The 288,358-nt window shown below is 45.5% G+C and overlaps 1 protein-coding gene and 1 non-coding gene across 2 annotated transcripts; one reads left to right on the forward strand and one right to left on the reverse strand.

Moving 5' to 3' along the window:
- The first annotated feature begins 51,590 nt into the window (after positions 1-51,590).
- LOC120937473 (AT-rich interactive domain-containing protein 4B-like) lies at positions 51,591-199,701 on the forward strand. The gene is made up of 3 exons (XM_040350734.1): positions 51,591-51,837; positions 172,932-173,075; positions 198,628-199,701. Exons 1-3 carry the CDS (start codon positions 51,741-51,743, stop codon positions 198,747-198,749), a joined length of 363 nt encoding a protein of 120 aa, XP_040206668.1. The 5' UTR covers positions 51,591-51,740; the 3' UTR covers positions 198,750-199,701.
- LOC120938378 lies at positions 197,497-197,603 on the reverse strand. The gene has a single exon (XR_005749004.1). It is a non-coding gene; the product is annotated as a U6 spliceosomal RNA (small nuclear RNA).
- Positions 199,702-288,358: the final 88,657 nt, after the last annotated feature.

The raw sequence follows: 288,358 nt of genomic DNA on the forward strand, positions 1-288,358 counted from the left end.
TGAAGGAACACTGCTTGTATGTCCTAAAGATAGTGTAGTGGTTATGGTGAATGGCTTTGGTGTGGGCTTAGCAATTCAGCTATTCAGCATTCCCACGCATTTTCTGCAGGAAATGCATTTGCTAGTTAGTGGGAATGCTTTAATAAGCATTCCCAGTATTGATATTCGTTTTTTATTATTCTTATTCCGTACGTTTTTTGGCTCTGCGTAACTTCTGCATACTTTCAGCTATTGAGACCATTCAACTTTTAAAATGTTCATCTCGTTCAGCTAACGCGGGGACTTGTTTTGTACTATTTATACTTTTAAAGTTTTTTGTACTATTTATACTTTTTAAAATATTAAGCTTTTAGACACTTTTTTTAACATTGAAGTCAATGAGAACATCCTTTTTACCGCTTCAAATCACACGTGCTGCCAAAAGTTTCAGCTCCTTCATACTTTCACTTACAGACACCAAACAAACTTTAAAATGGTCACAAAATATTCAGCTATCCGGCTATGACTTTTCAGATTGATATCTTTTATAGTTTTTGTGAAAAAGCAATTTACGTTTAGTGTTTTTTTCAGAAAATGTAATCGATTATAATGTATTCCTATGGAGGCGTTTTAGAGGGTGTCATGTGACCATTACAGTGCAGATCATTGAAAAAAATATTATCTTTAAAAAAGGGGGAACAAATTGCTCTCACGCCCACGATCTACTTGTCATACACAATTTATATATCAAAACGTAGGTATTTTGTCTGGTTTCAGGCAGTTTGTGATACGCATTTTATTTTTTGGTTCGTGGAGCTTCTAAAGGACAAGAGCCCCAAAATTTCTCTCATTGACTGTAATGTTAAAAAGTCTAAAAAAAAATTCCAGCAAAACGCATAAAGACACTTTTTTTAAATTGCTGACATGCCCACATTTTTAAGTTTATCAATATAAATTTTATACCAATTCGTTCACAAAAGCCTTGTGTTTCAAACGGTGAAGTCGCTGTATCGATCGCATGTACGGTTGTGGATTTATTAAGGTTTGTTTGAAGGCTTAATTCATGTATTTGGTCTGTGAATTAAAAGGCGTTTGTAATGGTATTTATTTCCATAAATAGCTTTCTTTACCTCAGTGCAATATTCCTCCTCACTGACCTGGGGGGGGGGGAAACCTCTTGAGGGGGGAGGGGCGACCAGGAAGTCAGGATACTCTCTACTTTGCAGATAGAGAAAGGAGCTGTATGTCCTAAAGATAGTGTAGTGGTTATGGTGAATGGCTTTGGTGCGGGCTCAGCAATTCAGCTATTCAGCATTCCCACGCGCATTTTCCTCAGGAAATGCATTTTCTAGTTTTAATTTTATTATTCCGTACGTTTTTTGGCTCTGCGTAACTTCTGCATACTTTCAGCTATTAAGACCATTCAACTTTAAAAATGTGCATCTCTTTCAGCTAATGGTGGGACTTTTTCAACTTTTTTTTACTACTTATACTTTTTAAAATATTACGCTTTTAGACACTTTTTTTAACATTGAAGTCAATGAGAACATGCTTCAAATCTTTAAAACCTTCTACCGCTACGAAAAGTTTCAGCTCCTTTATACTTTCACCTACAGACGCCAAACAAACTTTAAAACGTTCACAAAATATTCAGCTATCCGGCTATGACTTTTCAGTTTAATATCTTTTACAGTGCACTGTGAAAAAGCAGTTTAAGTTTAGTGATTTTTTCAGAAAATGTTATCGATTATACAGTGCTTCTATGGGGCTGGTTTAGAGTGGATGATGACATCATTAGAGCAGAGAGCTTTAAAAAAAAAAAAAAACTTTATAAAGGGGGAACAAATTGCTCTCACACCCACAAGATCTACTTGTCATACACAATTTATATATCAAAATGTAGGTATTTTTGTCTGGTTTCAGGCAATGTGCTCAGTTTTGTGATAGGCATTTTACTTTTGGTTGATGGAGCTTCTAAATGACAAGAGTTCCAAATTTTCTTCCATTGACTGTCATGTAAAAAAATCTATACATTTTCCAGCAAAACGCACAAAGATCCTCTTTTTTAAATCGCTGACATGCCCATATTTTTAACTTTATCAACATAAATTTTATACCGATACGTTTACAGAGGCTTTGTGTTTCTAACAATGAAGTCGCTGTTTCGATAGCATGTACTGTTGTGGATTTATTAAGGTTTGTTTGAAGGGTTCTCTCAGTCATTAGGTGTGTGGATTAAAGGGGTTTTAAAGGTATTTTTTTCCTAAACAGCTTCCTTTACCTCAGTGCAGTTCCTCCTTCACTTCACTGGTGTGCAGAAAGCCTCTTGAGGGGGAGGGGCGACCAGGCAAGTCAGGAAACTCTCTACTTTGCAGATAGAGAAAGGAGCTGTGTGTTATTAGACATCCTGATCATCCCCTAAGAGGCTTTCCCTCCACACCAGGAGAAAGCTTCACATTACTGTGTGTAGTTACAGACAGAAGATCAGCAAGTGAGGGTTTCTTCCAGAAGAAATAAGGGCATTTAAAAGCAAAATCAATGGATGAGGTAAGTGAAAGAGGACCTGCACTGAGGTAAAGGAAGCTATTTAGGGAAAAATTGTTTTACCTTTCAACCCCTTTAATGATCAAAAATAGGCTTTATAAGTACTGAAGGAACACTGCTTGTATGTCCTAAAGATAGTGTAGTGGTTATGGTGAATGGCTTTGGTGTGGGCTTAGCAATTCAGCTATTCAGCATTCCACGCATTTTCTGCAGGAAATGCATTTTCTAGTTAGTGGGAATGCTATAAATAGCATTCCCAGTATTGTTATTAGTGGGAATGCTTTAATAAGCATTCCCAGTATTGATATCCGTAAATGTATTATTCTTATCCTTTATTATTATTCCGTAAGTTTTTTGCATCTGCGTAACTTCTGCATACTTTCAGCTATTGAGACCATTCATACTATTAAAATGTTCATCTCGCTTACCTAACGATGGACTTCTTCAAGTTTTTTGTATTATTTATATTTTTTAAAATATTAAGCTTTTTTTTTTTTAAATCAAAAAGGTTTTTATTGAGCAAAATAACAACATACAGGGCATGTAGAAGACGTACAGTCATAATACACAACAAGTGTTCACGGACAGAGTATAAGCATAAGTATCATGACTATAGGTGACAGGGGTACAATAACATTTATACCTAGTCTTCCCACAATGCGGGCACAGTACAGTAGGGTTAGTAGTCCTTCAACCCGCGCCCCTCCCATTCCCCCATGCCCTCTCGTGAGCTCAGTGGCTCCTGGTCACATCATCCCTCCCGAGAGCAGGTTGCAGATGAATTTAGCCATTTTCCCCCAAATGTTTTCATATTTGGCCGCGCAGCACCCGTTGCGAGTACACTAGCTTCTTATAGGCAGCGCACTGTTGACCTCTGCCAGCCAGTGGGACAACTCCTGGGGGTTCCGACCGCATCCAGACCCGCGCTTATAACTTTTCGGGCTATAAAAAGTGTCTCGTGCAGAAAAATTTTAAGAAATTTATTGATTTCAGCGTCTGGAAAAATGCCCAGCAGGCATAGCTTGGGCTGTAGTGTAATGGGGGGGATCCCATTTTGTCATGGAGAAATTTCACAACCTGCTCCAGAAAGCCTGGATCTTAGCACACTGCCATAGTAAATGGAAAAAGCTGCCCGTTTCGCGACTGCACATTGGGAACACGGCGGAGAAGTCCTCCTATACTTAGAAATCCTAAGGGGTGTAAGGTAGGGCCCTGTTTATGATGAAGGTTTGCGTAAGGCGATCTGACAATTTTGGGGATACCAGTTTGCATGCGTCTAGAGCATCGCTCCACTCATCATCCTCCATTGGGCCCACCTCCCCTTCCCACCTGGGCTTCAGGGCGTAAGCTGACACCGTCGCCCTTGGAAGCGTGGTCATGGTGTGGAATTGGGTGATCAGCTTTTTGGGGTCTGGGTACCTGATAGCAGCCATAAGGGGATTATCGGCAAGGGCTAGATCGTCCTGGGGGAATTGAGCCCTAAAGGCGTGTCACAGTTGGGCGTAGCGGAATAACATGTGATCTGGCAGATTATACTCAGTTTGTAACACAGGAAAGGGTTTCAGTTTTCCGCTCCTGGTGACATGGGACAAGTAGTAGATTCCCCTAGCGCTCCATACCTCGGTATCTTGAATGCGCTCCAACTCCGGTAGGGCAGAGTTGTGCCACAGGGAGGTGTAGCCATGCAAGGGCGATATGTTTAGTCTGTCTGACACTATATTCCACACCCTCCTGTAGTGATACATCAGGGAGTGTCGTCCCTCCACTATCCTTGACCCCCCCCGTCATAGCCATCAGGGGGTCGCCTATTGATTGAGTCCATGCAGGGCAGAGTAGGCAAAGGAACCTGGTCCTGTCCACCTTGTCCACGTGGAAAAGTTGTGACATTTGGGCAGCCAAATAGTATGTGTTGAGATCGGGCAGTGCCAGTCCGGCCAAGTCAGTCGGGTTTTTCAGTCTATGCCAGGGGAGTTTGTGTCTCGCGGTGCCCCACACAAATGGCTTTAGGATAGTTTCCATAAGCCTGAAGCACCTGAGCACTAGGTACACCGGTGAGTGCCACACCATGTAGAGAATCTTGGGCAACAGGACCATCTTTATTAAATTTACGCGGCCCGAGACTCCCAGTGGGAGTCTGGTCCAAGCTTGTGTTCTGGACTTTAGCATTTCATACAATGGCGTGACATTCAGCATAATGTAATCTGCCGGGTCCCTGGTGGTTCGAATCCCCAGATATTTAATGTCAGCCACCCTCTGTAATGGAGAAGGGCCCGTCCTGGTCACCGGGTAGCTATCCAATGAAGTATTTGGGATTTGTCCCAGTTGATCCTGAGTCCCGAGAAAGCGACGAAGCGCTCTATCAGGGCCAGAGCCAGTGAGAGGGAGTCCGTGGAGTCGTCCAGGTATAGAAGTGTGTCATCCGCGTATGTACTTATCCTCTCCTCCACACCACCTCGCCGTAGACCCGTTATGTCTGGATGTGAGCGTATGGCGATTGCCAACGGTTCTGCCGCCAGGGCATACAGCAGCGGCGACAGGGGGCAGCCCTGCCTTGTGCCACGCCGCAGGGGGAATCGGTCCGAGGGCCATCCGTTGGCTAGTACTCTTGCCACCGGGGCCTGATAAAGGAGCTTCACCCAGTGGATGAATTTGGGGCCCAACCCGAATTTAGCGAGGCACGTCCACAAGTACCTCCACTCCACCGAGTCGAACGCTTTGGCAGTGTCCAATGCGACGATAATTCTAGACCCCGGGTTGTCATGTTTGGCCTGGAGGTTGATGAACAGCCTCCTTAGGTTAAAGGAGGTGTTCCGGCCGGGCATGAAGCCCGCCTGATCAGCGCGCACAAGGGAGAAGATCACGGTGTTGAGGCGAGCTGAGAGCACCTTGGCCAGAATTTTGATGTCTACCTGTAAGAGGGAGATGGGGCGATATGACTCTGGTAGGTGGGGGTCCTTGCCTGGTTTAGGGATTAGTACTATGGTAGCTTCCCTCATCGAGGGCGGGAGTTCAGAGTTATCAAAGATAGATTTGTATAGGGCAAGGAGTCTAGGGACCAGCGTTTTCCGCGTAGGTGGAATAAAAACTCGGCTGGCAAAGCCATCTGACCCCGGGGCTTTGGACTTCGGGAGGCCAGCAATTGCAGCGGATATTTCCTCTGCCCGTCAGTGGCTCCTCAAGTGCTTGGGCCTGCTGTGTAGTCAGTCGTGGGAATCTGCAGGCTGGAAGGAAGTCTTCCGAACAGGAGTCAGTGTCTGGGGCTACCGGTATCATACAAGGAAGAGAAAAAGTCGGTGGAACATACTAGCCACCCGCTCCGGGTCGGCTATCAAATCCCCAGCTGGAGAGCGCAGGGAGATCACCACGGGAGGTCTCTCCTCACATGTACCAGAGTAGGGCAGTAACTTCCCCGCTCTCTCCCCATGTTCAAACGTCCGCTGTCTGAGAAGAAAAGCTTGCGCTTCGATTTCTCGTAGTGCAGTTGGTCAGCCGCCCTAGTGCAGAGCTGAAGTTCAGCAGCCAGGTCAGCGGTCGGGTTGGCAGGTGTACTCTCTCTCTTTAGCCGTAACTAGTTCCGTGGCCCTATCCAGTGTCTCTGCAGAAGCGGCCTTAAGGGAATTAATACGGGACGAGAGTGTCATGCGGGCATGGAGTTTAAAGGCCTCCCAGACTGCCCGGGGGGACGCAGATCCGGAGTTATCGGCGAAATAGTGCTCCCACTCCGTGGCCAGGTCTGCATCCTCCGGGAGCAGGGTCAGCCAGAATGGGTTCAACCGCCAGGAGGGCGGCGGGCGAGTCCGGGGCAACAAACAGTTCCGGTCCAGCATGGGCAGTGGTCAGAAAGGGACCGAGGGGGAGAAGCCTGACTCTCTCACTCCTAGGGGAGAAGCGTTTTAGACACTAAGATGAAGTCTATGCGGGACATTGAGTGGTGCGAGGTCGAAAAGCATGTATACGCCCGGTCTGTGGGGTGCCCACTTCTCCATGTATCAACTAAGTTGAAATCCGCGAGAAGTCTCGCGAATCTCGTAGGACGCGACCCCGTGGGTTCGGCCTGATCTCTGACCATCCTGTCTAGGGAGGGATCCAGTACTGTATTAAAATCACCCAGCCAGATTGCCGGCGTATCAGGGTGCAGGGCCATAAAGTCGAATCCGGAAACTACCATAGTGGACTGAAACAGGGGTGGGACGTAGAATGCCATGAGGAGGACCTGATCCCCATACAATTTAGCTTTCAAGAAGACATACCTGGCCCTGCGGGTCTATTACTGAATCCTGGAGTTCAAAATGCGCCGATTTGGCAAGTTATATAGAGACCCCTCTGGAATGAGAGGGTGTGGACAGAATGGAAGCCCCAGCCCACCCACGGCCGCCTAAGCGTCCGCTGGGCCAGGCCCTCCGCGTGTTGTCTCAACTAGGACCACGACAACTGCCCTCAGTTTTTTGAGTATGGCAAATACTGCAGAGCGCTTATCGAATCCCTCATCCCTCGGACATTCCAAGTTAGTAGCTTCAGTAGTGGCCATGGGATATACCAGGGAGGCTGTGAACTCCAGGATTCAGACAACTTTTAATGCATTACCGCTTTACCCCGTGACCACCATTGTGCACATCCCCGCACGCCAACAGTAACACAGTAAAACATCTCCTATGTATGTTTTGCTCAAATAAAATACATAACAAAATAAAAACACCAATAGCCCAGTACCTTTGCATCCCTCCCTCCCCCCACCCCGCCCTGCACTTTCCCCAACTGGTGCGGGCTTGAACCCTCAACTGCCAACATGGCAAGAGCAGCACCCTTTGCAGAGTAATAGAAAACATTCTAGCTAGCCATAATACACACAGGGAGACCACCAGCACAGTCCCGGATAGTATCCGGCCAGGCCACCCAGGGTGGAACCGTGCAGTGGTGGTCCCCCAGGATCGATAGTGGGTTGCTGCAAGTGGGGCGGAATTCCGCTGCGTGCTCAAGCACGGTCCAGGACCTGACACGCTGTCCGTTGCGTGCCCTATGTAGTGTGCCTCCCTCCGCCGGGAGAGGGAGAATGGAAAGCAAAAAAATAGAAAAAATGAACATGGAGATTTTCAAGTGTATCAGGTAGCAGATACAGCACACCAGTATTCAAGAGTGCAAGCTCAAGTACGTATCCCCCCTATTCGGCCCAGTAGGCTGCTCGTCCTCTCAGGGGGGGATCCAGACATGCGGGCAGTTAAGGGTCTCGGATCCCTGTGTGCTGTAGGGGCAACCTGGGTGTCGCAGGGGCTCCGGTGTCAGAGAGCAATGTCAGGATGCGGTTCGGAGCCCTCTGCATCCCGCAGAAAGGGGAGAGGACAAAAGGCCGAGAGCAGCCAGGGGGGGGTAGGATGTGTTTACGATTGGGCACCCAGGAAGGAGGTTAACAGGGGAAGGATGAGGGGAGATCTTCCCATACATGGGGACGGCTGAGGGTGCCGCGGGATCCCTGCGGGGGGTGACCAAAACAACGCTTCAGGGCCGAGGCGCCATTGTCGGCAATGGCAACAGGGGAAGCTGAGTACTTATCTGTGTCTGTCCTGCCGCTCTATCCAGGCCAGCACCTCCTCCGGATCCTCAAAAGAAATAGGCACGGTCCCTCACCCTCCACGCGAAGACGGGCCGGGAACACGAATGGCATACTTCACATGTTTGATTCGTAAACGTCGCTTGGCCTCCATGAAGGTCTTCCTCCTGCGTTTGAACTTCAGCCGAAAAGTCCGGATACGCGGCCACCATCTTGTTGTCAAAGGGGATATTGCCCCCCCGCTCAGCCGGAGGTGGTGGCTGCCTGCCCGACATACCGGTGTGCCCGTTCTACTGCAAACATGGGGGGAGCAAGGCCCTCTCTGCCATAGGTATCCCGGAGGCAGCTTTTCCAGAAAGTCCTGCGGATCTCTCCCCTCCACCCCCTCAGGAAGTATCGACAAAACCTTACGTGCACCTGCGACTTCTGTTCTCGAGGTCGTCCTGCTTCTGTAAGAGCTGATTGCATGGCCTCAGAGGATTGCTGGATGGGGGGGGGGAGGGAGTCCTCCACTGTGCCCAGTCTCACCTCCGCCTCGGACACTCTCCTCTCTCAGCCTCTGCATGTCCTGGCGCACCAACGAGATGTCCACCTTTACCTCCTCGATCTTTGCCGTGAGGGTGGTTTGGCAGGCCGCCACAGCCTCTCGGCAGGAGGGTAATAGCCAGCAGCACCTTGGCTATGTTCGCTCGCCGACCGCGGCCTCTTCCGGCCTCGTGGCGCCGCCATCTTGCGCCGGGGGGTGCTTCTCCTGACGGAGGTACTGGTCGATTTTTGGACCAGGCCTATTTTGCTCGTCTTCGGTGGGGCCATGGTTACCGAGGTATCCGGGGTCTGCTGGAGCGTTTTAGCGAGGAAAATCTCGGGTGGGAATTACAGGATAAGGCGATAAGGGAAAACGGCCGGCGGAGCTCTGCAGACTAGCGTCCTATCCCATGCCGCTCCAGGCCACGCCCCCAAAAAATAATTTTGAACATTGAAGTCAATGAGAACTCCTTTTTACCGCTTCAAATCTCACGTGCTGCCAAAAGTTTCAGCTCCTTCATACTTTCACTTACAGACACCAAACAAACTTTAAAACGGTAAAAAAATATTCAGACTATCCGGCTTATGACTTTTCTAGATTGAAATCTTTTATAGTTTTTGTGAAAAAGGCAATTTACGTTTAGTGTTTTTTCAGAAAATTTAATCGGTTTATAAATGTGTTCCTATGGAGGTGATTTACAGTGTGTCATGTGACCATTACAGTGCAGATCATTGAAAAAAAAATTATCTTTAAAAAAAGGGGGAACAAATTTGCTCTCACGCCCACAAGATCTACTTGTCATACACAATTTAAATATCAAAACGTAGGTATTTATGTCTGGTTTCAGGCAATGTGATCAGTTGTGTGATAGGCATTTGACTTTTAGTTCCAGGAGCTTCTAAAGGACAAGAGCCCCAAAAATTCCTCCCATTGACCGTCATGTTAAAAAGTCTAAAAATGTTCCTGCAAAACGCACAAAGACGCTCTTTTCTAAATCGCTGACATGGCCACATTTTTAAGTTTATCACATAAATTTCATATCGATGCGTTCACATGGGCCTTGTCTTTTCAAACCAAAAGTTTCAGCTCCTTTATACTTTCACCTACAGATGCCAAACAAACTTTAAAACGTTCACAAAATATTCAGCCTATCCGACTATGACTTTTCAGTTTAATATCGTTTACAGTTTTTGTGAAAAAGCAGTTTAAGTTTAGTGATTTTTTCAGAAAATGTTATCGATTATACAGTGCTTCTATGGGGCTGGTTTAGAGTGGATGATGACATCATTAGAGCAGAGAGCTTTAAAAAAAAAATCTTTATAAAGGGGGGAACAAATTGCTCTCACGCCCCAAGATCTACTTGTCATACACAATTTTATATATCAAAACGTAGGTATTTTGGTCAGTTTTGTGATACACATATTACTTTTGGTTGCTGGAGCTTCTAAATGACAAGAGTTCCAAATTTTCTTCCTTTGACTGTCATGTAAAACAATCTATAAATCGCTCAGCAAAACGCACATAGAACCTATTTTTTAAATCGCTGACATGCCCACATTTTTAAGTTTATCAACATAAATTTCATACCGATACGTTCACAAAGGCTTTGTGTTTCTAACGGTGAAGTCGCTGTTTCGATAGCATGTACTGTTGTGGATTTATTAAGGTTTTTTTGAAGGCTTCTCTCAGTCATTTGGTGTGTGGATTAAAGGGTTTGTAAAGGTATTTTTTCTCTAAATAGCTTCCTTTACCTCAGTGCAAGGGGGAGGGGCGACCAGGCAAGTCAGGAAACTCTCTACTTTTCAGATAGAGAAATGAGCTGTGTGATATTAGACATCCTAATCACCCCCTCCCCCCTCAAGAGGCTTTCTCCACACCAGGGAGAAAGCCTCGCATTACTGTGTGTAGTTATAGACAGAAGAACAGAAAGGGAGGGTTTCTCAGAAGAAATAAGGGCATTTAAAGGAAAATCAAAGGATGAGGTAAGTGAAAGAGGACTGCACTAAGGTAAAGGAAGCTATTTAGGGAAACATTGTTTTACCTTTACAACCCCTTTAATGATCAAAAATAGGCTTTATAAGTACTGATGGAACACTGCTTGTATGTCCTAAAGTGGTTATGGTGAATGGCTTTGGTGTGGGCTTAGCAATTCAGCATTCCCACACATTTTCTGCAGGAAATACATTTTCTAGTTATTCTTATTATTCCGTACGTTTTTTGGCTCTGCGTAACTTCTGCATACTTTCAGCTATTAAGACCATTCAACTTTTAAAATGTGCATCTCTTTCAGCTAATGACAGGACTTTTTCAACTTTTTTTCTAATATTTATACTTTTTAAAATATTACGCTTTTAGACACTTTTTTTAACATTGAAGTCAATGAGAACATGCTTCAAATCATTAAAACATTCTACCACTACGAAAAGTTTTAGCTCCCTTCTACTCTCACCTACAGACGCCAAACAAACTTTAAAATGTTCACAAAATATTCAGCTAACCGGCTATAACTTTTCAGTTTGATATCTTTTACAGTTTTGTAAAAAGGACTTAAGTTTAGTGATTTTTTCACAAAATGTATCGATTATAATGTGCTTCTATGGAGCTGGTTTAGAGTGGACGATGACATCATTAGAGCAGAGAGCTATAAAAAATTATCTTTATAAAGGGGGAACAAATTTGCTCTCACGCCCACAAGATCTACTTGTCATCCACAATTTATATATCAACGTAGGTATTTTTGTCTGGTTTCAGGCAATGTGCTCAGTTTTGTGATACGCCCTTTACTTTTGGCTGCTGGAGCTTCTAAATGACAAGAGTTCCACATTTTTTCCATTGACTGTCATGTAAAAAACTCTATAAATCTCCCAGCAAAACACACAGAAAACCTATTTTTTAAATCGCTGAGATGCCCAGATTTTAAGTTATCAACTTATACCGATACGTTCACAAAGGCTGTGTGTTTCTAACGGTGAAGTCGCTGTTTCACATGTACGGTTGTGGATTTATTAAGGTTTGTTTGAAGGCTTCTCTCACTCATTAGGTATGTGGATTACAGGTTTATAAAGGTATTTTTTCCCTAAATAGCTTCCTTTACCCTCAGTGCAGGGGGGAGGGGCGACCAGGCAAGTCAGAAAACTCTCTACTTTTGCAGATAGAGAAAGGAGCTGTATGTTAGTGGGCGTCCTACACGCCCCCTCCCCCATCAAGAGGGCTTTCTCCACACCAGCGAGAAAGCCTCACACTACTGTGTGTAGTTACAGACAGAAGAACAGGAAGTGAGGGGTTCTCAGAAGAAATAAGGAAATAAGAAATAAGGACATTTAAAAGCAAAAATCAAATGATGAGGTAAGTGAAAGATGACTGCACTACGGTAAAAGAAGCTATTTAGGGAAAATTGTTTACCTTTACAACCCCTTTAATGATCAAAATAGGCTTTATAAGTACTGATGGAACACTGCTTGTATGTCCTAAAGTGGTTATGGTGAATGGCTTTGGTGTGGCTTAGCAATTCAGCTATTCAGCATTCCCACGCATTTTCTGCAGGAAATGCATTTCTAGTTTGCTATCTTTTTTTTTCTGGTAAATTTATAAATTGAAAGTGTTTTTTTGTTAATTTTTTTATGCAAAAATACAGGTCGATCCTGCCAAACAATCTTTCGAGTTGGTAACCTCCTATGGTATCTGCCTCTGCTGACCATTGTAAATTGGCAATGTTCTGGTCTTTTTGAACTACAGAACACCCCTCCCTATGTTATGAAGATGATGGGAAAGGTTGGTGTTCTGCAGGTTTAAAACAAAAACAAAAAATCCTGTTCTAGCATGACAATGCTGATTCTTCGCCAGATGCAGCACAGAAAATAACTAATGTAGCTACCACATCTAAGGACTGGTAAACTGCAAGTTTTGTTCTTTGGTTTATATTCACTTTACTGGATCACATCTATACTTGAATCAACCCGATTCAGGTCAGATGTTGAATTTATCAGATCAATTCGGTCATTTTTGTCAGTAAGTGATTTATTATTGTAATACTTTTCAAGCTTCATCCTCCTGTTTTAAAGTAAAACTAAAGGCAAAACTTTTTTTTCACTTTTTGGATTAGAGAAGGGTTATAATCCCTGTCGCTTTTGTTTTCTTCATACTATCCTGGAAAAAAGCTTTGCCATTAGTTATAATTTAAAGTTGAAGTTGCATCAAACCGTTGAAAACACCTTTAGGTTATGAAATCCATTCAACCAAATTGAGTACATCTACAAAACCTTATTAAACACTTTTATTAATTCTTACTTTCTGTTATAAACAGTAAAAAAGGACGTTGTAGATGATAACAGTGGCCATGTAGAAATTTGCACAGTAAAAAAATTTAAGCCGAAATCATAAATCTGTGATCTATACGAGGAAAATGGGTAAGTTTTTAAATACTGTTAAATTTAACAGAAAGAAAGTAAATTGTCTTACAATAAAATTCAGTGGCCCATATTCTCTCTAAAAATCCGCGGGCTGCGCTTAAGGCACTTACACTACCTCTGTCCCAAACTTACAGGAGCAAGTGCTGTATTCCCCAAACACTTGCTCCGTAAGTTGGGACGGCGGAGTGTAAATGCCCCGGCGTAGCCTGGCGGATCTCCAAGGGGGCGGCTTGTATTCAAATTAAAGCGCGCCCCCGATTCTAATGAACTTGCGCATGCGCCGGCTTCAAAAAGCCCAGGTGCGCATGCTCCAGTTCTCGGCGGAAAACGTCAATGACGCTGACGTGTGCGTCATTGACGTAAAGTCGTATTCAAGAACGACTTACGTAAACGACGTACCCGACGAAAAAAACACGACGCGGACCCGACGCCATCCGTAACATGGCCTACGTGGGACTTGCGGAAACTTACCCCTCATATAGCAGGGGTAAGTTTCCGCTTACGCAAACGACGTTAGCGACGGTTACGCGACGCGAACTCATTCGGGAATCGGCGTAGAAGGCTCATTTGCATAAGCAAATGAGTCTTCATGTAAATGCCATCTAGCGACGGCCGGCGTCATTACATTTAAGATCCGCCAGTGTAAGTGACTTACAGATGGCGGATCTTAAGTGTATCTATGCGAAAATGATTCTAAGAATCAGTCGCATAGATACACTGGCCAAAAAAGGGAGATACATGGAGTATCCTGAGATACTCCATCGTAACTTCACTGAGAATATGGGCCAGTGTAAGTAAGTGGAATACTTAGGATAAGTGAACTATTTATTAGCAGCTAACTTATTAGTTTATGAAAAACTATTTTCATTTGGTTGCCAAAAATGGATATGGGCATGTAGGGCTTAACCACTTAAGCCCCGGACCATTTGGCTGCCAAAGAACAGGCCACTTTTTGTAATTTGGCCCTGCGTCGCTTTAATTGACAATTGCGCGGTCGTGTGACGTGGCTCCCAAACAAAATTGACGTCCTTTTTTTCCCACAAATAGAGCTTTCTTTTGGTGGTATTTGATCACCTCTGCGGTTTTTATTTTTTTAACTATAAACAAAAATAGAGCGACAATTTTGAAAAAAAATTCAATATTTTTTACTTTTTTGCTATAAAGAAAATCCTTTAAAAATGTATATATATAAAAAAAAAATGTTTCCTCATTTTAGGGCGATACGTATTCTTCTACATATTTTTGGTAAAAAAAATTGCAATAAACATTTATTGATTTCACAGAAGTTATAGCATCTACAAAATAGGGCATAGTTTTATGGCATTTTTATTAATATTTTTTTTTAAATAGTAATGGCAGCGATCTGCGATTTTTATCGTGACTTCGACATTATGACGGACACTTAGAACACTTTTGACACCATTTTGGGACCGGTGTCATTGATACAGTGATCAGTGCTATAAAAATGCACTGATAACTGTAAAAATTACACTAGCAGTGAAGGGGTTAACCAGTAGGGGCGCTGAAGGGGTAAGTGTGTCCTAGGGAGTGCTTCTAACTGTAGGGGGGATGGGTTGTGTGTGACAAATGATCACCGCTCCCGATTACAGGGAGCTGTGATCAGTGTCCTGTCACTAAGAAGAATGGGGAAATGCTTGTTTACATTAGCATTCCCTTGTTCTTCCTCTCCGTAAGATGATCGCGGGTATCCCCACGCACATCGAGTCGGCGTGACCTGCGGTCGGGACTCACGGAGCACGTACGTGCGCCCACAATGTCGCTTCTTAAAGGGGATTACAGGTACATCCATCTGCCCAGCTGAGCCATTGTGCCGATGTATATAGTCGTGAGCTGGTCGGCAAGTGGTTAAAGTGATTGTAAAATATATATATTTTTTTAAATAATGAACATTTCATACTTGCCTGTTCTTTTGCCAGAGCAGCCCCAATCCTTCTCTTATGTGGTCCCCCAACAGGCTCCTGCATAACCCCCCCCTTCCAAGTCCCCCCAAAGCAAGCTGCTTAGTACGGCAGCACTCGCACTGGCTTGATTCTGAGCCGGGCTCTGTGCGTTCATTGACACACACACAGCGTGGTTCAGCCCTGCCCTCTGCTCCTTGCTCATAGGTTGTGGTTGACAGCAGCTCTCACTGCTGCCTCCATGTCCAAAGAGGAGGAAGATAGGAGAGAGCTGCTGTTTTCGGGCACAGCGTTTGATCGAGATCAGGCTCAGTTAATTATAAGGACGACTGTGGGAACCCTGAACACAGAATGTTTTTTACCTTAACCACTTGATCTCCAAAAGATTTACCTCCCTCCCTAACCAGGCCTGGTGCTGTACCCAAATAAAATGTATGTTCTTCTTTTCCCACAAATAGAGCTTTCTTTTGGCTGTATTTGATCACCTCTGGTTTTTATTTTTTGCGCTATAAACAAAAAAAGATGGACAATTTTGAAAAAATTCTATATTTTTTACTTTCTGCTACAAAACATATCCAATAAAAACATTTAAAAAATCAAATGTCTTCATCAATTTTGCCAATATGTATTCTGCTACATATTTTTGATGAAATAATCCCAATAAGCATATATATTGATTGGTTTGCGCAAAAGTTATAGCATCTACAGACTATGGGATTTTTTTTAAAGTAATGCCAGGGTTCAGCGACTTATAGCAGGACTGCGATAGTGCGGCAGATACTAACTGACACTTTTGACACTTTTTGGGGACTAGTGATATTATTACAGTGATCAGTGTGAAAAAATATGCACTGTCACTGTACTAATGACACTGGCTGGGAAGGAGCGATCAAAGGGTTAAATGTGTGCCTAGCCTGTGTTTCTCTAAACGGTGTGAGGTGTTTTTTATCAGGGGAAGCTACACAGGATCCATGCCTTCCCTACAGACAGAACGGTGATCTGCCTTGTTTACATATACAGATCGCCATACTGTCTGTGTACTGAACAATCGCCGGGCTTTCGCTGTGTGTGATCACGGCGGGAGTAATCTGTCGGCATGCGTGTGCCATAACCGGAAGTGCCGGATCACGTATATTTACTGTAGCAGTAAAACTGCTATGGGGCGGACCTGAAGAGGTTAATGCATAAAATGCATTAGGGTAAAAAAAAAATCTGCCTTTAAAACCACTTTAATGGAACATCAATGAAAAAAATGCATGTGAAATTAAATGTGTGATCTATTGCAGGGATTCAAGTACTGATCTACTAGCCAGGCCTTAAGAGTTGACCGCTACCAGTTGCCCCGCCCAACCCCTACCCTCCCCGTCCCGAATTCCACTCCTAAACATGCATTGGTAAATAATTTTATGAAATAACACTGTTAAATGTTTTTAAAAATATTAACAACAACAAATAGTAACATAAAGAATGTAAGTACCCATAAGTGCAGCATATCAGTGCTGCCTTAGCGGTAGTGCCCATCAGTGCAGCTTATCAATGCTGCTTCATCAGTGCCCATCATTAGTGCTCCATCAGTGCAGCATATTAGTGCAGTCCCATCAGTGCTCATCAGCACGCCGGCCGCTGTCAAACAAAGTTGCGCCTCCTGGACAGACATTGGACAATTGTGCTGTATTGCTTAGGAGCCGGTCCAGGAGGCAGGACTTTGACAGCAGCTGGCGTTTCATATCCAAGCCGTGTCCCAGCTGGAGATCTCTGTGTGATCCGGCCAGCTCTCCTCCTGACATTTTACTGGCTTACCACTTCTGTCAGAAGCGGTACAGCCTTTTTTAAAGGGCATCAGAGCAGCCCGGGGGGCAAGGAGGCAATTGCCCAACGGGACGCTCTCATGCCCTGTAAAAAAGGCCGCACCGCTTCTGTCAAAACTGATAAACCAGGAAATTGTCTTCCCAGTCCACCCCTGCTCCACACTCGCCTTCAGCTAATTTCCACTCGAAAAATGCGAGCAAGCGAGTGGAAATTTTGAAGGCTGATCTAAAACATTCACAAATCGTGGGCCAAATTCTCAAAAAAGCTGCCTAACTTAACTTTCAGCAGTTAAGTTACACAGGCGTTAAATTTCTACCTAAGTGCCCGATCCACAAAGCACTTACCTAGAAATTACACGCCGTGTAACCTAAGTGCCTCCGTCGCAAGGCGGTCGTCTGCTCGAGGGGGCGATTCCTATTCAAATGAGGCGCGCTCCCGCGTGTGACGTCATTTTTCCCGACGTGCATCGCGCGAACGTACTTTACGCCAGGCTTTGTGGATCGCGACGGGACAATAAAGTTGCGTCGGGGGAAAAAAAATACGCGCCGGAAAAAAAAATTCAAAATTTGAAAAAAAAACGCGGCGATCGAAAAAAAGGTTTGTTTTTATAAGGTCTAAACAGTTTAGGCCTTGTAAAAGCATCCCTAATTTTACGTATGCAAAACGTAACTTACGCAGAAAACACAAAGCTAAAAAGCTTTGTGGATCTGCTTAAGTACTCATTTGCATACGCAAAGCGGCATTTCGACTCGAAATGCCCCCAGCGGCGGATGCGGTACTGCATCCTAAGATCCGACAGTGTAAGTCTATTACAGATGTCGGATCTTCTGACTATCTTTGGAAAAATCCTTCTGAGGATCGTTTCCAAAGATAGCCACAGGGATACGCAGGCTGAACAGCAGTTCCGCCTGCGTATCTCCTTTGAAGATTTGGCCCATGTATTTTGAAAACACTGAATGGTAGCCAATTGTTTTATAAAACTTTGCGGAATTAAAATTCTGGCTTCTTATTCATGGAGGATAAAAAGGATGACTTACTCCTATAAAACTACTTATTTAGACGTATCCATACAACCAAAGCTATACAGCAAGGAGAAATTAAACTGCCAATGCATTTCACACTAAGCAGTACTTAATTATGGCATACCCATCATGCTGCTCTCCTTGATTTAAACATTTCTGAATAATCACAGTGCAAAATCCCACAGCTCCTAGTTAGGAGCTGGACCTGCACCTGATATTGAGGTAGAGAAGGGTTGACCATCCTAAAGCGGTATCGTTTTGTTTTAGCTATTGTTGGATCTTGTTGACCACTTTCTCCACACCTTATATTTAAGAATAGCCGCCATGGCACTAATTGAAATGTTTAGCTACATTGGTAGAATGAAGCCCCTCAGTGTCATAGTGGTATCACGGGTAGACTAGTACTTACCAAAGCCGAGATGCCGAGAGCGGTTCACCCTTGCGACTAAGCGTACTTCGACCCCTGGAGGTGAGACAGGGGAGGAATGGCACCAAGAGGCACAGGCTACCCAGCAGGTGCAAGTAGACTTGAAGCAGTTAAGCAGCTGAGTCAAACTGGCGGGTGCGTGGTTTGCTGGAAGAACTTGGTCAGAGAGTCCAGAACCAGGCCAGGGGTCAAGCACAGGCAAACAAGGAAGTTTAAACACAACGGAGGTACTGTGTTGGGAACAAACAAGGCAACAGGTCAAGGCAAGGAGACAGGAGGCAAAGTCCGGGTCACAGGCTGAGGGTCAAAGACAGGAGACATGCAAGGTTCATAGTACAAGCCAAAGGTCGGGTCCAGGAGAAGATTAGTAGAGTCAGAGGCAATCTGGGTCACAGCAGGTAATCAAACACAGAAACAAGTCACAGGTAAACAGGAAGCTGAAGATGAATCAGCAATTACTCTGAGAACTTGTTCAGCTTTTATAGGCAGCCAGGAAGTCATGTGGTGCGTGCACTATGCAGCTGGGGGTTTCTCTGAAAGCTTCTCACTGTCAGCTTTGCTGCCATCTAGTGTTCAAATAGATGTATAACATGTTTCTTTATAATATGTTTCTCTGACAGTGCCCCCCCCCCCGAGGGGCGGCCTCTGGATGCTCAAACTAGACATTTATTCTGGGTGCTCTTGTTGGAATGCCTGGATCAAACGTGGAGCATGCAAGTTCTGAGAGGGCTCCCAGGAATTGTCCTCAGGGGCATAAACTTTCCAACTAACCAAATACTGGAGTTGTCTACCCCTCCTCTTGCAACTCTAAATCTTCTCCACCTCGACCTCGTTTTTAAGGAGCTGTGAGTTTGAGTTTTGGGCCCAGTTTCTGTGAGGGAAGAGGTAGCCTGAGGTTAGTGGTTGATAGCCACACTTCTTCGCCCACCTTGAAGGCTGGATTCTCCTTTCTACCCTTGTCATAGGTCCGTTTGTAATCCTCCTGCGCTTTTTGCATGGCTTCTTCTGAATGGAGGGTACCCGGTCCTGTACAGCAGGGACAGACAGTTCATGAAGGGCGTCTGGGAGAAAGGAAGGGTGGAAGCCAAAGTTCGCCCAAAAAGGTGTTTGATTGGTGGCCGATCGAGTTATTGTATGCGAACTCCGCGTAAGGCAGTAGAGAGGACCAGTCATCTTGGGAGCCAGAACAAAAGCAGCGAAGGTACTGCTCCGAGGTTTGGTTTGTTCTGTCCGTCTGCCCGTTGCTTTGGCGATGGTAGGTCGAGGAGAGACGGATCTTTATTTTCAAAGATTTGCAGAGTTCCCCTTCAAAACTTTGAAGTAAACTGAACACCTCTGTCAGAGGTGATGCTCACAGGTACACCATGAAGCCTTATTACTTCCTTGAAGAAAATATTGACTGTGTCTGCAGTGGAAGGAGTACCCACCATGGGTAGGAAATGCGCCATCTTGGAGAGTGGATCAATGACGACTAATGCCGCGTACACACAACCGTTTTTAATGGTCTAGAAAAAACAACGTTTTTTTCAACACAATTATTGTTAAGCCGGCCTTGCCTACACATGATCATGAAAAAAAAATGCTCTAGCAAAGCGCGGTGACGTACAGCACGTACAACGGCACTATAAAGGGGAAGTTTCATTCGGATGGCCCCACCCTTGGTGCTGCTTTTGCTGATTTTGTGTTAGTAAAAGTTTGGCGAGAGACGATTCACGCTTTTCAGTCTGTTACAGCATGATGGATGTGCTATCCCCATTACGAACTGGGGGGGTAATCCACAAAGATCCGGCGTAACTTAATTTTTTCCATTTAAGTTACACTGCCTTAAAATTTCTACCTAAGTGCCCGTTCCACAAAGCACTTACCTAGAAATTTTTGGCTGTGTAACTTAAATTCCGCCGGCGCAAGGCGTTCCTATTTTCATGGGGGCGATTCCCATTTAAATTAGGCGCGCTCCCGCGCCGGCCGTACTGCGCATGCTCGTGACGTCATTTTCCCGACGTGCATAGCGCGAAATTACGTTACGCCGAGCTCTGTGGATTGCGACGGGTCAATAAAGTTGCGTCGGGAAAAAAAAAAGATACGGCGCGAAAAAAAAAATTCAAAACAAAAAAAAAATTGCGTCGCTGGACAGAAGGGTCTGTTTTTACAAGGTGTAAACAGTTTATACTTTGTAAAAGCAGCCCTAATTTTGCGTTTGCAAACTAAAACTTACGGAGAAAAAACGAAGCTGAAAAGCTTCGTGGATCTCCGTAAGTGCTAATTTGCATACCCGAGGCGGCATTTCGACACGAAATGCCCCCAGCGGCGGATGCGGTACTGCATCCTAAGATCCGGCAGTGTAAGTCCCTTACACATGCCGGATCTTCTGCCTAACTATGGAAAACTGATTCTGTGGATCAGTTCCATAGTTTGAAACAGGGATACGACGGCGTAACAGCAGTTACGCCAGCGTATCCCTTTTGAGGATCGGGCCCACTAGTTTTACCAGAACGATCGCTCCCGTCGTATAACTTGCTTCTGAGCACGCGCGTTATTTTTATGTCGTTAAAGCCTACACACGACCATTCTTTACAACGTTAAAATCGACAACGTGAAAAACAACGCAAAAATTTCGAGGATATTCTAAATTTTTAATGTTCATTTTTAACGTTGCGAAAAATGCTCTGGAGCCCACAAACAATCGTTTTTAATGCCATTAAAAAAAAAATCATTTTTTAAATTTGAAAAAAGGTTGTGTGTATGCGGCATCAGATAGTGGTGAACCCACCCGAGGGAGGCAGGTCCACAATGAAGTCCATGGAGACTTCCGCCCATGGCTGTTCTGGGATGGATAAGGGTTTCAGTAGACCCCAGGATCTTGTATTGGATCCTTTACTGCACTGGCATGGGACACAGGCAGCAACATAGTCTTTACAATCCTTTCTCCAACCTGGCCACCAAACGGAACGGGAGAGTAGTTTCATAGTTTTTTGGATCCCGAAGTGACCTGACAATTTGTGGTCATGAAAGGTTCTCAACGTTAAGGGTCTTGCCTCTGGTGGGACGAAGATTTTTCCCCGGGCTCAGAGTAGATCATCGTGTTTCTCCAATGAAGGAACGTCCGAACTGGAATATTGGCTGAAAGCAGCTTTGATGGCGGGTATTAGGTCCGTCGGAGTAATTAAAATAAAATTTTGAGGAGACAAAATGGTGCTCGGTTTGGCTGACTGAGGGGTTTTAAGGAACATTTGAGAGAGAGCATCTGCTTTTCCATTTTTTGAACCTGGTCTATAAGATATGTGAAAGTTGAATCTAGAGAAAAAGAGAGCCCACCGGGCCTGTCTGGGTCTTAAGCGTTTGGCTGTTCTGAGGTACTGTAGATAATTATGATCGGTGAAGATCATAACAGGATGAGAAGCACCGTCCAGTAGATACCTCCACTCTTCTAGGGCAAATTTGATGGCCAGTAGCTCCCTGTCACCTACATCATAACTATGAACTCTTCTCTGGTAAACTTAACTTCCGAGATGCAAAGGCTACAGGGTGCAGAAGAGCCTTGGGGCCCTGTCGTTGAGAGAGGATGGCCCCAGTAGCAGTTTCGGATGCATCTACTTCCAGTACAAAGGGCAGAGCTGAGTCTGGATGCCGTAATATTGGTGCAGAAGTGAATAAAGATTTTAGAGTGGTGAAAGCCACTTGGTCTTCTGGGGACCACTGAAAGCGATTATGCTGGCGTGTCAGTTGAGTGATGGGAGCCACAATGGATGAAAAGCCTGCGATAAGCCTCCGATAATTTTTTTTTCGAATCCAATACATTTTTGTCCACAGGAGCTGGCCACTCCTGGATTGCTTTAATTTTCTGAGGGTGTTTTTTCAAACTCACACTTCTCTGCTTTGAGGTACAGTTTGTCTCCTGAGGATTGCCAAGACCTTTTTGACGTGTGTAACGGTCACCACCGTTTACGACCTTCCATCCACGACAACAGCTCATCTGACACACAGACAGACCAGCAGGCATCCCATTTTCCCAGAATCAAGACGAGACACGCAGCTCTGTACTTGTTCCAAATGTAATGATACTTTAATGATTTCTCTCAGTCTTTTTATATAGTACAACAGGTCACAGAATTTACAGGAACAATCAAACTGTCCCCCCCCCCAATCACACACTAAGGCTAATTACTAAACATTCCTCAATTACTAACAACAAAAGCCTTCACCCACTCCGTCTCCGCATACCGATTGACACCTCTGAGCATCAATAGATTGTAGACAGGGTTATCACACATAAGCAGTCTTTAGTATGCATAGAGTTCTGGGAGCAGACCTGGGATTAACACCTGTCCATTACAACACCTTTACACAAGGACAATGGAATGTCCTCCAAGCCCTGATGCAATTAGCATGTCACTAGACTAATCATAGAAATGAGTCATAGAATATTGACTGGTTGGGGTCACAATTAACCAACATCTTGTAGTCTCTCAAGATCCTGCAATATGAACTGTCCGTGATGTCAAATCTCATGTAACCCATGAATTACGATTCACTTGCCACTCCATGCCCAAAGGGCACAGAGTGGACTCAGACCCAAGAGTTATCAGTGAGGCTGACACAGGAGTATCCTCCATCCTCACAAAGTCTTTGGGTGTCACGGGTCATTCTGTTACAACGTGTGTTTGATGAAGCTCGATGGTGGCAGAGAAGATGAGGATGTCGTCAAGGTAGACCACTAGAAAATCATCCAGGTATTCACAGGAAAATATCATTCACCAGGTGTTGAAAGGTGGCCAGAGCATTGCACAGTCCGAATGGCATTACCAGGTATTCGTAATGCCCAAACCTGGACCTGAAAGCGGTCTTCCATTCATCCCCGGCACGAATCAGGATGAGATTGTAGGCCCCATGAAGATCCAATTTGGAAAAGATCCGGGCGGCTCGGAAGCGTTGGAATAATTCTGGGATCAGTGGAAGCGGATTCCCGTTTTTTTACAGTCACTTTATTTAGTTCCCTGTAATCCGTGCAGGGCCTCAGGGAACCATCTTTTTTTCCTCTAAGAAAATACCGGCTCCGGCAGGTGAGGATGAAGGACGGATGAAACCTTTTTCCAGGTTTTCATCTATATAAATCTTGAGAGCTTTTACTGTAGCTCATTTTTGGATAGCGGGAAGATCCTGCCAAAAGGGATTTCGGAGCCAGGCAAGAGGTCAATGGGGCAGCTATAGGGCCTGTGAGGTGGTAGACGGTCAGCCCCTTGTTTGTCGAACACATCCTTAAACTCGAGATGTAGTGGGGGTACATGCTGGAGGTTGTCAGATGCAGGTGTCACAGCCAGGCAAGAGGCTGGTGCTGGAGACAGGCACTGCTAAGAGCAATATTGGGAGGAGAAATGTACCTTTTTTTAATTCCAGTTGTGACATAGGGGATTGTTAGCTCTCATGGTAGATGCGTTGTAGTGAGTCCACATCAAACAGGCATATATCGTTAAGGGCCTGGTAGCCCACGTTTATTAAATGAGAAAAAACAAAACAAAAGTCCACTCAGGAATCCCACGCATACAAGCCCACCTGGCTACTCTTCAACAGCACTGCTGCCATAGGTACTGGTACCTATGGCAGCCTCTGCCAATCAGTTAATTTGGGGTTCATGTGCTTGTAACCAGGGGAGACCCAGGATGATGGGGAACATAGGAGATGAAATGACATTGAAGCGTAGGAACTCCTGGTGACTGGAGTCTGTGGTGGTGAGGATGGGTCTGGTTTCCTGGGTGATAAGTCCGGAGCGGGAAAGAAACCAATCGGCCAGGTGTACCTGGAGGCTTTGTTTCTTGGTCAAAAGGGGGATATGTAGGTCATTAGCCAGAGAGGAGTCCAGAAAGCAGCTACACGTTCCAGAATCAACTATAGCCGGTAGGCGGGTTTCTTTTCCCGCTAGCTGCAGGGTTAAAAAGAGAGTAACGTAAGTCTGAGAAGTTCCAGCAATTTGATAATTCATGACAAATTGAGGATGGAGCTTACTAGGTCTCACTGGGCAGGTGTGAAGGAAGTAGCCCGAACCGCCACAGTAAGGCAAAGGTTGGCTTGTAGCCTATGCAGTCTCTCTTCTGGAGTAAGAGGGGCACGGACCAATCCCAATTGTATCGGCTCGGGCTCCGGGATGGAGGAGACTGGAATAGCTGGGAAGAGTGGATGGATGGGATTTGGCTTTGGGAGCATCCAACTGGGTCAGCGAGCCTGGAAGCGTTCTGCACATCATTCACGCATTCGTTGGTCCAGCTTGGTGACTGCTTGGATCAGGTCCTCTAGGGTTGTAGGGGTCTCAATTCTGGCCAGCTCATCTTTAAGAGCTTCTGACAACCACTTATGGAATTGATACTTGAGAGCGGCCTCGTTCCAGCCATTGTCAGCTGACCACTTCCGGAACTCAGCAGTGTAGACTTCAACCGGCCTCCGACCCTGAGATAGGTTATGCAGAGTGGCTTCAGCTGTGGCCATGCGCTGTGGATCATCATACAGCTGTGCCATACTTTCAAAAAAAGTGTCAACTGTGTTCAGTATGGGACTCCTCTGTTCCACCAAACTGTGGGCCCAAGCTTAGGGTTCATCGGCCAGGAAAGAGATGATGAACCCTACTTTGACTACTTCAGAGGAAAAAGTTCTGGGCTGGAGAGCAAGAAAGAGAGAGCAGGCGTTTTTGAAAGCCCTGTATTTTTTGTGGTCGCCAGTAAATCGCTCTGGAGTAAGTACCCTGGGCTCAGGAGAGGAAATGATCACGGTGGAACCTGAAGTGGCTTGAGAAGAAGGAGCCCTGCTGCTGGGTGCCAAAGGTGCAGCTGCTGACGCGGATGGTCCAGAAAGTTGCTGGAGACGATTGTCCATTTGGGTGTAGCCTTCCTGCAATTTCTGAACTGCATCTGTAATTGCGGAGAATTGTTGGCACAGGACCTCGAGAGGGGAACGCGCTCTGTCGGCCTCATACATGGCTGGTTTGTACTATCACAGGTAGACTAGTACTTACCGAGTCCGAGATGCCGAGAGTGGTTCACCCCTGCGACTAAGTGCACTTCAACCCCTGGAGGTGAGACAGGGGAGGAATGGCACCAAGAGGCACAGGCTACCCAGCAGGTGCAAGTAGACTTGAAGCAGTTGAGCAGCTGAGTCAAATTGGCGGGTGCGTGGTTTGCTGGAAGAACTTGGTCAGAGAGTCCAGAACCAGGTCGGGGGTCAAGCACAGGCCGGCAAGGAAGTTTAAACACAACGGAGGTACTGTGTTGGGAACACATAAGGCAAGTCCAGGTCACAGGCAAAAGGTCAAGGCACGGAGACAAGAGGCAAAGTCCGGGTCACAGGCTGAGACATGTGAAGTCCATAGTACAAGCCAAAGGTCAGGTCCAGCAGAAGATCAGCAGAGTCAGAGGCAATCCAGGTCACAGCAGGTAATCAAACACAGGAACAAGTCACAGGTAAACAGAAAGCTGAAGACGAACCAGCAATTCCTCTGAGCACTTGTTCAGCTTTTATAGGCAGCCCGGACGTCATGTGGTGTGTGCACTATGAAGCTGGGTGTTTCTCTGAAAGCTTCTCACTGTCAGCTTTGCTGCCATCTAGTGTTCAAATAGATGTATAACATGATTCTTTATAATATGTTTCTCTGACAAGTGGTAATCGAGCAGCCTCCTTGTTGTTCTGCCAACATATTGAATCGAGCGCTGGGATTGCAATAACTCAGTCAACTCCTTTGCTCCATTTGGACCTGTGATGTATTTCAGTTATCTTGCAAACCTGGCCTGTTAGTGGGCCCTGAGGACAAGGTTGATGACCACTGATCTAATGGACACAGAGATGGCCTCTGTTAGAAAGAGCCCCCAGACATACTGGAGACATTGTCACGTACCTGGTACAGAGCAGAGCCTGACGTGCGGGGAGTGGCAACTCTTGCTCCTCTGACTCCGGAACCCCTGATAGAGCAGACAGGGAGCGCAAGAGTTCAGAGTCGCACAAGCGCCTGGTATGGTGCTGTGCAGGAACTGCGGTGGTTTCCCGAAGACCCCGAAGATGCTGTGCAGGAACTGCGGAGATGCTGGGAAGGTCAGACAGCAGATGACAAGAGCTTGGTGCAGATGGCTGGAAGCAGGCAGCAGGTGGGAGGTGTACTGTAGTACAGATGCTGGCGGAGTCAGGCAGGCCGGGTCAAACACAGGCGGGCGGATCAGGTACAGAGAGGAGGCAGAGGCAGGGTCGTGATTCAAGCCGGGTCGGTAACAGGTGGGCAGCAGACCATTGGAAGGAGGAGGCAGGAGCGGAGTCAGACAGGCCGGAGGTCAGGGCAGGCGGAGATCAGAAGGGTCCAAAGGTAAGCCGGGTTCACAGGTGCAGGAGACAATCAGGTAACAGAAGTCGGGTAAGGTAACAGGAACGCTGTTGACTGAGCAGCAAGAGGCTATGGGATGAGCCCCATTAAATAGCCCAACTGGCGCCAAAATGGCATCATCACGTGCCCGCGCGCCGCTGCCGCTATTGCGCGTGCCCGTGCGCGCCGTTGCCGCTATTGCGCGCACCCGTGTGCCGCGAGCGCGCGCTCCCGTGTGCCGCGAGCGCGCGCTCCCGTGCGCGCTGATGCGCTATTGCCGCGATTGCGCGCTGATGCGCGATTAGCGCCACCTAGTGGTCGGGCAGGTCCATGACATTGCCCCCCTCCAATGGGCAGCCTCCGGATGCCCATTCGGGACATCTTGAGTGGGTGAGCGTTCTTGAAGGACTGAATCAACCTCTTAGCATGGATGTTGCGTTCAGGTTCCCAGGAGTTCTCCTCGGGGCTGTAGCCCTTCCACTTCACCAGGAACTGAACCTGATTGTGCCTCTTTCTACAATCAAGGATAGACTCAATCTCAAATTCTTCCTCGCCGTCAACCAAGACCGGTTCGGGTGGATCAGTGCTTCGCCCCGGAAAGGGGTTAGCGACGTCAGGCTTCAGGAGGGAGACATGGAAGACCGGATGGATACGGAAAGAATCTGGCAATTCGAGTTCGTAGGCCACACTGTTGATTTTCCTCTTAATTGGAAACGGCCCCATAAACTTAGGCCCCAGTTTCTTGGACGGACAGGTAAGTCTCAAGTTAACAGTAGACAACCATACCAGGTCTCCGGGTTCCAGACTAAGTTCTCCTCTCCGCCTTTTATCAAACACCTCCTTATTATGCTCCTGAGTCTTTGCCATAGTTTCTTGGAGTAGCCTGTTGTTAGTGCTGAAGAAGTCTAATGTTTCTTGGACAGCGGGCACCGTACATTCCGGGACACGGTTGGACAGGAATAGCGGGTGATAGCCGTAATTTGTAAAGAAAGGGGATTGTTTGGTAGCAGAGTGGATTGAATTATTATATGCAAATTCAGCCAATCTTCCTGAGAGAATGAAGAGAAACAGCGTAGGTATTGTTCTAAAGTTTGGTTTGTCCTTTCAGTTTGGCCATTCGACTGTGGGTGATAAGCAGATGAGAAGGACAGCTCAATCTTGAGGGATTCGCAGAGTGCTCTCCAGAACCTGGAAGTGAACTGTACTCCACGATCCGATACGATGTTTACAGGAACGCCGTGTAACCGTACGATTTCCCTAATGAAGACTTTGGCAGTTTCAGGAGCAGGGGGTGTTCCCTTCATGGGCAGAAAGTGTGCCATTTTGGACAGTCTGTCCACTGTTACAAAAATGGTAGTGAAACCCTCAGAAGGAGGGAGTTCAACAATAAAATCCATGGAAATGTTTCTCCATGGTCTCTCTGGTACGGGCAAAGGCTTCAACAGACCCCAGGCCCTGGACTTACTCCCTTTACTTCGGATACACGTGGTGCACGACTCCACATAACTCTTACAGTCTCTCATAAGCTGAGGCCACCAAAACGTGCGCTGCAAGAGTTCCGAGGTCTTCTGTACTCCAAAATGGCCGGCCAGCTCATGATCGTGACAGAGACCCAAGACACTGACCCGTAACTCCTCTGGCACAAAGATCCTCTCCTCATGCCACAACAAGCCATCTCTAAGTTGCAAATTTGTATCCGACGGGAAGGCCATTCCTGCAGAGGCCTGTTTAATCCGGGACAGTAGGTCATCTTGAAGTAACAGGAAATTTCCAGCAGAAAGGATGGTGTCCGGATTGCAGTACATCCGGGAAAGAGCATCGGACTTGGTATTCTTCGACCCTGGCCTGTACGTTATATGGAAGGTGAACCTGGTAAAAAAAAGCGCCCATCTGACCTGACGAGGTCTTAGTCTCTTGGCTACTCTCAGGTATTCTAAGTTCTTGTGGTCTGTATAGATCAAGATTGGGTGAGCTGCACCTTCCAATAAGTACCGCCACTCCTCCAGCGCTGCCTTGATTGCTAAAAGTTCTCGGTCACCCACGTCATAGTTCCTTTCTGCATCCGACAGTTTGCGGGAAAAAAAAGCAACCGGGTGCAGAAGAGCCTTCGGCCCCTGTCTTTGGGACAGCACTGCCCCAACTGCTGTCTCCGAAGCGTCCACCTCCAAGATGTAGGGCAGGCTGGCATATGGGTGACTAAGGACCGGTGCAGACGTGAACAGCTTCTTTAGAGCCTCAAAAGCTCCTTGGGCTTCAGGGGACCAACGGAAACGGACAGTTTGTTTGGTTAGGGTGGTTATGGGGGCGATGATGTTGGAAAACCCCCTAATAAACTTCCTGTAGAAATTGGCAAACCCGATAAAGCGTTGGATGCCCTTTTTTATCTGTGGGTGCAGGCCAATCAAGGATTGCCGTAACCTTCTGTGGGTCCATCTCGATGCCGTTTACTGAAATAACTAGTCCCAGAAACTGTATGCTTTCGCATTCAAATTGACATTTTCAGGCTTGGCGTATAATCCGTGCATTCGGAGTCGCTTGAGCACATTTTTGACATGTTCCCGGTGTTTGGCAATAGAAGGGGAAAAAATGAGGATGTCGTCAAGGTAGACTACGACAAAGAGGTCAAGGTAGTCCTTAAAGACGTCATTCACGAAGTGCTGGAATGTGGCAGGTGCGTTGCAGAGCCCGAAGGGCATCACCAAGTACTCATAATGGCCGAAGCGGGTGCGGAAGGCAGTCTTCCATTCGTCGCCGTCCCGTATTCGCACCAAGTTATAGGCCCCCCGCAAGTCCAGTTTCGTGAAAATGACTGCTGCTCCCAGTCTTTGGAACAGTTCCGGCACCAGCGGAACGGGGTATCGGTTCTTTATTGTCACCTTGTTAAGTTCGCGGTAATCCACGCAGGGGCGGAGAGAATGGTCCTTCTTCTCAACGAAAAAAATTCCTGCTCCTGCTGGCGAGGTAGAAGGGCGGATAAACCCCTTCTTGAGGTTATCGTCAACATACGTCTTTAGATTGTCAAGCTCCAGTTCAGTTAGAGGGAAAATTCGTCCGAAGGGGATTTCGGCCCCAGGGAGGAGCTCAATCGGGCAATCGTATGGCCGATGAGGGGGAAGGGTGTCAGCCCCCTTTTTGCTAAAGACGTCCAGGAACTCATGGTACACTTCGGGGACAGATTGGCGAATTTCAACGTCTGAGTCCATGCAGAGCAAAGAGGGGGAAGACGAGATCGCCTGTAAGCAGTGTTGTTGGCAGTAGGTGGAACAGAAGCGAATCTCACCAGTAGTCCAATTTATCTGAGGGTTGTGAGCCTGGAGCCAGGGTGTGCCCAGGATTATAGGGAACAGAGGGGATTCAATAACATCCAGGCATAAAAGTTCTCGATGACTGTCCTAAATGGTAGTGGCGATGGGCAAGGTTTCTTGAGTAACTGGCCCGGATTTCAAGACGGACCCATCGGCCAAGTGTACAGACAGTCCAACAGCCCTAGGGCGCAATGGAATATGGTGATGGGTAGCAAAGGTACAGTCCAGAAAACAGCTGCAGGCCCCAGAGTCAAGTATGGCGCTGGTCCGTATATCCCTTCCTGGAAGCTGCAATAAAACGGGAACAGCCAGATGAGCAGATTTGTTGAAGACAATGGGTGAGGGGACAGATGACATGAAGGTGCACTTACGGAATTTTGCTGGGCAGGTCCTCACATGGTGGCCGGGCTCTCCGCAGTAGAGGCAAAGGTTGTTTGTCCGGCGTCGAAGTCGTTCCTCAGAAGTGAGGGAAGGGCGGATCAGGCCCAGCTGCATGGGTTCTGGAATGTCTCTAGAGGTAGTAACCGGGGTTGGAGGAATCGGGTTAGGGTAGGCAGGTACCCGAGGCAACATTCATGCTGGGCGACTCAGACCAGTGGCACGTTCAATCCTGCGTTCTCTCAGGCATCTATCAATTTGGATGGTTAGGTTGATAAGGGCCTCCAAGGTGTCAGGGACCCCTACTCGTGCAAGTTCATCCTTGAGAGTTTCTGAGAGGCCCAAGCGAAACTGGTAGCAAAGGGCCGCGTTGTTCCAATTAGTGTCCGCACTCCACCTCCTGAACTCAGCTACATAATCTTCTGCGGGTCTGCGACCTTGCAGGAGGGAATGCAAAGCAGCTTCCGCAGTAGCGGCCTGATGGGGGTCTTCATACAACAGGGACATAGCCTGAAAGAACGTGTCCAAACGGTCAAGAGATAAGTCCTTTTGCTCCATCAGGCGATGGGCCCATGCCTGCGGTTCACCCGAAAGGAGGGACATAACAAAGCCAACTTTGGTGGCTTCTAATGAGAAAGTCCGTGGCTGAAGTCCAAAGTAGAGCTCACAGGCATTCCGGAATGCTCTAAACTTGCTTCGCTCCCCTGCAAATCTTTCAGGCATAGGCACCTTGGGCTCAGGAGGCAGCATAATAACTGAAGGTGAAGCGGATGCGCCAGAAGAAGAAGAAGAAGTGGATGGGGTAGACAGTTCTTGGACACGATTTTCAAGTCGGGTATAGCCTTCCTGCAGGGCTCTGACTGCTTGGGTAAGGCCATCCAGGTGGCGACAAAGTTCCGTCATGGGATCCACTCCCTGCGCAGGCTCAGACATGGCTGCTCAGTACTGTCACGTACCTGGTACAGAGCAGAGCCTGACGTGCGGGGAGTGGCAACTCTTGCTCCTCTGACTCTGGAACCCCTGATAGAGCAGACAGGGAGCGCAAGAGTTCAGAGTCGCACAAGCGCCTGGTATGGTGCTGTGCAGGAACTGCGGTGGTTTCCCGAAGACCCCGAAGATGCTGTGCAGGAACTGCGGAGATGCTGGGAAGGTCAGACAGCAGATGACAAGAGCTTGGTGCAGATGGCTGGAAGCAGGCAGCAGGTGGGAGGTGTACTGTAGTACAGATGCTGGCGGAGTCAGGCAGGCCGGGTCAAACACAGGCGGGCGGATCAGGTACAGAGAGGAGGCAGAGGCAGGGTCGTGATTCAAGCCGGGTCGGTAACAGGCGGGCAGCAGACCCTTGGAAGGAGGAGGCAGGAGCGGAGTCAGACAGGACGGAGGTCAGGGCAGGCGGAGATCAGAAGGGTCCAAAGGTAAGCCGGGTTCACAGGTGCAGGAGACAATCAGGTAACAGAAGTCGGGTAAGGTAACAGGAACGCTGTTGACTGAGCAGCAAGAGGCTATGGGATGAGCCCCATTAAATAGCCCAACTGGCGCCAAAATGGCATCATCACGTGCCCGCGCGCCGCTGCCGCTATTGCGCGTGCCCATGCGCGCCGTTGCCGCTATTGCGCGCACCCGTGCGCACCGACGTGATGCGAGCGCGCGCTCCCATGCGCGCTGATGCGCTATTGCCGCGATTGTGCGCTAATTAGCGCCACCTAGTGGTCGGGCAGGTCCATGACAAACATACTACAGGAGATGGTCAGAGACTGCAGACATACTACAGGAGATGGTCAGAGACTGCAGACATAGTACGAGAGATGGTCGGAGACTGTAGAAATAATACAAGAGATCAATATAGCCTCATCATTTGCCATCAAATGCAGCTTATCAGTGCCCATAGAATGCAGCCTACTAGTACACACCAATTTCAGCCTTATCAGTACCCACCAATTGCAGCCTTATTAGTGCCCACCAATTGCAGCCTTATTAGTGCCCACCAATTGCAATTAAGGTTCTCAGTGCCCCTCTTACATCAGAGCCAGCAGAGTTCACAGATCGCAGAAAAGGGCCAATCACATCTGCACTTTCCCATGTGATCAGCTGTGTTCAATCACCCCATCAGTACCCATCAATGCCGCCTCATCAATGCCACCTATCACTATCAGTGCCCATCAGTGCAGCCTAGCAGTGCCCATCAGTGCAGCCACATCAATGAAGGAGAAAAATTACCTTTTTGCTAAATTTTATAATACCAAGAAACTTTTTTTAAAAAAATTCAGGTTTTTTTCAATAGTTTTTCAAAAATAAATAGTGGTAAACAAGTACCACTAAAAGAAAGCTCTATTTGTGTGAGAAAAAAAAAAAACAATTTCATATGGGTACAGTGTTGCAATTGTCAGTCAAAGTATGACAGCGCTGAAATCTAAAAATTTACCTGGGCAGTAAGGGGGTGTAAGTGCCTGGTATTGAAGTGGTTAATACATGTACTTTCCACAGTCCTAGCACAATAAATAATATGTATAAAACATACATTTCATACAAAATATTTTATAAAATTGTGCCATGATAAACTTGTGCAGATCCAATGCAAGCTGTTTGCATTGACTTCAGTGTACCATCACCAAGTCAGAGCACATACCATTTGCTTACCACAAAACATGACATCTTAAAAACATATGAGGTGACATGCGTTTGTCATCTGCTGGATATTTGCAGCCACACTGCAGGTAGAGTAACTTTTTCCAAAGAGTGGCCTTTCACCCACGCCATCTGCTCCAGTACTAGGTATAGGTATACCGCATGAAGCTCCACCTGGTCTGGTACCAGGTACTCCGCATGCCCAGTCTGATAGTATGATATAGTTCATTACCTGGACAATTAAACAATTTGTTGCTTTATCCTAGTAAAATTTGATGTCAGTACATTACTTTTAATGAAGCAGCGCAGAATGTCCTGGTAATGCACTATAGTGTGCTTTATCAGATTCAGTGTGAACGGGGGGGGGGGGGGTTAAGGGGTAAATCTTTTTGGTAAGCAGATGGTATGTCTTGGTAATGGTACCAAGCTGATTCCACTCCTGTGCCTGCTGGTACCTCCCCCTGGTCTTACTCGGCCCCCCCCCTCATCCCACATGCCACCAGTTCAGCTGCGATTGTCATCTTTGTGCTGGACTGGTGGATGGGAACTGTTGTTAATCAAAGGGGGCTGGAGCCTACTGTCTGGAGGAAGAGAAGCAGTGAAAAAAAGGCAATTTTGTGGCCGTTACCTGGGAGGGAGGAGGAGTAGCATCAGCCGGAAGAGCAGATGCAGAGGCGTAACTATAACCTTTAGGGCCCCAGTGCAAGAAACCATGAAGGGCCCCTGAGCCATAGTATTAAGGTGGGGGTATAGTGAAGGGATGGGGGAGCAGTGTGATGGAGTATTTTGAAAGGGGGGGCAGTGTGACAAAAGAAGGGTATCTGGAAAATGTGCACGGAGGGGGGAATGTGAAAGAAGTGGGGCAGTGTGACAAGAAGGAGCAGTATAATGGGGGCAGTATAACTTTTCTTCTGTGTGTGACACAAAAAGAGGAGCAGGGAGGAAAGCAGTCTGACACTTTAGCACCCCCCTGCAGCGCATGGGGTGCGGAGCACCCCGTGCACCCGCCCAGGATCGTCCCTGCCTGGTATGTTTCAGGAAGGGGGCACTCGCTCATCCCACCCCCTTTCCTGGCCGGCCGGGATGCGTGCTCGGATAAGGGTCTGGTATGGATTTTGGGGGGGGGACTCCCACGCCGTTTTTTCAGCATAGGGGGTTCCTCTTAAAATCCATACCAGACCCAAGTGCCTGGTATGCTCTTGGAGGGGGAACCCATGTTGTTTTTTTATTTAAAATTTGGCGTGGAGTTCCCCCTCAAGATTCAAACCAAACACAGTGTTTGGTATTGGCGACGATCCAAGTCGGATCCCTATTCATTGAAAGTCGGACGTATGTTGGCTACAAGTCGCAGTGTAAAGTCGGATCCAAAGTAGGTCGTACCAGTGTAAACCCAGCCTGAATCAACTTTTGAGCCTCTCAGTCAGCTGCCTGATCAGAAAACCTGTCTCTTAGACCAGGCCACAAAGACAATCATGTGTTTGTGTACACTTGCTGCAAAGATCTCCTGTAGAAGGTGGAGCTTTGGGCCTCAGCTTACACACATGGGGCTGATTTACTAAAAACAATGCGCTGCGCCGGTTAATGGCTTAATTGGCACGCCGGATGAATCCTTAATTAGGCGCATGAACCAGCGCAGCAGAGGTCTATGGGAGAAATCAAAAGTGTTCATTTTAAAGGTTAATATGCACGTTTTTTTCCTAAAAAAAAGAGTCCTGCCCCAGGGGACATGTATCAATGCATTTTTTATTATTGAAAACGGCCGTTTTTTCGGGAGCAGTGAATTTAATAATGCTTAAAGTGCAACAATAAATGTGAAAAATTCCTTTTAATTTTGTACCTAGGGGGGTGTTAAGTAAGCATGTGAAATAGCGCATGTTTCCCGGACTTAGAACTATCTCTGCACAAAATGATATTCTGACGGAAAAAAAGTAATTTAAAACTGACTCGGGGCTATAATGAATTGTCAGCTCCCGGCAATTCAGAGCAAATTCATTCATTTAAAAAAAAATAAAAAAAAGCTTGGGGTCCCCCCAAATTCAATTACCAGGCCCTTCAGGTCTGGTATGGATATTAAGGGGAACCCCGTCGTCAAATAAAAAAAAATGATGTGGGGTTCCCCCAATATCCATACCAGGCCCTTCAGGTCTGGTATGGATTTTAACGGGAACTCCACCCCAAATTTAAAAAAAATAATGGTGTGGAGTTCCCCCAAAAATCCACACCAGACCCCTTATCCGAGCACCTAACCTGGCCAGCCGCAGAAAAGAGGGGGGACAAGAGAGCGCCCCCCTCTCCTGAACCGTACCAGACCACATGCCCTCAACATGGAGAGGATGCTTTGGGGTGACCCCCAAAGCACCTTGTTCCCATGTTTTTAACAAAGGGGACCCCCAGATCCCGCCCCCCCCAGTGTTAAATGGTAATGGGGTACATTGTACCTCTACCATTTCACCAAAAAAGTGTCAAAAATTAAAAAAAAAGACAATAGCCGGTTTTTGACAATTCCTTTATTAATGTCTTCTTTCCGCGCTTCTTCTTCTTCCATCTTCATCTTTTCTGCTTTTATTCGGGTTTCTTCCTCCATCTTCTTCTTCCTCTGCTTCTTTCTTGGGTCTTCTCGTCCGCATCTTGCACCGGCTTCTTCCTCCATCTTCTTCTCCTTCCTTCGGTCTTCTCATCCACATCTTGCACGGCTTCTTCTTCCCCGGACGATCCGCTACCAATTGAAGTTCCCGCCGTGTGACGCTTCCGTTCTTCTGACAGTACTTTTATAACCGAGGACGCGGCGTCATCCGGTGACCCCTCTGACGCCACAGGGAAAGCCATAAGAAAGTCCCCGTGTGGTACATGTGTGTCAAAGGGGGTGGGGTCAGCGGATGATGCCGCGTCCTCGGTTATAAAAGTACTGTCAGAAGAACGGGAGCGTCACACAGTGGGAACTTCAATTGGAAGCGGATCATCTGGGGAAGAAGAAGCCATGCAAGATGCAGACGAGAAGACCGAAGGAAGGAAAAGAAGATGGAGGAAGAAGCCGGTGCAAGATGCAGACGAGAAGACCCAAGAAAGAAGCAGAGGAAGAAACCCGAATAAAAGCAGAAAATAAGAAGATGGAAGAAGAAGCACGGAAAGAAGACATTAATAAAGGAATTGTCAAAAACCGGCTATTGGCTTTTTAAAAAATGTTTACACTTTTTTTGGTGAAATGGTAGACGGAACAATGTACCCCATTACCATTTCACATAGGGGGGGCAGGATCTGGGGGTCCCCTTTGTTAAATAAGCCCCCCCGCCCTCATAACCCCCACAACCACCGGCCAGGGTTGTGGGGATGAGGCCCTTGTAACCATCAACATGGGGACAAGGTGCTTTGGGGGGGACCCCAAAGCATCCTCCCCATGTTGAGGGCATGTGGCCTGGTACGGTTCAGGAGAGGGGGGGCCGCTCTCTCGTCTCCCCTCTTTTCTGCGGCCGGCCAGTTTTCATGCTCGGATAAGGGGTCTGGTGTGGATTTTTGGGGGAACTCCATGCCATTTTTTTTCAAAAATTTGGGGTGGAGTTCCCCTTAAAATCCATACCAGACCTGAAGGGCCTGGTATGGATATTTGGGGGGAACCCCACATAATTTTTTTTTATTTGATGGCGGGGTTCCCCTTAATATCCATATCAGACCTGAAGGGCCTGGTAATTGAATTTGGGGGGACCCCCACGTTTTTTTTTTTGTTATGAGCAATGACTGTTCTCTGTATTCTTTATAGCCATGAGTACTTTTAAATTACTTTTTTTTCCCCTTCAGAAATGACATCTTGTACAGGGACAGTTCTAAGCATAGGAAACATGCACTACTTCACTACCCCCCCCCTCCCCCATGTATCAAATTTAAAGGAATATTTCACTTTTATTGTTTCACTTTAACCACTTCCATACCGCGCCTATTCTGGCACTTCTCTCCTTCATGTAAAAATTATATTTTGTTCCTGGAAAATTACTCAGGACCCCCAAACATTATATATATTTTTTTAGCAGACACCCTAGGGAATAAAGTGGCGGACGTTACATTTTTTTATTCCCAACGGTATTTGTGCAATAATTTTTCAAACAGCTTTTTTTTTGCCAAAACAAAACGGTTTCATGAATTAAAAAAATAACAAAACAGTAAAGTTAGCCCAATTTTTAGGGATAATGTTAAAGACGATGTTACACCGAGTAAATAGATACCTAACTTGTCACGCTTTAATATTGCACACACTCATGGAATGGCGCTAAACTTCGGGACTTAAAAATCTCCATAGGCGATGCTTGAATTTTTTTTACAGGTTACCAGTTTAGAGATACAGAGGAGGTCTAGGGCTAGAATTATTGCTCTCGCTCTAATGCACGCGTGTAGTTTGAACAGCGTTTACATATGTGGGCAGGACTTACATGCACGTTCGCTTCTGAGTGCAAGATACTAGGGACAAGGGCGTTTTTTATTTTTTCTGATTTTTTTTTAGTTGTGCACTTTTTTCCTTTTTTTTTTTTGTTGATCATTTTTATTCCTATTACAAGGAACGTAAACATCCCTTGTAATAGGACTAGTGTGTGACAGGTCCTCTTTATGGAGAGAGGCAGGGTCAATAAGACCCCACATCTGTCCTCCAGGCTGGAAAGCATGAGATCGGAAAAAAAACACTGATCTCATGCTTTCAGCTGCAATCATGTTCGTTCAGCACAGTGGTGTAGTGGATAGCATTCTTACCTAGCAGCAAAAAGGGTCGCTGGTTCAAATCCCGCTCGTGACACCATCTGCCTGGAGTTTGCATGTTCTCCCTGTGCCTGCGTGGGTTTCCTCCCACAATCTAAAAACATTCTGTAAATCAGATCCTGTCTAAATAAGCCCTAATATGCAGTAGTATATTTCGGTTTTGTGCTGCCCTAGGCCTGACTAAACTTCTGCACCTCCTAACAGAAAAATGACCCACCCTTCCTGTCAAGGCCACACCCTGTTTTTTTATGACCCGCCCAGAAATTTTCAGGGGGGGGGGGCACACACGCTAGTTCTGGGGGGAGAGGGGGCATTGGATTCCCTTAACCACTTCCCGACCTCCTCATGTACATATACGTCAGCAGAATTGCACGGACAGGCACATGTACGTACCTGTACGTCCTCTGCTAGACGTGGGTGGGGGGTCCGATCGGGACCCCCCCCCGGTACATGCGGAGGTCGGGTCCGCTCGGGGAGCGATCCGGGACGACGGCGCGGCTATTTGTTTTTAGCCGCTCCGTCTTGATCGCTCCCCGGAGCTGAAGAACGGGGAGAGCCGTGTGTAAACACGGCTTCCCCGTGCTTCACTGTGGCGGCGCATCGATCGGGTGATTCCCTTTATAGGGAAGACCCGATCGATGATGTCATTCCTACAGCCACACCCCCCTACACTAGTAAACACACACAAAGTGAACACTAAATGTTACAGCGCCCCCTGTGTTTAACTCCCAAACTGCAACTGTCATTTTCACAATAAAGAATGCAATTTAAATACATTTTTTGCTGTGAAAATGACAATGATCCCAAAAATGTGTCAAAATTGTCCGAAATGTGTCAAAAAACCGCAGAGGTGATCAAATACCACCAAAAGAAAGCTCTATTTGTGGGGAAAAAAGGACGCCAATTTTGTTTGGGAGCCACGTCGCACAACCGCGCAATTGTCTGTTAAAGCGACGCAGTCCCGAACTGTAAAAACCCCTTGGGTCTTTAGGCAGCAATATGGTCCGGGGCTTAAGTGGTTAATTTACATAGTTTTTATCTCACTTCCTGTTTGCCTATGGGGCAGGAAGGGAAGGGAAATCTCTGCAATTGGACAGGGATGGTACAAAATAAACTCACAGGAGCTATAACCCTCCCTCCCTTACTCTATCCAAAATGAAAAAAAAAATTGTTGATTATAGTTCTACTTAAACCACTTAAAGACCTTAGGTGTTTTTCAGATTTGGTGTTTGCAAGACTAAAACAGTTTGTTCTGCTAGAAAATTACTTAAAACCCCCAAACATTATATATTTTTTTTTTCTAACACCCTAGAGAATAAAATGGCAGTCATCGCAATACTTTTTGTCACACCGTATTTGCGCAGCAGTCTTACAAGCGCACTTTTTTTGGAAAAAATTCACTTTTTTTAATTAAAAAATAAGACAACAATAAATTTGGCCCAATTTTTTTATATATTGTGAAAGATAATGTTACGCCGAGTAAAATGATACCCAACATGTCACGCTTTAAAATTGCGCCCGCTCGTGGCATGGCGTCAAACTTTTATCCTTAAAAATCTAGATAGGCGTAGTTTAAAAAATTCTATAAGTTGCTTTTTTTGAGCTACAGAGTAGCTCTAGGGCTATAATTATTGCTCTCGCTCTAACGATCGCGGCGATACCTCACTTGTGTGATTTGAACACCGTTTTCATATGCGGGCGCTACTCGCGTATGCGTTCGCTTCTGCGCGCGAGCTCGTCAGGACGGGGCACTTTAAAAAAAATGTTTTTGTTTTCTTATTTAATTTTATTGATTTTATTATTTTTTACACTAAAATATAAAGAAAAAAAAAATGATCACTTTTATTCCTATTACAAGGAATGTAAACATCCCTTGTAATAGAAAAAAGCATGACAGGTCCTCTTAAATATGAGATCTGGGGTCAAAAAGACCTCAGATCTCATATTTAGGCTTAAATGCAAAAAAAAAAAAAAAAAAAAAAGGAAAATTTGTCATTTAAAAAAATGACAAAAAAAAATTGTCTCTTTAAGAGGCTGGGCGGGACTGACGTTTTGACGTCACTTCCGCCCCGCAGAGCTATGAGGACGGGTGGGGGCCATCTTGCCCTCACTCAAGTCCTCACTCTCCAGGCGGCAGCATCGGATCTCCTCCGCCGCTACCGACGGCTCCGGGAGAGGGGGGGCCCCTCTCCCGCCACCGATAACGGCGATCTCGCGGCGAATCTGCCGCGGAGACCGCCGTTATCGTTTACACGGCCGCCCGCTGAAAACATGGATATCTCAGTTGTGGCAGCAGCTGCTGCCGTTACTGAGATATCCATGTTTAAAAAGAGGACGTACATTTACAATACGCGGGTCGGGAAGTAGTTAAGCACAAATTTCTGATAATTTTATTGAGAGGACTAAGAAAATATAACCATGCCAATAGGCCAGGATACAGCGTTGCTAATATGTATGAATGTGTGTTGGGAACCCCCACAAACACCACCCAATGTTAAATAAACAATTTTCCTAATTTGCAAATAAGTATCATCCCTTCCTCAGAGACCTTAGCAGCAGTACAAGCAACTTCCGGTAGGGGAGTGATGTCCTGTGTGCTGGCCACCGCTTTCCGAGAACCACATATGCACATATCCAATAAACGGTGGTCGCGGATCTACGTGCAAGACCCCAATTTTTAGGGAAAGTGATAGTAAAGCAGATGCAGATTTCCTGGTGTTTTCTATTAAACAAGGGCTAAATGGGCCATTGACATGCATCACAGTTGATCTGAGGAATGTGTCTTTGCAAATTTACACTAAATGAAATCCTTTCTTCTTTTTTACTTGGGGCTAGAGTGCAGAGGGATTAAAAGTCTGCTAATTTTTTTGGGGATGTCTGCACCCCTGATAGGGTGAAGACACCTCACAAATGTTGTCACTTTCTACTTCAAATTCCTTCACTTCCTTTCACATAGCCAAACATTAAGTGAGGGTAAAACCTTACTAATGTATTTTCTTGGGGACACACAGATCAATCTAAATAGTTTCCCATTATGTAAAGTGCACTCTAGCATTTTGCTGTGTACACCCCAAATTATTAGGGATCTTGGACTTTGGGGTCCATTTACTAAAGGCAAATCCACTTTGCACTACAAGTGGACAAGCAAGGAAGAAAAGAACAAAAAAAAAAATACTTTGGGCCAGATCCACGTACATCGGCGCATATATAGACCGGCGTAGCGCATCTCATTTACGTTACGCCAGCTCAACTTAGAGACGCAAGTACCGTATCCTCATAGTATTTGCGCCCAAATTTGCGCCGGCGCGACGTAAATTCCGAGGCGTAAGCCGGCGTAATTCAAAGTGGCAAGTTCCATTGAAATGAACCGTGACCCCATGCAAATGAAGGGCCAGCCGGACTGCGCATGCGCATGACGGCGACTATGGTCAGAGCCTCTCTGCGCATGCTCAGAACTCGGCCCGGCGCAATCAGTGAGATAGGAACTAGGCCCGATGTACTTAGTGAGATACGCCTAGTGCATAACTAGGCCCAGACATACGCCCTTCCATTGCAAAAGTACATCCATTTGTTTCCCTTCCTGAAGCAAGGTGCTTTTGTTCCGTTGTCTGTGGCTGTTTGTTGGTTTGTGTCGTGTCGTTGTGGTTTTTGGAGAGTGTTTTGGAGAGTGTTTTGGATCGTGTGTTTTGTAAAGATGACTGAGAGGAAGAGGAAGCTAAACTACTCCTTGCGGGAGAAGGAGATCATTGTGAGGGCCATTACCCGCTTTGGTAGTTTGCTGCATGGCCCTGAGAGTGCCAACACCACCCCGGCCAGGAGGAGGCAGATACTGCAGGACATCACAGACGATGTCAATGCGTTGGGGGGTGAGACCCCGACCCGCAATGGGATCCAAAAAAAGATAAATGATCTCAGGCATGTGGTCCGTGGGAAGCTGGCAAAGATGGTCGCTCATGCCAGGGGCACTGGAGGGGGACCACCATGCACTATTAGGCTGACTGCTGAGGAGCGTGCGGTGGCCCAGTGCTTCCACAGGCAGCAAGTGGAGGGGCTGCCTGGCTTTGACTCCATTGAGGAGGCCGTGAGGACAGGTAAGTGTTTTTTTTTTCTATCTGGTGAGTAGCATGTGTGGGGGGGGAAGGGAATATGTGACAAGTGTGTGGATCCTCCAACCTGTGTATGTTTTGTGTCATCCACAGATGTGCAGGAGGGTGCTGGGCCATCTGGCCAGTCCGCAGCCTCCACCGGACATGAGTCTGAGGAAGACACCAAGACACCCAGGCAAGCCCGGAGTCCTCTGAGGAGGTTGAGGAGGAGGAAGTTGAGGAGGAGGAGGTGATGTCAGGGAATGATCTCACGCTCCATTTGGAGGAGTCTCCCCCTAGGGCTGGCAGCAGTCAGGCCTCCATCAGGGGTAGCCCCTCCCACTCCTCCCCCAACAGGGCTTCCCCCCCAGGGGTCTCCCCTTCTCCCAGGCCACAAGCCTCATCTGGAGGCAGGAAGGCGACCCGCAAGACCAGGGGGGTGGCAGAGGTTCTGCCTGCAAACCTAAGAAGGGACCAGGCCCGTCAGACCCGCCATCTGGGTCAGGTCACCCAGACTTTGGGCCGGATGGAGGAGAGCCTGGCCTCCATCAAGGAGTCAGTTGTGGACATGAGTTATTTAACTCACTGGCTCTCATAACATGTCTCAACGACCTGCAGACTGCCACAGCAAGCGTTGGTCAGGATGTGCGTGCCCTGACCCAGGCTGTCCAGGCCAACACGGCAACCCTCAATGTGGGCCTCACAAGGATAGCCGTGGCCTTGGAGAGCAGGCCACCAGGTGGGCAGAGACCAGGGGATGCTCCTCCTTCCCCTGATTTCCCCCCCCCATGAGTCTCCCCTGAGGAGCCCAGGCGTGGGTCACGCCAGCGGCGTTAAGTTTTTTTATATTTTTTTCAGTGTTTTTTTTTTTTTACTGTGATTATGATTTGTTTTATGTTTGTGAATGATGTATGATTGTGGGGGTGACATTCCTGCCGGAAAAGGGGTGTCACCCTCAGTTGTGGTGGAGAAGGGATCCCCAGGACCAGGGAGAAGTGATCCCCAGGTCCGTGTGAATTGTGTATGAATGTACAGTGACATAATTGGAGCCTTGGCGTGGCGTTGCTGCTCCCAAGTCCTGCATGGTGGGCTTGTGCTAATGAAATTTGATGACGATGTGATGTGTCTGTGCTAGGGACCACAGAGGTGTGCATGCATGCATTCTCATTGTGCCATGAGTAATGTGTGTGTTTAACGTGCCAAGATGCCTAATGCGAGGCGTCTCCTGGCTGCTCTTCCCTCAGAAGACGGGTTACCCTCGGTCAGGGGGGGACTGGGTGGTTGGGGGGTCAGGTCATCACGTATGTCAATCTCCAGGCCCCTTCTCATGGCAAAGTTGTGCCTCATGCAACATGCCCCGATGATCTGGCACACAAAGTTTGGGGAATACAACAGGGTACCCCCAGACTTATCCAGGCATCGGAAATTGGGACTTCAGAAGGCCAAAGGTGCGTTCCACCACTCCACGGGTACGTGCGTGTGCTTCATTGTATCTTCTCTCTCCTGGGGTTTGGGGATTCCGGAATGGAGTCATGAGATGGGGTCCAAGTGCATATGCAGAGTCACCTGGAAGGGAAAAGACAGGAGGATGTTAGTCGTGCATGTGCCCCTCGTGATATCTGCATCATGGGGGGGGGCAGTCATGCCTGACACCCATGTCACTCACCAACCAGCCAGCTGTTCCCATACATGTTTTGTTCGAATTCCATTGGGATGGGGCTTTGACGGTATATGTAGCTGTCATGGCTGGATCCTGCGTGTTTGGCACGGACGTGCCATATGAGGCATTGGGCATCGACTATCACCTGTACGTTGATGGAATGCCAATGCTTCCGATTGCGGCATAGGTGCTCTGTCTCACGGGGGGGGCTGTAGTGCCACATGTGTGCAATCAATGGCCCCCACAGTGTGTGGGAATTCTGCAATTCTGTAGAAATCACGCATTGCCTTCACCCGCAGGTCCTCCTGGGTGGGTCTGATGATTTGGTTGGCCATGCGTCTGAGGATTGCAGGGATAACCTGGTGCACACATCTGCTAATGGAGGATTGTGCCATCCCAGCCACCACTCCACTTGTACGCTGAAAAGAGCCACTGGCAAGGAAATGGAGTGTTGCCAGTACCTTGACCAGTGGCTGCACTGCATGTGAGCTGTGTGTTGGGCTGGTGATGTCATCCTGCAGGGTTGTGGTTAATTCCATGATGGCAGTAGGGGTGAATCTGAAGATGCGATACACCTCAGAATCACACATGCCAAAGACGTCTATGCGTGTGCGGTATATCCTCTCCCGTACCCTCCTCCTCCGTTCCCTCCTCCTTCTGCTCGCATCTAAAGCCAGTAGTATAGCTATGACCATGGATGTCCCTGGCATGTTGGCATACAGATTGTTGTCCTGCAAGTGTGGCTGCTCAGCTCGTCCCAAACGGTGTTGCTTTAGCTGACCTGCACACGTCTGGTGCAAAGTTAAAGCTGCTTTTATAAGGGGTAACTTTAGACCGGACGTACAGCTGATGCGCACAACGCGTAGCCTGCGCCGGTCAAACGTACTTTTGTGGATCGCCGTATCTCCCTCATTTGCATGGCAAAACAATGGTGCATCTAGCGTATTTTTGCACCCACGATGCGCCGGTGTAATCTTTTTACGTCAGTCGAAAAAATCTGGTTTTCAGGCGTATCTCGTTTTGGGGATACGGCGCATAGATACGACGGCGCATATTTACACTTACGCCGCGCATCTCGAGATACGCCGGCGTAAGTGCTTTGTGGATCTGGCCCTATGCTTCTACATGATTGGATGTTAAAATCATCAGTGCTTCCCCTCAGATTTTCAGCGACTACGCTTGTACTGCAGAGTGGCTTTGCCTTTACTAAACCCACAACTAACTAATCATTTGGGGTGTGCACAGCAGTGCTGGAGTGCAATTTGCTTAATGGGGACACTAGTTAGATTGACCTGTGTGTCCCCAAGAAAAGACATTGGTAGGGTTTTAACCTAACTTCCTGTTCAGCTGTGTGACAGGAAGTGAAGCCAATTTTAAGAAAAGGGACACAAAGCCCAACCCAAAAAACACAAGCAAGGGTTCTAACACTCACTTGGCTTCCCTCAAACACCCACAATTAGAATAGGATTCCCTTGCGCTAGATTTAAGCACAGTGCTGTAAATCAGCAGTTCAAGCCTGTCCGTGAATACCCCCAGCCCCCCCCCCCCCCCCCCCCCCGAACAGGCCATATTTGCAGGTTTTCCTTCATCTTGCACATGTGCTTTAAAAGACAGTCTGGACAGCAATTCTTGATAGGATAAATCCACAAAACATGTCCTGTCGGGGGTACTTGAGGACTGAGGCTGAGAACCACTGCAGTAAAAAGGAAAAAATTAATACTTACCGCGCTGTATTTTTCCTTTCCTGGTGACTACATGGCAGCAAACAATCCATGCATGAAGGCACCAGGAAAGGAGCTTCGAGACAAAAATCACACCTGTTTTGTTTGGCCAATCAGCCTATTTCAGCTGCAGCTGTCAAAATCTGTAGCATGAAAAAGTAACAAAAAACAAACTTCAAAATTTTAAAGTAATTTTATTGGTCAACAAAACAAGGAAAGCAAAAACAACCAAAAAAAATCAAACAAAAATAAATAAATATAAAAAACAAAAATAAACATAGGTTCATTTGAGATGCAGCACAGACAATTACATCAAAGTGAACACCCTAAAAACAACATACATTGACAACCTCACAAATATTTCAGGCGAAGATAGCCCCCACTCAAAATAAATAAATAAACCAGTCAAAAAACCCTTGATCAAAACCATATCTGTTTTGCAAAGACATTCGATAAGGACACACAAATATAATCTTGCCAGCCGGCCCCACACACACTCTTGGCTCTTTTCAGGGCAAAGTAACAACTGCTCTATGCAAGCTTTATATAACATATGCTTGTGTGCTAATGAGGCAATTGAAAACACATGCACAACCCATGAAACACACAAAACACAAGTTCACCCAATGTAGAGACTGAACTTTAAAGTGGGTACGCAATGTCTCCTGGGAACAATGACAAAAGCTCCCAGGAGACATTGCGGCATCGAGGAAGTGACAGAATACCGGAATACCTGCACACTACCTGATGAATCCATATACAGGAAGCGGCCAGTAACATAAAGGATTACTAAGGTTCGCCTGCCCCTGACAGTGACTCGAGCTGGGCATCGCCACTTGGTGAAGGATTGGCTCGGGCGGCTCGGCTGCTCTCGGCTGCTCTCGGCTGCTCTAGTCCTGCAAAGGGAACTGAGTTCCTGCTGTGAAAAAAGTGCAGGAACTCCGTTCCCACACGTTCCCGCAGGACTTGAGCCCTGGACAGGGTACTGTAAATCTTGCGCTGGCTGTAGCGGAGCAGTACATCAGAGGCAGACTGGTGGTGGACGGTAACGATGTGACCGCAGGTACACAGACAGGTCACACTCACTGCCAGTAGCACTGTGATGATCAGGGGCGCGCAGGGGAAGTTTTCAGGGGATGTTTTCTTTCCTTCCTCCATTCCTCCACAGCTGCTGTGCCAGCGCCTCTATCACTGTACGGAGGGACTCTATAGTGGAGTGGCTTCCTGTTGAGTTAGTTGCTGAGAGGGAGTAGGATCACCGGTGGCCAGGCGCCCTGGGTGGTAGTGCCACCACCTCTCTCCAGTGCGCCCTAGGCGGCTGCCTAGTGGTAGCACCGGCCCTGCCTCCAAGGCAAATTTTAACCACTTTCGTACCGTAGGATGTCATATGACATCCTGGACCTCAGTGGGGGATATCTGAATGATGGGTGCAGCTACAGGCATCATTCAGATATCCTTTTACAGGCGGCGATTGTTCGCACCATAAGAACGATCATAGCGGCAGTTCCGCCACTTGATCTTTCTTACAGGCAGCGGGAGGGGACATCCCCCCTCCCACCGCCATCCGGGGCTTTTCCAGGCTTTCCCGTGCCATCGGAAGCCCAGAGTACGAAACGTCCGCCGCCGAATGAGGAGCATAGAGATTTAAAAACATAAACAAAGCTGCAATGGGGGGCTGAAAGCATGAGATCAGTGTTTTTTTTTTTCCGATCTCATGCTTTCCAGCCTGGAGGACAGATGTGGGGTCTTATTGACCCCGCCTCTCTCCATAAAGAGGACCTGTCACACACTATTACTATTACAAGGGATGTTTAGGTTCCATGTAATAGGAATAAAAGTGATAAAAAAAAAAGAAAAACAAAGTGCAAAAAGAAAAAATATTACTTAAAAAAAAAAGAAAATAACAAAACAAAAAAAAATTAAAACGTCCCTGTCCCTAGTAGCTCGCACTCAGAAGCGAACACGCATGTAAACGCCGTTCAAACCACACATGTGAGGTATTGACGCGTGCATTAGAGCGAGAGCAATAATTTTAGCACTATACCTCCTCTGTAACTCTAAACTGGTAACCTGTAAATAAAAAACAAGCGTCGCCTATGGAGATTTTTAAGTCCCGAAGTTTGGCGCCATTCCATGAGTGTGTGCAATATTAAAGCGTGACAAGTTAGGTATCTATTTACTCGGTGTAACATCGTCTTTAACATTATCCCTAAAAATTGGGCTAACTTTACTGTTTTGTTATTTTTTAACCACTTCAGCCCGGACCATATTGCTGGTCAATGACCGGGCCACTTTTTGCGATTCGGCACTGCGTCGCTTTAACTGACAATTGCGCGGTCGTGCGACGTGGCTCCCAAACAAAATTGCTGTCCTTATTTCCCCACAAATAGAGCTTTCTTTTGGTGGTATTTGATCACCTCTGTGGTTTTTATTTTTTGCGCTATAAACAAAAATATGTTTTCTTCTACATATTTTTGGTAAAAAAATATCGCAATAAGCGTTTATTGATTGGTTTGCGCAAAAGTTATAGCGTCTACAAAATAGGGGATAGTTTTATGGCATTTTTATTAATATTTTTTTTTACTTGTAATGGCGGCGATGAGCGATTTTTATCGGTACTGCGACCTTATGGCGGACACTTCGGACACTTTTGACACATTTTTGGGACCATTGGCATTTTTATAGCGATCAGTGCTATAAAAATGCATTGATTACTATAAAAATGCCACTGGCAGGGAAGGGGTTAACACTAGGGGACGAGAAATGGGTTAATTATGTTCCCTGTGTGTGTTCTAACTTAAGGGGGGTGGGACTGACTTGGGGAAATGACAGATCGTTGTTCATACATTGTATGAACAGACGATCAGGCATTTCTCCCCCTGACAGGACCGGGATCTGTGAGTCTACAGTAATTCTGAGGTTCTGAGTAATTTTCTAGTAAACAAATATGATGATTTTTACATGGAGAGGAGTTCTAGAATAGGCGTTGGTATGGAAGTGGTTAAATAAAATACCGGCATGGGTTTTTGTTACGCTGATCATGAAGGGGAACTCCGCACCAAATAAAAAAAAAACGGCGTGGGTTCCCCTTCAGGAGCATACCAGGCCCTTTGGTTTGGTATGGATTGTAAGGGGGAACACCTACGCTGAAAAAACGGCGTGGGGGTTCCCCCCAAGATCCATACCAAACCCTTATCCGAGCACACCGCATGGCCAGACAGGAATGGGGGTGGGGATGAAAGAGCCCTCCTCCTGAGCCGTACCAGACCGCATGCCCTCAACATGGGGGGTAGGTGCTTTGGGGCAGGGGGGGAACTTCGCCCCCCCACCCCAAAGCACCTTGTCCCCATGTTAATGAGGACAAGGGCCTCTTCCTGACAACCCTGGCCGTTGGTTGTCGGGGTCTGCGGGTGGGGGGCTTATCAGAATCTGGGAGCCCCCTTTAATAAGGTGGCCCCCAGATACCGGCCCCCCATCCTATGTGAATGAGTATGGGGTACATCGTACCCCTACCCATGCATCTGGGGGAAATGTGTTAAGATTTTTGAAGTAATTTATTAGTCAGCTGGGGGTCTTCTGCCGGACCCCCCCTTTCTTCTTTAAGCTCTTTTACAAGGGGGGGTAGGCCCGGTCTTCTCCATTGTTTTCTGCCGGGGGGAGCCGGACTTCACCACCGCCTTCTGCCGGGGCCCCCTCCCCCTTTAAGCTCTTTTACATTGGGGGGTGCACCCGGTCTTCTCCGTCGTTTTCTGCCAGGGGGAGCCAGACTTCACCGCCGCCTTCTGCCGGGGCCCCCTCCCCTTTAAGCTCTTTTACATTGGGGGTGCACCCGGTCTTCTCCGTCGTTTTCTGCCGGGGGTGGGGGGAGTCGGACTTCACTGCCGCCTTCTGCCGGGGGCCCCCTCCCCCTTTAAGCTCTTTTACATTGGGGGGGTGCGCCCGGTCTTCTCCGTCGTTTTCTGCCGGGGGGAGCCGGTCTTCTCTGTTCCCTCTTCTGCCGGGCTCCACCGCGGGGCCCGGTCTTCTCCGCTGTCTTCCATGTTCTCTCTTCTGCCAGGCTCCACCGCGGGGCCCGGTCTTCTCCTCCGCTGTCTTCTCTGTTCCCTCTTCTGCCGGGCTCCACCGCGGGGCCCCGTCTTCTCCTCCACTGTCTTCTCTGTTCCCTCTTCTGCCGGGCTCCACCATGCAGGCCCGGTCTTCTCTTCTTGCGATGTTGACACAACGAGCTCTCCCGCTGTAATGCCGTGTGATCGTTGCGCAACGACTTATATAGGTATGGGGCGTGGTCATCGGGTGAAGCCACCCGTCGTCCCCACCCCTTGTTACATCAGATTCCCGGGGCATGATGGGAATGTGATGTAACAAAGGATGGGGTCGCCGGGTGGCATCACCCGGTGACCACGCCCCATGCCTATATAAGTATTTTCGCAATGCTCACAAGGCATTACAGCGGGAGAGCTCGTGTCAACATCGCAAGAAGAGAAGACCGGGCCCCCACGGTGGAGCCCGGCAGAAGAGGGAACAGAGAAGACAGCGACCCCACCCCTTGTTACATCAGATTCCCGGGGCATGATGGGAATGTGATGTAACAAAGGGTGGGGTCGCCGGGTGGCATCACCCGGTGACCACGCCCCATGCCTATATAAGTATTTTCGCAACGCTCACACGGCATTACAGCGGGAGAGCTCGTTGTGTCAACATCGCAAGAAGAAGACCGGGCCTCGCGGTGGAGCCCGGCAGAAGAGGGAACAGAGAAGACAGCGGAGGAGAAGACCGGGCCCCGCGATGGAGCCCGGCAGAAGAGGGAACAGAGAAGACAACGGAGGAGAAGACCGGGCCCCGCGGTGGAGCCCGGCAGAAGATGGAACAGAGAAGACAGCAGAGGAGAAGATCGGGCCCCGCAGGGGAGCCCGGCAGAAGAGGGAACAGAGAAGACCGCCCCCCCCTGGCAGAAAACGGCGGAGAAGACCGGGCCTACCCCCCCTTGTAAAAGAGCTTAAGGAAGAAAGGGGGGGTCCTTCAAAAGACCCCCAGCTGACTAATAAATTACTTCAAAAATCTGTGTGGTGTGTTTTTTTAACTTAATACATTTTCCCCAGGTGAATGGGTAGGGGTACGATGTACCCCATACTCATTCACATAGGGTGGGGGGCCGGCATCTGGGGGCCACCTTATTAAAGGGGGCTCCCAGATTCCGATAAGCCCCCGCCCGCAGAACCCGACAACCAACGGCCAGGGTTGTCGGGAAGAGGCCCTTGTCCCTATCGACATGGGGACAAGAGTGCTTTGGGTGGGGGCCGCAGTGCCCCCCTGCCCCAAAGCACACACTCCCCTATGTTAAGGGCATGCGGTCTGGTACGGCTCAGGAGGGGGGGCTCACTTGTCCCCACCCCCATTCCTGTCCGGCCAGGCGGCGTGCTCGGATAAGGGTTTTATGGATCTTGGGGGAACCCCCACACCGTTTTTTCGCCGTAGGTGTTCCCCCTTACAATCCACACCAAACCTAAAGGCCTGGTATTCTCCCGAAGGGGAACCCACGCCATTTTTTTTTATTTGGCGCGGAGTTCCCCTTCATGGTCATCGTAAGCTAAAAACGATTCGGGCATTCACGTTTGCCGCTTCAAGCCACGCAAAGGCAGCTACGCCGCTTGATATTTACCAATATTTTGCCAGCGTAGTGAAGCGGCATGCGTAAGTGTCCGAATTTGCCGCTCACACATGCGCAGTACACAAATAAACCTCCCGCAGGTTTAAATGTACTTGCGGGCGCAGTGGCTCGTTTTTACAAAAGTCACTTTTACTTTAAATTCGGCCTGTAAATGTTACACAAACACATGTCACTACACTTCCCCAAATCACCCCACATCCCCCCCTTATAAACTCACTCCCAAACACATTTAATTTACATTTCTAGATGCCGTGCGCCAGGTCCATAGGTCCCTCCTGGGCGCACTCGGCATTATAGTAAATAAGAAATTGTGCTGCATTGCCAGCGCATTCCTTTAGTAAATGCCAAAACGGCTGTTGCTTCAGCCTTTGCTCCATGAATCATGGAGCAAAGGCTTGGTAAATCATCCCCAATGTCTTAATAAGTTAGAGATGGTTGCCATGTAAATATGGACCTGAGATTGAAGGCTTCATCTCTCCCAAAGGCTCCAGTACCCAGACCAGAACTTACCAAGCTCTGAGAAAACCAAAAAGCTTGTTATCTCCACATATGTATGCCTTTTTGCAATAAATACAATGCCTGCATTGATTGGTTCATTACTTAGTTATGTGCTTCAATTAAAGTCCCACTATTACACAGAAATTATCTTAAAACCCAATACCAAATGTTCCTTGAAAATTTTAAACAATGGAAAATTTAAAACATTTTTATGTCCATATACTAATGAACAAGTTATTTAGACTAGAGGCTAGCACAGAACAATTTTATAAGATAGTTTTTACAGGAAAGTGCAGTTACTTCTACCAGTCATTCAGATTTTAGTTAACCAGCTTTGCCTACCTTATTATACTATTCCAGGCTAAAAATCACTCTGCAAACTTTACTTTGTATGAAAAGTACTGAGGAATGTTGCATCTGCTAACACAATTTGTATTTGTTTAGTTAATACCAGTGATAGTGAAGATCTATCTGGTGGTGAAAGCCTTGCAAAGGTTCAATCCTCAAAAGCATTTCCTGAAGTAGCATCAAGGAAAACATCATCTGGAATGTCTCCTCCAGGAAAATATGTGCAAAACAAAGAAACATGTCAAAAGGAATACAGTAATCATTTATCTAAAGTATACAAATGGAGTTTTCAGTTATGTGAGTATTTTTCCTTCATTTTCTGTTTACTTTTATTTGGTTTATGCCAGGTCATTTGAGATGTTTTGAATTCTTGGCTAAGTATTGTAGCATTTACTGTTTTCACAGGCAGACAACCTAAACTCATTTGAAAATGTACTGTGTAAACTGGTAAAGATTTTGCAGAAGTGCACAGTGGCAGTGGGAGCAGAAGTGCTCATTGGTGCATAGGGTCAATACTAGCAAAAGTATACCTGTTCATTGAACATGATAAATATGATGTTATATACTGTATTTATTGGCGTATAACACTCACTTTTTTACCCTGAAAATAGAGGGTAAACTGTGCCTGCTTGTTATACGCAGGGGGCTAAGGAAAGTTTTTTTCCTGAAACTTCCCTCTTAAAGTTAGGGTGCGTGTTATAGGCCTGTGCGCGTTATATGCCGATAAATACTGTATATATATTGTGACAGGAAGTCAGGTAAATCTGGGGGTGTTGTCACAGACGGGAGATACATTTCTGCCTTGTTTAGAAAATTCACCAATTACTATCAGGTGTCGGCTGCAGAGGTAGCCAGAAAGGTTTAAGGACGTTGGATAGCTTCAGCTGTTCAGAATGAGAAAATTAAGGCCTCTATAAGTTGTCCAGACGATTACTACTGAATGCTGCATCCTGAGGCTTGTTGAGTTAAGGAGAGCAGTGAGCTGAGGAAGACTTCTGAAGGTGAAGTGGTTGTTGATATTTTTGCTGTGTGATAAGAAAATCAAAAAGACTATTTGTGACGGTATCGGTATGATATCCCCGCCAAGCATTCCCTCCTCTCCATACAAGAACATCACAGGATTCCCCACACATGAGTCAAGACTGGATGCTGGAACCAAGACTCTTTATTGACACAAAAACTCAGCTTATATGTGGTTACAGCCTGTTAGGAACGCCCCCCTCACACAGTGGGGTTTCCCATACAGATTATAGGAGACAAGTCGGAGCCGACCATGCAGACACGTTTCTTTAGATAAAGACATCACTGGAGTTAATTACTACACTGAAGCAATCAGAATAATTAACATACTACTTCTCTAATCATTTAGCCTGATGATACAATACACATCTTTTAAGGGTAAACACAGATCTTCTTTACACAACACAATAGATCAATTAACGTTTAGAATAGTGAGGGGACATTAGCACGTCAATAACCGGTCAGAGCAATGAATCACACATGAAATTCCTTTCTACCTCTAACCCATATGGCTAGCAGGGAGCAGTACACTGAGGCATATAGGCAAATGTATCACAATGGCCCCCCTTTTGCTCCCTGCTCCGGCAAATCCGGTTGGACCTTCCCTGGTCCAGTAGGGTTGACGGGTTCAGAGCTTTTAGTCCGAGGTTAACTCCATTTGGCATGACTGACCTCCCTTGGCAACTGCTTCAGACTCAGGTATGTCACCGGGTCGTCAGATCACACGCCGGTCAGTCCCCAAGTCTTTGTGCGATCTGCAAAGTCACCAGAAGTCAGTGTGAAGCCAGCGAATGGGTCTGTGCGCCGCCGTCTAGGTGTCCCGCTATGGGAGGGGGCAGGTTATGGCTCTGAAGTGACAATCACAGGAGATTCATAAAAAGGAAAAGTTATATTTGTTGTAGCACTGGTGCTCAGAGTCCGGGGGGGGGAGAGGGGACTCAGAGCCCCATAAGGTCAGCCACCCCCTGCTCCCTCCGCAGCTGCCGGTTCTCCTCTTGGAGCTTCTCCAGCTCCATCTCCAGTTCATGGAGCCTGGGGGGGTCAGCCTGCTGTGACCTCAGGTGGTTGTTCTCCTCCTCCATGCGGCTTATGCACTCCTCCAGCTCTATGTACTCACGGATCAGCTCCTGCTTGCTCATGTCCTGCAGGCTCTCCACGTGGTCCTTCATCATCAGGAACTGGGTGGTGGTGTAAGGGGCCACCGGTGGGCCCTTGGCGAACATCTCGGCCCGCATCTGGGACGCCCGCTGCGACTCCCTCTCCTCCAGTCGCTTCTTCTCCTCCCAGGTCCGCTGGTTATATGACTTCCAGGACCTCTTCTTCTTGAAGGGTGGCCGGCGGTGCCTCTTTCTGCCCAGCTCCCTCCAGGGCCCCTTCGGCTCAGGGCTGGAGCCCATGACCAGCTGACAATGGTGTTCCCTGTTGTCCGTAATAGCAGATTGTACCATGAGGGCTTCGTAAGGGGTGCCCAATGGTTCTTCCCGACCCCGCTCCTGGGGATCCCAAGCCGAGTCTACACAATGGGCTGCTGCTGGCGGGCGGTACCCAGGTTGAGACCAATTTGACCTGGTGTTGTCATTCATGGGACAATTCTGCTTGAAGTGACCCAACTGTTTGCACCGGAAGCAGCGTTGTTCGTTGTCCTCCTGGCGTGGATAGCGAGGGCTAGATGTCACCGGTCTGTTAGGAGGTTGGTATCTTGCGGCTGGTGGGTGTGAGGGCGTCGTTGGTCGAGGAGGTTGTACCCGTGGTGTGACCTGGTTTGTCTTGCGAGTATCCGCATATTCATCCGCCAACTTCGCGGCCTCTGGTAGAGTCATGGGCCTGCGATCTCTCACCCAATCCTTGACGTCCGTCTGGATGTGATTGTAAAATTGCTCCAGGAGCATTAGTTGCAAAATGTCCTCTGCGGTGGTGGCCTGGCTGCTGTTAACCCAGTTAGAGGCCGACAGGGACAGCTGGCATGCCCATTCTGCGTAAGAGTCTTTCGTGGTTTTGCGTGAGTCCCTGAACTTCTGTCGGTGGGACTCTGGGGTTACTGCATAACGAGCCAGGAGCACTTCTTTAACCCGGGCGTAGCTATGGATATCCTGATCTGGCACGGTCCGGAAAGCATCAGAAGCTTTGCCTGACAGTTTGCCTGACAATATTGCAACCCACTCTCTTCTAGCTATTCGGTGCAGGTTACATTGTCGCTCAAAATCCGCCAGGTAGTTATCAATTTCACAGTCCTTTTCATCAAAAGCTTTAAAAGCGCTAAACGGAATCTTCCTTGCGTCTGCTGTGCTGTACTCACTGTTCAGAGAAGGTGCGGCTGCTTGTTGGACTGCTGCCAGTTTTAACTGTAGTTCTGCGTCCCTTATTTGTTTATCCTTCTGTAGCTCTGCGTCTCTTATTTGTTTAGCCTTCTGTAGCTCTGCGTCCCTTATTTGTTTAGCCTTCTGTAGTTCTGCGTCCCTTATTTGTTTAGCCTTCTGTAGCTCTGCGTCTCTTATTTCTTTAGCCTTCTGTAGTTCTGCGTCTCTTATTTGTTTAGCCTCCTCCGCTAACAGGTCCATCACTTTCAGCACCACATCCGGCGTTGGGTTCGGGCCGAACCACGCTAGCTTCTCTCTCATTAGCTTGTTGGTTGGTGACTCCTCCTGAATCACTGGTGTATCCATCTCTTGTACTGCTGGCGTTGCTGCAATCCCGTCCTCCTGGTCTATCTCCATTGATTCCGCTATGATGACCCGCTTGGTTTTGTTGCTAGCAATCCTTCCAGTAGTTCTTCCAGTGTCTGCTTGGAATCCGGGTGTAAAGGAGAGTAGAAGGGAAGATCCCGCCGCTGCCAACCAATTTGTGACGGTATCGGTATGATATCCCCGCCAAGCATTCCCTCCTCTCCATACAAGAACATCACAGGATTCCCCACACATGAGTCAAGACTGGATGCTGGAACCAAGACTCTTTATTGACACAAAAACTCAGCTTATATGTGGTTACAGCCTGTTAGGAACGCCCCCCTCACACAGTGGGGTTTCCCATACAGATTATAGGAGACAAGTCGGAGCCGACCATGCAGACACGTTTCTTTAGATAAAGACATCACTGGAGTTAATTACTACACTGAAGCAATCAGAATAATTAACATACTACTTCTCTAATCATTTAGCCTGATGATACAATACACATCTTTTAAGGGTAAACACAGATCTTCTTTACACAACACAATAGATCAATTAACGTTTAGAATAGTGAGGGGACATTAGCACGTCAATAACCGGTCAGAGCAATGAATCACACATGAAATTCCTTTCTACCTCTAACCCATATGGCTAGCAGGGAGCAGTACACTGAGGCATATAGGCAAATGTATCACACTATTGTTTTCTGCTGGAAGACCAGCAGTGTCTGCCCAGCAGTAGGCTGTGCCAGACTCCATAGGTAGGTTCCTGTGTTTTGAAGGTAGACGGCCCAAGTGGCCAGGGTTTATTTTATGTTTTGTTTTGTGTATGCTGTTTGGATGCTTGCACTTGTTTCCAGCAATATGGAAGATTAAACCATAACCCTTGTTTTTTCAACCACCCACGGCTGCCTCTCTGTATAATTCGGTGTGTAGTGAACCCACTCAGGTGGTCACACACCCCCGCTACCGAGCTAACCCCTTACACATGGTGGACTGCCGCGGGCAGTTAAAGCGGTTGTAAACCGCATATATAATTTTTTTATTTTTTTTTTACCTGCAAGGCAAAATGCATAATCAGCTAGTATGCACCGCATAATAGCTGATTATGAAATACTTACCTCAAAACGAGGTGAACAACACTTACCTGGTTCACGCTGAGCGAGATGTCATCTTGCTCCGGCGTGTGCCGCTCCAGCGCTGTGATTGGCTGGAGCAGCGATGACGTCACTCCCGCGCGTGCGCGCGGGAGATTTTAAATCGGCATGGTCCGGCGGCTGCCGGATCTTTCGTCGTGGATCCCCCCTGCGCATGCGCCACCCGCATTGCGAGGGGAATATCTCCTAAACCGTACAGGTTTAGGAGATATTCTTTTTTCCTACAGGTAAGCCTTGTTATAGGCTTACCTGTAGGTAAAAGTGAAAAATTAAGATTTACAACCGCTTTAAAGTAAACCCAAAATGGAGGAGATACTGAAGCTATATATGAGGCTATAGCAAATGCAAATCAACAGCAGACAAATGCAGGTTTGCTGCAGAGCCTTGCAGCTCACCAAGAGAGCATTGCAGGCTTGGAACAGAGACACCAGCAGCAAATGGAGGCTATCGTGAAACAGCTTCAGAGACAGCAGGCCGAGGTTAGGAGTCAGGCCAGTAACATACCGACTTTTCGGGTAAGCCACTTATTGCCAAAGATGACTGCAGATGATGACTAGGGATGAGCCGAACATACCCGCGTTCGGTTCGCACCAGTTCGTGCGAGCATTTAGAACCCCATTGAAGTCTATGGGACTCAAACGTTTCGAATTCAAAAACGCTCATTTTAAAGACCAATATTCAATTTAATGTTGGAAAACGTCTTTCAGAACCCGGGTCTTGCCCCAGGGAACATGTATCAATGGAAAAAAAAGTTTTAGAAAACGGACGTTTTTTTCGGAGCAGCGATTTTAATGATGCTTAAAGTGAAAAAAAAATGAAAAATTCCTTTAAATATCACACCTGCTGTGTTTATAAATGTCCCTGCACAACATGAAATTATTATAAGAAAAAAGTAATTTAATACTGCTTGCGCACGTGCTGTGTGGCAACAATATCTCGATTATTTTAGGGGTGGTGGGGGGCCATTATTTTTTTGTGAAAGCAAAATTGTAGAAAAAAGGGCACCCCTCAAACATACTGTAATTGGAGCACAACAAGGAGCCACGTGCAAAGTATTGCATCAAAAATTGTTATTAAACGCCCCTGTTAAACAGGGGCACAAAAATTAGGCCTTAGGCACAACACAACACTGCAACCCCTCCCAATAACTGTAATTGGAGCGCAACAAGGAGCCACGTGCAAAGTATTGCATCAAAAATGGTTATTAGGCGCCCCTGTTAAACAGGGGTAGAAAAATTGTGCCTTAAGCACAACACAACACTGCAACCCCTCCCAATAACTGTAATTGGAGCGCAACAAGGAGCCACGTGCAAAGTATTGCATCAAAAATTGATATTAGGCGCCCCTGTTAAACAGGGGCAGAAAAATAAGGCCTTAGGCACTGGTGGCGGAGCCCAGAAACACAAAATTTCTTACTAGCTATCAGCAAGAAAAGTGAGGAGGAAAAGGATATTCCATCAGCAGCATAACAGGACAGTCACTCAGCATCAGCATACGCAGTCTCAAAGGGATCTGACATTTCAACAAAAAATTATTATTCAGTAACATCAGCATCAGGTGCTTGGTAGCTGGTGTTGATCCAAGCCTGATTCATTTTGATGAAGGTCAGCCGATCAACAGATTAGGTGGAGAGGCGCACCCTGTGATCGGTCACAAAGCCTCCAGCAGCACTGAATGTGCGTTCTGAAAGAACACTGGATGCAGGGCAAGCCAGTAGCTCAATTGCGTACTGTGCAAGCTCTGGCCAGTGATCCATCCTCAAGACCCAGTAAGCCAGAGGATTTTCGGTGGGAAAGGTGTCCAAGTCGGATCTTGCCCCTAGGTATTCCCGGACCATGTAAACCAGACGCTGGCGATGGTTGCTGGAACCGGTTAGACCTTGGCGCTGCGGACTAAAAAATTGTCTGAACGCATCGGTCAGATGGCCACCTTCTCCACCGCTCCTTCTGTGACTCACCGAAGCCTCAGCAATACGTTGTCCAGGGCCAGGTTTTGGTAATCCCCCCGGTTCTGGGAACGCATTGCACAGACCCTTCTGCAAGGCCTCCTGCAGAAGTTTCATCTTCTACTCCCTCTGCGATGGCAACATAAAGTCTGCTACCTTACTCTTGTAATGTGGATCAAGGAGAGTTGCCAGCCAGTAATGATCCCTCTCCTTGATAGCACGTACACGAGGATCCTTACGCAAGCTTTGCAGGATCAGGGAGGCCATGCAGCGTAGGCATTCGGGGCATTCGGGGCACAGTCCTCTGGGTCACTGAGGACGACAGGATCCGCAGCCACCTCATCCCAGCCACGTAAAAGTCCACGTGTTCCTTGGGACTGTAAATGATCCCTTGAAGACTGCTGCTGTTGATGCTGAGTGCTAGGCTCCACCTCCATGCTGCTGATCTCCTCCTCATCCTCCTCCTCCTCTTCCTGTGTGGTAGGTGGGCAAGCAGGAACAGTGTCTGGATAAAGGGGGCCTTGAGAGGTAAGGAAGTCCTCCTCTTCCTCAAGGGCCCTGTCCATTATTCCACGTAGCGTGTGCTCCAACATGTGAATAAGAGGGACAGTCTCACTGATGCATGCACTGTCACTGCTCACCATCCTCGTGGCCTCCTCAAATGGTGACAGGACAGTGCATGCATCCCTGATCAAGGCCCACTGGCGTGGTGAAAAAAAACAAGCTCCCCTGACCCAGTTCTGCTGCCATATTGGCACAGGTACTCATTGATGGCCCTCTGCTGTGTGTGCAGCCGCTGCAGCATGGCCAACGTAGAGTTCCATCTGGTGGGCATGTCACAGATTAGTCGGTTCTTGGGCAGGTTGTATTCCCTGTGGAGGTCTGTGAGCCGAGCAGTGGCATTATATGACCTCCGGAAATGCACACAGACTTTCCTGGCCTGCTTCAGGACATCCTGTAAGCCCGGGTACCTGCCCAAGAACCGCTGCACCACCAAATTCAGGACATGCGCAAAACAGGGCACATGGGTGAGTTTTCCCTGTCGCAGGGCAGAGAGGAGGTTGGTGCCATTATCGCTGATCACCATTCCAGGCTTCAGCTGGCGTGGCGTCAACCACCTCTGAGCCTCTGAGCCTGCCCTTGCAGAGCTGAAAGAACCTCTTCCCCAGTGTGGCTCCTGTCTCCCAAGCACACCAGCTCTAGCACCGCATGGCATCTCTTGGCCTGCATTCCTGCGTAGCCCCTTGTACGCCTACGGAGCACGGCTGGTTCTGAGGAAACATCACCACAGGAAGAGGCCACAGAGGAAGAAGAAGAGGAGGGGGTGGAGGAGAGAGGTGTGTCACAACCAGTAGTAGTGTTTTGGAGGCGTGGTGGCGGAACAACCTCCAAAACTACTGTACCTTGCCCTGCGTCCTTCCCAGCTGCCAGCAGAGTCACCTAATGGGCCGTAAAAGACAGGTAACATCCCTGTCCATGCCTGCTGGACCATGAGTCAGCGGTAAGATGCACCTTACCACTGACCGCCCTGACCGCGAGGCATGGACATTGCCGGTAGAGAGCCGGAATCGCCTTCCGTGAGAAAAAGTGGCGTTTGGGTATTTGCTACTGAGGTACTGCACATTCCACAAACTCACGGAAGGGGGCAGAATCTACCAACTGAAAAGGTAGCAGTTGAAGTGCTAGCAATTCAACCGCTGGGCATGTGGATGGCTGGGAGCGTACTTCTTTCGGCGCTGCAGCAGCTGGGGCAGGGAAATTTGTCTGGTACTATCAGTAGATTGTCCGCATGTACTACCACTACTAGGTTGTGACACACCTATTTCTACACCTTCAGTGCAGGCTTCAGAGAGGACTGGGGGGTCTAGTGGGGTTGGAGGTCACAGAAGGGCAAGGGGAGGTCTGCTTTGGTCTTTGGTGTGGGTCTTTCTGGTATGCTTGCCAACGAGCTGCATGGCAGGTCGACATATGTCTGGACAAGCATGTGGTGCCCAAGCGGGTGATGTTTTGGCCACGCGAGATACGCTTGAGACATATGTTGCAAATAGCAAAGGTACGATCTGATGGACATGTTTGAAAAAAGGCCCACACCAAAGAACTTTTGCTGTACCGTTGAGACACAGCAGCGCCATGCACAAGCGAAGATGTGCCACGTAATGCAGTTGGTGTGCTGCCCTTAAGCTGACCCCTGGAGGGCATCCTGTCTCTTTGGAGATGTGCCTGTGCCTTGTCCTCCTCCTCCTCTTCCTCCTCCTCTCTCCTATCAGGCACCCATGTAGAGTCAGTGACCTCATCATCCCCTCCCTCCTCATCACTGTCGAAAACCTGGCAGTATGCTCCAGCTGGGGGAACATCACTGCCAGATTGCTGTCCCTCTCGGCCACCCCCTCTCCCTGGGCTCACATCAATGCCTTCCTCTATCTGTGTTCCGTCATCGGAGCCTTCAAAACGCTGCGCATCTTCATGCAGCATGTACCTAACACTGTGTTGAAACAGTTCGGGGGACTCCTCAGGAGGACAAGGTGGGACTAGGGAAGGATTGTGTGATGCCATTGTGCAGAGGGAAGAGGACGCCTTGGCAGCTGCTTTGCCAGACAAACTAAGATCAGTCTGTGTGAGAGAGGATGAGGACGGCTTGGTCATCCACTCTACTAATTTCTCTGCATGTTGAGGCTCAACACGGCCAGCTCCCGAAAAGAAGGACGAGCGGCCACGGCCACGTGCTGAAGAGAATGCACCGCATCCACCACCAGCTTTACCTCTAGATGCAGAGCCTGCTTGCCCTTGTGACTCTCTGCCTCTCTTTGTTGTCCTTCCAGACATATTAATGCGTTTAGGTGATATTAAACAGCAAACGTGCAGTCACATCAACTGCATTTAGGTGCTATTAAACAGCAAATGTGCAGTCAGACCAACTACATTAAGGTGCTATTTAACAGCAAACGTGCAGTCACACCAACTGCGTTTAGGTGCTATTAAACAGTAAATGTGCAGTCACACCAACTGCGTTTAGGTGCTATTAACCACTTCCATACAGGGCACTAACGCACCTTCCCGCCCAAGCCAATTTTCAGCTTTCAGCCATGTCGCACTTTGAATGACAATTGCGCGGTCATGCTACACTGTACCCAAACAAAATTGGCGTCCTTTTTTCCCCACAAATAGAGCTTTCTTTGGTGGTATTTGATCACCTCTGCGATTTTTTTTTGCGCAACAACTAAAAAAAGACTGAAAATTTTGAAAAAAATTGTTTTTATTTTTTTCTGTATTTTTTTTTGTAAATAGGTAAGTTTTCTCTTTCAATTACGGCACTGATATGGTGGCACTGATGGGCACCGATGAGGTGGCACTGATGGGCACCGATAAGGTAGTACTGATGGGCACCGATGAGGTGGCACTGATAGGCGGCGCTGGTATGCGACACTGATGGGCGCTGGTATGGGGCACTAATGGGCACTCATAGGCGGCACTGATGGGCACTCATGGGCACTGATGGACGGCACTGATGGGCACTGATGGGCGGCACTGAAGGGCACTCATAGGCAGGACTTGGCACTCATAGGCGGCACTCATGGGCGGCACAAATGGGTGGCACTGATGGATACTTATGGGTGGCACTGATGGTACTCATGGGTGGCACAGATGGGCACTGATAGGTGGGCACTGGGCATGGATTGGCACTCTGAGGTGGCACTGATGGACACTGTGGTGTGGCACTGATGGACACTGAGGGGTGGCACTGATGGATCCATGTTGCCAATCAGTGCCCATTTGTGGGCACTGATTGGCATCTTTTTTTTTTACTGTCTTTCTTTTATTTAAATTTTTTTTACTATTTTTTTTTTTTGCCCATTTTTTCTTTTTTTTAATTCCCTGGTGGTCCAGTGTGGCGATCCGAGGGGGGCTGTGCTGATAAACAATCAGCGCAAACCCCCCCTGTCAGGAGAGCCGCCGATCGGCTCTCCTCTACTCGCGTCTGTCAGACGCGAGTGAGGAAGAGCCATCAACGGCTCTTCCGGTTTACATCGTGATCAGCCGTGATTGGACACGGCTGATCACGTGGTAAAGTGTCTCCGTGAGAGACACTTTACCTAGATCGGTGTTGCGGGGTGTCAGACTGACACCCCGCAACAACAATCGCCGCGATGCGCGCCCCCGGGGGCGCGCTGCGGCTCAATATCCTGAGGACGTCCAGTCAGGATTAAGCAACCACTTTGCCGCCGTCAATCTGTCATTGGCGGGCGGCAAGTGGTTAAACAGCAAACGTGCAGTCAGACCAACTATGGTTAGGTGCTATAAAACAGCAAACGTGCAGTCACACCAACTGCGTTTAGGTGCTATTAAACAGCAAACGTGCAGTCAGACCAACTACGTTTAGGTGCTATTAAACAGCAAATGTGCAGTCAGACCAACTACGTTTAGGTGCTATTAAACAGCAAACGTGCAGTCACACCAACTGCATTTAGGTGCTATTAAACAGCAAACGTGCAGTCAGACCAACTGCGTTTAGGTGCTATTTAACAGAAAACGTGCAGTCACACCAACTGCGTTTAGGTGCTATTAAACAGCACACGCGCAGTTACAGCAAATGCGTTTAGTTGCTATTAAACAGCACACGCGCAGTAAGAGCGACTGCGTTTATGTGCAATTAAATAGCACACGTGCATTAACAGCGACTGTGTTTCTGTGCAAATAAATAGCACACGTGCAGTAACAGCTAATGCGTGTATGTGCAATTAAATAGCACACGTCCACTAGCACTGACTGAGTACTATGTTTAGGTACTATGTTTAAACTAAAGACTATGCAGGCAATACAACACGTTAGAGCACTGCATCAAGCACAATCTCCTGCCTGACAAATACTAATAGCAGATCTAGCTATGCTATACAGTTTATAAATATATGTAAAACTCCTAGGGATGTATATATATTCTCTACAAACTGTAAATTTAACTATACTGACTAGCCTTCCTGCTCTATCTATCTTTCTGGTAGAAAAGACACTGTGGGTCAGATTCTCGTAGAGCGGCGCATATTTAGTTCGGCGTAACGCATGTCTATTACGTTACGGCGGCTCAATTTTGTGACGCAAGTCCCATATCCACAGAGCATTTGCGCCCAAATGTGCGCCAGCGTAACGTAAATTCCGAGACGTAAGGCGAGGTAATTGAAAGTGGGAAGGAAGTGGGCGTGCTCCATTGAAAATACGTATGTGTAGCGCTAAAATTAATAAATGAATATCAAAATACCAAAAAATGTGTATAGTAAAAAATAAAACACATATAACATTAATAAATGTTAGACACAAATTGTGAACATGTGAGATTCCTCTGTAGCGAGGGGTGACAACAGTGCCGACTGGCACGTGAACTGATGCACCTAAGGTGGTATCAAACATAAAAACAAAGTCCAACAAAAACTCCTGAGGCCCCATACACACCATAGAATCTATCCGCAGATAAATCCCATCAAATGGGTTTCTGCGGATAGATTCTATGGTGTGTACACTCCGTCGGATATTTATCCACGGATAAATCTCCCCTGGGATGGATTTCCAGCAGATGGATATTTGCTGACATGCTCAACAAATCCATCTGCTGGAATCCATTCCAACGGATGGATCCGCTCGTCTGTACAGACTTACCGGATCCATCCGTCTAAAGGGATTCCCCGCACGCGTCGTAATGATTTGACGCATGCGTGGAATTCCTTATATGACAGCGTCGCGCCCGTCGCCGCGTCATAATAGCGGCGACGGCGCGACACGTCATCGGCAGAGGATTTCAGCGCGGATTTCAATGCGATGGTGTGTACACGCCATCGCATTGAAATCTTCTGAAATCCTCGAGAGGATTTATCCGCGGATACGGTCCGCTGGACCGTATCTGCGGATAAATCCTCTCGTGTGTATGGGGCCTAAGTGTGATGATCCGAGGTATGTAGCAAAGTTCATCAACATCCACAAGTCATTCAAGTGAAAAGGTGAATAAATAGAAAAAGCGTGACTCCTTTAACGTGACAATCCCATCACCGGAAAAAGTGCAGGCTTACCGGAACTTGTTGACCACTGGTGGCATATGCCAAAAGAGGTCAGTCAAGGCTTTATATGACGATTGTCAAACAGCAATCCTTGGCAGGAAGCGTAGGTCCAACTGGTGGGTAGGTCCTTCTATGGAATAGGTCCCCAGGAGTAAGCCGGAAGCTATACTGATGTTGGTATCCCAAAACCAATTGGCTCAGTGTGTTAGTGGTGCATAGAGAAAAATAAAGAGAAGTGGCCACATAGCGTAACTCCGTATAAAAGAAAAAATACGTACTGGTAGTGGAGGTATCTTTAGGTATTTTATTATAGACGTCGGAAGGAAGTTCTAAGAGTCCAGGACTGATAAAAAAAACAGAAAAAACTGGGACAAATAAAAAGGGAGTAGGGGGGGCAGAAACCCCAAGCGCGGATACCTCAACAGAACTTGATCAGGCAGCCAGCCAAATAGAAGACTCTAGCTTGGACTCTCACATTCCCACAAAGGGGGAAATGGATGCTATGCTAAGGAGGTTGGAGAATGTAATAAGAGAGGAAATCAGCACCCTAAGAACGGATTTATTCCATACGTTAGAACGGGTAGAGGAAGCAGAGAAAAAAATAGAAAAGCAGGATCTTGAACTAAAAGAATTAAAAATCCAACATTTGAACATGAAACAAAACCAGAGGTTACTGCAATACCGTCTAGAAGACCACGAGAACCGTAACAGAAGGCAAAACCTTAGGATACGATCGGTTAAGGAGGAGAGGGGCGAAGACCTGAGGAAAATTCTTAACGATTTGTTCCTCCCCCTCCTAAACAATGGTTCGGAAGGCCCCCTCAAAATAGAAAGGGTACATCGAGTTGGAAAGACAAGGGAGGGAGGAGGAAACTGGCACAGGGACATAATTGCCAGGTTCAGACACTTCGAAGATAAAGAGGAAATCTGGCAAAAACTGAGAAGAAAGCCTCCCTTATCCTATGACGGGACTGAGATCCAGATCTTCACGGACTTGGCCTGGGAAACCCTGTCCAGAAGAAGGCACTTAAAACCCTTATTGGAACAAATGCGGAAATTTAATATAAATTACCAATGGGGCTTCCCGGCTTGCTTGATAGGGTTTAGAGAGGGTATATCAGCCAAATTAACATTCCCTGAGGAATTGGTAGGGTTCTGCCGTAAACTGGATATACCGTTGATTGAGTTACCTGAATGGGTCGAATAGGGATGGGTTGATTAGGGACCAGAAAATAGCGGCACCCCGGGGTGGCCCTGTGAGATTGGCATAGAGGGGGGGAGAGGGGGAGGGGACGGAGGGTGGGTGATCGGAGAGGGGAACAAGTAGGGAGGATCCGTTCCCCCACACATATAAGATCGATCTCCCGGGAAATTCCAGGAGACAATGTATGGGAGGGGCGCTGAGTGCTACACCTCATCCAAAAGAACCGACGGGTAGGGGATACAGTGGATCCCCACGGTTCAGAGGCGATGCATGGGCCTAGGCAAGGGGGGGGAGGGGGGGATCAAGGGGTGGTTTTGGAAGGGGAGAGAATATTCTCCCCCTTCAAAATAGGGAGGGAACAGGGAAAATGGCTCCCAGGGGATCTCTTAGAAAGTCCAGCAAGCTCACGGAACGATCCAGTAATAGGAAATGACTGAAGTTAAATTTTTATCCTACAATGTAAAGGGTTTAAATTCAGCTGTCAAAAGACTAAAAGTCTTGGCTGAGCTGGAGCACCTCAGAGCGGATGTGGTATTTATCCAAGAATCTCACTTGACCATTGACGCAAACATTAAATTATACTCCCCGGTGTACCCCGTTTGGTTTTATGGAGACTCCATCTCCAAACGAGCAAGGGGTGTGGCTATCGGGTTTACAAGAGGCTTTGGATTTACGCTTGAGGCGAGGCTGACGGACCCCGAAGGGAGATTTTTATTTCTCAAAATAAAGTTCGAAAATGTAATCTATACTCTAGCAAATATATATGCACCAAACGTACACCCAACCCAATACTTAGGTAAAATTTTGGGAAAACTGAATAACTTTGCGGAGGGATATATAATACTGATGGGGGATTTAAACTTTGTATTTAATCCGACAGAAGATAGTACGTTCCGTGGGAAGGTGACAAAAAATGAGCATTTGCAGAGAATCAAACATAAGCTACACGAACGCCAATTAGTGGACGTCTGGCGGATTTTTCATCCAAAAGAACATGACTACACATTTTTCTCCCCTCCCCACGGAACGTACTCTAGAATAGACTACATCTTGGCAGATCATGGGCTGCTAGACTCTATCACAGAGACTGAAATTGGAATCATGACGGTGTCAGACCATGCTCCAATAACAATGAAAATTATATTATCTACACAAAAGAGGCAGCGGCCGGTGTGGCGCCTAGATGATAGCCTGATCCGAGATGAAGGAGGGGTTAGAAGAGTGGAGGCCGAACTAAAACAATTTTTTCATATCAACGATACAGCGGGGATTTCCAGCGCAACCCTTTGGGAGACGCACAAAGCGTATATTAGAGGAATTTTAATTGCCGAGGCCGCTAAAAAAAAAAAAGAAAGGAAAAACAAAACCAACTCCCTGAGGATAGAGATAGAGACCCTAGAAAGTAAACACAAAGAGCAAAGATTAAAAGAGACCTACCTTAATCTAACCCTGAAAAGAGATGCACTTAAGGAAATCATGGAACAGGAAGCAAGGTACAAACTAAACTGCATCTCCAAGGAGAGGTACATATGGGGTAATAAACCAAGTAAGCTGTTAGCCAAAATGGCCCAAAAAAAGAAAACTAGGAACTACATTGAAAAAATTAAGGGGAAAAATGGGAACTTGGCTTACGCAACTCCCGAAATCGCAGACAGTTTCAAAAACTATTACGAGGAATTATACACAATAAAACATCCAGGTCTGCAGGAAGGGGAAAGGGAAGAAGAGACTAGAGACTTTCTTGCAAAGGCAGGACTCCCTAGATTAGAGGAGATGGAGAGTTTGGATATGGATCACCCCATAACCGAGGCAGAAATTAAAATAGCACTAAATACCTCCACGGGCGGAAAAAGCCCGGGTCCGGACGGGTTCTCAACCATGTATTATAAGAGATTTAGCAATATATTGATTCCAAGGATGTGCAAATATTTTAATGGACTAGGCTCCGAATTCGAAGCCAGCAGTGAAGCAACAGCGGCCGTGATCACGCTAATATTGAAAGAAGGGAAGGACAGCACTCTCTGTTCGGGATACAGACCTATTTCGCTGTTAAATACAGACATTAAGCTGTTTGCCAAAATCCTTGCAGGTCGCCTGAAGGGGGTTATGCACTCTTTGGTGCACCCCGATCAGGTAGGATTTGTACCCAACAGAGAGGGCAAAGATAATAGCCTAAGGGCAATTCTCCTGCTTCAGTCCATTAGGCAGAATAAATCCCCCGGTCTATTCCTGTCAGTTGACGCTGAGAAAGCTTTTGACAGGGTAGACTGGGGGCTTATGATGAAGACCCTCACTATCATGGGAATAGGGAATAGGATGTCCCGTTGGATTAAAACACTGTACCTCAATCCTACCGCAAAAATTAAAATAAACGGAACGTTATCGGAACCATTCGAAATGAAAAATGGAACAAGGCAGGGGTGCCCCCTATCACCCCTTCTCTTCATACTATCTTTGGAGCCACTATTGGCTACTATCCGTAAGGATCCCGATATCAACGGAGTAGGAGTAGACGGGGAGGAACATAAATTATCGGCCTTCGCCGATGATATTTTATTTTATGTAACCAACCCGATCAAATCCATTTCAAAGCTCTCCAAAGTAATGAAACAATACGGGAATATTTCTAACTTTAAAATAAATATAAATAAATCAGAAATTTTGAATATAAATTTAAATAAAAGAGAGGTAGGATTAGTAAAAGAAGTCTGCGCCTTTCCCTGGACTAAAGAACTAAAGTACCTAGGTATTAAACTAGCCAATACAGTACAGAAGATGTATAAAATAAACTATGTTCCCTTACTAAATGAAATCAAGAACGAATTAAAAAACACGGTAAATAAACCTATATCTTGGATCGGACGTATAAATATGCTGAAGATGGTCGTAGTCCCAAAAATTCTTTATAAATTTTTACTGGTACCAATCGCCCTTCCACAGCAATTTCTGAGCATTCTGAATACCTTGCTACTAAACTATGTATGGAAAAACAAGAAGCATAGAATTTCGCTCTCCACATTAAAACAGGGAAAGCTGCATGGTGGGTTGGGTGTTCCGGACATCAAAAGTTACTATAAAGCGGCGGTCCTATCGCGGGCGGTTGAATGGGCCCGGGACAGGCCAGATAAAAGATGGGTGCAAATTGAGAAGGCGTTAACTAGCAAACACTTGAATAATATTATATGGATCCCTACACAACACAGAGCACTAGATCACAAAACACATGAAATAACAAGACACACATTAAGATTATGGGATAGAACTCAGGCACAACTAGAGGGGAAATTTAATTCCCCACTAATGAATTTAAAAGAAAATCCTTATTTTGCACCTGGGGAAAACAAAATTGGAGGGAATTGGATTAGGAAAGACACAGTGCACTTAGGAGATATTATTAATGACGGAGAGATAATGACCTACGGAGATTTGAAGTCCAAAACGGACTACTGGAATCTCGATAGGTGGCATTATTCTCAGCTGCATCACTTCGTGTGGCACCTCCCCCGCCCATTACGGACGAAGGCGGAGCTCACCCCACTTGAGAGGATCTGCAAATCCAAGAATTCAAAGGGCACGATCACTAAACTCTACGGGATATTGGTCAAGATAGGGTCTCGGGGAGAAACACCCTTCATAGACAAATGGGAAAGAGAGTTAGGTATCACGAGAGGGACAAACACTTTTCAGAGGATTATTCAATTAACTCACTCATCTGCTATAGATGTCCGCACAGCCGAAGCAAATTACAAGTGCCTTTCAGGATGGTATATCACCCCTGATAAAGCTAATAAATTTAAAGCAAGCCAGCCAGCTGAGTGCTGGCGGGGATGCTCTGAAATAGGCACGATGGCCCACTTATGGTGGCTATGCCCAAAAATTCAAAGCTATTGGGACAAAATATTGACCCAAATAAAGGTTATAACGGGGGAGGAGATAAAGAAAGACCCCTGGGTCGTGCTCTTCCACGGCAGTCTTCAAGGGGTAAAAAAATACAAGCAGTCTTTACTACCCCATCTCTTAAACGCAGCGAAGAGACTCATTCCCAAAAAGTGGCAGGAGAAGGAAAGCCCCCATGTCTGGAACTGGATAGACGAAGTAGAGGAAACGTACAGGTTAGAAGAACTAAGGGACAGTCACCTGGAAAGAAATGGGGAATATAGGGAGAAATGGGCAAAATGGAAGGATTACAAAAAAACATGGAGCTACGCTGAAAGAGTTAGGGTTTGTTAGGAACAGGAAAGGTGTAAGTGGGTATCAACCCACATGCACCTCCCGCTCGCCCTTCTATCGACTACTTTCAGAGGGATATTCAAAAATAGTTCCCTTTGCTGAACTTTTCTGGAGATATGTTAGAAGAGAATAGGATGAGATCCCTGGGAGCCATGGGGGGTGGGGAGGGCGTAAATAATTGCAAAAATTCTTTTTCTGTCAAATATTATTGGGTTCCGACCAACAGGGCGTTGGGTTAATGCCTTCTTGAACTATTGGTTGGCCGACTAAGAATCCGTAATACTTAAAAAAAAAAAAAAAAAATACGTGTTTATTCACAGCTAACAAACTTACATTTGGCTGGAAGTAAAAGAGCACTTGCATGTAAATGGGGCGACAGTGGAGTCCTCCCGACGCGTTTCGTGGTCAAAAGCACATCGTCTGGGGTGTCTCTCCACTGCAGCCCACTCCAATATATGTGTAGTCCATGTAATCACATCCAATCAAATGAAGATCTGACTCACCCCAAACAATCAGCAATCACAGACAGCACATCACCTATCCAAGATGGCGCTGCAGTTTGCACTCCAAGCCTCTATATGAAACAGGAACCTGCAGTTTGCACTCCAAGCCTCTATATGAAACAGGAACCTCACAGAGAATATGGGTATAGTGTCTTTAACGTGGCTGTTACATTTGGAATGTAGTCATTAGGAGTGTGACATGGACATACTGAGTAAAATGAAACAAAATGAAATGCACTGGCCATTAAAATACTTGAAATGTATAAAATAAATAATAGTTGAGGCAAACTGTGAAAATTTACCATGCCACGGACGACAGATGCGACCGCGCGTGCGCCAGAGCCAAACCTCGTTTGTATGTGCTAACAAGCACGGCAGAGCATAGTAACCATGTATTGTTTGTGTGTCGTGGATTACACTATGCTACCGCGCGTGCGCGATAGCCAAGCCTCACTCTGAATAGATAGAGGCTGCCGTGTAGTGTCCAGTGAGAGCGCGCCTGCAGACCAGGCCTCGCTCTGAGGAACCCAGATGTCTGGTAGCTAAAGTGCGCATGCGTGCGCGCCAAGCCTCATTATGAGAGAGGTCATCCGTGATTGGTCAGAGCGGCGCCCGTAGAGAGAAGTCGCATGTCCAATCAAACAAATGAAAAAATGGGGCACAAAAATAAACGGAGAATCACAAAAATAATGTCTATTGCAAAGCGCAGTATAAATGGGTAGTGTTAATACTCCCATCAGCGACACATCAACTATAAGGGCCAGTCATAAAAATTAAATAAAAATAAAAACTTATAAAAATATCGATTCTGCGCTGGAGATGGAAATTGACATCCACTCCAGATCAGAAACAATTAGTGTTAAAAAAAGAGTTTATTTAGAACATGTATTTAATATGTTAAAATTGCGATCTTGTATAAACAAATGTATATATAGATTATCGCTAAAAACAAATGTGTTAGAATCGCATATATAAAAAAAACACAAAATATATCCCTACTACCTCATGTGATCAAAAAAATGCCTCATGTTTAGTGTGAGTCAGATCACCATATACATTGACTCTCATAGCATAAATGATTGTAAATATAACAGAATCCAGAATAAAACATTAAGCGCGTATATGATTATTGCGCGTATATATTGAATTTCCAAAGACCCAGAAAATAGAACAAATAATATGAATAGCTCATGACATATTAATAAAAGAATTTATATCCCATTCGACGTTCATTCCGAACGGGGTATATGTCTGAAGTTCATATATCCAGAATGTCTCTAGGCGGGAGACCCCCCTAGTCATGGCTCCACCTCTCCATTGGTGGAGTATATTTATCGATGACAACAAATTGTGTCCCTTTGGGGTTTCTATGATGGAATTCCCTGTAATGTCGGGGGACTGGATGTTTGGTGTCCCCGCCTATTATGAGTGCAATATGTTTGCTCACTCTGATCGAGAAAGTGCGGATGGTGCGACCGACATATTGCATGCCGCAAGGACACGTTAGTAAGTATACAATGTACTTAGTCGCACATGTACTAAATGTTTTTATAGTATACTGCTTATTGGTAACCGTGGAGGAAAACTCCAAGATTTTTCTTGTGGTTAGAGCATTATGTTGACATACCTTGCATTTCCTGCAGGGGAAGAAGCCTACTAAATTATGAAAAAAAGAGCTTTTGACAGGAGGGTTTATTATATTTGGAGCGATTTTGCTCTGTAAGGAAGGTACGCCTTTAAAGACCACTTTAGCCTGTTCAGAAAGCAGTGGACCTAAAATTCTATCCCCTCTAAGGATGTTCCAATGCCTGTTGAAAATACTCTTAATTTGTTTATATTGAGTGGAATATGTAGTCAGCATAGCAAATTTGAAACCCTCATCCGTAGGACGCTTGGACTTAACAGATATTAGTGACTTCCTGTTTAATGAAAGGAGTCGCTGTAATTCTGAATCTACATCACTAATGGGGTACCCCTTTTCTAGAAACCTAGATTTTAAAATCTCTGCTTGGGCAAGATAGGAGTTATCGTCCGTACAATTCCGACGCAGTCTAAGGAATTGACTGCGGGGAACCGACCGGAGCCAAGATGTCTGGTGGCAACTCCCCGTAGGGATATAACCATTACGGTCGGTTGGTTTAAAATAGGTTTGGAAGTGGAACTTCTTATCAACTATGGTTATCTCCAAATCCAAGAAATGAATCTTAGTAGGACTAAACTCATATGTTAGGGAAATACCCCTATCGTTACTATTTAAAGAGTCAAATGACTTCAATGACTCAGGGCTACCATTCCATAGGAGGAGGATGTCGTCTATATATCTAGCCCATAGGCCCAGAGATGGAACTGTCTGGGCATAGACGACATCCTCCTCCCACTTGGCCATGAAAAGATTCGCTACACTCGGTGCGAATTTGGCGCCCATTGCCACGCCCCTAAGTTGTAAAAAGAAGCGTTGATCGAACCAGAAATAGCTATGTTTTGTAGCGAAATCCAAAAGTTCGATTAAATAGTCGCTTTGAAACGAAGCGAGTGATTCTTCGCTACTTAAAAAGTGTTTTACTGCTTGTATGCCTAGATGATGAGGAATGCAGGTGTACAGGGAGGCCACATCTGCAGTGACCATGATGCAACCCTCCTGTACGTCCAACCCCTCCAGAAGGCGGATGGTGTCGCCTGTATCCTTGATGTATGAAGGAGTGCGTTTGACTATGGGCTGGAGGTAAAAGTCTATATAACGGCCTATGCGTGAGGTGACAGAATCGATGCCGCTCACGATAGGCCGGCCTGGTGGTTGTGTAGGATGTTTATGTATTTTAGGCAAGTAGTATATTGTCGGAATTCTGGGTACTTTGGGAACCAAAAAAAGTTTCTCTTTCTTGTTGAGAATCTTAAGATCAAACCCCTTGTTGACAAGGGTTTGTAATTGTTTCTTATATGTGGCAGTAGGATTATTGGGGATTTCTTGATAAGTACCAGGTTCCCCAAGTATACGATGCATCTCTTGCTCGTATTGTGACCTGTCTAGAACAACAATCCCCCCGCCCTTGTCTGCCGGACGAATGATCAAATCCTTGTTATCACACAAAGAGCGAACGCCTTGGCTAGACAAGGGCTGCGAGGAGTGTCTCTTCTCTTTTAATTGAGATAAGTCTTTGAGAACCAGCTCTTTAAAAATTTTGACAGCAGGAGCCACAGCGACGGAAGGATTGAAAAGAGATGGGTTTGATAATCCTGAGTGAACCGTTCCTGAGGTCGCTGCCCTGTTGTCTGTTACAAATGTATTGGAAACCATATAGCGCTGAATATTAATTTTGCGTATAAATTTCTGCACATCAATAAATGTGCCAAATTTATTTAATGGTTTTGAAGGAGCAAACTTGAGTCCTTTGTCCAACACGGACTGTTCTGCCACAGTCAGTGTTTTGGAACTCAAGTTAAATACTCCTTGGCCACTTATGTTCTCCTTCTCTTTTCTCTTCTGTATGCGCTGTCCTGCTCTACATCCTCTCTTTGGTTTGGACCCTTGGAGTACCAAGGGCGATCTCCGTGAAAACCCTGCCCACCCTGGGCATTGGTGCCACGGGAGCCATGACGGTAGGGTGATTGCTCATAACCGCCACGTGCTTGTTGTTGCCCATAGTCTCTGTGGTCTCTAAGAGGGGAAAATCTGTTATGAACAGGCACAGCAGGTGAATTGTAATATGATTGGTGGGGATGGCGGTCATCATATTGCTCTCTATATGGAGCTGGAGACGCCCATCCGGAATAACCTCCCTGATCTCGTGACGGACGTGATCCAGAATGATGAGAGTTACCTCTATTGTGCCCTTTCCCCCCACGTTTTCCCCTATTGTTAGCCCTTCCTCTAGCGGGGTAATTGGGCGTACGGGGGCTCTGGTATTGTGGCCTTTGGGGCATTGGAGGTAATGCCTGGGTTGGCAGGACACTCAAAGGCGGTAAGGATTTGGCACCAAATTGAGATGCCAAACTCGTAGTGCCACCTGTGGATGTAGAGGGTATTGCTGAACCAGTATTTGCAGCTGGGGCAGTATCCATTGAATTAGAGGTCGTGAGTGTTTTCTGCCATCCAAAGACAGTGTTTGATTTATAATCACCCACGTCCCAGTGCATATGCAGAGTCACCTGGAAGGGAAAAGACAGGAGGATGTTAGTCATGCATGTGCCCCTCGTGATGTCTGCATTATGGGGGGGACAGTCATGCCTGACACCCATGTCACTCACCAACCAGCCAGCTGTCCTTGTACACGTTATGTTCAAATTCTCTTGGGATGTTGCTTTGACGGAATATGTAGCTGTCATGGCTGGATCCTGGGTGTTTGGCACGTACGTGCCATATGAGGTATTGGGCATCGACTATCACCTGTACATTGATTGAATTCCAATGCTTCCGATTGCGGTACATGTGCTCTGTCTCATGGGGGGGCTGTAGTGCCACATGTGTGCAATCAATGGCCCCCACGGTGCATGGGAATCTGGCAATTCTATAGAAATCTGTCATTGTCTTCAGCCGCAGGTCCTCCTGGGTGGGTTTGATGATTTGGTTGGCCATGCGTCTCAGGATTGCAGGGACAACCTGGTGCACACATCTGCTAATGGAGGATTGTGCCATCCCAGCCACCACTCCACTTGTGCGCTGAAAAGAGCCAGTGGCAAGGAAATGGAGTGTTGCCACTACCTTGACCAGTGGCTCCAGTGCATGTGAGCGGTGTGTTGGGCTGGTGATGTCATCTTCCAGGGTTCTGGTTAATTCCATGATGGCTTCAGGGGTGAATCTGAAGTTGCGATACAGTTGCGATACACCTCTGTAGCGAAGCAGCCATGCCAAAGACATCTATGCGTCTGCGGTATATCCTCTCCTGTGCCCTCCTCCTCCTCCTCCGTGCCCTCCTCCTTCTGCGTGCCTCTAAAGTCACTAGTATAGCTATGAGCATGGATGCCCCTGGCATGTTGGCATACAGATTGTTGTCCTGCAAGCGTGTGTGCTCAGCTCGTCCCTAATGGTGTTGCTTTAGCTGACCTGCACACGTCTGGTGTAAAGTTAAGGCAGCTTTTATAAGGTGTAACTTTACACTGGGAAAAAAGCAGATGCGCACACGGCATAGCCTGCGCTGCACAAGCGTACTTTTGTGGATCGCCGTATCTCCCTCATTTGCATATTTGACTAGCAAATCAATGGTGCGTCTAGCGTATTTTGCGCTCCAAGATGCGCCGGTGTAATCGTTTTACGTCGGACGGAAAAAAAATGGTTTTCAGCCGTATCTCGTTTCGAGGATATGGCGCATAGATACGCACGGCGCATTTTTCAATTACGCCGCACATCTCTAGATACGCCGGCGTAAGTGCTTTGAGAATCTGGCCCTCTGTCTCTATCTATCTCTCTCTCTCTAACTGTCTGACTGATCTTCTCTTTCACAAAGCCGGAACACACTACACGAGGCCGCCTTGCAGGCTGCCTTTTATAGTGTGGGGTGTGTACTAAACCCCCTGAGCCATAATTGGCCAAAGCCACCCTGGCTTTGGCCAATTATGGCTCTTCGTTTTTTGCGCGCTGTGATTGGCCAGGCATGCGGGACATACAGCATGCTTGGCCAATCATCAGCGCTCAACGCCGCAGTGTATTATGGGATGTTTTGCGTCACTCGAATTTGGCGCGAACGACCCGTTTTGTTCGAATTTCGACGAACGATCGAACGACCGATGTTCGAGTCGAACATACGTTCGTATCGAACGCGAAGCTCATCCCTAATGATGACTCTGAGATGTTTCTGACCACGTTTGAGAGAATAGCGGAAAAAGAGAGTTGGCCTAAAGAACAGTGGGCTGGACTAGTGGCCCCCCTATTATCTGGAGAAGCCCAAAAGGCATATGTTGATTTGGAGCTTGCAGATGCAAAAAACTATGATCGGTTAAAAGAGGAAATATTGGCACGTTTTGGTGTAACCCTGGCTGTCCGTGCTCAGCGGGTCCACAATTGGAGTTATCAGCTGAAGAAGCCACCTCGATCACAGATGTATGACCTCATCCATTTGGCCAGGAAATGGCTGCAGCCAGAAACTCTGTCCGGACCAAAAAATTTGGAGCGAGTAGTCATGGACAAATTTCTTAGGTCTCTTCCTAACACCCTGCAGAAATGGGTGAGCCATGGCGGTCCGGAAACCGCAGACAAACTAGTAGACCTGGTCGAAAGGTACCTAACAACAGAAAATGTGTCCCCTTTCCCCAGAGACGCACAGATTTTCCACCCCAAGACCAGACTTTCCCCACCTATAGGTAAGACTGCATCAAGGGATGGGGTTGGAGAGAGGGACCAAAGAACAACTAGAGGTATTATCGGACCACTGCTAGTGGTTGGCGAGAACGGCCTGGAAGACCCATCCCACAAGAGAGGACCAGAAGGTTGATTTGTTACCGTTGCCGGGAAGAGGGACATGTAGCAGCGGTTTGCCCAGCGGTTGATGAACCCATGCAGTGTGACTTTCTGACAGTAGACTGTAGAATGTGCTTAGATGGTAAAAATGTTGTGGTATTGTTGGATTCAGGTAGCCTGCTCACCTTAGTGAAAAGTGATCTAGTGGTGGGAAAACCCTTACATCCTAGGAAACTGGCTGTAGTTTGTGTACACGGGGACACTCGAGAATATCCGGTGACTACGGTTTCCTTTGAAACCTCCCTCGGTAAATTGTGTCACCAAGTGGGTCTAGTTCCCCGACTGCCACATGACGCCATTGTGGGAAGGGATTTCCCAAAGTTCTGGGAACTCTGGGATTGCCCAGGTTCCCCAGTAAGTGGTTCTTCTGAGCCTGAACCATCTACTCGAGAATCCTCTAACTGTGAGGATTCTCCTGAGTTTACGTTCTCAGTCTTAGCAGGGGAAACACCTGTCCCTAGGGAGGAGCCGGCTACCTCAGAAGAGGAACAGCGGCCGATAGGGTTTGATGACCTCGAGGTGCAGAGAATATTTTATCACTGAGCAATTGAGGGTCCCCACATTGCTAAGAGCCCGGGAGAATGTAGTGAAGATAGATGGGGAGTTAGTTAACCCTGACGAGAGGGTTGCCCTCCCTTACTTCATTATTGAAAGGGACCTGTTATATCGAGTGTCACAGAGGATAGAGGACACCATTGAGCAACTGGTAGTGCCTAAACCATACCACAAGATGGTGTTGGAACTGGCCCATGGGCACATTGTTGGGGAACATTTGGGAGCAGAAAAACCTGGGAGAGAATCACCCAGAGGTTTTATTGGCCTGGGATCATTAAGGAAGTGGAAGTGTACTGCTCTTCCTGTCCAGTGTGTCAGATTACTGCACCCATGCCACATTTCCGCAGTCCGTTGGTTCCCCTGCCCATTATTGAGGTCAAGGGAACCAACGGACTTGGTTGGCCCCTTACTGAAGTCCACTAGAGGGCACCAGCACATCTTGGTAATAATGGACTATGCCACCCGTTATCCAGAAGCGATTCCTCTCAGAAACACCTCTGCTAAAACCATTGCTAAAGAGTTATTTTAGGTTTTTAGCCGTGTGGGTCTCCCTAAGGAAGTCCTAACTGACCAGGGCACCCCGTTTATGTCTGACTAGGCAACTTTTAGTAGGGAACTTTTTAAACTCCTGAAAGTGACCCAATTATGTACATCAGTATATCACCCTCAAACAGACGGGTTAGTGGAAAGGTTTAATAAAACCTTAAAACAAATGTTGAGGAAGGTGGTGGATAAAGACAGAAAGAATTGGGATTATCTGCTCCCTTATCTGATGTTTGCCATAAGAGAGGTTCCCCAATCGTCCACAGGGTTCTCTCTGTTTGAGTTACTGTATGGGAGGCACCCCCGGGGCCTACTGGACATTGCCAGGGAAACATGGGAGAGTGAGAGTTCCCCTCATCGAAGTGTGATTGAACATGTGGCACAAATGCAAGATAGAATTGCCCAAGTGATGCCGATTGTGAAGGTACATTTAGCCCAAGCCCAGTTGGCTCAACAAAGGATTTACAATCGTGGGGCCCAGGTCCGTTCCTTTGCACCTGGTGATAGGGTGTTGGTGCTGGTCCCCACGTTCGAAAGTAAATTCCTAGCCAAATGGCAGGGTCCCTATGAAGTGTTGGAGAAAATGGGGGTGGTGAATTATAAAATTAGCCAACCGGGAAGACGAAAACCTGAGCAACTCTATCACGTGAACTTATTAAAACCATGGAAGGATAGAGAGTCCTTGGTCGCTAAGACTACCCAATCTTCTGCTCCGTTTAACCTGGCTGTCCCTGAAGTTGGAATAGCAGAGACTCTGTCCAAAACTCAGCAACAGGAGGCTAAAGAGTTTGTGCTCCGAAATAGGGAGAAGTTTTCAGACTTGCCAGGTTGGGTCTCCGGAGTTGAACATGACATTATCACCACACCAGGGGATAAGGTCAAGTTGAAGCCTTATCGAATTCCAGAAGCCCGGCGAGAGGCAATTCGCCAGGAAGTAGAAAAAAATGCTTGAGCTAGGGGTGATAGAAGAGTCAAATAGTGATTGGTCCAGTCCCATTGTCTTAGTACCCAAACCAGATGGACGTTGGCGGTTTTGTAATGATTTTCGCCACCTGAATAAAATCACTAAGTTTGACACCTATCCTATGCCACGCATAGATGAACTGATTGATCGCTTAGGCACTGCCCGGTACATGACGACGTTAGACCTGACCAAGGGTTATTGGCAAATTCCTTTCTCGGAGTCGGCCAGGGAAAAAACAGCATTTGTAACTCCAGAAGGATCTTTCCAATATCGGATGATGCCTTTTGGGTAACAGAATGCTCCCGCCACGTTTCAACGCACAATGGATAAGACCCTTCGGCCTCATCGAGCCTATGTTGCTGCATACCTCGATGATGTGGTCATCCACAGTGAGGATTGGGACTCACACTTACCCAAAGTTCAGGCTGTGTTGGATTCCATCTGGGAAGCCGGGTTTACAGCCAATCCAAAAAAATGTACCCTTGGGTTAGAAGAGGCAAAGTATCTGGGGTATACCATTGGAAGAGGTCTAATCAAGCCCCAGATAAACAAAGTTGAGGCTATTCAGGATTGGCCACGTCCCGCCAATAAGAAACAGGTTTGTGCATTTTTGGGGATTGCAGGTTATTATTGCCGTTTTATCCCCCATTTTGCCTCACAGGCTGCTCCCCTGACCAATTTGACCAAAGGGAAGGAGTCTGTCATGACCAAATGGACTCCCGAAGCAGAATCAGCTTTTCAGGCTTTAAAACAGGCCTTATGTAGTCAGCCAGTTTTAAATTCGCCTGATTTTTCACGGGACTTTGTGGTTCAGACAGATGCGTCAAATGTGGGGTTAGGAGCTGTACTGTCCCAGATTATCAAGGGGGAGGAACACCCTGTTATGTACCTCAGCCGAAAGTTGAAGGCCCATGAGGAGAATTATGCCACCATTGAGAAAGAGTGTTTGGCGGTGAAATGGGCCTTGGATTCTCTCCGGTACTACCTCGTGGGTAGTTTGAACTGGTGATGGATCATGCCCCATTGAAGTGGATGGCACAAAACAAGGAGACCAATAGGAGAATAAATAGGTGGTTCCTGGCCCTTCAGAAATTTAGTTTCGTGGTAACGCATCGCCCCGGTGTTAAAATGGGGAATGCAGATGGTTTGTTCCGAGTACATGTGTGCCTGGCAACCTGTGTCCCAACCCTAGGGTTGAAACAAGAGGGGGGGTATGTGACAGGAAGTCAGGTAAATCTAGGGGTGTTGTCACAGACGGGAGATACATTTCTGCCTTGTTTAGAAAATTCACCAATTACTATCAGGTGTCGGCTGCAAAGGTAGCCAGAAAGGTTTAAGGACGTTGGATAGCTTCAGCTGTTCAGAATGAGAAAATTAAGGCCTCTATAAGTTGTCCAGATGATTACTACTGAATGCTGCATCCTGAGGCTTGTTGAGTTAAGGAGAGCAGTGAGCTGAGGAAGACTTCTGAAGGTGAAGTGGTTGTTGATATTTTTGCTGTGTGATAAGAAAATCAAAAAGACTATTGTTTTCTGCTGGAAGAGCAGCAGTGTCTGCCCAGCAGTAGGCTGTGCCAGACTCCATAGGTAGGTTCCTGTGTTGTGAAGGTAGACGGCCCAAGTGGCCAAGGTTTATTTTATGTTTTGTTTTGTGTATGCTGTTTGGATACTTGCACTTGTTTCCAGCAATATGGAAGAATAAACCATAACCCTTGTTTTTTCAACCACCCACGGCTGCCTCTCTTTATAATTCAGAGTGTAGTGAACCCACTCAGGTGGTCACACACCCCCCGCTACCGAGCTAACCCCTTACAATATATATATATACAGTGGGGAGCGAAAGTTTGGGCACCCCAGGTAAAAATTTGTGCATAACGAAGCCAAGGAAAGATGGAAAAATCTCCAAAAGGCATCAAATAACAGATTAGACATTCTTATAATATGTCAAAAAAAGTTAGATTTTATTTCCATCATTTACACTTTCGAAATTACAGAAAACAAAAAAATTGCGTCTGCAAAAGTTTGGGCACCCTGCAGAATTTATAGCATGCACTGCCCCCTTTGCAAAGCTGAGACCTGCCAGTGTCATGGATAGTTCTCAATCATCGTCTGGGAAGACCAGGTGATGTCAATCTCAAAGGTTTTAAATGCCCAGACTCATCTGGCCTTGCCCCAACAATCAGCACCATGGGTTCTTCTAAGAAGTTGTCTAGAAAACTGAAACTGAAAATAGTTGACGCTCACAAAGCTGGAGAAGGCTATAAGAAGATAGCAAAGCGTTTTCAGATGTCAATATCCTCTGTTCGGAATGTAATTAAGAAATGGCAGTCATCAGGAAAAGTGGAAGTTAAAGCAAGATCTGGAAGACCAAGAAAAATATCAGACAGAACAGCTCGCAGGATTGTGAGAAAAGCAATTCAAACCCACGTTTGACTGCACGATCCCTCCAGAAAGATCTGGCAGATACTGGAGTTGTGGTATACTATTCCACTATAAAGAGATACTTGTACAAATATGGTCTTCATGGAAGAGTCATCAGAAGAAAACCTCCTCTACATCCTCACCACAAAAATCAGCATTTGAACTTTGCAAATGAACATATAGACAAGCCTGATGCATTTTGGAAACAAGTTCTGTGGACCCATGAGTTTAAAATAGAACTTTTTGGCCTGAATGAGCAAAGGTACGTTTGGAAAAGAAGGGGAACAGAATTTAATGAAAAGAACCTCTGTCCAACTGTTAAGCATGGGGGTGGATCAATCATGCTTTGGGGTTGTATTGCAGCCAGTGGCACAGGGAACATTTCACGAGTAGAAGTAAAAATGGATTCAATAATATTTCAGCAAATTTTGGATGGTAACTTGATGCCATCTGTGAAAAAGCTGAAGTTAAAGAGAGGATGGCTTCTACAAATGGATAATGATCCTAAACACACCTCAAAATCCACGGGGGATTACATCAAGAGGCATAAACTGAAGGTTTTGCCATGGCCTTCACAATCTCCTGACCTCAACATAATTGAAAATCTATGGATAGACCTTAAAAGAGCAGTGCGTGACAGACAGCCCAGACTTTTGTAAGGAAGAATGGGCAAAGATACCTCAAACAAGAATTGAAAGACTCTTGGCTGGCTACAAAAAGCATTTACAAGCGGTGATACTTGCCAAAGGGGGCAGTACAAGATATTAACTCTGCAGGGTGCCCAAACTTTTGCAGACACCATTTTTTTGTTTTCTGTAATTTTGAAAGTGTAAAGGATGGAAATAAAATCTAACTTTTTTTTACATATTATAAGAATGTCTAATCTGTAATTTGATGCCTTTTGGGGATTTTTCCATCTTTCCTTGGCTTCGTTATGCACATTAATACAAATTTTTACATGGGGTGCCCAAACTTTCGATCCCCACTGTATATATATTGTAAGGAGTTCGCTCGGGTGTGTGACCCCTTGGATGGGTTCACCACACACTGAATTTATACAGACTGGCAGTCGAAGACGGTTGAAAACAACGTTTTTGGTTTATTTTTCCATCTTGCTGGAAAACAATTGCAAGCATCCAAACAGCATAAACAAAATCAAACATAAAATAAATCCTAGCCACTTTGGGCGTCTACCTTCCACACAGGAACCTATCTATAGTTACATAGTTACATAGTTAGTCAGGTTGAAAAAAGACACAAGTCCATCCAGTTCAACCACAAAAAATAAACAAACAAAATAAAAAACACAGTACAATCCCATACACCCAACTCCATACCCACAGTTGATCCAGAGGAAGGCAAAAAACCCCAGCAGAGCATGATCCAATTTGCTACAGCAGGGGAAAAAATTCCTTCCTGATCCCCCGAGAGGCAATCTGATTTACCCTGGATCAACTTTACCTACAAAACTTAGTACTCAGTTATTTTATGTACATTTAGGAAAGTATCCAGGCCTTTCTTAAAGCAATCTACTGAGCTGGCCAGAACCACGTCTGGAGCGAGTCTGTTCCACATTTTCACAGCTCTTACTGTGAAAAAACCTTTCTGTATTTTTCTCAGTGTTGACCGTAAAGTGAATAACTCAACACCAAGTCCACTGTATGGACCTCTTACAGTTGTGTTCAAAATTATTCAACCCCCCAATGCTGTAAAGGGTTTTAGGGAATTTAGTGTACATTTGTAATTGTATTCAGAATGAAATCCTACAAGGACTTCTTAAAGAACCATATGCAACTAAAATGACATCAATTGGTTTTGTAATACAGTAGTAAATGTTTATTTTGTGAATTCTTCATTTACACAATTATTCAACCCCTTAAAGCCTACCACTCTGAAGAACAGAGGTTCATTGAAGTGTTTTCAATCAGGTATTGAAAACACCTGTGGATGTCAGGGAGCAGCAATAAAGCCTAATAAGCACCAATCAGGCAGCTTTAAAATGACTGTGATACTCAGCTCCTTCTAGACATTTACTGGTGTGGTTACAAACATGGTGAAGTCAAGAGAATGGTCCGGGAAGACAAGAGAAGAGGTGATTACTCTTCACAGGAAGGGCAATGGCTATACGAAGATTGCAAAGATGTTAAACATACCAAGAGACACCATAGGAAGCATCATTCGCAAATTCAAGCCAAAGGGCACTGTTGAAACGCTACCTGGTCGTGGCAGAAAGAAGATGCTGACTTCGACTGCTGAGCGCTACCTGAAGCGTAGAGTAGAGAAAAGTCCCTGTGTGACTGCTGAGGAACTGACAAAAGATTTGTCAGATGTGGGTACTGAAGTTTCTGCTCAGACAATACGGCGCACACTGCGTAATGAAGGCCTCCATGCCAGAACTCCCAGGCGCACCCCCTTGCTGTCTCCAAAGAATAAGAAGAGTCGACTTCAGTATGCAAAAATCATGTGGACAAACCACAGAAGTTTTGGGATTGTGTTCTGTGGACTGATGAAACAAAATTAGAAGTGTTTGGGCCCATGGATCAACGCTATGTTTGGAGGAGGAAGAACAAGGCCTATGATGAAAAGAACACCTTGCCTACTGTGAAGCATGGCGGGGGGTCAATCATGCTTTGGGGCTGTTTTGCTTCTGCAGGTACAGGGAAGCTTTAGCGTGTGCAAGGTACCATGAATTCTCTTCAGTACCAGGAGATAGTGGATAACAATGTGATGCAGTCTGTCACAAACCTGAGGCTTGGGAGACGTTGGACCTTTCAACAGGACAATGATCCCAAGCATACCTCCAAGTCCACTAGAGCATGGTTGCAGATTAAAGGCTGGAACATTTTGGAGTGGCCATCGCAGTCACCAGACTTAAATCCGATTGAGAACCTCTGGTGGGACTTAAAGAAAGCAGTTGCAGTGCGCAAGCCTAAGAATGTGACTGAACTGGAGGCTTTTGCCCATGACGAATGGGCGAAGATACCCGTAGATCGCTGCAAGACACTTGTGTCAAGCTATGCTTCAAGTTTAAAAGCTGTTATAACTGTAAAAGGATGTTGTACTAAGTACTAAGATTGAATGTCAATTGGGGGTTGAATAAAACTGATAATGATGTGAGCACAGAAAAGACATTTGTGGTTATTTCATTATAAATGTTATGTTATATTTGTCTGACCTACACGTGCCTCTTTGATTTAATTGTAAGCAGGATGACAGGATGATCAAAATCAGTGTCAAACTGGGCAAAACAATCAATTTCAGTGGGGGTTGAATAATTTTGAATACAACTTTATATATTTGTACATGTTGATCATATCCCCCTAATTCTCCTCTTCTCAAGAGTGAATAAATTCAGTTCCTCTAATCTTTCCTCATAGCTGAGCTCCTCCATGCCTCTTATCAGTTTGGTTGCCCTTCTCTGCACTTTCTCCAGTTCTCCGATATCCTTTTTGAGAACTGGTGCCCGAAACTGAACTGCATATTCCAGATGAGGTCTTACTAATGATTTGTACAGGGGCAAAATTATATCTCTGTCTCTGGAGTCCATACCTCTCTTAACCTCCCTGGCGGTATGATTCTGTCAGAAAAAAGGTGCTGAAAGCGGTACCATTATTTGCAAGGAAATTTGGCGTTTTATATTGTAGGTCTGTCATTTTTAGAAATAACTCACTTAAATCTGACCAAGCAAGAGTCTAATAGGCATCCCAGGTATGACATTTTTTTAAAAACAAAATTATAAATTATAATATAATAAATAATTATAAATAATTATAACAAATAATAATATAATTATAATAAAAATTATTCAATAATGTAATCAAATTAAAATCACTGAAATCTGCTCAGTTGCAGAATTGTTGCTGTCATTATTTTTTTTTTTTTATGACGAATTTCCCCACAAATCGCTATCGCACAATTCTGCAAGTGATTATAATTTATTATCGCTGTTTTTTAGCTGATCTAAAACTATTTTTGACATAAAGGGACACTTTTGGTTGCTATGGACAATCTACAGTTTGCAGGGAGAAAGAAACGTTTTTATTATATAAAATGACATGCATGACACAGGACAGACCACTAGGGACAAGGGGGGTGTGTTTTTTTTACATACAGTACTGTAATCTATAAGATTACAGTATACTGTATGTAAAGTGTTTGTTTACGTTTTTGAATTTGGCGCCGTTCTCCGTCCCCGTGCGTCGTAACGTCGCAGGGAACGGAGATCGGCGTCACACGGAAGCACTATGTGAATCGAGCGAGGTCCCGCTCGCTCACACAGCAGGGTGGCATCGCTGGATCCAGGGACAAGGTAAGTAAAAAGTGCCTGTGGATCTAGCGAGGCAAGCCCGTGACTGACACGGGGTTACCGATAGTAGCAAGAAAATCTAACCCCGTGTCAGTCTCGGGAAGACCGCCAGGGAGGTTAATACAAGAAAGGACTTTGCTCGCTTTGGAAACCGCAGCTTGGCATTGCATGTTATTATTGAGCTTATGATCTACCAAGACCCCCAGATCCTTCTCCACTACAGATCCCCCCAGTTGTACTCCCCCTAGCATGTATGATGCATGCATATACTTAATTCCCTAAGTGCATAACTTTACATTTATCAACATTAAACCTCAACTGCCACTCAGTCGCCCAATTAGACAGAGCATTGAGGTTGGCTTGTAAATTGGAGACATCCTGTAAGGACGTTATTCCACTGCATAGCTTGGTGTCATCTGCAAAGACAGAAATGTTACTTTTGATCTCAGACCCAATATCATTTATAAATATATTGAAAAGTAAGGGTCCCAGCACTGAACCTTGGGGTACTCCACTGATAACATTGGACCATTCAGAGTAAGAATCATTAACCACGACTCTCTGAATTCTGTCTTTCAGCCAGTTTTCTATCCATTTACAAACTGATATATCCAATCCTGTAGACCTTACCTTACACATGAGCCGTGTGTGCGGAACTGTATCGAACGCTTTTGCAAAATCCAAATATATCACGTCCACAGCCACGCCTCTGTCCAGGGTTTTACTTACCTCTTCATAAAAGGAAATCAGGTTTGTCTGACAACTTCTGTCTTTCATGAATCCATGCTGTCTGCTGCTTAAATAGTTTTTTTCCAGCAAGAACTCATCCATGTGGTCTTTTATTAAACGTTCCAGTATCTTCCCAACTATAGAAGTTAGACTAACAAGTCTATAGTTACTTGGTAAAGACTTTGTTCCCTTTTTAAATATGGGCACCACATTGGCCCTGCGCCAATCCAGTGGTACTATTCCTGTCATTAATGAGTCCCTAAATATTAAATACAGTGGCTTTGAAATGACAGAGCTCAACTCACCTAGGATCCGTGGGTGGATGCCATCAGGTCCAGGTGCTTTATCCACCTTTATTCTGTCTAAATATTTCTGGACCATATCACTTTTGAGCCATTGTGGATTTGGGGCTCTGTCACTCCCACCCCCATTTTGGACATGAGCTCCCCCCCCATGCTCCTTTGTATACACAGAGCTGAAGAAAGCATTTAATACATTTGCCTTCTCTTTGTCCCCAGTCACCCACTCTAGATTATTTTGTAAGGGGCCTACATGCTCAGACTTCACCTTTTTACTATTAATATATTTAAAGAATTTTTTGGGGTTTGTCCTACTATCTTTTGCAATCTGTCGTTCATTTTGAATTTTTGCATCCTTGATTTCCTTTTTACATATCCTGTTATATTCTTTGTAACATTTAAACAACACAAGTGTTCCTTCATTTTTATATTTTTTAAAAGCTACTTTCTTATTGTTTATAGCTTTTTTAACTTTGACCGTGAGCCACATAGGTTTTATTTTTAGCCTTTTAAACTTATTGCCCATGGGAACATACTTTGCAGTGAGGTTCCACACAGTCTTTTTGAAGAATTCCCATTTCTGTTCTGTGTTCATCTGTGCCAATAGTCCCTCCCAGTCCAAGTCCTGGAGAGCAGCCCTCATCCTTGGAAAATTTGCTCTCTTAAAATTTAGTGTTTTAATATTTCCTGTATGTATTTCTTGCTTATAGTTAACATTAAATGAAATCATGTTATGATCACTGTTACCCAGGTGTTCCTTTATTTGAACATTAGTAATAAGCTCTGCATGGTTTGAGATTATCAGGTCCAACAGAGCATCATTCCTAGTTGGGGCCTCAATAAACTGCACCATAAAATTGTCCTGCAATAGGTTTTTAAATTTTTGTCCTTTAACTGTCCCAGAAGTGCCATTAATCCAGTCAATTTCTGGGTAGTTAAAATCCCTCATTATTATCACCGTCCCAGCCCTTGCAGCCCTTTCCATCTGTGCAAGGAGCTGAGTCTCCACCTCCTCATTAACATTGGGTGGTTTATAACAAACTCCAATGATTAATTTTGAACTACGCACATCTGTATGCAGTTCCACCCATAATGCTTCAGCCTCATCACATCTCCATCAACCAGGTTCTCTTTCACGCTTGCTTTGAGGTCACTTCTCACATAGAGACAGACCCCTCCACCTTTCCTTTTTACCCTGTCTTTCCGAAAGAGAGCATAGCCAGGAATATTAATAGCCCAGTCATGTGAGGATTGAAGCCAAGTTTCAGCAATACCGATTACATCATAGCTCTCCTCATGCGCCAGACCTTCCAACTCACCTGTTTTGCTTGACAGACTTCTGGCATTGGTGAACAAACACTTAAATGTATTGTTACATTTTTCTCTGGTGTTTTTCATATAATTTATAGTAGTACAAATGGCACTATTATTTCCAATGGCTGTTTGCAACATGGAAACTTTCTTGTCACCTGCCATAACCCTCCCCCATCTATCCCCATTCCACTTTCCATTGATGTCTGACCCCTAGCTGACCTGTGTGCCCGATGTAATTCTAGTTCACCCTCCCCCCTCAATCCTAGTTTAAATACTCCTCCAGCATTCCCATAAACCTCTCCCCCAGCACAGCAGACCCCCTTCCATTCAAGTGCAAACCGTCTTTAGCATATAGGTTGCACCCCAATGAAAAGTCAGCCCAGTGCTCTAGAAACCCAAATCCCTCCTTCCTACACCAGGTCTTTAGCCATGCATTCAGCTCTCTAATCTCCACCTGCCTTTCCTGTGTTGCGCATGGCACAGGCAATATTTCAGAGAATATCACCTTGGAGGTCCTTCCCTTCATCTTGCAGCCTAGTTCTTTAAATTGATTCTTAAGGAGCCTCCACCTTCCATGTATACTGTCATTGGTTCCAACATGGACCAAGACAGCTGGGTCATGCCCAGCCCCTCCCAGTAATTTATCCACCCGGTCCACCATCTATGAAGTCTAACACAGCCTACTGCTTGGTAGACAGTGCTGGTCATACAGCACAAAACAATAGTCTTTTGATTTTTATCACACAGAAAAATCAATCCTCTCCTCACCTCCACAGAAGACCTTCTGGCACTGCTCTCCTTACTCACAAAGACTCAGGATGATGCAGCCAATTAGTGGTAATCCTCTGGGCTACTTATAGAGGCCTTAATTGCCTCATTCTGAACAGCTGGAGTCTTCCAACGGCCTCAAACCTTTCCTGGCTACATTTTTCAGCCGACGCCTAATAACAATTGATGTATTGTCTAACAAGGCAGAAATGTATGTCCCGTCTGTGACAACACCCACAGATTTACCTGACTTCCTGTCACAATATATATATATATATATATATATATATATATATATATATATATATATTATATGATGTTAGTGCAGTAACATCATATATAAAACTTCCTGTCAGTGGAGTGCAGAAGTGTGTGTTGCAGTTCTAGTAACAGTAGGTGCAACGGTGAGCTGATTTAATGGTGACGGTGGATAAGGGTACCTTGGGGTAGTAATGAACAAGGTGGTATGCATAACTGCAGAATTCTGCCTCCAGCCCCACAACTGCAATGCCAAGAGTCCCTCCTGAAAGTCATGTAAAAAAAAACCATTGTGTTTTGTAATCTAAGGCTCAACTGCTCCTTTAAAGTTATAATTTTGCTGATCAAAGTAATATATATATTGTTGTGTAAGAAGTGAGTTTGTGTTGAAATCGAAACCAGACATCGGGAAGTTACGTGTGTATCATGAGATGGTCTGTGTCATGAATATGCATCAAGCCTGTCTGCCTACCTGATCTCCATGTGTTCATTAGAGGCAGATCCTGCTCTGGTTCCCCTTTTTATCACTTCCTCTTCCTGTATGGCTCCACCCTAGTCCATCCCAGGAAGCCTATATTAACCGTTGCTCTACAGGTCTGCAGTGCTGTTCAACAGTGTTCCAATGCTCAGTTCCTGTCTGCAGTGTATTGCTAGTTCCTGGTTGCAGAGTGCTACGATCATCTTCCGTGTACCGTTTTGGCTCGTCCCCGACTTCCCTGTCTGCCTGTGCCCCTGACTATTTGCATGTTCCACGGTTATCCTTGTCTGCCTGTTGCCCTGACCTCGGCCTGTCCATCACCACTGTTTGTTCTGCTGGCTGCTTCCCCCTTCTCCCTGCGGAGTGTGACCTGAGGAATCCCGGGAACGCGACCTGGACCCAGTTGCGGCCAAGACCATCCCTACCACCAAGGGCTCTGGTGAATACAAAACTGGGTCTTAGACTCCGCGCCCTGGGTGATCTTGGGTCACGCTTCCTCCCTGCCAGCAGTAGTCGGCTATAGGGTTCACTTCCCTGCGGTGCATCCCTGACCCCTACAGGGTGCACTTGTCACCTGGCCACAGGTGACCTGACAGTTTGAACAGCCATGAATCCGGCCGACATGCCGCTCCCCGCAGATGATCCATTACAGTGCATTGTTCGCAGACTCGAGACGCATGAAGCTAATCAGGATCAGGTGATGCGTTTTCTTCAGGATCTGGCTTCCCGCTTTGATCAGCTTCAGACCTCGCTGGGAACCCCGAATCCGCAACCCCAAGTACAACCAGCAGCTGCACCTGTTGCACCAGTCGCAGAGTCGCATTCACTGAAGTTATCACCTCCAATCCGTTTTTCTGGAGACTCCAAAGCCTGCAGGGGATTCCTTAGCCAATGCACTATTCATTTTGAGCTCCTGCCCCAGTACTTCTTGTCTGATCGGGCCAAGATAGCCTATATCATTTCTCTCCTCTCCGGAGAGGCCTTAGCCTGGGCTGCCCCTCTGTGGGAATTGAATGATCCAGTGGTTTCTAGCCTGCCTGTTTTCTTGAAACTTTTTCGGAATATCTTTGAAGAACCGGCTCGTGTCTCTTCAGCAGCCAGCGCCCTTTTACGTCTCCGCCAAGAATCCCGTTCAGTGGGACAATATTCTCTGCAGTTCCGTATCCACTCAGCTGAACTGAGCTGGAACAATGAGGCCTTAGTCGCAACCTTTTTGCATGGCCTATCTGATAGAGTGAAGGATGAACTAGCAGGAAGAACCATCCCCACTGATCTGGACGGAGTGATCTCCTTGTGTAATCAGATCGATATTCGCTTTCAGGAAAGGACCCTAGAAAAGCGACGCCAACATTCCTTGGCCCTTAGTCAGCCTGAGCTCCCCTCTCTTCGACCCGTGGAGCATCCCTTGCCAACTGAGGAACCCATGCAGCTGGGTCGGACCAGGCTATCCCCTGAGGAACGTGCCAGGCGCAGAACTCTAGGCCTGTGTCTATACTGTGGGGGCAAAAGTCATTTTCGTGACACTTGCCCTCTTCGCCCCGAGAAACGCTCGGGTTCAATACATCTGGAAGGTGGAGTATTGGATCCAGAAATATCTCCTTCACCTTCTCGTCTTTTTCTTCCTGTGTCCCTTCATTTTGGTGCTTCTTCTCATTCGGTCTCGGCATATCTGGATTCCGGAGCCGCTGGCAATTTCATAGACTGGGAAATCGCATCGTCCATGAGACTTACCCTTTTGCCCCTCACCACACCATTGGTGGTCTCGGCGATTGATGGCACTGTTCTCCCGGGGGGTCCTATTCGCTTCCAGACGGTCCCTGTTAAGATGTCAGTAGGCACACCTCACCAGGAGTGGATATCCTTCCTTGTTATACCTAAGACCTCAGCTCCTATCGTTTTGGGTCTTCCTTGGTTAAGACTCCATTCTCCTCACATTGACTGGACTGCCGGACAGATCCTGGCTTGGGGTCCCTCCTGTTCCACGTCTTGCCTACCCAAGGTTGCCCCAAAAGAGAAACTTCCTGTTGCCACCATTCCAGAATCTTTTGCTCGTCCCACCACATGTAGTGATGTCCGGAATGTGTCCTGCAATAGTCAGGCTGATGCACTTTCTAGCCAATGTAGCACTCTGGATGAGGAGCCCGTCTGTGAACCTGAGCCGATCATTCACTCCAGTTTACCGTTGACTGTCCCTAAAACGCACAGCCAGGCTAACTTGTCTGCGAGTTCTGCAGTCACTACGCCTTGTGATGCGATTCGGGTAATCGCTACACCTGAATATGCTATTCAATCGGCCTCTGCATCAGCTATGCCAGGTCAGCCCATGCCCAGTGAGCCTCCTACCTTTTCTTGTTCAGGCCCTCCTGCAACCTGTCTAAGGGGCTCAATCCATCCTTTGGATAGATTGCCATCGTCGGCCAAATGGGGTTTTCTACCTTGTTTTCAGGGCTCTCTGCATTCTGCTGGTTTCCCTGCTATCCAGCTTGACTCCTGTGCCCTGTCACCTTCTAACCAACCTGACTTCAGGGTTCCTCTGACCTCTGCCCAGTCTGATGGTCCTGTGCTTAATCCCCAGTTCATCTTTAAGGGTCTGCTTGATCCTCCCCGGATTCCTGTTGACCCTCTCATGCCCTTACTTATTCCTAAAAGGCCTTTGGTCCTCAATAAATCCTCTCCTCCTGTCCCTACTTCGGTTCTGGTCAATGAGGATACTCAAGTTCTGGATTCTCGTCTCCGCAGAGGCGTTCTTCAGTACCTTGTGCTTTGGAGAGGATTTGGTCCTGAGGAGGCGTCTTGGATTTCTGCATCTGAGATCTTTGCGCCCCATTTGTCGAAGAGGTTTCTTCTGGGATTCCCCTTTAGCCCTGGCTCCAGGCTGGGGAGGGGGAGGGGCCTTAAGAGGGAGGGTACTGTCATGAATATGCATCAAGCCTGTCTGCCTACCTGATCTCCATGTGTTCATTAGAGGCAGATCCTGCTCTGGTTCCCCTTTTTATCACTTCCTCTTCCTGTATGGCTCCACCCTAGTCCATCCCAGGAAGCCTATATTAACCGTTGCTCTACAGGTCTGCAGTGCTGTTCAACAGTGTTCCAATGCTCAGTTCCTGTCTGCAGTGTATTGCTAGTTCCTGGTTGCAGAGTGCTACGATCATCTTCCGTGTACCGTTTTGGCTCGTCCCCGACTTCCCTGTCTGCCTGTGCCCCTGACTATTTGCATGTTCCACGGTTATCCTTGTCTGCCTGTTGCCCTGACCTCGGCCTGTCCATCACCACTGTTTGTTCTGCTGGCTGCTTCCCCCTTCTCCCTGCGGAGTGTGACCTGAGGAATCCCGGGAACGCGACCTGGACCCAGTTGCGGCCAAGACCATCCCTACCACCAAGGGCTCTGGTGAATACAAAACTGGGTCTTAGACTCCGCGCCCTGGGTGATCTTGGGTCACGCTTCCTCCCTGCCAGCAGTAGTCGGCTATAGGGTTCACTTCCCTGCGGTGCATCCCTGACCCCTACAGGGTGCACTTGTCACCTGGCCACAGGTGACCTGACAGTCTGCAGTTATATCTGTCTGAGAGAAGGAGTGGTTATCCATATGAACCAAAGGCTCATTACCTAGTCTATCTGGTGAGTGGCCATTCTATCTGGTGGCGGTGTAGGCACAAATGTGGTGAAGGTGTAAATACAGCAGGTCACCTTTGAAGGAATTGTTCACAGAGGACTTTTTTGTGCAATTTTTCCTTTCTTTTTTTGCAGCTATATATAATAAATTTGTATTTTTATTTTATATATTATTTTGAATTTGTGGGTTGCATCTGCAGCATATTTTCATTTTTTCACTTGTTGATGGATTTAATGAACTATATAACATAGTTTTTTCACATTGCAGATTTTTGTATTTTTGCTCTTTTTGCACATTATAAATTGCAGTAAGAATTTGTTGCTAATGGTATGTACTATCTGATTGGTATTATACAAGGAATTATAGATACCACATTTATAGAGCACGAAGTTCACATGATTTGCAGTGGTAATTTATATATTTATGATATAAGTTAGCTCAATTCACTTTACAATATATAATTTACCGGTATATGCAACCCATAGGGTCGCATGTTTTATTTAATTGCAGCAAACTTAATGGATATTAATAATAGTATCTTGGCACCGGTAACACATAATTTTTCATATCTGTCTGGGTGATATAATATAATGTGACATAATATAAGGTGATATAATGAGTTATAATGACAAAGAGTTAATAATTATGATTGGTTGAATACATTGTGGAAGGAAATATGTAATTTGAACCTGTACCCCTTATTGGTAGAAGATGATTGGTGATGCCCATCTGTCATTTATACTTAACACCCTGTCTGGGATAGTAAATCAGAACAGTGTATGAAGCAACTTTGCTGTGTCAATTTTTTATACATGCCGTTTCCTATGCATAGAGATATTTGGGTATGACAGCAACGGAATCGGCCAATGATAAGGTAATTATAATAAGATAATAGTCAGGACTAGTGCTTAAAGGTTTCACCTCCTAAGCAGGTAATGAGGTTCAGGTTTCCACTGTCATGAGTTTGTGGGCAAATTGCTGGGATTTGTAGATTTAAGATTTTTGTCCAGAAACTTTGCAGGTTCCTGCAAGAAATATCTAACAACCTGTAATTCTGTGCATAGCCTTTACCTCTAGTCAGCTGAGTCATAAGAGCCAATCATTTAAAGTAATGGATAACCCAGCCTCCTTTTCTATAAAAGTTTTGGCTCACAGCAGCCATTTTGTCAGTGTGTGATTGGAGTATAGGTAAAGTCTGGCAAGTCTGTGTAGGGAGAAATACTTTTTTTTTCATCATGGAAGTACTTGGATTCCTGTTATAAAAGTGGGGAACTCCCGTACTGTCTAGTGGGCTCGGTAAGGAAACGCCTTATAATACTGCAATGAACAGTAAAGAATAAGTGTATATAAAAGGTGCAGTGAACGAACACCTATGATACTGTAAAAATAACAATAAAGACTCAGTGCATCTACACTAATTCATACAAAAAAAACAGAATACATGAAATAAGGTGCAAAAAACAATATGATATCAATAATCACACATGTGATAGAGTCCCATCCGTAAGAAGGAACAGATATAACAGTCCAGTAAATGTTCCACAAAGCAGTGTCTAGATGAAACACCTCCACCCAAGATGCAGCGTGCTAGATGAAATCTTCAGTAATAACACCTCTGAGTGCACTAGCAGCTCACCTCCCTGCTGTTTGTCCGAATCTGATCTCTGACCTTGTTTAGCTGTTCGGACAAACAGCAGGGAGGTGAGTCTTTAATGTTATTGCAGTATCATAGGTGTTCATTCACTGCACCTTTTTATATGCACTTATTCTTTACTGTTCATTGCAGTATTATAAGGTATTTTTCTTTTTCACTGTCTATTCCATTCACGGTCCCCACCCTTTTCCCCACAGCGCAGTCACCATTTTTGTATTTACTTGGATTCCTGTGTCTGTTAACTCTACAAATGGCTTCAGTTGAGTAACAAGATTGCCCCCTCCCCCCTTCCCCAATTGACTTCATTGGGTTTCATTGCAATGTTTGCGCACTTTGAACTTCTAGCAAGAATCGCAAACCGAATCCAAGCAGATTCACTCATCCCTATAGCTGAGCCTTCAGCCTTCTCTCCATTATCCCCCCACCTAACTGTCACTCTCCTCCACTCTCCCTGTGACCTCCACAGGCCACAGAGCAGGGCTATCTTAACCACTTGCTTACTGGGCACTTAAACACCCCTCCTGCCCAGACAAATTTTCAGCTTTCAGCGCTCTCACACTTTGAATGACAATTACTCAGTCATGCAACACTGTACCCAAATTATGTTTTTGTCCTTTTTTTCATACAAATAGAGCTTTCTTTTGGTGGTATTTGATCACCTCTGGGTTTTTTATTTGTTGCGCTATAAATGAAAAAAGACTGCAAATTTTGAAAAAAAAAGAATTTTTCTTAGTTTCTGTGATAAAATTTTGCAAATTATAAATTTTTCTTCGTACATTTTGACCACAATTTATACTGCTACATATCTTTTATAAAAATAACCCAACATTTATGGAAATTATTTGGTCTGTGTGAAAGTTTTAGAGTCTGCAAGCTATAGTGCAAATCATAAAAAATGATCACATCTGATCACACCTGATGTACTGAAGGCCTATCTCATTTCTTGAGACCTTAACAAGCCAGGAAAGTACAAATGCCCCCCAAATAACCCCTTTTTGGAAAGTAGACATTCAAAGGTATTTATTAAAAGGCATGGTGAGTTATTTGAAGTTGTAATTGTTTCCCATGATTCTTTGCAAAATTAAGATTTTTATTTTTTGTTTTTATTTTTTCTCAAAATTGTCATTGTAATAGCTTATTTCTCTCACATGGCATGTGCATACCACACATGACACCCCAAAATGCATTCTGCTACTCCTCCTGAGTATAACGATACCACATGTGTGGGACTTTTTCACTGCCTGGCCACATACAGGGGCCCAACATGCAGGGAGAGCCATCAGGTGTTCTAGGAGCATAAATTACACATCTAACTTGTTGACTACTGTAAGGGGTTAGCTCGGTAGCGGGGTGTGTGACCCCCTGGATGGGTTCACTACACACTGAATTTATACAGACAGGCAGTCGAAGACGGCTGAAAACAAAGATTTTGGTTTATTCTTCCATCTTGATGGAAACAAGTGCAAGCATCCAAACAGCATAAACAAAATCAAACATAAAAAAAACCCTGGCCACTTTGGGCGTCTACCTTCCACACAGGAACCTGTCTATGGAGTCTGGCACAGCCTAGTGCTGGGCAGACACTGCTGGTCATACAGCAGAAAAACAATAGTCTCTTTTTGATTTTTATCACACAGAAAAATCAATGACCACCTCACCTCCTCAGAAGACTTTCAGCTACTGCTCTCCTTACTCACAAAGCCTCAGAATGCAGCAAAACAGTGGTAATCCTCTGGATTACTTATAGAGGCCTTAATTGTCTCATTCTGAACAGCTGAAGTCTTCCAACGCCCTTAAACCTTTTCTGGCTGCTTCTGCAGCCGACGCCTAATAACAATTGGTGTATTGTCTAAACAAGGCAGAAATGTATCTCCCATCTGTGACAACACCCACAGATTTACCTGACTTCCTGTCACATACCCCCCTCTTGTTTCAACACTAGGGTTGGGACACAGGTTGCCAGGCAGGCATGCAATCGGGACAACCCATCTGCATTCCCCATTTTAGCACCAGGGCGATGCGTTACCACAAAACTAAATTCCTGGAGGGCCAGGAACCACCAATTTATTCTCCTATTGGTCTCTTTGTTCTGTGCCATCCACTTCAATGGGGCATGATCCGTGACCAGTTTAAACTGTCTACCCACGAGGTAGTACCGGAGAGAATCCAAAGCCCATTTCACCGCCAAGCACTCTCCTCATGGGCCTTCAACTTTTGGCTGAGGTACATAACAGGGTGTTGCTCCCCCTTGATAATCTGAGACAGTACAGTTTCTAAGCCCAGATTTGACGCATCTGTCTGAACCACAAAGTCCCGTGAAAAATCAGGCGAATTTAAAACTGGCTGACTACATAAGGCCTGTTTTAAAGCCTGAAATGCTGTTTCTGCTTCGGGAGTCCATTTGGTCATGACAGACTCCTTCCCTTTGGTCAAATTGGTCAGGGGAGTAGCCTGTGAGGCAAAATGGGGGTTAAAGCGGCTATAATACCCCGCGATCCCTAAAAATGCACAAACCTGTTTCTTGTTGGTTTGGACGTGGCCAATCCTGAATAGCCTCAACCTTGTTTATTTGGGGCTTGATTAGACCTCTTCCAATGGTATACCCCAGATACTTCACCCCTCTTCTAGCCCAAGGGTACATTTTTTTGGATTGGCTGTAAACCCGGCTTTCCAGATGGAATCCAACACAGCCTGAACTTTTGGCAAGTGTGATTCCCAATCCTCACTGTGGATGACAACGTCATCGAGGTATGCAGCAGCATAGGCTCGATGAGGCCGAAGGGTCTTATCCATGGTGCGTTGGAATGTGGCGGGAGCATTTTGTAACCCAAAAGGCATCCTCCGATATTGGAAAGATCCGTCTGGAGTTACAAATGCTGTTTTTTCCCTGGCCGACTCCGAGAGAGGAATTTGCCAATAACCCTTGGTCAGGTCTAACGTTGTCATGTACCGGGCAGTGCCTAGGCGATCAATCAGTTCATCTATGCGGGGCATAGGAAAGGTGTCAAACTTAGTGATTTGATTCAGGCGGCGAAAGTCATTACAAAACCGCCAACTTCCATCTGGTTTGGGTACTAAGACAATGGGACTGGACCAATCACTATTTGACTCTTCTATCACCCCCAGCTCAAGCATTTTTTTAACTTCCTGGCGAATTGCCTCTCGCCGGGCTTCTGAAATTCCATAAGGCTTCAACTTGACCTTATCCCCTGGTGTGGTGATAATGTCATGTTCAACTCCGGAGACCCAACCTGGCAGGTCTGAAAACTTCTCCTTATTACGGAGCACAAATTCTTTAACCTCCTGTTGCTGAGTTTTGGATAGAGTCTCCGCTATCCCAACTTCAGGGACAGCCAGGTTAAATGGAGCAGAAAATCGGGTAGTCTTAGCAACCAAGGACTCTCTATCCTTCCATGGTTTCAGCAAGTTCATGTGATAGAGCTGCTCAGGTTTTCGTCTTCCCGGTTGGCTAATTTTATAATTCACCACTCCCATTTTTTCCAACACTTTATATGGACCCTGCCATTTGGCTAGGAATTTACTTTCGACCGTGGGGACCAGCACCAACACCCTATCACCAGGTGCAAAGGAATGGAACTGGGCCCCACAATTGTAAATTCTTTGTTGAGCCAATTGGGCTTGGGCTAAATGTTCCTTCACAATCGGCATCACTTGGGCAATTCTATCTTGCATTTGGGCCACATGTTCAATCACACTTCGATGAGGGGAACTCTCACTCTCCCATGTTTCCCTGGCAATGTCCAGTAGGCCCCGGGGGTGCCTCCCATACAGTAGCTCAAACGGAGAGAACCTTGTGGACGATTGGGGAACCTCTCTTATGGCAAACATCAGATAAGGGAGCAGATAATCCCAATTCTTTCCATCTTTATCCACCACCCTCCTCAACATTTGTTTTAAGGTTTTATTAAACCTTTCCACTAACCCGTCTGTTTGAGGGTGATATACTGATGTACGTAATTGTGTCACTTTCAGGAGTTTACAAAGTTCTTTGGTCACCCTTGACATAAACGGGGTGCCCTGGTCAGTTAGGACTTCCTTAGGAAGACCCACACGGCTGAAAACCTGAAATAACTCTTTGGCAATTGTTTTAGCAGAGGTGTTTCGGAGAGGAATCGCTTTTGGGTACCGGGTGGCATAGTCCATTATTACCAAGATGTTCTGGTGCCCTCTAGTGGACTTCAGTAAGGGGCCAACCAAGTCCATGGCGATCCTCTCAAAAGGGACCTCGATAGTGGGCAGGGGTACCATCGGATTGCGGAAATGTGGCATGGGTGCAGTAATCTGACACACTGGACAGGAAGAGCAGTACAATTCCACTTATTTAGTGATCCCAGGCCAATAAAACCTCTGGGTGATCCTCTCCCGGGTTTTTCTGCTCCCATATGTCCCCCAAGAATGTGCCCATGGGCCAGTTCCAAAACCATCTTGCGGTACGGTTTAGGCACTACCAGTTGCTCAATGGTGTCCTCTATCCTCTGTGACACTCGATATAACAGGTCCCTTTCAATAATGAAGTAAGGGAGGGCAACCCTCTCGTCAGGGTTAACTAACTCCCCATCTATCTTCACTACATTCTCCCGGGGTCTTAGCAATGTGGGGTCCCTCAATTGCTCAGTGACAACATTTTCTCTGTGCACCTCGAGGTCATCAAACCCTATCGGCCGCTGTTCCTCTTCTGAGGTAGCAGGCTCCTCCCTAGGGACTGGTGTTTCCCCTGCTAATACTGAGAACGGAAACTCAGGAGAATCCTCACAGTTATAGGTTTCTGGAGTAGATGGTTCAGACTCAGAAGAACCACCTACTTGGGAATCTGGGCAGTCCCAGAGTTCCCAGAATTTTGGGAAATCCCTTCCCACAATGGCATCATGTGGCAGTTTGGGAACTAAACCCACCTGGTGACTAGTGTTGCTCACGAATATTCGTATTGCGAATATTCGGCTCGAATATGGCATATTCGAGTATTCACGATATATTTCGAATTTCGCGGTGAATATTCGCATTTTTTCAATTTTATTTTTAAAACAGATCACATCCTATCGACGTCTAAAAGCATTGCTGGTATGATTAGAGACCCTGGGCCGAGTAGTTAAGCTGAGGCGATCCTTTTATGTTGCCGAATATAAAAAAAAAAAATTGCGAAATTTCGCTAATGCGAAAATGATTGCGAATTTTCGATAACTGTGGTAGGAGAACTCTGATTGTCTCTGATGCAAAAGGGGGGGGCTTTGTGTATGTTTCTGTTATGAATATTTGTATGTTTGATATTATTTTTTTTTGTAAGAAGGAAAAAATTGCGCATACCTTAAAAAAAGGGGAGAATACAGCAGCAACTCAAAAATGTTATACAACATAAATTAATACAAGACAGAAAATGGAGTCGCTCTACAAGAATAAAACATATGTCTAGTGACAAGACATGTGGGCAAATTATAAAATAAGCAAGCGCAAATAACTTGTGAAATACACAGTGAAACAAATATATAAAGAAATATAGTCCCAATAATAGAAAAATAATCTTTCATAAAAATGTCTTTGATATGTGAAGTGAAAAAAAGTCCAAAGCATGCAGCATGAACGTGTTCAATCTTCAAGGTGTTTGATTGACAAACGGCTGTGACAGATGGATAGAGTAAAGAATCCCACCAATGCAAAACACTTTTTATTTTCTATTGTAAAATATCACAAATATTCTGAGCCAATCAGAGTGCTCCTTCCGCATTTGCCGAATATTCGCAATTATTTTGTATTGTAAAATATCACGAATATTCTGAGCCAATCAGAGTGCTCCTTCCGCATTTGCCGAATATTCGCAATTATTTTGTATTGTAAAATATCACGAATATTCTGAGCCAATCAGAGTGCTCCTTCCGCATTTGTCGAAATTTCGCAATTATTTTGTATTGTAAAATATCACGAATATTCTGAGCCAATCAGAGTGCTCCTTCCGAAATTTCGCCATCAATATCGCATTCGCATTTTGCGAAATTTCGATACAATATCACGAATATTCTGAGCCAATCAGAGTGCAGAATATCACAAATATTCTGAGCCAATCAGAGTGCTCCTTCCGCTGTTGTCGAAATTTCGCAATTATTTTCGCATTCGCAATAGCGAAATTTCGCAAAAATTTCATTTCGATAAAATATCACGAATATTCGAATTTAGCGAATATTTCTCGAATATTCGGCTATATATTTGTGATATATCGCGAAATCGAATATGGCGTATTCTGCTCAACACTACTGGTGACACAAGTTACCGAGGGAGGTTTCAAAGGAAACCGTAGTCACCGGATATTCTCCAGTGTCCCCATGTACACAAACTACAGCCATTTTCCTAGGATGTAAGGTTTTTCCCACCACTAGATCACTTTTCACTAAGGTGAGCAGGCTACCTGAATCCAACAATACCACAACATTTTTACCATCTAAGCACATTCTATATAAAGGTTTCTCATTTCCCTTTACTGCAGTGCATGTGGTTGCAAAAAGGGACTGTCGTCTCTCTGTCAGAAAGTCACACTGCATGGGTTCATCACCCGCTGGGCAAACCGCTGCTACATGTCCCTCTTCCTGGCAACGGTAACAAATCAACCTTCTGGTCCTCTCCTGTGGGATGGGTCTTCTAGGCCGCTCTTGCCAAACATTAGCAGTAGTCCTGATAATTCCTCTAGTTGCTCCTTGGTACCTTTCTCCACCCCCATCCCTTGATGCAGTCTTACCTATAGGTGGGGAGGGTCTGGTCTTGGGGTGAAAAGTCTGTGCGTCTCTGGTGGAAGAGGACAAATTCTCTGTTGTTAGGTACCTTTCGACCAGGTCTACACGTTTGTCTGCGGTTTCCGGACCACCATGGTTCACCCATTTCTGCAGGGTGTTAGGAAGAGACCTAAGAAATTTGTCCATGACTACTCGCTCCAAAATTTTTGGTCCAGACAGAGTTTCTGGCTGCAGCCATTTCCTAGCCAAATGGATGAGGTCATACATCTGCGACCGAGGTGGCTTCCTCTGCTGATAACTCCAATTGTGGACCCGCTGAGCAAGGACATCCAGGGTTACACCGAAACGTGCCAATATTTCCTCTTTTAATCGATCATAGTTTTTTGCGTCTGCAAGCTCCTAATCAAAATATGCCTTTTGGGCTTCTCCAGATAATAGGAGGGCCACTAGTCCAGCCCACTGGTCTTTAGGCCAACTCTCTCTTTCCGCTGCTCTCTCAAACATGGTCAGAAACATCTCAGGGTCCTCATCTGCAGTCATCTTTGGCAATAAGTGTCTTACCCGAAAAGTCGGTATGTTACTGGCCTGACTCCCAGCCTCGGTCTGCTGACTCTGAAGCTGTTTCACGATGGCCTCCATTTGCTGCTGGTGTCTCTGTTCCAAGCCTGCAATGCTCTCTTGGTGAGCCTGTTGTTGAGCTGCAAGGCTCTCTTGGTGAGCCTGTTGTTGAGCTGCAATGCTCTCTTGGTGAACCTGTTTTTGAGCTGCGTGAGCCTGTTGTTGAGCTGCAATGCTCCGCTGCAAACCTGCATTCGTCTGCTGTTGATTTGCATTTGCTATAGCCAGCTGTTTCAGTATCTCCTCCATTTTGGGTTTACTTTAACTGCCCGCATTCTCCCCCATGTGTAAGGGGTTAGCTCGGTAGCGCGGTGTGTGACCCCCTGGATGGGTTCACTACACACTGAATTTATACAGACAGGCAGTCGAAGACGGTTGAAAACAAAAATTTTGGTTTATTCTTCCATCTTGCTGGAAACAAGTGCAAGCATCCAAACAGCATAAACAAAATTAAACATAAAATAAACCCTGGCCACTTTGGGCGTCTACCTTCCACACAGGAACCTGTCTATGGAGTCTGGCACAGCGTAGTGCTGGGCAGACACTGCTGGTCATACAGCAGAAAAACAATAGTCTCTTTTTGATTTTTATCACACAGAAAAATCAATGACCACCTCACCTCCTCAGAAGACTTTCAGCTACTGCTCTCCTTACTCACAAAGCTTCAGGATGCAGCAAAACAGTGATAATCCTCTGGATTACTTATAGAGGCCTTAATTGCATCATTCTGAACAGCTGAAGTCTTCCAACACCCTTAAACCTTTTCTGGCTGCTTCTGCAGCCGACGCCTAATAACAATTGGTGTATTGTCTAAACAAGGTAGAAATGTATCTCCCATCTGTGACAACACCCACAGATTTACCTGACTTCCTGTCACACTACCTATTATACTTTTGAAGGCTCTGGAGCACCAGGACAATGGAAACGCCCACAAAATGACCCCATTTTGGAAAGCTAACACCCCAACGTATAATCTTTGAGGCATAATGAGTCTTTTGAGCGGTTAATTTTTTCCAGAAGTTTTTGGAAAATTTGGAAAAATGAAAAGTTGTCCATTTATAAGATATTTCCAACACATAGCATGTACATAGCAAAAATGACACCCCAAAATACATTCTGCTACTCCTCCTGAGTATGGCGATACCAAATGTGTGGGACTTTTACACAACTTGGGTACATACAGAGATCCAACATGCAAGGAACACAGTTCCAGGGACACATAGCATGCACATACCAAGAATTACACCCCGAAATACATTATGCTGAGCAAAGTGTAAACAAAAGATTACCTGTGGTTTTAGTAGCGCAGTTCTACACAGCAGGATAGTACTGGTCCAGGCAGCAGGCAGGGACTTGGTCAGCAATGGCATACACCAGGCAGCAGGCATGGATACTGTCCATATACAGTCCAGGGTCAGTGCAGGCAGAGATATTGTCAGCAGTGCCAAAAATATTGGTCCTGGTAGTAGACAGGAACATGTGGTGTGGTCAGTGTGACAGGCAGAGACACAATGGCAGCAAGTCCTACAGGCAGCAGGCAGACGTAGGGCCTCGTTCAGGACAGAATGGGGACAGGGGTAGAGACTTCTCCCACCCAAATCTCTTTGAAGCCTCCGAGTCTCTAGACCCTAATCTAGGATGAGAAAACAAAATTGTTTTCTTCATCCAGAAAAACATTTCTGGAGCCTCTCACATTTGTGAGAGCCCTGTTTTGAATCCCACTAGTCCAGTAGCAGGGTACAAGATCAGTGCATGAGGCAGGCAAAAACATGGTCAAACAGTCCAAGGTCAGTTCCAGATCAGACAGAGGTATTATAGAATCGTTAGGCAGAAGCGTGGTCGAATAACAGTCCAGGGTCAGTTCCAGATCAGGCAGAGGTATTACAGAATCAGTAGACAGAAGCATGGTCGAATAACAGTCCAGGGTCAGTTCCAGATCAGGCAGAGGTATTACAGAATCATTAGGCAGAAGCGTGGTCGAATAACAAGCCGGGGTCAGTTACAGAGCAGGCAGTGGCATTAGGGGTGTAAAGGTGTGTGAAGACAGTAACTGAGGATTACGTTTACCATACTTCACTAATAATTTAGTGAAGTATGGTAACAGCGAAAACAGCCAACTACACAGAGGCCTGATTGGGAAGGACAATCAGCACAATGGAAAGATGTGTCTCGTCTGACTCCTCCACTGGTACACACCTTACATTTTTTTACGTCATCGGCCTGTTGCTGTGGGAGGTATTTTTTGGGGAAAGTGACGTTCGGAGAGTCGACTAAGGACACCAGATCGGATGTTTTGGGTGGGCTGTTCGAGAATATAAGGGCGGTGACCAGGTCCTCCTGGTAGCCAAGGAAGCGTTTGGGGTTTTGGGTGGAGTTGCGGTAAATTATATATGGCCAATTGAAAAAAAAATTGCGACTTTTTTGTACCAACAGTACGTCGGTCTTGTGGCAAGGCAGGGTTCAAGCATCTGGTCATTGAAGTCGACTCCCCCCATAAACAAATTGTAGTCCTGGATGCATGTGGGCTTTTGGATGGGGCCATTCCTTCTGGGGATTTCCACAAAGGTATCATTGTGGATGGAAGATAACATATACACGTCCCTTCTGTCCCTCCACTTCACTGCCAGAACCTCCTTGTTTCGCAGACTTGCCGATTCTCCTTTTCTCAGCTTCTTATTCACAAGACTTTGAGGAAAGCCCTTCCGGTTCTTTCTTACCATGCCACATGCTGGCGTCTGCTTCCGGTGAAGGTTGTGGAACAGGGGAAGAGAGGTGTAGAAGTTATCTACGTATAGATGGTAGCCTTTATCCAGTAGGGGGTTGATGAGTTGCCAAACAACTTTGCCGCTTGTTCCCAAGTAGTCTGGGCAATTGGGGGGATGCAGCTGGGTGTCCTTCCCTATGTACACTATGAAGGCATGCAGGTACCCTGTGACTCGGTCACATAGTTTGTATACCTTCTCCCCATAGCGGGCCCTTTTGCTGGGGATAAATTGCTTTATTTTAAGCCTGCCACTAAATTTTACAAGGGACTCATCCACACATACGTGTCGGTCGGGGGTATATAACTGGGGGAATACTTCTGAAAAAGAATTTGCCAAATTTTGAAAAGACTGTCATAATTTGGGTGATTTCTGGGAAGCCACTGGGTATTATCATTGAAGTGGAGGAACCTCATGATCATGAGGTATCTTGTTCTGGGCATTACCTTGGAGAAGATTGGCATGTGGTAGATGGGGCGGGTTGACCAAAAGGAATGCAAAGTGTTTTTTGGGTTGAGTCCCATACAAAATGTGAGGCCTAAAAAAAACTTCAACTCCTCCACTGTTAGGTCTCTCCACTCGAAGGGATGGACATAATAAGATGTTGGGTTATTTGCAATAAATTGTTCGGCATATAGGTTGCACTGGGTCACAATTCTGGATAGCATGACCTCAGTAAAAACTAGATCAAAAAAATTGATTGGGGAAAAATTTCCGTGTACACCTGGACTCCTGGCTGGTCAGTGAAAAGGGGAATATTGTCTTCTCCTGAATTAGGAGGAAGCCACAAGGGGTTCTGGAGAACATAGGGAAGGCTGGCATGGGTCCTCGGCCTTTCTTGCCGAGGTAATGCGGTGCTGATGGATGGCACTGCGGTGCTGGTGGATGGCACTGCGGTGCTGGTGGATGGCACTGCGGTGCTGGTGGATGGCACTGCCTCCTCACGAGAACGCCTTTCTTTGGCGGGCACAGCTTCCTCCTCTGAGTCGGTCAGTGTTGCACTAGTGAGGACTGTCTCATAATCTGAGTCCGACTCAGAATTTGAAGGGGAATCTGAAAAAGATGGTTTGCCGTTGTTCTCATCAGGCGTAGAAAGTATTTTGCATGCCTCCTCGGCAGAAAAGCATCTGTTTGGACATGGTTGCTGGTGGTGATGCGACACAGGTGTGTGCCAAGCCTACACTGTTGGGCACTGATGAGGCGGCACTGATGAGGCAGCACAGATGTGCACTGATGAGGCGGCACAGATGTGCCCTGATGAGGCGGCACAGATGTGCACTGATTCATTACACAGATGGGCTCTGGGGCAGTGGCACAGATGGGCACTGGGGCGGTGGCACAGATGGGCACTGAGTCAGTGGCACAGATGGGCACTGTGGCGGTGGCACAGATGAGCACTGAGGCGGTGGCACAGATGGGCACTGAGGAATCTGCACAGATGGGCACTGATTGCACAAATGTGCACTAATGAGGAGGCACAGATGGGCACTGATTTATGGCACAGATGGGCACTGATGAGGCGGCACAGATGAGGCGGAACAGATGTGTACTGATTGGTGGAACAGATGTGCACTGATTGGTGGAACAGGTGGGCACTGATGAGGTGGCACAGGTGGGCATCGATGAGGAGGCACAGGTTTGCACCGATGAGGCGGCACAGGTAGCCACTGATTGGCACTGATGAGGTGGCACAGGTGGGCACTGATCACTGATGGCACAGGTGGGCACTGATCACTGATAGCACAGGTGGGCACTGATGGCACAGATCACTGATGGTTGATGGTCAGATTGGTACAGCACAGGTGGACACAGATCCCCAACAAGCACTGTGGTACCAATGGGGCACTGTATGGGCACTGTATGAGCACTGTATTTGACTGGGCACTATATTGACTGTATATTTCACTCACAGTTCGCTCTCCCTCCTGACACGTGGTCTCTGTGTGAGGAGGGAGAGCCGGCAATGAGAGATGATCTCATATGTTTACATTTGAGATCATCTCTCATTGGCCACGCCGATCGCGCTGTAAATAGCCGCTGTGATTGGCTATTTAGAGCGATCTGTGATTGGCTGTGTCCAAGGGACACGGCCAGCACAGAAGTTCTCCGATGCACGCTCGGGAGCGCGCGCGGGGAATGAGGAAAGGGGAGGACGTCTTTTGACGTCCTCCCAGCATTGTAGGTCCGCTCTGTAGCCATCATTCGGCTACAGTGCGGGCCTCTAGGGGTTAATGCATGGGCCAGTGCCCAATGTTAATCTTGCATTAGGCTCTAGCAAATGCAAATCAGCAGCAAACAAATGCGGGTTTGCAGCAGAGTCTAGAAGCTCCAAACTGAAGCTCAAAACCAAAGAGCCTTGCAGCTCAACAACAGACAAATGCAACTTTGCAGCAGAGTCTAGAAGCTCAGCAACAAGCCCAGCAACAATCTGAGGCTTGCTTCATAGAGCTATTGCAGAAGCAAGAGCAGAGACTCCAACAACATGTATAGACATTAATGCAGCAACGTCCGCAGACCAGTGAGGCAAGTAGTTCCACTAATACTGCATCATTTTGTGTGAGCCGTTTACTGCCAAAAATAACTGGAGAGAATGATCCTGAGGTGTTTTTGACCACGTTTGAAAGGACCGCTAAAAGGGAAAAGTGGCCCAAGGAGAAGTGGGCGGGCTGGTGGCCCCTCTATTTTCTGGGGAAAATAGACTATGATGTGCTTAAAGCAGAAATATTAGCACGGCTGGGTGTCACCCTGGCCGTCCGGGCTCAGTGTGTACATAACTGAACTTTCCAGCTTGGAAAAACCCCCAGGTCACAAATGTATGATCTCATTCACCTGAGCAGGACGTGGCTGCAGCCACAGACTTTGACCGCACCAAAGATTGTGGAACGTGTTGTTATGGATCGTTTCCTGAGAGTTCTACTGCCATCCAAAAGTGGGTGAGCCATGGAGACCCAGAAACTGCAGATAAGCTTGTGGATCTGGTTGAGAAGTACTTGGCTACAGAGAACCTGACCGCCTTATCCAGGGACTCACAGACTTTCCACCCTAAGACCAGACCATCCCCAGTGGCGGGTAAGATGACTCCAAGGGGTGAGGGTGGAGAGAGTGAGAGGGTGGGAGTTCTACCTAATGTCTGGCAGCCCGGGAAGTCAAGGCCACAAGAGGCAGCAAAATAGATTGTTTTCTACTGCTGCCGGCAAGAGGGACATATTGGATTATTGGGTTGTTGGATTCGGGTAGCCTGGTGACATTGGTAAAAGCTGTTAATCAGTTACTACAGAGGTCTCTGGGAATAACAAGGTGACTGTTATTTGTGTGCATGGGGACACCCAAGAATATCCTATGGCCCCCCAAAGGAAACCTCTCTCATCAGGTGGGGTTAGTACCTCACTTACCACATGATACCATTGTGGGAAGGGATTTCCCAAAGTTCTGGGAACTTTGGGATTGTCCTGAGCCCCCAGATGATGCCCCTGTAGACCAGAAAGGTGAATCACAGAAGTCCTCTGAGAGTGGTGAGGAATCTCCAGAATTCCCCTTGGCGGTGTTGTCAGGGGAGACTCGAGAAACTGGGGAGGAGCCAACATCCTCAGACGAAAATGTGCCATCTGAGTTTTCTGATCTTGAGGTTCACAGGGAAAATGTTGCCACCGAACAGTTAAAAGACCCCACACTGGTAAAAGCATGGGAAAATTTGGTAAAAATAGATGGCGGACTAGTGAACCCAGATAAGACTTGCGCTTACCCATATTTCATTGTAGAAAGGGATCTACTGTATCGAGTTGCTAAAGGGGCGGAAGCAATCATTAAGCAACTTAAGTGCCCAAACCTTACAGGAAGTTGGTGTTAGGCCTTGTACTCACGAGCAGACATGTCCGATGAAACCGGTCCGCGGACCGTTTTCATCGGACATGTCTGCCCGGGGACTTCTGTTCGATGGCTGTACACACCATCGAACAGAAGTCCGCGCGTAAACAATACGCGGGGCGTGTCCGTGGTGTCGCCGCGTCGATGACGCGGTGTCGCCGCGACAATGACGCGGCGACGTGGGCGGGCCTGCCTTTTAAATGCTTCCACACATGCGTCGAAGACATTCGACGCATGCGAGGGATGGCGGGCGGCCGGACATGTACGGTAGGTCTGTACAGACGACCGTACATGTCCGGGCAGACAGGTTTCCAGCGGACTGTTTTAAAGCAAGTCCAGGAAACAGTTGTCCGCTGGAAACCTGTCCGATCCGCCCGAAAATGGTCCGCTCGTGCCTACACACGGCCAAACATGTCTGCTGAAACTGGTCCGCGGACCAGTTTCAACAGACATGTTTGGTCGTGAGTACGGGGCCTTAGAGTTGGCCCATGGTCACCCTCTGGAAGGGCATTTGGGGGCAGAAAAAAAAAAAAGAGAGAGTGTTGCAGAGATTCTATTGGCCTGGGGTCATGAAGGAAATGGAAAATTATTGTTCCTCCTGCCCTGTGTGTCAAAGGTCGGCACCTATGCCACATTTCCGTAACCCGCTGGTCCCTCTTTCCATCATTGAGATCCCCTTTGAGAGGATCGCAGTGAATTTGATAGGTCCGATAATGAAGTCCGCTAGGGGGCATCAGTACATTTTAGTTATACTGGACTATGCCACCCGCTATCAAGAAGCGATTCCTCTGCGAAATACATCTGCCAAAACGATAGCCAAAGAGCTATTTCTTGTTTTTAGTCGCATGGGTATTTGTAAGGAACTGCTTACGGACCAAGGTACACCCTTTATGTCACCAGTTATGAAAGAGCTGTGCAAGCGCGCTAGCTTATCTGTCACAAAACCCTCTGACAGCACTAGATATTCTCCCACCATATGATGCAGATCAGGGGTAAAGTCCTGGGGAAAAAAGTGTGGGAACTCCCACCCAAGATCCACTCCCCCACCAAAAAATAAAATAAAAAATGAAACGCTCATATGCATAATTACTAAACCGCGTTTTTTTTTATAGAAATAACTTTAAGTTCTTTCTAAATCCCGTGATAACTCGCGGCAGACCTCTGCAATGTCTCCTGGGAACAATGACAAAAGCTCCCAGTAGACATTGCTGCATCGAGGAAGTGACGGAATACCCGCACACTACCCAATGAATCCATATACAGGAAGCGGCCAGTAACATAAAGGATTACTAAAGTTTGCCTGCCCCTGACAGTGACTCGAGCTGGGCATCGCCGCTTAGTGAAAGATTGGCTCGGCTGCTCTAGTCCTGCAAAGGGAACTGCGTTCCTGCTGTGAAAAAAAGTGCAGGAACTCCGTTCCCACGCGTTCCCGCAGGACTTGAGCCCTGATGCAGATGCTACCGATGGGATGTGGAAGCTGACAGCCTTGGGCACTGAGGACTAAAAATAAAAAATAAAACATCACTAAGGCAGGCCCCTTCTCCATCGCTCCTCTCCTGACCAACAGAAGCCTCAAACGATGTTTTCCACAAGACTGTAACCTACCAAAATCTGGAAAGGCGTTACATAAACTCCTCTTTAAGGTCTCCTCAAGAGATTTCAACTTATGCTCCCTGGGAACAGGATCAGTTCCAAGACTTTCCCCTTATAATGGTGGTCAAGGAGGGTTACCAACCAATAGTGAGCCTTCTCCTTGATGCCACGTATTCGTGGGTTCTTTTGCAGGCTTTGAATGAGCCTCCTGCCAGCCACGTGCTACTCCCAAGGGTTCTGGGGATGGAAAACCATCTGTTAAGGGTTGATGCATGTCTTCCCCTGCTTCAGTGCCCTCAAAACTGCCATAATCCTCTTCCCCCTCCTCCCTCTCCTATTGTGTGGCGTTGCAAGAATGATGTCTGCATAAAGCGGGTCTTAAGAGCAGTGGCGGCCTGTCCATAGGGGGCGCCCGGGCACCGCCCCCCCCCCCCAGTCTGTAAAAAAAAAGAAAAAAATATTTAAACCTGTCCCTTTAAGAAAAAAAATCTAAAAAAGGTCATTATGTGCACTGTGTCCGCGCACCGGGCGCCGGTCACAGTGCAGCAGGAGTAGCGCCACGTCTGTGCAATCACAGGATTGCAGGGCAGGCGAGGCGCTACATTGGCAGCCAAAATATGCCTTTGTGGCGCTGCCGATCGCGCCACTTGCTTCCGGTGCGATGGACAGTAGCATTGTTATGGCCAGGCGGGTGCATACACTTTCTGTGTGCACCCGCCCGTCTCTGTGCTCGTTCCGACATCACTGGAAAAACAGGAAGTGACGTTGGCACTCTCAAGCTCAGTGCCTCCCAAGGGGGAACAGGTAAGCTGAGCTATGTCTTCCCCTCTTAACTATGTTTTAATACAAACTGCAGCAGCATGACCAGAGCCCAGACAGTGGAATCCCAGGCATGCCTCTCCCTCACTGAGCACCACAGTCACTACTCTGTTATTTCAATGGTGTTAAACTTGTTAACCCAGTCATTGCTGGAGGCCCTAGCACACGTGGATTGACGGATGGCAGCAGGGCACACAGATAAATGCATCCAGCCTTGATAAATTCCCGCAGACAGACCCAATCTGTCACAGTGACCCGATACCCTGCAATTAGCAATAAATATTAGTTCCAGCCCAGTGCCCATCACTAAATGCCGCCCAGTAACTGCTGCAATAGGTGACTTTTCCTTAATCCTAATTACATTGCTAAGTTATAGCTTATAGAAAAGTGGTTTAAGGTTATGTACATGACAGTTTTATTCTGCAGTTACAATGCATTGTGTTTGCATTGCTCTAATTGAGAAAATAAACTCAATAAATTTGAATGTGGATTGCTTAATGCAGATGGCATGGGGCTGTGTGTTGGCACCCTTATGCTAATAAATGCTAATAAATCCATAATTATTCTATCTGTGTACACTATTGTGTAACACACAGTTTTACGTGTCTGCACTGCATTATTGTAGCTGGTGTGGTGGTTATGGATTGAGGGTTCAGTGGCTGCACTGGTGACATATTCTTGTGCTTGTCCGTCACAGGTAGAAACTATGCCAGGGCTACACCTGCAATTTAAAGTACTTGTATACCCAGGGCCGGCCCTATGATGGGACCGAGTGGTACCGTGGGTAACAGGCGGCACTTTTAGGGGAGCGGCATATGCAGGGGCGGACTGGCCCAGGTGGAAAAGAGGACATTGCCCCCCAGGCCGCTCACATTATGTTTAAAAAGGGCCGCGGCCCGCAGCGCTGTTTTTTTTTTTTTTTGCTAAAAATCGTCAGCGGCGGCCGCCGATTGGCTGGCTAGCTGCTGCCGTGCTGCATTGTGGGAGTTGTAGGAAGTTTAGGTCATGTGGCACGTCAGGGGAGGGTTAAGGCACGAGCGCCGTACATCTGTGACTCGTGGGCTGGCTGGGGCTGCCTGCAGAGAAATATCAGTGAGTCTAAGAGAGAGCCTGCACTGGCCCTGGATCGTGAATTAGCGGCCGAATTGCAGTGAAAGATCACACTCCATCCAGCCTGTGCTGCAGCTATGCTGTGTCCTGTGACAAGGATGTTAGCTGCACAGGGCTCAGTGAGTGTGAGTGTATTCCGTCTTGCAGAGTACAGCCCTCCCCCTCCTCAGTCTCCACTAATGGGAGAACGATCAGCACTGTCTCCTCCCGCCCCTCTCTCCCTATGCCTGCCCACACCGACACACTCGATGCAGACCATGTCTTCTGTGAAGCAGAAATTCCGGTGGGAAACTTTGAAGTCAGCAGCCACAGTGTCATCATATTCTAAACATGAAGAAGCTGAGTGAGCCAGTGACAGTGAGCCTCCTGCTAGGACTGTGCAAGTGAGTGAGCTGTAAACAGGCTCTCCCCTCCCCCCTCTTTTCCTACTCCTCTCTCCCTTGAGCCTTATCATTTAACCTGTTGCCTGCCAGGCACTTTCACTCCCTTCCTGCCCAGTACAATTTTCAGTTCTCTTAGGGTCCTTTCACACCAGCGGATCGTTCGTCCGTTCATTACAAGTCTGTTAACGGATTTGTAATGAATCCCTATGGGAACGCGTCCGTTAGCGGATGGAGCATCCGCTAGCGTCCGCGTCAGTCGGGATCCACTTTTCCGAACAGAAGAAACACTATTTTTCTTCCATTCGGCGGAACGGACCGGATGCAGACGGACAGACGGTCTGTCTGCATCCGATCCCCCATAGGGGAGAGCGGAGCAGAGACCGGGCGGTCCCTGCACAGTGTGCGGGGACCGCCCTATCCGCCGACAGCTCAGCGGGGATTCCCGCTGAGCTTTGGCGGACACAGAAACGGTCCGCTCCGTGTGAAAGAGCCCTTACACTAAGCCCAGGTTCACATTGGAGCGATTTGGCATGCAATCTGACATGTCAAATCGCATGCCAAAACGGTGACAATTGCCAGCGATGGCACCATTCGAATCGATGCATCGTTGCATCGATTCCATTTGTGGTGGTGCACCGATTCCCAAAAGTAGTTTCTGTACTACTTTTGGCAACTTCGGGGAGCGATTTCAATAGAAATTTGTACAGGAACCCGCACAGATGTCTCTGAAATCGCACTCCAAAGTCGGGACTGAAATGCGAGTATGAAATCGTTCAATTCAGCTGAACTCACACGATTTAATTCCCAATGTCAGTGTGAACCTGGGCTCAGAATGACAATTGCGCAGTCAAGCAACACTGTACCATATTACATTGTTTTTTTTTTTTCACACAAATGGAGTTTTCGTTTTGGTGGTATTTAACAATTGGGGTTTTTTATTTTTTGCTAAAACATGGAAAAATACAATTTTTTTTTGTAAATACAGTGCCTTGAAAAAGTATTCATAAAATCCCAATAAAATACATTTACTTTTCTGGTTGTAACATGACAAAATGTGGGAAATTTCAAGGGGTATAAATACTTTTTCAGGGCACTGTAAGTAATTTTTCTCCTTCACTGAAGTTCACTGATGGGGGGCACAGATAGGCGGTACTGATAGGTAGCAATGATGGGCATTAATGGGTGGCACTAAAAAGCAGAACAGATTGGTGTCATTTGCTGGGCACTGTTGGGGCTGCACTGTAATCAATGCCCTAATTATTTGTACGGTGTCCCCTGTGAGGAGATGCCCCTAATCGGCTCTCCTCACAGGCTGTCATTTACATGTGATTGGCTGTTATTGGACACAGCCAATCACATGGGTAAAGAGCAGTGTCATCGGCTATTTACCAAGATCAGGGTCATGCTGTCATTGCTGTGTCATATTTGTCTTGCTTCATAACATCAATATCCGTTATAAAACCCGGAGGGCATGGATGGTGAGATGATTCGGTAGCACAATGGGCCACCCGACTCGACTTGCCCCCCAGGCTTAAGGCTGCCAGCCCTCCCCTGGGCATATGCCTGCCCGCCAGCCAGCCCGCTCCGCTGCCTGTGAGGAGCGCGGTGCCGGGCTGCCAGCGTGCTCCCCTCCCTCCTCCTCCTCTCCTTGTCTGTAGGCGGCTCTCTCCTCCAGTCACCGCAGCTGCCGTGTTTCCTATGAATTTCCATCCCCCTCCCTCCTCCTGTCAGAGGAGGAGAGCGGAACACCCGAAGATCGGAGCGGCTGTCTCTGTGTTCAGAGAGAACAGCAGGCAGCCGCGCAGTGATGCGGGGGGGGCGGTCCGTGCTGTTGTAGTTCCAGTTCTCCTCTGTGTCCAACTCCTGCCTGCTGCCCAAGCCTGACATGACATGCTCTTTTCTCCACCCAGATGGCGCGGCTGGAGAGGACAGGACAGTGTGCAGCCGCGCCATCTGGGTGGAGAAAAGAGCATGTCATGTCAGGCTTGGGCAGCAGGCAGGAGTTGGACACAGAGGAGAACTGGAACTACAACGGCACGGACCGCCCCCCCCGCATCACTGCACGGCTGCCTGCTGTTCTCTCTGAACACAGAGACAGCCGCTCCGATCTTTGGGTGTTCCGCTCTCCTCCTCTGACACACATTAGTACAGGGGGGTGTCTGTACTAATTGAGGGGGTTGGTTTGTCGAGGGGGTTATGTACTAATGGAGGGGGTGGTTTGTTTGGGGGGTGTCTGTACGAATGGAGGGGGGGGGGTTTGTACTAATGATGGAGGGGGGTGGTTTTCCTGGGGGGGGGTCTGCACTCATGGAGGGGGGTGGTTTGTTCTAGGGGGGTCTGTACTAATGCAGGGGGGGGTGGTTTGTCCCAGAGGGGTGTCTGTACTAATGGAGGGGGGTGGTTTGTCCAAGGGGGGTGTCTGTACTAATGGAGGGGGGTGGTTTGTCCAAGGGGGGTGTCTGTACTAATTGAGGGGGGATGGTTTGTTAAGGGGGTCTGTACTAATGGAGACGGGTGGTTTGTCCAGTGAGGGTGTCTACTAATGGAGGGGGGTTTGTTGAGGGGGGGTTTGTTGAGGGGGGTCTATACTAATGATGGAGGGGGGTGGTTTTCCTAGGGGGGTCTGCACAAATAGAGGGGGTGGTTTGTGGGGGGTCTGTACTAATGGAGGGGGGTGGTTTGTCCTGGGGGGGTCTGTCCTAATGGAGGGGGCTTTGTTCTGGGGGGGGTCTGTACTAAAGGAGGGGGGTTTGTTCTGGGGGGGTCTGTACTAAAGGAGGGGGGCTTTGTTCTTGGGGGGTCTGTACTAAAGGAGGGGGTTTGTTCTGGCGGGGTCTGTACTAATGGAGGGGGGGTGGTTTGTTCTGGGGGTCTGCACTAATGGAGGGGTGGTGGTTTGTCCTGGTGGTCTGTACTAATGGAGGGGGGTTTGTTCTGAAGTGACAATCTGCAGCATGTGGCAGGTGACTTGGCAAATGACAACCCGCAACGTGTGGCAGGTGACGTAAGTGACAATCCGCAACATGTGGCAGGTGACAACCCGCATCTGGTGGTGGAGTCTGAAGCAAAACTGTAAGTACAAACACACATCACAAGTTGTATGAGACATGAGAGCCTGAGAGAGACTTGCCTTGCCCAGCCCTGATCATCCACTTAAGGACCGGAAAGGATTTGCCCACTTAATGACCGGGCCATTTTTTGCAATACAGAACTGTGTCGCTTAAACTGACTATTGCGCGGTCGTGCGGCATTGTAACCAAATAAAATTGATGTCCTTTTTTTCCCACAAATAGAGCTTTCTTTTGGTGATATTTGATCACCTCTGCGGTTTTTATTTTGTGTGCTATAAACAACAAAAAAACGACAATTTAAAAAAATATATATATATTTTTAACTTTTTGCTATAATAAATATCCCCAAAATGTATATAAAAAAAAAATAGTTTAGGTCGATATGTATTCTTCTACATATTTTTGGTACAAAAAAAAATTCACAATTAGCGTACATTGATTAGTTTGCGCAAAAGACATTGTGGCCGCCGGCAATTCCCTTTATACTCCTGGATACATATAGAGCCATGACAGGTCCTTTTATACGCCTATATGCATGTATAGAGCCATGACAAGTACTCTTTATACTCCTATACATGTATAGAGCCATGACGGGTCCCCTTTAGTTATCATGATATAAAATAATGAATGTGGGGGCCTTTTGGTTGGCGTGCTTTTTTTTGGGGGGGGGGGGCAGCATTTCATTCTTGGTCCCAGGCAGCACAATGTCTTGGGCCGGCACTGTGTATACCCAACATCGGCAGCCGGCACACCACCCCACCCGCTTTTGAAACTTTGAAGTGGTTCCTGCATTACTTTTGTCCCACTTTGATGTGACTTGAGCTCCATAGACCTCCAGAATACATTGCTTCAAGTCGTGCTGCAAAATCGCAGCAAAAAATTGTGACAGAATAGTGCGACTTTCAGGCTAACGCAGTCTGAAAGTTGCACAATTCTACCGCAATTTTGATGTGACTTAAAGCAATGCCTGTGTATTCTGGAGGTCTATGGACCTCAAGTTGCATCAAAGTGGGACCAAAGTAATGCAGGGACTACGTTGAAGTCGCTGTGACTTGAAGTCGCACAGATATGAATGGTTCTCATTGGAAAAAATGGGGTACGACTTGTCATGCAACGTTCAAGTCCCAAGTCGCAGGACAAGTAATGCAGTGTGTCCGCAGTCTCTGGTAATCTTGTGCAGTATGTCCGCAGTTTCTGATAATCTCGTGCAGTATGTCCGCAGTCTCTGGTAATCTTGTGCAGTATGTCCACAGTTTCTTATAATCTCGTGCAGTATGTCTCTGGTAATCTTGTGCAGTATGTCCGCAGTCTCTGGTAATCTTGTGCAGTATGTCCACAGTATCTGGTAATCTCCTGCCCATTTTGAGTCCTTCATTACTAACAGTGTCATTTTTTACGTTGTTTGCACCGATCTGTAAGGCTGCGCTATATACCATGATTTGTGATGCTGGGGCTATATACTCTGTCCTGTGATGCTGAGCTGTATACTCCTGACACTATGAGTGGAAGCAAGTGGAATACAGGGGACGGAGTGGTGGATTCTATAAGGGGTGTGGCTTATGAGAAGTGGGAGGGACCAAATGTGGAAGGGCGGGGTCTTACGCCCCCGATCCTAAAACTTCACCAGCCGCCACTGCTTAAGAGGAAAATAAGTCCTCCTCTTCCTCTCGCTGCTCTGCTTCGGGTGCCCTGTCCATAATGCCATGTGGCGTCTGCTCCAGCAGGAGCACAACAGGGATTGTGTCACTGATACATCCATTGTCACGGCTCATCATCACTGTCACCTCCTCAAATGGTGACAGTATAGCGCATGCATCCTTTATCAGCAGCCATTGGCGTGGGGGAAAAAAGCAGAGCCAGCCTGAGCCTGTCATTGTGTCATACTCAGTTCATAGAAAGGGGGGGGATTCCGGCGCTCGTAGTGATGTGATGCCTTTAAAAACAAATGTAATAGTGTCTCTGATGGCACTTCTAAGTCAGTCTGTGTATTTAACCACTTCCCGACCGCCGCATGTATATGTATGTCCACAGAATGGCACGTACAGGCAGATGGGCGTACAGGTACGTCCCCGCCTTTCCGCGGGTCGGGGGTCCGATCGAGACCCCCCCTGCTACATGCGGCAGTTGGATACCCGCGGGGAACGATCCGGGAAGACGGCGCGGCTATTCGTTTATAGCCGCTCCATCGCGATCGCTCCCCGGAGCTGAAGAACGGGGAGAGCCGTATGTAAACACGGCTTCCCAGTGCTTCACTGTGGCAGCTGCATCGATCGAGTCATCCCTTTTATAGGGAGACTTGATCGATGATGTCAGTCCTACAGCCACACCCCCCTACAGTTGTAAACACACACTAGGTGAACACTAACTCCTACAGCGCCACCTGTGGTCAACTGTCATTTTCACAATAAGCAATGCAATTTAAATGCATTTTTTGCTGTGAAAATGACAATGGTCCCAAAAATGTGTCAAAATTGTCCGAAGTGTCCGCCATAATGTCGCAGTCACGAAAAAAAACGCTGATCGCCGCCATTAGTAGTAAAAAAAAAAAAAAATGATAAAAATGCAATAAAACTATCCCCTATTTTGTAAACGCTATAAAATTTGCGCAAACCAATCGATAAACGCTTATTGCGATTTTTTTTACCAAAAATAGGTAGAAGAATACGTATCGCCCTAAACTGAGGAAAACATTTTTTTTATATATGTTTTTGGGGGATATTTATTATAGCAAAAAGTAAAAAATATTGAATTTTTTTCAAAATTGTCGCTCTATTTTTGTTTATAGCGCAAAAAATAAAAACCACAGAGGTGATCAAATACCACCAAAAGAAAGCTCTATTTGTGGTGAAAAAAGGACGCCCACGCAATTGTCTGTTAAAGCGACGCAGTGCCGAATCGCAAAACCTGGCCTGGGCATTTAGCTGCCTAAAGGTCCGGGGCTTAAAGTGGAGTTCCACCCATAAATATAACATTACATCAGTAGTTTTAAAAAAAATGTCATTAGTCCTTTAAGAATTTTTTTTTTTTTTAGATGCCTTCAAAGTGTTGTTGCTAGGCAGAAGTTAATCTTCCCTCTTCCTGCACCTAGGTGCTTAAGCTTCCTAACCTACACCGCACAGACTCCTGGGAATGTAGTGGGTGTAACTTTCCAGGAGTCTGTGCACTCCCCAGTCTCGAAGAATCATGTGACTTGGACAGTACAGGTGCTGAAACCTGATCTGAAACCTATTACACTGCTTTTGCAGCACTGAGCATGTGCGAGATCTGAAAGGCTGAAATCCAGGAAGTCATACAGTCTGGCTTCATGATGCCCACACTTAAGATGGCCCAGTCAATTTCTATTTTATAAAGTGTCTAAATGCTGTAACAACCTAACAAAACGAACCTTAGTTTACAGACTAACTTTACTAGAATACATTAAGCTTGTGTATTATAGGGGTATTTATATTTAAAAAGTGAAATTGTGGCCGGAACTCTGCTTTAAGTGGTTAAAAGCAAGAGGAGGCAGAAACCCTCAGAGAGTGACCATTACCTCTGTCAGCAAAGAAGTATAAGAAAAGAAGGGAGTGGAGGCGCCAACTGTAATAATCATACTGTTATAGATAATGTTATACTCACAGGTTCACTTGGTAATGATGTCCATCGAAATGGGGGTGTCCTAAGGTCTGTGGATGACGATCTGCAGGCTCTGGTGGTGTTTTCCCTCGGCTGTTAGGTGTAAGATGTTTTGAATTTTGTGTCGCAGGCTTCTCAGCGATGTCACATGACAGGAAGCTCCACGCTGTCCAGTCTGGAATGCGGAAGTGTCGGTGATGTCACACGGCAGGGCGGACAATCAGACATAGAGTGGGAAGTGTCACAGGCTACGCGCTCGGGGCTCACAGCTCCTTCTACTGGCCTGTTTGCTCTCAGGAGGAGAGCAGCTTAAATGCATGGGCAGGAAGAAGGAAGTCTGCGGCTGTGGAACCATAACAGCCAGCGGACCCACACTATGAAAAACAATCTTTTGCAATTAAAAACAATTTTTTTATGAAAATATAAAAATAAATATAAAAACGTGAATCCGTATGATTAAAACATGAAATAATATTGGAAAAAGATTACAATAAAATGAAAAAAAGGATGTTTGATGGAAAAGAAAAATGCACTGTACACAAAAAGTGAGAAAATTATAAAATTATAATGATAACACAACAAATTGTAGAATTGGGGGGGGAAGAAAGGCTGGATGAGTGTAAAGATATAAAACTAAAAATATACAGTATATATATATATATATATATATATATATATATATATATATATATATATATATATATATATATATATATATATATAATGGATGATAAAGATAAAAATGAGAATTAAAATATTGAAAAGTAAGAAAGATTGTTTTGGTAACAGAAGAACAATCTATCGCTGCAAAAAAGGAAAACATGGGAGTCATAAGGAAAAAGATAGGCAAAGAAGGGGGACTATAATAAGGAATGTGTCTCTATTTCCTCGTTGAGTCCCCCTGGCGAGAGAGTATTCAATGAATATATCCAGTAGGTCTCCTGCTGACATAAGCTTTTGAAGCGTTCTGCAGCAGGAAGATCTCTGGAAATGGCCTCAATGACCCAGACTCTAAGGCCCCGTACACACGATAGAATCCATCCGCAGATAAATCCCAGCAAATGGGTTTCTGCGGATAGATCCTATGGTGTGTACACGCCAGCGGATCTTTTTCCGCGGATAAATTTCCCCTGGGATGGATTCCAGCAGATCGGATATTTGCTGACATGCACAACAAATCCATCTGCTGGAATCCATTCCAACGGATGGATCCGCTCGTCTGTACAGACTCACCGGATCCATCCGTCCAAAGGGATTCCCCGCACGCGTCGTAATGATTTGACGCATGCGTGGAATTCCTTATATGACAGCGTCGCGCCGTCGCCGCGTCATAATCGCGGCGACGGCGCGACACGTCATCGCCAGAGGATTTCCGCGCGGATTTCAATGCGATGGTGTGTACACTCCATCGCATAGAAATCTGCGGAAATCTTTGAGAGGATTTATCCGTGGAAACGGTCCGCTGGACCGTATCCGCGGATAAATTCTCTCTTGTGTATGGGGCCTGAGGCCCACGGTGGATTTGCGATGTTCTTTCAAAAAATGAAGAGGACACTGTTTATCACAGCCCTTCTCAATGAAGCGCCTGTGTTCGCCAAAGCTTTGGCGCAGGGTGCGTATGGTCCTGCCCACATTGAAGAGGCCGCATGGGCAGGTCAGACAGTACACCACATACTCACTTGAACAATTGTAAAATTCCTTTATAGTGTACACTTTACCCTGGATGGTAAAGTTGTTTTGCCCATGCTCAACAAATTGACAGGTGAGACATATTTTTTTCTTACATTGATACATTCCCACTAATATGATTAAAGGGTCACTAAAGGAATTTTTTTTTTTTGCTAAATAGCTTCCTTTACCTTACTGCAGTCCTGGTTTCATGTCCTCATTGTTCGTTTTTGCTCTGATGTTGCTGTAATTCTGCTCTGTTCTGGACACTTACTGGTTGTCTGTTTCCTTTGGACCACAGTACTGGGAGCTTCTAGTTTCGTTTTCAAACCCTCACTTCTCTATGGCTCTATACAGCACAGAGGCAGCATAACATGCAAAAACGAAACTGAAACTAAAGGTACATTATATGATTGTTTTTTATCTATTTTTAATCGTTTTTAAAAGGAATCAGTTAACTACTATGTCTCTATACCCTGTAAACAGTCATTTGAGCAAAAAAAAAAAATTCCTTTACAACTCCTTTAACCACTTGACAACTGGGCACTTAAACCCACTTAATAACCAGACCAATTTTCAGCTTTCGGTGCTCTCACATTTTGAATGACAATAACTCAGTCATACAACACTGTAACCAAATGAAATTTTTGTCCTTTTTTTCCCACAAAGAGAGCTTTCTTTTGGTGGTATTTGATCACCTCTGCGGTTTTTATTTTTTTCGCTATAAATGAAAAAAGAACGAAAATTTTGTAAAAAAAATAATTTTTCTTCATTTCTATTATAAGATTTTGCAAAAAATGAATTTTTCTTCATAAATTTGGCCTAAAATGTATACTGCTACATATCTTTGGTTAAAAAAAAAAAAAATTGGATATTATTTAGTCTGGGTGAAAGTTATAAGGTCTACAAGCTATGGTACCAATTACTGAAAATGTATCAATTTGATCACATCTGAAGTACTGACGGCCTCTCTCATTTCTTGAGACCCTAACATGCCAGAAAAGTACAAATACCCCATAAATGACCCCTTTTTGGAAAGAAGACATTCCAAGGTATTTAGAAAGAGGCATGGTGAGTTTTTTGAAGTTGTCATTTTTTCCCACAATTCTTTGCAAAATCAAGGTTTTTTTTATTTTTATTTTTTTTCCACAAAAGTTTCATATTAGCAGGTTATTTCTCACACACAGCATATGCATACCACAAATTACACCCCAAAACACATTCTGCTATTCCTCCCGAGTATGGCGATACCACATGTGTGAGACTTTTACACAGCGTGGCCACATACAGAGGCCCAACATGCAGGGAGCACCATCAGGCGTTCTGGAGCACACAGACCAGTTCTGACATTCCTCTCCTACATGGAAAAATCATCATTTATTTGCTAGAAAATTACATAGAACCCCAAAACATTATATATGCTTTTTTAGCAAAGACCCTAGAGAATACAATGGCGGTCGTTGCAACTTTTTATCGCGCATGGTATTTGCACAGCAATTTTTCGAACGCATTTTTTTGGGAAATAAAACAGTTTTGTGCTTTTTTTAAAAAAAAAACATTAAAGTTAGCCCAATGTTTTTGCATAATATGAAAGATGAAGTTACGCCGAGTAAATAGATACCCAACATGTCACCCTTCAATATTGCACACGCTTGTGGAATGGCGCCAAACTTCGCTACTTAAAAATCCCCATAGGTGACGTTTTAAATGTTTTTACTGGTTACATGTTTTTAGTTACAGAGGAGGTCTGGGGCCAAAATGATTGCCCTCGCTCTAACGTTCGCAGCGATACCCCACATATGTGGTTTGAACACCGTTTTCATATGTGGGCGGGACTTAGGTACACATTCGCTTCTGTATACGAGCACGCGGGAACAGGGGCGCTTTAAATATTTATTTTTTATTTTTATTGTTCATTTTACTTTATTTATTTTAGTTTGACACGTTTTTCCCCAAAAATAAATGTTTTGATCACTTTTATTCCAATTACAAGGAATGGAAACATCCCTTGTAATAGGAATATAGCATGACAGGTCCTCTTTACAGTGAGATATGGGGTCAATAAGACCCCACATTTCACCTCTAGGCTGGGAAGCCTGAAAAAAAAAAAAAAAAAAACGATCCTGGCTTTGATCGCAGTGGTGAGTCAGAAGAAGCACCGGAGGGCGAAGGGAGTGGGGACGTCCCTTTTTGCCTCCCGTAAGAACGATCAAGAGGCGGAACAGCCGCCATGATCGTTCTTATGGTGTAGAGAATCGCCGGCTGAAAAAAATGATATCTGAATGATGCCTGTAGCTGCAGGCATCATTTAGATATCCCTGCACAAAGTCAAGGACCTCATATGACGTGGGCGGGAAGTGGTTAAAACACATTTTTTTCCCCAGAGTATTTTCTGGGTATTGCAGAGTATTGGCCGGGGTATTGCAAAGTATTGGCCGGGGTATTGCAAAGTATTGGCCGGGGTATTGCAAAGTATTGGCCGGGGTATTGCAAAGTATTGGTGTGGGGGTATTGCAGAGTATTGTGTGGGGGGTATTGCAGAGTATTGGTGCGGGGGTATTGCAGAGTATTGTGTGGGGGGTATTGCAGAGTATTGTGTGGGGGGTATTGCAGAGTATTGTGTGTGGGGTATTGCAGAGTATTGTGCGGGGGGTATTGCAGAGTATTGTGCGGGGGGTATTGCAGAGTATTGTGCAGGGGGTATTGCAGAGTATTGTGCGGGGGGTATTGCAGAGTATTGTGCGGGGGGTATTGCAGAGTATTGTGCGGGGGGTATTGCAGAGTATTGTGCGGGGGGTATTGCAGAGTATTGTGCGGGGGGTACTGCAGAGTATTGCACGGGGGGTATTTCAGAGTATTGGGCGTGGGTACTGGAGAGTATTGCGCAAGGGGTACTGCAGAGTATTGTGCGTGGGTATTGCAGAGTATTGTGTGGGGGGTATTGCAGAGTATTGTGTGGGGGGTATTGCAGAGTATTGTGTGGGGGGTATTGCAGAGTATTGTGCGGGGGGTATTGCAGAGTATTGTGCGGGGGGTATTGCAGAGTATTGTGCGGGGGGTACTGCAGAGTATTGTGCGGGGGGTACTGCAGAGTATTGCGTGGGGGGTATTGCAGAGTATTGTGCGGGGGTACTGCAGAGTATTGCGCAAAGGGTACTGCAGAGTACTGGCAGAGGGTACTGCAGAGTAATGCGCGGGGGTATTGCAGAGTATTGCGCGGGGGTATTGCAGAGTATTGCGCGGGGGTATTGCAGAGTATTGCGCGGGGGTATTGCAGAGTATCGCGCAAGGGGTACTGCAGAGTATTGCGCAGGGGTATTGCAGAGTATTGCGCGGGGGTATTGCAGAGTATTGCGCTGGGGTATTGCAGAGTATTGCGCTGGGGTATTGCAGAGTATTGCGCAGGGTGTATTGCAGAGTATTGCGCGGGAGTTTTGCAGAGTAATGCGCGGGGGTTTTGCAGAGTAATGCGCGGGGGTTTAGCAGAGTATTGCGCGGGGGTTTAGCAGAGTATTGCGCGGGGGTTTAGCAGAGTATTGCGCGGGGGTTTTGCAGAGTATTGCGCGGGGGTATTGCAGAGTATTGCGCGGGGGTATTGCAGAGTATTGCGCGGGGGTATTGCAGAGTATTGCGCAGGGGGTATTGCAGAGTATTGCGCAGGGGGTATTGCAGAGTAATTGCGCAGGGAAGGCAGAGCATTGCAGAGTATTGCGCAGGGAAGGCAGAGTATTGCAGGGGTTAATGCAGGGATGGCTGAGCAGGGATGGATGGATCTGTGACTGCAATAGTCACAGATCCATCCCACACTGCTGCTGCCATCCGCGCTCTCCCCTCACACTGTACCGATCGATACAGCGAGAGGAGGGAGGAACCGGCGTCATCAAATGACGCCGGTTTGTTTACCTGTGATCACATAGACCCGGCGCGCACAGAATTTTCTGTGTGCGCGCCCGAGGCGGCGCGCATTACTGCTTCTGCTGGGCGCCGTTAAATAACGGCGACCCCCAGTTAAGCAACCACCTTGCCGCCGTTATATGACGGCGGCTGGTGGTTAACTGGTTAAGGGGATAAATGGGACAGATGTGGGTAAAACATTTCAGATTTTGCTATGTGCTATTTTACTCTTTATGTTTTTTGTTTTACGGTAGGAAACCTTGGGTTGTTGGGTGAGGGAAGAACCCAAAAAGGGATCTCTGAGCAGAATGGACCAATGTTTAGCTATGATAGTTTTTAATGACAGTCATGAAATTGGGTGGTGAATCGTGTAGGTTGTAGTTCATTTAAAATTGTGGGCTTTGAGGGTGGTTTTGGGGCCTGTTGGAGGAAGGCTACTTGAACCAAAGCAGGTGGGTATCCTTTGACCTGAAATTTATTTAGAAGGAATTGCCTTGTATATGGTAATCTTCATCTTTAGTGCAATTGTGTCGAATCCTATGGAATTGGCTCCTGGGTATATTTTGGATCCACCTGGGATGATGACAACTTTGGTAACGAATATAGGAATTCTCGGCGGTAGGTTTGACAAAGTTGGTAGCATGTATTTGGGAATCACTATGGAAAGGTTCAAGGTCTAAAAAGACTAGTTTGTCAGGGTCCTTGACATGTGTGAAAGAAAGCCCTAGGGGATTGTGGTTGCAATGGTTGACAAAGGACTCAACACTCTCTGTTGTTACCTTCCCAGATGGTAACAATATCATCAATGTATCGTCCATAATAAATGATTTGGGCTGCGAAGGGGTTGTTGTGTGAGATATGCTGTAGTTCCCAATAGCCCATAGTCCCATAGCAGTACCTCGGGATTGTAAATAAAAAGTGTGATCAAACTCCAAGCAATTGTGTTCTAGACAAAATTTTGTGGCCTCCAGAATGTAATGTGCCTGTCTAGGGTTGATGAGAGGGTCCTCAGAGATGAAATGTTCAACTGCTCTGAGGCCTATTGCATAAGAAATGGAGGTGTATAGGGATGTAACATCCAGGGAGACCCACTGGTAGGTGGGTTCTCAGGTGTAAAATGAAAGCATATCCAGTAAATGAGTACTATCTCTGATGTATGTGGGGAGGTTTTGTGCAAGGGGTTGAAGGAAACAGTCAATGTACATAGAAAAGCCGCTGGTGATGCTATCCAAAGCGCCTACTATCGGGCAGCCTAGGAGGTTGGATTGGTCTTTGTGTATTTTGGGTAAGTGGTAAAAATAAGGGGTTTTCCGGAAAACCCTTGATAAGGAATGACAGTTCGGCTTTGGAGATTATGTTTTCTTCTAGGGCTCTGTTGGCTAAACTGGTGGCTTTCATGGTGAATTCTGGCAATGGATCATGGGTGAGTTTGGAGTAAGTGTTGGCATCTGATAACAATCTAACGGATTCTGCCATGTAGTCAGAGTGATCCTGGACCACAATGCCACCTCCCTTATCTGCTGCCTTTATAATAATGTTGTGATTCTTGGTTAGCTCATCAAGGGCTTTTTGTTCTGCTTTGGAGAGGTTTGATTTCTTTGGGGCTGATTCACACATTTAGATTAGGTCAGTGTACATGACTTGATAGAATGTTTGTAAATAAGGGCCTTTTTTTTGTGTACTGGGATGAAAATGGACTTGGGATTAAATTTAGTATGTTGAATCGGTAGGGAGCTTGAACAATGTTGAGTATACAATTCCATATCTGCGAAGGGGTTGTCAGTGTAGGATACATCTAAGTCAAGGCTGGCAGAGGAATCAGTGTCTGCCCCAGGGGCATCAGACTTGGTAATTTCAATGATTTCCTCCGGAGGTGGGGGGTTGAGAGAGGATTTAATGTTGTAGAACCTTTTGACTGTCAGGTCTCTAATAAATGTATTCAGGTCTTTAAACAGCATAAAGGGGTTTGGGTGGGTTGTAGGTGCAAAGGTCAAACCTTTACTCAAAAGTGAGGTCTCCTCGGTTGATAGTGTATGGGTAGATATATTGAAAATCTTTATACTTTCCGTATTATTCCTTTTGAGTTTTCCTCTCCTACGTGTTTTCTTTTGGTGGTGCAGGGTGGGGGGGCTGTCTCTAAAAAATCATCCTGAATAATAGCTGGGTTCATGGTCACTGGGGAGCTGTTTAGTAAAACAGTGGAGGATCTGGCCTGATTAGAGTGCCTGACTCAACACTTATAAGGGGAGTGTTGGGGCAGGATGTTATAGAGGTTGATTCCTCTGCAGGGTTGGATGTTGTGGGTGCTTCTGACACATGATCAGTGTCTACATGAGTACTACAGGGTGATAGAGGTGTTGTTTTGGGCTTGTTGGTGGGCTGAGGGGCTTTGGGTGTTTTTGTATTATTATTGGTCACTCGCCTGGGTTTGGGAATGAATGGGGGGGGGGGTGAAGAATAGTGGTAGATCTAAAATTATTAAGAATATGCTGGGAGGGTGCTGTCGGGGATAAGCCTTCTAGGAGTGGCTTAGGTGCAGGCCCCCAGTGTGGAACAACAACAGATATTTTTTTCCAGCAAAAAACCCTATTGTTGGTATAGTCACCAATGTCCCTTCTGAACTTTCCCAGTTTATTTGCAATAAGGTCATTTTCTTGCCTGATGGTGTTTCTTTTGAGAGTCCTAAGTCCTAAGCCCCTCTGCCAGCCTTGACCCAGATGTATCCTACACTGACAACCCCTTTCGCAGATATGGTATTGTATACTCCAACATTGTTCAACCTCCCCACCGATTCAACATACTATTTAAACCCAAGTCCATTTTCCTTGTCAAAATATTTTATTGATTGGATCAACAAGTAAATGCAAGCAGTTGTAATAAATAATACAACAGTAAGCAAACCATGTTTAACATGAATGGTAGAATTTTGAGGTCCACTAAGTAGCTACTGTTAGGTAGGTTATTTGACCATTACAGAAAAGAAAAGTAAATTAGTTAATATAGCTAAGATTAATTAACTACAATTGAAATAATACTACCATATAGAGTATTAGCTTGGACCAGAGCTGTTAAATTAGTTAGAATAATACTTCATTACAGTTCAGTAAAAGAATAAAACACACAAAAAAAGGGAGACACAAGAAAAGGAAGAATAGAATAGTGAGGAGAATAGAGAAGAAAGTGCAGGAGTCCACTGGATTAACTCAGATAGTATGGCTTCCTGTCTGAGGGTGTAAAAAGCATTATAGCATTCACAACAGAAAGTAGGGTAGCACCAAGGCTCTGAAAGTTTGGGTTTGGGATTGCAAATCACTTTTATCTGAGTAGGGTTGTTATATCATGGCATGAGAACTGTGTTATCACAGAGTGATGATAAGTGGTATTTGATCCAAGGATTCCAGGTTTTTTCAAAAGCTGGAATTTGATCTCTTTCTATTGCTAGCATTTTGGCATGAGACATGAAAACGTTTAGTCTGTATTCAGTCTCGGGTACCTCTAGGTCGGGGGTCCTCCACGCCTCTGCGATTGTTTGCTTAGCCGCCGTGAGGAGTTGGGTAAGAAGTTTAAATTGTCTATAGGTAATACTGGCCGGTTTTAGATTGAGCAAGGCTGTGGATGGATCAGGTAGCAAATTGAGATTAAACATTCTGGAGGCAACTCCAAATATTTTCTTCCAATATATCTGTGCCAATGGGCAGGACCACCATATGTGCAAGTGGGTGCCCGGGTCAAAGCAGCCTCGAATGCATTGCGCCATTTGGTTTGGTGTAAATGTGGCCAACCTGGAAGGGACGAGGTACCAAATAGTTTAAAACCTTATAGTTGGTTTCTATCACCAGGATATTTGAAGAGGAAGATTTCATTGCGGACCAAATTTTAGACCAGTCAGCCATATCAAATGTTCTATCAAGGTCCTCCTCCCATTTATGGGCATATGGGGGTTTATCAAGACCAGGGTAAGTTGAAATTTGGGAGTATAAAGAGGATATCATACCTCTTGAGTGGGGATCCTTAAGATAGGCTGATTCAAAGTGTGTGGTATGTGACGGGGAGGTAGTAGTACTTGGTAATGGTGTGTAGAAATTTTTGACCTGTAGATATCTAAAGAGTTCGGAATTTGGTAAATTATAGGTGTCGTGAAGGGTAGGAAATGTGAGGAAGGACGTAGACGATATCAGGTTACTAAGCCGTGTAATGTTCAGAGAGGTCCAAACCTTGAATGATTTGGGAAAGACCCATGCTGGGTAGAACGAGGGTTTTTTGGAGAATGATAATAAAGGGTTGTGGGCAGATTGTAGTTGGTGTTTGAATTTGAGTTTGTCCCATAAAGATAGAAAATATTTGGTGATGGGGTTACGCAAGGTTTTGCGTTCCTTGGGGAGGAGCCATAACAAATTGGAAATGGAGAGTGGGTCACATTCTGCGGCTTCTATTATAACCCATAAGGGTATTTCATGAGTAGCATGATATTTAGAAAGGCTAGCTATGTGTGCAGCTCTATTATAATTTGCAAAGTTTGGAAAGCCAATACCTCCTCTGAGTTTTGGTTTAGTGGAGCCCCACACAAAGGTTGTTGTCCTTTTTTGAAGTAATCTAAGGTAATAAGATGGGATTGAGATTGGCAAAACTCTAAATAAGTAAAGTAGTTTTGGGAGAATTATCATTCTGATTGCATTATTTTTGCCAATCCATGAGATCAAGAGATGTGTCCATTGCTGTATAAGTTTTGTAATTAGTTTTAGAATGGGGGGGGGGGTAATTTACTGCGAAAGCGTTGGAATAGGAGGCTGTTAGGTGAATTCCTAAATAGGGAATTGACCTCTCAGCCCAAATGAATGGGAGTGAATGTTTAACCAAATCTAATTCTACTTTGGAGAGGGATATATCAAGGGCTCTGGATTTTTTTAGAATTTATTAAAAGGCCTGAAATCATCCCAAATTTATTGAGGATGGGAAGGAGCTTGGGTCCTGAAACTTGTGGGAGGACAAAAATAGTAGTATGTCATTTGTAAATAAACATAATTTGTGTTGATTTCCAGCAGTTTCTATACCTGTGATTGTCGGGCTAATGGTTCCACTAAAAGGGTGAATAAAAGGGGGGAAAGTGGGCATCCCTGGCGTGTTCCCCTTTCTATATTAAATGGATTAGATTTGTAACCTGCATATTTGACGTATGCGATTGTTTTGTTATAGAGTGCCTCGATCCAGATCAAAAAGTGGGGACCAAAGCCCCATTTTTGTAATATATAGCGTAGGTAAGGCCATGATAAGGAATCAAAAGCCTTTTTTAAATCAAGAGATAGAAAACAGGAGGTTATATGCCGAGCTTTAGCTATTTGTGCTAGTAATACTGCCCGGCGGACATTATCGCCCGCTTAGCGTGTTGACATGAAACCCACATCTTTGTGGATGAGTTTTCCCATTATAGTGTTTAATCTGTTGGCTAAGATTTTAGCTAGAATTTTGATATCTAGGTTTAAAAGCTAGATTGGGCGGTAATTTGTACATAAAGTGTCATCAGAGGGAAGTTTGGAGATCATACAAACAATGGCTGTTAATGTTTCCTGCCTAAAGGACTTTCCTTCCAGCAGTACGTTAAAGGCTTCAGCTAAGATCGGTGATAAAGTTTCTGCGAAAGTTCTATAATATAAAGTGGAGTATCCATCCAGACCCTGTCTTTTATTTAGCTTTAGATCTTTGAGGAGATTGGTGACATCCTCTGGTGTAATTTTTTCTTCTAAGACATTCTTTTGGTTAAGGGGGAGTTCTGGTTGATGTCAGAAAAGGAAGCGTCTGTTAATTTTGGATCGAAGTTAGTTGATGAAGTATATAGCGAGGTTAAGTGGGAATGAAATCTCTGGATGTAACAGCACTGGTGAACGAAGTGAACCACAACTGCAGCTAGCAAGGATTTCAATGTGCTTCCTTATGTGAGATCTCAGTATTGGACCCCAGCCGTCACTCCACACAAACAGGAGTTTGGGGGTTCTCTACATCATCACTCTCTCACATAAAGAAAGGCGTTGAGCTACTAAGGATGGACGCATTACAACATGCGACCAGAGCTTAGCGTTTAAAATATGATATACTTTTAAAGATTCCAATACACCTTTACATGCAAGTGATTATCAGTATGTGACCCCAGGCGTCACTTCACACAAACAGGAGTTTGGGGGTTCTCTACATCATACCACTAAGACATGTAGGGATGTATTAGGCCACTAAGGGAGTTGCTATAAAATAGCAACAGCCCTTAGCATAGAAAAGTTAGAGCGAACATGTTCAACAAATAGGACGAGGCCTATAATAATTTTAGTACTTATGTCAAGCACGTAGTTGATAAGAGTTGTAGTAACTAGTAATTGCGTATGAGAGGCAAATAATTCCAGTATTAGTAATTGTACTTGAGAGGCACTTATAGCTGAAATTGTAGTAGTTGCATATGAAAGGCAATTATAACTGAAGTAACAGTAGTTGCACATGAAAGGCAATTACCATTTCTGAAGGTGATTTCTGGGGGGTGTGGCCTGCGCATGGCTGAGTGAGGGAGTGAGGTGGTGAGCTCCCGTCCCCCGCCGCGGCTCCAGGGGAAGAACTCGATGCAGTGATGCAGTGATTTGACCCGATGAGTCGGCTTCTTACCCCCCTACTATACCTGACTTGGTTTTTCAACCTCCACCGCTGTGTGTTCTGGGCCAGCTCTCGGTGGGGAAGTGTAGCCGGATAATCGAATAGTCGGCGGCACTCGCAGCAGGGACGCATCCTGGGAAGAGCAGCGAATCTGCAAGATGCCCGGAGCTCTGACGTGAACGGGCGTGTGGAGAGAGACGCACACAAGGAGAGAGGAGGAGAGAGGAGGGCACGGCTGACTGGCGGTTCGGGGGGTCAGGTCACAGCGACATACGGAGGTGACATACGGAGGTGCATTTTACCTTCTTTTTTTTACTTTGTTTGGACCTTCCCCCAGGGCAGCAAATTAGTGGTGGGACCCCCCCCCCCCCCCGACGTGGCCTGGGCCGGGAGAAGCGTAATCCAGGATATTAAGGTCATTTAAAGTGCCATTTATAAGTGGCTGGGGTGCCAGTGCGAACCCTGAACGAACCCTGAGTGTGGTAGCGAGAGATGCACCCGGGCAGACTGAGGGAGAGTCGGACATCCCGCAACGCAGCTGCAGCGTCAGCAGTACAAAATCCAACGCCAACTTAAACACCTAGACCCGCGGAACAGCAGGAGATTCAGAAGTACTTCCCCGCAAAACAGGGAGGGGGTCGTCTCTCTGAAGGTAAGCGCGGACTGTCGGATGGGAAGATGCAGGTGAGCGGTGGCTCCAGTGTGTTGTTACCCCAACAAGGGATGATTGTTAGATCTGATGTGGAGGCGTTACAGTCCGCGTTGCAGCCTGCATTACAGCCCGCACCACAAAGCCCCCATTTGTTTGCACCCCCAGGGCGGGAAGCTGGAGAGCTAAAAAGTGAAATGGACATTTTGAAAACCCTGATTCAGGCCCTCCCCACTAGGGCTGACATTACAGAGTTGATCTCTAAAGTAGAAGAGGCACATGCTAAGGACTTTGAGAGGGTTCAGGACGAAATACAGAGCCTAGAGACCCGTACGTCAGCGGGGGAGAGTGGGTTGAAGGCACTGGAAGAGCGGGTGGGGCTATTGGAGAAGGAGAGGAGTATGCAGAGGGACATTTCGGTCTCCCTGCAGTTACAGTTGGAGGAACTCCAGGATAGGAACCGTCGTAACAATATACGAATCCGGGGGGTCCCAGAGCCAGCTGATCAGGAGGTTGTGCAGGACATTGTTAATCATATTCTGCAGGGTTTGATGAAGGAACCGGCCCCGGTGAATTATGTGATGGACAGAATGCATAGAGCCCTGGGTCCCAAATCGAAAGACATCAACCGTCCTAGGGATATTATATGTCGATTACATTACTTTTCACAAAGGGAGGCAATTTTACAGAGGGCATGGGAGGTGGGGACTATTGACTTTCACGGGGCAGCGGTGAAAATTCTGCCGGATTTATCCAATGCTACTCTCCTCCGAAGAGGGCTACTCCGCCCTGTACTTGACCGGGTAAAGGCCGGGGGGGGGGTCGTACAGATGGCAGTTTCCCATTTCAGTTCTTATTAAGAAGGGACAGTCCTCATTTTGGTTGCGCTCAAGAGATGACCTTACAGGCCTATTTGCGTTTTTGGAAACGGAACCATTTGAGGTACCCGACTGGGTACAGTTGAATCCTAGAACAACAGACTTTAAAAGGAGTTAGACTCGGAATTTTTTTTTAGGAAGTGTTTGTTTCTGGAGGACGCGCTTTTTTTTGGGGGAAACCTTTTTCGGGGGGGGGGAAGGAGCGGACGGGGGAATAACCGTGGACTACCGGCGACGGAAGGATAACGCTTAAAGATAAATAGGGACAAACATGAGTATGGTTTAGTGCCTGAAGGAAGGGACTGGAGAATATGCGTAACCTGGCTATGTTTATATATATGATGCCTAGCATGAGATTGGTTTTGACACGTTTGATTTTTGGGGGGGGGGATTTTTGTTTTTGGGGGGGGGTGGTGGGGCTCCTCTATAGGGGCAGCTTTTTTGGGTTTGATCGATGTGGGTGATAGGGGGGGGGAGAGGGTAAAGGGGGGGGGGTAGGGGGGGTATAGAGGGAGCGGGGGGGGGGTTGGAATTGTTTATTACGGGACTAGTGGGCCCCTCCATGGTTTTCTTTTTTTTGAGGGTATAGAGATATGTCAGAAGAGTGTTATGTTACGCCACCCCCGTTGCTTAATTTTTTTTTTTTTTTGTAGGATTAATAGACCAGGTAGTGGGTCTCTAGTGGGTCTCTCCACGAACTGGGTGGTCTCTCCCTTGCTTTTTCCTTTTTTTTTTATTTTTTTATTAGAGACTTCTGGTATGGTCCTGGTCCTAGGGGGGGGGAAGAGGGTGGGATAAGGGGTTAATATACAGGGTTTTTCTTTTTTTTCTTTTTTTTTTCTCGTGTTGTAGGTTTTTTCTTTTTTTTGGGGGGGGGGGGGGCTTGGGTATGATGGGTACTATGGGTATCATGGAAGACACAAAGTAGAAGAAGGGATATTTTGCACAATACACAATACACAATACACAATATACATAGGGGGGAGGGAGAGAGAGGGTTTAGAGAAGGATAGGATTCCCTCCCCTTTTTTTTTTTTTTTTCTCTCCAGTTTAGCCTGTTAAACTGGTTATTAATGTATAAGGGGAAATCTAGAGCACAAGGAGAGCACAAGGAGAACATAATCACCTTGGGGTCACATTAAAGTGGGGAGTTGTTAGGGGGGGGGGTGGGTCCAGGACGATGATGGAGGAGGGAGGAGGGCGGGACCAGGGAGGGAAGGGAAGGTGGGGGAAATATATTGTATATATTGTATAATTGTATAATTGTATAGACAGATTTGAATCCCCCCTTCATAACATCAACCCGATTGACCCTTGATCATACTAGTAACCTAGTGAGGTAGGGAGTATGGTAATGAGTGGTTTTTACACCTGCTAACGACAGATTTTAAGTGTGTTAGTTGAAGGCGATAGGAAGTTGATAGGGATATGCAAGGTTTGAGTGGGAGGGGGTAGCAAGCCTCAGGACGGAGGGAACCAAGAGGGGGGCGGGGTTTAATAATAATCTTTTCGGGGGGAGGGGGTTGGGGGGGGTTATTTGAGAGATATTGCAGGGCAAAGACTGATTTGCGAATACTTTAGGTGCCAGGGGGGAGGAAGGGCTGTGGGCCATCCCTCCTTCGTCTTTTTCTCTTTTTTTAGGGGGAAGGAAGGGAAGGGAAGGAAGATGTTTGTTCTCTTTTTCTTTTTTTTATTTCTCTTCCCCTTCCTCCACGGTCGCTTCCATTTTTTATTTTTTTTTGGAAGATTTGATCCCTCGGGGAGATTAGTTAACTAGTATTTTTTTTCTTCAGTGGTTGGAAGGAGCCGCGGGGGTGAGGGGAGCTCCCTTACCGGGAAATGCGCGGGTGAAGTCCCCCTACTAGGTCAACACTCATAGGGTATAGCGAGTGTAAAAGCAGGGGCTTATAGATATCTCCGGAGGAAGGGGAGGAGGGCCTACGATCTCCTCCCCGCCGTCCGTTGATATCAAATAGAGTAGGGTAGGGGTGGGGTTTTTTTTTGTGTTTGTTCTTATTTATTTTTTTTCTCTTCCTCTTTTTTTTTTTTTTTTTCCTTTTTTTTTTTTTGGGGGGGGGCTTTTTTTTGGGGGGCTTTTCTTTTTTTTTTATTTTCTTTTTTCTTTTTTTTCTCTCTCTCTTTCCTTCTCCTTTCTTCTCCTCGCCCGTCTCGTCCCCCCCGGTGGATCCCCAGGTTGTGACTTGATCCGTTTCCGCGGGCACCTTATTGACTAGGAGATGGATACCGTGGCAGTAGTATCAATAAATGTTAAGGGCTTAAATATACCCGAAAAAAGGAAGATTTTGGTACAAGACTTGAAAAAAAGGGGAAGTAATATTGCTCTGATACAAGAGACCCATTTTAAAACAGGAGGGCCGTTCTATCTGGCAAGTGGGTCGTTCCCATGGGTGTATCATGCGACGAATCCAGAGGCCAAAAGGGGAGGAGTTTCTATTTTGATCTCAAGAAACACCCCGTGGGTATTTATGGAATCATTGGTGGATCCAGGGGGGCAGTATTTAGTGTTGAAAGGGACTATAGCAGGCATGGTAACTACCTTGGCCACCTTTTATTCCCCCAATATACAACAAGATAGTTTCTTGAAAAAGTTCTTGAATGATCTGGATGGTTTTCAGGAAGGTCAGTTGTTGATGGGAGGAGACCTGAATATGCCATTAGACCCAAAAGTAGATACATCATCGGGGGGATCCTCAGTTACGGGGGGCACTAGGAAACGAATTCAACATATGCTACAACAGGCGAGATTAATAGATGTATGGAGATTGATGCACCCCGGGGAGCGAGACTACTCCTATTATTCTATTCCACATAAGAGCTATTCACGTATAGATTATTATTTTATTCCACATAACCAGCTACATTCGGTAAAAGAGGTTGGAATAGGGGAGATTACGTGGACAGATCACGCCCCAATTTCTTTGAGGTATGCGTTAGCAGATTTTCGGTCTTTGGGGCCTGGACCATGGAGATTGAATGAAAGTTTACTGCAGGTGGAGCCAATTTTAGAGGAGATACGGAGGGAAATAAAGTGGTATTTTGAGACCAATGAGACCTTGGATTGTAATCTGGGAGTGGTTTGGGAGGCCCACAAGGCGGTAATAAGGGGGGTTCTGATGAAGCATGGGGCAAGGATCAAGAGGGAAAGGGAATTAAAGGTAACAACTTTAATGACAGAAATTGTAGATCTGGAAACAAGACATAAACAGTACCCCACTCCAGAGTTAGAACGGGATTTACGGGCAGCTCGTAGACAGATCTCAGAAATACTTTTATACAGGGCTAAAAGGGCAATACAAAATGGTAAAAGACAGAGCTATGAATTTGGGAATAAAAGTGGAAAACAGCTGGCAAGCTTATTAAAGGAACAACAAATTAAGACCTACATTCCAATGATTCAGGGGACAGGTGGAGAGAAAATGGTGCTACCTAGGGAAATTGCAGGGAGTTTCGGAGAATACTATGGTTCCCTATATAACCTACAAACAAATTCACAGGACCGGGTGGGAATGGATAACTATATAACCTCCTCGGGCATCCCGAGCTTAACCCCAGAAATGAGCCAAGAGATGGAAAAACCCATTACACTAGAGGAACTTCAGGAGGCAGTGAAGAAGGGGAAAGGGGGGAAAGCACCCGGGCCGGACGGATATACCATTCAGTATTATAGAGCCTTTTTACCAGAGCTGGGCCCATATATGATAAAAATGTTTAATGATTTAGGGGAATCAGGGACTTTTCACCCCGACTCATTAAAAGCGGTAATAGCGGTTATCCCTAAAGAAGGAAAGGACCCCTCCCAAAGGGGAAATTACAGACCGATTTCTTTGTTGAACGAAGATTTGAAGCTTTTTGCTAAGATTCTAGCAGGGAGGGTCCAACAGAATATACCAGGACTTGTCCATAAAGACCAGGTGGGATTTGTGCAGAAACGGGAGGCCCGAGATAACACGGTTAAGACTATGAACCTGATCCACCTGGTTAGCGCTTCCCGAACCCCATGTGTCTTTGTAGGGACGGATGCAGAAAAAGCATTCGACCGGATAAATTGGCAATTTATGTTTGCAGTGCTGAGACACATGGGGTTCGGTAGAAAGATGTTGCAATGGATTGCAAGTAGCTACACACATCCAGTGGCGCAGGTTAGAGTGAATGGAGTTTTGTCGTCACCCTTTAAACTCTCTAACGGGACAAGGTAGGGATGTCCCCTTTCGCCGTTATTATTTGCTCTGACAGTGGAGCCCCTTCTGAGTAAAATACGGTTGAATAACGGTGTTAAAGGGGTGTCTTTGAGAGGTGCAGAGTACAAATGTTCAGCATACGCAGATGACATGATGTTTAGTTTAACTAGCCCAATGGAATCCCTTCCCAATCTAATACAAGAACTGAGTGAGTATGGAGAGTGGTCAAATTTTAAGATTAACTACGACAAATCGGAGGCAATGGGAGTGGCGATCCCAGGGAGAGATTTAAAGTTATTGAAATTAAAGTACAGATTTAGATGGTCAGACACCTCCCTCACGTATTTGGGCACATCCATCCCGGCGGACCTAACACAAGTTTTTAAACTTAATTATGTGCCTTTACTGTCTAAAATACGGGTCCTCCTGGATGGATGGCAGAGGGGGTTCCATTCGTGGTTTGGGCGAATCAGCATCGTCAAAATGAGTGTTGCCCAAGTATCTGTACCTCTTTCAGACACTCCCGGTCGCAATACCGAAATCCTTTTTTAAGCAAACACAGTCCCTTATTAATAGATTTATCTGGGCGAACAAACGTCCAAGAATTAAGGCTCAGGTAATGTCATTAGCCAAACGGGATGGAGGAATAGCGGCCCCAGACATCTATAGATACTACCAGGTGGCGTTACTATGTCGACTTGTTGATTGGAGCAGACACGCAGGGGACAAGCTATGGCCAGGGTTGGAGCAAGATCAGTGCGACTGTATACTGCAGAGGGCAGCATGGTGTTACCAGGGGCTCCCAAATGATGTTAAGAAACATCCGTTGATAGGTCCCACCCTTCGGGTGGCCCATAAGTTATTTGCCAGAGGGATACTATCAACGGATGATTCACCACTTTTCCCAATTATGGGAAACCCACAGTTTAAACCAGGCTGGATGAAAGGACCATTTAGTAAATTAATAGAGCAGGGGTGGTTCCAGGCTTCGCACTTCCTGAAGGAGGGGGCCTGGACTACTCGACAGGAGATGATATCGGGTGAGCTACCCTATCAACTCGACTTTTGGCGGTCTTTACAATTACAACATTATTTTAATACCTTGAAATCCCCAGCTAGTTACGGGCGGACCTTGACAAGGTTTGAGAGGTACTGCAGCGGGGGAGGGACCCTACGGCACCCTTTATCGAGAATTAGAGAGTTACTGAACACCCCAACAGAGGAGTTTCAGATACCCTTCTTCCATAAATGGGAGCGTGAACTGGGGAGACTTTTTACAGATGAACAAAAGAACAAAATAATTCGGAATATTTTTGAAACATCTATGTGTGTAAAGACACAAGAGACGAATTACAAAGTTCTGTCACAGTGGTACCGGACACCGGAGGTATTGAATAAGTGTTATCCAGACATGGTAGATAGATGCTGGAGGTGTGGGAAGAGGGGAGGAACCCTAATGCATATTTTCTGGGCCTGCCCTAAGATTTTAAACTATTGGGGTAGGGTCCGGGAAATAACACAGAGATTTAGTGGGACGCAGCTACCAGACGAATGGTCTTTTTATCTGTTGCAAGATACAGAGATGTCAGCGAGACGATATAAGAGAACAATGACCTGCCACCTTCTAAATGCTGCGCGAGCATGTATCCCAGGGACGTGGAAGCAGACATCTCCTCCAACTATAAGAATGTGGCTTAACAGAGTTGAAAATCTGAATAGAATGGAGGATTTGGTTTGGACCTCAAGGCAAAAACGGAAGGTATATTTAGAAACATGGGCAGAGTGGAACACATTTAGATATTCGGAGGAGGGAAAGGCCCTGATGGACGCGGATTGAGGGAGGAGTGGACGGGGGGGACCTGATGGGGGGAGGAACTATGAGTAATTTTTTTTTTTTTTTTTTTCCTTTATTATAATTTTTTTTTTTCTCCCATTTTTTGGTGCTTGTTCTGTTTAGTTGGGGGGGGTATAGGGGAGGTAAGGCAGGAGGAACAGATTAGTGGCCCCAAGCCCGACGGGATACGGATCCCCCGTCGGTCAGGTGGCAAAAGGGAAGGAGGGCAGAATGGTATTAGGGGAGCGGATCAACAAAGTAGACCTGGGGTAGCATGGAAGGATCAAGTATAGGAAGAGAGATAATGTAACAGATTATGAGCCTCCTTTCTTCCCCCAAAAGAGATCCACTTCCCCTTTACTTTTTTACTTTTACTAGATGAATTGTTATGAAGATAATACTGTTACTTATGTATTGACTGACTTAAACCAGAGGAATGCCTCCTAGGTTTCTGTATACTCTTGCTTTGCTAAAAACCAATAAAAAAGAAGATTAAAAGAAAGGCAATTACGCCTGAAAGCAGCCTGAAAGCACTGAAAAGTCCTGAGAAGCCCTGATATAATTTCACCTGGTTATCCGTTTTTTTTTCTGATCCGTTTTGGTCGGTTCCTCAGAGCCGGTGAGTAGAGACAATTCAACAGCTGAGCGTGCGGCGTTCAGCGTGTGTTGTGTGTGAGAAGGTGGGAGTGAACCTGAGAACTGAAGACAGGGAGCCGATACACACACACCGCTGCGCCGCGAGGAGAGGGAGAAGTCAGCTGTGTGCTGCGTGTGAGAAGCGGGGGGGGAAGCGGACTCCCGAGACTATTGATGTGACTGTGGCTGTGAGTTAGCACCACAGGGTTGAACAAGTGACCTCGAGGCTTGGGAGAGAGACGGGAAGAGTGCGGTGAGTACAAAGTGGCTGTACATTCCTAAGCTGCCAGTAAGAGGCCAAGTAAAGGAAAAAAAAAAAAAAGAAGTTGCAAGGAAATGTGAAATGTGAAGCACGGGCTTTTGGAAGTAGCTGCGGTGGCCATGGAATAGAGGAGTCTATGAGCCTTTGAACTTTTGAACTTATTATCTAAGTAAGAGAAGACGGGCTTGAAAGGGCTGCAGGTGGAGATTTAAGACGGGCTGGTATATGTTTTGGAATATACGGGTGATCACATCAGGACTTTTTTTTTACTGACTAAATAAAGTTTAAAAAAAAGAGACTTAAAAACCGGTGGGACTGAGCAGTATTTATCTTGCTGGCAGCAGCGGGATGAATGTAGCAAAGAAAAAAACGGAAGCAATCCCACAGCAAAAGCAGCAACAAAATCCAACAAAAATAATACTGACCCCACTGACACAGCCAGAGATCAAAGACTATTTCTTACGTACAAGAGCAGCAACTGCCACAGCAAGAGCCTCAGTGCTGGAGACAAGGGGGACAGAGTATCCGAAGATCCCGAGAGCAGCACCCCGGATGAGCCTTACTACACCACAGGCCACGGAAGGGGGGCAAGAGCAGGAGGAGATAAATAGCTGGGAACATAAGAACATGGCGGAAAATAACATAGGTGGAATATACTTAATGGCGATTTTACAGGCATTACCAACTATGGATGAGATGGCGATCCTTCAGGCCCTCCCGACAAGGGATGAGATGGAAACACTGGTGACCCGACTTGAGGAGGGACATCGGAAAGAATTGCAATTAATTAGATCTGAGATGCAGGCACTCTCAGATAAAATTTCAGAAGAAGGGATACGGGTGGTGAAGTTGGAAGATCGGGTATCTGAGCTAGAGGAGATAAGGAAAAAAGAACCCCCTTATAGACCACAGAGCTCGGCTATATATTTGAAATTCGAAGAGATCGAAGACAGAAGTCGGAGATTAAATCTTCGGTTTAGAGGGATACCGGAAGAAATTGAGGGAGAATCTCTACAAAGAGTTGTTAAAACAATATGCCAGCAGCTAGGGGCTGAATTAATAAAGGAACAGAAACAGATTGAATTTGATCGACTACATAGGGCCCTGGGGCCACGGCCCAGTGATCCGGCAAGACCCAGAGATGTGATAGGTCGTTTCCATCATTATGCACATAAAGAAATAATTAGTCGCAAGGCATGGGAGGCAAAGATAATAAAGTTTGAAGAAATGGCAATAAAGATTCTTCCAGACCTTTCATGGGCCACGTTACAACGGCAAGCACAATTACGCCCGCTCCTGGAAAAAATTAAATCAGTAGGTGGGACCTATAGCTGGGGATACCCGATCGCATTATTTGTTAAGAAAGGGCCACTCTCATTTTTACTATCTGAACCGTTAGAGCTTCCAGAGATGTTCGAATTTTTGGGAATAGAAAAGTTGGAGGTCCCAGATTGGCTACGGCCAATGGACAGACCACATCGGAAAGGTGGCCTACAAACAACAAAGGATCGAGAATCACAACACAGAGGAACAGAAGAAAATCGGAATAAATCATAGGGACTGGGCAGGGGATACTGAAAACTGTGAGTCTTTTTTTTTTTTCCTTTTTCCTTCTCCAAGACAAAATGGATGAATATACAGGACTATTATGTCTCCCCCCGGTACTAAACTGACTAGATGGTTGGTCTTTCCTCTTTTTTTCTTTTCTATGCCTATTTTCTAGGCCATCCCCCTGCCCCCTTTTCTTTTGTTGTTTCCTTTTAATGTGGAAGTCCCTCCTCCACCACCACCCTTTAAACATTCCCCAGAAGCAATTTATATAGGGGGTTACGAGGAGAAGGGGAAATATGGACTGACTGTATGAACTGTATGCACCTTCCTTGAGGTTCTTCTTTTTTTTCCTTTTCTTTCCCCCCCCCCCCCCCCCCCCATAATTTTATTTTTATTTATACTTATAAATTGGTAATGAACCGTCACTGGAATGTTTTAGTTTTGATTGAAATATATGTTGATAAAATATTAAATGTCAATTGGGAAATATAATAGAATATAAATTATACAGCATTATACATTAATTATGTATTCATGTATAATGATCAGGATAGTCCATCCTAAACCTTAGGGATTTAAAAGGGAAAGAAAAAGGAAAAACATTTTTTTCTCTTTCTTTTTTTTTCTTTTGCACCTGAGGGAAACACCTGATCACTAGCACCATTGTGCACATGTAAGAATACTTTTGGGGATAATTTTTTTTTTTGGGGGAAGAGGGGGGGGGGGTAGAAAGGGAGATCATATGCACCACTGTGCATACGTAAAAATATCTTGGGAGACTTATTTTCTTTAGTGGAGAAGGGAGGGTAGAAAGGGAGATTAAGATTAGACATAACGATAATGGGAGGGGGTAGGGGTGGGTGGGGGGGAGGAAACAAAATAGACACAGTTGGGTAAATAACATGTCACATAAATCATAGTTTAAAATGAGATCTTGCACCTAATGAGAGAACCAATAGGAATAAAGGGTGAAGAGAGCCCCCCCTTTTTTTTTTTTTTTTTTAGTATAGGGGACGACTTATTAAGTCCACATATAGGGGAATAGGTAAATCACATAAGGAGGTTCAGGGTGTTCAGGACTGGAAATATGTAGAAGCTGTATTAAAAGAATGATAAAAGGAATAGAAAGGGAAGGTGAATATGGGAGGGGGAGGTGGAAGAGGAGAAGATTTTTACTAGATTGAACAAATAAGGGGTATATTCATAAATAAAGGAGTTAATATTGACATATGAATATAAGAGGAATAATAATTATGTTCTAAATGTCTGATTTCCTATTAATGCGAATATAATTTGTTAAAATATATAGGATATGAAGTGAAATTAAATATGTTAATGATGTGTGCATATAAAGAAAATAATTATGAGGAAGGGGTGGTGGGGAGAGGGGATGGTGAAGGAATTTAGAGGTGGGGGAGAGATAACAGAATAGAGATTAGAAAGTGAAGGGGAGGGAAGGGGAGGGGGAGGAGGAAAGAGGGGGGAGAAGGAGGAGAGAAGGAAGGAGAGAGAAAGAGGGAAATAAGGGGAGCTACAGGGTAAATAAGTTTGAAAGGGTTTAAAGAAGAATTAAATAAAGTGAGGAGAGGTAGTAGGAGCTCAGCCACTCCTGCTTTTGCAGGCTTATTCCTCCTATTTTCGGTAACTACGGGATAACAGAAGTCCAACGTAGAAGCCGTAATATAAAATCCGTACCTCCTAAGACCCCTATAGGAGGAGGTTTTTTTGTTTTTGTTTTTTAATACATTTGTTTTTATTTTATTTTATTTATTTATTTATTATTATTTTTTTTTATTTTTTTTAAAGGTTGTTTTTTTTTTTTTTTTTTTTCTCGTCCTCTCCTTCTCCGCTGTCGGCTAAAAGTGGTGTGTTAGATGGAAAAAATAAGGGTTACTTCCCAAAATGTAAGAGGACTTAATATCCCCGAAAAACTGAAAATATTAATAAATCAACTAAAATCGCTCAAAACAGACATAGGATTTATTCAGGAAACACACTTTAAAGATGGGGTATATACATATCTTCAAAATAGGAATTTCCCTAATGTATACCAGGCCTCTAACCAGGAAGCCAAAAGTAAAGGGGTGGCAATTTTAATAGCAAATAGAATACCATGGTCCTTAGCCGAAAAATACGCGGACCCAGGAGGGAGATTGGCAAAAAACAAAAGAACAAAAGCTGGACAGCCGCACTCCAAAATTTTCTTTAAAAGAGATGTCTTTATTTTCAACTGTGCATACAGTCACTGCAAGCCCACAAAAATCAGTATGGCCAACGTTTCGCACTGGCGTCAGTGCTTAGTCATGGCTAGCAAGGTTCACACTACAAATGAAATATATACACAAAACATACAATCATGTGATGAAAAGCCCTGCCTACAGCAGGGAGGAATCAATTAAGTTAATCAAGCAGTAAATCAAACGGCATTTTAAACAGCTGAAATATGGGTCAAACCTCCCTCAAGTGTATCTCTTTGTAAAAAAGGGAAAAAGCGTGAAAAACACATATTGATTTGTGAAGAACCTGTGTATAAATGAAAATCAAAATGAAATGACAATGGAGATAAAAAAATATAAAAATAGAAATACCTATAAAATTACTTATAACGTTTCTCAAAATCAGACCACAACATATATGTATAGGTATAGTCTCAATTAAAAAATAAGAAATAATTATAATAAAAAAAAAAAAAAAAAAAAATTCTATTATGTGTATACATGTACATATATATATATATATAGAAGCGCTCTCATCCGTGGTCATTTAGTGACTCAAAAATGCATAAGTTATTAGAATAAATTAATTAGTGAAGCCAAAATAGACCTATTTTAGGGAATAAACTGTGAAATATCAAAATCAAATAATAAATTGATGGGAGAATCGCTACATGAATGGACATTAAATTAAAGTTCAATAGTGAGTAAGACCTTATAATGAATGAGTCAGTGAAAACAAAATCATATGGATATGATGTGCGTGAACATCATGCAGGTAATGACAACATCTGTTAAGATGCCTTACCCAATAAATGTGATCGTGATGAACATGGTAACGGTTATTTTACCATTAGGTAGATGATGATCTAGTGCAAAAGTCTGAGGTCAAGTGTGGTAATGTGCAATCGATCTGTCTAAATGTTTATCCATTCAGGGGTCTAATACATGAATGTAAGAGTATACATAATAAAGAAGCTGGTTATGCCCTGAAAGAGCAGACCAGCGACCATATACATATAAGTGTTGGTTTTTTTTTTTTTTTTTGTTTTTTTTTTAATTTCTTTTCTATTCATGTGCTAGCCCCGTTCCTTATAGGGTCCAATTGATTGTCTGGTTTGTTATAATAATCTTTTTATTTTCATTTTTATTTTTAATATTGATGATTGACACCAGACTTTCATGCAGGATCATATCCACACTTGCCTGTATTCTTATTTACATTTGCCCTTGCGACTATTATGTCTTTTTAACGTATAGAGATGTCTATTTAAACTCTTTACTTCTGCGAGGTCACTCATACAGCTCCTTAACCGGATAATAAATAAATAAAAAAATATATATAAAAAAAAAAAAAAAAAACAACACTTATATGTATATGGTCGCTGGTCTGCTCTTTCAGAGCATAACCAGCTTCTTTATTATGTATACTCTTACATTCATGTATTAGACCCCTGAATGGATAAACATTTAGACAGATCGATTGCACATTACCACACTTGACCTCAGACTTTTGCACTAGATCATCATCTACCTAATGGTAAAATAACCGTTACCATGTTCATCACGATCACATTTATTGGGTAAGGCATCTTAACAGATGTTGTCATTACCTGCATGATGTTCACGCACATCATATCCATATGATTTTGTTTTCACTGACTCATTCATTATAAGGTCTTACTCACTATTGAACTTTAATTTAATGTCCATTCATGTAGCGATTCTCCCATCAATTTATTATTTGATTTTGATATTTCACAGTTTATTCCCTAAAATAGGTCTATTTTGGCTTCACTAATTAATTTATTCTAATAACTTATGCATTTTTGAGTCACTAAATGACCACGGATGAGAGCGCTTCTATATATATATATATATATATGTACATGTATACACATAATAGAATTTTTTTTTTTTTTTTTTTATTATTATAATTATTTCTTATTTTTTAATTGAGACTATACCTATACATATATGTTGTGGTCTGATTTTGAGAAACTTTATAAGTAATTTTATAGGTATTTCTATTTTTATATTTTTTTATCTCCATTGTCATTTCATTTTGATTTTCATTTATACACAGGTTCTTCACAAATCAATATGTGTTTTTCACGCTTTTTCCCTTTTTTACAAAGAGATACACTTGAGGGAGGTTTGACCCATATTTCAGCTGTTTAAAATGCCGTTTGATTTACTGCTTGATTAACTTAATTGATTCCTCCCTGCTGTAGGCAGGGCTTTTCATCACATGATTGTATGTTTTGTGTATATATTTCATTTGTAGTGTGAACCTTGCTAGCCATGACTAAGCACTGACGCCAGTGCGAAACATTGGCCATACTGATTTTTGTGGGCTTGCAGTGACTGTATGCACAGTTGAAAATAAAGACATCTCTTTTAAAGAAAATTTTGGAGTGCGGCTGTCCAGCTTTTGTTCTTTTGTTTTTTGCCATTACCGCATTGCCAGCACCCTGGTGGTTCAACAACCCCTGATCATCACGAGGCTCACCTGGAGCGGTGAGAATTCTGCCAGGAGGGAGATTCCTGTTTCTTAAAGGGACAATAGGGGGTGAGAAGGTAACATTAGCCACCATCTATGCACCGAATATACATCAAGACAGTTTCTTAGTAAAGGTGATCACTAAATTGATGAATTTTAAAGAGGGTAAATTGATTTGTGGTGGGGATCTGAATATACCTCTAAACCCAAAGGAAGATACCTCAGTAGGGGTGTCGTCGGTACCAAATGGAATTAGGAAACGAATCATACAAAAACTACATGAATTTCAGTTAGTAGATGGATGGCGTATGTTACACGCAGGAGAGAAAGACTATACATATTTTTCAACCCCACATCAAATATATTCAAGAATAGATCTCTTTCTGATTCCGCATCAGTGGTTACACTTAATACAGGATATCTCAATTGGGAATATAACTTGGACAGATCATGCCCCGGTAACAATGGAAATAACTTGGGGAGAGGGAACTCAGACGTCAGAATGGAGATGGAAATTAAATGAGAGTCTACTACAGAATCCCCACATAATTGAAGATGTAAAAAAAGAAATAGTGTGGTACTTTCAGATAAATGATACTGAAGAAAATGATCCGGGTATAGTTTGGGAAGCCCATAAATCAGTGATCCAAGCTGTTCTAATTAAACATGGTTCCCGTGTTAAGAAAGCAAGAGAAAAACAAATAAAATAAATATTAGAAAAGATACAGAGATTGGAAATACAACATAAAAAAAAGACAGAAACTGGTATAGGAACTGAACTAACACATTTAAGAAGACAGGTAGCGGATCTCCTTAGATATAAGGCTGAAGCGGTTTTACAATATGCAGAGAAGATGACGTATGACTCAGGTGATAAATGTGGGAAGTTACTAGCAAAAAAACTGAAAAAATTACAGTCACGGTCATATATCCCATTTATTAAAACTAAAGAAGATCAAAAACTTCATCTTTCAAAAGAAATAGCACAGGAATTTAGGAAATACTATGCCTCGTTATATAATCTAAAAGGGAAGGAGAACCCCCTGGGTCTGTGGAGAAATATATATCCTCAGCAGGTCTGACTAGATTAACATCCCCAGAACGAAGGGACCTAGAAAAACCAATTACTATGGAGGAAGTGCAATCAATAATGAAAACAAAAAACATGGTAAAGCCCCTGGCCCAGATGGGTTCACTATACAACATTACAAAAGTTTTAGTACACTACTGCGGACCTATATGACTAAATTATTTAATACAATAGGACAAACTAGACCGTTACCCCCGGAGGCGTTATTAGCACATATCACGGTTATCCCAAAAGAAGGGAAGGACCCAGGGGCATGTAGTAGTTATAGACCAATATCATTAATAAATGTAGACATTACAATTTTGACAAAGATTTTGGCATCCCGCATACAGCCCTATCTATCAAAACTGGTACACTTAGATCAAGTTGGGTTTATACCAACTAGAGAAGCGAGAGATAGTACCATTAAAGTGTTAAATTTAATAAATCGGGGGGCGTGGCCGAGAGCGGCATGTGAGAGGAAGTGCTTCACGGAGCTCCCGCACTGATCCTCTATAGATCCTTCTTCCCAGCCGGTTACTGTGCCCGGAATCGGTAGTATCCTGCTCAGGCTCTCCCCTGGACACCTCCGGTGACTTCGGCGGCACTCTCGGCGGCTATGCTGACCCGCAAACAGACGGAGTCCGGGGCGCCGGAAATCCAACATGGCGCCGCGGCTCCTCTATCGCAGCGCGCACGTGGATGGGAAAAGGCGAGGGACGTGAGTAAACCTCCTAAGACCCCCAAGGCCACAATGAAAGAACCCCCCAGGGACATGATTTATTATGCACTGAAGATGGCAGGCACCGCAGCACCTGGGGGGGGGAGGATTTGTCAGCAACCCCTGCGGCCTTCAGAACTCAGGCAGAGGAGGGGGGAGACATGCAGGGCCCTGCAGCGTCACCTAATCATAGCCTGCCTGATGGAGATGAGGGGGAAGAGAGTGGGGATGCGGATCAGCCTTCCCTGGCAGACATCCTGCGAGCAGTGCACAAATGCACAAATACCCTGCAGGACCAAATTGGAGGCTTGAAGGAGGAACTGGGGTTTATCAGGCATGATTTACAGAAGACCCGGGAGCGCACTACGGCGGCGGAAGGCCGCATTAGTGATTTGGAAGATAAACTGACACCATTGATGCGGGAGGCGCAAATAACTGCCAGGGTGGCTAGAGCAAACGAACTTAAGTCTGATGAAATCGAAAATCGCTTGAGACGCAATAATATCCGCATAGTGGGGCTCCCAGAGAAGACGGAGGGGAGGGACCCCACCAAATTTGTGGAACAATGGCTTCTGACTGTTTTCGGGAAGGAAGTGTTTACCCCGCTGTACTCAGTGGAGCGGGCGCACAGGGTGCCACCCAGGCCCCTGCCACCTGGGAGCCCACCGCGCACTATGATAGCCAGATTACTCAATTTTAAAGATAAGGAGATTGTGCTCCGGCAGGCGAGAGAGCGCCGTAACATCCAGTTTAATGGGGCCCGTATTTCTTTCTATCCTGACTACTCAGCAGAGGTTCAGAAATGCAGAGCCAGATTCATCGATGTCAAAAAGAGGCTGCAACGGCTCCGTGCAACGTACGCTATGCTTTTCCCGGCTAAGCTCCGGATTACAGCTGGAGGTCAGTCTCACTTTTTTGAGTCGGCGGCTGATGCGTCTTCGTGGATAGATGCAAACGAGCACGTCTTTCGACAAGCGGGTAGAGGAGCAGCGGAGGGGGATTGATCGGTGGTGCTTGAGATTCCGGATCACCGCAGGTCTGATTCACTCTATTTGGCTGGGAAGCCACAACCTACTCTTACTCTAACAGTGATGAGAGCAAGTGAGTTTATTTCTGAAAAAGCAGTTTAGAGCACCTTTTGTTGGTCGTGCTCTTTTGGATATTTTGCCCGACTGGGCTTTGAGGTTATGGGTCCTGTTGTTCTAACCGACCCGAAGACCCTGTTTATTTTGTTTTTTTTTCTCTTTTTGTTCGCCCATGTGTATCCGCAACCCCCACCTGTTGCACTGCGGAGAGGAGGGCTCTCCCCCGCAGCTACTGGGGCTCTACTGCCCCTTCTAGGTGTCCAGGGGTGTGACTGTTACCTGTTTTATTTTTTTGTTTTTGTTCCCCCTTTTTTTTTTCTCCCGATTTATTTTCACAGTCATGTCAGCAATCAGAACCGGCAGACTCGCAGGACAGACTCTATCGCGAGAGGATCTCCACTACACTACATCAGGACTTGTGACACGTATCCCTCAGGTACTGTGTTTTTGTCTCACTTGGCGCACTGGCCTAACGCACACCCTAAGGCGCCTAGGGTACACACAATGCTTTCTACAATTGTAATTGCAAATCTTTGTAACTATGTCTACTGTCCCATTGCTTTCATGGAATGTTAGGGGTGTCCAGAACCCTTTAAAGCGCACTATGATCACTACTATATTGAAGAAGTATTCTCCTGCGGTCTACGTTCTGCAGGAGACTCACCTTGTGCCAGAAACGGTATCTTGCTTGGGCTTTTCCTGGGTGGGCTGGGCCTACCACTCCACCCATACCTCCTACTCCAGGGGGGTGAGTGTGTTGGTCCACTGTGCCCTAGATTTTCAGTTACTGGACAAACTGATAGACGATGAAGGGCGGTATGTGATTTTGGTATGTAAAATATATCACCTGAAATGTATACTGGCTGCTGTGTACGTGCCCCCACCCTTTAATGCAGAGGTGTTGCGCATATTGCTATCGTTTCAACTGTGCCATTCTGATGTTCCTTTTATTGTGGTGGGGGATTTTAATTGTTATATGGATCCGGTTCTAGACAAGCACCCGCCTCCGACGGGTATCCGCAGCGGAGCCCGAACGGCATTGCGGAAGTTCACGGAGGAGGTGGGTTGGTCTGACCCATGGCGTAGCCGCAACCCACTGCAAAAGTTGTTTTCATGTTTTTCTAAAACCCACCATTCTTTGTCCAGGATTGACCTCTGCTTGTGCACACCTCAAACGGCACAATTAGTGGAGGATATCAAATACTTGGTGAGGGGGGTGTCCGACCATTCCCCCCTTGTGGTCTCCCTAAATGCTAGACCTGTCACCGACCTGCCTAGGATGCCATGGAGGCTGAATGCCTTCTGGCTCAACCTATTCCCCTCCCATGAGCGGGTAGAAGAGGAGATAGCTGGGTTTTGGCGGAGCCATGAGGACCATCCTGACTTAGGGCTTACCTGGGAGACGTTCAAGGCGTTCCTCAGGGGTATCTTGATTACTGAAGTCACGGGAATTAAATCTAAAACAAATGCCATCAGGGAACAGACAGAACAGTTGGTGAGTAGGCTAGAGGCAGAGTTTATCGCAGATCCGTCTGATGATGCGAGGAAAGTGTGGATGGCAGCACAGGAAGCAGTTGATCGGGTTACAAGGGAGGCTGCGGATAGGAAGAGATTTTTTAATAGACAGGCCTTTTATGAGGAGGGCGAGCAGACAGGCCGGTTGTTGGCTAGGATAGCAAAGGCATCCCAAACCTCTCCGTCCATTGGCGCACTGCGTACTGTGGGTGGCAGGGTAGTAAACACTCCTAAGCTTATAATGCAGGAACTGGTCGGGTTCTATTCTGACTTATACAGGTCCCGGGTGGATTACTCGACGGATGACTTGCAGGAATATCTGCGGGGGGTGGAATTGCCTTGCTTGTCGGCCCCTCAGAGGGTTCTCTTGGACTCTCCTATAAAAATCGAGGAACTACAAGAGGCCCTTAGCCTTTTCCCGAACTCTAAAGCCCCCGGGGATGATGGTCTTCCCATGGAAATCTTTAAACAATACGGGGGGCTACTCCTTCCGCGCCTACTGAAGGTCCTTAACTATGCGAGGGAACACCTGTGCCTGCCCGACTCCATGACCAGAGCTAGTATTGTGCTCCTCTTAAAACCTGACAAGGATCCACTGGATCCCGGCTCCTATAGGCCGATTTCGCTCTTGCAGAGTGATATTAAAATTCTAGCAAAGGTCCTGGCTCTGCGACTCAACAAGGTAATTTCCTCTATTATTCACTCTGATCAGGCAGGCTTTATGCCCCAAAAGTCCACAGCCATAAACCTCCGGAGACTCTACTTAAATATTCAAACACAGTCGGACACCACAGATAGGGCCTTGCTGTCCTTGGACGCCCATAAAGCGTTTGACAGCATAGAGTGGGGGTACCTCTGGGCTGTCATGGGCAGATTTGGCTTTGGTGAAAAGTTCCTGTCATGGGTGCGGTTGTTATACTGTTCGCCTAAGGCGGTCATCAGAGAGGCGGGTCACATTTCTGAATCCTTTACCCTGCATAGGGGCACTCGACAAGGGTGTCCGTTGTCCCCGCTCCTTTTCGCCATCGCCATTGAACCCATGGCGGCCTTGATTAGAGCTAACCAACAGGTGAGGGGTTTCAACTATGGAGGGATTCAGGAGAAGCTTATGCTCTATGCGGATGACACTATGCTGCTTTTGGGAGACACGGAAGGCTCCCTGAAGGAGGCGATGGCGGTGGTTGGCAAGTTTGGGACTTACTCAGGTCTAGTCATTAACTGGACCAAGTCCTCACTCCTGTTGCTAGACGAGGCCCAGAGTGGAGGGGAACGGTCGATTCACGGGGTGCCAGTGTCTACACGTATCAAGTATCTGGGGGTCTGGATTACCCCGGATCCGCGAGATTTTCTGATACTCAATCTGAACCCGCTGTTAAATAGAATTAGAGATAGAGTCAAAGTATGGTCGCGCCTTAAGATGTCTCTGGTGGGCAGGATAAATCTCATAAAAATGATTTTTATGCCTCAGATCTTATACTTCCTTCACAACACTCCCATGGTTATCCCCCTAAAATTATTCAGGATTATCAACTCTCTTTTTAGGTCCTTTATTTGGTTGAATAAGCCCCCCAGGGTTAGACTGGAGCAGCTACAGAAGCCCAAGGCGGAGGGGGGCCTTGCCCTCCCTAACCCTTGGGTATACTATCTGGCAGCTCAGGCACAGCATATTGCCCGGGCGATGCCAGAGGGACTGGGAGCGGGGGAGGCTGGAGTGCAGTTTGACCCCATTAGGGCCCTAATGTGCCATGTCACCGGTCTGGATAGTGTGCCTACGGGTATGGAAGCTCTGGCGTATGCAAAGTCCAATAGACGATTCCCCACGTATGTTCTGATGCAAAAAATTTGGAATAAACTTAGACAATTACAGGGTGTGGAGGGATTCACAGAATACAGCCCGATCTGGGCCAATGGGTATTATGAGGAGTTACTCACGTTGGATTGTGGGGCGCGGTGGAGGAGGTGCGGCGTCACGCATTTGAGACACATATTTGCGGCGGGTAGCCTGATTCCCTTCACGGAGCTGAGGGAGCGTTTTCACCTCCCGCGGTCTATGCTCTTCCACTATATACAGTTGCAGCATGCCGTGAGGGCACAGTCGGGAGGGAACCCCTGGATTCTTTCGCATACGCACATATTTAAGTACATGGCAGGAGTTTCACAGTTCCGGGGTTTCATTTCTATGGCTTATTCCATGATTCTTTCCATATTCCTGGAGGGATTCCCGTTGGCGGCTTCAAGTAGGTGGGAGAGAGATGTAGGTGCGTTCGAGGATGAGCAGTGGGAGGAGGTGCTACAGGGGGTACAACTGTGTTCCTTAAATGTGGCCCAACGGCTCTCACAACTCTACATTATTCTTAGAGTACATTATACGCCCGCTAGGCTGTTCAAAATGGGGATGAGACCGGATTCTAATTGCCCCCGGTGTGAGAGAGACCACAGGGACCTAATTCACCTGTTATGGAGGTGCCCCAAGTTACACCCATACTGGACAGGGGTTTTAGCTACAGTCAATAGAGTATTTCAGACCAACGTACCTACGGACCCGAAGCCATGTCTACTGGGTATTTTGGATGACATCCCCATGGACGATAATTCCAAACAGGCCATAACCAGAGCCCTGTTTCAGGCCCGCAAACTCATTCTGAGACATTGGAAGGCTACTGAGCCACCGACGATGAGGGAATGGATCGCCCAAATGGGAGACACCATTCGCTTGGAAAAATTTATATATCAGCATAGGGGTCGGCCGGGGAAGTTCGACAGACTGTGGGCACCTTGGTTGGATGCCCCCGGGCTGTCACCGGTCGATCTAGTGATGGACAGACTGCTGAGGTAAGGAGGTGACCCTCTTGTGGGGTAAGAGATATATATGATAGGGTGGGCTTATGCAATGAATATCCCCAGTGACAGTGAGACCGGTCTTTGTGTGTTTTAGGTGGTGGCGGGTGATAGCAATGCAGTTACCACATCCCTCTTGTACCGCTGATAGGGTTCTCTGCCGGAACGTCTGCCCTGTATATGAGCTGTGAAACTTCCCCCCCCCCTTCTTATTTTTTTTTTTTTTTTTCTCCCCCTTTTTTTTCTTTTTCTTTTTCTCTCTTTTTTTTTTTTTTAGATACCTTGTTTCTCCTCAATAAGTTTCCCTGAGTTGAGGAAGGGAGGGAGAACAGAATTGGATGTGATATGTACAGCGCTAGGCATGACAATGTTAACAACTTAGTTTGGATACAGCATATATTGTTTAGTACCCTTGTGTACGAGTAGAAAGATATGTGTTAGGATGCAGCCTGTATCCAGTGTTTTTTATGCTGCACAATGTAACGGATGTGCTTGTAAAATTGTATGGTTCTTCTCTCTTAATAAAACCTTTTCTGATTTAAAAAAAAAAAATTTAATAAATCAAGCTAACAAAAAGAAGATATCGAGTGTTTTCCTGAATTCAGACGCAGAGAAAGCATTCAACAGAGTGAATTGGGAGTTTATGCTGGGAACAGTAAAACAAATGGGGTTGGGAGAACGTATGTCACAATGGATAGAGGGGGTGTATGCGGGACCCAGAGCCTTGGTAAAAGTGAATGGTGTATACTCTGAGCCTCTGGCAATTACAAATGGTACTAGGCAGGGCTGCCCCCTGTCGCCTTTATTATTCGCCCTGACGTTAGAACCACTATTAAATAAGATTCGACAGAACAGAGATATAGTGGGTATTCAACTAGGAGGAAGGGAATACAAAGTATCGGCTTACGCGGATGACATGCTCTTCTCCCTAGTAAAACCACAGATATCCCTTCCAAATTTAATGAAAGAAGTAGAACTTTACGGCAAGATGTCAAATTTTAAAATAAACTATAGTAAATCTGAAGCGATGGGGGTCGCTCTGCCGGAGTCGATTAAAAACAGTTTAGAATATAGCTTTAAGTTTAAGTGGACGACGAGGGCATTGAATTATTTAGGGACACAAATGCCACCAGATTTAAAGGATATTTTTGAGTTAAACTTTAAACCACTACTGGGTACAGTTAGAACTATGCTAGATGGATGGAGTAGAGGAATGCACTCTTGGTTTGGGAGATCTAATATTTTAAAAATGAGTGTAGTGCCAAAATTTCTCTACCTTTTTCAAGCTCTACCAATTCAGATCCCCATGTCGTACTTCAATCAAGTCCGGGCTTTATTCACAAAATGTATATGGGGGAGTAAAAGGCCAAGGATCGGTAGGAAACTATTGATCCTGCCCAAGAAGGCTGGAGGAATATCAGCACCGGATATGCTAAAATATTATCAAGCAGTTCAATTGGGAAGGATAGCAGATTGGAGTAGACATGGGGATTATAAATTGTGGATCACTATAGAGCAACAAATGTGCCCTGTACCGTTGAATAGGGCAATATGGTGTTATTCAGCATTACCCCTTACAGTTAAAACCCATCCAACGATAGGCCCAACTTTATGGACTGGAAATAAAGTATGTCATAACTCGAATTTCTCGACTAAAAACTCCCCCCTCTATCCGATAATAGGAAATCCAGAATTTCAGCCAGGCATGGATACTCAAATATTAAAAAAATTAAAAGAAAATGGTAGATTTCAAGCCTCCCACTTTTTGGGAGAAAGTGGGTGGATGACAATAGGAGAAATAGTACAAGGGGGAGGGAGTTGTGGGATACCGATATGGCAAGCGCGACAGGTACGACATTTTCTGGAGACTCTGGGTGGTGCAGAAAAGTACAAACGGGCACTTACAAAATTTGATGAGTACTGTGGAGGAAAGGAACCATTAGCCCATATAGTCGCTAAAATGTATACACTGCTGACTGCACCACCAGAAGACTTTAGAATGTCGAGCCTGGTCAAATGGGAGAGAGATTTAGGAGAAACCTTCTCCCCAATACAAAGCCAAAATATTATAAATTTAGCACTAAAATCTTCAAGATGTACGAAAATACAAAAATTAAATTATAAAATATTAACAAGATGGTATTATACGCCAGCGCGCCTAAATATATTTTTTCCTGAAATGTCAGATAGATGTTGGAGAGGCTGTGGGGAGAAAGGGACAATGTTGCATACATTCTGGGGATGTCCAATAATACGACAATTCTGGGAAACGGTACAGAGAATTACACAAGAATTTACAGAATACCAGATTCCAGATGACCCCTCGTTTTTCCTTTTACATCATACTGAAATTCCTCCGGTAGGATATATGGGATCAATGATATGTCATTTGATAAATGCGGCAAAAAGTTGTATCGCAACAAAATGGAAAGACTCCATGGCATATCTATGTGGTTGAAAAAAGTAAGGAAAATAGGGATAATGGAGAAACTCCTCCCAAGAACAATAGATAAGAAAGAGCAAATTAAAATGATATGGCACCCTGGGAATTATTTGTACAATCGGAGGAAGGCAAAAAGTTATTAGGGGAATAAGGATAAAGATTAACAGATGGAAGAAAGAAGGGAAATAGAAGAGAGATTATATTGCGTTCGGGGGGAGACAGCGGAGGGGGGGAGGGTCGATGTATGTTTTTTTTTTTTTTTTTTTTCTCTCCTGTATTATAATTATTATAGTCATATATTTTTTTTCTTCTCCCCGGTCTATGGATATCCACGGCCGGAGGAGGAGATGAGGTGGAGATGGGGGTCTAGAGGTGGGGATAAGAGGGGAGGGAAAGGAGGGGTTTAAAATGAGGAAGGAAGCGTGACAGGGATACTGAGGGAATTAGTCCATTATATAGAGAATATATGGATAATTAGGGTGGAGATGGAATACTCGGGGAAGTCGGAAATTTAGTTAAAAGTAGTGAGTATTTTTGTTTATTATATCTCTCTTAGGGGAATGGTCTGAATTTATCAGTGATATAGATATTATAATCTCCTTCGGAAAGTAATTTATGAATAGAAAATAAAGTTGAAGAGAGAGAATAAATGTAATATCCATATATATGTTGATGTATAGGACTGTGCCTAGTCCTTTTCTTATGTTTTCTGTATCGCTTTCTTGCTCTTTGTTTTTGTTTTTGAAAAGAAACAAAATGAAAATAAAAATATAGAATAAAAAAAAAAAAAGAAAGGCAATTACAACTGAAGTAACAGTAGTTGCAAATGAGAAGCAGTTATAACTGAAGCAATATAATGCATAGTTATCACTTTAAGATATTCCTTAGCAGACAGTCCTTAACATATCAGTATATCCCAAATTTATCTTGATAGATAAACGTTTTTTTCGTTTATGTTACTTTCATTTTTTTTTTTTTGTAAATTCTGGAAATTCTAAAAATTCTTTTTTCTGTTTTTGTTTCATTCGTATTTTTATTTTTTTTCGGAAATTCTGAAATTTCGAAAAAAAATTTTTTCGTTTTTTGCTTTTTTCGTAAATTCGGGAAATTTTCGGATTTCCAAAAAAGCAAAAAATGGAAAAAACGAATGAAACTAAAAAAAAGAATTTTCGAAATTTCGAATTTCGAATTTTTAGAAATTTCGAATTTCGAATTTTTAGATATTTCGAATTTCGAATTTTTCAATTTTCGAATTTTTCAATTTTCGTATTTTTGAAGTTTCGAAATTTCGTATTTTCGAAGATTCGTATTTCGAATTTTTCAGTTTTCGAAATTTCGATTTTCAATTTTCGAAATTTCGAAATACGAAAATTCGGAAATACGAAAATATTCAGAAATATGAAAATTCGGAAATACGAAATTTAAAACTTTAAAAATTCGAAATTCGAAAATTGAAAAATTTGAAATTTTTCCATTTTTGAATTTCGAATTTTCGAAATTCGTAAATACGAAAAATCGTAAATACGAAAATTCGAAAATTCGGAAATTGAAAAATTCGAAATTTGAAACATTTTTTTAAATTTTCGATTTTTTAAATTTTCGAATTTCTAATTTTTCAATTTTCGAAATTCGGAAATACTAAAAATTCGAAAATTGAAAAATTCGAAAATTGAAAAATTCCAAATTCCAAATTTCGAAAATTCCAAATCTGAAAAATTCGAAATTGGAAAAGTGAACAATTCGAAATTTGAAAAATTCGAGAATTCGAAATTTGAAAAATTCGAGAATTCGAAATTTGAAAAATTCGAGAATTCGAAATTTGAAAAATTCCAAATTTGAAAAATTCCAAATTTGAAAAATTCCAAATTTGAAAAATTCCAAATTTGAAAAATTCCAAATCTGAAAAATGCAAAATTGGAAAAGTGAAAAATTCGAAAATTGAAAAATTCGAAATTTGAACAATTCGAAATTTGAACAATTCGAAATGTGAAAAATTCAAAAATTCGAAAATTCGGAATTTTGAAAATTCTAAAATCCGAAAATTAAAAAATTCGAAATTTGAATAATTCCAAATCTGAAAAATTTGAAATTGGAAAACTGAAAAATTCTAAAATCCGAAAATTGAAAAATTCGAAAATTGAATTTTTGAAAAAAAGAAAATCCGAATTTCCGAAATTCGTAAATACGAAAAATCGGAAAAAAATGAATTAGAAACAAAACGAATTGCACATGTCTACAGGGCATTATAAATGACAGCAGTTGTTATAGATGGAACATAAGCAACAGATCTTCCTATAGCACTACAAGTGACACAATAGCTACTTATCTGTTTGCAGAGTTCAGGGTAGAAGATAGGGATTCCGTGGTGTAGGATGTTCAGCAAGGAAGGCCTCAAGGTTGTCCGCAGCAATGCATCTCTGAAGTAGTAGGTGCAGCAGCACTTAAGGAGTAATTGAAGCGTGGAGCGGCATTCCAGCATGGGGAGCATTGGTACCAGTCTTCAGTAGCGTGGCCGAGCTATGGCTGACAAAAATAGAACAAGTAGAGTCATGGCCTTTGGGTAGTGCTGATCTAATAGAAGTGAATACTGCATTATGGTCGGACCATGGGATGGGAATTATCTGTGCTGTGATTATTTCAGGGATCATACCAATAGTTAGAAATATGTGGTCAATCCATGAGAATGTTTTATGAGGGTGGGAGAAGTATGAATATCTACGTTTTGTGGGTTTACATTCTCTCCATGTGTCTACTAAATTATATTTGGAAAGAAGTTGGGAAAAAGACCATTTAAATGTATTGTGGGGTGGGTTGTACGCAGTGCCGGCCCAAGACATTGTGCTGCCTGGTACCAAAGAATCAAATGCTGCCCCCCCAAAAAAAATCACGCCCACCATTATATTATGATAACTAAAGTGGACCTGTCATGGCACTATAGTGATTAGGAACAGAGATCTCTCTCCTACTCCAGTCAGTCCCACCCCCCCAGTTAGAAACACCTCCCAGGGAACATATTTAACCCCTTTGCTGCCAGTGACATTTACACAGTAATCAGTGCATTTTTATAGCACAGATCGCTGTATAGTTGTCAATGGTCCCAAAAATGTGTCAGAAGTGTCCGATCTGTCCACCGCAATGTCGCAGTCTTGCTAAAAATCGGAGATCACTGCTAATAATAATAATAATAAAAATGCTTGAAGCTCATTATTCCTATTATTACATTGTTATATAAAATAAAAAAGTTCAACTCACCATAATGCAGAATCAGTGGGAGCCAAGAGCGTGCCATTTTCCGCGTCACCTGTCACCAGATGCAGATTGTCACCTGCCACACATTGCAGATTGTCACTAGCCACAATGTCACACATTGCGGATTGTCACTTGCCATGACGTCACCTGCCACACATTGCGGATTGTCACTTGCCACAATGTCACACGTAGCGGATTGTCACTTGCCACATCACCTGCCACACATAGTGTATTGTCACTTGTCACAACATCCCCTGCCACGCGTAGTTTATTGTCACTTGCCACATCACTTGCCACACATTGCGGATTGTCACTTGCCACGTCACCTGCCACGTCACCTGCCACACATTGTGTATTGTCACTTGTCACGCCACCTGCCACGCGTAGTTTATTGTCACTTGCCACGTCACCTGCCACACATTGCGGATTGTCACTTGCCACATCACCTGCCACACATTGTGTATTGTCACTTGTCACAACGTCACCTGCCACTCGTATTTTATTGTCACTTGCCACGTCAACTGCCACACATTGCGGATTGTCACTTGCCACGTCACTTGCCACACATTGTGTATTATCACTTGTCACAACGTCACCTGCCACGCGTAGTTTATAGTCACTTGCCACGTCACCTGCCACACATTGCGGATTGTCACTTGCCATGGTGTCACCTGCCACACGTAGTGGATTCCCACTTCCTGAGTAAAGGCAGGCATAAGAGAGATAATTTATTCTCTCTGCTGCCCGAACAGTGGGGGCAGAACTGCAGTAATGCAGGGCGGGCAGTGAGAGATAATCTCATCTCTCTGCTCCCCCACCTGCTGATTGGCCGGCAAGCCTGATCACCTGCCAACTGTCCCGCCCTCTCCATTCACCTGGGCCTGGCGCGTGCGGGTGGTGGATCACTACTGCATGTTATAAAAAAAAAGAGAGGGAGGGCTGAGAGAGGAGGGGTTGAGGGACGGACTGAGGGAGAGAGAGAGAGGAGAGAGAGAAAGAGGGGGAGAGAGGGGGGGTTGAGAGGGGACAGACTGAGAGAGAGAGGAGAGAGAGGTCGAGAGAGAGAGAGAGAGAGAGAGAGAGAGGAGGGAGGGAGAGAGAGAGGGGGGAGGGAGAGAGAGATCCCTTGCCCTGTCCCTATCTGCAGTCCCTCCTCTATCCCATTGTCCTAGTCTCTGTCTGCAGATGGGTCTGTGTATGTTTTCATGCCAGTCTGTCTCCTTCTTCACCTGCTTCGATCTTTCCAGCGGCTCCTTCCCTGTCTGTCTCCTGGGGGGGTACTTGCGGTGATCGCCGTCTTCCCCGTCTGTCTCCTGGGGGGATGTGGGGTGCTTGCGGCGATTGCCGCCTTCGTGTCCATCATCCGAGATGGCTCTTCCTGTAGCAGCTGAAAGCTGGAGGGAGCAGAACGGGCGGGCGGCAATTAGCCTCACAGTGGAGTGTGATGATGGGCGGGCGGTATACTTTTGTATCCACAAAGTATACAAAAGATGGTGCAGCGCTGGAGAAAAAGTCCATATGTAAACAATGAAATATTAAAAACATCCTCCGTGGGATCTTCAGTGAATACAAAAAGACATGCAGAGATCTTCGTGTTATGTGAAACACACCTCCACCAATATGGATAAAGTGGCCGCTCACCTCACAGAATGGACCCTACACTGAAAGGGTCAAAACAGCAATCCCTTGCGGGTATAATGGGTGATACACTGGATCCTTATGGAGTATGTGGCGGTGTCACAGGCAATGGAATTATCTCAATATGACATGTGGCATGTAACAATAAATGACAGAACCATAGTGCTCTCCGTATAGTTAAAACATTTAATGAAAGAATAAAATTACACTTACAAACAAAGCACTTAGCCAGTGCTAGCTTGGTAAACAGATACAGGTTGAGCGATGGTCGCGGGTGTATCTGTTTATAAAAAAACACACTATGCATGCAATGGGTTAAGCAAAGAACTTAAAACTATGATTATAATTTGTAAATGCAGTCTTGGTGAGTCAACTGAAACAGAGAAGAAAATTGAAAGTAAACGTTGAGCATGCAAATCTGGAGGGCAAAATGGGAAACAGTATGTAGCGTCTTGAATTGGTGAACTAAAAGGGATAAGGTGAAGCCCTGAGAGTCTTTAGAAAGACTAGAAAGGGTGAAAAAAGATTCAAGTTCACAGTTATAGAAGCATCCTTTAGTCCATAGAATAATTTTGTTCCTGAGGAGGTGATGTGTAGCGACCTCTCTTGTGAGTTGGATAGGTACCATTTTTCAGGTTGGGATGGGAAGGGTTTCCTGCAGATGAAAGAGATGTTAATCTCCTGCGGGTTGGGGTATTTCGTGGGACTGGTCTAAGAGGGTTTCCTGGAGTTCATCAAAGGATCTATAGGTGTATTTCTTCCTTTTTTTAGGCAAAGCGTAGGGAAAATGGGAACCCCCACTGATAGATGATGTTGTGGCGCTGTAATTCCAGGAGAAGGGGCTTCATTGCTCGCCTTTTTGCAATCGTTATCTGGGACAAGTCAGCAAATAATTGAAAGTCATTGCCTTGGAAATTCAGCTGCTTTTTGTCCGACAGATGCTAGGAGCTGTTCCTTCGTGCAATAAAAATGTAATTTCACTATATCGCGTGGGGGGCCATAAGGCTTTTTTGCAGCCAGGGCTCGGTGGATCCTGTCAAATTCTAACCTCTCAATAGTAATGGCTGGTTGCAATTCCTGGAACAAAGCAGTTATGGTGGATTGTAGGTCAGTGATATTTTCAGGAATTCCCCTGATACGTAGGTTAGACCTTCTGCCCCTATTCTCTTGGTCTTCAAGTTTGGTTTGAAGCAATACGTTTTCCTCTTTGAGATTCTCTATTTCCATAGATTGTTCAAGAGAGATGTTTTCCAAACCATCTGCTTTAAGTTCTAGTGTTGCTATGCGCTTACCAAGTTCTCTTATTTCTCTGGTGATATTAGCTGTAATTTGATCAGATGTTTATTTTAAGGCTTTGTTCAACATATGTTCAAATTGCTTTAATACACCTGGAGTTACGATGCCCAATGCCTCATATGGCACGTCCGTGCCAAACACCCAGGGTCCAGCCACGACAGCTACATATACCGTCAAAGCACCATCCCAACAGATTTTGACCAGAACATTTATGGGGACAGCTGGCTGGTTGGTGAGTGACATGGGTGTCAGGTATGACTGTCCGAACCCATGATGCAGACATCACGGGGGGCACATGCACGAGTAACATCCTCCTGTCTTTTCCCATACAGGTGACTCTGCATTTGCACTTGGACCCCATCTCATGGCTCCATTCCGGACTCCCCAAACCCCAGGAGAGCAAAGATACAATGAAGCACACGCACGTACCCGTGGAGTGGTGGAACGCACCTTTGGCCTCCTGAAGTCCCGTTTCCGATGCCTGGATAAGTCTGGGGGTACCCTGTTGTATTCCCCAAACTTTGTGTGCCAGATCATCGGGGCATGTTGCATTCTACACAACTTCGCCGTGAGAAAGGGCTTGGAGATTGAGCTACGTGATGACCTGACCCCCGAACCACGCAATCCCCCCTAACTGAGGATAACCCGTCTGCTGTGGGAGCAGAAGTCAGAAGACGCCTCACAGAAGACATGTTTGCACGTTAAACACACACATTCATCATGGCACAATGAGAATGCACGCATGCACACCACTGTGGTCCCTAGCACACACCCCACATCAAATTGGATTAGACCAAAGTACACCACACAGTACTTGGGAGCAGCAACGCCACGCCAAGGCTCCAATTATGTCGCTGTACATTCATACACCATTCACACGGCAGAGGGTGACACCCCTTTGCCGGCAGGAGTGACACCCCCCTCAGTCACACTGTAGCAGCACTCCTCACCGTGTGCTTTCAAAAATCAAATAAAAGCATCACCTGAGCCTTTTTTTAAAAAAGAAGCTCATCACCTGAGCAGATAAATAAAAAAAAGAAGCTCATCACCTGAGCAGATAAATTAAAAAGAAGCTCATCACCTGAGCAGATAACAAAAAAAATGTAAAAAAAAAGGCAGTTATTTTGCCTTACGCTGGCTGTGCCTGCTGCCACCTCTTTGGCTCCTCAGCTGCCTGGGGGGAGCCTGGAGTGGAGGGGGGTGGGAGATCTGGAGGTGGCTCATCCCCAGGTGGGCCAGTCCTGGCAGGTGACGGCTGCCTGCCCTCCAAGGCAACAGCAATCCGGGTGAGGACCAGATTGGTTTGGGCCTGCATCCTCAGCTGGCGGGTGAGGTTAGCCCTCTCATTCCGTTGCCTCCGTCTCCCCTCCTCCTGTATGGCAGCGATGTTGGCGTTTAAAGCCTCAATAAGGCTATCAACCTTGGTTACCAGGTTGGCAGTGTGGCCTGCAGGTCAACCACACAGGTGGCCACTGCAGAGCTGTTGCAGCTCACCTCCTGCACTGCCTCCCGTATTTGGCCTGCATTATCAGCCATCTGCTGGAGGTGCCCGCTATCTCCCCCATATGCTGGGTCTGCTGGCTCTGATCCAGGGCAATTTGGTCCTGGACATTACCGGGTACACCCCTCGTCTTCCTGGTCACATTTCTTGGGGCAGAAGAGGCGTTTGAGCGGGTGTGGGGGAAGCCCCTTGAGGTGGTTCCCCTGCTGGTGGGAGATGCAGCTTCCCATCATGGGGGTGGAAGTGTGAGAGGGCCCAGCCATGAAAATGGACTCCTCTATTATCAGACCTGGCCAAGGTCCACAGACTCCTCCAGCACCTCCTCAAGAGGAGAAGTGTGGACAGTCCCCACCATGGCAGCATCCTGGGGGTCTTGCTGAGGCTGCTCCTCGGAAGATGTGGTGGGACGGCCACCGACACCAGATGGGCCCGCTCCCTCCTGCACATCTGTGGATGACATAAAGCAGTCACATGTTGGTGGACCCACACACTTGTCACATGTTCCCTTCCACCCCCACACATGCTACACACCAGATAGGGAATATAAAACACACTTACCTGTCCTCAAGACCTCTTGTCGGGAATCAAACCCCTCTACTCCCTCCACCTGCTCCCTATGCAGACACCGGGCGACCCTCTCATCCTCCGGGGTCAGCTCGATATCGCAGGGTGGTCCACCCCCAGTGCCAGTTTGGTGCTTATGAATTTTTGCCAGCTTCTCCCGCACACGGAGCCGCATATAATTTATCTTTTTATTAATGTCCTTTGCAATGCGGGGGACATTGCCAAGGGCATTGACCTGAGTGGCTATAATGTCCAGGATCTCCTGCTTCCTGGCAGGGGTGGTTTCCCTACTCTCGGGACCATGGAGGAAACGATCAAACTCCTCCATCCCAGAAATGATTATAGCCCTCTCCTGTGCTGTAAAATTCTTTTTCCGCTTGCTGACGGGAGCAGCCATCATCAAGGAAAATGAGGAATCCAAAAACAAACAGCAAAATTACCTTGCTCAGGGGGGGGGAAGCAGGATGTAATTTTGGGTCGGACGGACCCATGTCTGGGCGTATTTATGCGCTCGACGCAAGCCAATAGGCCAGCGTACAACGGGAAGTTCGGCCGACCTAGATGTGTGCATGCGCACAACAAAGCGCTCCAACTTAGACATCATTGCGCATGCTCCGTTGAAGTTAGGCCGGGCGTAAGCCACTGCACCACGCTCAGACAATCATTTGCATAAGTTCACACCCACTTCCACTTACACCGGCTTACGCCTCCAATTTTAGGTTCGGCCGGCGCAAATTGGAGAGCAAGTGCTTTGTGAATCATCAACTTTGCTCTCCGACTTATGCTGGCGTAGCGCATATACGTTGCGTTACGCCGGCCCAAATATGCGCCCATCTACCTGAATCTAGCTCTTTCTCTCTGAGGACCCTCTCATCAACTCTAGACAGGCACATTACATTCTGGAGGCCACACAATTTTGTCTAGAACACAATTACTTTGAGTTTGATCACACTTTTTTTTTACAATCCCGAGGTACTGCTATGGGAGCCAATTTTGCCAAGTTACGCCAACCTGACTATAGGCTATTATGAACTACAGCATATGTCACACAACAACCCCTTCACAGCCCAAATCATTTATTATGGACGATACATTGATGATATTATCATCTGGGACGGCACAACAGTGTAGAGTGTAGAGTCCTTTGTCAACCATTGCAACCACAATCCCCTAGGGCTTTCTTTTACACATGTCAAGGACCCTGACAAACTAGTCTTTTTAGACCTTAAACTTTTCCATAGTGATTCCCAAATACATGCCACCAACTTTGTCAAACCTACCGCCGGGAATTCCTATATTCATTACCAAAGTTGTCATCATCCCAGGTGGATCCAAAATATACCTAGGAGCCAATTCCATAGGATTTGACACAATTGCACTAAAGATGAAGATTACCATATACAAGGCAAACTCCTTCTAAATAAATTTCAGGACAAAGGATACCCACCTGCTTTGATTCAAGAAGCCTTCCTCCAACAGGCCTCAAAACCACCCTCAAAGCCCCAAATTTTAAATGAACTACAACCTACACGATTCACCACCTAATTTCATGACTGTCATAAAAAAAATGGATAATGTCATAGCTAAACATTGGTCCATCCTGCTCAGAGATCTCTTTTTGGGTTCTTCCCTCCCTACCCAACAACCCAAGGTTTCCTACCATAAAACAAAAAACATAAAGAGTAAAATAGCACGTAGCAAAATCTGAAATGTTTTACCCACCTCTGTCCCATTTATCCCCTTAATCCCATTAGTGGGAATGTATCAATGTAAGAAAAAATTATGTGTCACCTGTCAATTTGTTGAGCATGGGCAAAACAACTTTACCATGCAGGGTAAAGTGTACACTATAAAGGAATTTTACAATTGTTCAAGTGGGTACGTGGTGTACTTTCTGACCTGCCCATGCGGCCTCTTCTATGTGGGCAGGACCATACGCACCCTGCGCCAACGCTTTGGCGAAAACAGGCGCTTCGTTGAAAAGGGCTGTGATAAACAGTGTCCCTCTTCATTTTTTGAAAGAACATCACAAATCCACCGTGGGCCGCAGAGTCTGGGTCATTGAGGCCATTTCCAGAGATCTTCTTGCTGCAGAACGCTTCAAACGCTTATGTCAGCAGGAGACCTACTGGATATATTCATTGAATACTCTCTCGCCAGGGGGATTCAACAAGGAAATAGAGACACATTCCTTATTATAGTCTCCATTCTTTGCCTATCCTTTACATTATGACTCCCATGTTTTCCTTTTTTGCAGTGATAGAATTTACATTGATTTACCATGGACACCAGGTCACTTGCTATCTGGGGACGGTACACTGTCACATGTATAGTAAGTATGTCATATGTGGGGGTGGGGGTACACATGAGATAATTATTGCTCCATAGAGACACCGTCCCTGCAAAATATAAAAGTATAAAAATACGAAATGAAGTGGGACTTTAAATGTGCCTCTATGGAGTGAACGAAAATGAATACATTTCACAAAAGTTTATTTAAAAAAAAGCATAGAAAAAGTTTTATTCACCATCCTTGGATGGAGTTGTTTAACCACTTCAATACCAGGCACTTGCGTACCTTCCTGCCCAAGCCAATTTTCAGCTTTCAGCGCTGTCGCAATTTGAATGACAATTGCGTGGTCATGCTACACTGTACCCAAATGAAATTTTTATCATTTTGTTCCCACAAATAGAGCTTTCTTTTGGTGGTATTTGATCACCTCTGAAATTTTTATTTTTTGCGCAACAACTAAAAAAAGAAAGAAAGAAAATGTAGAAAAAAATAGAGTTTTTATTTTTTTCTGTTACATTTTTTTGTAAATACGTTTTCTTCAAATACGGGCACTGATATGGCGGCACTTATAAGGCGGCACTGATGGGCACCAATGAGGTGGCACTAATGGTCACTGATAGGCGGCACTGATGGTCACTGATAGGCGGCACTGATAGGCCGCGCTGGTATGCAGCACTGATGGGCACTCATAGGTGGCACTGATGGGCACTCATAGGCAACACTGATGAGCACTTATGGGTGGCACTGATGGGCACTTATGGGTGGCACTGATAGGTGGCACAGATGGGCACTGAGAGGTAGCACTGATGGACACTGAGGGGTGGCACTGATACTGATGGTGGCATTGCTGGGCATCACCTTATTTTTATGTTGTACCCATGTTGCCAGTCAGTGCCCATTTGTGGGCACTGATTGGCATCTATTGCGAAGATTTTTTAACATGTGGATGGCCATGGGGTACATACCTGGCCATCCACATGTTGCCCCCTTCCCTGGTGGTCCTGGTGGTCCAGTGTGGGCATCCGCGGGGGCTACGCTGATAAACAATCAGCGTATACCCCCCTGTCAGGAGAGCCGCCGATCAACAGCTCTTCCTGTTTACATCGTGATCAGCCGTGATTGGACATGGCTGATCACGTGGTAAAGAGCCTCCCACATCACCGATCGCCACGCTGCGCACCCCCATGGGCGCACACCGGCATGTTATCCTGCTGGACATCAATAGACGTCCAGTCAGGATAACTGAACCACTTCCCAGACGTCAATTGTCTATTGACCAGGCGGTAAGTGGTTAAAACAATAAATTGATCACAGTTAATTACAAATTACAGTTCATTACTGTTTCTTTGGTCCAGGGTGTGTGGATGGATCCTGGAAGTATATCATAGATGAGGCCTACGCATTTCACGGGTAACCACGCTTCATCAGGGCCTATTAAACTGTCACACAGAGAGATTTGATAAATTAATCAATAAATTAATGTTTGGAAAGCAATTTTCAAACATACAATAACAGTTTTGTTCCTGCAATGATGATACAGAAGCCATACAGAAGCTTGGCTAGTCTAATAACATACATTCATGCATTGCATGAATGTATGTTATTGTTGCCAGCTGCCGCTGGTCTATTTAGATGGCCTCAAATTGAGTGCCGGCCACCTGAATAACGGCAGCTGGTTGGCTGTGCGGAAGTGCCTATCAGAGCCCTTGGCTCCCGGATGTCTTATCCTTGGAACGCGTCCCTTGGATAAGACTGACGGCCGTCTCAGCCAATCAGGTTCCCCGATTCTGGTTATCGGTAACCACATTGGCTGATGCGTCACCAAGGCGGGAGAAGACGTCATCGAGGGACGTGGAAGGAGTAAGGTAAGTGCATTTTACAGGGCATAGCGGCGACAATGGGCACAGAGGCGACAAAGGGCACAGTGGTATCAATGGGCACAGTGGTGACAAAGGGCACAGTGGCATCAATGGGCACAGTGGTGACAAAGGGCACAGTGGCATCAATGGGCACAGTGGTGACAAAGGGCACAGTGGTGACAATGGGCACAGTGGTGACAATGGGCACAGTGGCAACAATTAAAGGGCATAGCGACATGCACAGTGGCAACAATGGGCACAGTGGTGACAATTAAAGGGCACAGTGGTGACAATTGGCACAGTGGCGACAATTGAGGGGCACAGTGGCTGCGTTTGATGGCATGGCACAGTGGTGACAATTGATGGCACAGTGGCTACGTTTGATGGCATGGCACAGTGGCTGCGTTTGATGGCATGGCACAGTGACTGCGTTTCATGGCATGGCACAGTGACTGCGTTTGATGGCATGGCACAGTGACTGCGTTTGATGGCATGGCACAGTGGCTGCGTTTGATGGCATGGCGCAGTGACTGCGTTTGATGGCATGACACAGTGGTACGAATTGATGGCATAGTGACTGCATTTGATGGCATGGCACAGTGGTGATAATTGATGGCACAGTGGCTGCGTTTGATGGCATGGCACAGTGGTGACAATTGATGGCACAGTGGCTGCGTTTGATGGCATGGCACAGTGGTGACAATTGATGGCACAGTGGCTGCGTTGCATGGCACAGTGGTGACAATTGATGGCACAGTGGCTGCGTTTGATGGCATGGCACAGTGGCTGCGTTTGATGGCATGGCACAGTGGTGACAATTGATGGCACAGTGGCTGCATTTGATGGGCACAGTGAGGCTGCAAATTTTTTTTCCGTTTGCGCCCCCCCAAAAATTTTGAGCACCAGCCGCCACTGTGACACAGACTATATCCACTTCGGCACAAACGCCCGTACCATTTACTCCACTGGTGTGCCTCCTGGGGTTGATCGACGCTGAAATGTATCCAATAGGTAGTTATATAATGGTAACTAGATTACTATACTTGGCAAGAAACTCATAGCACACTACTGGCTGGCATCTAATGTGCCTACAAAGGCCCAGTGGATTGCCTATGTCAACTCTTTTCTCCTCAGGGAACAGCTGGCGTATTGACACTGCAAGGTTCAACTTCATATGGCAGAACTGGTTGGATAACTCTAACCTTGCTCCCCCTCAGTTAGTAATTGATAGATTGCTACAGTTCTATATCCCTCTATAGTTTATAGGATTTCCTACTAAGCTTGGTGCTCCTACTACAATCCATGCACTGTGTAGATGAAAACTCATGGGGTACATATGCGGAACAGTGGTGCAGTGAGTAGCACTTTCGCCTAGCAGCAAAAGGGTCGCTCGTTCGAATCCCGACCACGACACCATCTGCCTGGAGTTTGCATGTTCTCCCTGTGCATGCGTGGGTTTCCTCCGGGTACTCCGGTTTCCTCCCACACTCCAAAGACATGCTGGTAAGTAAATTGGATCTTGTCCAAATTGGCCCAGTATATACATATGTATATCTGTGTGTATGACTGTGTGTCCCAAGCGTGTCACGATCCTACGGGGTACAATGACTGCACCAGCCAAGCAGACTCTGGCTGGGAAAAGCGCCCAGAGGCGATTCAGTTTGCATGAGTTGCGCTATACAAGTCATTCATTCATTCATATGCCTATGAACAAGCCTGGAGGAAGGTGCCCTTCTATTATTATTTGTGTGTTTTGAGTTTAACTAGAAAGAAGTTTATATGAGCCTGATACCAGGTAACTGCTTACTATGTACTTGGATGTTTCATTTGCATACAATCCAACTGACAATGTCTATGTATACCTTCTTACTGTATCTCAGTTACCCATTATTCTTGTGAATAAAAAAAAGTTTTGATTTAAAAAAAAATGAGAAAAAGTGATAATTCTCCCACTCTACAAAACTCTGGTGCAGCCTCACTTGGAGTATGCTGTCCAATTCTGGGCACCAGTCCTCAGGAAGGATGTGCTGGAAATGGAGTGACTACAGAGAAGGGCAACAAAACTAATAAAGGGTCTGGAGGATATTAGTTATGAGGAAAATATAAAAGAGTGGTACTACTGCGCTACCATGTGAAAAATTACAAATAGAAAAATAACCCAGCAAAAAACATTAAATGATTTAAGCTGCGTATCATATAAGTAAACCAAACCAGAAAATATATAAAAATTAAATAAAGATAGCGCTAACATCAACTAGTGCAAGGTGAGTACAATAAATGCTATTATGGTAATCAATAGTGAATAATACATAAGAAACAACAACACTCTTGAAAAACCGTCTATCCAAAAACTGACAGTGAGTCCATAATGGGTTAATGGAATGGACCCATATGAAGACCTGCAGGCAATCAGCCGGCGTTTCCTTCTCACTGCTTCAGATAGATAGAACCGACCTTCATGCAGATTCAGCCAGAAGCTCCACGATATGTAGGGAAGAGAACAAGAGAGAGAGGACAGGCCTCCTAGTGCAATATTGTATGACAAGGAGGGGGGGACAGGAACTACACCGACGGTGTGTGCACTCACAGATCCGCCGATTGACACAGGCTCAAAGACAGGTTGCCACTCAGTGTGATGGTCTCCTCACTCGGATCGTTGTCCCGTCACATAGGCTCCTCCCCCACGCGTTACGTCACTCGTCACGTGACTTTGGCATGGGTCGCTGCTTTAGGGTGTCTGCTTTCAGAAAATATATAATTTATGTGGGTTTTATGCAATCTTCAGGCCTAAAATGATTTTTTAAACGTGTACAAAGAACTCAAACGGCTCTGGCAGCGAAAGGGTTAATATGTAATCATTGACACGCAATAAAGACATTGGTCAAGTTTCAGACAACGAGATCACTCTTGTGGGATGAGGGGTGTTTGCCTAATTACGTAGGTTCTGCTGATGCAGGCATAGTTGCAGAGATGGGTTGTTTCTGAAACAAAGGTGCTAAACGACCTACTTGGGGATTACGTGAAACAGTCTTCTCCAGATCTCTCTCCTTGAAGCGGACATTGATTTGGATGCCTTAGGCAATCAAATCATTCAGGGTGGAGTGTATGGTTCTGCTAGCTAGTTTGTACTTAATACAATCCGCTAAGCCCTGACAAAACGTTACAGTAAGGGCCTCATTATTCCATGCTAATTCTGAGGTCAAGGTGCAAAATGTAATCATGTATTGACACTTTGACTGAGTCAAAAAAGTGCTCCAGCAGCAGATAAGGCCCTACCTGACATGTAGAAGGTCTTACAGAAAGCTCCCAAGAAGGTGATAAGACTGGACACTATAGGACATGGGTCTTCAAACTATGGCCCTCCAGTTGTTCAGGAACTACAATTCTCATCATGTCTGTGAATGTCAGAGTTTGCCTCATGGGATGTGTAGTTCCGCAACAGTTGGAGGGCTGTAGTTTGAGGATCCCTGCTATAGGATCTTGATGCTCCCACAGTGGGCAGGCCCAGGCCAGAGCATCACCAGTAAGAAGTGATATGATGTATGATGTAGGCTATCTTAGAGCGGTCAGTAGGGAAATTGCCAGCTGCTAGTGTGAAATGAATTGAACACTAATTGGTGAAGCCCTGGCAAGCTTTTGGATCACCAGAAAAAAAGTGAGGTGGTGAAGGCAACTGAAGTTTTGAGGGACTGTCTGACACAGGAGGAGGAGCATAAGTAGGAACAGAAGGAGTGGTCGCAGCTTGCAGCTGGTTCAAATGGGAGTAAAATTCTTGTAAGTATTGCATGATCCACGCTCCACGGGTCTGCTGGACATCAGCTCTCTGTGCCAAACAAAAAAGTTGTTCATGTAGAGGCTGTGGTGTGTCCAAGTAGCTCATAATTTGCGCAAACTGTCAGGTTTCTATGGTAGTGATCCTTGTAGAAAGCCAATTCATGGTTTCCCAGGGTGAGGAGTCTAAGCCCCAGCCTGCTCCTTTCACAGGGCCCCTGATGATGGGGATGGATTTGCAGCAAGTTGAAACCAGGTCGCAACCCCCAGGTACTCCCAGCTGAAAATACAGAGACCACTCACGTATGCAGAGTGCAGATGGCAGGAGACAAGGGCAAAAGCTGTAGACAAAGTCGGGGTCGGTACACGGGAAATCAGACACTGAATAGAAGTATTACTAGGCAATCAGGAGCTCAGTGAACTAGTAAATTGCTCAGGCAATGCAAGCTGCACTGAGCATGTCTCACATAGTAAAGCAAACCGGGAGGCGGGCCAGGGAGTGATAGAAGGGAAAGAAATCCACAGTGGAGCAAGTGACGCCCGTAGGTGAAGCCAGCAGTACATGTAAATGGAATCACAGATCTTAGCAAAACCACTGCAGGCTAAACCGTGACATATAGTGCAGTAAATAAAGATCACCCTGGGACAGAACGTCTATTGGCAAACTCACTGGGTGAGAATAAAGAAGAAAAATTTGTGCAGTCACCCCATCTGAGGACTGGTGAGCTGCCATATACTGGTATATATATTTTTGTTTTGGGGTTTGGATACACTTTAATGTACAGTTCCAGATTTATTTATTTTTTATTGTGTGTTTTGTTATTTGTTCATGTTTATTATGTATTATTGGTTTTAGATACATGCACATTACTTCATGTTCATTTTACATCATTTAAAAAAAAAAAAAATTTTCTTTACAACTTCATATTGCTCTTGTTTACAGCGGACCTTGAAAATTTGACTACTGTAGAACGCATCCAATTTCTTCAGGAAAAGCTTCAAGAAGTTCGCAAACACTACCTTTCATTGAAATCTGAAGTAGCCTCTATTGACAGAAGAAGAAAGCATTCTAAAAAGGAACGGGAAGGTATGTTTGCCCTCAGAATATTATGACCCAGATTCAGTATTGCATAATATGGTAGTCTTGTGCAGAATTGCTTGTTTCCCATGATTAGCTGCTATAGTGACAAGCATGAAAAGCAGTTCAACCTTTATGCATCTACATAATTGCCTTAATTTAATGAATTTATACAACCTGAGTATTCGTTGACTTGTCAGATCACCAACTTACTCCTGGGTTTAGGTATTACGGCACCCAAACCAAGCACACAGATATTTGCCTTATTTTGCCTCCTAACAAGGCACCAAAATAAAATAATAAAATAAAATTATCAGCTATTGCGCCAACCATAAAAAGTTACAATGGTAGCTGCTAACACAACAATCAGGCAAAAATTTGTAAGTAAAAAGTGTAGCGCTGTGTATAAGAAAAATATGATGCCCTATTTTTAAAAGATATACATAGTAAAAGTGTGAGAATATAGAAATTTGCAATTCTATATTGAAAAATATAAAGTGTAAAACACAGTATATAATGTACACGTCTGTAAAGACGCAATGGTGACCTATAAATTAACAGACATATGGTAAAACGAAACACATAACAGTGAAGGTGTATAAACACAATATAGTATATATCTAGGATTCTAGAAACACCTAGGATAATATACATATGAGCAATATAAAAATGTGAATAACACAAAACCAATACAAGAAATGGGATGTGGAAATCCACATTAAAATAAATAAAGATGAACTCCAGGGTTCTGTGACCACTATCACTCTAAGGCCTCGTACACACGAGAGGATATCCGCTGGAAACGGTCCGCCGGACCGTTTCCAGCAGATAAATCCTCTGGCGGATTTGGATCTGATGGCTGTACACACCATCAGATCGAAATCCGCGTGGAATACATCCGCGGTGACGTGTCGCGCCGTCGCCGTGACGATGACGCGGCGACGTGCGCGACGCTGGAAGGTAAATACTTCCACGCATGCGTCGAATCATTACGACGCATGCGAGGGAGGGGAGCGGACGGACTGATCCGGTGAGTCTGTACAGACGACCGGATCAGTCCGCTGGACTGGATCCCAGCGGATAGATTTTGTAGCATGCTACAAAATTTTTATCCGTCCGGGAAATGTCCGCTCGGACGACCGGATCTATCTGCTGAAACTGATCCGCGGATCAATCCCAGTGGATAGATCCGGTCGTCTGTACGAGGCCTAAAGTTTGTTACTGGATGTCCAAATTGAAAGAGACCAGTCCCAGGTCAACACACTATGATCAGTACTTCAAGTAATCTGTGTAAACATAGGTGGTATACTGTAGAAAATATCACCTGGGAGTGCCTTCACCGTTGGGCAGGGGAGAGAAATTAATACTCTTACCCTCCAATATGGACCCAGCTCACCGTACGGTGGTGGATCACCTGCGCTTATATTCACACCAAGGACTTGAGGTAACTGGATCTACAAGACATCTCCTCTCTCCACTGGCAAAACTTCTTTACCGGATCCTCCGCTCCGAAATCGAGGACCGATGTGATAGGATTAAGTATCCAAGCTAGGATTTCCCCAAGCATGAAATGTATAAAAAAGGGAAATCCTCCACAAAGTGTAAATTCAAAAAACTTAATGTGGTTTTATTTAAAAAACGTAAAAATTCAACAAATGAGTAAAAAATATAAAAACATCCGAATAGGCAAATGGTAGCGTGGTATAAGCAGCTAGAGCTGGCATGTAGACCCGATGCGTTTCGTCTAAAAAAGACATCAACTGGGGTGCTTGATGTCATTGGTACACAGACTATCTCCTCTTCAGTCTTTCATGAATGCTGTTGCTAGACTCATCCACCTTACCAGCCATTTGTTCTTAACCATCTCTCTCTGTTAAGCCTTGTATACACAATCGGATTTTCCTACAGGAATTGTGTGATCACAGCCTGTTGGCTGAAAATCCGACGTTTGTACTTTCCATCAGAAAATTGTTGTCAGACTTTCTGCCGACAAATGTTGGGTGGCAGGCTTATACATTTTCCACGGACAACGGTCTGTTGCCAGATTTTCCTATCGTGTGTACACAAGCCCATCAGATAAAAGTCCAAAGTATAAACACGCATGCTCGGAATCAATGCTCACCAAACACGACATTAGCAGAAGGTGCCCAAAGGGTGGCACTCAAGAGCTGAAATCTCACGTAGTATGTCACTACGTTCGTGTTTGTTGGCCGGAAATTCTTTGCCGTTTGTATGCAAGACAAGTTCATGGCCAACGCCCTTCGGACAAAAGTCTGACGCTTTGTCTGCGGAAATTGCGATAGTGTGTATGAGGCTTTAGTCTTTCCACTGGCTTCCTCTCACCCAACAAATACAATTCAAAATGATAACAACATACAAACCATCCACATTACCAACCTTATCTTAAAATATCATGAAAACATTGTTATTACCTGATAACTACTTTTTCCAGGAATCTTCCAGGACGGCTTACAGAGAGATAGGCTCCTCCCACTTAGCACAGGAAACACATGATCCACATCATAAAAAGCACTGCACATGCATTAGCTCCTCAGTATTTAACAAATAACCAAAGGCTTCAGAATAAGTATCCTTAAACCCTCATTAGCGTAGCTTTATTCTAAATTATAAAAGGAGTGGTACTACTGCGCTACCATATAAAACCAAAAAATAGGAAAAAACAGCAAAAAATATCAAATAATAAAAGCTGCGTATCCAATAGATGAACAAAACCAAAATTATATGAAATGAATAGGAGATAGCGCTAATATTAACTAGTGCTGAGTGAATACAGTAAAGTGCAATAATATTAATCAAAAACAGTGAATAATATGACTAGGAAACAACAACACTTATGAAAAAAATACACTCTATCCAATGAGATATTAAAGTGAGTTCATTATGGGATAAATGGAATAAACCCATATGCAGCCCTGTAGGTGATCAGCTGGCGTCTCCTCCTCACTGCTTCTCATTAGACAGAAAACGACCTTCCCAAAGATCCAGTCAGAAATGCTCCAATATATAGGAAAGAGAAAAAAGAGAGAGGACAAGCCTCATAGTGCAATATTGTATGTCAAAGGACAGTGGACAAGAAACTACACCGACGGTGTATAAACTCACAAAACCGCCGATTAACACAGGCTCTGAGTTAGGTTGTCGCTCAGTGTGATGGTCTCCTCACTAGGATCGTAGTCCCGTCACATAGGCTCCTCCCCCACGCGTTACGTCACTAGGCACGTGACTTAGTCATGACTAAGTCACGTGCCTAGTGACGTAACGCGTGGGGGAGGAGCCTATGTGACAGGACTACGATCCTAGTGAGGAGACCATCACACTGAGCGGCAACCTAACTCAGAGCCTGTGTTAATTGGCGGTTTTGTGAGTTTATACACCGTCGGTGTAGTTTCTTGTCCACTGTCCTTTGCCATACAATATTGCACTATGAGGCTTGTCCTCTCTCTTTTTTCTCTTTCCTATATATTGGAGCATTTCTGACTGGATCTTTGGGAAGGTCGTTTTCTGTCTAATGAGAAGCAGTGAGGAGGAGACGCCAGCTGATCACCTACAGGGCTGCATATGGGTTTATTCCATTTAACCCATAATGAACTCACTTTAATATCTCATTGGATAGAGCAGTGTTTCTCAACTCCAGTCCTCGGGGCGCACCAACAGGTCTTGTTTTCAGGCTTTCCATTATTGTGCACAGGTGATTTTATCAGTTTCACTGCCTTAGTAATTACCACAGCAGTTTGATCTGAGGGAAATCCTGAAAACATGACCTGTTGGTGCGCCCCGAGGACTGGAGTTGAGAAACACTGGGATAGAGTGTATTTTTTTCATAAGTGTTGTTGTTTCCTAGTCATATTATTCACTGTTTTTGATTAATATTATTACACTTTACTTTATTCTAAATTGCCACTCACCAACACAAAAGGGAGGGAACTGACGCCGTTCTGGAAGATTCCTGAAAAAAGTATTTATAGAGAGGACAAAATAGGACTACCTGATCAGGGCGGGACCGCACCTACCTCCCAACAACCTGTTTCTGGTTAGAGAACATGCCTGGTTGGTAATGTCTATGAAGGTTTGTAAGCTGGACCCGGATGTGGTCTTAAAAATCTGCGAAGGAGAAGCGCTAACCTTTCCAGCCCAAGAAATGGCCCCTGCTCTGTGAATGAGCTTCGATGTTTTCCAGGGGAAACAGCAATGATGCCTGGTAGGCTTCCATCATTGCATATTTCAATCACCCTGTGATAGTAATAATTTGACATCTTCTTGCCTTTATCTGGGCTACAGAACAAGCAAAGCTAAAGGTTGATCTCCAATCTATAGATCTTATCCTACACAATGTTCATTCAATGGACATTTAGATAATAGTAAGGTAAACAGATTTTTTTATTTTTACTAGTAATGGCTGCAATCAGCGACTCTGCTCTCCCGTCACCGCCGCCGCCCACCTTACAGCCTGTCAAGTCTTACTTTACGGGCCCCGGCTACTACTGGGTGAGGAGCGGAGGAAGATCACTCTGCTAGGGAAGAAATATTCCCTCCGCTCCAACCAGCACACAATCATCAGAAAGGGGCACAGATAATGTAAAAAAATACACCCCCTAAGATAGTAGGAGCGGGGGCATGTAATTCAGATTTTATTCTGCACTGATCGTCTTTGAAATTGCACCAGCCCCTGTTCAAATCAAAACCAGGGACAGACATGGTCCGTGGATAGTGTCCTCAACCTGGGGACTGTCCCCAGAAACCGGGGATGTCTGGTCACTAGGGATGAGCCGAACATACCCGCATTCGGTTCGCACCAGAACGTTCGAACAGACCGATCGCTCGCACGAACATTTAGAAGTCTTGAAGTCTATGGGACTCGAACGTTCGAATTCAAAAGTGCTCATTTTAAAGCCCAATATTCAAGTTATTGTTGGAAAACGTCTTTGAGAACCCGGGTCTTGTCCCAGGGAACATGTATCAATGGAAAAAAAAGTTTTAAAAACTGTAGTTTTTTCTTGAGCAGCGATTTTAATGATGCTTAAAGTGAAAAAAAAAATTCCTTTTAAATATGGTACCTGCTGGGTGTCTATAGTAGTGGCACGTGTTTAGAAATGTCCCTGCACAACATGAGATTACTCTCAGAAAAAGTAATTTAATACTGCTTGCGACTTTAATTTAATGTTTGGTCCCTGCAATATGGAAAAAAATCATTGAAAAAAATAGCATGAGTTTCCCCGCCACCACTCCCCCCAAGTCATTACAAGACCAAGTGCCGATCCTGACCTCCCTGGGGCCCTAAGCAAAATGACATGGCACATTAAAAATGAGAATCGGGGGGGCACTGACGACAGTGACATGTCACATTAAAGAAAGTTGAGAATCGGGGTGAGGGGGTGTTCTGCTGTCGGAAATGACTCAGCCAGCGAGTTTAGAAGCGGGGTGAGGGGGCGAAAATGACTTCTCACAAGGCGGGGCCTCTAGCAATTTGGGGGGCCCTTTGCAGCTTTGCGGGGCCCTAAGCGGCTTGCATAGTGAGCCTATAGCGAGGATCGGCCCTGACAAGACCGTTTGCCCTATATACTTTGAACAGCAGTATACAGGCGGTGCAAACAAGATAAGGACTGTAGGTTTCTTAAGTAGAATCGGAACCATGTCATACTTTGCTCCTGCATATTGCACAATTTCCTAAAGAGACCCTCAACAAACTACATGACACTTGAGCCTGATGAGGCCACTGATGTTCCAGTGGTGGTGGCCCGTGAGACTGTCCATACAGGCTTGGCCCCCAAAGTGCATGTGCTGTGTTGCAACAATATGTCGATTATTTTAGGAGTGGGGGGGGGGCCATTACAATGCCAGATCTTGGCTCAATAGATAATTTTTTGGGGGGAAAAAAATTCTAGAAAAAAGGGGGGTTGCCATCCGGAGCCCCCTTTGAACAAATTCTGTGAAGAACTCCTGTTCTCTGAAGGCCTCCATTATTTCTGCAAGTCAAAATGTATCAAAAAAAACTAATGTCAGTCAAGCCTTAGCTTTCTCCCTATATCAAACCCACAAACTCATTCACTGATCATAAAGTCCAAAAATCAAGTTTTGTATCGTCGTACTGCATGATCGTTTTCACGTCGTTTTCTACCGACTGCGAATGACGTTCTCACTCACGCAATATCCCTTTATACACTATTAAATAGCCCACGTGCAGTAACAGCTAATGCGTTTATGGGCAATTAAATAGCACACGTCCACTAACACTGAGTACTATGTTTAGGTGTAAACTAAACACTATGCAGGCAATACAACACGTTAGGCAGTAGATTGTGCTAGATGCAGTGCTCTAACAATAGGAATAGCTGATCTAGCTAAGCTATACAGTACAACGCTAGGATGTATATATATCCTCTACACACTGTAAATTTAACTAAACTGACTAGCCTTCCTGCTCTATCTATCTATCTATCTATCTATCTATCTGGTAGAAAAGACACTATGGGCCAGATTCTCGTATACTGGCGTAAAACTATGCGGGCGTAACGTATCTCGTTTACGCTACGCGGCCGCAAGTTTTACGGGCAAGTGCTTGATTCACAAAGCACTTGCCTGTAAAGTTGCGGCGGCGTACCGTAAATCCTCTGGTGCAAGCCCGCCTAATTCAAATGATCCAGGAAGGGGGCGTGGATCATTTAAATTAGGCGCGTTCCCGCGCCGATCGTACTGTGCATGCGCCGTCCCTAAAGTTTCCCGACGTGCATAGCGCTAAATGACGTCGCAAGGACGTCATTGGTTTCGACGTTAACGTTAATGGCGTCCAGCGCCATTCACGGACGACTTGCGCAAACGACGTACATTTTTAAATTTCGACGCGGGAACGACGGCCATACTTAACATTGGTTGCCCCCTCATATAGCAGGGGCAACTTTACGTGTCGCAAATGCTACGGAAACATCGTAAATTCACTGCGTCGACCACGCGTACGTTCGGGAATCTCGCGTAAATAGCTAATTTGCATAGACGATGGAGAAAACGACGTCGGCGACACCTAGCGGCGGGAAAAAAAATTGCATCTAAGATCTGACAGTGTAAGAGCCTTACGCCTGTCAGATCTAATGGATATCTATGCGTAACTGATTCTAAGAATCAGTCGCATAGATACGCCGGGCCAGATTAGGACTTACGACGACGCAAATGGCTTTGCGCCGTCATAAGCCCTTTGAGAATCTGGCCCTGTGTCTCTATCTATCTCTCTCTCTCTCTAACTGTCTGACTGTTCTTTTCTTTAACAAAGCTGGAACACACTACACGCGGCCTTATATAGTGCGGGGCGTGTACTAAACCCCCTGAGCCATAATTGGCCAAAGCCACCCTGGCTTTGGCCAATTGTGGTTCTTCGTTTTTTGCGCCTTGTGATTGGCCAAGCATGCAGGGTCATGGTGCATGCTTGGCCAATCATCAGCGCGCAACGCCACAGTGAATCATGGGCCGACACGCGTCACTCGAATTTGGCGCGAACTACCTGTTTTGTTAGAAATTCGTCGAACGTACGAACAGACGATGTTCGAGTAGAACATACGTTTGAGTCGAACACAAAGCTCATCCCTACTGGTCACCCTAGATAATAGGTCCTATTAATTATCCAGCAAAATTTCTGCCCTAATGCTAGATATATAGATATATCCACCCATAGCCAAAATGCATATGCCCATACTGATGACCTTTCTCCCCTCTGAATGCTGAAATGGCAGCTATCAGTGTCTGGAAAGGAACTGGGCAAAATTGAACCTGGCAACTTTATAAATGACAAGAGCTCTGCCCAAAGTTGGAAATCTGAGTTCATAAGGCACATTGTGATGCTGGTGGTAAGTTGCAGATCACTACTCCAGAAGATTGAGCCTTTAGTAGTAACAGAACATTTACTTTGACTTGCTACAGCTGTTCTGAAAGGAAGGTTGTAAAAGAAAGATGCAATGATGTTTTTAACATATACAAAGTACTAAACCTAAAACATACCCAGTCAGGTATAGGGATCAGAGATATTTCGCAAGATGTGAACCCACATCTACAGGCCATATTCCTGCCCCTTAGTGCTGCTGCAAACACCCACAGCAACCAGTACCCAAAGAGGATATCCTCCTAAGGGTAACCACCTTGTGGCCATCTACCAAAATTAAAGCAGGTGTCATGGTGGAAAAAGTATACATGCTGTAGCTTTGTAAATCAGAAGAAGTCTGCTGTAATAATTCTGGGAAGTTTGAGGTCCGCCAACTGCTTCTCTAAACGTGCTCCCTCCCTGGTGTCAGTTGATGATGGCACCAGGGAATACTCACAATCCACCCTATAGCTGTCCATTCAGGGGGGTCTGCAGCATAGCAGGATGCATACTGTCCTGGTTACCAATCTAGTTTACCTGCCTCGGCAGACATGTACCCCTCCCCCATCTGGGAGGTAGTCAGGGATGCTGGATGCCTCTGCACCTTCAAAAGATTTGGGGAAGCCAGCAGCCATGATCCATCTTTTAAAGTGATTTGTCCAAGGTCACAAGGAGCCGACGCTAGGATTGAACTTCACAGTACTTAACCTGCGAGTTGTGGCCCCTTCATAGGCAAAAGCAGACACAGGGATTAGAACTTATGTTTAGAAAGTTTCCCATGGCTGCACCGACTGTCAGAGTACTTAACCTGTAGGCTATGGCTGCTTCACCTCATATTAATCAGCAGCAAACATTGCATGCTGAACATAAGGGATTTGATCCTCTGCTGAATGAAAGCTTAGCAGCAAAAAAAGAAAACACAAGCCTTTGCTGTATATATGCAAAAGACAAAAAAAACCTTGGTAAGATTTTCTCTCTAAGACATTTGCACACCTGCTTTCTATGAAAATTAATGCATTAACACAACCTATTGAAGATTGTCTCGTACAAGGTAAAGGTCAGGTAAAAGCCTCCCAATTCATACAGCCACAAATAAAAATATGGGCTAAACTTCAAGCATTAGAACTATTAGGTTCAGTTTCCACTAGTGCGACAAGCCCTGCAAACCCTGGACACAAAATTGCATGACGAGTCACGGCCCCTTTGATTTCAATGGCACCTGTTTTAATCTATGCGACTCAAAGTTGCAATGACCTAGAAAAAGGTCCCAGCACTACCCCGATGCAACCTCTGATGCAACCCCGATCCAGAGGCTATAAAGTTGGATCAAAGCTGCACTCCAAAGTCGCAACAGCGGAAACGTAGCCTCAGAAAGTCCATACATTAGATTACATAATATGTGGCATGAACTACAAAGGTACCAAAAGAATATAACTCAAATAACACAAACATAAGCTCCAATGTTATGTATTTAAATACATAGATTTATAACATACTTGGAGAAGTGTGAGGTCAGAGACATAGAGTATTCGTCTAATAGCCCCCCCCCCACACAAACACACGCACACACACACAATGCATATGCAATTAATACGAACCATTTGTATAACACATGTCATAGATATAGCCTAACCTCCTGCTACCAATCTATTATACAGTACATCTATTCAGTGGAGGAACACAGGGAGCTCCAGGTGATAGAAGTCTAGGCACACAAACTGGAGTGCATAGCAGATACTGTTACCCCATAATAGGTACAGCTTCAGCTCCTAGACATAATCAAATATTTTATCTGAAGCAGAAGAAAAAAGGTGAGTCTCCTTAAACGACATATTTAAACAATGTATGTTAACAGAGATCGCTGTACACTTATCTTTGCTTTATATAGCCCACACTTAGGTTGGAGACAGACATGTCCAAATCTAGTGTTAAACGAAAGCTTCTGACACATTTGGATAAGCTCTGAAGTGTGCAACAGGAGCAATCAGAAGGCCAACCGCTGCAGGTATAAACGATCAATCATTAAACACGGGTTTGTCCATGCAAACCTTGAATGGAGGTTACGCCCAGGAGAGCTGTACACTTAACTGTTAGGGCCTCTGCCTCCAAATGATCACATTAATGGTGGACAGGAATACAAAGCACATTCACCCTGTGTTTGTAGGAGGTACAGGATTTCAGAAAGTAACAGAAGATATGGTGTTTGACCAAACGTGAGTAAGGGAGGGCTCCTCTTGAGCCTCAGCACTCACGAGGATAGCTGCTTCTCCTCCGGCGGAGAAGGAGCCTTTGTGAAAAATCAAGTGTAGCGCTCACCCCCGAAGGAGCCGCTGATTAGTTTTGGGATCTACTCTCTTTTGACCTGGCTCAACCCTATTTAATTTGCTCGAACCCTCCCTTGGCACATCAGAAGTCTGGAGGGTGTATTGTGACCCCTACTGGGCTGGGGGACACAATAATAAGCATACAATTTCCAAAGACAATGCAATAATAGTATTACCTGAATTATGGGTGGTTCCTCCAGACAAGAAATGCACTCCACACAGTAAATATATTTGAATATATGGAGTAGTTTACTGTATATAGAAAAAAAGAACTCAACAAACATACAGTATAGGATTTTGACTTAGACACTATTAATAGCAGTAACTCAGCCTGATCCGCAAGGGCCCTTGCTGGAATCAGAGATGAATGTGGGTAATAATATTCTAAACCTAAAAGTGGTACCACTTTCCTAAGCTTAAAGTCAGTCTAGGCTCGCGAGCGCCCCTAGTGGGCAGTCCTGTGTATTCAATGAAATTTACGTGGCGGCCGGTTGGTGCACGTTAAAATTTGTAATCCACGGGTGATAGAGAGGGGAATCACACACTAAAATGTCTATGGTAGCAGGGTAGTGTGAAGTTGATCGCTCATCCGCGTCGATCACTCCGGTGAAGCACTGAAACAATTTAACTAGGCCTCTAAATTTCAACCGTGGGACAACATGTGTTTGTGGTCTAGGGAATGGGCTGGATGTCTGTGATAATCAAAGAAAAGTCAGGAACTGAGCAGGTGCTCTCTCATCCAACAGGCCGGCCCGCCTGATCTCTCTCTTCAGCCAGGGACATATTGGTGGAGTACTGTTCCACAGTACCCGGAAACCCGGACGAAGGTGCTCCACTGTTTTGGCTGTCAGCTGGGCTGCCTCTCCGATCTCCGGGAACACAGGCTGGTACACTGAGGTTTTGCTTCCGTCTGGATGGCTGGTCTCCCGGTCAAACTAGGCCCCGTCTTCCGGCCTAACAGTACAGCTGACTCTGTACACAGCTCCGCGTAGGAGAGAAGGCTGGTCCAGAGAGAGAGAAAAGGCACCTTTCCCCTCCTTTAAGTAACCTCCTCCACTCGCCTGTGTGAAAACGTCACATCCTCCTAGATGGCAAAGCATTGCGGGAAATGTAGTTCGTTTCTCCGAAGAGCCTATGGAGTCCGTGTATCCTGCTACTAGTAGTCCTGCAATGCATAACTTCCTAACAATATCCAACATATTTACAATTTAGCATATAAGTCCAGCGGAAATGACCTGTCATGAAGCTCTGATAGGGAAGGGCCCGCTACACACTCCCCCCACTCAAAATCTTTGGTCCCCAAAGAGGGTGACAGTATGTATCCTGATACATGCTTTCAAAGTACAAGTGGTGAAAGGGTTGTTAGTACATGCAAGGCAATAAGCATGTTGTGTTATTCCTAATGTTGCTCAAAGCAAAACAACTCATCGACTGACATAGAGTGGACAGGGGGTCCTCCCACCACTCATCGGGTATGGGTGAATAACCCTGTCCACTGTTTGCTAATGCAAGGGCATTAGATTCAGATGTGCCAGGGGGTGAGCAGGGGTTGACCTCCACTAAATTAGCAGCTGGAGGATCACTTGAAGCACTTGACCTTTTTGAGGTAAATACAGTCTCTTCAGAACACTCTCCCAATTGGCTGTAGGTCAGTCTCTTTGGAGGATGAATAGCTCTCTTTTCTCTGGGTCCCTCCGGCATTGAGGAGCCAGGAGAAACAGGATCTATCTCAGAACTTTGGGGAGCAACATTATCTTCTGATTCAGACATGACAGGTTCCTCATCCCCTGAATCGTGCAGATCTACATTCGGCGGGCTTGGGGCCTCCATGAAATCTCCCGCTGAATATAAATCAATATCTTCTTCCTGGCCTTCACTAAGAACATTCTGTGGTATGAATTCAGGGGCCTCTGGCCGAAGTGCCCCACTACAGGTCGCTTCAGATGAGGGCAGGAACGAAGCATCAGGTTCTGATCGTCGAGAGGACCATAACCACTCTGACCCTATCCATTTATCTGTGGACTCTTCATCCTCTGAATCTGAATGTGGGATTTGGGATCTAGTGACCGGCCCAGAGGGTTTGGGAGCGGAGTGTGAATCCAGAGAGTCAGAGTTCGAGGGTAGTCGGACGGCCTCATTTGGGGGTAATAGATGATTCCTATGCCAGGTTTTGAGGGGCCCCACACTGCCTTCAGGTTGGACCTGATACACGGGGAGGTCAGGCAACATTTTACATACAATGTAGGGCTGAGAATTCCAACGGTCAGCCAGTTTGTGTTTCCCCGGAACGCCCAAGTTTCTTAGTAAAACTCTGTCCCCTGGCTGTAGCTCCTGGACTCGAACCTTCAAATCAAAGTTTCTTTTATTCCTATGTTCCCGTTGAAGAATATGGCTAGGACTCAGGACTTGGAACAGGGACCTCCCCCAAAGGTCAAAGGTCAGAAGGCGGGTTCCCAGAGGTCAAAGGTCACACTGTGTGGATGCCCACCCCCAAGCCAAGACTCGGCTCCCCCCAGCCTTTGTGCGGAGATTCCTTACATATTGCAGGCACACGTCAACTCCGGCTCCATCTGACTACCAGCACTTCAGCCTTTGCTTCTGTTATATCAAATGTAAGTGTTGGATACTTGCACCTGTTGCTATAATTAAAATCAGATAACTTAGAGGCGCTTTTCCTGTTTTCCTTTTTTTTTTTTGTATGCTCGAGTTGACTTCACTCTTGGAGAGCAGCCCTGGTTACCTGCTAACACCTGCCTGATGATAACACCTTAATGGCCCGGACTTTTGAACCCATTTTTATGGACTTTAATATTTAGCACTATTATATCAAATGCTGCTGTCATTGCACCCCTGCATCTATTACCCTTTATGCTGATTATCTTCAATGAACACCCTGAGCGCTGTAATCCTGTGTTATCACTTCAAAGCCAGGAACTCAAGTTTATGAGTGGGATAGTTCTTCTCAGATGGGGTCAAACTCCTACTCACATAGGCCACTGGGCGTAGACAACCGCTGTGTTCTTGATACAACACTCCCCCTAGCCCCTCTCTACTGGCATCCACATGTAACTCATAAGGTTTTGATGTATCTGCATAGGCCAGAACGGGGGCAGTTGTCAAGTCCTTCTTTAGCTGAACAAATGCCTTTTCACATTCTGAATTCCACTGATCACGAATGGACTCTTTGGGTTTTCGAGGGCCCATGTGGAGTTTCACAGATTTTGTAGACTCAGAGGTGTTATCCTAATCCTCTGTCTTCAGTAGTTCGTTGAGTTTTGCGGTTTTTGCGAAACCCTCAACAAATCTCCAGGAGTAGGAGCAGAATCCCAGGAATGACCGCAACTCCGTCACATTTGTGGGTCTAGGCCAGGAGGTAATTGCCTCCAATTTCTCTGGATCTGTAGATATCCCCTCTGCAGAGACTATGTGCCCCAAGTAGTGAACAGATGACTGGTAAAATTAACACTTTTCTCAGGACAGCTTCAGGCCTTCATCATGTAGGCCTTCAGCACTTTCTCCAATCTCCGCTCATGCTCTTCCAGAGTCCTTCCGAATACAATGACATCATCCAAGTACACAAACACTTCTATCAGATTCATGTCACCTACAGTTCTTTCCATCAATCTCTGGAAGGTGGCTGGAGCGCCCGATAGCCCTTGAGGCATACGATTGAATTCAAAGAACCTTACTGGGGTGATGAAAGCCGTCTTTTCCCTATCTTCTGGGTGCATGGGGATCTGGTAATAACCACTCTTCAGGTCCATGATGCTGAACCACTTGGCCCCTGACAGGCTCTGCAGCGCATCCTCAATCCGAGGGGTAGTGTATTGGTCAGGAATGCTTCGCTTATTGAGGGTTCTGTAGTCAATACACAGCCTTAGAGAACCATTTTTTTCTCACCACCACTATGGGGGAAGCATAGGGGCTCCTGGATTCTCGAATAGTTCCAGTTCTTTCCAACTCCGCAAGCTGTTCCCTGAGATCCTCCAAGTCAGTTAGGGGGACTCTTCGGACCTGTTCTCTGAAGGGTTTATCCTCTTAGTCCAATCCGGTGGGTGGCGCTCTTGGCACACCCAACATCAAATTCCGTTTTGGAGAAGATCTTCTGCCACCTTCTAAGCTGATCCTCCATTCTTTCCTTCCATTCTGGGGAGAGTTCAATGCTATCAGGCTGGTGACTCCTCTTTGAGTCTCCCGTCTTTCATTCACCAGGTCGGAGGGACTGACGGGGGTGGCCTGATGGACCTGGCCCAGTAGCACTCTGGCTGGCATTTTCACAGGGTTGTTGGTGGGGTTCCGAATGTTAACAGATACCCACCCACGATTCTTCTCCAGTACTTTCAATGGGATCACTTCAGGGATCACTTATAACCCCTCTGAAGTTCCAGCTGGGTTGGGTTCAAGAACAAGAAAAGGGCCTGGCTGTGACCAGGTAAGTTTCACTGAGGCCCTGAGGCAGGCCACTTCTCCAGGCTGTAGGGTTCTTATGGACCTTCCTATCCGCCAGATCCTCCCTACCCCTTCCTCGGGGGCATTTCTCTCCATCACCAGCTGGTGGAACATCCTTCTCAGCATTGGGCAAAAAATGTTGAGTATGGCCTCAGATAAATAAAGTAGTTGATCTTAAAAGTGTACCATCATCCAGGTTGATATATAGAAAAGGGGATAGGGACGTGGGACAGTGGCTAGGGCTGATCCTCTAAAAATCCCCTCCCCCCAAAAAGGGGCGATGATTGGACTATCTCGGTACTGGGTAAGAAATGACATACATATAAAATAATAATATATTTTATTACATAAAATTGTTGAACAAAGAATACATGATAAAATTGGAAAAACAGGACCTCAGGGATACCCCCGGGCAATTCTGTTGTTACAAACATATATACTGGTATATGCCTCGACTAGTTTTGCGGTATAACCGCTTTCTCAAGAGAACCAATCTATAAAGCAAATGAATACAATTAATATTATGCAAACATAATAATTCAACAATAGCCATAATAATACAGTACAGTAAAACGGTAATACAAAGGGGAAAAGCTCACCCATAATTAGGTGGTAACGTGTGATATCAGGCAGCCCAGGTAGGGTAACCCCCCCGCGGCGGACAGGGGGGATGGTGCGGACAACTCTAATAGGAGGCATGAGATAGATACGAGTTCAAGTAGAGAGCAATGTAAAGGAAAAAAGGGGGGACACCCGTGGAGGAGAGGAGGAAGGGGGAGTGGTGGGACAGGGGGAGATAGGAACGAGAGGAAGGGCAAAGGGGGAGGAGGATGGCTGAGAAAAAGGGGGGGAGGAAAAGAGAGGGAGGGGGGGAAGGGGGAGGGGAGAAAGGGGAGGGGGAGGAAAGGGGGAAGAAAAAGGGGAGGAGGGAGGAAGAGGGGGAAAGGTAGGGACTGGGCCAGAGGAGGGGGAAGGGGGGACGATGCAGGGGAGGGGGGGTGGGGGTTAAGGGAGAAGGGAGGGCAAGGGAAGGGGGAGGAAACCAAGGGGAGGGGGGGCCAGAGAGGATACCCATAGCCATGACAGGGTTGAACAGAACCAATTAAAGCTCATCCAAATAATTAAAATATGGTGGTTTGAATGCCAACCCATCTGTTGGTCCACTATGATGCGGGGACAGTGAGGCAGATAGAAGGTGGGGACATCCCAAGGTAATCCTGAACAGGATAGTGTCATGGGTACAAATTGATAATATAAGATCCATCATTGCAGAGGACTGCCCAGTGAAGGGAGGTCTGTAAATGCAAGGATAGTGGGTTACTATGGGTATTTGAAAGGACATGACAAAATGGCTCCTAATAGCCAGGAGAAAACATACCTGTGGGAGTCCCCCCTCCAGGGGGTAGTAAGCCTCTGTACTGTGATCCGCATGTGGGAACCATGAAGAGAGATCCGCGGTGCTCACTCACGGGTGAAGCCCTTAAAGTGAGCTCCCCAACCCAATGACCCCAGAGCCGCCGCCAATCAGCGGCGTCTGACGTCATAGGTCAGTTCCTTCACACGGCGCGGGTTCACGTCTGACGCTGTCCGCGCGTGCGCCCTCAACACAGACCATAGGGGCGGAGAGCCCAGCCCGGGGAAGGCAAGGAGGGGACGGGCCAGAGCTCGTCCCTCCCAGGGGAAACACAAGTCCGCCGACATGGGGAGAAGGAAACCGGGCGGTCAACAACCACACTAGACCACCAGGGGTCGCTAAAACTATATAAACAAAAATACATGACATTAAATAAGAATTAAAAGGCGATTGACAATGAATTGAGGGAGAAGTGATTCCCACAACAAATCGATCACAAACAGGTTGTTAAACCATGCAGGAGGTGGTTGCAGAGAGGGCTAGTGGACTGGAGGAGCTGTCAATACCGAATAGAGCCCCTGTGACAGAGCAGATGGTTCATTGAGCCAACTAAAATTACAGGAACATTGGCTGTTAAATCCCATAGTTGATGATGTGATTGGGGACAAGGTGATGGACAAAATTACTCCACGCGCCGTGTGGAGGAACTGACCTATGATGTCAGCTGATTGGCGGCGGCTCTGGGGGTCATTGGGTTGGGGAGCTCACTTTAAGGGCTTCGCCCGTGAGTGAGCACCGCGGATCTCTCTCCATGGTTCCCACATGCGGATCACAGTACCGAGGCTTACTACCTGTAACGTTACGCCGGATATTATTTGTGAGTTAAGATCTCAACTGCGGAGACTACTCAGTTTCGGACCCAGGTTTCACTCTCTTGTGTGCAGAGAGTTTGGAATCCTACCATCACAGTCTCAGTCAAGAAACATGGCGCCTATTCCTTCATAGGCGCCAGTGAAAACTCAAACAAATAAGTATAAAGTCCAGGTAGGACTGATACTAGTTAAATGCAGAAGTAGCCGAGCATGCGTGGCATGTAAATAACCTTAACGGCAAAGTCCTCAAAGTAATAGGTAGTATATGTGCACACAATAACATTTGAGAAGGAAGTACTTAGGCATGAAAGACTTCCGTTTATACTTGGTGACTTAGAATGTAGAAATCATGGCAGGATCCTTATTAGAAGTACCAAACATAGAGAGACTATGGCTGCAGCAATTCCTGGTATAGTTAGCATACATTATTAGCAGGCAGGGCAGTTCACAGGATAGCAATGCATAACAACATCAGGGTACTTGCGATACTGAAGTGAATGATGCAGGCATAAGGTCAGGCTCCAAGGGTCCAGACGGGTAAGGCTGGTGAAGCAGGCAGTGGAGACTCCTGGTCCAGGTCAGGAAGCTGAAGTTCAAAGCAGGTGCGTCTGGATACCCAACCGACAGAGGCGTTGTGTCAGCCAAAATAAAGGAACACTTCCTGGTTAGTGCTAGGAGCTTAAATAGGCCGCCCAGCAGCTTAACAGGAAGTCACAGGCTAATTAGAAAGAAGGAAGTAACTATAGCTGAACTTCGAGTGAGAGACTCTTCAGGAAGAAGGTTTGGGAAGGAAGTAACGGATGAGAGTTAACTGGGAAAGAGGCACAATTGTATTTAGTGCAAAATTGTTCGTGAGAGGTTACACTACCCCCTGGAGGGGGGACTCCCACAGGTATGTTTTCTCCTGGCTATTAGGAGCCATTTTGTCATGTCCTTTCAAATACCCATAGTAACCCACTATCCTTGCATTTACAGACCTCCCTTCACTGGGCAGTCCCCTGCAATGATGGATCTTATATTATCAATTTGTACCCATGACACTATTCTGGTCAGGATTACCTTGGGATGTCCCCACCTTCTATCTGCCTCACTGTCCCTGCATCATAGTGGACCAACAGATGGGTTGGCATTCATACCACCATCTTTTAATTATTTGGTGAGCCTAAATTGGTTCTGTTCAACCCTGTAATGGCTATGGGTATCCTTTCTGGCCCCCCCTCCCCTTGGTTTCCTCCCCCTTCCCTTACCCTCCCTTCTCCCTTAACCCTTACCCCCACCCCCCCTCCCCTGCATTGTCCACCCTTCCCCCTCCTCTGGGCCAGTCCCTACCTTTCCCCCTCTTCCTCCCTCCCCCCCTTTTTCTTCCCCCTTTCCTCCCCCTCCCCCTTCCCCCCTCCCCCTTCCCCCTCCCTCTCTTCCCCCCCCCATTTTTCTCAGCCATCCTCCTCCCCCTTTGCCCTTCCTCTCGTTCCTATCTCCCCCTGTCCCACCACTCCCCCTTCCTCCTCTCCTCCACGGGTGTCCCCCCTTTTTTTCTTGACATTGCTCTCTACTTGAACTCGTATCTATCTCATGCCTCCTATTAGAGTTGTCCGCACCATCCCCCCTGTCCGCCGTGGGGGGGTTACCCTACCTGGGCTGCCTGATATCACACGTCACCACCTAATTATGGGTGAGCTTTTTCCCTTTGTATTACCGTTTTACTGTACTGTATTATTATGGCTATTGTTGAATTATTATGTTTGCATAATATTAATTGTATTCATTTGCTTTATAGATTGGTTCTCTTGAGAAAGCGGTTATACCGCGAAACTAGTCGAGGCATAGACCAGTCTATATGTTTGTAACAACAGAATTGCCCGGGGGTATCACTGAGGTCCTGTTTTTCCAATTTTATCATGTATTCTTTGTTCAACAATTTTATGTAATAAAATATATTATTATTTTATATGTATGTCATTTCTTACCCAGTACCAAGGTAGTCCAATCATTGCCCCTTTTTGGGGGGAGGGGATTTTTTAGAGGATCAGCCCTAGCCACTGTCCCTCGTCCCTTGTCCCCATCCCCTTTTCTACTTCTCAGCATTGGGTGGACCCTTTGGATGGAGGCTTCCGCCCCTCCGGTCAGAGGGGCCAGTAGTCTTCGGACCAAAGCCGTGTTCGTCCTTATAATAAGGGAGCTCTTGTGAGCCCCTGGGGGCCGAGGACAGACTATTGCCAGGGTGTCAAAGGTCTCGGCGGTGCCGGTCAATGAGGAGTCAAAGGTCAGGCGAATCGGTAGATACCCATTGTAAGGGAAACTTTGAGTCCCAATGCCCCAAATCTCTAGTTCATCCAACTTTTTCAGAGGCAGGTGGAAGAGGTACTTGTCGTAGAAGTCCCGATATAGGAGAGTTACTTGGGCTCCGGTGTCCAGAAGGGCCCTGGAATAGACTCCCTCCACTTGAATGGGCACAAGAGGGGAAGGCCCCACTAAGTTACATAGTTACATAGTTAGTCAGGTTGAAAAAAGACACAAGTCCATCCAGTTCAACCACAAAAAAATAAAAAAACAAAATAAAAAACACAGTAAAATCCTATACACCCAACTCCATACCCACAGTTGATCCAGAGGAAGGCAAAAAACCCCAGCAGAGCATGATCCAATTTGCTACAGCAGGGGAAAAAATTTCTTCCTGATCCCCCGAGAGGCAATCGGATTTACCCTGGATCAACTTTACCTACAAATCTTAGTACTCAGTTATATTCTGTACATTTAGGAAAGAATCCAGGCCTTTCTTAAAGCAATCTACTGAGCTGGCCAGAACCACCTCTGGAGGGAGTCTGTTCCACATTTTCACAGCTCTTACTGTGAAAAAACCTTTCCGTATTTGGAGGTGAAATCTCTTTTCCTCTAGACGTAAAGAGTGCCCCCTTGTCCTCAGTGTTGACCGTAAAGTGAATAACTCAACACCAAGTTCACTGTATGGACCTCTTATATATTTGTACATGTTGATCATATCCCCCCTTATTCTCCTCTTCTCAAGAGTGAATAAATTTAGTTCTTCTAATCTTTCCTCATAGCTGAGCTCCTCCATGCCTCTTATCAGTTTGGTTGCCCTTCTCTGCACTTTCTCCAGTTCTCCGATGTCCTTTTTGAGAACTGGTGCCCAAAACTGAACTGCATATTCCAGATGAGGTCTTACTAATGATTTGTACAGGGGCAAAATTATATCTCTGTCTCTGGAGTCCATACCTCTCTTAATACAAGAAAGGACTTTGCTCGCTTTGGAAACCGCAGCTTGGCATTGCATGCCATTATTGAGCTTATGATCAGCTAAAACTCCCAGATCCTTCTCCACTACAGATCCCCCCAGTTGTACTCCCCCTAGTATGTATGATGCATGCATATTCTTAGTCCCTAAGTGCATAACTTTTCATTTATCAACATTAAACCTCATCTGCCACTTAGTCGCCCAATTAGACAGAGCATTGAGGTCGGCTTGTAAATTGGCGACATCCTGCAAGGACGTTATTCCACTGCATAGCTTAGTGTCATCTGCAAAGATAGAAATTTTACTTTTGATCTCAGACCCAATATCATTTATAAATATATTGAAAAGTAAGGGTCCCAGCACTGAACCTTGGTGTACACCACTGATAACCTTGGACCATTCAGAGTAAGAATCATTAACCACGACTCTCTGAATTCTGTCTTTCAGCCAGTTTTCTATCCATTTACAAACTGATATATCCAATCCTGTAGACCTTACCTTACACATGAGCCGTGTGTGCGGAACTGTATCGAACGCTTTTGCAAAATCCAAATATATCACGTCCACAGCCACGCCTCTGTCCAGGGTTTTACTTACCTCTTCATAAAAGGAAATCAGGTTTGTCTGACAACTTCTGTCTTTCATGAATCCATGCTGTCTGCTGCTTAAATAGTTTTTTTCCAGCAAGAACTCATCCATGTGGTCTTTTATTAAACGTTCCAGTATCTTCCCAACTATAGAAGTTAAACTAACAGGTCTATAGTTACTTGGTAAAGACTTTGTTACCTTTTTAAATATGGGCACCACATTGGCCCTGCGCCAATCCAGTGGTACTATTCCTGTCTTTAATGAAACTCAAGAAACTCAAGAAACTTTCGGAATGTGGTTCTTTCCTTCTCCTTAGTGACTTGGACTCTCACCCCTCTCCTAGGGGGGTTCCTATTTGACCTTTCGCTGGTCACGTGAACGGGAGTCTAAGGGTGTCCTGGGAATGCGTTCCTCTTTTCGCCCTTTCGCCTCACTTCTCACATTGGAGTCAGCTGTGATAGGTGGGTCCCCGGTTGACTCCTTCACCGGTCCCTCTGAAGTTTTCCGCCGACTGAGGGGCTGGTTGGCGGGTGCCTGCCAGACCGGGGCAAACTTCTTTGAAATGTCCTAGTCCTCCACAGTTGAAACAGGTAGGGGGGGTTTTCGGTTTGTTCTGCAGATTGTATGACCCATAGGCGGATTTCCTGGGTTTATCTTTCCCAAGCTGGTATGTGGAGTACCCTGCTTGCCCTGATAGAACAGCTATTATCTCTGTCAACTGAGACACTTGGGTTTTCAAAAGTTCAGTTTGAGAATCGTCATCTTTGGTGGCGACGATACGCACTTGGGCAGGGGCTTCAGTGGCCTGGTATTTGTTCTTCTGATCCAGGAGGTCTTCCTCTTGTCGAATGATCCGAATTAAGTCAGGGTACTTGGGCACCTCACTTTCTTTACGGGTCTTCAACTGAAAGACGATAGGATCCATAGGTTGGGCTCCTCTCACCACCTGTTGGAAATGTGTCCTGTCCACCTCTTTTGCCTTTATCCCTTTTTTTAGCAACATCCGATGTAGGATCTTGTCCAGGCGGCCGACAAATTCGGATAGTTTTTCCCCTTTCTTTTGGAAACAGTGTTCCAAATTGCAGCGAAGCTCACTGATGTCTTCGATCCTGCCGAACACATTCTGTAAAACATCCATATAATCTTGAGCAGTGCAATTAGTGTTGCTAAGCTTAAGGTTGCGTATGGCCTCTAACGCTGGCCCCCTGAGGCTTTCCATGATTCTCTGTTTCTTGTTTTTCTCTGGGATTCCCCATTCTTCCAAAGCTTGGGTGGCTTGGTCCATCCACTCTTCGAAGCCATCTTCTGAAGATGGTACAGGGTGTCTTCCCGAGAAGGCCCTCAGTTTTCTATATCCTGTGATCAAACAGTCGGTAGAATCTTTCTTGCATTGGGCCACAATCTCTCCCAAAACAGCACACAGTTCTGGACTGAGGTCTTTCAAGGGTGTTTTTGCTGGCCCCTGTGCCGTGACTCCTATGGGCCCACTGGGTGCCGGGGTGCTGGTAGAAGGGGGAGGAGCTGCTCCAGAAGAAGAGGGACCATCTGACCTTTGTTCAGGTTGTAACAGGAAAAGCTCTTTGCCGTCAGTGGTCTTTATACTGGATGCTTTCAAGAAGTCTGGGACCTTAATTCGCCATTGACTTAAGATATAGGTGTGTGGGTTGGTTTGATCCACCTCCAATTGATCATCCAGAACCTCTGACCTTGGGACTGAAATGCAAGACTGTGCATGCCCTTTTCTCATCCCAAACTTCTCCCCGCACTTCAACGTACTAAACCTTGCTCTAATGGGATGTTTTCGCTTTTGCACCACATGGCTGCAATTGCTGTATCCAGGCCCGACATTGGTAAGGGTGGAGCTAAGTCTTTTAGGGAATGGTAGGTGTTTTGAGAAGTAGAGAGTCCCGGACGAGCCCCCACATGTAGCGCTCACCCCCAAAGGAGCCGCTGATTAGTTTTGGGATCTACTCTCTTTCGACCTGGCTCACCCCTATTTAATTTGCTCGAACCCTCCCTTGGCACATCAGAAGTCTGGAGGGTGTATTGTGACCCCTACTGGGCTGGGGGACACAATAATAAGCATACAATTTTCAAAGACAATGCAATAATAGTATTACCTGAATTATGGGTGGTCCCTCCAGACAAGAAATGCACTCCACACAGTAAATATATTTGAATATATGGAGTAGTTTACTGTATATAGAAAAAAAGAACTCAACAAACATACAGTATAGGATTTTGACTTAGACACTATTAATAGCAGTAACTCAGCCTGATCCGCAAGGGCCCTTGCTGGAATCAGAGATGAATGTGGGTAATAATATTCTAAACCTAAAAGTGGTACCACTTTCCTAAGCTTAAAGTCAGTCTAGGCTCGCGAGCGCCCCTAGTGGGAGAGGGGAATCACACACTAAAATGTCTATGGTAGCAGGGTAGTGTGAAGTTGATCGCCCGTCTGCGTCGATCACTCAGGTGAAGCACTGAAACAATTTAACTAGGCCTCTAAATTTCAACCGTGGGCCAACATGTGTTCGTGGCCTAGGGAATGGGCTGGATGTCTGTGATAATCAAAGAAAAGTCAGGAACTGAGCAGGTGCTCTCTCACCCAACAGGCCGGCCCGTCTGATCTCTCTCTTCAGCCAGGGACGTATTGGTGGAGTACGGTTCCACAGTACCCGTAAACCCGGACGAAGGTGCTCCCCCAATGCTCTTTAGGAATCCCTTAACCTGGACTCCCCTTCAAAGATCATTGCAGCACTGCAGCTGGTATCCAGGTAGTAGATAACTTGTACTTGCAGGCTGTGCATCTGTCCCTTAGGTGGCTCCCATTTTGGTCCCATCCTCTGCCCTAGAGGGAGAGGACACAAGGCGAAATGAGCCTTTTACCAAGAGAGACAAGGTGCAGATGATCACCCTCTGACCAGCACCCATGACAAATGACAAATGAAGCCCCACACTATTAGGGAAAAAATTGAGGATACACACACAGCCAGACTCCCCAGACCAGCCCTGTCGGTCTGTGGATAGTACAGAGAATAATCTCAAAACTCCCTGTGCCCCCTTCACCAGGGAGCAATAAAAGAGGAAGCCCCATTTGCTTCTTTCTTACCTTAGGGCCAGAGTCTGCAGGTGTCCCAGACCTGCTTTCCTGCTTACATACTCCTTCCTGGTGACTTATCAGCGCAGGAAAAAATGGCTTCCACCATCTTCTCTGTAGCCCTGAAAGGTTGAGCAGTGTGGAACAGTGCATGGAGCTTGTAGCCCTGACCACCTGGTCAGTGTCTGCTACCAAACTATACAGTCCTGACATGCACTTTTCTTCCACCCATATGGTATTTTCTTGGTGCATATCGGGCACCTTTTTCTGGGTGTCTCTGTTTTGTTATCTCTGGGCTCGTGGGCTTTGTCCTGTAATGAATCAAATGACAAGCGTCAGCACATTACTTCCACTTAAGTAAATACCCGTTTACAAAAACACCCTGTGGATAACAAAATTCTAATCTAAGAATTTTTTACAAATACCCACCACTGGAGCCTATGCTAGTATGCGTGACACCTGTCCACCCTAAGCATACACAATAAACCGGCTCTGGAAAAAACATAACGCCCCCTGTGCCCCCACCACAAGTGGATAAGAAAAGGGAAGGAGCAGTCTGCCCCCTATTTTCTTACCTTAGGGCCTGCATCAACCGATGGCGCCTCCAGACCTGCTTATTTGGATAAAAAAATATGGAACGCTTCACAAATTTGTGTGTCATCCTTGCGCAGGGGCCATGCAAATCTTCTCTGTATCATTCCAATTTTAGTATATGTGCTGCCGAAGAAAACACCCTGGTATCTCCATGTTGCTTGGAAGACTTTGGCGCCATCTTCTTATTCAGGCCCCTATTTAAGGAGGTGTGGGGAATCCACAGCGGCGCTGTGGATCCGATGCCACCCTCTGGCACAGCACGCCTGTTTATGCTTCGGATGCATCTGGGTGTACCAAAATGGCCGCTGTCCGACTTCCTGCCATCTGGAACCAGAAGCTACCTCATCACTCTGCGCCCCCAGCACAGTTCACATGCTGGGGATAGAGAAGCCCTGTAACAAGGGGATCTCTTGAAATGGCAGAAAATAGGCACCCTGACTATGCAGCAGCCTACTGTTCCACTAGGAGAACACCCGGCTGTGCCATTCCGGATGGACCCACTGGATCACCTCCTCCACTCCTCACAGGTAACCTTACATACTCCTTGGATACAGCCATAAATCAGGAGAGGGGGTCCCTTATTTTCACCCCAAACCGCTTTCTCCAGGTCTCTGGGTGGCCCAAACTGACTCATACCCCAGGAGAACTACCCCTGTTGCACTGGGTATGGATGTCGGGAGGCCCCTGCCCTCTAGTACGAAGGCCGGAAAAATAACAAATATCCGTTTGGAGTTCCTGTCTGGCCGGAGGAAACACAAATACTGAGGAGCTAATGCATGTGCAGTGCTTTTTATGATGTGGATCATGTGTTGCCTGTGCTAGGTGGGAGGAGCCTATCTCTCTGTAAGTCGTCCTGGAAGATGACTTGGAAAAACCATCCTCTCTGCTCTCCGCTCTACTCGACACCCTACTTTCTGGCTCCCTCATTACCACTTTACTTTCTCCATCAGATGATCCTTTACAGTAAACGTATTTTGTATCACTTGTCCATCCCTTTAGATTATTATCCCTCATAAACAACAGGGCCTTCTTATTGAATTGTAATATAACTGTAGCACCTGCATTTATTTTTAAAAGAACTTCACAAACTGTTGGAGTATATAAACCATGTATAATATTTATTTTCCTTTAGAGTTACTAATATGTATTTTTTTTTTTTACAGGTGCAGTCCTCTCCACAATGTCGCCATCTTCGAATTCTGTTACTGCAGCTGTTATATTGACCTTAGCAGAGCCATCACTTTCAACCTCATCACAGAATGCAGTGGTAGTTGAATGCAGGTGACAGAGGGACTTGTCAGAACACTTTGCACTTACTGTAGTTCAACTTCTTGAGGTCATGAACTTATTTTTATACTGCACAGTAACACAAGAACAGATGGGCACTATTTTGTATTGCACTTTGATGTGTTGTCCATGCACTTAAGTGTGCTTTTGATGAAGTACAATTAAACTGCTTTTCTTTAAGCAATAATAATTTACTACTAATCTAAGTTGTGCTTTAGCTTCTGATACGTTCCACTGTGGAAGCAAAACATTTAAATGTTTTGTATTGTGAGAATTATGTATTATGAGGATGCTTTAGAAAGTGCTTGACATGCAAGCTTCTTTTTTTTTTTGCAGAAATCATGCCACTGTTTTTGCTTGCATGCAGAGCAGTTGCACTGTGACAATGAGAAAAGCTCTGATTTGTGTAATTGGTGACAGCAAGGAAAGTCTGCTAGGAAGTAAGAATACTCCTTTCTACTGCATATAACAGGTTATTAGGACAAATTATTTGCGGATATTAGTTACAGTGGAATTCCCAATGAGGATGAGGATGAGGATGTCATTGATTTTACTGTAATTCGTTTGTGCAGTACAAAATACTACTGATACCACATGTACTGATGCATTTATTTGTTTAGGTTTCCCTAAAATAATTAGGCCCACTTGACAAAGATATTTGATATAAGAAGAGGCGTTTTTCAAAATAAACTCCAGTTAGTTATAAATGTTTTTGTCTGTCATAGGCATATACACTCTTCTAGACACATCTATATGTTTACTCACTAATTAAAGTGTAACTCCACTTTTTTGGAGGGAAAAAACATTCCCCTCTGAGTGATCTATGAACATTGCAAGGAGTATGACAAACTTTGTTGCAGATTCCTACCTTTTGTTATTCTGAAGAAATCCATGTGTGTTTTTCTCTGCCGCTGTTCTAAATAGGTCTAATGGGAGTGGTTTCATAATTAACTGTCAGTTGTGGTAGCAGCAGGGCACTAATGAGGAAATCTGCTGCGCATGCATCCCTTTAGACGGGTTCCTATTGAAAATATCTCTCCAAAAATGAAATTTTTGTTGCAGGGGATGCCTGAAATCTGACTCTTATCTTAGTGCAGATTTCTGGGAATATTGGTTATCCAATCACACAAGCAGGAAATTGTTTCTTGGGAGTGGTCAGTAGACACTCTGTGTACAGCACAACACCAGGTAGCCATATTGCAATGCATTCTCAGAAGAGTATAGAGCTGCAGATTGAAAAGGAAAGGTAATTTTTAATAACATTCAATTACAATATGATTAGTGTTGCAATTATATGCGCTATATTATTTTTTCTTTATTTGCTATTTTTTTCCCCATGAAAGTGGAGTTACCCTTTAAATTACCATATTTGCATTGTGTTTACTTTTTCCAGTGATATTATTGCATAACAGAATGTATTGGTTTGAAAGAGTTATTATTTCCACACCAAAAGAAACGTGCTTTCAAGTCCTGAGATTGTGACACTTTGGGGAAAAGTTGTGTTTATAGATTGTGTGAACCAAATGTGGTTTTAAGTGATAATTGATTTTCCTACTGTGCCATTTGTACCACATACTTAGAATACAGTATATAGTATGACCAGGTTATACCTTTAACCACTTGTCCACTGGGCACTTAAACCCCCTTCCAAACCAGGCCAATTTTCAGCTTTCGGTGCTCTCACAATTTGAATGACAATTATTTAGTCATGCAACACTGTACCTATTTGACATTTTTGTCCCTTTTTTCACACAAATAGAGCCATCTTTTGGTGGTATTGAATCACCACTAGGGGCCAGATTCACAGAACATATACAACGGCGTATCTCCTGATACACCGTCGTATCTCTTGTTCTATCTATGCGGCTGATTCATAGAATCAGTTCCGCATAGATAGCCCTAACATTCGACAGGTGTAATTGACTTACACCGTCGGATCTTAGGATGCAGTACCTCGGCCGCCGCTGGGTGGAGTTCGCGTCGTATTCCAGCGTCGGGTATGCAAATTAGCAGTTACGGCGATCCACAAAGGTTTTTCCCGTCGTTACGTCGGCGCAAGTCTTAGTTTCCCGTCGCAAAGTTAGGGGTGCTATTAACATGGTGTAAAATTACTCCACCATGTAAAAGTATGCCCTTCGTTCCCGCGTTGCTTTTGAATTATTTTTTTCCCGGCGTAAGTACGTTACGCACGTCGCGATTCACAAACACGTCGGGCTGCCGTAAGTTCGCGCAAAGCACGTCGGGAAAATTGCGAACGGAGCATGCGCAGTACGTCCGGCGCGGGAGCGCGCCTAATTTAAATGGTACCCGCCCCATTTGAATTGGGCGGGCTTGAGCCGGACGTGTTTACAATACACCGCCACAAGTTTACATGTAAGTGCTTTGTGGATCGGGCACTTACACTGAAAACTTGCGGCGGTGTAACGTAAACGGGTTACGTTACACGGCCGCAATTCTACGTGAATCTGGCCCTAGGTTTTTAATTTGTTGTGAAAATATTGTAAAAAAAAAAAAAATCTTAATTTCTGTTATAACATTTAGCAAATTAGTATTTTTTCATCATAATATTTGGCCAAAATGTATACTGCTACATATCTTTGGTAATTTTTTTTTACCAAAATCAGTTTATATTTGGTCTTTGTAAAAGTTATTGGCCCGGATTCAGATACAATAGTGTATCTATCGGCGGGCGTAACGTATCTCAGATACGTTATGCCGCCGTAAATTAGGGCGCAAGTTCCGTTTTCAGGAAGAACTTGCGCCCTAAGTTACGGCGGCGTAACGTATGTGGTCCGGCGTAAGCCTGCCTAATTCAAATGTGGATGACGTGGGCGTGTTTTATTTAAATTAATTGTGACCCCACATTTTTTACGAATGGCGCATGCGCCGTCCGTGAACGTTTCCAAGTGTGCATGCTCCAAATTACGCCGCAAACTGTCATTGCGAACGACTTACGTAAAATACTACGCTGTTCGGTCGTTTCCTTAACATGACTTACCCCTGCTTTATGAGGGGTAATTTTACGCCAGAAAAAGCCTTACGCAAACGACCTAAAAAAATGCGCCGGGCGAACGTACGTTTCTGAATCGGCGTATCTACCTAATTTGCATATTCGACGTGGAAGTCTAGGGAAGCGCCCCTAGCGGTCAGCGTAAATATTGCACCCTAAGATACGACGGCGTAGGAGACTTACGCCGCTCGTATCTAGGCAACATTGAGGCGTATCTGATTCTATGAATCAGACGCCGAGATGCGACGGCATGCACTCAGAGTTACGACGGCATATCTGGAGATACGCCGTCGTAACTGCTTTCTGAATCCAGGCCATAGAGACTACAGGCTATGGTACTAATCACTCAAAATTGATCACACATGATGTACTGGTGGCCTATCTCATTTTTTGAGACACTATCAAGCCAGGACAGTACAAATATCCCCCAAGTTACCCCTTTTTGGAAAGTAGACATTCCAAGGTATTTAGTAAGAGGCATGGTTAGTTTTTTGCCGTTGTAAATTTTTCCCACAATTCTTTGGAAAATGAAGATGTTCTTTTCACAAAATTGTCATATTAACAGTTTTTTTTTCTCACATGGCATATGCATACTTGCAATTTCACCCCAAAACACATTCTGCCGCTACTCTTGAGTATGGCAATACCACATGTGTGAGACTTTTTCACAGCCTGGCAACATACAGCGACCCAACATGCAGGGTACCCTCAGGTGTTATAGGGACATAAATTACACATCAAATTTCTTGACTAATTACACTTTTGTGAGGCACTGTAGTGGCACTGATGGGCACTGTGAAGGCACTGATGGGCATTGTAGTGGCACAGATGAGCACTGATATGGCATGGATGAGTCACGGGTGAGCACTGATGTGGCATGGATGAGCACTGATATAGCATGAATGAGGCATGTATAGGCACTGATGTTACATACATTGTTACATAGTCAGGTTGAAAAAAGACACAAGTCTATCCAGTTCAACCATAAAAAAATAATAATATCATACTATCCCATATACCCAATTCTATACCCACAGTTGATCCAGAGAAAGGCGAAAAACCCCAGCAGAGCACGATCCAATTTGCTACAGCAGGGGAAAAAATTCCTTCCTGATCCCCCAAGAGGCAATCGGATATTCCCCCGGATCAACTTTACCTATAAATGTTAGTATCCAGTTATATAATGTACATTTAGGAAAGAATCCAGGCCTTTCTTAAAGCAATCTACTGAGCTGGCCAGAACCAAGTCTATTCCACATTTTCACAGCTCTTACTGTGAAGAAACCTTTCCGTATTTGGAGGTGAAATTATGCATGGATGTGGCATGGAGGAGGCATGGATGCATGGGCGTCCGACCCCAAAAAATTTCAGGGGGGGGGGCGCTTCGGCAGCGGCAATACACAGTCGCATTTAACCCTTTCTTTGACCGCTAGCGGGGGTTAAAAGCTCCCTGCTAGCGCCGTTAAAACGATGATAAAGCGCTGCTAAAACTAGCAGTCCTTTACCTATAACACGGCCAGATGGCAGTGTGAAATAGCTCTTGAGATAATTCAGCTTCACTTTATAATGGAAGTTATTCAGGCTAAGCGTACCAGTCCATGCCCGTATAAATATAGCCTAGTGAATGTACATCTTTCTATATTACAATACAGTATAGGTTGTTTTCATCAGGATCAAAATATGGCCACAGCAGATGTATTGCAATATAGAAAGATGTACATTCTCTAGGCTATTCCATACAAAGTGAAGACTATTATATAACACACAAATATCTTTTCCAGCATTAGCTCAGCTGTCCAATTTTCCAAGCAATATATATATATATATATATATATATATATATTCTCCTCCTAACTGGCACTGCTGTTACCTGTGGTTCTTCAGGATTTCCTTCTGTGATGCGATAGGCCCAGGCACTGGCAGCGTATTCTCAGCCACTGACTGCATGCACCTGTGGGAGGAGCCGGTGCCACGCCGGCCGGATCTGCATAGCAACGTACATACACAGGCAGGCAGCCAATCACGGAACAGCCAAGATGTTGAGCAGACGCCCGAGCGGCAGAGCCAATCTGATGATCGGGCCGGGGGTGAGGGAGGGAGGGACGGATGTCTGCATCTGTGATAATAAGTCAGAAAAGAGAGCAGCCCCAGGCCAGCAGACTCAGAAAGAAAGTCCATTGCATCACAGGGCAACTGTCTTCAACACCTTCTTACGATTCTAGGGGGGCGATTGCCCTCCCTTGCCCTATGCTGCGGACACCCATGCATGGATGACCACTGATGTGGCATGCATGGATGAGTACTGATGTAGCATGGATAAGTATGATGTGGCACGGATGAGTACTGGTGAGGCATGGATGAGGCATGGGTGAGCATGTATGTGTCACAGATGAGCGTGGATGGGCACTGATGAGGCATGAATCGGCTAGGAAAGGCACTGATGTGGCATGAATGGGCAATGATGAAGCATGAATGGGCACTGCTGTGGCATGGATGGGCACGGATGAGGCACAAATGAGGAGTGGATGAGCACGGATGAGGCATGACTGGGCACAGATCAATGCTGTGGACACTTCAGATCTAGCCCACTCACCCTGCTGCACTGGCTCCCATCTCTCCTCACATGCTGTTGTACCGATCGGTGTGAGAAGAGAGCTTAACCGGACATGCGCTGGTTGGTTACCAAGTGATCGTGCCGTCATTGGGCCGCTGTCATTGGCCCTTTACCCTGATCTGGAACCGGCGTTCACAGACCCTTTCGTGTGCGTGCCCCAGGGGAGAGGATGTCATAGCACGCCCTCCCAGAACTAGCCGAACGTTGTACCCGTCATTCGGCTATGGCCCGGTTGGCAAGTGGTTAATGAAGGATCCATATGCTCTATATAAGGTTCAAGAAATGGCTTACTAAAAACAATTAAGATGGATAGGAGCATAGGAGCAAACGTCTGTTAATAATATCTCATCCAATCAGCTTCAACCAGCATCATGACTTGTGTAAATTGCCAACTGAAAGAATATTCTGGTGATTTTGAATATGTAACTGCAAATTTTTTAGAAATTTTGCAGGAAACAAAATTGTACAAGGCCTGTATCTTAGTCTAGTTTCATGTTCTGCACCTTATAAATATTTTTTACTTTTTTTTGCTGCCTTTGAATGAAAAAAAAATCAAAGGCAACTTTGGATTATTGCCACAAAAAGAAGCCAGTAAAATATTTATAGAGTAAAATAGTTCTAAACATTAAATAGAATAATTTATATATGCCATGATCCATTACCCCACTGTAATTTTGTGACTTTGGTATTTGTGCAGTAATTGCTGGAATTATAATCAAAGCTATTCATTCCATTGTTAATACAAAATGTCCACTAGTTTATTTTGTGTCTGTTTTTTTAGCTAATAATAACTTTTTCCAAACTTAGTTGGTTTGTTTACCTCCTTCTAAAATTGTAAATGTTAAATTGTGCATTTGTTATTGTACCTATTTTGCTGTTATATTTACACCTTTTCGGTTATATAACACTTATTTTAGCACAAATGTTTTGCTGGACCATCAGATTTTAAAAACTTAGAAAAATGCCTTGTACCTTATAACAAGGCTTAAAATATTTAAACGTCATGTAGGTGGCCATCGTGTACTATACTGTAAAAATGTAATAATAAGTCTGTCAAATAAAATGCCATAATTTGAGAATCGCTTCTTTTTTTTAACATTCATTATATTTGAAAACAGAGGGCCTATCTGGAAGAATAAATTGCACCATCTCTGCCTGCACCTTCCACCCCAACAATTCATGATTTCTCTAGCTTTTTGATGAGTTTGTTTTTAGCCACAGAGATGCGCTCACTGGAAAGTGGTTGTGGAGTTTGGGGCTCATCTCCGAGTGTGTGTGTCTTAACCACTTTAGCTTTCAAACTTGTATACCCCATATGGACCAGAGCAATATGTAAATTTTTTCTAAGAACCTGTTTATTCGGCAACAACTTTGTCATCATGTTATATGATACAGTGCATCCGGAAAGTATTCACAGCGCTTCACTTTTTCCACATTTTGTTACGTTGCATCCTCCTATCACAGTTTAGAATGGTGGCAGTGTCATTATAATGGGGGATTTTATTTATACAGATATAGACTGGGCCGAAGGAACCACGCATTTGTCTTAGGCTCGTAATTTCCTAAATATCTTGCAACCGATACAGTTCCCCACAAGCATTTACTGTACAAAGAAGGTCTGTCAGCATGGACCATAGGGCGAGTAAAAAACATATGGTGAAAAAAGTTGCACTACTAGGGCCAAATTCTCAAAAGAGATACGCAGGCGGAACTTCTGTTCAGCCTGCGTATCTCTGTGCCTAACTTTGGAAACGATCCTCAAAAGGCTTTTTCCAAAGTTAAAATGAAAATTGGTGGAAAAATTGCGCTAAACATAAATAATGTGAAACCTGTAGTGGCCAGCACCAACAAAAAACAATGTTGTGTACAAAAGGTGAGAAGGAAAAAGTGCAGCGCTAAATATTGAGTGAAGGGATTCAAACAATACGGTAAGTAGTACAATTCTTTTTTTTTTACTTCAATACTTTTTTTTTATTGTTTCCATACAAATACAAAGAGACATTTACAAATCCGTTTTTTTCCATACTTAGTGCATTTTATGTGCATACAGGAGATTAATTACAAGCATTAAAAGTGTCCATTCCTCCCTCCCTCCCTCCTATCTTACTTTAAAGTGCATACACGTTTTTAGTTCTATTCTTTTCCTTTGATTATTACCCATCATTCCTTAATTTAAAGTGAGCGACCTATTTTACATAACCACTGTTCCCATATTGCTTTAAATTTTTTGAGGTTACCTCTTCTAATCCATGTTGCCCTTTCCTTCCCAATTGTGCTATTTATTACATTAAGCCATTCCTCTACTGTGGGTGGATTTTGTGCTTGCCATTTTAGTGCTATTAGTTTCCTCGCCTGAAACAGGCATCTTATAACTGCTTCTAATGTATCCCTCTGCCCCATTCTCTCCTCAATACATCCTAATAGGCAGACCCTAGCTTCAAGTTCCAGAGTGATACCGAAAGTTGCATTTATAGTGTCCAGAATTCCAACCCAGTATCTATGCAACTTTGGGCATTTCCACATCATGTGGATGAGGTCCCCTGTATCTTGGCATCTGGGACATTTGTCATCCAGCTTCCATCCAAATCCATATAATTTCTTTGGGGTATAATAGACCCTATGTAGGAGAAATAAATGGGAGACCCGTTGTGACGGGGCTAATGAGACCCTTATCCCTAGTTCCAGTATCCTATCCCATTGGTCATTCGTTAAAGGTCCAATATCCTCCTCCCATCTCTGTTTGTTCCTACTCAACTTCTCTTTTCCTATTAACTGATCACTGATCTGTTCATATAATTCTGAGATAAGACCTTTCAGAACCCCCGTCTTAATTAGTCTTTGGAGATTCGTGAGCTTTTGCCAGCTTACCGGCTGTGATTTAAATTGGGCTTGTAATGCGTGTCTAACCTGTAAGTAAGTAAAAAACATGGAGTTTGGAAGGCTATATTCACTGCTTAGCTCTGAAAAGAGTTTTAATGTGCAACCTGTGTACAGTTGTGCCACTCTGGTTATCCCTCGTTTCTCCCATTCTTTTAGTTTCCCCATAGCCAAAATTTCTTTTAAATTATTGTTATCCCATAATGGGGAATATTCTGTTAATCCTTTATAGCCCAAAGCTAATTTTACTGCTTGCCATATTCTCACCACCATCTTTACTGTTGGATTTTTCACAGAGAATGAGTTGGCTTCTAAGGTCTCTATCACAGATCTATGGGGGGACCCTCTTAATATCATTTTCCCACTCGCGTTTCCTCCCCCCTCTATACTACATCCCCCCAAATGCTGTAACTGTGCCGCCAAATAATAACTATAAGGATGTGGAACCGCCAACCCTCCTCTATTCGTTGGTAATTGCAACGTTCGGAGACTAATCCTTGCTTTACCCTTTTTCCAAATTAGGGTCCTAAAGAGGGTCTCTATCTTTTTAAACCATTGGTTGTCAATCCATACTGGGGAGTTGTGGAGTATATAGAGCAATTGTGGCATCCATATCATTTTAATTAAATTACTGCGACCGGCCACCGATAGTGGCAAATGTCCCCATATATCCGCTTTACTTTTAAATTTACCTAGAAGTGGCACTAAATTATTATTTATGAATTGTTCTGGTTTACGTGTTACCACGATTCCCAGATACTCCATCTTCTCCCCAATTTTTAATTGAGGGATTCCTATCCCATCCATATTACCTACCGGATCCACTGGTAAGAGTGTTGATTTTTCCCAGTTTATTACCAGGCCCGAGAATCGTCCGAACGCTTCTACCGTTTGAACTGCAATTTTGAGGGAGGTTGTAGAATTGCCCAGAAAAAGGAGGATGTCGTCCGCATAAAGCGCGACTTTCTCCTCCTCTGCTCCTCTCTGGAACCCCTGTATTTCCTGTTTACCTCTAATTGCAATCGCCAAGGGCTCAATTGCCAGGGCGAAAATGAGAGGGGACAATGGACATCCCTGTCTCGTTCCCATTTCCAATTCAAAAAACTGTGAAACTTCATTATTTATTTTTATTTTGGCCTTTGGGGAGTTATATAATAACTTTATCCATTTAATAAAAGATGGACCAAACCCAAACTTCTCCAGAGCGTACCAGAGATAGTCCCACTCCAAACTATCAAAGGCCTTGGTGGCATCCAATGCTAGGATAGATCTATCACCCGCATTCTCCGTTGGAGTCTGTAAGTTTAAGTACAACCTTCTTATGTTTATACTCGTGGACCGATTCGGAATAAATCCAGATTGATCTGGATGTATTAGTTTCTGAATATATTTATTTATTCTCGTTGCCAATACTTTGGCCAAGATTTTTACATCTGAGCAGAGTAAAGATATCGGTCTATACGATGATGTATCTAATTGATCTTTCCCTTCCTTCTGGAGCACTATAATAATTGCTTCTAACATTGAAGAGGGTAATCTTCCTCCGTTTTTAGCAACTCCGGGAGCAGCACCTCACCGTATTGTTTATAAATCTCCGCTGGTAGGCCATCTGGCCCTGGGGACTTTTGATTAGAAAGTTCTTTAACTGCCTGCTGTAGTTCCAATAATGTGATTGGGGATTCCATAGCGTTTCTATCCTCCTCTAATAGAACTGGGATTCCTATTTCTCTAAAATATTCCTCCATTTGCACTTTAGCTTCCCCCTTTCTTGATCTATACAGATCTTTATAATATACTGCAAACGTATCCACTATTACAGATGTTTCAGATGATATCCCACCTCCTATCGTCCTAACTGCGGGAACACTAGAGGGCGCCATATTAGTTTTTGCTAGAAGGGCCAGAGTATGGCCCACACTTTCCCCCTCTGAAAAGGCACTCTGCTGCTGAAATAGGCGCTTGTTTTCAACTTTCTTATTTATCACCAACTTATATTCCTGTTGCTTCTCCAGCCATAGCCTTTGTTTAATCAGAGTTGGATTTTCCACATATTTCTTTTCAGCCTCAAGAACCTCTTGCCTGATTTTCTCCTCCCATTCCCTCGAGTTCCTCTTGATCTTAGCTACCTGCTGAATCAATATACCCCTGAGGAACGCCTTCAGGGCGTCCCACACCACTCCCCCTGATGCCGTCCCTGTATTGAAGTCCAGGAATTCTCTTAATTTAATGCCGATTTCTTCTGGCTTCCCCATCACTTCAAGCCAAAAGGGACTTATTTTCCAATTACTTGGAAGGTTTTTTTTCCCTATGCTCAGTGATAACACCAGAGGGGAATGATCAGAAACCCCTCTTGGATAATAGGATATTTTACTAACTGCTTGTAAACTTGCACAATTTCCCAGTGCCATGTCTATTCTTGACAGTGTGGAATATGTACTTGAAAAACAGGAGTACTGCCGCACATCTGGATATTTCACCCTCCAAATGTCCCACCACCCAACCTCTTCCAAAAATTGACTCAAGTGCCCTTCTCCTAGCCCTGGGCTCCGTGTCCCCGGTGGAAATCTGTCCATCGTTCTATTTAGCACGTTATTTAAATCTCCAACCACTAATACCGGGATATTTACCTTATTTACCACAAATTCCGTAAATTTATACAACACCTCCATCTTAAACGGAGGGGGTATATAAATATTCGCCAGTACATATGGTACATTTTCTATCAAACAGTGCAGAAAAATATAGCGACCCAGTTCATCTATTCTTGACTCTATACATGTAAATGCTACACCTGTTTTTACCATTATGCTCACTCCTCTGGAATAAGAAGAGTGGACAGAATGGTATTGGTTTTGATACTTTTTTTTATTGACCAATTTTAGCTTTGTTTCATTAGTCAAATGGGTTTCTTGAATGCATATCACCTCCACCCCATAGCACTCCAGGGTAGTAAAAATTGCAGCTTTTTTCACTGGGTCCCCCATCCCCCTGACATTCCAGGAGCCTATATTTATCATTTTAGGTCTCATGCCTGGCCTCATAAACATGATTTATAAAAATAACCCACCTCCCAATGGGATTAATTACATTCCCTTCTCTTATGCTTAATACGTGATACACAATACTCGCAAATTTGTGGAACTTTCCGTAGCTGCGTTTTAACATTATAGCCCCAGAGAGAGCATATCGAACAAGAGAAAAAGCCTCTAAAGAGCAAACAGAAAGACTATATGCCACTTTAAATATACCTAAGAAAAAAAAACAATTAGATGTGCCTTCGAGTGCATTCCCTTCACTTGTGCTCGATAAGTGATACGTGATACTCGTACTTTGATGCAACTTTACCCCCCATTCCCCACCTTCCCGCCCCCCCTCCCCCCTTCCACCCCCCCTCCACCCCTCCCCCCCTGCCTATCTAGGCCACCCCTTAGGGCTATACATGTGACCTCTCCCTTCCATCCTTCCCTTACATTACCCTTCCCATCCATATCTATTGTGATCCCGTGCAACCTCCTCCCCGACCTACGCCCCTAAACAAAGCGCATAACCAGAGGAGGGGAGAGAGGGAGGAGGAGAGGAGAGAGAGGAGGGCAGCAGATTCTCTACCCAATGCCCATTCGTTTTAATTCATGTACCTGAACATATATTCTCTCCTCCCCTCCCCCCCCCCTCCCCCCCATTCCTACAACTGCCCCCTTTCCAAGTTATCCGATCAGTCAAGACTTAGTCTACTCTCGTGCTTTATTCTCTTCCAGCCACTGTGCTGCTTTTCCTGGTGAGTCAAAGATTTGGGGGCCTTCTGCTGTCATTACTCTTAGACGTGCTGGATACAGTAGTGCATATTTGAATTTATTCTTTAGAAGATTACGTTTAATAGGTGTAAACTCTGATCTACGTTTACTGAGTTCTGGAGAGAAATCTGGAAAAAACGAGATTCTTGAATCATTATAAAAAATGTCCCCCTTCTCTCTCGCCTTTTGCAACACTGCTGCCTTATCTGTAAAATTAAGAAATTTCAAAAGTAGGGGCCTAGGGTGTCCATCCTTAAGATGTGTTCTAAACGGGACTCTATGGGCCCTTTCTATTGCAAAGAGCCGTGAGAAGGTATTTTCCCCAAAAATGTCTCCGAGCCATTTCTCAAAGAACCTTATGGGGTCGGTACCCTCACTGCGTTCTGGAAGACCCACCACCCGAATGTTATTTCTTCGTAGCCTATTTTCGATTTCGTCAAGTTTAGAGGCCTGCCATCCATTTTGTTCCTTTAATTCTTGCATCTGTTGTTTTAATGAATATACCTCGTCTTCTACTTGGCTCACTCTCTCCTCTGCTGATGTTATCCTTTGCCCAGTCTTTTGCAATTCCTGGCCCATTGTCTCTAGTTCTTCCTTTATTTCTTTTATCTGGTCAGTTAAATTATTCAATGTCCCTCTACATGCATTTATGGCACTTAATATCTCCTTCAAAGTTGGCTCTTCCTCCCGCCTGGGATCATCTGCTATTTTTGCCAATGAGGTTTCTATAAGAGAATTTGCTGATGCCATTGCACCCCCCCCCTTGGGGCTCTACCACAGGGTTTTTTTTATTTTTAGGAGCTGATGAACCTTGTCCACCGCTTTTCCTGTCCGTCGCTATCCCTGTTTGGTTTTTGACCTGCGATTGTATTTGTGGGTGCTGAGCTGCTTTACCAGGCGACTTTTCTACTTTAGCTGCTGCTGTGGCTGCTGCGACTGCTGCCGCCTGTGCCGCCTTCTCCTTATCTTTCGCAGCCCGTGTTACTTGAGGGCCACCACTTTCCTGGTTGGACTGTCCCTTTTTTGTAACTGCTGCCATTATTCCAAGAAATGCAACAAAAAAAAAAAACCCCCAAAAAATATAAAAATAATGGGGCACTCCAACAGTACACCTAGTATGCTAATCTGATGTATAAAGGATATGGAAGCATCAACTGCAGAAGATATGTGAGCAGCAAGCCTGGTATTGGCCCCCAAACATTTTTTTCCAGAGGGAGCAAACAGGCTATTTGCTTTTGCTTTTGCTTAATAACAGATTAACGGTTATTACTATACAGTTCCATGTATCCAGCGCAAGGTGAAATATGGAATTCGTGCAGAGTAAGTGCCAATTTTGCTTGGAGAGAGAAAAAAAAATGAATACAACAGCCTGTTCCTCCTGTGGCTAAGCTGTGTGAAAGCGGGGCAGATATCTAAGCTCTGAATGCCTTTATGCCTTTGTAAGCTACAGCCAACAACTGTAAACTGGTATATAGTCCCATATACTTCCAGTCCCCGTTCACAGTGCTCCATTCACAGTTCACAGTTTATACACACTAGTTGTGCTACATTAACACTTCCATTTGGCATTGGCAATAGCATTCAGCATTCAGTTACAGTCCATTCCTGTTACTTTAATTTACTTTTAGCAATATGCTTATATACCACGTGTAGTATGAAGTGCAAATGCCATATGCCATATGCAACTTACAATGGTCCTCCACAGTTTTATTTACTCACATAAGCCTGAGGGAAAAAAATATATATTTCTTTTGACCTTTTTCAGCTCTCTCTGTGCCTCTCAGAAATCTTCCCAAAGCACCGTCAGTCCTCTGTCTCACTCCAGCATCAAAGGCAGCGGTAGACAGCCAATCAGTGGCGCCGTGTGACGAGCACTGAGCTCCAGTCAGCAGTGCCGTATGATGCAATCTCTCCCCCTCAATCCCCCGACAAGCACTCGTCCAAAGCAGCCAGTCAAAGACGCCGGGGGTTCCCCCCCAGGCAGCCAGAGACCACACACGGAGGGGGAAAAAAACGTCCGCTGCCGTCCACCCCTCCCGCCCAGCAACAACGCCAGGTAAGCAGGAGCGGGATGGATCGGGTCTATAGGCAGGTATCAGAGAGGGCTATCGCAGGTCTCAAAGCATCCAGATCAGAGGAGCCTAGCTAGTCAGCATGGCGTGGTACGGAGAGGAGACCCGCACGGCTCACACACACTCACTCCTCCATCCGGTCACGCCCCAGACACATCAATTCTGTCAAATCCATGTACAATTCGATGAAACAGTTCAAATAGAATTGGACCCAGGAGACACTCACCAGATGATATGGTGAGTGAAAAAAAAGGAAACAAAATATAACTGAAACAATGTAATAGTGTGGAAAGCCACTAGGAGGTGGTGTTCCTGTAGGAAATGTGTGCAACACACTAAAGTGGGTGATGTGACCTGTAGGTGATAACAAATGGGGTGAACCAATCACAAAGTCCAAGCAAAAAATGTATATATATAGCAATCCGATATCGGACCGATATTTACAGTCTTTGAGAGATGGAATTGATCGGAAATTCTTATGAAGGAAAAACAAAACGGCCACTCGAAAAGAACTGATGTAAGATTGTCCTCTCTGGTATGCCGATCAGACGATCAGTGTAGATGGTAAAAACCTCAGCAACGATTCACAGTGATATCCAAAAAGATAAATAAATGGATACTCTTACCAGAATATGTGGACATACACGTCAGCGACGGTATGTCGATCAGGCATGCACGAACTCCTAGGCAAAGATGGTGTTGATGGGAAACGTTCCAATATGTCAAACTTTAATCCCCGGGAGTCGGTAGAATCCGAGCGGCAGAAAAACAAATCTTGCAGGAGAGATTCACAACCAAATCTTGCAGGAGAAGGCACCGGACAGCTGCAGAAGAACCGGGGTGCGCCGAGTCAACAGCGGAGAGCGGCGAAGATAGAAGAAGACCCCCCCTGGAGAGCGGAAGAAGAAGCCCCCCCAGAGAGCGGAGAAGACCTCCGGAGAGCGGAAGAAGAAGCCCCCCCTGGTATTAGAGCTAATAAAGAAGACAGGGGGGGCCTCCGGAGCAGAATAATCAATTATTTTAAAAACCCTTGTGTTGTGTGTTTAATAACTTTAACTTTTTGCCTCCAGGTGAATGGGTAGGGGTACGATGTACCCCATATCCATTCACTTAGGGTGGGGGGCCGGTATCTGGGGGCCCCCTTATTTGAGGGGACTCCCAGATTCTGATAAGCCCCCCGCCCGCAGACCCCGAAAATCAACGGCAAGGGTTGTCGGGAAGAGGTCCTGTCCTCATCAACATGGGGACAGGGTGCTCTGGGGTGGGGGGGCCCGCAGTGCGCCCCCCTGCCCCAGAGCACCCAACCCCCCCATGTTGAGGGCATGCGGCCTGGCACGGCTCAGGAGGGGGGGGGGGCGCTCGCTCGTCCGTCCCCACTCCCATTCCTGACCGGCCGGGTAGCGTGCTTTGGATACGGGTCTGGTATGGATTGTAGGGGGACCCCCTACGTTGATTTTTTTGGCGTAGGGGGGGTCTCCTTACAACCCATACCAGACCTAAGGGCCTGGTATGCTCCTGGGGGGGGGAACCCATGCCGGTTTTTTCTTTGAAAATTGGCATGGAGTTCTCCCTTTTAGGAATGCATGCCGAGCAACGCTGTCAATTTTTTTTATAATTATTTGTTTTCCCGGCGCGTATATTTTTTTTCACCCGTCGCAACTTTAGTGTCCCGTCGCAATCCACAAAGCCCGGCGTAAATTACGTTCGCGCGCTGCACGTCGCGAAAATTACGTCACACGCATGCGCAGTACGGCCGGCGCGGGAGCGCGCCTCATTTAAATTTTAAACGCCCCCCGGAGAGGAGGACCGCCTTGCGACGGAGGCACTTAAGTTACACGGCGTGTAATTTCTAGGTAAGTGCTTTGTGGATCAAGCACTTAGGTAGAAATTTTAAGTCAGTGTAACTTAACTGCTGAAAGTTAAGTTAGGCAGCTTTTTTGAGGATTTGGCCCTAAACGCCTGTGTAACTTAACTGCTGAAAGTTAAGTTAGGCAGCTTTTTTGAGAATTTGGCCCTTAGTGTCTAAAAATGCAGCCAGCATCAACAATTGGACAAATTGTGTGTAGCGCTACCACCGCAGGAGCCGCTGGTTAGATTTGGGACGGCATGTTATGTTACCTCTGTGATGTCTAGAGATGATGATGAGCAATGACGGAATGTCCAAACAGCAGGATGTAGTTTTCTGTGCTTTTATTACTTGCCCAACACGGCAAACAGTCAACTTGAGGTAGATAGAGAAAGGTTGGTGAAAGGAGAAATTTGCAGATTCAGGCCTATGGATAACGGAAGCAGTCCTGCCTCCAATGGGACTTTAACTCACGTCGCCACTACAGCCAGAGTGGGTATAGTGTACCTGGACAGGCCTCTCACACCGACCTGGCAGCCAGAGTATCACTCGGAACTTTTGAGAAGGAACAAGTTTCTGCCACGACTTGGCTCTAATAAAATTAGAATTTAATAGTGGAACCTCTGCCACAGGCCCTCTACTCAGGAACGTAGACAATAGAGCGAATCCTCTCAACAAATATAATTTTGCCTGAATCTCCCTCAGGTAGACTTCTTGGTTTTGGGGGTCACCGACTGACAAGTTGCAGCGTACAACTTCTCAGTGTCCGGTCACCCAGATCCCTGATGGATTGTCTAAGCCCTATTGGATCACCTGCCTCCAGGCTCACCTCAGACCGACTCCCCACCGAACAGCACAACTCGCTTGGGATCTTCTTCATAGAAGGTGGGGACACAGTAAGTCACTGGGGCCCCTTTGCAGCTTCAGTTGGGAACTCCGCACAGCACGTGCGCCCCAGCCTGGTAGGCCTTCTTGCCAGGGCCCATGATGTGCGCACACCCTAAAGGTGGGTGCCGCACCTGGAACCAGGAACGAGCAAAGAACGCCACAAAATGGCGTCTGCCTAAGAAATACCCTCCCCCAGCATGCCCCGCGAGGGAAACACTCCTCTGATTGGCTGCTGGAGAAAGGCGCCTCCGCAAGGACTCCTCTGGCACCATCTGTTATCCAGAGATGGAAATGTATCTCTGGAACACAAAATGGAACCACAGAACGGCCCAGCCTGGCAGAAACCCAATTTACACAATCAACATGGATGGGAGCAAGGTAACTCTCTCATCCCCCTCTAAATTTAACATAGCACCTGTACTGAAAGTACACAGGCGCTACACACTCCCCCCACTTGAAATGACACTGTCCCCAGTGTCCTAACAAAGGCATTCAAGCCTGATAGCCGGCCTGATCTGTATAACAGCAATAGAAAAGTGGCCAAATGAATACATAACTTTGAGATAGAAAACATTAGCTTCATTGAATACTACAGTAAGAACTATGGACCAGATTCACATAGAAGAGCGGTGGCGTAGCGTATCGTAGATACGTTACACCGCCGCAATTTTTCATCGCAAGTGCCTGATTCACCAAGCACTTGCGATGAAAACCTACGCCGGCGGCCTCCGGCGCAAGGCGGGCCAATTTAAATGGGCGTGTGCCATTTAAATTAGGCGCGCTCCCGCGCCGGACCTACCGCGCATGCTCCGTTTCCAAACTCCCGCCGTGCTTTGCGCGAAGTGACGTCATTTTTTTGAACGGCGACGCGCGTAGCGTAATTCCGTATTCCCGGACGGCTTACGCTAACGACGTTATTTTTTAAATTTCGACGCGGGAACGACGGCCATACTTTATACAGCAATACGATTGCTGTGTAAAGTTAAGGCACCAAAAAAAACGACTAACTTTGCGACGGGAAACTAGACTAGCGGCGACGCAAACTCCCCCCAGCGGCGGCCGCGGTATTGCATCTTAAGATCCGACAGTGTAAAACAATTACACCTGTCGGATCTTATGGCTACAGTGTATCTATGCGTAACTGATTCTATGAATCAGTCGCATAGATAGAAACAGGGATATGACGGCGTATCAGGAGAAACGCCGTTGTATCCCTTTTGTGAATCTGGCCCTAAGGCACTATACAATCCTATCTATCTAATCTGCCCCAGTCTGCGACAGCATTGATATTAGGTCATCAACCTGCAAGGAAAAAAACACAAGAACATACACACAAGCAAAAATATATATACTCTCCTATATTAATCATCTCTATATACAATCTCTAAGGTCAGAGTTGAGACTGCACCCTCCAGCCGGAGTGTGAAATTTCCCTTCCTCCCAAAGAGGTATCAATAAGTGCTAGACATTTCTATTTTCTTTTCCTGAATTGCAAGAGAAAGAAAAAAAAATAATATATATATACAGTAAGGGCCAGATTCACAGACAGCGGCGTATGTTTAAGCGGGCATAACGCATCTCATATGCGCTACGCCGACGTAACATAGAGAGGCAAGACCAGTATTCACAAAGCACTTGCTCCCTAAGTTACGGCGGCGTAGCGTAAATGGTCCAGCGTAATCCTAATTCAAATTTGGAAGGTAGTGGGAGTGTTGTATTAAAATTAACTGTGACCCCATGTAAATGAATGGCTGAACGAACGGCGCATGCGCGCGCATGCTCAGAATCACGTTGCATATACTCCCTAAGATACGACGGCTCAATGCGTACGACGTGAACGTAACCTACGCCCAGCCCCATTCACGTACGACTTACGCAAACGACGTAAAATCCGAAGGCTGTTCCGACATCCATACCCTAACATGACTTACCCCTGCTTTATGAGGGATAACTTTACGCCGGACGTACGCCTTACATAAACGGCGTAGCTTACTGCGATGGGCGAAAGTACGTTAGTGAATCGGCGTATCTAGGTCATTTACATATTCAACACGTAAATCAATGGAAGCGCCCCTAGTGGCCAGAGTAAATATGCACCCAAGATACGATGGCGAAGGAGACTTACGTCGGTCGGATGGAGCCAGAATTCAGGCGTATCTGGTTTCAGGAATACGGCGCATAGATAAGACGGCGCATCCGTGGACTTACGCGGCGTATAAGAAGAAACGTCGGCATAAGTCGTTCGTGAATCTGGCCCTAAATCTCTGTAGTAGAAAAAAAGAAGTTGCAGAACACTGTCCCTTGTGGTCAGTGCGCTGGTACTACACGGCAGTCTATAGTTCAGCTCAAAATGCACAGCAAAAGAAAGGAAATATAAAACATGGCATTTTCTTCGCTGAAATTCTTCTTGATGCTGCAAAGAAACCGGCAAGACCCTATTCTAACTGACTGAAATAAACCCAGCCCGAAGTTCTGCACATACACCAAAATGTGGATCCGGTGGGACAAACAAAAATGAACTTGAAAAGGGGTAAGGGTTCTTGCCCAGGTCTTCTTTAAAAGCAGCAAGTTGGAAACCATAGGCATGGGGCCTATCTATAGAAACGCGGGTCAGGTAATGACACAATGGGGCTGATTTAATATTATCACTGCGCTGCGCCGGGTCATGGCTTAATTAGTGCGCTGGATGAAGCCTTAATTAGGCGCATGAACCGGCATAGCAGCGGGCGCAATGCAAGTAATATGTAAAGCCATCGCCGAACTCCCTTTAGAAGTCTATGGGAGAAATCAAAAGTGTTATTATTCAAGGTTAATATGCAAGTTTTGTCCTAAAAAGTGTTTGGGGACCTGAGTCCTGCCCCAGGGGACATGTATCAATGCTTTTTATATTTTTTAAAACGGACGTTTTTTCGGGAGCAGTGAATTTAATAATGCTTAAAGTGCAACAATAAAAGTGAAATATTCCTTTAAATTTTGTACCTAGGGGGGGTGTAAAGTCAGCATGTGAAAAAGCATGTTTCCCTCACTTAGAACTGTCCCTGCACAAAATGACATTCTGAAAGAAAAAAAGACATTTAAAATTCACTCACGGCAATAATGAATTGTCGGCTCCCGGCAATTCTGAGAGGATTCATTAATAAAAAAAAAAAATAGCGTGGGGGTCCCCCCAAATTCAATTACCAGGCCCTTCAGGTCTGGTATGGATATTAAGGGGAACCCCGCCGAAAAAAAAAAAAAAATGATGTGGGGGTCCCCCCAAATATCCATACCAGGCCTTTCAGGTCTGGTGTGGATTTTAGAGGGGAACTCCACCCCAAATAAAAAAAAATGGCGTGGAGTCCCCCCAAAAATCCACACCAGACCCTTATCCGAGCACGTTAACCTGGCCGGCCGCAGAAAAGAGGGGGGGACAGAGTGTGGCCCCCCTCCTCTCCTGAACCGTACCAGGCCACATAACCTCAACATGGGGAGAATGTCCCCATGTTGATGGGGACAAGGGCCTCATACCCACAACCCTGGCTGGTGGTTGTGGGGGTCTGCGGGCGGGGGGCTTATCGAAATCTGGAAGACCCCTTTAACAAAGGGAACCCCAGATCCCGGCCCCCCCTTGTGTGAAATGGTAATGGGGTACATTGTACCTCTATCATTTGACCAAAAAAAGTGTAAAAAATGTTAAAAATGACAGTAGCCGGTTTTTGACAATTCTTTTATTAATATCTTCTTTCCACGCTTCTTCTTCCATCTCCTTTTTTTCTTCTTTCATTCGAGTTTCTTCCTCCATCTTCCTCTGCTTCTTTCTTGGGACTTCTCGTCCGCATCTTGCCCGGCGTCTTCTTCCATCTTCTTCTCCTTCCATCGGCCTTCTTGTCCCGCATCTTCTTGTTCTTCCTCTGCTTCTTTCTTGTGTCTTCTCGTCTGCATCTTGCCCGGCGTCTTCTCCCATCTTCTTCTTCTTCCGTCGGCCTTCTCGTCCTGCATCTTCTTGTTCTTCTGGACGCTGCGCTTGAAATTGAATTCCCCGCCGTGTGCCGCTCCTAGGACCCCGCCCCCCTCTGATGCCACAGGTAAACTCATAAGAAAGTCATGTGCGTCAGAGGGGGGCGGGGTTACATGAGCGGCACAGGGCGGGGAATTCAATTTCAAGCACACCGTCTGGAGAAGAAGAAGCCGTGCAAGATGCGGACGAGCTTCCAATTGAAGTTCCCGCCATGTGACGCTCATGTGACCCCACCCCCCTCTGACGCACATATACCACACGCGGACTTTCTTATGAGTTTACCTGTGGCATCAGAGGGGGACGGGGTCACAGGAGCGGCACACGGCGGGGACTTCAATTTCAACCGCAGCGTCCAGAAGAACAAGAAGATGCGGGACGAGAAGGCCGACGGAAGGAGAAGAAGATGGGAGAAGACGCTGGTCAAGATGCGGACGAGAAGTCCCAAGAAAGAAGCAGAGGAAGATGGAGGAAGAAACCCTAATGAAAGAAGAAAAGAAGAAAAGAAGAAGAAGCACGGAAAGAAGATATTAATAAAGGAATTGTTAAAAACCGGCTACTGTAATTTTTTACATTTTTGTCACTTTTTTTGGTGAAATGGTAGAGGTACAATGTACCCCATTACCATTTCACACAGGGGGGGGGGGGCGGCATCTGGGGGTCCCCTTTGTTAAAGGGGTCTTCCAGATTTCGATAAGCCCCCCGCCCGCAGACCCCCACAACCACCGGCCAGGGTTGTGGGGATGAGGCCCTTGTCCCATCAACATGGGGACATCCTTCCCATGTTGAGGGCATGTGGCCTGGTACGGTTCAGGAGAGGGGGGGCGCACTCAGTCCCCCCTATTTTCTGCGGCCGGCCAGGTTAACGTGCTCGGATAGGGGTCTGGTGTGGATTTTTGGGGGGACTCCACGCCATTTTTTTTTTAATTTGGGGTGGAGTTCCCCTTAAAATCCATACCAGACCTAAAGGGCCCACGTAATTTTTTTTTTTTTTTGACGGCAGGGTTGCCCTTAATATCCATACCAGACCTGAAGGGCCTGGTAATCGAATTTGGGGGGACCCCCACGTTTTTTTTTTTTAGTTTTAATGAGCAATGACTGTATTCTTTATAGCCATGAGTACTTTTAAATTACGTTTTTTTCACTTCAGAAATGACATCTTGTACAGGAACAGTTCTAAGCACGGGAAACATGCACTACTTCACAGGCATGTTATACTTTACCCCTCCCCCTGTATGAAATTTAAAGGAATATTTCACTTTTATTGTTTCCCTTTAATCACTTCCATACAGCGCCTTTTCTGGCACTTCTCTCCTTCATGTAAAAATTATATTTTGTTCCTGGGAAATTACTCAGGACCCCAAACATTATATATATTTTTTTAGCAGACACCCTAGGGAATAAAGTGGCGGTCATTTTTTATTTTATTTCCAATGGTATTTGCGCAATCATTTTTCAAACGCCTTTTTTTTTGGGCCAAAAAAAAAACGGTTTCATGAATTAAAAAATAACAAAGCAGTAAAGTTAGACCAATTTTTAGGGATAATGTGAAAGATGATGTTACACTGAGTAACTAGATACCTAACTTGTCACGCTTTAATATTGCCCACACTCATGGAATGGCGCCAAACTTCGGGACTTAAAAATCTCCATAGCTTGAATTTTTTTTACAGGTTACCAGTTCAGAGTTACAGAGGAGGTCTAGTGGTAAAATCATTGCTCTCGCTCTAACGCACATGTCAATACCTCACATGTGTGGTTTGAACGGTGTTTACATATGTGGGCGGGACTTACATGCGTGTTTGCTTCTGAGTGCGAGCTACTAGGGAAAGGGGCGTTTGAATATATATATTTTTTTTATGTAATATTTTTATTTTTGCACTTTTTTGTCCCTTTTTTTTATCACTTTTATTCCTATTACAAGGAATGTAAACATCCCTTGTAATAGGACTAGTGTGTGACAGGTTCTCTTTATGGAGAGAGGCGGGGTCAATAATCTCTCCTCCAGGCTAGAAAGCATGAGATCGGAAAAAAAAAAAACACTGATCTCATCCTTTCAGCCGCGTTCATGTTCGTTCAGCACAGTGGTGTAGTGGATAGTACTTTTACCTAGCAGCAAAAAGGGTCGCTGGTTCGAATCCCGCCCGTGACACCATCTGCCTGGAGTTTGCATGTTCTCCCTGTGCCTGCGTGGGTTTCCTCCCACAATCTAAAAACATGCTGTAAATCGGATCCTGTCTAAATAAGCCCTAATATGCAGTAGTATATTTAGGTTTTGTGCTGCCCTAGGCCTGACTAAACTTCTGTACCTCCTAATAGAAAAATGACCCACCCTTCCTGTCAAGGCCACACCCTGTTTTTTTAGGACCCGCCCAGAAATTTTCAGGGGGGTACACACACACACACAAGTTCTGGGGGGAAGGGGGGCACTGGATTCCCTTAATTTGCATAGTTTTAATCTCACTTGCTGTTTGGCTATGGGGCAGGAAGTGAAGGCAAATCTCCCCAATTGGAAAGGGATGGTACAAAATAAACGGACAGGGGCTATAACCCTCCCTCCATCCAAAATGAAAGAAAAAAATGTTGATTATAGTTCTACTTTAAGCACAAATTTCTGATAATTTTATTGAGAGGACTAAGAAAATATAACCATGCTAATAGGCCAGGATACAGCGTTGCTAATATGTATGAATATGTGTTAGGGCCCCCCACAAACACCACCCCAAAGTTAAATAAACAGTTTTCTTCATTTGCAAATGATAGGGTGAAGACAACTCACAAATGTTGTCACTTTCTAATTCAAATTCATTCACTTCCTGTCACATAGCCAAACAGGAAGTGAGGGTAAAACCTTACTAATATATTTTCTTGGGGACACAGAGATCAATCTAAATAGTTTCCCATTATGTAAATTGCACTCTAGCATTTTGCTGTGTACACCCCAAATTATTAGGGATCTTGGACTTTGGGGTCCATTTCCTAAAGGCAAATCCACTTTGCAATACAAGTGGACAAGTAAGGAAGAAGGAAAAAAAAAACGTCACTTCTACAGAATTGGATGTTAAAACCATCAGTGCTTCCCCTCTGATTTTCAGCGACTACGCTTCTACTGCAAAGTGGTTTTGCCTTTACTAAACCCCAAACTAAATAATCATTTGGGGTGTACACAGCAGTGCTGGAGTGCAATTTGCTTAATGGGGACACTAGTTAAATTGACCTGTGTCCCCAAAAAAAGACATTGGTAGGGTTTTAACCTCACTTCCTGACACTTTTTAAACAGCTTTTTTTTTTTTCATTTTCCTTTCTGCTAATTAAGGGGAGTGTTTAATTGTTCACAGGTGAGGGAGTGTTCACAGGTGAGTATATATAGGTAGATTCACAAAGAGTTAGGCCGGCTTATCTACAGATAAGCCGACCTAACTCTGAATCTAAGCCGACCTATGTTTAAGTGTATTCTCTAACAGAGATACACTTAAACATATCTAAGATAGGACGGCTTGCGCCATCCTATCTTAGATTGCAATGTTTTGGCTTACCGCTAGGTGGCACTTCCATTGCGGCCGGCGTAGATTATGTAAATTAGCCTTTACGACGATTCCCGAACGAACGCGAGCCCGCCGCAGTCGATTAACGTCGTTTCCGTAAGGCCTTAGGCGGCCTAAAGTTATTCCACCTATGAGGTGGAATAACAATGTTAAAGTATGGCCGCAGTTCCCCCCGCGAGGTTCGAATTTTTTACGTCGTTTGCGTAAGTCGTCCGCGAATCGGGAGTTACGTCGCTTACGTCCGTGTCAAAATCAATAGGCCCGTACGGCCTACTTAGCCGCAATGCGCACTGGGAAATGTAGTCGCCCGTGAGGTCAAGCCTCATTTCCATACAACACGCCCCCCTCCAAGTCATTTGAATTAGGCGCCCTTACGCCCGCTCGTTTTAGGCTACACCGCCGTAGATTAGCAGGTAAGTAGATTGTGAATCACTACTAGCCTAACTAATTTACAGCGGTGTAGCCTAAAAAGGCTAGGCTAGGCCGCCCTAAATTTAGGCCGATGTTTGTGAATCTACCTATTAGTGTCTGTACAAACTCCCATAGGAGCTGGCTCCCAGCTGTTGGTGCCTCACATGTGGATTTTCTGAACAGAAGTGGATTCGTTGAAAAAAAGTGGTTGAGTTAAAAACCAGGAGTTTGCTATTAACTGCTTCTGCTTGCAAGGGTTGATTTTTTTCCCCTCTTTTCTCTGACACTTTTTAAACAGCTTTTTTTTCTTTTTCCTTCTTGCTAATTAAGGGGAGTGTTTAATTGTTCACAGGTGAGGGAGTGTTCACAGGTGAGTATATAGTGTCTGTACAAACTCCCATAGGAGCTGGCTCCCAGCTGTTAGTGGCTCACATGTGGATTTTCTGAACAGAAGTGGATTCTTTGAACAAAAGTGGATGAGTTAAAAACCAGGGGCCAGATTCAGGTACCTGTGCTGTGGCGTAACGTATCTCGTTTACGTTACACCGCCGCAAGTTTTCAGCGCAAGTGCTTGATTCACAAAGTACTTGCCTGTAAACTTGCGGCGGTGTAACGTAAATGTGTTCGGCGCAAGCCCGCCTAATTTAAATGGGGCGTGTACCATTTAAATTAGGCGCGTTCCCACGCCGAACGTTCTGCGCATGATCCGTTAGGAAATTTCCCGCCGTGCTTTGTGCGAAATTACGGCGCCCTGTTGTGTTTTTTGAACGGCGACGTGCATTACGTCCTTTCGTATTCCCGGACGTCTTATGCAAAAAAAAAATTGAAATTCGACGCGGGAACGATGGCCATACTTTAACATGGCTGGTCTAAATCTAAATCTAAGCCATGAAATAGCAGGCGTAAGTTTGCGATGGGAAAAGCCGACTAGCGACGACGTAAGAGAATGCGACGAACGCGCGTACCTTCGTGGAGTTTGCTATTAACTGCTTCTGCTTGCAAGGGTTGATTTTTTTCCCCCTCTTTTCTCTGACACTTTTTAAACAGCTTTTTTTTCTTTTTCCTTTCTGCTAATTAAGGGGAGTGTTTAATTGTTCACAGGTGAGGGAGTGTTCACAGGAGAGTATATAGTGTCTGTACAAACTCCCATAGGAGCTGGCTCCCAGCTGTTGGTGGCTCACATGTGGATTTTCTGAACAGAAGTGGATGAGTTAAAAACCAGGAGTTCGAAACAGGAGTTAAGACAGGAGTCTTCTAAACTGTAAGTAACATCTTAAACTTCCTACAAGTAATTATACTGTAACTGGGAAATGTGTGCTAGCAGGGTTGAAGGTTTTGCTCAGTGCACAGTGTGCCACATGTATGCAAAATTGGTGCGACAGCTCCAGGATGGATACCGCTGTGACAGATGTGAGCAGGTTGCCCTTCTGGAAGCTTGCATTAGACATCTGGAGGAGCAAGTTGCAACACTGGGCAGAAAGGACAACCTTGAAAGGGGTCCCCTGCTCGCTGAGCAGGTGGTCAGTAAGGTTGGTGTGCAGGGTGGAGGGGCAAGTCAGGATTATCAGATAGGAAGATGGGTTAATGTAGTTAGAGGGAGTGGAAGGGGCTTGCAGAAAAGGAAGGCCAATCCTGTATTTGTGCATCAAAACAAATTTGCCAAGTTGGGTGAAGATGTGGAGGTGGCAAACACAGAGGTGGCACCCCTAGATGTTACTGCTACCCCTAACAGCCGGGAGAGCAACCCATCTAGTAGAGGTGGTGAGGGGAGTGCAGGTAGGCATAGACAGTTGATGGTAATAGGGGATTCTATAATCAGAAGGACTGATAGAATAATTTGTCGCCAGGATCGCCTTAACCGAATGGTTTGCTGTCTCCCTGGTGCCAGGGTTCGGCATGTGGTGGACCGGGTGGATAAATTACTGGGAGGGGCTGGGCATGACCCAGCTGTCTTGGTCCACGTTGGAACCAATGACAGTATACATGGAAGGTGGAGGCTCCTTAAGAATCAATTTAAAGAACTAGGCTGCAAGATGAAGGGAAGGACCTCCAAGGTGATATTCTCTGAAATATTGCCTGTGCCATGCAAAACACAGGAAAGGCAGGGGGACATTGGAGAGCTGAATGCATGGCTAAAGACCTGGTGTAGGAAGGAGAGATTTGGGTTTCTAGAGCACTGGGCTGACTTTTCATTGGGGTGCAACCTATATGTTAAAGACGGTTTGCACTTGAATGGAAGGGGGTCTGCTGTGCTGGGGGAGAGGTTTATGTGAATGCTGGAGGAGTATTTAAACTAGACTTGAGGGGGGAGGGTGAACTAGGATAACATTGGGCACACAGGTCAGTTAGGGGTCAGACATTAATGGAGAGTGGAATGGGGATAGATGGGGGAGGGTTATGGCAGGTGACAATAAAGGGCCAGATTCACAGTGGAGATACGACGGCGTATCTGCTGATACGCCGTCGTATCTCTGTTTCTATCTATGTGACTGATTCATAGAATCAGTTACGCATAGATAGCCCTAAGATCCGACAGGTGTAATTGTTTTACACTGTCGGATCTTAGGATGCAGTACCGCGGCCGCCGCTGGGGGGAGTTTGCGTTGTAAACCAGCGTCTGGTATGCAAATTAGGAGTTACGGCGGATCCACAACGTTTTTTCGCGTTCGCTACGTCGCCGCTAGTATAGTTTCCCGTCGCAAAGTTAGTCGTCGTTTTTGGTGCCCTAACTTTAGTCAGCAAGTGTATTGCTGTCTAAAGTATGGCCGTCGTTCCCGCGTCGAAATTCAAAATTTAACGTAGTTTGCGTAAGCCGTCCGGGAATACGGAATTACGCTACGCGCGTCGCCATTCGAAAAAATGATGTCATAGCGCAATGCACGACGGGAGTTCGGAAACGGAGCATGCGTGGTAGGTCCGGCGCGGGAGCGCGCCTAATTTAAATGGCACACGCCCATTTAAATTGGCCCGCCTTGCGCCGGAGGCCGCCGGCTTAGGTTTTCATCGCAAGTGCTTGGTGAATCAGGCACTTGCGATGAAAAATTGCGGCGGTGTAACGTATCTACGATACGTTACGCCGCCGCTCTTCTATGTGAATCTGGCCCATGGTTCCCATGTTGCAAACAGCCATTGAAAATTTAAGTGACATTTTTACTACTAAAAATTATATGAAAAACACCAGAGAAAAATGTAATAATACATTTAAGTGTTTGTTCACCAATGCCAGAAGTCTGCCAAGCAAAACAGGTGAGTTGGAAGCTTTGGCGCATGAGGAGAGCTATGATGTAATCGGTATTGCTGAAACTTGACTTTAATCCTCACATGACTGGGCTATTAATATTCCTGGCTATGCTCTCTTTCAGAAAGACAGGGTAAAAAGGAAAGGTGGAGGGGTCTGTCTCTATGTGAGAAGTGACCTCAAAGCAAGCGTGAAAGAGGACCTGGTTGATGAAGAGTGTGATGAGGCTGAAGCATTATGGGTGGAACTGCATACAGATGTGCGTAGTTCAAAGTTAATCATTGGAGTTTGTTATAGACCACCCAATGTTAATGAGGAGGTGGAGACTCAGCTCCTTGCACAGATGGAAAGGGCTGCAAGGGCTGGGATGGTGATAATAATGGGGGATTTTAACTACCCAGAAATTTACTGGAATAATGGCACTGCTGGGACAGTTAAAGAACAAAAATTAAAAAACCTATTGCAGGACAATTTTATGGTGCAGTTTATTGAAGCCCCAACTAGGAATGATGCTCTGTTGGACCTGGTAATCTCAAACCATGCAGAGCTTATTACTAATGTTCAGATAAAGGAACACCTGGGTAGCAGTGATCATAACATGATTTCATTTAATGTTAACTATAAGCAAGAAATATATACAGGAAAAATAAAAACACCTAATTTCAAGAGAGCACATTTTCCAAGGATGAGAGCTGCTCTCCAGGACTTAGATTGGGAGGGAATATTGGCACCGATGAACACAGAACAGAAATGGGAATTCTTCAAAAAGACTGTTTGGGACCTCACTGCAAAGTATATTCCCATGGGCAATAAGTTTAAAAGGCTAAAAATAAAACCTATGTGGCTCACGGTCAAAGTGAAAAAAGCTATAAACAAAAAGAAAATAGCCTTTAAAAAATATAAAAATGAAGGAACACTAGTGTCGTTTAAATGTTACAAAGAATATAACAGGATATGTAAAAAGGAAATCAAGGATGCAAAAATTCAAAACGAAACGAAAGATTGCAAAAGATAGTTGGACAAACCCCAAAAAAGTATTTAAATATATTAATAGTAAAAATGTCAGGTCTGAGCATGTAGGCCCCTTACAAAATAATCTAGAGTGGGTGACTGGGGACAAAGAGAAAGCTAATTTATTAAATGCTTTCTTCAGCTCTGTGTATACAATGGAACATGGGGGAGCTCAGTCCATAATGGGGGTGGGAGTGACAGAGCCCCAAATGATACACAATGGCTCAAAAGTGATATGGTCCAGAAATATTTAGACAGAATAAAGGTGGATAAAGCACCTGGACCAGATGGCATCCACCCACGGATCCTAAAAGAATTGAGCTCTGTAATTTCAAAGCCACTGTATCTAATATTTAGGGACTCATTAACCAGTTCCCGACCCCCGCATGTACATATACGTCCACAATATGGCACGTACAGGCACATGGGCGTACATGTACGTCCTTGCCTATTAGCGGGTGGGGGGTCCGATCGGGACCCCCCCCGCTACATGCGGAGGTCGGGTCCGCTCGCAGAGCGATCCGGGACCACGGCGCGGCTATTTGTTTATAGCCGCTCCGTCGCGATCGCTCCCCGGAGCTGAAGAACGGGGAGAGCCGTATGTAAACACGGCTTCCCCGTGCTTCACTATGGCGGCGCATCGATCGCGTCATTCCCTTTATAGGGAAGACACGATCGATGACGTCATTCCTACAGCCACACCCCCCTACAGTTGTAAACACATACTAGGTGCACCCTAACTCCTACAGCGCCACCTGTGGTTAACTCCCAAACTGCAACTGTCATTTTCACAATAAAGAATGCAATTTAAATGCATTTTTTGCTGTGAAAATGACAATGGTCCCAAAAATGTGTCAAAATTGTCCGAAGTGTCCGCCATAATGTCGCAGTCACGAAAAAAATTGCTGATCGCCGCCATTAGTAGTAAAAAAAAAAAAAATTAATAAAAATGCAATAAAACTATCCCCTATTTTGTAAACGCTATAAATTTTGCGCAAACCAATCGATAAACGCTTATTGCGATTTTTTTTTACTAAAAATAGGTAGAAGAATACGTATCGGCCTAAACTGAGGAAAAAAAATGTTTTTATATATGTTTTTGGGGGATATTTATTACAGCAAAAAGTAAAAAATATTGCATTTTTTTCAAAATTGTCGCTCTATTTTTGTTTATAGCGCAAAAACTAAAAACCGCAGATGTGATCAAATACCACCAAAAGAAAGCTCTATTTGTGGGGGGAAAAAGGACGCCAATTTTGTTTGGGAGCCACGTCGCACGACCGCGCAATTGTCTGTTAAAGCGACGCAGTCCCGAACTGTAAAAACACCTTGGGTCTTTAGGCTGCATATTGGTCCGGGGCTTAACTGGTTAATGACAGGAATAGTACCACTGGATTGGCGCAGGGCCAATGTGGTGCCTACATTTAAAAAGGGAACAAAGTCTTTACCGATAGGGACAGGACACATGGGGGGTAGAGATGGAAGAGCTGCTCGCCCCAAAGTTACATGGAAGAAAGGAGTTCCCCAGGTAGGGCTTTAAGGCAGCGGGGTCAAAAAGTAAGTTAAGTAGTTTCAGTAAAAAATTACATTTATTTGCCGATGAAATCGGATATCACAGTGAATAATGGTGGAAAATATACAAATATTAAAAAAGAGTACAAAAGTAAATATCACAATCCTGGTTGCAGTAGACATGAATGCATATACATGTCAAAGTACTATGGGTTCTTGTACAATGTAGATCCCCAATGTAGGTCCTCGACGACCTTTCGACCGTTTGTTCGGTCTCTTCAGGGGGACAAGGGCTTACTTTTTGACCCCGCTGTTACTTTACCAAGTAACTATAGACCTGTTAGTTTAACTTCTATAGTTGGGAAGATACTGGAACGAATAATAAAAGACCACATGGTGAGTGCTTGCTGGAAACAAACTATTTAAGCAGCAGACAGCATGGATTCATGAAAGACAGAAGTTGTCAGACAAACCTGATTTCCTTTTATGAAGAGGTAAGTAAAACCCTGGACAGAGGCGTGGCTGTGGACGTGGTATATTTGGATCTTGCAAAAGCATTCGATACAGTTCCGCACACACGGCTCATGTGTAAGGTAAGGTGTACAGGATTGGATATAGCAGTTTGTAAATGGATAGAAAACTGTCTGAAAGACAGAATTCAGAGAGTAGTGGTTATTGATTCTTACTCTGAATGGTCTAAGGTTATCAGTGGTGTACCCCAAGGTTCAGTGCTGGGACCCTTACTTTTCAATATATTTATAAATGATATTGGGTCTGAGATCAAAAGTAACATTTCTGTCTTTGCAGATGACACCAAGCTATGCAGTGGAATAACGTCCTTGCAGGATGTCTCCAATTTACAAGCCGACCTCAATGCTCTGTTTAATTGGGCGACTAAGTGGCAGATGAGGTTTAATGTTGATAAATGTAAAGTTATGCACTTAGGGACTAAGAATATGCATGCATCATACATGCTAGGGGGAGTACAACTGGGGGGATCTGTAGTGGAGAAGGATCTGGGGGTTTTAGTTGATCATAAACTCAATAATGGCATGCAATGCCAAGCTGCGGTTTCCAAAGCGAGCAAAGTCCCTTCTTGTATTAAGAGAGGTATGGACTCCAGAGAAAGAGATATAATTTTGCCCCTGTACAAATCATTAGTAAGACCTCATCTGGAATATGCAGTTCAGTTTTGGGCCCCAGTTCTCAAAAAGGATATCGGAGAACTGGAGAAAGTGCAGAGAAGGGCAACCAAACTGATAAGAGGCATGGAGGAGCTCAGCTATGAGGAAAGATTAGAGGAACTGAATTTATTCTTGAGAAGAGGAGAATTAGGGGGGATATGATCAACATGTACAAATATATAAGAGGTCCATACAGTGGACTTGGTGTTGAGTTATTCACTTTACGGTCAACACTGAGGACAAGGGGGCACTCTTTACGTCTAGAGGAAAAGAGATTTCACCTCCAAATACGGAAAGGTTTTTTCACAGTAAGAGCTGTGAAAATGTGGAACAAACCAAGGAATGCCTTCAAAAAAGCGCTACAACAAAAATGGATATTGGAGTCCCACAATCATGTAAGTTGAAATTTATTAAAAATTATGTCTCAAGAGCAAAGTCTCTGAATTTCCAGCTTTGTGATGCAAAGTGGACCTGACGAAGGGCTTTGACCCGATACATGTTGTCCTAGTTTGTAGCAGCCACAATCTCCTGTCTCCAGCCTGTGCAGCACTACCGTACCGCGCACCACACAGATCCCCTGAGACATCGTCCCAGGTTTACCAACTCGGCATCCCGCCCACCTTGTTTGCATGGGCCAAGCCTCCAACCCTCCATCCAATCCTGCACCAGCACTTCGTGAGTCCTGCTTCCGCCCCTCCGTTCAGCGTCAGTGAGACGTCCTGCACAGCCTGAGTGGAGCGCACGCCTAGTCTGCCCACAGTGCATAGGTATTGACAGCTTCCTCTCACCCATGGTCGACCAAACTTCTTGTTCGCCGGAACGCCCACACATCCATCAGGGTCATGGTAAGAGTGTATAACACTGCCCACACTTGATGTTGAACTGAATCGGATTGTTCACTTCACGTGAGACGCCTTGCCTGTGGGAGAGGTACTTGCTTAGCAGGAGTGCTCAAGTGTTTGTATTGGCGCTGTGGTCAACTGTTTTGGTGGTATACGATAACTTGGAATTGCTCACATTGCATATTGCATATTTTGCATCACAAAGCTGGAAATTCTGAGACTTTGCTCTTGAGACATAATTTTTAATAAATTTCAACTTACATGATTGTGGGACTCCAATATCCATTTTTGTTGTAGCGCTTTTTTGAAGGAATTCCTTGGTTTGTTCTACCCTTTCACATCACTCCTGATGTGTACATCCTTCCAGCTGCTTATCAACTCCTTTTATTTTCACCATTGATATATCCATTCATTTTTAATTTGGTTTTATATGCCTCCATGTGTTCATATTTTCTCACATTGTAATTCTGGCGCTGTCTTTGTCTTGTTTGTCATTTGAAAATGTGGAACAGACTCCCTCCAGACGTGGTTCTGGCCAGCTCAGTAGATTGCTTTAAGAAAGGCCTGTATTCTTTCCTAAATACAGAATATAACTGAGTACTAAGATTTGTAGGTAAAGTTGATCCAGGGTAAATCCGATTGCCTCTCGGGGGATCAGAAAGGAATTTTTTTCCCCTGCTGTAGCAAATTGGATCTCATGCTCTGCTGGGGTTTTTTGTCTTCCTCTGGATCAACTGTGGGTATGGAGTTGGGTGTATGGGATTGTACTGTGTTTTTATTTTTTTTTGTTTGTTTATTTTTTTTGTGGTTGAACTGGATGGACTTGTGTCTTTTTTCAACCTGACTAACTATGTAACTTCCTGTTCAGCTGTGTGACAGGAAGTGAAGCCAATTTTAAGAAAAGGGACACAAAGCTTAACCCAAAAAAACACAAGCAGGGGTTCTAGCACTCACTTGGCTTCCCTCAAACACCCACAATTAGAATAGGATTGCCTTGCACTAGATTTAAGCACAGTGCTGTAAATCAGCACTTCAAGCCTCTACACCAACACACACCCCCACCCCCCCAACAGGCCATATTTGCAGGTTTTCCTTCATCTTGCACATGTGCTTTAAAAGACAGTCTGGACAGCAATTCTTGATAAGATAAATCCACAAAACATGTCTTGTCAGGGGTACTTGACTGAGGCTAAGGCCCACTGCAGGAAAAAGGAAATAATTACCGCGCTGTATTTCCTTTCCTGGTGAATAAACATGACAGCAAACATTTCATGCATACACACCAGCAAAAGAGCTTCCAGACAAAAATCACAACTGATTGTTGCAACCAATCAGCCCTAATTCAGCTGCAGCTGTCAAAATCTGTAGCATGAAAAAGTAACAAAAAACAAACTTCAAAATTTGAAAGTAATTTTATTGATCAACAAAACAAGGAAAGCAAAAAAAAAAACAATAAACAAAAATAAATAAATATAAAAAATAAACAGGTTCATTTGAGACAGTAACAGCATATGGTTTATGCTTTGGAAATAACACAATAGAGCCCCATACACAGGATTGAAATATTAGTCACAACATCTTGAGAAATATTCAGCAAAATAATGCAGTACAAAGACATCAAAGTGAGTGAACACCATACAAAAAAAACATACATTGACAAAAAAAAACCTTGATCAAAAACATATCTTTCGGCAAAGACATTCTAGCCAGCCGGCCCCCCACACACAACCTGCCCTCTTTCAGGGCAGCTGACAAATGCTCTATGTGCTTTATATAACATAGGCTTGTGTGTGCTAATAATGATGCAATTAAAAACACATGGACAAAGTTAAGTCTCTACATTGGGTGCGCTTGTAAGTGGGTACACCTGTTAACTATCTCCTTAAATTACTAACCCAAAAAACACGCTCAATGAGACACAAAAAGCAACATCAAAAATTCTAAGTCCCTGGGCATGCTCAGTTCACAAGAAATGCAGAGGCAGAAACAAAGCTGCAATCGCGGCTGAAAGCATGAGATCTGTGTTTATTTTTTTCCCGATCGCATGCTTTCCAGCCTGAAGGACAAGATGTGAGGTCTTATTGAATTATTACGTAAAAAAAAAATTAATAATAATTAAAACGCCCCTGTCCCTAGTAGCTCGCACTCAGAAGCGAACATGCATGTAAGTCCCGCCCACATATGTAAGCGCCATTCAAACCACACATGTGAGGTATTGACGCGTGCGTTAGAGCGAGAGCAATACTTTTAGCACTAGACCTCCTCTGTAACTCTAAACTGGTAACCTGTAAAAAAAAAACAAGCGTTGCCTATGGAGATTTTAAAGTCCTGAAGTTTGGCGCCATTCCATGAGTGTGTGCAATATTAAAGCGTGACAAGTTAGGTATCTATTTACTCGGTGTAACATCATCTTTCACATTATCACAATAAATTGGGCTAACTTTACTGTTTTGTTATTTTGTAACCACTTGCTGGTCAATGACCGGGCCACTTTTTGCGATTCGGCACTGCATCGTTTTAACTGACAATTGCGCAGTCGTGCGACGTGGCTCCCAAACAAAATTGGTGTCCTTTTTTTTACCACAAATAGAGCTTTCTTTTAGTGGTATTTGATCACCAAAAATAGAGCGACAATTTAAACAAAAAAAATGAATATTTTTTACTTTTTGCTATAATAAATATCCCCCAAAAATCTATAAAAAAAAAACAATTTTTTTCTTCAGTTTAGGCCGATACGTATTCTTCTACATATTTATGGTTATAAAAAAATCGCAAGATGCGCAAAAGTTACAGCGTCTACAAAAAAAGAGGTTAGTTTTAATGCATTTTTATTAATTTTTTTTTTTTATTAGTAATGGCGGTGATCAGCGAATTGTATTGGTACTGCAACATTATGGCGGACACATCGGACAAATTTTTGGGACCATTGGCATTTTTGTCATAGCCTTGGGACTCTGGAAATTCTAGCTCGAACAAGTGGTCGTCTCCAGCTTCCGATGACGAATCCAGTTCGGAAGAGTTGTACTCCTCCGCAGGCAAATATCTGGATGTCTTGGATGGGACGGTAGGCCAATCCAGAAAACGGGCAGGCAGGTCTCGACCGCAGCCACGGGAGACCTGTGTAGGCCCCTCACTGGCAACAGCACGCCATACTGAGACCACATTAGTGGTGGTAGCCTCAAGCACAGCTTCGGTTCCCGTGCTCGCCACGGCAGTCACACAGTCACCTTTTCTCATCTCATCCAGTTCGCTTACCTCCGGAGAACGGGATGGTGAGGTAGCCGAGAGCAGAGTCATGGTGGATGAGACGGTGAAGATTTCAGCATCAACGGCCTCCAGCTCAACGATCTCCACGGATGGGGAGGGTTCCGGCCATGAGGTCTCCTCCGCGGTCACAGTCCCGGAGATCCAGTCCAAGCCTGGCATTTATGGCATCGGGCGAAAGGCAAAATCCGTACGGCCAGCTCCGTACAACGAGGGCAGGACAGTCCAAGGGCCTCCGTTCCTCCGCTGGAATATAGCACGAACTTGCCATCGGTGTGCATCCAGATCCCTGTGTCAGTGAGGGGCACTCCGGCGGCAGCAGGCATGGCGGAGACTCCCGGAGCAGTCATCGGGGGTCTCAATCTCTGAAAAGTTGTGGTTGGCACTAAGGGAGCAGACATCTTGCACATGGCACTCTCTCGTAGGCGGGCAATCACTCTGCTGGTTTGGTGCGAAACTTCGCCCTACGTCTCACTCAGGGGTGGGTAGCTCCTCCCACTTGAAGAAACTTTTCTCTTCACACGTGGCAGATGCACGCGGCTTCACCGCACGTACGCCCAGGTTACCGCTACCTGAGGTTAACTCACCACACAGTAAACACCCGACAATTCCTTGCTCTTGATAATAAAATTGAACTCACAGTTCCGTTGCCAGAGGTAACGGCCGATCACGGACGAGCCCCGACGTGTAGCGCTACCCCCGCAGGAGCCGCTGGTTAGATTTGGGACGGCATGTTATGTTACCTCTGTGATGTCTAGGGATGATGATGAGTAATGACGGAATGTCCAAACAGCAGGATGTAGTTTTCTGTGCTTTTATTACTTGCCCAACACGGCAAACAGTCAACTTGAGGTAGATAGAGAAAGAAAGATAGAGGGGTCTCAAGGGTTCCCCAACTAACCCTGAGACTCCAATGAAGCAATATGGGCAGGGAGGACTATACCGGTACTTAGTAATTAGGTTTAGAAACCTGAATAGTTCATTTTTGTGAAAGCATTTATTAACAAATAAACATTAAAGACAAGAATAAAATTACAAAGTATACAAACATTACAAAAAATACAAACTTGACCACAATCAGGTCACCGGTTGTGCAATCCCCATTTAACAGACGGGGTAAATATCGGTGAAGCAATTGAAATCATGAGACCATAAGTCTCGAGTCTCGACTAGTTTCGCTTTCGCTTCGTCAGGAGACGGTCTAAAAACACAACATAAAACAAACATCAGATATTTAAAAACAACAATACAATTTGTTATTCGTAACGGAGGTCTTTTGTATAGAAAGACACTATCCGCTACGTACTGTAGTATCCAAGGGGATTTTATGTCCAAATATGTCTCCTACCTAGAGGCACAAAGTCTCTTGTTCCCAGAGAGCGGGTCCCAGTTGAACGATGATGCGTATGAACTATGACCAAGTCTAATAGAACAGACCTGGGTAATACAACAATAAATGGTAAGTTGACTGTGTATATATAAAAAATATATAGAGAGATATCAAAGTGAGGGAGCTTCTGCGAATGCAGAATGCATGCAGTGGTGTGAACCAAAAACCGTGTAAAAGTGAGTGAGAAAGGAAAAAAGGGGAAAAGAACATAGGTGAGGAAAAAGGAACTGATAAACAGTTGACGTATATTGAAGACTGTGACCAAAACAGAGAGTTAGGCCCAGATACACTCCAAAAAATGTTTTTACTTATAAAAGATATATTGAAACAAATAGTGCATATATAAAGTGTGCTGTGAAGAGCATACTAAGTGCCACCCAAACTCGAAGTGAGTGGAATGTGAATAAACGACAAGAACAAAAAAAGGAGAAAAAGGGGGAAAAAATGGGGGGGGGAGGGGGGAGGGGGGGGGAGAAGGGAAAAAGAGGAAGGGAGGGTGGAATGAGGAAGAAGGGAAGGAAAGCCAGGGGAAGGTAAGGAGGAATATTAAAATAGGGATTGGGCCCAGGAAGGAGGGGGGGGAAAGGGGAGGGGGGGAAGGGGAGGGGAGGGGAGGGGGGAAAGGTGGGAAGGAAAAGGGAGGGAAAAAGGGGGGAGGGGTAAGGGGGGTGGGAGGGTAAAAAAGGGTCAAAGGGGGGGGGGAGGGGAAGATGTAAGGAGGAAGTAGAAGAAAAAGGGGGGGGTGGCGGGAAAAATAAAAGAAAGAACAGGTGAAAAAACAAAGTGTGAATGAAGGGGAGGAAGGGGAAAAAAAGAAATTAACATCCTGTCAAGGTCCGTGCTAGAGGGTTTGGGTTAAAAAGTGTCAAAATAAATATGGAGAAGAAAATCAGGCAAGTTCCAAATGACTGAAAATTCACCCAGTGTATAGTGAAAGCTGCAGGGGTGCAAAAGAAAGAACCTAAAGTCCAGTTCCCGTGAAAAGGTAATGGAGAATCTAGCGAACACTCCATACCTGTGTGCCCAATAGGGCCTTTAAGGGTTAAGGGGGTGATATTGGGTCCCAGGACATAGAGGTCCTGTAAACCAAGAAATGCTCACAGTAATGGCCAGGTAAGGAGGCCAATGCAGAGGGCTGGTAATATATCAGTTACCAGTCAGCGGGGATACCCTTCAAGTGAGCCTAAAAAAAGTGATGACAAACAACATCAAATAGTTAGTGTCTATATTGGATGATCCAGTGTTAGATGGGGGTGTAATACCCCCTCTATAGAAGTAGCCTTGTACTTACTTTTTAGTAGTAGGAGTGTGTGTATGTCCTGGGACCTGGCTCCGGTGCACTGACTCCAGCTCAGGACTGCAGTTAAGTACTTCCCCATGTGCGTCTCAATCAGACGCGTCCTGAACACAGGAACGCGCTGACGTGTGTGGGGGCGGGTTTGCAGAAAGACCGGCTGTCTTTCTGGGCGGCGAAGGATCTAGATCATGTGCTCCGGTCATCCAATAGCCTCAACAATAGAGCTAAAGGGAGGGCCGATCGCGGCACGTCTCCGCCCGCTCCAGTGTCTCGCTGTGCTAGCACAGCGTACAGGGAGGGAGGGCGGGGGCTACCGGGAGAGTTTTTTTGGGGGATAACAATAACTTTGTCTACAAGGGTGGATCTGCATTTACAGGGCTGAGCCATCCCAATGTGCGTCCGAGTAACGGACGGCCAGGGGAGGCATCAGCCACAGCAAACACCACCCATGCAGCACATCGCCCAATGGACGCAGCGAACGGGGAAAGAAGGAGGGAGGGAGGCAGAGAGTCTATATGCTGCAACCATGGTGACCGCCGGTGGGCGTCACCTTGAGGCATCAAAAAATAATGCCTTTAATCACCAATGGATTTGAAAGGTAGATGTCATAGCATATTTGCAGTGCATTGCTGGAAATGTGTCCCGGAGTGTAGGAGCCCAGGGAATGGGCGTTAAATACAAAGTCCAGGTGTGTTAGTGGCTACATGTAATGAGGAAAAACAAAAAGAAGAGAGCAACCAGGGGAGTAAGAACAAGAATTGAAAAAAGGGAAGTGGGGTGTAAAAAAGCCGAGAAAGGAAAAGAGGGCCATATTCTCGTAGATCGGCGCATATTTACTCAGGTGTAGCGCATCATAGTTGCGCTACGCCGGCTTAACTTGGAGAGAGCTCTCCCATATTCCCGTACCACATGCGTCCTACGTTGCGCTCGCGGAGCTGAAATGTGTCGGCGTAAGTAGGCGCAAGTGACGGTAGGAGGGATGTGGGCGTGAAGAATGCTAATGAACCGTGACCCCATGCAAATGATGTCCAGACCGAACGGAGCATGCGCCGGACGTGCCCCGCCCTCTGCGCATGCGCAAAACAACAGTAGGCGTAAATCCCTGCTGAGTTGGGCCGGCCCAGTGTATAAATGCGTCACCACATGCGCCCAACGAGTGCAAAGTGACTCCATATTGATTCTGTTGGTGGAGATTTTTCTCTTTAGCTTTGCAATGCCTGGACCCAGGAAGGAAAGGAGAAAAAAGAATTTCACCCAAGATGAGAGGGCCATCGTAGTCTCTGCCATGGAGAGATACGATTCAAGACTCCATGGTGCTGACAGTGGCAGCACAAGTAAAACCAAAAAGGAGGAGATCCTTAGGAAAGTGACTGCCCAGGTCAATGCCTTAGGCCATGAGGCAAGGACCCCCCAGGAAATTCAGAAAAAAATGAATGACCTGCGTGGTGTGGTCAGGAACAAGATGGCCATCATTGCAAAGCATGCCAGGGGCACAGGAGGGGGGCCACGCTGTTCTACCCGGCTCACTCAAGAGGAGGAAGTGATTGCCCGCTGCCTTCGGAGGGAGCAGGTGGAGGGCCTGGAGGGCCATGACTCAAGTGAGCCACCCATGAGGACAGGTAAGTGTGTTTTATCTTCTGGTGTGTTGCATGTGTGGTGGGGGTGGTGGGTTATGTGACAAGTGTGTTGGTCCACCAACATGTGACTGTTTTGTGTCATCCACAGGTGAGCAGGATGAAGCGGGGCCATCCAATGCTGCCAGTGGCCGTCACAGACCATCATCCACTGAGCAGTCTGCTTCTGTGACTGACCTCCTGGGAAGCCAACAGGCCTTGGTGGAGGGGAGTGGTCAGTCCTCCGCGCAGGAGGTTGTTGAGGAGGAGGTCCATGAAGAGGTGGTCCAGGAAGAGGAGGTCCAGGAAGAGGTGGTCCAGGAAGAGGTGGTCCAGGAAGAGGTGGTCCACAGCGAGCAGGAGGTCTTCCTTTTTTTGGAGGAGTCGCATGTGGTGGCAGGACCATCACAAAGCCCCCGCATATCCAGCCCCTCAGGGTCCTCCAACACCCTCTCCAGTCCCTCCCGTCCCATCCCCCTCATCTCCAGCCCCTCCAGGTCCTCACTCTATGCAAGGGGCCCAGCCACTCCTGTCCCCAGGAGGGCTACCCACAGGACAAGGGGTGCGGCAGAAATGCTTCATGAGAATCTGGCCAGGCAGCAGGACCAGCAAACCCGTCATATGGGTGAAATCTTGGTGGAGTTGAGGCGCCTGTCCGACAGCTTGGCCTCCTCGGGAGCAGTACCAGATGCTCTGCAAGATGTGGCTGGAAACTGCGCAGCCACAATCACCAGCCTGGGTGAGCTGCAGACTACAACTGCCGAACTTGTGGGGGAGGTCAGGTGCCTGCGAAGGGCTGTTCAGGCCCAGACAGCTACCCAGGAGTCATTGCTCACCCGCATAGCACTAGCTTTGGAGGGCAGACAGGCAGGCAGGGAGGCACCTGGGAATGTTCCTCCACCTGGAGATGTTCCTCCACCTGATGCCCCAGCTCCCCCCAGGCAAGTGAGGGCCAGGAACCTGGGCACCAGGCGTAGCCCGCGCCGGGGCAAGTGATTATTTATTGTTCATTTGCTCTGGTTAAGAGCTTATTTTATTATTTGCTCTGGTTAAGAGCTTATTTTATTATTTGCTCTGGTTAAGAGCTTTTTTGATTATTTGCTCTGGTTAAGAGCTTTTTTTTTAATTTTGGGTGCTGCACACAGGCAGTGTTGCAGAGTACAGTGTGAATGGTGTGTGAATGTGGGGTGGTGACATTCCTGCCAGTAAGGGGTGTCACCCTCGGGCGCTGGTGATAAGTTCTCCCCAGGTCCGTATGAATGACGTATGAATGGACAGCAACATCATTGGGGCCTTGACGCGGCGTTGCTGCTCCTTAGTACCGTGCGGTGTACTTCGGTCTAATCCAATGTTCTGTGCATGTGGGGTGTGTGTTAGGGACCACAGTGGTGTGCATGCGTGCATTTTCTGTGTGCCATGTTTAATGTTTGTGTTTAACGTTCAAAGATTCGCTCCACGAGACATCTCCTGACTGCTGTACCATCAGCAGACGGGGTATCCTCGGTTAGGGGGGGACATGGTGGTTGGGGGGTCAGGTCCTCACGTAGGTCAATCTGCAGGCCCTTTCTCACTGCGAAGTTATGCAGCACGCAACATGCAGCGATGATTTGGCACACGAAGTTGGGGGAATACAGCAGGGTACCCCCAGTCTTATCCAGGCATCGAAATCGTGACTTAAGGAGGCCAAATGTTCGCTCAACCACTCCACGGGTGCGTGCGTGTGCTTCGTTATATCTTCTCTCTCCTGGTGTTTGCGGATTGCGGAATGGAGTCATGAGATGAGGTCCCAGGGCATATGCAGAGTCACCTGGAAGGGAAAAGACAGGAGGATGTTAGTCATGCATGTGCCCCTCGTGATGTCTGCATCATGGGGGGGGACAGTCATACCTGACACCCATGTCACTCACCAACCAGCCAACTGTCCCCATACACATTCTGCTCAAATTGTCTTGGGATGTCACTTTGCCTGAATATAAAGCTGTCATGGCTGGATCCGGGGTGTTTTGCACGGACGTGCCATATGAGGCCATGTGCATCCACGATCACTTGGACATTGATAGAATGCCAATGTTTTCTGTTGCGGTATATGTGCTCGGTCTCGTGGGGGGGCTGTATTGCCACATGGGTACAATCAATTGCACCCACAGTGCGTGGGAAACCATCAATTAGGCAGAAATCTGTCATTGCCTTCAGCCGCATGTCCTCCTGGGTGGGTCTGATTATGTGGTGCGACATGCGTCGGAGTATTGCGGGGACAACTTGGTGCACGCATCTACTCATGCTGGTTTGGGATATCCCAACCACGTCTCCACTGGTTCTTTGAAAAGAGCCTGTGGCAAGAAAATGCAATGTTGCCAGGACCTTCACCAGTGGCTGCACTGCATGGGATCGTTGTGTTGGGCTGCTGATGTCATTCTTCAGGGCTCTGGTAATTTCAAGTATGGCATCAGGGCTGAATCTATAACGGTGAAACACATCCACATCAGCCATGCCAAAGAGGCTAATGCGCTGTGGGTAGATCCTCTCACGTGCCCTCCTCCGTGCCCTCCTCCTTCTAAGTGCCTCTTCCTCCTCACACACTAGCAGTGCTAAGACCACGCCTGCCCCTGGCATGTTGGCATACGAATGTGTTGTCCTCAAAATTTGGTTGCTCAGCTCGTCCGGGATGGTGCTGCTGTATTTGCTTTTTTCAAGCTAACTTACTCAGGTCTGGAGCAAAGTTAACCGAGCTTTATAAGGGGTAACTTTCAGCCGGACAATCGTCTTACGCGCACAGCGCGTAGCCTAAGCCGATCGCGCGTAGGTTCGGGAATCAGCGCATCTACATCATTTGCATATTTGAATACTAATTCTATGGCAGCCTAGGATGCCATCAGCTGAAATATACGCCTACGCTGCGTAAACTTAAACTAGTTAAGACGGACAGGAGTAGCCTGATTTCTGGCGGATCTGGTTCTGTGACTACGGCGCATAGATAGGACGGCGCATCTTTACACTTACGCCGCGCATCTCCATATACGCCGGTGTAACTTGTTTGAGAATATGGCCCAGAGTGAAGAAGATATCATCAAAAAAAAATTATCAAAAAAAAAAGGGGGGTTCTGGGTATCCCAGCTCTATGGGTCAAGAGTACATTTAAGGCATGGAGACATGATGGACGGGATAATAAAGATAGCAAAAACATTGGTGATGATAATATAATTTACAATTGGTTATACATTACATTTGAAGAATTTGTATAGCAATACAGCCAAAATTTATATTTAAATATATAAAGCAACCTTCTATATAGCTGAAGGCTGTTTATTGTAAGTCTTTTCAAACAGAGTAGTGTATTGACTCACAGATAGATCACTTAGGGTGACAAAGAAGGATGACAAAAAGGACGAGTACAGCGGGATGGACAGCGTGTCGGGAAGCAAAATGTTTTGTATCTTCCCGATCCAGATAGGGGGATTCAATAAAATGAATCTCACGCTGCCATCTCGAGAACCGTCTATGTCAAGGCAGGTCGGGTAGATGAATGGGTTATAATTGGCTCCCTGTCCCAATTAAGGGGGGGGGGGGAAAGGGGGGCAGGGACCCAATCCGAACAGTCTTAATCACAAAAATGGTTTAAAGGAGTTCATTTCGTTCAGACCGGGGAACATCGTAGCCCCCAGTCGTTCTATCCAAAGGCATTCACGCTGGAGTAGTGTTTTATCTCTATTCCCTCCTCGTGCATCTACGGGTATCACCTCTAAAACAAAAAACTTTATGACATTGGGGTTAAATTTATGATAGAGCCCTATATGTCGGCCAATAGTTGTTAGTTTGCCATTGGTTGAGTAGTACAGGTGATCCCCTATGCGTTGGCGCAATTCCCTTATAGTTTTTCCTACATAGAATGCATGGCATTCACAAATCATAAGATAAATCACTCCAGTGGTGCCACAATCCACTGAAAAGTGTGGGGCAAACAATTCCCCATTAGGTAGGGTATGTTTGTGACCCGAGAGGATCCACGGGCAGCGAGAGCAAGATCCACATCTCGATGTGCCCCTGGGGCCTCCTGTTTTTACTTTTGGTGGCCTGTAGTGACTACTTGTCAGGCGGCTTTTAAGAGCATTAGCTCTGCGAAAGACTAGTTCAGGGGTAGCACGTACATGTTTGTGAAGGATAGGGTGATCACTCAATATGTGCCAATGTTTGCTTAAAATTGACCGTAATTGGTCATGATGTGCGGAAAATGTTGTAATCACCTTCGCCGTATGGGGTCTGTTAGCTCGAGGTGTTTGAAATAATAAAGAAGATCTCGTTCGGGTCTTGGCCCTATTGAATGCTCTTCTGAGGGTTGATCGGGTATACCCTCTCAAAAGAAGGCGTTCCCGTAATGCATTGGCCTGTTGTGCAGAAATCTGCATCTATAGTGCAGTTTCTCCGCAGGCGTAAGTATTGTGCATAGGGTATACTTTGTATGAGGGAGTGTGGATGAGCACTAGAGGCATGTAGAAGGGTGTTCCCAGCCGTAGGTTTACGAAAGAGATCAGTGATAATCATACCATCTACATTCTTGATGACTGTCAGGTCCAAATAAGGAATCCGAGAGTCATCAGAAGTGTATGTAAAAAATAAGTTGTCGTGTTTTGGTTAAGCAAGTCAATGAATTCCCGCAGTAATTGGTTGGTGCCTGTCCAAATCATAAACACGTCGTCTATGAAACGATACCAACATATAACGTATTGGAGGTAAGTCTCGTATTCCTCACTGGAAAAGATCTTACGTTCCCAGGCGCCTAGAAATAAATTGGCGTACGAGGGTGCACAGGAGGTGCCCATAGCCACTCCCTGGCTTTGTAAAAAATGTTGGTTGTCAAACACAAAATAATTTCTAGTGAGGATAAAGGTGAGAAGTTTGATGATAAATTCGTTGCGAGGCCATAGTGTATGTTCCTCCTCCATCAGAAAGGATCTGGCCGTCCGTACTCCCTGCTCGTGGGGGATGCTAGAGTATAGAGCCTCTACATCAATAGCCACGAGCAGGGAGTCCGGAGGGACCTGGATCCCCTCCAGATGGCATAGGAGGTCTGAGGTATCACGAATATATGATGGGAGGCTTTGCACGTGGGAAATTAAAAAATGATCCACAAATTTGCTGGCATGGTCTGTCAATGACCCAATTCCAGAAACGATTGGGCGACCAGGAGGTCGCACCAGGCGTTTGTGTGTTTTGGGCAATGTGTAAAAGGTGGGGGTTCGGGGGTATTTGGGGATCAGGAAGTTCAATGTCTCTTTGTCTATGAGGCCATCCCAGAAGGCTCCAGTACAAATGTCAATGAATTCATTAACATATAACTGGATGTTGCCCGCTGGGATGGGTTCATACCACGTGGTGTTGTCCAGTACATCATGACACATGGATAGATATTGGTCATGTGTCATGATGACAATATTACCGCCTTTATCAGCCGGTTTGATGACTACATCACTGCGTTTTTGTAATGATGATAGAGCTTGTTGTTGACATGAGGTAAGGTTGGGGTGAAAGGATTGCCATCGACTCCGTTTCAGATCCTTGACGGTCTGCTGTAGGAATGACCAGATGGCCGGGCAGGTCATTAGATCAGGGAATTTATTGGAACTAGGCTTAAATTTTTTTAGGTGATTAGGGCCCGGAATAATTGTTTCAACCGGTATAGCCGGAAGTGCACCAATTCCCTCGACGACGCCGCCAGCCGGGGGCGTCGGAGGGCCCTCGGTGCCACCTTCATCATACAGTAGCATCAAGTCTCTTAATGCCCTAAATTCCCTCATTGTGAAGTCCTTAGTACGTTCCGTGAGTTCACGTTCTAGTGCAAGATTTTGACGGTCTTTATCAAAAATAAATTTAAAAGTTAAATTACGAGAAAAAAGGTATAAATCTTTAATTGTTTCCGTTACATTTATGGAGTCGGTAGGACAAAAGCCTAACCCCAGTTGTAGCACCGATATCTCGTCACTAGATAAAACTATGGATGTCAGATTGATAATGTTTAAATTGGTTGGGATGGGTGTGGATTGGGAAGGGGCGTGTCCGGTATGGGAGTGGTCAGAGATCCCTTGCGGACAAAGGTGTCGATTTTCAACTGTTTGGTCAGGTCTAAAAAATCCAAATCCAGTATGGCTTTTTTGGAGTTGGTTGCAGTAGAATTTAGTACCTTTGGAATCACATGGTGTAATGTCGTCAATTGGGGTACTCATCCCAGCAGTCACATTGGTCTCAGGTGAAGTTTCACCTGGTGTGTGGGTAGAATGGTGCGGTGTGGGTGTTCTTTTACCTTTTTTGGAGGAAGTTGGTGGAGTACCGCCTGTTTTTCTTGGGCGTTTGCGGATGGTATTGGTCGTTGCTAAACCCTGCGATCGTGTACCTGGATTCGAGGATCGGGACGAAGAAACAGAAGAGTCAGATTCAAAATTGGCAGCCATATGTCTAGGTGGAGGTGGCCCTCGTGGGGGTCCTCTACAACCTGATGGACGTTCTGCCCATTTGTAGGCAAAGCCTTCGGAGAAGGCCAGTTTGTCTTTGACAAATTTAGCTTGTTTTTTAAAAATAATCTCTTTGTTCAACTGTTCCAATCGTGTCCTCACCTCTTTCCATTTGTCAGGGAACGATGCGATATCCATTATATGCTGGTATTGGGTACTGAGGCGCTCGATCTCACCATCCAATAACACCATATCTAAGACATACTGGTTTATCAGTGTTTCCATGAGATCCATGCTACATTGAGTTAGAATCTTTTCCCATGTTTTTTTGAAGCTTGGGGATGGATTTTTAGTGGTAGGAAATAGTTGGACTCTGAGTCCCATTGGACACACTTCTTCCTGAATATACTGTCTAAAATAGTCAGTGTGCCAGTGTAGATGTGATTTGCGTTTAAGGAGACTGAACATCCTATCTAGGAAAATCCCAATCTCCTCATCGATTTTTACATTATTAGTCAAGCAAGTATTGTGGATGGAACTCATGAAGCCCGTCCATGCTGTTCCCAAAAGGTCCATCCTTTGAGAATCTACACTATCTGGTTAGACTATACAATACAAGAAAAGAAAAAAATATAAAATGTAAAATAAAAGTAAAGAAAAAAGGTTGTGCATCCAAAGAGAAGAACTCAAGGTTGCACAGATTGGTGTGTGGGGGGGGGGATTTTTATATATCGGGGTTTATGCAGTTGTGGCCAGTGCCAAAGGCCACTGCAATGGGCCCCGTAGATAAATCCCGTCCAGACACCGTGCCCAGGTGTGTTATCCACCTAATAGATCGGAATATGATCAAAACCTTTTTGTTTTTTTGATAGTAAAAGTAGATAGGGGGTGTACCATCGTCCTAGTTCAATAGAAAGATAGAGGGGTCTCAAGGGTTCCCCAACTAACCCTGAGACTCCAATGAAGCAATATGGGCAGGGAGGACTATACCGGTACTTAGTAATTAGGTTTAGAAACCTGAATAGTTCATTTTTGTGAAAGCATTTATTAACAAATAAACATTAAAGACAAGAATAAAATTACAAAGTATACAAACATTACAAAAAATACAAACTTGACCACAATCAGGTCACCGGTTGTGCAATCCCCATTTAACAGACGGGGTAAATATCGGTGAAGCAATTGAAATCATGAGACCATAAGTCTCAAGTCTCGACTAGTTTCGCTTTCGCTTCGTCAGGAGACGGTCTAAAAACACAACATAAAACAAACATCAGATATTTAAAAACAACAATACAATTTGTTATTCGTAACGGAGGTCTTTTGTATAGAAAGACACTATCCGCTACGTACTGTAGTATCCAAGGGGATTTTATGTCCAAATATGTCTCCTACCTAGAGGCACAAAGTCTCTTGTTCCCAGAGAGCGGGTCCCAGTTGAACGATGATGCGTATGAACTATGACCAAGTCTAATAGAACAGACCTGGGTAATACAACAATAAATGGTAAGTTGACTGTGTATATATAAAAAATATATAGAGAGATATCAAAGTGAGGGAGCTTCTGCGAATGCAGAATGCATGCAGTGGTATGAACCAAAAACCGTGTAAAAGTGAGTGAGAAAGGAAAAAAGGGGAAAAGAACATAGGTGAGGAAAAAGGAACTGATAAACAGTTGACGTATATTGAAGACTGTGACCAAAACAGAGAGTTAGGCCCAGATACACTCCCAAAAATTTGTTTACTTATAAAAGATATATTGAAACAAATAGTGCATATATAATGTGTGCTGTGAAGAGCATACTAAGTGCCACCCAAACTCGAAGTGAGTGGAATGTGAATAAACGACAAGAACAAAAAAAGGAGAAAAAGGGGGAAAAAATGGGGGGGGGGGGGGGGGGGGGGGGGGGGGAGAAGGGAAAAAGAGGAAGGGAGGGTGGAATGAGGAAGAAGGGAAGGAAAGCCAGGGGAAGGTAAGGAGGAATATTAAAATAGGGATTGGGCCCAGGAAGGAGGGGGGGGAAGGGGAGGGGGGGAAAGGGGAGGGGAGGGGGGAAAGGTGGGAAGGAAAAGGGAGGGAAAAAGGGGGGAGGGGTAAGGGGGGGGGAAGGGGAAAAAAGGGTCAAAGGGGGGGGGGGGGAGGGGAAGATGTAAGGAGGAAGTAGAAGAAAAAGGGGGGGGTGGCGGGAAAAATAAAAGAAAGAACAGGTGAAAAAACAAAGTGTGAATGAAGGGGAGGAAGGGGAAAAAAAGAAATTAACATCCTGTCAAGGTCCGTGCTAGAGGGTTTGGGTTAAAAAGTGTCAAAATAAATATGGAGAAGAAAATCAGGCAAGTTCCAAATGACTGAAAATTCACCCAGTGTATAGTGAAAGCTGCAGGGGTGCAAAAGAAAGAACCTAAAGTCCAGTTCCCGTGAAAAGGTAATAGAGAATCTAGCGAACACTCCATACCTGTGTGCCCAATAGGGCCTTTAAGGTATGGAGTGTTACGGCCGATCACGGACGAGCCCCGACGTGTAGCGCTACCCCCGCAGGAGCCGCTGGTTAGATTTGGGACGGCATGTTATGTTACCTCTGTGATGTCTAGGGATGATGATGAGTAATGACGGAATGTCCAAACAGCAGGATGTAGTTTTCTGTGCTTTTATTACTTGCCCAACACGGCAAACAGTCAACTTGAGGTAGATAGAGAAAGGATGGTGAAAGGAGAAATTTGCAGATTCAGGCCTATGGATAACGGAAGCAGTCCTGCCTCCAATGGGACTTTAACTCACGTCGCCACTCCAGCCGGAGTGGGTATAGTGTACCTGGACAGGCCTCACACCGACCTGGCAGCCAGGGTATCACTCAGAACTTTTGAGAAGGAACAAGTCACTGCCACCGACTTGGCTCTAATAAAATTAGAATTTAAGAGTGGAACCTCTGCCACAGGCCCTCTACTCAGGAACGTAGACAATAGAGCAAATCCTCTCAACAAATATAATTTTGCCTGAATCTCCCTCAGGTAGACTTCTTGGTTTTGGGGGTCACTGACTGACAAGTTGCAGTGTACAACTTCTCAGAAACTTCCTGTTTGGGAAAACAAGCACCTGCATCCATCTCTGCAACACACAGCAGCTGCTACAAGTGGACTTCACCAACACGGCCAAGAGACTGACTGTCCTATGGACCCCATCTTTATGCCTAAATACAGTAACTTCTATGTGAGTAACTTGATGCTGTTTATACATTAAAAGTTTACAGTCTTTTCTAAGTGGCGCCTGTTGTTGTTTTCTTTCTGTTACAACTTCTCAGTGTCCGGTCACCCAGATCCCCGATGGATTGTCTAAGCCCTATTGGATCACCTGCCTCCGGGCTCACCTCAGACCGACTCCCCACCGAACAGCACAACTCGCTTGGGATCTTCTTCACAGAATGTGGGGACCCAGTAAGTCACTGGGGCCCCTTTGCAGCTTCAGTTGCTCCAGGCCATGAGGGCCCAGAACTGGGAACTCCGCGTAGCACGTGCGCCCCAGCCTGCTAGGCCATCTCGACGGGGCCCGTGATGTGTACACACCCTAAAGGTGGGTGCCACACCTGGAAACAGGAACGGATGAAGAACACCACAAAATGGCGTCTGCCATTATTGTAACAAAATAAAAAGACAAAAAATGCAGCGCTATAAAGAATGTACAAGACCCCCAGATAAATATCAGGGGTTAGTAATCAGTGGGGAATTCTAAGTGATTAGTTGAATGAATGAATAAACATTCAAAAAATAACAGAAAAGGTAACAAAGATGCAAAATAAAGTGCTCTGTGCATATATACAGAGAATGTTCTAGTGAATAGAATAAAGTCTTTCAAAGTGCAATACCATGAAAAGCATGAATAGTCCAGGCAAGAAATTGCACATAGAATGGTTTGTAGACAAAACCTACTACAAAGCAAAACGGTTTAAATGGCCACTCATAAGTCCTTGGAAACATTCAATGTATCGTGTTCAATTCCATGGATATAATCATAGAATGCTGACATTCATGGGATGCAGTGGCAGAACTGAAATATGCAGGATGACATCAGAGGCTTGGACTGCAATGAGTGGTTCTCTTCTCTGCTGCCACTTCCAGCAATGTCTCCTCTCTACTTCCTCCAAAATGTCCATCAATGCAGGAGTAACCAATCCCTCTACGGGAATTCTGGCCAGGATTCAGAAAGAAATGCCTATCTTTAGGTGGGCGTAGCGTATCTCAGGTACACTACGCTGCCGTAACTTAGTGAGGCAGGTCCCGTATTCTGAAAGAACTTGCGCCCTAAGTTACGGCGGCGTAGTGTAACTGGTCCGGCGTAAGCCCGCCTAATTCAAAGTAGGCATGTAGTGGGCGTGTTGTATGCTAATGACTCGTGACCCCACGTAATTGGCGCTCCTAACGAACGGCGCATGCGCCTTCCGTGAAAGTATCCCAGTGCGCATGCTCCAAATTACGCCGCAAATAGTCAATGCTTTAGACGTGAACGTAACTTACGCACATCCCTATTCGCGTACGACTTACGCAAACGATGTAAACGACGCAAAATTCTACGCTGTCCCGACGTCCATACTTAACATTGGCTACGCCTTATATAGCAGGGGTAACTTTACGCCAAAAAAAGCCTTACATAAACAACGTAAATCAATGCGCCGGGCGCGCGTACGTTTCTGAATCTGCGTATCTAGCTCATTTGCATATTCTACGTGGAAATCAACAGAAGCGCCACCTAGCGGCCAGCGTAAATATGCACCCCAAGATACGACGGCGTAGGAGACTTACGCCGCTCGTATCTAGGCAACAGTGAGGCGTATCTGATCCTATGAATCAGGCGCAGAGATGCGACGCCTCACACTCAGAGTTACGACCGCGTATCTCCTTTCTAAATCCGGGCTCTAGTGCCTGTTTGACCCACCACCGCTGGCGTGTGTCTCTACGACTTGGGGTAAGAGTACCCATCCCCCCTCCCCTGGTGTTGAATGCACGTTCCTTGGTGTTGTGTGTGAAAACCATCCTGCATATCTCAGTTCTGCCACTGCATCCCATGAATATCAGCATTCTATGATTATATCCATGGAATTGAACATGATACATTGAATGTTTCCAAGGACTTATGAGTGGTCATTTAAACCGTTTTGCTTTGTAGTAGGTTTTGTCTACAAACCATTCTGAATGAATGAATGAATGAAAAAAACTTATATAGCGCGGCACATGCGAACTGAATCGCCTCTGGGCGCTTGATGTTTCGTGTCTCATGACATCAAAAGAGCAGAGTTTTAATCCGTCTTCTGAAAGTCAGGTGGTTTTCCTCCAACCGAATGCTGGTTGGTAAAGCGTTCCATAGTCTCGGACCTTGAAAAGCAAACCTTCTTTCTCCTTTGGACTTGTATTTGGTTTTTGGCACCTTGACCAGATTTTGGTCAGTGGATCGCAGAACGCGATTAGAATTGGGAGGTTCTATCTTGTCGCAAAGATATTGCGGCGCCTTCCCATGGATGCACTTATGTGTCAGGCAGAGTGCTTTAAATACAATTCTGTCTTTTACTGGCAACCAGTGAAGGGTTCTCAGCGAAGGTGAGATTGATTCCCATGTCCTTTTCCCAGTCACCAGTCTGGCGGCCGTATTCTGTACGACTTGCAGACGAGCGATTTGGTACTTTGGGAGCCCGAGGTAAAGGGCATTTGCATAGTCCAGTCTGGAATTCACGATTGTTCCCACCACGACTGCTACGTCTTCTTTGGGGATAAATGGAATAAGTCTGCGTAGTAGGCGCAACAAATGGTGCGATCCGCTGACTACTGACCCTATTTGTGCGTCCATTGTCATGAAGGTGTCAAAAATGACTCCTAGACTTTTGACTTTGGAGCTAGGGGTGATGCTTTGGCCCAGAATGGGCGGCGGTGTCCAGGTTGTTGCCAGTTGACTCTTGCGGCTGGCATGAAACATAAGAAGTTCTGTTTTGGAACTGTTGAGTTTAAGATAACTCTTAGTCATCCAGTTTTCTATCGAAGAGAGACATTTCTCTAAACTGAGATGATGATCCTTTTTGTTGCAGATGCGAAAATACAATTGCGTATCGTCTGCATAAGAGTGATAAAGTAGATCTTGGCTACTGATAATATCAAAGAGAGGGCGAAGATAGATGTTGAACAGTACCGGTGACGGGGGATCCTTGGGGGACTCCACATGGCACCGTGCGTTTTTCCGACGTGAAAGATCCCAGTTTCACTGTTTGTGATCGGTTTTCAAGAAAGGAGGAAAACCATGGTAAATCACCTTCTGCGATTCTGGCTACCTCGGCCAGTCGCATCAGTAACATTTTGTGGTCTACTGTGTCAAAGGCTGCGCTTAGGTCCAGCAGAACCAGGAGACAGGATTCTCCCTCGTCTGTGGCCTTGAGGGCATCGTCCCATATTTTGAGTAAAGCCATTTCTGTCCCGTGTCCGGGACGGAAACCTGATTGAAATGGATCGAGTAGATTGTGGGTATCCAGATGCTGTTGCAGCTGTTGTACCACTATTTTCTCCATTATCTTGGAGAGAACGTTTAGGCCTGTTATGGGGCGGCGGTGAGTTGGGTCCTTGGGATCCAAGTTAGGTTTTTTCAAGATGGGCTGGATTGTGCCCTCTTTCAGCAGGGATGGCACTATGCCTTCCTTAAATGACTGATTTATAAGCTGTGTGATGGGAGGCGCCAGAATGTCGGCGCATTCCTTCAGCAGCTTGGTGGGAATGATGTCATTGGGTGCTGTGCTGTTCCGCAACGCACCAATGATATTTTTGGTGGTATCGATGGAGATGGGTTCCAGAGTGAACTTAGTTGATTGTAGAAGGTTTCTGTTGGTGTTTTGTAGTTGATTGAAGGGGGGGCTGAGGGGGGTATTATTTTGCAGAATACTTACCCGGATTCTTTCGATTTTGTCGATGAAGAAATCCGATAGTTCATTACAGAACTCTTGGGTGTCTGAATTGGGGACTTCAAGACATCCTGGATTCATGGTCTGGGTGACTATCTTGAAGAGTTCTCGGGGGCGGTTCATGGCGCTGTTAATCGTCATAGAAAAATTATGTTTCTTGGCTTTGAAGATTTCTTTATGATATTGTGTTGTTATTGCCTTGTAGATGATGAGGTGATCTTCTGAAGGGCTTCTTTTCCAGGCGGCTTCCGCCCTTCTGCGCTCTTGCTTCAGTAGGGACAGCTGGTTGTTGAACCAGCCGGACTTTTTTTTTCGGATGTGGACTTTGCGTTTCGGTGCTACTAAGTCGGCTGATTGTAGCAGAGCTGCGTTTATGGCATCCAGTGTATCTGAGGCTGTTAACTGAGGATGAATATTTTCGATTCGGTTTCCCAAGGTAGATTTGAAGAGTTCTATGTGCAATTTCTTGTCTGGAACTATTTATGGTATTGCACTTTGAAAGACTTTATTCTATTCACTAGAGTATTCTCTCTATATATGCACAGAGCACTTTATTTTGCATCTTTGTTACCTTTTCTGTTATTTTTTTCTTATAATTCTCCACTGATTACTAACCCCTGATATTTATCCGGGGGTCTGGTACATTCTTTATAGCGCTGCATTTTTTGTCTTTTTATTTTGTTGCACAATTTGTTCCATTGTTGATGCTGGCTGCTTTTTTGGACACTAGAAACCTTTCTCACCATATATTTTTTACTCGCCCTAAGGGGTCTTTTTTTTTTTATAGAGTACCTGGATTGAAAACAGGCTACAGTGGCGAGTCCAAGGGTAATGATAAATGGAATGGTCTGGTGTGGAAAGCAGGGTACCCCAGAGTTCTGTCCTGGGATCAATCCTGTTTAGTTTATTCATAAACGATCTGAAAGATGGGATAAACAGCTCAATCTCAGTATTTGCAAATGATACAAAGTTAAGCAGGGCAATAACTTCTAAACACTGGCAATCTTGCGAGCTACCAAATTGTCAGTTCTAATATATTCAGCTGCTAGCACTGATCACGTCCCATAAGGCTGTGCATTCAGCAAAAAAGCACCCGTCGGACAGTGCAGGTGGCAATGGCACATTCTCAGCTAAAGGAAAGGACACATACTTCAGCAGTATCCCTGAGCTTGTAAAGGTGAGTACCTCACAGTAGGGGCTATGTTTTATTTAAAGAATAAATTGTTTAAATGGTATCACACTACCGCGTTTCCCCGAAAATAAGACCTACCCCGATAATAATACCTAGCATGATTCTTGGGGAGGGCTGCAATATAAGCCCTACCCGAAAATAAGCCCTAGTAAAATGAGTTTAAATTTTTTTTAATACAACTTTCAGAATGATTACAACCTATTTTCAGACTTGCCGGAGGTCTTCTCCTCTCCTCCTGCCTGACGCCCGTGGCCCCCCTCCCCAGCACAAGGAGCGGGCTGACGCCAGCGGGACAGCGGCTTCCCCTCTCCTTTCTCCTCCCACCCGATGCCCGCTGCCCCTACCTCCTCAGCGCATGGAGCAGGCAGACGCCAGCAGAACACCGGCTCCTGCCCGACGCCCGCGGCCCCCTCCCCAGTGCACGGAGCAGACACAGAGCAGGCCGCGGCCAGCGGGGATCCTGGAGCAGAGAAGAGCCCAGGCAGACCATGCGACAGCCAGGGAAGCTGCAAGAAAGGTACCGTATTGCCCACAAAACAATCACAATCACACGCTGCACCCTATTCCTACAAATTATATTGGATAATTCTACCGTATAAGGATTGATTTAAGATGCTTTTTACATCAAAATACTGACTCCTGACCTGACAGGGAGGGAGAGGGGAGAAGACAGGGGACACAGGAGATCTATCATGCTTTAAAGTAAAAGGATTTTTTCTTTTTTTTTCTTTAGGGTAGCAACCACTTTAAGATCATTGTACATACCGTAATTAAATAAGACATCCCCCTAGTGTGTTTTAGGTTGCCAAAATTAATATAAGACCTGGGCTTATTTTCGGGGGAAACACGGTATCAAGTTTTTTTCATCATACACATGTGGAACACGTTACCAGCAACCAGCCCATGATTTTAACATAATACCTGTACCCAGAGTTGGTTTATATGCGTTTTCTCACCAGGCTTAATTGCAGGGTCACACGCTCTAAGGTGAGCACATAAACTGAAGGGGGGAGCACCAGAGTGGACACAAGGACACGTTTTACTGTGACTGGACTGTATATATACAGTTTGTGAATCAAGCAAGATAGCACTTTGCACATGGGAACACTTTTTTAAATATTTTGAGCACAAATGTATTGGATGTATTGTATGACAGATGTTTTTGAGTATAAATGCATATATTTTTTATTTGTCGCTTCAATTAACATTAAGTTGTGGCACTAATTAGCACTTTATGCATGTGATCTTCTATAGGCAATTAGTAGAGTCTGGATATATGATAAGCAGAGAAACAAATTAATAATTCACATGCTGCACCATAATTGAGCACAGAGTTGCACTAATTTGAGTTGGTGGTGTCATTTATATAATTTCTTATGCGGTTTTCTACAGACTATGGGCCAGATTCTCAAAGGAGAATCCTACGCCGTCGTATCTTGGGGTGCATATTTACGCTGGCCGCTAGGGGCGCTTCCATAGATTTACATGTTGAATATGTAAGTTAGCTAGATACGCCGATTCACGAACGTACTTGCGCCCGCTATGCCGTTTACGTAAGGCTTACGTCCAGCGTAAAGTTACCCCTGCTATATGAGGCGTAGGTAATGCAAGGTATGGATGTTGGAACAAGCGTATCTTTTTACGTCGTTTACGTAAGTCGTACCTGAATGGGGCTGTGCGTAGGTTACGTTCACGTCACAGGCATTGAGCTGGCGTATCTTAGGGCGTAAATTTAACGTGATACTGAGCATGCACGCATGCGCCGTTCGTTAGGCGCGTCATTTACGTGGGGTCACGATTCATTTGCATACAACACGCCCCCTACCAGCCTACTTGGAATTAGGCGGGCTTACGCCGACCAATTTACGCTACGCCGCCGCAACTTATGGAGCAAGTGCTTTGTGAATACTGCACTTGCCTATCTAAGTTGTGGAAGCGTAGCGTAAATAGGATACGCTACGCCCGCACAAAGTTACGCCCTCCTACGTGAATCTGGCCCCATAGTCTAGCGTGTGTATATATGTGTATAAAACACAAAGGCATTTTCTTCTGTTACTTTTAGGGCATTAACTTCTACGCAGGATGTGGAAACCTAGCCATAAGACCTAAACATATTAATGGGGTGGGCAACTACATGGCAAATGAGGTTTAATGTTGAAACATTTTAAGTAATGCATTTGGGTGCCAAAAATATGAATGCAAATTACTCGCAAGGGAGAGAACCTCTGGGGGAATTTAGGATGGAAAAGGACCTGGGGATACTAGTAGATGACAGGCTCAGCAATAGCATGCAATGCCAAGCTGCTGCAAGCAAAGCCAACAGACAATTGTCATGCATTAAAAAGGGGATTCACTCCAGGGATAAAACGATAATCCTCCCACTATACAAGACTCTGGTCTGGCTGCACCTGGAGTATGCTGTCCAGTTCTGGGCTCCAGTCCTCAGGAGGCATGTGCTGAAATTGGGGAGGATCCAGAGAAGGGCGACAAAGCTAATTAACTACTTGCCACCTGCCCTATTGCAAAATTATGGCGGCAAAGTGGTTTCAATATCCTGAGTGGACGTCATATGACGTCCTCAGGATATTGAGCCGCTGCGCACCTCTGGGGGCGCGCATCGCGGCGATCGTTGTTGCGGGGTGTCAGTCTGACACCAAGCAACACCGATCTAGGTGAAGAGTCTTCGTTGGAGTCTCTTTACCACGTGATCAGCTGTTTCCAATCACGGCTGATCACGATGTAAACAAGAGCAGCTGTGATCGGCTTTTCCACACTCGCGTCTGTCAGATGCGAGTAGAGGAGAGCCAATCGGCTGCTCCTCTGACAGGGGGGGATTGTGCTGATCGATTATCAGCGCAGCCCCCCCCCGAGTATGCCCACAGTAGACCACCAGGGATGCCACCTAACTACCAGGGATGCCACCAGACCACCTGGGATGCCCACCACTAGGTATGCCACCCTAGACCACCAGGGATGCCATCAGTGCCCTCAATGGATGCCTATCAGTGCCCACAATGGATGCCAATCAATGCCCACAATGGATGCCAATCAGTGCCCACAATGGGCATCACTGATTGGCAGGCATTGTTTGGCACTGATTGGCATCCATCAGTACAAAATATTACAGTACATCCGTGCCTCTCAGACGGGCGGCACGGATGGGCACAGATGGGTGGCACGGATGGGCGACGCGAATGGATGGCACGGATGGGCGGCACGTGTCGCACATCCGTGCCACCTATCTGTGTCCATCCGTGCCGCCCATCTGTGCCGCCCATCCGTGCCGCCCCATCTGTGCCCAACCGTGAAGGATAAAACGTACTAATTTACAAAGTTTTGTAACGGAAACAAAAAAAAGCATTTGTTTTTAAAAAATTTCGATCTTTTTTTTTTTTTCTTTTTTGCAGAAAATAAAAATCCCAGAGGTGATCAAATACCACCAAAAGAAAGCTCTATATGTGGGAAGAAAATGATAAAAATGTAGTTTGGGTACAGTGTAGCATGACCACGTAATTGTCATTCAAAGTGCAACGGCGCTGAAAGCTGAAAATTGGTCTGGGCAGGAAAGTGTATAAGTGCCCAGTATGGAAGTGGTTAAGGGACTGGAGGATCTAAGCTATTGGGGAAGACTACAAGCATTGAACTTATTTCCTCTGGAGAGGGAACACTTGAGAGAGGATATGATATCAATGTACAAAAACCATACTGGTAAACCTTGCATAGAGAAAAAACTTTTCAGTGAAAAGGAATAAAAAAAAGGGCCATTTACTAAACTTCAAAGAGAAGTGGTTTACCTTAAACTGCATAGAGGGTTCTTTACTCTCAGAGCAGTAAGGATGTGGTATTTAGAGATGGCCTGCCGGTTCACCAGGCGGTTGTTTCGCGGCGAACTTTGGTCGTTCGTGGTCCGCCAAACCGTCGGACATCTGGCGATGTTCGCGGCGGTCTGCAATGTTACATGGGTAAGAACTTTGACCTATGACACATCCATCGGGTGGTGCAGGACAGCCAATTGAGACATTTCAGCACATGGACATACCCCCTACCTTATCATTCTGCTGTTTGTCAGTATAGGGAAAGGGTGCTGTGTTTGGAGCAGGGGCAGGCTGTATTATTTCAAATAGCTATCTAAAAGGTCCACAAAAGTTCTTTCAAGCACTGGTATAGGTGTGATACTTGCTCTAGTATATAGGTGTCTAATACATTCATATACCTTTTGTCAGTTTAGGGAGAGGTTGGCGTTTCCATCAGGGACAGAGTTTAGCGACACAAATCGCTACCTAACACAATCATGTATCCTGGCCTAGGCCAACAAGGCCCAGGCCTAGGACAGCACTTTGCAGGGGGGCAGCACAGAAAGAGTCCCCGCCGACTTGCGCTACACTGTTAGTGTAACGCAAGCTGCTTATAATTTTGACTGTCCTATCATCCTGGACCACAAATCTTCTTCACTGTGCTATGTGTTTTATGCTGGTAGGTTGAGCTTATTCTTTTATTAGAACCACTAAAATGTTTCTCGGTTTATATTCCTTTAATTTCTTTTTATATTTTCATATTGTTTTTATAACAATACATTATATATGCACGTATGAAATTTATGTATCACAATAAGCGCATATTTTCCTTATAAAACATTTGTTAGATGTCGTTTCTGGAGGCCAAGTTTATATGGACATACTGGAAGCTATTCCCCCTCCTCACTCCTAATTACGCCACCTCCTTTATGTTGAATTCCTGGACACTTCACTCTGAGGCTTGTGTGGACATACAGATGGACTTTTTCGAGAGGAAGCCAACCCATCCCCCAGTGCATTCCTAAATTAAATATGTGTCTCGTGACTTTGAAAGGAAATCCTTGCCTCTTGCCTTAGGCCCTGTACACACGAGAGGATCCATCCGCTGAAAAATCTCAGCGGATTGGTTTCAGCGGATAGATCCCCTGGTGTGTACGTTCCAGCGGATATTTATCCGCGGATATTTCCGATTTCCAGCAGATAAAAATTTGTAGACATGCTTACAAATCTATCCGCTGGAATCGGCACCAGCGGATCGATCCGGTGGTCTGTACAGACTCACCGGATCGATCCGTCCGAACCCATCCCTCGCATGCGTCCTAATGATTCGACGCATGCGTGGGTATCTTTATATGACAGCGGCGCGCACGTCGCCGCGGCGACAGCGCGACACGTCACCGCGATGGGAATTCGGCGCGGATTTCGATCCAATGGTGTGTACACTCCATCGGATTAAAATCCCCAGAGGATTTATCCGCGGATACGGTCCGGCGGACCGTATCCGCGGATCAATCCTATCGTGTGTACCAGGCCTTATGGATAACTGAAGGACTGTTTGAATTTTGTAACCAGAAATATTATGCTAAATCTCCTTCACCTTATCTCTGCTTCGTATAATCATCTGATTGGACTAGGCAACTCTTGCAAAGTTGATCAAGAAACCCCTGTGTATGGACATTGACATGTGCTCTTAAAAGAGGGCATAAATGAGGGTGAATGGGTGGATCAATAGCTGGATGGAAGGGGAAATGGGTGATACTGAGGATGGAGTGGGTGTATCCGTATGACGTGAACCAATCAATGCATGTGTCTTGTGATGTCATCTTGCAATAAAATTGGAGAGCTGGCTGAGCTCCAGTCTCTTCCACTGCTGGCACCTGAAGAAACTACTCTGTCCATTTCTCTGCTGCTATGGTTGAGCCAGTAACACAGCACAAGCCATCCTGAAATTGTGTCAGGACATCAATCTTTATTAATTCTCTTTCAATTTGGGCTCAACGTGTGCTTTTTGGACTCGAGGCGGGAATGCGCTGACCCACGAGAAGCTGCCTGAGAATTGAGGAATCGTCTAACATTGACTGGGAAGTCATGAACCCCAAAGCACGGTGAGTGAAGTTTTTTTTTTAACTCCTCGCCTTGTGTGTTGCTTTCAATTTAGACATCTCATTCCCCGGCCAGCTCGTCTGCACATTCTTAGCCTTTGCAAAGACGGTATACATTCTTGTCCAAAAACTTCGAACCGTCAGGCTTGTGCTGTTTTGTTACTGCAAATTTTTTTTCTCTCTTCTCTCTTGTTGTTTTGTGTATTATCGTGTTCTGTGTTCACTGAATATGTCCATTTCTTTTAGAGGTTGTCTGTAAGGGGTGTGCGGAATAATCAGCCAGCAAAGGGAGTTGGTTGTCGGTCAACTAAGTGAGCTGACTGGTGTTTGGTGGTGGCTCGGATAGCTACATTGGGGGTGCATCTTGGCTTGGGGATTCAAGACGGAATAAAACAGCCACTAAGGAAGTTGGCGGCGGTAAATAAATAAATAAAACAGCCACTAAGGAAGTTGGCTGCGGTATCGAGAGAAAAAATAAATAAATAAATAAAACGCAGAGGTCTGTATGGGATTTGCTATATGTATACTTGTGGTAAATATACCAAATCTTCTTTTTGTTAGCTAAGATTGGGGTTAGGGGTTCAATATTACTGCCTTGCAGACAGGCCTGGTGAGATGGCTTTATTCTAGGTCGTCTGTTGCTTCATGTTCTACTAACTGTGGGGCAGATTCTCGTAGATCGGCGCATATTTAGTCAGGCGTAGCGCATCCGAGATGCGCTACGCCGACTTAACTTGGAGAGAGCTGTCCCATAGCTGTCCCATATTCCCGGACCACATGCGTCCTACGATGCGCTAGCGCAACTTAAATGTATCGGCGTAAGCCGGCGCAAGTGAAGGTAGGAGGGAAGTGGGCGTGAAACATTCTAATGAACCGTGACCCCATGCAAATGATGTCCAGACCGAACGGAGCATGCGCCGGACGTGCCCTGCCCTCTGCGCATGCGCAAACCAACATTAGGTGTAACTCCCACCTGAGATGGGCCGGCCTAGTGCATAAAAGCGTCACCACATGCGCCCAACGAGCGCAAAGTTACTCCATTTATTGTGTTGGTGGTGTCCGTGTGATATTTGGAAATTTTGCTTTGCAATGCCTGGACCCAGGAAGGAGAGACGCAAAAAAAACTTCACCCCAGATGAGAGGGCCATCATTGTCTCTGCCATGGAGAGATACGATGCTCGCCTCCATGGTGCAGATAGTGCCAGCACCAGCAAGTCAAAAAAGAATGAGATCCTTATGAGGATTGCTGCCCAGGTGAATGCCTTAGGCCAGGTCAGGACCCCCCAGGACATAAAAAAAAATTAATGACCTGCGTGGTGTGGTGAGAAACAAGCTTGCCACGATTAACAAGCATTCCAGGGGCACTGGAGGGGGGCCACCCTGTCCCATTCAGCTCACTGAAGAGGAGCAAGTGATTTCCCGCTGCCTTCAGAGGGAGCAGGTGGAGGGCCTGGAGGGCCACGACTCAAGTGAGCCGGCCATGAGGACAGGTAAGTGTGTTTTATCTTCTATCTGGTGTGTAGCATGTTTGGGGGGGGGGACATGTGACAAGTGTGTGGGTCCACCAACATGTGAATGTTTTGTGTCATCCACAGGTGTGCAGGAGGGAGTGGGGCCATCCGATGCTGCCAGTGGCCGTCCGAGATCATCCCCTGAGCATCCTGTTTCTGTGGCTGACCCCCTGGGAAGCCAACAGGCCTTGGTGGAGGGGAGTGGGCAGTCCTCCGTGCAGGAGGTGGTTGAGGAGGAGGTCGTCCATGAGGAGGTGGTCCATGAGGAGGTGGTCCAGACAGATCAGGATGTGTTCCTCTTTTTGGAGGATTCGCATGTGGTGGCAGGACCATCCCAAACCTGCCACATCTCCAGCCCCTCAGGGTCCTCCAACACCCTCTCCAGTCCCTCCCGTCCCATCCCCCTCATCTCCAGCCCCTCAAGGTCCTCCCCCTATGCAAGGGCCCCAGCCACTCCTGTCCCCAGGAAGGCGACCCATAAGCCAAGGGGTGCGGCAGGAATGCTGCAAGAAAATCTTGCCAGGCAGCAGGACCAACAGAGCCGCCATATGGGGGAACTCATGGTGGAATTGAGGAGCCTATCTAACAGCCTGGCCTCCTCGGGAGCAGTACCTGATGCTATCCAGGATGTCGCTGGAAACAGCACAGCAACAGTCACCTGCCTCGGGGAGCTGCAGACGACCACAGCTGAACTTGTGGGGGAGGTCAGGTGCCTTTGAGTGGCTGTAAAGGCCCAGACAGCTTCCCAGGAGGCCCAAACAGCTTCCCTGGAGGCCCAGACAGCTTCCCTGGAGGCTGTGCTCACCCGCATAGCGGTGGCTTTGGAGGGCAGACAGGCAGCCAGGGAGGGATTTGGGGATGCTCCACCACCTGATGCCCCACCCCCCCAACTGAGGCTCCCCCCAGGCAAGTGAGGGCCAGGAACCTGGGCACCAGGCGTAGCCCGCGCCGGGGCAAGTGATTTTTTTTCCAGTTATGTTTGCTCTGGTTAAGAGCTTTTTTATTTCTATTTGCTCTGGTTAAGAGCTTTTTAATTTCTATTTGCTCTTGTTAAGAGCTTTTTTATTTCTATTTGCTCTGGTTAAGAGCTTTTTATTTTTTTTTGCTGCACACAGGCAGTAGTGCAGAGTACAGTGTGAATGGTGTGTGAATGTGGGGGGCTGCCAGTACGGGGTGTCACCCTCAGGTCGCTGGGGATAAGTTCTCCCCAGGTCCGTATGAATGACGTATGAATGGACAGCAACATCATTGGGGCCTTGACGCGGCGTTGCTGCTCCCTAGTACCATGCGGGGTACTTCGGTCTAATCCAATGTGATGTGGATGTGGGGTGTGTGTGCTAGGGACCACAGTGGTGTGCATGCGTGCATTCTCATTGTGCCATGTTTAATGTGTGTGTTTAACGTTCAAAGATTCGTTCCACGAGACATCTCCTGACTGCTGTACCATCAGCAGATGGGGTAGCCTCAGGCAGGGGGGGGATTATCTGGTTGGGGGGTCAGGTCATCACGTATGTCAATCTCCAGGCCCTTTCTCACTGCGAAGTTGTGCAGCACGCAACATGCAGCGATGATCTGGCACACAAAGTTTGGGGAATACAACAGGGTACCCCCAGTCTTATCCAGGCATCGGAAACGGGACTTCAGGAGGCCAAAGGTGCGTTCCACCACTCCACGGGTACGTGCATGTGCTTCATTGTATCTTCTCTCTCCTCTGGTTTGGGGATTCCGGAATGGAGTCATGAGATGGGGTCCCAGTGCATATGCAGAGTCACCTGGAAGGGAAAAGACAGGAGGATGTTAGTCATGCATGTGCCCCTCGTGATGTCTGCATCTTGGGGTCGGACAGTCATGCCTGACACCCATGTCACTCACCAACCAGCCAGCTGTCCCCATACACGTTCTGTTCAAATTCTGTGGAGATGTTGCTCTGACGTTATATGTAGCTGTCGTGGCTGGATCCTGGGTGTTTGGCACTGTAAGACCCTGCAAGGTGTATAAAAGGATTGGATCACAGCTGTTTGAGGTTTCTCAGGTGCGATACCCTTGGTCACTCTCAAAGTTATTAAGAAAATTTAGGGATCAATTCATCACAACCTCTGTAGTAGCAACATCACCAATTCCTATATACTTATTTGCATATAGGCATCATATATATATATATAGACAGTCTCGAGAGTACTCAGGGGTACATTAGCATATGAACTACTGATTAGTGACTTCACTTATTTCACAGGTAATACCTCAATCATAAGGTAAGTGAATCTGCATTAACTTCATGCAGATAGTAAGAGTAAATATGCTGGGAACCCAGATACTTGCGGTTTGTTGATTAGGTAGATTAATTCAGGTCCCAATAGTAGAAGCAATCCTGCTTAATGGGAAGGTTAGACAGAGAGAGCCTGGAGTGCAGCTTTCAGCAGCGGATGGAAGTAGTAACAGTGCTGAGTGAGGAGTAGCAAGAAGGCATGGAGAAGATGCAGGGTCAGCGGTGAGTATCTCCTGGGTGCTGTACTGAGGTCCCAGCGGTGAGCGTGGTAAGGCTTGGTTCTGTCTCCCAGGAGGCGGCAGGCGTCCTACAAGAATTGTGGAACACCTGATCGCCATGCCTGGAGGTTTAAATAGGGGAGAAGCATGGGAATCAGCTGGAGAACGCCAGGCGCACTTCCGCGTTCCAGGGTGGAACGCAATCGTCCGCGCACCGGAAGTGACGCGGCCGATTCAGAAAAGAGTGCTGGAAGGCGAGAATTTAATTGGGAACAGGTAGAATGAAAGGGGGAAGGAACCAGTCGTTATAGGAAACGACAGGGGCATTACATACTCCCCTCCTCAAGGTGGCCTCAATAGTATTAATCATTAAAGATGGACGGTTTGGATACCTACGATGAAATTGTTTGATTGATTTAGGGGCATGTATGTCTGAAGAATTTTCCCAAGAATCATCCTGTTCACCGTATCCAAGCCAACGAACTAAATATTGAATGTTTGAACCCTCGACCTCATATTCTGTTTCACCTAGAACCTCTATTGGAGGAGGGGGTTGTGGAAGTCTGTTTTGAAAAGGGTTGGGAGTGTAGGGTTTGATGAGGGAGACATGGAAAGTCGGATGTATCTTCCAGTTTGTAGGTAATTTTAGTCTAACAGCGTTGGAGTTAATTATGTGTGAAATAGGAAAAGGACCCGTAAACTGTCGTCCAAGCTTTTTAGATGGTACATTGAGTCTTAGATTTCGAGTAGAAAGCCATACTAAATCACTGATGTTGTATACTGGTGGAGGTGTTCTGCGAGTATCATAATATTTCTTTTGTCTTTGCTGGGCTGCTATTAAATTGGAACGAAGTTCAACCAAAGTATCCTTTATAGTAGTGAGATAATCGTTTACTGCTGGAACATCATTTGCCGAAATAGTGGAAGGTAGGCTGTTGGGATGGAAACCATAATTAGCAAAAAAAGGTGAGAACTGAGAGGAGGAACTGGTAGTATTGTTGTAGGCAAATTCAGCACAAGGGAGTAACTGGTACCAATCATCCTGGAGGTGACTACAATAACAACGAAGATACTGTTCCAAAATTTGGTTTATACGTTCAGTTTGTCCGTTTGTTTGAGGATGGTATGCGGAAGACATCCGGTGATCAATGTGTAAAGACTTGCATAGGGCCTTCCAAAATTTTGAGACAAATTGTGATCCACGATCTGAAATAACTTGAGTAGGAATTCCATGAAGCTTAAGAATGTGTTCAGTAAAAGCTTTAGCTGTCTCTAATGAGGTAGAAAGTTTCTTTAAAGGGAAAAAGTGTGCCATCTTGGTTAAAAGATCCACAGTGACCATAATCGTGTTTGCACCTTGTGATCTTGGGAGATCGACAATAAAGTCCATAGAGACTACTTCCCAAGGTCTACTTGGTACAGGAAGAGAACATACAAGTCCGTATGGGGGTCTCTTAGAGTGTTTATTGGTGGCGCAAACATCACAGGAGGAAACATAAACCTGAACAGTTTTGACCATCTGAGGCCACCAGTAATCTCTTTTAAGGAGTAAATAAGTCTTCTTGATTCCTGGATGTCCAGCCAGAGGAGAGTCATGGAACTGTTTAAGAAGTTGAAGCTGTAGTTCTGGAGGTACATAGGGGGTTATCCACAAAGCCGCGGCGCAACGTAACTTTTCAGATTTAAGTTACTCCGCCGCAAAATTCCCAAGTTAGGTGCCGATCCACAAAGCACTTACCTGGAATTTTGCGGCGCTGTAACTTAAATCCGTCCGGCGCAAGGCGTTCCTATTCAAATGGGCGAGTCCCATTTAAATTAGGCGCGCTCCCGCGCCGGACGTACTGCGCATGCTCCGTCGGGTAAATTACCCGACGTGCATTGCGCTAACTGACGTCGCTCCGACGTCATTTGCTTAGACGTTAACGTAAATGGCGTCCAGCGCCATTCACGGACGTCTTACGCAAACGACGTAGAATTTAAAATTCGACGCGGGAACGATGGCCATACTTAACATGGCTTAAGACAACTAGGGCTTAGCCCTAGTTTTACGCGGCGGAACTCGACGTAAACGATGTAGATTTAGAGCGACGGGCCCGTCGGAACGTTCGTGGATCGCCGTAACTGGTCATTTGCATATTCTACGCCGGCCGGAATGGCCTCGCCACCTAGCGGCCGGCCTAGAATTGCATCCTTAAGATCCGACAGTGTAATTCAATTACACATGTCGGATCTTCGTCCTAACTATGGGAAACTGAGTCTGTGGATCAGTTCCATAGTTAGGACCAGGGATACGACGGAGTAACAGCAGTTACTCCGCCGTATCTCTTTTGAGGATCTGGCCCATAGAGTTTATCTTTGAAAGTGTATACACCATCAGGTTGTCTAGTGAGATCAGGAGGTAATGGGGAGTCATTACTTGCGAAAGAGAGAGAAAGCAACTGCCTAAAGTTAGTAGTAGCCCCGATGAAACGATGTGGTGGTATAATGGAGAGAGGAGGAACCTCAGTGGTTTGGTCCTCGAGCATTCGAGAAAGGGAATCAGCCTTTGTGTTTTGTGATCCTGGTCTGTAAGAAATTAAAAAATTAAATCTGTCGAAAAACAAACTCCACCTAACCTGTCGGGCCGATAGAGTCTTGCAGGTTTTGAGGTGTTGTAGATTGCGATGATCTGTAAGAATAGTAATTGGGTGAGTCGAACCCTCTAATAAGTGTCTCCAGTTTGTTAAAGCATCCTTAATGGCTAAAAGTTCCTTCTCCCCTATGGGGTAATTCTTCTCAGAGGGTGTTAGGGTCCTGGAGTAGAAAGCGACAGGATGTAAAGGTTCTGATAGAGAGGGTCACCTAAAGCGAAATGAGAGGAGTCGACCTCTAAAGTAAAATGACATGATGCATCAGGTAGCTGTAGAATGGGTGCAGAGGTGAAGGAATGCTTTAGTGACTCAAAAGATCTTTGAGCATCATTAGTCCAGCGAAAGGGTACTTTAATACTAGTCAGGCTAGTCAATGGTTTTACTGTGGAGGAAAAATCTTTAATGAATTTACGGTAGTAATTTGAAAATCCCAAAAATCGTTGTAAGGCTTTTCTTGATTTAGGAATTGGCCAGGAGAGAATAGTCTCCACTTTGGTTTGATCCATCTGGATTCCCTGAGGGGTAATCTGATAGCCAAGAAAAGAAATGGTAGTTTGACTAAAAACACATTTCTCCAATTTAGCATACAAGGAATGTGTTCTGAGCCTGGCCAAAACCCATCTAACATGTTTTTGATGATCTTGAATGTTGTCAGAATAAATCAGGATATCATCCAGATAGATCACGACACAGACATCAAGTAAGTCTCGAAATATATCATTGATAAACCATTGGAAGGTAGCAGGTGCATTACAAAGACCAAATGGCATTACCAAATATTCAAATAATCCGTATCGGGTCTTGAATGCAGTCTTCCATTCATCACCCGGACGGATCCTGATTAAATTATAGGCACCCCTAAGGTCCAATTTAGTGAAAATCTTTGATGTCTGAAGTCTTTCAATAAGTTCCGGGATGAGTGGTAGAGGGTAACGGTTCTTTACTGTGATATTGTTAAGAGATCTGTAGTCGATAATAGGTCGGAGAGATCCATCCTTGTTTTTAACAAAAAACATGGCAGCACTAGCAGGTGATGTAGAAGGGCGTATAAAGCCTTTTTTGAGGTTGTCGTCTAGATAATCCTTAAGATGAACTAACTCGGGTTGTGATAGAGGGTAAATTCTAGCTGTAGGTATAGAACTACCAGGAATAATATCAATAGGACAATCGTAGATGCGATGGGGTGGTAAAACATTAGCATTAGACTTACTAAAGACATCTGCAAAATCATGTAAGTATGTCGGAAGGTCAGGATTAAGTGCATTGGCAACAAGGAGAGATAGGTTAGGGTAACAGGTCTCGTTACAATATTTAGAGTGTAAGGATACTGATTTAGTGAACCAATGGATAGTGGGTTGATGGAGATGTAACCAAGGTAAACCAAGTACAACAGGAAAAAGCGGGGAAGGAATGATATCAAAAGAGAGACTCTCAGTGTGTCCATTCTCACAGGAAACCGTAAGAAGAGAGGTTTGTGTAGAGACTGGACCACAGGAGGAGGTTGAGCCATCAATGAAGGTGACTGACAAAGGTAATTGCTTGAAGGAAAAAGGAATTTTATTTGAGTGTACAATTCCAGCATCTATGAAATTGCCACAATCTCCAGTATCCACCATTGCATCAATAAAGATCTTTTCTTGGTCCCACTGTAAAGTAAGAGTAACAAAAATATAAGAATTAGAGGTAGAACCTCGAGAAGTGGGCATACATATGTTGGTAATGTTACCTTCAGAGTTCTTCTTTAGTAGGGGACAAGTGGAAACAATGTGATCTGGTGCGGAACAGTATAGACATAAATTATTCAATCTACGTCATTGTCTTTCTGAATGGGACAGAGGACCTCTAATAGAGCCGAGCTCCATAGGTATGTCCTTGGGGGGTGATTTGGATCTTCTAAACGGAGTATGTGGGTATTGAATAGCACGTTCAGCCTTCCTCTCACAAAGGCGTCGATCTATAGTTACGGATAGGTGCATCAGATCCTCTAGGGAGGTAGGAAGCTGTACACGAGCAATCTCGTCCTTCAATGCCTCTGAGAGGCCTAATCTAAACTGATTTCTTAGTGCGACGTCAGTCCACTGGGTCTCACGACTCCAACATTTATATTCAGAAATATAATCTTCAACTGGTCTTTTCCCTTGTTTAAGATTGCGGATAGTGTTTTCTGCGGTTAATTGCTTATTGGGATCCTCATAGAGTAAGGACATTTCATCAAGGAATGTATTGAAGGCACCAAGAAGATCTCCATGCTCGTCTACATATGAGTCTGCCCAAACTCTAGGTTCACCTTTGAGGTAGGAAATTAAGGTGAGTATCCTGACTCTGTCCGAGTAATATGTGCGAGGGCAAAGTTCATACATGAGACGACATAAGCTAATAAATTGTCGAAAAACTCTTCTGTCACCAGAAAAAGGTTCTGGAGAACATACTTTAGGTTCGGGGCGCTCTCTGGGTTGGGCAAAATTTTGATTGCGAAGTGCATCATTTATAAGCCTGAGCTCATTCATAGAGGCGGTTAATGTGTCAACCCGTTGTGAAAGTCCAAGCAAATGATTAGTTAAGTCAGCTGGATCCATTTACAAAAAAAATCTATTTTTGGGTTCCACAATTATGTAAGACCCTGCAAGGTGTATAAAAGGATTGGATCACAGCTGTTTGAGGTTTCTCAGGTGCGATACCCTTGGTCACTCTCAAAGTTACTAAGAAAGTTTGAGTATTAAATTGGACGCTGCCGCTTGCCTTATCCACGCTAATCACCTCTCGATTAGCAGCTACAAAAAGTCCCTCACAAGACACCTGCTGACTGCAGCAAAAACCCTAATCCCATTACACTGGAAATCCTCCAAATGCCCATCCATTAAAGATTGGTTAGACAGAGTGCAATATATGCACAAAATGGACGAACTAATAGCCATGAAGAAAGAAAACGCTACAAATTTCCACAAAATCTGGCAACCTTGGGTATTATTTAAATATACCAATGACTACCAACTGTTGTTAATATGACTAAACAGAATGTTACTTTTACCACACAGTGATACGACTATATATATACCTGTATACTAATTGCGACAGATATTATATCAATCCTCTTGTCAAACCAATGTAATGTTGAATATATAGACCAGCTTGCCTTTCCTTCCTAATAAAAGATTCTCCCTTTCCTTCCCCCCCCCCTTTTTTTTTTTTTTTCTCTCTCCCCACCTCCCCCTACTTTTCTTCACCCACCCCTACCCCCATCCTCCGACCCCCCTTCCCTTCCCCTACCTCATATTCTGAAATGCATCTATCTGAATAGAATAATTATTACTAGATCTGGTCCGAATCCTACTGCTAACTCAAATTCTCCTTTTTTTCTGTATAATGATTGTTACTTCGGACGTCTAATGTCAATACTATGTAAAATGTAATCTGTATTCATTTTTCTACACATTAATAAACCTGATTGTGAAAAAAAAAAAAAAAGAAAGTTTAGGGATCAATTCATCACAACCTATCAGGAATGCTGGTAGATCAGACTGTGTGACCGCACAGAGGAACCAAACAAGGTGAGTAGTGGAATAAAAGGTGTTTATTTACAAATGTGTGAACCACCAGTGCACAATAAAACAACAAACAGTATGTACAAATAAAGGGGAATACCGTATTCATAAACGAGCCAAGCCAAGGTCATACACATGGGAGGTCAGTAGATGGGCAAGGATGGGGACAGGAATCAGGACACAGGGAGGACAAGTCCAGGCAGGGATCAAGGATCAGGATCAGGTCCAGGGATCAGGTCCAGAAATCAGGGTCAAATACAAGCTCAGGTCCAGGAGGTATGACGATACCAGGGCGAGGAGTGATTACACACGCCGGGTATTTATAGAGGCGTGCTGATTGCATTCAGGTCACACCTGAACGCAGGAAGGACTGTATGCTCCATACTGCCAAGAACGCCCCGCTGGTGGACGCCAGTACTGCAGCCCAAGGATCACATAATACCACCAGGGGAGAGCTCCCCTGGCAGTCCAAGACTGCCGGGAGACACCTGGTGGTGGGTCACAGTACTGCACGCCAAATACCAGGCAGTAACACCAGCGGGGGGAACCTTCCCTGACAGTACCCCCCCTCAAAGGAGCGGCCTCCGGACGCTCCAATTAGATGTTGCTGGGGGAAGTCCGTGGTGTCAAGCTGGGCAGCAGATAGAGTCACATCAGGTTGGGCCGGATGAAAGTCCATGACTTTTAACAGGGCAAAGTGCAGCTCAAGCTGGGCAGCGGGTACAGAAATCTTAGGTTGGGCAAAAAGTACATCAAGCTGGGATGCAGATAGGGGCAAATCAAGCTGGGCAGCAGACTCCGGGTCGTCGAGCTGGGCAGCAAGCTCTGGGTCGTCGAGCTGGGCAGCAGGCTCCGGGTCGTCGAGCTGGGCAGCAGGCTCCGGGTCGTCGAGCTGGGCAGCAGGCTCCGGGTCGTCGAGCTGGGCAGCAAACTCCGGGTCGTCGCGCTGGGCAGCGGGCAGGGACACCTCAGACTGGGCAGCGGATGGCACTGGCACAGCAACTTCAGGCTGGCAAACTGGCACAGCAACTTCAGGCTGGCAAACTGGCACAGCAACTTCAGGCTGGCAAACTGGCACAGCAACTTTAGGCTGGCAAACTGGCACAGCAACTTTAGGCTGGCAAACTGGCACAGCAACTTCAGGCTGGCAAACTGGCACAGGAACTTCAGGCTGGCATACAGGATCAGGCTGGCAAACTGGCCGCATATCAGGTAGAGGTTTGGCAGAATCAGGTTCAGCTGGCATGCAAGCAGACTGGAGCAGGTTGGTTGGTGTGGAGACAGGTTGGGTTACTGGCAGGATCATCTTGGTTGGGAAAAACTTTCGTTTTTTCTTGGGCTTAGCCACAGAAGCTCTGTAGGTAAGGGGTGCAGCGGACTGGAAAGGAGGATTGGGATATGGCAGAGTAGAGGGAACAGTAGCTGGAGGAAGTTTTTGTGGGTTAGTAGGCGGCTGAGAAGAGACAGGTGGGTTGTATGCAGGATAGGTACAGGGAGCAGAGACTGGATATTGGCATCTGGTGGGAAGCAGTGTATACTGAGCTTCGACTGGGGTTGCCATTGGTGATGGACAGATGGATCTTTGGGAAGGTGAGTGGTTAATGGCAGGGCTGGAAACAGGTGGATTAAAGGCAGGAATCAGGAGATCTGACCATGCCTGCAGCACAGGTTGAACAAAAGCAGATTCACACACACCCTGTTTAATCAGAGACTGCACTGAACTAATGCACTCAGACAACTTCTGCTGGGAACAAGAGGAATAATGTTCATCAAAAGAAACTGGATCATCCTCTAATAACCATATCAAGGATTCAACTTGGTCACGACTGAAGGGAGGAGAGAAATCATCACTACCATCTGGGATGAACGACAGGGCCGGTTTAACACATAAATGGATTAATGGCTGAATATCATCATAAGACATATAACCCTGATCCACCATGGAATGGGCTGATCGGATGGCTTCCATCAGCTGGTCACTTGTCCATTCCTCAAAAACCTGGCGACAATATTCCTCATCCTCCTCTGCCAGCAGAGAAAAGTAAATGATTTCATTGAAATCCATTTTCAAAAAACGCACAACACCAGTATGGTTCCTCAAAGCAATCACGTCTGATCAAGGGATGGCCCTGGTATACTATCAGGAATGCTGGTAGATCAGACTGTGTGACCGCACAGAGGAACCAAACAAGGTGAGTAGTGGAATAAAAGGTGTTTATTTACAAATGTGTGAACCACCAGTGCACAATAAAACAACAAACAGTATGTACAAATAAAAGGGGAATACCGTATTCATAAACGAGCCAAGCCAAGGTCATACACATGGGAGGTCAGTAGATGGGCAAGGATGGGGACAGGAATCAGGACACAGGGAGGACAAGTCCAGGCAGGGATCAAGGATCAGGATCAGGTCCAGGGATCAGGTCCAGAAATCAGGGTCAAATACAAGCTCAGGTCCAGGAGGTATGACGATACCAGGGCGAGGAGTGATTACACACACCGGGTATTTATAGAGGCGTGCTGATTGCATTCAGGTCACACCTGAACGCAGGAAGGACTGTATGCTCCATACTGCCAAGAACGCCCCGCTGGTGGACGCCAGTACTGCAGCCCAAGGATCACATAATACCACCAGGGGAGAGCTCCCCTGGCAGTCCAAGACTGCCGGGAGACACCTGGTGGTGGGCCACAGTACTGCACGCCAAATACCAGGCAGTAACACCAGCGGGGGGAACCTTCCCTGACACAACCTCTGTAGTAGCAACATCACCAATTCCTATATACTTATTTGCATATAGGCATCATATATATATATATAGACAGTCTCGAGAGTACTCAGGGGTACATTAGCATATGAACTACTGATTAGTGACTTCACTTATTTCACAGGTAATACTTCAATCATAAGGTAAGTGAATCTGCATTAACTTCATGCAGAAAGTAAGAGTAAATATGCTGGGAACCCAGATACTTGCGGTTTGTTGATTAGGTAGATTAATTCAGGTCCCAATAGTAGAAGCAATCCTGCTTAATGGGAAGGTTAGACAGAGAGAGCCTGGAGTGCAGCTTTCAGCAGCGGATGGAAGTTGTAACAGTGCTGAGTGAGGAGTAGCAAGAAGGCATGGAGAAGATGCAGGGTCAGCGGTGAGTATCTCCTGGGTGCTGTACTGAGGTCCCAGCGGTGAGCGTGGTAAGGCTTGGTTCTGTCTCCCAGGAGGCGGCAGGCTTAATTTAATTGGGAACAGGTAGAATGAAAGGGGGAAGGAACCAGTCATTATAGGAAACGACAGGGGCATTACAGGCACGGACGTGCCATATGAGGCCTTGGGCATCCACTATCACCTGTACATTGATTGAATGCCAATGCTTCCGATTGCGATAAATGTGCTCTGTGTCATGGGGGGGCTGTAGTGCCACATGGGTGCAATAAATGGCCCCCACGGTGCGTGGGAATCCGTCAATTAGGCAGAAATCACGCATTGCCTTCAGCCACGGGTCCTTCTGGGTGGGTTTGATGATTTGGTTGGCCATGCGTCTCAGGATTGCGGGGACAACCTGGTGCACACATCTGCTCATGCTGGTTTGTGATATCCCAGCCACGTCTTCACTTGTACGCTGAAAAGAACCAGTGGCCAGGAAATGCAGTGTTGCCAGGACCTTCACCAGTGGCTGCACTGCATGTGAGCGGTGTGTCTGGCTGGTGATGTCATCCTGCAGGGCTCTGGTAATTTCCAGGATGGCAGCAGGGCTGAATCTGAAACGGCGATACACCTCCAAATCACCCATGCCAAAGAGGCTAATGCGCGGTGGGTATATCCTCTCACGTGCCCTGCTCCTCCTCCTTCTACGCGCCTCGGCCTCTGCACACACTAGTAGTGCTAAGACCACACCTGCCCCTGGTATGTTGGCATACGAATGTGTTGTCCTATAAGTGTGGTTGCTCAGCTCGTCCGGGATGGTGCTGCTGTATTTGCGTTCAAGCTGACTTACTCAGGTCTGGGGCAAAGTTACCCGTGCTTTATGAGGGGTAACTTTCGGCCGGCCATTCGTCTTATGCGCACAGCGCGTAGGTTCGGGAATCAGCGCATCTACATCATTTGCATATTTGAATACTAATTCTATGGCAGCGCAGGATGCCATCAGCGGAAATATGCGCCTACGCTGTGTAAACTTAAACGGACAGACGGGAGAAGCCTTGTTTCTGGCGTATCTGGTTCTGTGACTACGGCGCATAGATACGACGGCACATCTTTACACTTACGCCGCGCATCTCCATATACGCCGGCGTAACTTCTTTGAGAATATGGCCCTGTGTGTTTAATTGTGTGCTGTATTCTAATTTGTGTCTGAACTTTTCTACACTCTTGTCTCTGCCAGCAATTCCTGACACCCCCCCCTCCTCGCGTTTAACCCTTTGCTTGCTGAGAGATAAGCTTCCCTTCTCATGCTGGTAAGCAATCTATTCTTTCTCTCATTTACTTTCACTCCTCCCTCATTAATAGCACACTTTGTGTGATGCTTCTGCACAAGTAATTAACTCTCTCTCACTCTTTCTCCCCCCATGTGTTGCATGATGTTATATTGACTGTGCAAGAAGTAATTTGATTGTGTTTATGGTTATAGTTGAGCGAACCCGAACTGTAAAGTTCGGGCTCAGTACGGACTTTGGATTTTTCCCGAACCCAGACCCGAACCCGAATATTTGCTGAAAGGTCGGGTTCGGAGTTCGGGGGAAAAAAAATGCGCGGAGGTCCCTGCAAATTCAATAACCAGACCCTTTTAGGTCTGGTATGGATATTAAGGGGAACCCCGCCGTCAATTTAAAAAAAAAATGACGTAAGGTTCCCCCTAAATATCCATAACCAGACCCTTCAGGTCTGGTGTGGATTTTAAAGGGGAACTCCACCCCAAATTAAAAAAAAAATGGCGTGGAGTTCCCCCTAAAATCCACACCAGACCTCTTATCCGAGCACATTGACCTGGCCGGCCGCAGAAAAGAGGGGGGGACAGAGTGCGGCCCCCCTCTCCTGAAACGCACCAGACCACATGCCCTCAACATTGGGAGGGTGCTTTGGGGTGCCCCCCAAAGCACCTTGTCCCCATGTTGATGGGGACAAGGGTCTCATCCCCACAACCCTTGCCCGGTGGTTGTGGGGGTATGCGGGCAGGGGGCTTATCAGAATCTGGAAGACCCCTTTAACAAAGGGGACCCCCAGATCCTGGCCCCCCCTGTGTGAAATGGTAATGGGGTACACTGTACCCCTACCATTTCACGAAGGAAGTGTAAATAGTAGTTTTCAGAAAAAAAACACACACACCGTAGAACAAATTACTTTATTAATTAAACCAAATAAAAATCCAGCGGTGAAAAAAGACGATCGATGCTGCTCGCTGCTCCAGCATCGGGTGATCTCTCCAGCGACGGGTGATATCTCCAGTGACGGGTGATGTGTCCAGCGATTGGTCCAGCGATGAGAACATCCATCCATTCAGAGCACAGCTCAGCGAATGACGCGCGATGCTTTGACGTTTCTTTTATAGGGGAGACGGGCCACGCATCACGTGACCCCGTCCCCCTCTGACGCACACTCTGCTACGTCACTGGGACAGCCCTTGCGTCTGAGCGGGACAGGGTCACGTGACGCGTGGCCCGCCTCCCCTATAAAAGAAACGTCAAAGCATCGGCGCGTCATTCGCTGAGCTGTGCTCTGAATGGATGGATGTTCTCATCGCTGGACCAATCGCTGGACACATCACCCGTCACTGGAGATATCACCCGTCGCTGGAGAGATCACCCGATGCTGGAGCAGCGAGCAGCATCGATCGTCTATTTTCACCGCTGGATTTTTATTTGGTTTAATTAATAAAGTAATTTGTTCTACGGTGTGTGTTTTTTTTTCTGAAAACTACTATTTACACTTCCTTCGTGAAATGGTAGGGGTACAGTGTACCCCATTACCATTTCACACAGGGGGGGGCAGGATCTGGGGGTCCCCTTTGTTAAAGGGGTCTTCCAGATTCTGATAAGCCCCCTGCCCGCATACCCCCACAGCCACCGGGCAAGGGTTGTGGGGATGAGACCCTTGTCCCCATCAACATGGGGACAAGGTGCTTTGGGGGGCACCCCAAAGCACCCTCCCAATGTTGAGGGCATGTGGCCTGCTGCGGTTCAGGAGAGGGGGGGGCGCACTCTGTCCCCCACCTCTTTTCTGCGGCCGGCCAGGTCAACGTGCTCGGATAAGGGGTCTGGTGTAGATTTTAGGGGGAACTCCACGCCATTTTTTTTTAAATTTGGGGTGGAGTTCCCCTTAAAATCCACACCAGACCTGAAGGGTCTCGATATTTAGGGGGAACCCTACGTCATTTTTTTTTAAATTGACGGCGGGGTTTCCCTTAATATCCATACCAGACCTAAAGGGTCTGGTTATTGAATTTGCGGGGACCTCCGCGCATTTTTTTTTTTTTTACTAAAAATCCGTCTCCCATTGACTACAATGGGGTTCGGGGTACGGGTTCGGGTTCCCGAACCCAAACTTTTTTTAAAGTTCGGGTTCGGGTCCGAACCCGAACATCCAGGTGTCCGCTCAACTCTATTTATGGTCCATTATGTCTATAGCTGCTATGTTCTTTTTGCTTTGATAATAATTGATTGTGCTTACTTTTTTGTGTGTTACAACCTATTGTGTCTTTCTTTGCGTGCACTCTAGTTTGGGTTCTCAATTCTTTGCTGGAAACAAACTCTTTTTTTTTCTTCTTTCTTTCTCCTTTTTTTTTGTTTCCCATCTGTCCTTGTCAACCCTTTCCTCTTCTTCCCCTTAAACTTAATTGATCCCTTTTCCCAATTCTTTGCTGGAAAGTGGTTAATTAATTCTTCTTCTGCTGCTCCATTTTACTTTATTTTCCCGCTTTTTCTTTGTTGCTTCTCCCCTCCTCTTCTTCATCCTCCATTTTGTTTTTTTTGTTTTTTCCCGCTTTTTCTTGGTTGCCCCTCCCCTCTTCTTCTTCTTCTTCATCCTCCATTTTGTTTTTTGATTTTCCCGCTTTTTCTTTGATTGCTCCTCCCCTCTTCTTCTTCATCCTCCATTTTGTTTTTTTGTTTTTCCCGCTTTTTCTCGGTTGCCCCTCCCCTCCTCTTCTTCTTCATCCTCCATTTTGTTTTTTTGTTTTTCCCGCTTTTCCTCGGTTGCCCCTCCCCTCGTCTTCTTCTTCTTCTTCATCCTCCATTTTGTTTTTTGATTTTCCTGCTTTTTCTTTGTTGCCCCTCCCCTTCTTCTTCCCCTCTTTCCCCCCCACCCCTCCCTTCCTCTTCCTTACCTTACTCGCTTCTCTCTCTTCCTCTCTCGCATTCTCTCCCATTTTTGCAAAACTACTATTTCTGTTGGGGTGCGTGGATTTTTGGCCCGTTGCTAGTGCATTTACTGGGAAAGGGTGGAGAATGGGTCCCCGGCTCACTAGGCCCACCGAGGTTATTTTAGCCTATGACCTTGTGCTTCAACGAGAGGGCCAACAGGGCGTAAAAGGCTGGAGAAAGTTAATGAAGCTTGACAATCTTTCTGGTTGTGACGCTCGCCTTCAACCAGAACACTGGAGGGTATTGTTAATTGAAAAGAAGGGCTTGTTGGCTAATAGTAATTTGATTTTGGGGGCTGAGGCCTGGTTGCGCGTGGCTAAATCTCTGATGGATGAGGGGTGGGTGGAACAGGAAATACAGAATAAGGAGGGGCTGATGTATGTATATCACAAAGGTAAAATCCTGCCCCCTCCCTATGAGGGTGGCTCCAACTGGGCGTGTAAGGAATGTGGGAGGTCCGGACTCCCACATCCTGACCGCCCTGGGCTCTGCCACGAATGCAGTTGTAAGTCGGAGGACCTCCCCCAGAAGTCCTCCCCCTTGCAAACAGGCCCACCTCCTGTCTCCCCCCCCCCCCCCCCACCCACACCTCTCTATCCCCTATGTCCAGTATTGAACATAGATGGCAGCTTCTACTGCCCACCGGCCGTCATCCCGGTGATGCCTGCAGTATCGGATTCACTGGCTCAGCCATCCGCTGCCTCCGCTCAATACGCTCCAGTATCAGGGCCCCTTCAGTCCACCCCTGCTAGGGCACTAGTCCCTCCTGCAGCACTACCGCCCCCACCCCCCAGCCAAGCCCCCAGCCTACCTTCCTATGACCCAGCAGGTTCTGATTGGGAAGGTCCTGATGAGAGGTGTAGAACCCAGGGCCTGCAGGACCAGATAACCTGAAATTCGGGGCCCGGCTGTATGCTGCCAGACGCTCCGCTCAGGTATGCCTCCTTTTCCCCCTCGCAAGCATCCACCCTAGTAGTTTCTCTCCCTGACCCCGAGTTACATCCCATGCCATTTTATCGTAGAATTGCACAGATCCAAAAGACGTACTCGTCGGCATGGAAGGATTTAGCTAGCTTGTGTGATATTAAAGCAGGAGATGCATACTGGCCCATAATGGAGAAACATTTTAATAATGCCCGGCTAGAGAGCGAGGTCTCATATTACTCGGGGGTTGTGTTCTGTGAACAGCTACAGGACTGGGCTAGGGGTAAATTAGCAGATCAGGCCACTAGCATTCTGGATGTGACGCAAGACCCGACGGAGTCAGTGGAAAAGTTTTACATGAGACTCACTCAGGTCTTTACTGATCTAGGATTCTCGTTACATACCAAAGCCCATTATCAAATGCTATCAAGTGCTTTCGTTGCAGGTTTGAAAGAACCAATACGGAAGGGACTGATAGTGACCCGTCCAGAGTATAGGACATTGTCCTTAGACGCCTTATTGCCTGTTGCAAGAGGTCTGGAAGTACAACAACCACTCCCAGAGTTAACTCCCTTGATGACTGTGACTTCCACCCCGACAATGACTGCGTCTCCCGCCCAACCAGTAGAGGTGACGACCGACCCACCACTGCCTGTGGTTCCCAGCCTGTCCCGGAGACCCCAGATTACTTGATTTAACTGTGGGGTTCAGGGTCACTACCGGAGGGACTGTAGGGCCCCCAGATGGTTTAGCCGTGACCCCCCCCAGTATGACCGTGGGTATGATCGGAACCGGGACTCCAGGTATGGTCAGTACCCGGACTCCAGGTATGATCAGTACCCGGACTCCAGGTATGATCAATACCCTGACTACAGGTATGACCAGAGCCCAAATGCCAGGGCTTTCCCTCCTCCTCCTCGAGGGGTGCGCCCTCAGCCTGTCGAATAGGAAAACGGCAACCCTGTGTCCTCTGCCTCCTCCCCTTCCCTTCCGATAATGGCCGCCACAACACGGTCAGGGGCGGGTCCTCTAGCAAATATTTTGATTCCTATAGAACCACCAAATTTATTGTGGACACAGGTGCTTGTTGTAGTGTCATTCGGGAAGCAGAAATCCCTGACCCCTCCTACTTATCCTCTATAGATGTGTCCTGTGTGGGTGTGGATGGTCAGTCTCGGTCCAGCCCCCTCACAAGACCTCTACAGGTTGGTACTACCCCCGCATTGTTGGCAAGATTTGTGGTTTCGAACACCTGTCCCCTTAATCTCTTGGGGGCGGATGTTCTTTCCAGGCTTCAGGCCTCCATTTTGTATAATGCTGATGGGTCCATCTCCGTGTCCACTGCCCTAAAGGAGGGTGACACGTCAGCATTATGTTCCCTCCCCATCCTGATGTCCCTGCAGGTTACGCCAGAAGCTATCCCTGACCATTTCCTTGATCAAATACCTTCCTGCCTCTTGTCCACTGGCCCAGAGGATGTAGGTAGGTTGTCAGTTTCCCCGGTGGTAGTCCTTCTCAAACCAGGAGCTGTTCTTCCCAGAAGGGCACAATACCCCCTCAAACCTGTCCAGACTCAGGCGATTACTGAGCAAATTTAAGTTTTGTTGGGGAATGGTGCCCTGATACCCTGTACTTCCCCTTGCAATACCCCTTTGTTTCCTATTAAAAAGAAGACCCCCAAGGGTCACCCGGATAAGTTTCGGTTGGAACAGGATCTTAGAGCAGTGAACGAGGCCACCGTTTTGGAGACGCCACATGTCCCCAATCCGCACACTCTTCTGTCAGGGGTTCCCCCATCTGCAAAGATTTTCACTGTCATCGATTTGGCAAATGCCTTCTTTAGTGTCCCATTGGACCCCTCCTGCCAGTACTTGTTTGCATTCACTCATGCTCAGAAACAGTATACCTGGGCTGTTCTCCCTCAGGGTGCACAAAACTCGCCCAACCAGTTCACCAAGGCCATGTCCCTGATCCTCTCCAACTGGGATAACCCCCACCCGGACTTGGTTGTGGTTCTCCAATATGTGGATGACTTGCTCGTCTGTGCCCCCTCTCAGGAAACAGCGGAACAATCATCTGTGAGCCTTCTGGTGTACCTAGCTCAACAAGGATGCAAGGCTTTAAAAGAAAAATTACAGTGGTGCTCTCCCGTGTTGTCTTCCTGGGACATTGTATTTCCCAATGGCGCAGAGCACATTACGCAACAACGCGCTGAAGCCATTCAAGCCATTCCACCCCCCAGTAGCGCTAAGGCCCTACATGCATTTTTGGGACTGATCTCTTATTGCAGAGCCTGGATACCTGTGGCTTCCCTTCTCATGCAGCCACTATATGACAACCTGCCATGTGTCCCCTTTTCGCTGTCCGAAGAAGCGCTTACTAACTTTTACCTTTTGAAACAAGCAATCAGCTCGGCTCCTGCGCCTCGGGGGTGTTGACACAAAGCTATGGACTCCGTAACCGCCCCATCGGCTACTATTCTTCCCGCCTGGACTCCGTTGCCAGAGGTGGCCCCTCCTGTCTCCGAGCTGTTTTTGCTGCCCAGGCCCTGTTGGACAAAACTTCTGATATTGTTCTGGGTTATCCCCTACAGCTGCTTGCCCCTCACGATATCTCTGCCATCTTGAATCAAGTGCAGCCCAAGCATATTTCCTCTGCCCGTCACCTCCGGTTACAATGTTCTCTTCTCCTGCCTGACAATGTCACTCTGCTTCGATGCCAGCAGCTGAACCCCGCTACTCTTCTTCCTCTTGTCCAAGGGGGAAATCGTGATATGTCTCTGGACGAACAGGAAGAAGAGAACACAGTCTTACCTGCTCCTACCTTGGATGAATATGAACATGATTGCTTTGAACTCATGAAGGCGGAAACCACCCATCTACCCTCTGTTCTGGATTCACCGATCCCAGATCCTCAACTCACCTTGTATGTTGATGGCTCCAGATTTGCAGATTCGTTCGGCAATTACCATACAGGTTATGCGGTTACAACAGAGACTACAGTTATGAAAGCCGCCTCGCTCCCAGCATCCATGTCTGCTCAAGAGGCTGAGCTTTATGCCCTTACAGTAGCCTGCCAGCTTGCAGAAGAACGAACAGCAAACATCTATACCGATTCACGGTACGCAATGGGCGTGGCTCACGACTTTGGAGTTATATGGAAGACTCGCGGCTTCTTGACTACAGCCGGTACCCCAGTGAAGCATGAAAGGGCAATAGATGCACTCCTGACAGCACTCCAACTCAATGAACAAGTAGCGATACTCAAGGTTAAAGCCCATGGAAAGAGAACCACACCAGAAGCCAGAGGAAACTACCTTGCTGATGAAACAGAAAAACAAGCAGCCATGACCCCTTTAGAGGCTCAAACCACAGACTTCGTGGGGATATACCATCCACAACCAGAAGCGGTACACAAAGACCTACTTAAAAAGACTCAAAAAGACGCTGCAGACCAAGAGAAAACTACATGGAATAAGATGGGAGCAGTACGGATGAATGAACTTTGGACTGTAGGAACCCACCCATGTCTCCCCAGAGCTTTGTACCCAGCTGTGGTACAGTGGGCCCATGGGCCAACCCATCTTTCAAAGACTTTGATGAACTCACTTATAAACAAACATTATGTAGCTCCAGGAATCACTACTTTAACTAACCAGTACTGCAAGTCCTGCCACACCTGTCTAGCATGCAATCCCGGCAGGCTGGAGAAAACCCCCCCGAAACATTCAGCCAGACCACTCTACCCCTTCCAGAGGATACAGATCGACCACATACAAATGCCAAAGAGTGGTAGATTCGAGTATGCCCTGGTAGTAGTAGACATGTTCTCAGAATGGCCCGAGGCTTATCCAGTTGCAAATCAGACAGCGAAAACCACAGCTAAAAAGTTACTTTTGGAGGTGGTTTGCAGATATGCGGTACCCGAGGTGATAGAGAGTGATCAAGGTCCTGCGTTCACTGCTACAGTTACAAAATAAATATGGAAGGCCCTAGGTACCACATTAGCGTTTCACACACCTTTATCATCCTCAGAGTAGTGGGAAGGTGGAAAGAATGAACCAGACACTTAAAACCCGAATGTTGAAAATGGCCAAGGACACCGGTCTGTCCTGGTCTGAAAGTTTGCCAATAGCCTTGTTCAGTGTACGAGTAAAAAAGGGGGGTGCAATGGCGCTTGCCGTTAAGAAAATCACCAAAAACTAATAATAGATATAAGTTCAATGGATATAAATGCTGAAACAATGTATCCAAATATAAGTGTTCCACTCCTAATTCCGTATGTCCCACCATACATCAACACTCATGATGGGAGGGATGGATACCGTGAAAATAATGAAATCCAATATGAATGACTAGAAAAAGATTTTTCGGTCATCAGAGTACATAACAATAAATATAGTGAATAAATCATTAGAATGTGATAAAGTCCAGTGGAAGAAATATATATATAATATATATATATATAAATATAAAATAAAAATAAACTGTGATAAATAATTATACTAATAAAGTCCCAAATGAATAATACACAAGTCCATATGTGCACAATAAACGTGCTGGATAAATAGATAATGTAAAAAAATATATAGTATAAAAAGTGTGAATAAATAACGTGTAAAAATATAATAATAATGCAGTGCTTCAATAAAAGTATATCTTCAAAAGTGACCAGTGCTCCAAAGACAAAGTTCAATAATAACACAGTGCTTGATTGAATAATCCCCAAAGTGTAGTGGTGCTTGAAAAAACAATGCTGCATTCACTGCACGATCCCTCAGTGTAGTTTGTGCAGACACAGCTTCAATAAGAGTAATCCTAGCCTCTCACCTTAAACAAGGCTATGATAAGCCTGTAATGATATCAAACGCCCAGCAGATTCCACTGCAGATCTGTGTTCCTAGGTTAGCTCTGTTGTTCCAAACGCCTGGCTGCAGGTCTCCCAGATTCTGACCAGATCACTCCCAGAATGGCACTCAATAAAGGCAAGGAATAATCCTCATAGTGTAGTAGATCAACACAATTTAATAATAAATAATAAGGCACTTACATTAAAAAATCACTTCAATCAGCATGCGAGTAGGAAAGGCAGTAATAGCACAGATCTAAGATGTCTCCGCTCTCGGCCGCGAGCGGAGATGACGTCACCGACGGCTCTCCTCCTTCCTGATTCGACGCCACTTAGTCATAGGATGAGGGGCCGTGGGTGAGATGGTGACATTTATAGTGCAGCGCAAAGCGCGCGATTCGATTGTAATGTAAATTATTCGATCGTCTGACTCAAATTCAAACATGATGATAGAGCATCAATCAGATTCGATTAAAAATAGATTTTCGATCGGCTAACTCAAATCCAAACATAGTATCATGGCATCAATCAGGTAGTGTTATAAAAATGAAAAATAGAGATAAACATCGCACCGAGTCCCTCTAGTGGTGGAAGAATAGTAATCACAATATGATATCAGTAATTGATCAAGCCAAAGGTAATAAAGCTCCCTCCAGTGGATAATGGGGGAACTAACAGATAACATATATCAGTTGCCCTAACAATGCATCTAGATGAATAGAAATAGGATACTGGTGCTCCTTCTAGTGGATAATAGGAGAGCAAATGGATATGCATAAAGGTTACTGATAATTGGCAAAGATAATAGCTTTCAATAGGGAATACAAATATATTATTAAGAGACTCCTTAAAAATCACAAGGAAGGAACTAGATGTCCTAATGGTGATGGATAATGGTAATACCAGATAAAATAGGAAGAGGAAGAATAATCACAATATGTTAAAAATTATTTTTAAAAATCCTAAAAATGTTAAAATATTTTCTAAAATTGGGGTATAATACGGTCTAATAATTACAGATAAAACAATTGAGATCAAATTCAATGTTGTGTCCATTGGGTACCAAGGTGCATAATTCATGAATCCAGCGAGATTCGGCCTGGCTAATTTTTTGCACCTTATTGTCGCCCCTCCAGTGGGGTTTATACTTTTCAATGCCCCATACCCTTAGAGAGGAGGGGTCTTTATTGTGACAACGCTCATAGTGGCGGGATAGACTATGCTTCGGAAACCCGTTTTTTATATTCTGTGTGTGTTCCCGCAATCTTTTCCAAAGAGGCCTTTTTGTTCTTCCCACATATTGAATTTTGCACGGGCACTCCATTCTACATGAGATAAAGTCTTTCATTTTGTACTCTTTCCCAGTGTAGGTCGATTTGAAAGTTTCTTTTTTCTTTTTGCTTTCTTTAGTATGTTTACATGTAAAGCAAGTCTTGCATGGGTAATACCCCTTTTCATTAAAAAATGAAAAACTTTTCTTTTCAGGGGGGTCCAGTACATTTTTGGCAATTAAATCTCTCAAAGTAGGGGCCCTCCTATATGTGAATATGGGTTTCTCCGGGAGTATACATGTTAAATGGCGGTCCGCTTTTACAATGTGCCAGTACTTCCTGCAGATAGTTTCTACCTGTTTGTGTTGTACATTGTAGTCCATTATCAGAGGTACTCCTCCAGCAAAGGTATTATTTCTTATGGAGTCCTGAATAAGAGAAGCACGGTCCAAGGCCATCACATCTTGTATTTTTTTGTCAATAAAATCTTGTTGGTAGCCCTTCTCAATAAATCTATTCCCAATAAAACCAGCTTGTTCTAAAAAAGTATCATTCTTAGTGCAGTTTCTTCTTATTCTTAAAAACTGTCCCTTAGGTATATTGTCAAGCCAGGGTGAATGATGACAACTGTCTAGAGGTAAATAGCTATTTCTGTCCACAGTTTTGAAATAGGTTTGCGTTATCAGCTTTGTTCCCTCTTTGATGATTTCTAAGTCAAGGAAATTTATCTTCTCATCACTAATTTCCCAGGAGAGTTTAATATTTTTGTCGTTTGTGTTAAGATAAAAACCAAAATCCATCAAGCTTTCCCTGTCCCCTGACCAAATAATTAAAATATCATCAATAAAACGTTTGTACAAAAGCAATTGTTTTGGTTTCCTATTGTATAAAACTTCCTCCTCCCATTCCGCCATGTATAAATTGGCCACACTGGGTGCATATTTTGCACCCATTGCAATCCCGCAAATTTGCTTAAAATAATCATTGCCATACCAGAAGTAGTTGTGGTCCAAACTATATTCCAAACAACTTGCAATAAACTCTTTTTGTGCATCTTTAAGGTTACTAAGACCATTCAGTGCCGATCTTGTTGCTTGCACAGCTTCCTTATTGTTAATGATAGTGTATAAGGATGAAACGTCAGCAGTAGCCAAAAAAATGGAATTATCGTCCAATGCAATAGTATCCAATAATTGTATTAAATGTTTGGTATCTCGTAAATAAGATTCAGTCTTCTTTACTAGGGGTTGGAGAAACCAATCGATATATTCTCCAATTCTAGCCCCCACTGAATTTATGCCATTGACGATTGGCCTTCCTGGAGGATCTTCCCTGGATTTGTGGATTTTTGGAAGGGTGTATAACACCGGGATCCTGCATCCCACTGGTTGTAAGTATTTACCTTCTTTTTTGTTTAGAAGTCCTTTTTTGGTCCCTCTTTTTACTAAACTTGCCAGGTCATCTTTATACCGAACTATAGGGTTACCAGGAAGTTTTAGATAAGTGGTGCCATCACTTAATTGGCGTTCGATCTCTTTCTGGTATGCTACCTTGGATTGGATAACGATGCCCCCCCCCCCTTGTCTGCTTGTCTCACAACAACATATCATGTACATCTTTTAGAACCATTCGTCAGAATGCATCAATGTGTCCTTCATTGCTCACTGGAGGGTTAAAGACAGATTTATTTCTCAGATTACTATATACAACATCATTTTCTATAGTTTTATTTCTCATACATCCTTCACCTGGTTTATTCAACATATATTTTTTAATATGTAGACTTCTGGCAAATTTATTGATGTCAACGTAGGCATCGAATTTGTTGAAATTTTTCTTTGGGGCAAATTTCAGGCCTTTATCCAACACTTTTAATTCTTCTTTTGTAAGTTCAACTCCACTAATATTGATCACACCCTCTCCTATTAATCTCTTTTTCTTCTGTTTCTTGGTTCCTGCCCTGCATCCTCTCCTCGATCTCCGTTTCTTCCAGCGCGATTGTCTTGGTTCCTTCCTGGTGAACTTGTTTTCCTCCTTTCTGTCTCGATTCATTTGAGGGTCCTGGTTCCTGGGACCTTGATTCCTCATTTCCCCTGATCTGTGTTCCGGGCTCCAATTCCTTGATCTCTGTACCCCATATTCCTGATAACGCCTCGGGGATTCTTGGCGTCTCTGTTCTAAAAAACCCCTTGGTGAGACCTTTCTATTGTCCCTTCCATATGGGACTTGCTGGTTAGATGTTCTTACATGATCATAATGTCTCGGGGTTCTTCCCCCCCCTCCATCATCACCTCTCAAATGATTATAGTGATTGTATACGGGGACATTATATGAGTTATCATAATCTCTCCTCCCTTCCGATTGATAGTAGTGTTCATCACGTCTTTGATTTTCGTAGTTGCCATTTCCACTTTGGTGGGGTTGATTCCTCCACGGAGGTGTCCGTGATCTTCCCCTATTATTATTTTGATAAAATGGTCTGGGTGCATTATAGGAATTTTGGTTAGGCCGATTATTTTTCCAAAATGGTTTCCATCCATTGTTGTTACCATTTTTTCTGGGTTTGTGATTAGGGGTGTTTGGTCCTTGTTGCATCACTCCAGCATCACCTCTCTGATTGTTCTCTCTCCCATTGGTGGTGTTTTGTTCTTGTTCAGGCGTACTCCTATTTGAGGTAGTCACAGATTCTTCCAATTTGTTTTGCCACTTGAATACTAGATCATCCTCATAGTCCTTCATATCACGCTGGTATTTTCTTTTTTTCCTAGCAACAGTTTCCTTATCCTTTTGTTCCATATCTCTCTGGAGTTGTTTTGATAGAGCTATAAATTCAGGTAGCTCTTTGCTACTTTCCAAATTAGTTTTTAATTCTGTAATCGTCCGATCCAAAGCTCTAATTTTGCGCTGTTTTCTCTTAATTAGTAATGACAGTAGTTCCAGACCTTTATCATTAAAAAACTGAAACCATTCCTCAGTAGATTCTTTATCTGATAGGCCATAATTTATGGGTACATCCCATCTCAATCTTCTTGGTATTAATCTATCTTTGATATATTTCTCATGGGTGGCGATATCCCACCATGCATTGATTTTTTTCTCCATCAAATGCCCCATTTTCCTAAAACAACTTTCAACACTTCCCGTTGTGTTATCTTCTGTTTTTTCAAAAATGTTTTCTAAATCTAATGCCCTATTTTCTAAAAACCCAAAGACATCCATGGTTTGCTGCACAAGTAATGTAGATCTAGAATCAATAGTAAAAAGGGGGGGAACTAATGCGCAAAACCACTCTAACCAAGGGCACTAAAACTAGATAATAATGTAAAAGCAAGTAAAATATAATAATATATTGAAATAATATATAATAGACAAGAGCAGCAGCCACTACTAAAGGTGCTCACACACCAAAGATCATGAGTAAAAAAGGGGGGTGCAATGGCGCTTGCCGTTAAGAAAATCACCAAAAACTAATAATAGATATAAGTTCAATGGATATAAATGCTGAAACAATGTATCCAAATATAAGTGTTCCACTCCTAATTCCGTATGTCCCACCATACATCAACACTCATGATGGGAGGGATGGATACCGTGAAAATAATGAAATCCAATATGAATGACTAGAAAATGATTTTTCGGTCATCAGAGTACATAACAATAAATATAGTGAAAAAATCCTTAGAATGTGATAAAGTCCAGTGGAAGAAATATATATATAATATATATATATAAATATAAAATAAAAATAACTGTGATAAATAATTATACTAATAAAGTCCCAAATGAATAATACACAAGTCCATATGTGCACAATAAACGTGCTGGATTAATAGATAATGTAAAAAAATATATAGTATAAAAAGTGTGAATAAATAACGTGTAAAAATATAATAATAATGCAGTGCTTCAATAAAAGTATATCTTCAAAAGTGACCAGTGCTCCAAAGACAAAGTTCAATAATACCACAGTGCTTGATTGAATAATCCCCAAAGTGTAGTGGTGCTTGAAAAAACAATGCTGCATTCACCGCACGATCCCTCAGTGTAGTTTGTGCAGACACAGCTTCAATAAGAGTAATCCTAGCCTCTCACCTTAAACAAGGCTATGATAAGCCTGTAATGATACCAAACGCCCAGCAGATTCCACTGCAGATCTGTGTTCCTAGGTTAGCTCTGTTGTTCCAAACGCC

The sequence above is a fragment of the Rana temporaria genome, chromosome 4, assembly GCF_905171775.1.
Source record: "Rana temporaria chromosome 4, aRanTem1.1, whole genome shotgun sequence".
NCBI classification, from domain to species: domain Eukaryota; kingdom Metazoa; phylum Chordata; class Amphibia; order Anura; family Ranidae; genus Rana; species Rana temporaria.

Bases quoted from the DNA above. Each gene is read 5' to 3' on its own strand.
- LOC120937473 (XM_040350734.1), top strand. From the start codon at position 51,741: ATGTCTCCTCCAGGAAAATATGTGCAAAACAAAGAAACATGTCAAAAG. The intron at 51,838-172,931 runs GTGAGTATTTTT...TCTTGTTTACAG, and splicing joins CAAATGGAGTTTTCAGTTAT to CGGACCTTGAAAATTTGACT. The intron at 173,076-198,627 runs GTATGTTTGCCC...TTTTTTTTACAG, and splicing joins TTCTAAAAAGGAACGGGAAG to GTGCAGTCCTCTCCACAATG.